The sequence below is a fragment of the Thamnophis sirtalis genome, unplaced genomic scaffold, assembly GCF_051295495.1.
Source record: "Thamnophis sirtalis isolate CommonGarterSnake01/CBP01778 unplaced genomic scaffold, rThaSir2_p1.2 scaffold_16, whole genome shotgun sequence".
Taxonomy (NCBI): Eukaryota; Metazoa; Chordata; class Lepidosauria; order Squamata; family Natricidae; genus Thamnophis; species Thamnophis sirtalis.
In genome coordinates this window covers 1,176,561-1,456,560 of record NW_028261396.1, presented here as the reverse complement: position 1 = coordinate 1,456,560, position 280,000 = coordinate 1,176,561, and the positions used below count along the sequence as shown (strand labels likewise).

General features: G+C 41.8%; 5 protein-coding genes across 12 annotated transcripts in view; 4 read left to right on the top strand and 1 right to left on the bottom strand.

Annotated features, from left to right (window-relative positions):
• The first annotated feature begins 10,430 nt into the window (after positions 1 to 10,430).
• CIMIP5 (ciliary microtubule inner protein 5) lies at positions 10,431 to 21,083 on the top strand. Of its 2 annotated transcripts, XM_087702723.1 has the most exons (4): positions 10,431 to 10,541; positions 16,432 to 16,590; positions 18,513 to 18,552; positions 20,487 to 21,083. In XM_087702723.1, the coding sequence occupies exons 1-4, from the start codon at positions 10,480 to 10,482 to the stop codon at positions 20,676 to 20,678; spliced, it is 453 nt and encodes a 150-aa protein (XP_087558849.1). In that variant the 5' UTR covers positions 10,431 to 10,479; the 3' UTR covers positions 20,679 to 21,083. The 2 variants fall into 2 exon arrangements, with proteins under 2 accessions (XP_087558849.1, XP_087558848.1); XM_087702722.1 differs by lacking the exon at positions 10,431 to 10,541 and having other exon boundaries at positions 16,010 to 16,590.
• A 4,508-nt stretch (positions 21,084 to 25,591) lies between these two features.
• Positions 25,592 to 40,265, top strand: SLC66A3 (solute carrier family 66 member 3). The gene is made up of 7 exons (XM_087702744.1): positions 25,592 to 25,800; positions 31,503 to 31,585; positions 31,673 to 31,742; positions 32,644 to 32,701; positions 35,682 to 35,802; positions 37,765 to 37,806; positions 39,253 to 40,265. The coding sequence occupies exons 1-7, from the start codon at positions 25,643 to 25,645 to the stop codon at positions 39,339 to 39,341; spliced, it is 621 nt and encodes a 206-aa protein (XP_087558870.1). The 5' UTR covers positions 25,592 to 25,642; the 3' UTR covers positions 39,342 to 40,265.
• A 1,686-nt stretch (positions 40,266 to 41,951) lies between these two features.
• Positions 41,952 to 169,444, bottom strand: ROCK2 (Rho associated coiled-coil containing protein kinase 2). 5 transcript variants are annotated; one of them, XM_087702739.1, is made up of 34 exons: positions 168,701 to 169,444; positions 117,895 to 117,976; positions 115,974 to 116,074; positions 112,802 to 112,939; positions 111,303 to 111,563; positions 102,521 to 102,665; positions 98,271 to 98,409; positions 94,886 to 94,977; positions 93,503 to 93,662; positions 92,498 to 92,585; positions 90,970 to 91,058; positions 85,674 to 85,722; positions 81,468 to 81,603; positions 81,219 to 81,310; positions 80,781 to 81,027; positions 80,403 to 80,509; positions 77,601 to 77,760; positions 76,119 to 76,279; positions 73,842 to 74,026; positions 70,411 to 70,480; positions 68,789 to 68,892; positions 68,486 to 68,672; positions 66,663 to 66,756; positions 66,486 to 66,580; positions 65,899 to 66,078; positions 64,364 to 64,529; positions 63,593 to 63,769; positions 58,882 to 58,952; positions 56,658 to 56,746; positions 56,062 to 56,140; positions 54,911 to 55,172; positions 53,362 to 53,590; positions 47,031 to 47,165; positions 41,952 to 45,207 (listed from the first exon to the last, which is right to left on the bottom strand). In XM_087702739.1, exons 1-34 carry the CDS (start codon positions 168,848 to 168,850, stop codon positions 45,204 to 45,206), a joined length of 4,524 nt encoding a protein of 1,507 aa, XP_087558865.1. In that variant the 5' UTR covers positions 168,851 to 169,444; the 3' UTR covers positions 41,952 to 45,203. The 5 variants fall into 5 exon arrangements, with proteins under 5 accessions (XP_087558865.1, XP_087558866.1, XP_087558867.1 ...); XM_087702740.1 differs by lacking the exon at positions 47,031 to 47,165 and adding an exon at positions 51,403 to 51,477 and having other exon boundaries at positions 168,701 to 169,443; XM_087702741.1 differs by lacking the exon at positions 47,031 to 47,165 and having other exon boundaries at positions 168,701 to 169,442.
• A 26,962-nt stretch (positions 169,445 to 196,406) lies between these two features.
• E2F6 (E2F transcription factor 6) lies at positions 196,407 to 205,576 on the top strand. Of its 3 annotated transcripts, none has more exons than XR_015695198.1 (6): positions 196,407 to 196,559; positions 199,060 to 199,276; positions 200,839 to 200,999; positions 201,159 to 201,271; positions 202,193 to 202,394; positions 204,711 to 205,576. XR_015695198.1 is itself a non-coding variant. In XM_087702733.1 (6 exons), the coding sequence occupies exons 2-5, from the start codon at positions 199,065 to 199,067 to the stop codon at positions 202,319 to 202,321; spliced, it is 615 nt and encodes a 204-aa protein (XP_087558859.1). In that variant the 5' UTR covers positions 196,407 to 196,559; positions 199,060 to 199,064; the 3' UTR covers positions 202,322 to 202,336; positions 204,711 to 205,576. The 3 variants fall into 3 exon arrangements, 2 of the variants coding, with proteins under 2 accessions (XP_087558859.1, XP_087558860.1); XM_087702733.1 differs by having other exon boundaries at positions 202,193 to 202,336; XM_087702734.1 differs by lacking the exon at positions 196,407 to 196,559 and adding an exon at positions 197,953 to 197,972 and having other exon boundaries at positions 202,193 to 202,336.
• Positions 205,577 to 259,536: 53,960 nt separating this feature from the next.
• Positions 259,537 to 280,000, top strand: part of GREB1 (growth regulating estrogen receptor binding 1) — an 89,290-nt gene continuing 68,826 nt past the window's right edge. Inside the window, exons 1-3 of the mRNA XM_087702786.1 lie at positions 259,537 to 259,721; positions 265,217 to 265,345; positions 270,354 to 270,530. Coding sequence (XP_087558912.1) covers positions 259,565 to 259,721; positions 265,217 to 265,345; positions 270,354 to 270,530 — 463 coding nt within the window. The 5' untranslated portion in view covers positions 259,537 to 259,564. The remainder of the gene's footprint in view (positions 259,722 to 265,216; positions 265,346 to 270,353; positions 270,531 to 280,000) is intronic.

Here is a 280,000-nt window from a genome sequence, read left to right as displayed (position 1 = left end):
CCATAAATACAATCCATGTGATTTATGTGCATTTAGTGAGGTAGCCAGGGGATGGATCACATACCGAATATAAGCAGTAAGGGGTGAAGCAGCAAAAGTAGCATAAAAGAGAAGCCATTTCTGAATGGTCTTCCTCCATTTGAGAACAGATTGAGCTGGCTATGAAGTAAAGCAAACTGCAGATTTCCACTGGATTATTTTCATCACGAAATAAAAATTTCTTTCACAGCAACATGTATCCTGTTTGAGCTGGCTGCGGCACCAGACTATTAACTTTAAAGAAATAGGGGGGAAAGATACTACAGTGCCAACAACGCCTGACAGTTGAAGAATTAACATATTCCTCTCAGTTCAGGCCTACCTACCAAGAAGAAAAACTTATGTTTGAAAAGTGTCCCATGGAGATGTAGCAATAGCAGTTTTGAGGTTCTGTTGAGTACTGAACTCTGAAGTTTGCATTCTTCATGAGCTACCAAAACTCTGGTCCAGATGAGGGTAATGGTGGTCTGTTCTATGAGGATGTTACTTCCAGAGTCCCAACTATGATCCTGGAGGATCTGTGTCCAAGAATGGAACTAGCCATGATGTATCCCCAAGTGCTGAAGGGGTCTCCAGGCCAGGGATGGGTTCCTGCCAATTCTAACCACTTCTATAGAAGAGGTTCCACAAATCCACAGTGCCGTTTAGAACCGGTTCCAGCTCCCTCCCCCGGCCTGGCCGCACACCCGCCCGTCGCTCCCTGATTGGCTGGCCCTGCCCGCCTCTAAGAGTCCTATCTAAACCTTAAAGTCTTAAAGCTGTCAAGTTTGAACATCCTTGGGATTTTTTTCTCTAAAGGGTTAGGGGTGCAAGGGTCTTGTAACTTGACAGCTTTAAGTCTTGCGGACTTCAAATGCCAGAGTTCCTGAGCCAACATGACTGGAGGGGGAATTCTGGGAGTTGAAGTCCACAAGTCTTAAAGCTGTCAAGTTTGAACTCCCCTGGGATTTTTTTTTCTAAAGGGTTAGGGGTGCAAGGATCTTGTAACTTGACAGCTTTAAGACTTGCGTGCTTCAAATGCCAGAGTTTCTGAGCCAACATTTTGGTTGCTAAGCAAGAGCGTTGCTAAGCGAGTTTCACCACATTTTACAAGTTGGCCACGCCCACCCAGTCACATGATTGCCAAACCACTCCTATGGTCACATGGCTGGCAAGCCACTCCCACAAAGCAGGCCACACCTACAGAAGAGGTTCTAAAAATTTTGAAACCCACCACTGCTCCAGGCTAAGTTACTGGGCCTCTGTGTCAACCTAAAATAGGTCTTCAACAGAAGCCATGCTTACTTCTACTTCGCTTCTGGGTTGCCACTCAAAGGGGGAGGAGGGTTGAATTTAGGAATGTGGTGCCTCAGATGTCTAGTCATAACATCCACCAGCCAACGTGTGAACCAAGGTCATGTCAACAGATTCCTGTCGAAGCTGGGCGGGAACCAACGGCTGGACTGATTGACCCATGAGACCAGAGAGATCTGGGGGGGGGTGGGTGGATCCTATTCTTTTAACTACCCTTATTGTTCTGACCCAGGCTTAACAGAATCATGAAACAGACTCTTTGTCCTGAAAAAAAAACACCCTTTTTATTTGGTTAATGTGAATTCCTGGCAGTCACATCCAGAATAGCCATGGTAATAAGGCTTTCAAGGTTTAATTGCAAAACAGACCTTATCAGTCCTTGGATAGTTTTCAGGCCGAGAGCTTCCAGTCACAACACTGTAAAATGACATACCTGGCAAGGAGTCTCTGTGAGGCACGAACTCAGAGAAGCAAATCTTCACAACAATAAGCGAACTAATTGTCTCCTGCAAACACCACTCCCCTTTTGCTCCTCTTTATTCCCTCTGGGAGGAGCCATTCAGCATCCACTTGTGCCTTTACTTCCGAGTCGACCTCTGTTCCTTAGTTATTCCTTTCTCCTGACAGCTCTGCGCAAACACACATCTGGAACAGGCTCCAGCTGTTGTTCTGCCCCACTTATCTCCGACTCCGAAGGTAGCTGATAAATGTTGTACGGCCCTGGCTCTATCTCTGCTTCCGATTCAGAGCATCTGCAGCTGGCATCCACACCCAGCTGCTTCCGGTCAGGTGGGAAAGTACAGAGACAAAAGACGACCTTGGCTTCTAGAAAAGAATGATAACAATACGTTCCACAATCCTACTCCTGTCTATTCCCCCCTCCCATCAACTATACTAATGAAACAGCATAATGAAAGAAGAGAAAGTGTGGCAGGCCAACATTCTAAAAGGAATATAATTGCAGGCCTGACAACATCCATCAGAGTCTTCCCCAGACTCCAGGAGTGACCCAGGTTCCTCCCTAACTTCTTCACTGTCCGAGTCTGCCGCCAGCTCCACTGGCAGCTGGAAGGCATCAACACCTTTGAGCAGGAATAATTTAGAGTTAGCTTCACCTTTCTAAGTGCCAATATGATGCACTCATTAAACGTGACCCGTCAAAACCGCGCTCGACTAAGCCGCGCCCGATTAAACCGCGTCGCTGACGTCATCAACAGGGTGACAACAGCCAGCGCGGAGAAAGAAGGGCGCTTTAAATAGTGCTTTGAAAGCAAGCCGATTCAAGTTAAGGTAAGGGTTAGATTTAGGGTTAGCTTTAGGGTTAGGTTAAGGGTTAGGGTTAGGGTTAGGGTTAGGGTTAGGGTTAGGGTTAGGTTAAGGGTTAGGTTAAGGGTTAGGGTTAGGTTAAGGGTTAGGATTAGGTTTAGGGTTAGGTTAAGGGTTAGGTTTAGGTTTAGGGTTAGGTTTAGGGTTAGGTTTAGGATTAGATTTAGGGGGGTTAGGTTTAGGTTTAGGGGTTAATTTTAGGTTTAGCGTTTACAACGTGCTTCTGTCTCCGCGCTGTTGTCGCCCTCTTGATGGCGTCAGCTACGCGGTTTTCTCGAGCGCGGTTTAGTCAATCGCGGTTTTGTGGTGGAACCCTCATTAAAGGGTTTCTTGAAATCTGAACAAGCTGTCAGAGTCCTGATTTCCGGGAGTTCATTACTCAGAACCATGACTCTCTGATTACATCGGACGAACCTTTTATATTTGCTGACTGCCTTAAACATCGCAGAGCACAGCTTGTTATCAAATGTTTCGGAGGGTTAAGGAACCCAACAGGAGACTCTCACAATGTAATTTTACCGAATATGGTAGCCATGAGGTAAACAGCATTATCAAGTCATGTTCTCCAAGTGTCTGCTAATAGAATAAAGGCACTTAGCTATATTCTTAAAGCAGTTTGCTTATGTTCGTGTCAACCTAGCTTACAGAAACAATTTGTCTGAAAGCCCATGTCGGTGAGAACAGTGACAATGACAAGATTTCCATCATTTTAATGGCATTTGATTAAATAAACCACAGAACTGGAAGGGCATTGAAGCTGAAAGAATCAGACACCCCACAATGAAGTTCTGTGTAAGTGCATAAAACCGCATTAAAGTATTTCCTGCTTTCTTTTTTTCCGAAAGTTAATCAGAATAGTCGTACTCAGACCCGGTTTTCTTCTGAATTCTTTTATTTGTCGGCCATGAATATTACTTTGATTATTTTTCATGCTGCATTAATTTTCACCTCTCCCCTTCCGATGCTATTTTAGCTTCCCTAAAAATGTTTCACTCTTTCCACGCAGCAATTATTACTGACAAAGATCTGTAAATAAGGAATACATAACCTATCAAAATATTTTCACACCAAAATAGATAATTTCAGCATGATCTTTTATCATATCTTATATTAGGGAGACTCCTCTAAGGGCCCAAGAGAAAGCATGAGAACTCACAAAGTTGGAACCTATAGAGATGCAGCCATGATGGGCATGCTAATTTTCCTTATATTAGGGAGAAAAGCAACAATCTAAGAATAGATGTTTAGGTCCCATGTTCCTGTCATCAATTGTACATAACTTGGCAGCCCACTGGTCACAGAGATCAGGAGGAGAGTTTGCTGCTATGGGAAACAGATTAAATAATTCCTTTCTTCTATAATTCATTTTTGTGCTAGAATCATTACTACCAGGTGAAGACCAAGTTCAGATTACTCACTGCCTACAATCATCTTGTATGACTAATTTTGGAACGAACTGTTTCCCAGCATGCTTAGAATGCTTTGAAACAGCTAACATATTGTTAATTATATTAGGATAATTATAGAAGATCAAGGAGATCACTTCATCATCATACCGCAAAGCTCATTAATACCGTTCTGATCATGTCCTGCCACCTAATCATCTCTTAACATTTGAATTTGAGTTTAAAGCAGTCCAAGCACATATAACAGCATTTAATGTCTCTGTCCAGTTCACAGCGATTTGCATATGTCCTCATGCCCTGTTGGTGATGGAAGGTTAATGGTGAAATACATTCCTTATGAAAAGAGGAACAAACAATATCTTGTTGCCCATGGTTCAGGTGTGTGTGTGTGTGTGTGTGTGTGTGTGTGTGTGTGTGTGTGTGTGTGTGTGTGTCCGTCCCAGCATAACTCTGGAATACCTCGAGCAATTTCACCCAAACTGGGTACACAAATCACTTACTCTCTGGAAAAAAATACCTTGGGGGTAAGACACCCCTAACACTCCTCGGGGTATGTGTTCTGTTAAGATACACTCTGTTGTGCCCTAAAATAGATTCTACTGTACTGCCGTCAATGGCTTCTACTGTACAGTGCAGTGGAGTTGCCATGGTAACAGCTTCACAGTACTCCACAAGGGGGCTTCCTCTGGTAAGGGGGAAAAATCCAACATTAGAAATTATGTTTGGTCTGGACGTTCCCACCCCCCTATAAATAAATACCTGGGCAACGCCGGGTTATCAGCTAATTGATAATAAATCTGAGTGAAAAGACTTTAAGTCATGAGTATCCACTCCTTCTGGAGAGGAAAAATTAAAATCCCAAGTTCAGAAATCAAAAGCGTAACATGGCAGGACCGTTTCATAAGTCACAAAATTACGGTACTTCATTTAAATTTTTAACTGTTTATAAATATTCCCAAAGTGCTTTTTAGGAGGAGGAAAAAAAAACCACTAGGATAAAAATTAACAAAACACTTAACAATCTCATTTCCAGCCAAATAAATCCCCTCTCAGGCCTGAGCAGTTTAATGGATGATTGCAAGCCCCAACTACTTGTTCTTTCAGCTTCATATTCCACACAGGGATTTCATGAGGATAAAATAGGCCATTGATTTTAACTTTTATCCTTCTTCCAAGAATTTACAGCGGAGAACATAAGTGTTCCACCCCATTTGATTCTCTTAAAGTGGGCAGCCCCGGAAGTGGGAATAACAACATGTAAATCCTTATAGCAAGCAAGTTGCATAATATAGCATTCAGTGCAACTTAGACTTGTGTCAGTTGTCATGACGTGATTGACACAAATCACATCATTGTGATATTTGCCTGATGACATCACAATGCCTAGTTGTTCTGACATCATGGCTTGTATCAGGCACCTATACATTATTCTGATAATTTGCATCAGTACAATGCAGGATAAGGCAAATTTCTGGTTTATTAAATCTGTAAATAGCAATAGCAATAGCAGTTAGACTTATATACCGCTTCATAGGGCTTTCAGCCCTCTCTAAGTGGTTTACAGAGTCAGCATATTGCCCACAACAACAATCCGGATCCTCATTTTACCCACCTCGGAAGGATGGAAGGCTGAGTCAACCCTGAGCCGGTGAGATTTGAACAGCCGAACTGCAGAACTGCAGTAAAGCCAACCATTAGATATAAACCAGGATTTCAGGCTTATAGTAATGTATGAACTAGTCGACCTTTGTTTATTCAACAATCCATGATTCAACAATCTATGGCTTAGAGGGGGGGGGGAAGTGAACATTACTAGATTCACTGTTGTAACATTACTTAGTAAGCTTTGTGGCATAGTGGAAATATCTATCCCTGTTCAATTCTGGAGCTAACCGGAAGTTCAGTTTCCCCACTCTAGAGTCTCCTCCTAGCGTGGCATACTTTTTCCTCTACCTGTCATAACTGAACGCCCTATCAATTGTGGAGACAACTGGAAAACCCTCCCCTTGCCATAGAGTCTTCTCCTGGCCCACTGTGCTTCTCTCTCCCTCCCACTAGAAGCTCCTCTCAAAATTGTGGCACCGACCGGTGACGGAGCCGCAGCAGAGGGAGGAAAGAGCCACATGCGGCTCCAGAGCCGCAGTTTGCTGTTCCCTGGGCTAGCCAATCTCACTGAGATTTCTGAATCAGAGGAATCAAGCTTTTGTATAAAATCTAAACCAAAACTAGTCATGCTTACCTGCTTAGAACTTTAATCTAAACTCACCAGTATCACCACTTGAACATTGTATCCAAGAGGCTTCTTCAGCTGTGACAGGATAGTGGGGAATGGAACGATTTATATTCCTTGCAAACAGCTGGTCACTTGCATCCTATTAGAAGGTCGTTGAAGCACCTCCAAGTGCTTCAATGAACCTCTAAAAGGATGCAAATAATATCCATATTGGATACAATGGAGTTATTAGGGAGAGTGGAGTTCAATCTTCTTAGGAAATCTATAGTGCCTCTTGTGTAGCTAGGGAAAGCATCAAGACCTTCTCCACTGACTTTTCCCCAAACATTTTAAGCTTTTGCTTTATTATTAAAGGCCAGCCTTTATTTCCCATCGTGTACTCTCGCAATATCTGTTTTGCAACTCCAATCATCCTTATCCAGTTGCTACAATTGATGTCAAATCTCGCTGCAGATAATACCAAGCAGCAAATGGCTCAGTGGAGATTTTGACCCAGGGGCTTTTAAGCTATCATTTGCTTGAAAGACAGAGAAAGAACTCTCTTGGCGCCTTGAGCTCTTGGATTATCTCAGTGATTTCAAAATCGGGAAGAGAGGAATTCCATAATTTTGCTTACACTGAAATCATCTGACATTTGGGAAGTATGGATTACTTAGTATGGACTCAGCTCTAGTTCCTAAATCCTTCTCAGGGATAATTATAGAATGGAAAGTGCTGAAAACATCTGAGGCTGTTTTGTTTTTTTTCCATTTTGGCTGTTACTTTTGTTACCTGTCAGTGGTGGGTTTCAAAAATTGTTTGAACCTACTCTGTGGGTGTGGCCTCCTTTGTGGGAGTGGCTTGCCACCCGTTGTGACCAGATGGGAGTGGCTTGCCGTCCATGTGACCGGATACGAAGATGCCGACGACACTTGTCAGAACCACCTTAAATTACCTCACACACAGCACTGGCATGCATAAGAATAGGATGTAAACTTGTTTTTTAAAAGGCATCTTTGGTTTGCGTTAAAACAACTTCAACACACGCAATGTTCTGATTGCACCACAAACGCAGTAGTCATCCTTACCTTTCACAGAGGCACTGAGTTTTATAAATAGGAGCATGAGAGTGTAGAATAATCATATCCAAAGACCAGTGGTGGGTTTCAAACAATGTTTGGGACCTCTTCTGTAGGTGTGGCCTGCTTTCCGGGTCCACTGGTGGAACCTCTTCTAACCGGTTCGGTAGATTTGACGAACTGGTTCTACCGAATAGGTGCGAACTGGTAGGAACCCACGTCTGCAACCTAGATGTTATTCCTGAATTCCTTTGTGATACAGTATTCCATTTCTTTCAGTGTGGGATAAACATTCTTCGAACAGAAGAGAATAACTCAGGGTTCAATTGTGAAGAATTTGATGCTCTCTGAGCTTGGTGATTTGCTTGTAAACATTTCATTGCGTAACTAGATAACATCAGTTGGGTAATGAAGCATTTGCAAACAATCAAGCACAGAGAGTATGAAGTTCTCCAAAGAAGTATTATTGTACAAAGACTGACAAACTTTGCTGAGATGTTTTCTTCAAACGTATATCAATAGCCAGCTTTATTGTGCTTCACAATAAAGCTGTCAACACTTTTGATTTTTTTAAACAAATGACTTTTATATCTAATTCCATAAAGGAATCTTCACTTTTTTGGTTTCTTTATTTAATCATCTGCTTATTTGGAAAAGAAGCCTGAAAAATAAGGAGAAGAGAGGAAAGGAAAGGATGCATTCTCTACAGCAGTTCATTTTTTTCTCTGTCTTCCTTGACTATAAAGATTAATCTTCACTTTACTCTTGTAATTATTACACGAAAAAAGCATGTAGAAGACAGACTTTTAAAAAAAATCTCAAACATCGGACTCCCAATTCAGACAATAGCCATTATTTGTATGCATTTTTAGAATGCCTCCAAGCCGTACAATGACAACAATTAAAATGCTTATGTGTTTTGTTATTTACATACAATCTGGGAGAATATTAATAATATAATGAAATGAGATTTCACAGTGTTGAGTTGTAGTTTTGAATTTCGTTTTGAATAGTTTGAATTGTAATTGTCGCCCGGAGTCATTGATTGAGTTGAATAAATAAATAAAATACATTCCAGAAAATGGAAAAAAAAAACATTCATTTTTGAAATCTCAATGGAACTATACTACTTAGAGTGATCCCATTTTTTTTTAGAATCCAAAAGGAAATAACTGAATGTTTGATACCATAGACTGGGGGAAGGGCCTTTTGCTCTTCTTGATCACTTGAGACTTTCAAGAAGAGATAGAATTGCCGTTTGTCAGAAATGGTGTAAGGTTTCCTGCTTGAGCAAGGGGATTGGGCGAGATCAGTGGTCTCCAACCTTGGCAACTTTAAGACCTGTGGACTTCAACTCTCTGAGTTCCTTTGCTGGCTGGAGAATTCTGGGAGTTGAAGTCAGAGGTGAGTTCCTACCAGTTCGCACCTATTCGGTAGAACCGGTTCGTCAAATCTACCGAACCGGTTAGAAGAGGTTCCACCAGTGGACCCGGAAAGTAGGCCACACCTAGAGAAGAGGTTCCAAAATTTTTGGTCCTTGGATATGATTATTCTACATTATCATGCTCCTATTTATAAAACTCAGTGCCTCTGTGGAAGGCAAGGATGACTACTGCGTTTGTGGTGCAATCAGAACATTGCGTGTGTTGAAGTTGTTTTAACGCAAACCAAAGATGCCTTTTAAAAAACAAGTTTACATCCTATTCTTATGCATGCCAGTCCTGTGTGTGAGGAAATTTAAGGAGGTTCTGACAAGTGTCATCGGCATCTTCATATCCGGTCACATGGGTGGCAAGCCACTCCCATCCAGTCACATGGGCGGCAAGCCACTCCCATAAAGGAGGCCACACCCACAGAGTAGGTTCGAACAATTTTTGAAACCCACCACTGGTTGAAGTCCACAAGTCTTAAAGTTGCCAAATTTGGGAACCACTGGGCTAGATGATCTATAAGTGCCTTCTAAATCTGTTAAATCTGTTAGATCTTAGTTTCTCTTGGGTTAAAAGAAAAGTTGAGTTCTCACCTACCTAGTTAAGTTTACTGTCGTCCCCCATAAAGCTCTGATTGTGAGGAATGCTCTGTTCCCCCGCTCATCCTTCCCCAGGATAGCCCCAATGTAGAGAATGAGATTAGTCTAATGGCATTGTTGGAAGAAATGTCCTTCTGGGTTCGGCTCCAAGTGGGGAAAAAGACACTGGAGACATGGAGGCTGCTTGGAAAGATGGTTTTAATGGTAGACAGGACCACATGGCTTGAGTCCTGAACAGAAAAGGTGATCACATGCTTCAATTTTGGTGGAGAAGAGAAGGGAAGGAAGGACTGAGATGCTGAGTCCCTGGTTTTATGCCCTCTCTGGCCATTGATCTTGATCTTGTATTCTGATTGGTTGTCAGACTCCCATGGAGCCATGCAGGGGCAACTCCATAGGCTGCGTTTTGAATCCAGGTTTGGTTGAGCTCTCAGATGCCATGTGGCCAGTTGGGTAAAGGGCCAATATTATCATGCCTTAATCTCATCACTCTGGAGCTGAAGGGGAGAACTCTTTATTATGTAAAGTGGGAAGCTGCAGGCAGCTATTCTGTCTTTTAAAACATGTTTCTTTCTTTTCACATCCAGAGAAATATTCTGCCTTTTCAATATTTCCTAGGATATTTCATTTTTCTGCGAGAGGGCTGGGTGATAAACTTCCTACAGCATGGATGTGAGAACCCTAATCTGCCTTTGAGAATCCTTCCCCCCCCCCAATTTAAACACAATACAAATCAGCCCCCTTTCTTCATGTAGGAAAAAAAAAACATTAAATAACTGCCATGTACTAATGACCTATGTGGTGCTTGCTGATTGCAATGCGTTCTTTTTGTTTGGTGACAATAGAAGCGGCTTATTATGAAATATTGCATTGTCCCCTTCTCAAGGGATTGGCAGCTGAAGCAATTAGAAGGCTTCCTGAAAATCTCCCATAGATTCCTTCAACCAATGGAAGTGTATTTGAACTGTAAACAGAAGCAGGGGTTACCATGGTATACTCTTCTGCCAACCAGCAATTGATATTCTTGGCAAATAGCGTGTCTGGGGAAACACACTGTTTCTCTGACACCTTGGAGCAAAGTAGCTTTCCCTCAATATGGCTTTCCCAAGTCCTTTTTCCAAGGCAAAGGATTTGGATCCTCAAATTCACATGAGAAGGTACAGTATGTTCAACTATTGGTTTCCATACGTTATTAGTGACTGTCGGCATTGAGTTTTGGGTTTTTTTTGGAGGGGGGGGGGTTCAAAAAAGTTTTATTTCTTTTAAGACAAACATTTCATCATTCCTCAATCAGTGAGACATCGAAGTACAATTTTTTGTATGTCAAAATAATTGTAGTTTACCACCAAATTCTTGTCTAGCCTAATAGCAATAGCAATAGCAATAGCAATAGCAGTAGACTTATATACCGCTTCATAGGCCTTTCAGGCCTCTCTAAGCGGTTTACAGAGAGTCAGCATATTGCCCCCAACAATCTGGGTCCTCATTTTACCCACCTCGGAAGGATGGAAGGCTGAGTCAACCCTGAGCCGGTGAGATTTGAACCGCTGACCTGCTGATCTAGCAGTAGCCTGCAGTGCTGCTTTTAACCACTGCGCCACCTTGGCTCTTAATGCATACCCCTCCCTCCCTCCCCCTCCCCCCCACCCCCCCTCCTCCTTCCCCCCCCCCCGACTTCCCAGAACCCGTACACGGTATGGATTTCTAACAAACACAGTCTAAAATCTATTGAGAAAAAAAGAAATAAAGAAATTAATGACATTCTACATTGACCTTAGCTTCTTCTTGCTGAGCTAACTTTAAACAATTTAAATCATTTCTGATCTTAAGCATAGGCTAACTGGAATTTCTTTGGGGTTTTTTGATAGAATTTTGCTCAAAACACTCTACAGGATGTTTTCACCGGATGTAAGGCAGAGTGACAAACCTCTTCGGGGGGTACTTAAATTTCTCAGATGTATTTCACTTACAATTTGAAGCCTGGAATTCGGCAGACACAGGCAGAGACTGTGCAATCTCAAAACCGCAACGCGGCTCGATGCTTGCAGTGGAAAAGCTGTCAAAAATAAACATAAAAGAAGAAGATTGCAGGCCAGTTAGGAAAGTCCTAAAAATGAATTTGTCATATTTTGGTGGTGCTAAAATAGCTGCTGTTTTTTTTAAAAAAGAAACTTTATGTAACATGCTTCTGTTATTAATTCTGGATTCTCTTCGGTTTGAAACTAATTATTGCACTGTTTTATTTGGCTCTGCATTCTGAAAGGCGACCTAAACGGATGCTTAAATATATGGTTGTTCAAATAACTCTGAACTTTAGAAATGGGATTTATAGGATATTTTATAGTTGGCTATTCTTAGGCATTACCAGGCAAGGATATGGAGATTCTCTGACTCAGGAGCTCAGTGCCATAATGTGTGGGCAAGCCAATACTCCTCTGAGATGGACATTCTGAAGAACAATTATGTTCAAGAAAAATAGGAAGGGAAGACATAGCAATAGCAATAGCAGTTCGACTTATATACCGCTTCATAGGGCTTTCAGCCCTCTCTAAGCAGTTTACAGAGTCAGCATATTGCCCCCAACAACAATCTGGGTCCTCATTTTACCCACCTCGGAAGGATGGAAGGCTGAGTCAACCTTGAGCCGGTGAGATTTGAACCGCTGAACTGCAGATAACAGTCAGCTGAAGTGGCCTGCACCATAACCACTGTGCCACCTCGGCTCTATATGTCCATGGGATATCAGAAACAGGATCCCACTCCTATGAAGCTTCACAAAAACTACGTATTTCCACGAAGGATTTGACTGCACTTGCATACTTAAAGGCAGTATACTTACAAGATAATATAATGCTGAATTCAAGCTCTTTTAAAATGAGTTCTATGTTGTAATTTAGGCATTCCACAAAGTAGTTCCTGTTAGATGTATAAGGACTTGGTGGCTTTGTGGAAGGCCAGGAGGGTAGTGAGGGTCCGGATCTCCACGGGGAGATCATTCCAGAGGGCTGTACCTAAATACACCCATGTTACACCCATCCTCCGCGAGCTGCACTGGCTCCCTATTGGTCTCTGAACGCGCTTCAAGGTGCTAGTCGTTACTTTTAAAGCCGTACATGGTTTAGGACTTGGCTACCTGAGAGACCGCCTCCTGCCACTTACCTCCCAACGACCAACAAGATCTCACAGGTTGGGCCTCCTCCGGGTGCGGTCGACCGGACAATGCCGGCTGGCGGCCCCCCGGGGGAGGGCCTTCTCTGTAGCTGCGCCAGCCCTGTGGAACGATCTACCCGTAGAGATCCGGACCCTTACCACTCTACTGGCCTTCCGTAAAGCCACTAAGACCTGTTCCGGCAGGCCTGGGGCTGTTGATCAATGTCCAGCCCCACTTAGACAGAATGGATGGTGTGTAATTTTAACAATTGTATTTTTACCTTTAAATTTTTTAATGTTTTTTTTTATCTTGTCTGTAAGCCGCCCAGAGTCCCAAGGAAGTGGGCGGCATACAAATTTTATTAAATTGAAATTGAAATTGAAAAAGTGCCTATGAAACAGATATAATCCAAGATGTTATTCCACATACGTTGATCCCGAATTAGTTAAGGCTTTACTTATGCCAACACTTTTAGTGTGGTATACTACACAGGTGGGTTCCTACCGGTTCGACCAAACTGGTAGTGGTATGCTGGCCTGGGTCGCAGAACCGGTAGAGACTCAGGCTGGCCATGCCCCCAAACCGGTTCCCCAGTAGCCACCGTCGCCATCTTTTTTTGGAGTTCTGTGCATGCGCAGATCAATTTCCATTGAACTGCGCATGTGTGCACGCAAAGCGCGTGCACGAGCGAACCAGCAGTAACGCTAACTAGAACCCACCCCTGATTAACTAGTAAGAGACCTATTAACCTTTGTATAACATGTGGGCGTTTTAGCCCCCCGCCCCCAAGGAACACCGTAAATAACACAATTCAGTACTGAGTTGTAGCTTCCAGACACAAAACCATCATTAGCTCATAATGTGAAATAGCTTTCAAAATAGCTTGCAAATGTTTCATATGAATGTAAAGTTGGCATTATACAGTAGAGAACTTGTCACATGGGCAGCAAGCCACTCCCATCCGGTCAAATGGGTGGCAAGCCACTCCCACAAAGGAGGCCACACCCACAGAGTAGGTTCCAACAATTTTTGAAACCCACCACACACACACACACACACACACACACACACACACACACACACACACACACACACTTAATATCTCAGTCAATTTACATCAGGAAAACTGGAAACAAAACCCGAGGACTTAAAAAACTTAAGAAAGTTGGAGAGGCAAGAAAAATATTTCTGAAAATTTCGTTCAAAAGTCAGCATGGATTGCTTTGTCCTATACTGCCCTCTTTTGGCCAAGACCTGTTTTGCAAGTTTGGGCTGTTAAAATTAGAAGGACGTTTATCTACATGAGAGTTGTAAAAGAGGCTGTTTGAAAGTGTCGCATGACTTTTCCCTTCACAAACAATTTTCAAGGTCTACATGAAAACATTGTTGAAAGAAATGTCCTTCTGGGTTCGGCTCCAAGTGGGGGAAAAGACACTGGAGAGACATGGAGAGACTGCTTGGAAAGATGGCTTATTGTTGGACAGGACCACATGGCTTGAGCCCTGAACAGAAAAGGGGATCACATGCTTCAGTGTTGGTGGAGAAGAAGAGAGAAAAGCTGAGGAAGGGGCTTGCTAGGCTTTTTATACCCTGTTTAGTCCCACCTCTCTGTTTCCTGTTCCTGTGTAAGAAATGTATTCTGATTGGTTGTCAGACTCCCATGGGGCCATGCAGGGGGCTACTCTCTAGGCTGTTTTGAATCCAGGTATAGATGAGTTCTCAGATGCCATGTGGAGAGTTGAGTAATATCCCTTCCCCCTGCAGCTGCAGTGGAGAAGTCTTTGTTATGTAAAGTGGGCTAGCCTGGCTTTCTCAATGGCCTATTGACAAAGTGTAGATGGGCAGGAAGCTACAGGCAACTATTCTGTCTTTTAAAGCATGTTTCTTTCTTTTCACATCCAGAGAAACATTCTGCCTTTTCAATATTTCCTAGGATATTTCATTTTTCTGGGAGAGGGCTGGATGATAACTTCCCACAACATCTCTCAATGTTTGGTTGGGAAAGATTTTGTGAGGATATGCTCTGCCAAATGCAGCTGCTTTTTCTGTCCTAGTCTCCATGTTTTCAGACATCTGCTTCCTCCAATCTCGAAGAAAAAATTGGACAGTGTGTTTTGGGGAAATTAAAATAAAACTTCACTTTTTATGATTCTGTAATGCCTTAATTTGGGAGAGAGTCAGGGTGACTGGATAAAGCTGAGTGTTTACTGGTCGGATGCCCTCCCTGATGCCATGCAGAGTTCATAGCAGATAATTTTTCTTTACTCCCTAGGAGAGAAACATCTGCCACTACCAGAGGTGGTATTCAGCAGGTTCTAACCAGTTATGGAGAACAGGTAGTGGAAATTTTGAGTAGTTCAAAGAACCGGTAAATACCACCTCTGACTGGCCACCCCTCCATCTATTCTCTGCCTCCCGAGTCCCAGATGATCAGGAGGGAATGGGGAATTTTATAGTATCCTTCCCCTGGAGTGGGGTGGGAATGGAGATTTTACAATATCCTTCCCCTGCCACCAAGTCACGCCCACCAAGCCATGCCACACCCACTAAGCCATGCCCACAAATAGTAAAAAAAAATTGAATCCTACCACTGGCAAGTACCCAGGATTGAACACTCAACCTTCAGAGTGGCAGGTGAGAGTCTTCACCAGTAGGCCACCATGCTGCTCAAACTGAACAATGTGTTTTGGCGGAATTAAAATGACTCTAAATATCTGTTATCTAAGACTAAAGTGTGGGATTCTTTGCATCTATGGCAGTGTTTCTCAACCTTGACAACTTGAAGATGTCCAGACTTCAACTCCCAGAATTCCCCAGCCAGCGAATGCTGGCTGGGGAATTCTGGGAGTTGAAGTCTGGACATCTTCAAGTTGACAAGGTTGAGAAACACTGATCTATGGGGGTAAAACTTGGCAACTTTTAATTCAATACTGGGAGTTGAAGTGCATGCAGCTTAAAGTTGCTGAAGTTGAAAAACACGAAGCAGGAGGAGGAGCAGGAGGAAGAGGAGGGAGATGATTAGTAGCAACTTAAAAAAATTTAGCCAAGCCCTCCAGCAATTGTCCTTATTGAGGACACACCTTCTGTCCATGATGAATATTCATAGCAAGGAGTTTGGTTTCCATTGGAGACAGTAAACATATCCAGGCTCCTTGTGCCTTTTGTCTCAGCTCTGCAGGAAATGATCAGGAATTCAGAGGGTGGAAATCCTTTTGGTAAAGAGTAATGTTATGTGTTCAGAAAGCTTTATGATGCAGGGTGGATCTTGCAAGCAACAAAGAAATGTTACTTTTATTTCTGAAACATATATATATGTTTTCTGAGTTTTTCGCGGGTGTTAGTATGTAGGTCTCTAGTTATTCGGGTTTTCTCCCGCGTAAAATTGGAGATGTCTTGGCGACGTTTCGACGAAGTCTCATTCGTCATCTTCAGGCTACTTCAGGCTTGGTGCTTCCAGGAGCAAATTGCTAATATATATATACAGTTAGCCAGTCACTATTTCATAGCTTTTTTAAAAACTCACTGAAACTTCCTTCAAGTCCCTTTGCAATAGCGAACTGTCCAAAAATAAATTGCTGGGTCTTCTCGCGGGTGTGCTCCGAAACCACTTAGGAAACCTCAGAAATAATCATGGATGTTCCTTGCTCGTTTAACATTCAGGTCAAAACGTTGGGCGAGAAATTGCTGAATTGGTGAGCCTGCTGCGTTCTGGCTAACGCTCTCCCACACTTTTTTTCTTTTCCTGGGATGATCCCATTTTATGTATTATAAACACAGTTTATAACGATGGGAAGCGAAACAAATGGACTCAGAAGCAGAACATCCACAGGGTGTCTGTTACCGGCAACCAGCTCTGCTGGAGAGTTAGCCTCATATTCTTCGCTTTCATTGAGCAGCACGCCTGGAGGAAGCTCACTTGTGACCTCCCAGGACTTCCGAAAGGCCTCAAGCAACATCTGTGGGGAAGAGAAAGAAGCTGTCAAGAGGGACCAGGTCCAACAAGACAAGATCTGGAGGGAGGTTGTGGAGGCTGAGAAGAAGGCAACCAAATATTGGTGAGTAACCAATCGGGCTTACAAGCTTTGATATGTCTGTTCAATGGCTGCCAATTGGTCTCCGGATGCAATTCAAGGTGTTGGTTATCACCTTTAAAGCCCTACATGGCTTAGGACCAGCCTATCTGCGAGACCGCCTATTGCCACACACCTCCAAACGGCCGATAAGATCCCACAGCGTGGGTCTCCTTCGGATGCCATCAGCTGGACAGTGTCGGCTGGCGGGCCCCCGGAGGAGAGCCTTCTCTGTGGCTGCTCCGACCCTGTGGAACCAGCTACCCCCAGAGGTCCGGACCTTACCCACTCTCATGGCCTTCAGGAAAGCTGTTAAAACCTGGCTATTCCGGCAGGCCTGGGGCTGTTGATCTTAGTGTTAAGGTCCAGCCCTGATTAGAAATGTATGCGTGTTGGGAATTTTTAAATTATTCTTTTATTTCGCTTTTCTTTTTTCTTTCTTTGTAAGCCGCCCGGAATCCTCTGGGATTGGGCGGCCAAGAAATTTAATGAATGAATGAATGAATGAATGAATGAATGAATGAATGAATGAATGAATGATGAATGAATGAATGAATAAATAAATAAATAAATAAATAAATGCCATGTGCTGATCTGCGTAATACTAGCCTTGCCTGTGGTTTTTTTTTACAGAATAAAAGCAATGTCAACTTAGAAATAAAAAGAAGAGTTAAAAAAAGGGATAGTTAAAAAGAAAGAGAAGAGATAGAAAATGAGAGGGGGGGGAGACAAGGCAGTAGTTACACAATGAAACAAACAAACTGTTAAAAAAGTTATGATTGCTTACCAAGCACATCTAAATTACATTAAAGTAACCAAAATATCTTTACAAAAAAACAAGGAAAAAATGGGCCATTTTTGCTCATTTTTGGGGGGTCCCACCCCTCCAGGAGCATCAAATTGCATGCATAGCCTTTAGAAGACTTATAGAGTACTCCTGGGGATTGGGGAGGGGGGCAAATTAAGCCCAAAATGGCCCATTTTTCACTCATTTCTGCCTTTCCCAGCCCCCAGGAGCTCTCTGAAAGCCTTCTACAAGCTCTGCTTGGTGAAGGGGGTGGGTGGGTTCGGGAGGCAAAAAAATGCTGTATTCAGTGTATAAGATGCACCCAGATTTTCAGCGTCTTTTTTGAGGGAAAAGGGTGCGTCTTATACTCCGAAAAATACATCACATGCACACAAAAAAGCCACATCAAATAAAAATATAACAAATATAAAACAAATCTGTAATTACAAATATATTCCAAGTTCATCAGAATATATATACACACATAAATATAGTAATGTACTTACACATTCATTAAATATGGGTGTTGTGGTTATAATGAGTTAATTAAAATTTGTGATCACAAGAACTGGAATAAATGAATAGCAACATAAACTAAATAAAGGTATGATTCACCTCATTCAAATCCCGTACTAGTTAAGAATTTGAGATTATCTATCTATCTATCTATCTATCTATCTATCTATCTATCTATCTATCTCTATCTATCTATCTATCTATCTATCTATCTATCTATCTATCTATCTCTATCTATCTATCTATCTATCTATCATCTATCATCTATCTCTATCTCTATCTATCTATCATCTATCTCTATCTATCTATCTATCTATCTATCTCTATCTATCTATCTATCTATCTATCTCTATCTATCTATCTATCTATCTATCTCTATCTATCTATCTATCTATCTATCTATCTATCATCTATCTATCTATCTATCTATCTATCTATCTATCTATCTATCTATCTATCTATCATCTATCTATCTATCTATCTGGACTGGAATCAGCTCTAACATTGTGCATTTATTTTAAGCCTTCAGATATTTACTTAAATTTTCATTTGTTTGGTACAATTATACTCACAATCTTAAAATATATTATCGTTTACATTGAAGGTACCAGAACTGGAGTTTCCTACAGGACTATGATCCCCTGGTAAGTTAAAACCCAAACATGCACGTTAAAAGTATACTGACATGTTTCAAACAGATTTTTTTTCCATATTTTCATATCATATATTCATCCTGGATTAACATAGTCATAATTCAAAATAGACAAGGATGAACAGGTGATGATGCTTTACACTGGGTGGGTTCATATATCATGTTAGACCAGTGGTGGGTTTCAAAAATTGTTCGAACCTACTCTGTGGGTGTGGCCTCCTTTGTGGGAGTGGCTTGCCACCCATGTGACCGGATGGGAGTGGCTTGCTGCCCATGTGTCCGGATATGAAGATGCTGACAACACTTGTCAGAACCACCTTAAATTCCCTCACACACAGCACTGGCATGCATAAGAATAGGATGTAAACTTGTTTTTTAAAAGGCATCTTTGGTTTGCGTTAAAACAACTTCAACACACACAATGTTCTGATTGCAGCACAAACGCAGTAGTCATCCTTACCTTTCACAGAGGCATTGAGTTTTATAAATAGGAGCATGATAGTGTAGAATAATCATATCCAAGGACCAGTGGTGGGTTTCAAAAATTTTTGGAACCTCTTCTGTAGGTGTGGCCTGCTTTCCGGGTCCACTGGTAGAACCTCTTCTAACCGGTTCGGTAGATTTGACGAACCGGTTCTACCGAACATGGGCAGCAAGCCACTCCCATCCAGTCACATGGGTGGCAAGCCACTCCCACAAAGGAGGCCACACCCACAGAGTAGGTTCCAACGATTTTTGAAACCCACCACACACACACACACACACACACACACACACACACACACTTAATATCTCAGTCAATTTACATCAGGAAAAGTGGAAACAAAACCCAAGGACTTAAAAAACTTAAGAAAGTTGGAGAGGCAAGAAAAATATTTCTCTGGAGACTGTGGGAATGAAATCATTAACCTTGACTTCAAAGAGAGAGAAAAGGGCATTACAGTAATGCTCTTGACGTTTGAATGATGCTGCAGAACAGCATTTTTCTAAAGAAAATCAGGCATTTTATAGCTTAGGAAAAAATCCGTAGGGGTGGAGAGAACATCCCGATCTCAGCAAGATGTTGGTGATAACTGGAAAGTATTTTGGAGCTGAATTGTTCTGATCAGACAGTAAACTTACAGTGGGAGAGGCTCTTGAAATCTTAAACAGTTTTACAAAGTTAGAATGGTTCCGCTTTGAAACCAAGAATATGTCCTCTAGTCACTGCCAATGATTACTTGTCATCTTTTTTTGATGTCTACACATTAAGCCTACTTTTATAGGAACATTTTACATCTCAGAGCAATATCCCATTTGGTTTTCTGTTGGGTTGAGAGATTGTCTGTGCATCTTATCTGCTTCTGACCAAATGACTTGTGTTTTAAGACAGCAGTGGTTACTAAATAACCACGCGTTAATAATATTTCAGAAGTATTTTAGAGTATGAAAAATTGAATGCTTTGGATGACGCTGTACAGATGAATAAATAAAATGCATTGCATTAGAGTTGAGTGAGCTGTGTTTTAAAATATTGCTAAATGTCCTTTAAAAGGCCCGTACATTATTGTATTATTTTTATTGCAGTGATTAATCTTGTATTGCAAAGTTTTTTAATTAACTGGAAAAGCAGTTTGCTTATAGCCGCAGAATTTTTCATGCAAGATAAAATTGACTTTGGGTCATTATCATGAAATAATTATCATAAAACAAGGTAATTTCCAGAATGATTGTAGCAAATGTAAGAACTATCTGTGTGTTTTTGTTACGAGAGCTAAATCCTGGAGTTATCAAAACTTTGGTCTGCTCCAGTAAAAAAACTTCTGTTATTGTGTTTATTCTTGAAATCTTTCCTAATTCCTAATGGAATTGATTATGTGCAATGTGACAATAGAAGCATTTCCTATTAAATTTTTATTCAGATAAATAACTGAATTATATTTTTAGGGCAAGAAAAAAGTGCCTGCCCAGCTCCCTGAATATATATCAATATTTTCGGACAAAATTCCCAATACCACCAACCGCGTTATTGGCAGCAGAATGAACACTGATCTTGGCAAAACGCTGATAAAAATGGACTATTTCCTCAATTATGGAAGAAGAAAAACAAAAACTGACCAAGAACTCCAGCCTTCCTAGAACGAAACAGAAATGTGGGAAACAGAGTTGTATTGTATTTACAGAATTGTAAGAAGAATGTTGGCCTGTGAACAAAATACGTAGTATATATGTTTCTAATCTCATGAGTTAGGCTGAAGTCTGAGAATTGTACATAATCAGAGCTAGGATTAGAGGCCTTTGCTATGCTAGAAACTGGCCTTAACCAGAATTTACTGATATGATAGTTACTCTAAAGCGTGACCCGACAAAAGCGCGAACGTCATAAGCGCGCCGACAACACCACGGCGCTAAAACCGCGATGTCAAAAGCGTGCTGACAACAGCACGCCGACAACAGCGCACCGACAGAAGCACGATTTAATTTAAGGTAAGGTTTATGGTTAGGTTTAGGGTTAGGTTTAGGGTTAGATTTAGGGTTAGGTTTAGGGTTAGGTTTGGGGTTAGGTTTAGGGTTAGGTTTGGGGTTAGGTTTAGGGTTAGGTTTAGGGTTAGGTTTAGGGTTAGGTTTAGGGTTAGGTTTAGGGTTAGGGTTAGGTTTGGGGTTAGGTTTAGGATTAGGTTTGGGGTTAGGTTTAGGGTTAGGTTTAGGGTTAGGGTTAGGTTTGGGGTTAGGTGTAGGGTTAGGTTTGGGGTTAGGTTTAGGGTTAGGTTTGGGGTTAGGTTTGGGGTTAGGTTTAGGGTTAGGTTTAGGGTTAGGTTTAGGGTTAGGTTTGGGGTTAGGTTTAGGGTTAGGTTTAGGGTTAGGTTTAGGGTTCCGTTACAGCGCGCTTCTGTCGGTGCGCTTTTGTCAGCGCGCTTTAGGGCTAATTAGTCACTCATTCGTCGCACGGTTTTGTCACCACGCTTTAGTCACCGCGGTTTAGTCAGGCGCGCTTTTGTTGTGCGCGCATTTGTGGTGGAACCACTCTAAAGACAACCCTTAGGAACTAGGACCGTAAAAGGAAATTCATAAATAAGGGCAGGGGGAGATAGAATTAGAGTAGTGGGAGATGTAATCAGGGCAGAGGTAATGTATTCATTTTAGACACTTTGGATAGGTTATGACATTATTACTAAGCCAATGAAGGAGAGGTGGGAGGTAAATTTGTAACGGTACTAGGGAATCTAAAGCAAATGTATTGATGATTTAGGGTGTGTACCCACCTGTGCATGGTTCACCCGCTTTGCAAAGTGAAAAATAAAATCATTGTTTTCTCTTGGAAGTTTTGGTTGGTGATCGTTTATTTCCAAACTAGACGATGAATCCCACAGAAATCTTGCTCTTAAATAAGTGCTTATCTGTACTTTTTGAAATAGGATTAATGTCAAAAACGTTGTGCATTTACCCTTTCAGACTTAATTCTTCTGCAGAACTGATCAGCGATGCTATTCAGAAAATTAAAGCTGATTGCAAAGTTTGCCATATTACAAAACAGATGTTGAGACTTTGGAAAAAGGGCAAAGAGAAACTAAGATGATTAAAGGCCTGGAGACCAAAGCATTTGAAGAATGGTTACAGGATTTGGGATTGGCTAGTCTGGAGAAAAGAAGGGCTAGATATGATCGCTCTACATGGGGCTGCCCTTGAAAAGTGTTCGAAGACTCCAATTAGTCCAGAATGCAGCCGCACGAGCGATTGTGGGTGCACCAAGGTACACCCACGTTACACCTATCCTCCGCGAGCTGCACTGGCTACCTATTAGTCTCTGAATCCGCTTCAAGGTGCTGGTTGCTACCTATAAAGCCCTACATGGCATCGGACCTGGGTACCTGAGAGACCGCCTCCTGCCGATTACCTCTCTCAGACCAATTAGATCGCACAGGTTGGGTCTCCTCCGGATTCCATCTGCCAGCCAATGTCGGCTGGCGACTCCCCGGGGGAGAGCCTTCTCTGTTGCAGCTCCGGCCCTCTGGAACGAGCTCCCTGTTGAGATCCGGACCCTTACTACCCTCCCGGCCTTCCGCAAAGCCACCAAGTCCTGGCTGTTCCAGCAGGCTTGGGGGGGGGGGGGGGCTGAGAAGCATCTACCTCCACGGAAATTGTGAATGTTGGTTTTGTTTTTAATATGTTGTCTTTGTCTCGTTTCCCACTCTTTCCCTTGTCTTTTGTGAGCCGCCCGGAGTCCTCCGGGAGTGGGCGGCATACAAGACAAATAAATAAATAAATAAATAAATAAATAAATAATAAATAAATAAATAAATAAATAAATAAATAAATAAATAAATAATAACAAATAAAAATAAAGAATAACGAATAACGAATAACGAATAACGAATAACAAATAAAAAATAAAAAATAAAGAATAAAGAATAACAATAAATAATAAATAATAATAAATAATAAATAATAAATAATAAATAATAAATAATAAATAATAAATAATAAATAATAAATAATAAATTAATAAATAATAAATAATAAATAATAAATAATAAACAATAAACAATAAATAAATAATAAATAATAAATAATAAATAATAAATAATAAATAAATAAATAAATAAATAAATAATAAATAATAAATAAATAAATAATAAATAAATAATAAATAAATAATAAATAAATAATAAATAAATAATAAATAAATAATAAATAAATAATAAATAATAAATAAATAAATAATAAATAAATAATAAATTAAATAATAAATAATAAAAAATAAAAAATAAAAATAATAAATAAATAAAAAATAAAAAATAAAAAATAATACATAGATACATAGATACATAGATACATAGATACATAAATACCTAAATACCTAAATACATAAATTCATAAATACATAAATACATAAATAGCAATATTCCAGTATTTGAGAGGATGCCACAAAGAGGAGGAGGTCAACTTATTTTCCAAAGCACCCAGAGGGCAGGACAAGAAACAACGGATGGAAACTAATCAAGGAGAGAAGTAACCTGGAATTGAGGAGAAACTTCCTAACAGTGAGGACAATTCATCAGTGGAACAGAAGCTGCCTTCAGACATTAAAATCCTGAAGGTTTTTAAGAAGAGACTGGACAGCCACTTGTCTGAAATGGTATAGGGTCTCCTGCTTGAGCAGGGGGCTGGACTAGAAGACCTCTAAGGTCCTTCTATATTCTAAGTTATACTGCAGGACACCAGGTGGCAGGCGATTTCTGGGCATACTCAATAAGCACACCGGAAATAATAAAAAGGCTTCATTGCCGCAGATGGTGGTTTCAGGAAATGAAGCTGCTCTCGTAAGGAAAAGGCTGAGGGCTGCAGATAGATTTAAGTTAAGCTAATGATGCCAGGAAATTGGAACAAACTTTTTAAAAAAAATAGCTCTCCATCCTCTCCAATTAAAGAAAGCACAATTTGGACTTGCAACTCAGACCAAAACCTGTCCTGGCACTTAAGTGTGAAGGGTTAAAAAAAAATGCCTATGGGTTACTACTGGTTACTTCAGCTTCAGCCAGAACAATCCACAGCACACAATAAGTACAAACTCAAGCTAAACTGCTCCAAATTCGATGGCAGAAAATACGACTTCAGCAACAGAGTGGTCAATGCTTTGGAATGCTCTACCTGACTCTGTGGTTACATCAGTGGTAGTCAACCTGGTTACATCAGTGGTAGTCAACCTGGTCCCTACTGGCCACCAGTGGGCGTTCCAACTTTCATGGTGGGCGGTAGAGGTTTTGTCCAATACTGAAGCACTTTCCTTTTTTTAAATTTAATTGACTTTAAAAAAAAATTCATAGCATTATTTAAAAACATTTTCATTAAGTTTTCATAAAATCCCAATGACTGTGGAACCGGTGGGCGGTGGACTGTCTACCGTGGACCTCACCCCATTCCTAAGAGGCCTGTAAGGGGCGCACCGGCGTGCTTACCGTCCCTGTCCTACTGTCCCCACTTATTCATAGCCATTTCCTGTATTCATAATCATGTTTATACTTATATCTGTTATCTCATGCTTCAATGCCAGAGTTTCTGAGCCAACATTTTGGTTGCTAAACAAGAGCGTTGTTAAGTGAGTTTCACCACATTTTACAAGTTGGCCACGCCCACCCAGTCACATGGCTGGCAAGCCACTCCCACCCAGTCACATGGCTGGCAAGCCACTCCCACCCCAGTCACATGGCTGGCAAGCCACTCCCACAAAGCAGGCCACACCTACAGAAGAGGTTCTAAAAAAATTTGAAACCCACCACTGATACATGAATACATTATTTATACATTTATACATTTATACATTTATACATTTATACATTTATACATTTATACATTTATACATTTATACATTTATACATTTATACATTTATACATTTATACATTTATACATTTATACATTTATACATTTATACATTTATACATTTATACATTTATACATTTATACATTTATACATTATAATATGCAAAATACAGCTGCCTCTGCCTTGACCATATAAGAATAAGGAGGGGTGAGATGGAGGAAGAGAAGAAAAATTCCCCTAAATCTTTTTTTTTAATTGATGGAGGCTGGCAAACCTGGTCATCTAAGCCAGTGTTTCCCAACCTTGGCAACTTGAAGATGTCCGGACTTCAACTCCCAGAATTCCCCAGCCAGCATTCTTCCCAGCCAAGGGAGCGCCGCCCCGGCCGAAGCTCAAAGCAGCCCGTTGGAAGAAGAAGACGCGGCGCCGCCCAGCGGAGTCGAAGGGAGGAGGAGGAGGGCGGGGAAAGGGTTAAAAAGATGGGAGGGGGGAAAGTAGGCTTGGTTGCCATGGTTACTGGGGAATTCTGGGAGTTGAAGTCCGGACATCTTCAAGTTGCCAAGGTTGGGAAACATTCTAAGCTAGGAGTAGATCCTTCGTGGGAATTCCCCCGTAACCATGGCAACCAAGCCTACTTTCCCCCCTCCCATCTTTTTAACCCTTTCCCCGCCCTCCTCCTCCTCCCTTCGACTCCGCTGGGCGGCGCCGCGTCTTCTTCTTCCAACGGGCTGCTTTGAGCTTCGGCCGGGGCGGCGCTCCCTTGGCTGGGAAGAAGACGCGGGGATGGACGCGATGGAGCCGGGCTCGCTCTTGCTGGACGTGGCCAACTGGAGCACCATCGCGGCCTGCCTGGTGCTCAAGTTGCCCCAGGGAGCCGCTTTGGTGGCCGCCCGGTCCGCCCGAGGAGTCAGCTTGGGAAGTTTAGTGCTGGAGCTCGCCGGGTAAGGAAGGAAGGAAGGAAGGAAGGAAGGAAGGAAGGAGGGAAGGAAGGAAGGAGGGAAGGAAGGAAGGAAGGAGGGAAGGAAGGAAGGAGGGAAGGAAGGAAGGAAGGAAGGAAGGAGGGAAGGAAGGAAGGAGGGAAGGAAGGAAGGAAGGAGGGAAGGAAGGAGGGAGGGAGGGAGGGAAGGAGGGAGGGAGGGAGGGAAGGAAGGAAGGAGGGAAGGAGGGAAGGAGGGAGGGAAGGAGGGAGGGAAGGAGGGAGGGAAGGAGGGAGGGAAGGAGGGAGGGAGGGAGGGAGGAAGGAGGGAGGGAGGGAAGGAAGGAAGGAGGGAAGGAAGGAAGGAGGGAGGGAGGGAAGGAAGGAGGGAGGGGAAGGAAGGAGGGAGGAGGGAGGGAAGGAAGGAAGGAGGGAAGGAAGGAAGGAGGGAGGGAGGGAGGGAAGGAGGGGAGGGAAGGAAGGAAGGAAGGAGGGAAGGAGGAGGGAGGGAGGGAAGGAAGGAAGGAAGGAGGGAGGGAAGGAAGGAAGGAAGGAGGGAAGGAGGAGGGAAGGAGGAGGGAGGGAAGGAAGGAGGGAGGGAGGGAGGGAGGGAAGGAGGGAGGAAGGAAGGAAGGAAGGAGGGAAGGAAGGAGGAGGGAGGGAAGGAGGGAGGGAGGGAAGGAGGGAGGGAGGAAGGAGGGAGGGAGGGAAGGAAGGAGAGGGAAGGAAGGAAGGAGGAGGAGGGAGGCGGAGGAGGGAGGGAGAAGGAGGGAGGGAGGGAGGGAGGAGGAAGGGGGAGGGAGGGAAGGAAGGAAAGGAGGGAAGAAGGAAGGAGGGAGGGAGGGAAGGAAGGAAGGAAGGAGGGAGGAAGGAAGGAAGGAGGGAAGGAGGAAGGAAGGAAGGAGGAGGAAGGAAGAGGAAGAAAAAGAAGATGAAAGAAAGATGTGATCCTTTGGTTGGATTTTGAAGAAGAAGAAGAATCATCTCATCATTTTTGGTTGGATTTTTAAAAGCCAGAGAGAAGAAAGTTGTGGCCGCTGCAACCAGACAGCCCATGCCCCCTGAAAGGAAGCACATCTAGAAAGCCTAAAACTGGACTCCGAATTCAGCCCCAAACCCCTTTCCCACTTTGTAAAATACTGTTAGTCCTCAATTTATGATCGAAGTTGTGGCTAAACATTTGTTAAGCGGATTTTGCACCGTTTTACGACCTTTCTCGCCACAGTTCTTAAATGAATCCCTGCAGGTGTTAACGACAGGGCTAAGTGAATCGCGATTCCCCTTTGGCTGTAAGAAGGCCACGAAAAGTGATCCCATGACCCTGGGGGACACTTCAACCGCCTTAAATATGAATCGGTTGCCAAGCATCCGAATTTTGACCAGATGACGGTGGAGATAGTGCCATGAGGAAAAATGTCATAAGTCACTTTTTCAGTGCTGCTGTAGCTTTGAATGGTAGGGTTACCTGTAAATATAATAAAAGGTAATATCCTTCAACCTTAACTGTGCCAAAGAATTAATCCATAACCACATGCTTTTCATTTACTTGTTTGTAAAATCCTCTATTAACATCAAATCCTCATATCCTATTTTAGCTGAACATAATATTTAATACCAAAAATTCCATCTTCCATGCAGTATAGTTTATTATCATTCTCCCTTCTTTATGTAGTTATATCGTATATCATAACATTTTCCCCATATTAATTAACATTTAACTGTATATATTTTATTTTATTTTTTAATAGTGATAATTATTGTGATTAATAACCTTTGTATATAGTCCAAAAGTATTTCCAACCTTCCTTTCTCATATCCAATTATTATTTATCATATCAACTCCACATTATATACATTACTATCAATATCAATTGTTATTCAGCTATATCTATTACAAATAAGAGTAATTAGATTTAGCTAATTTTAAATTGTATTCTTCCATCTATCAGCCTATGTCTCTCCAATAACAAAACCTTCTCAGTCCTATTGTCATTCGTTGAATAGATTTACCAAATGTTTTTATAAGCAAGTCCAAATAGGGATATCTTCGCACCTTTTTGCTCAGGATGTCTCTGATGAGATAATAATGTTGTCCCATGGCTGCATTTCCCTTAAGATGCCAAGTAACATTTTTTTCTGTCTCCGATACTTGAGGTTCCAAGCCAAACCACTCCAAGTCCCCACATTGAAGTTCTTAGGAAATGTTTTACTTCTCTTTCGAAGTGGAGTTTTGCAACTTTTTCTAATCTGGTATTCTTCAGCTGTGTCAATTTCTTTCTCTGGGCTCAGTAAGGTTGTTTTTCAGACTGTTTATCAGGACAACCGTTTGTCTGGAATGATAAAAGGCAGTGATGGCTAGCCTTTTCCAGGCCAAGTGGCTAAAGCAGTGTTTCTCAACCTTGTCAACTTGAAGAGGTCTGGACTTCAACTCCCAGAATTCCCCAGCCAGCGAGTGCTCTGAAATCCCCAGTAAGAATAATAAAGCATGGGGGAATCTAAAGCTGCAAATAGTCCTCTCTCACTCAGCTGTTGCACTTCATGAATAGTGATGCTGAAGCTTCCCCCCCATGGAAGTGAAAAAATGGCATTTTATTGGGCTGATAGTGACAGTTCTACAATCCCCAAGTGACTTGTTACCCTTCATCAATAACTATCTATAAAAAAAATAAATAGCAAAGTGGCAGACAGTTGTGGCCTGTTCCTTCCATTAAAAAGTGCTTTTTATTCTGTCTTCTTTGTTCTTTGCAGTTTTATAATAATATCGTTACAAGCTTGTGAAGTTTCCGCTGTTCGCCCATGAGGCCAATGTTGAGAAAAGACAGGAGTCAAGCTTTCTCGGGATGGAGCGACCCAGATTGGGGGTCTGGTAGCCCCTTTTATTGAGATAGGACAAAGGCAGGAGGAGCAATAGCATGTGCTTAAAAACAGCCTGTAAAAGTACAATTTCTAATCTACTGCTTCAGGAAAGTTCTCTCTATATATAGTCAAATCCTGGGCGTCAATGGTAGGGCACATCTCAGAATGTTATGTTATTCACTATCAGGATGTTATGGCTTTCTCGGAGCCAGTTGTCTCCTGTGTGATTCAGCGTGACTCTGCAGGCCCTAGTGTGAACTAGGCCATGGAGGACATACACCTACACAAGGAACCATATTACAACACAAGCTTATGAGTCAGAGATTCTGCCGAATTGGCATTTAAGCCTCTCCCAAAGGAAACAAAGCCAATTCGAGCTTACCGCTGTGTCACAGGAAGTCAGAGAAGCGTTTTAACTCTTTTGCATGCCATTTAATTTGGGGGAGAGGTTTGGCTCCTCACATTCTGATTTGAACCAGAAAAATCTCAAGTCATTTTTTCTGATCTCTTCCTTGAACACTTTGCCGACTCAGCTAGCGTCCTCCTTTTTAAATCTCCATCCTCGCCTGAGTGGTTGATATATGCTCGTCAAATGGTTGGCAAATTCCCTCGTCTGTGCCTGCCAGATACCTTGCATTGCATCTCCCATAATTCCCAGCCAGCATTATTATTGGCCTCGCTAGTTGAAAATTATTGTACATCCTGAGGATCCTGGGTTGGAAAAAGCCGAGGTCCTACTTTTTGTGAGCAGATGACCACCTTTGCCATGTCCTTGGTGTTCTATAGGATCTCTACTCTTGGCTTCTATGATTATGGCGGTGTTAGCAATAGCAGTTAGACTTATATACCGCTTCATAGGGCTTTCAGCCCTCTCTAAGCGGTTTACAGAGTCAGCATATTGCCCCCAACAACAATCCGGGTCCTCATTTCACCCACCTCGGAAGGATGGAAGGCTGAGTCAACCCTGAGCCGGTGAGATTTGAACAGCCGAACTGCAGAACTGCAGATAGGTGAAGTAGCCTGCAGTACTGCATTTAACCACTGTGCCACCTCGGCTCTCTATAATTATATTATAATATAATAATATATTATGTTATATTATATTATATTAATTCTATTCTATCCTTTCTAATATATTCCTAGCATTAAAATGATCAGGATAGCTCTCTTGAGAGACTGATGCCACAAAAAAGAAGCAGTTTATGCTTTATTTTCAATATTTGCTGAGTTGATATTTTAAACAATCATTCCTTTTTAAAAGCTGTATTCCTAGGGCAGGCTGTTCTTACATGCAAGTGGGGAGAAAGTTCTCACAAGCTCAAAAACTACTGTCTCCTAGAGCTGCATATATTTTTAAGTGCATTTGAATTTACTGCTAATCCCAGGAGGGGGGTGGGAAAAAACCATCAGCCGAAAGTGTACTACAGCTTTTAACAGGAAACCAGGAGGCCTTCTTGTTATTTGTGAACTAATCCCAAGTGTAAACTAGAACTCTGCAGAGATTTGAATTTCTCTCCAAGCGTTTTGTATAAAAAAGTACAGCTTCGTTCCAAACATGACACTAGTTCCGAACATCTGAAATCCAGCTGTCTCCCCATTCTTGGCTGCTGTTATTTCCTGTTATCACGTGGCCGTAATATCATAGTTGGTGAAAAATCACAATCGGCAGAATTATCCTTCTAATTAAATTTCAGCAGCGTATCTGGGTAAGATCAGGAGTGAAATTCAGCAGGTTCTGAAGAATCAATAGCGGAAATTTTGAGTAGTTCGGAAAACCAGCAAATATCACATCTGGCTGTCCCCAGAGTGGGGTGGGAATAGAGAATTTGCAGTAACCTTCCCCTTGAGTGGAGTGGGAATGGAGATTTTGCAGTATCCTTCCCCTTGAGTGGGGTGGGAATGGAGATTTTGCAGTATCCTTCCCCTGGAGTGGGGTGGGAATGGAGATTTTGCAGTATCCTTCCCCTAGAGTGGGGTGGGAATGGAGATTTTGCAGTATCCTTCCCCTGGAGTGGGGTAGGAATGGAGATTTTGCAGTATCCTTCCCCTGGAGTGGGATGGGAATGGAGATTTTGCAGTATCCTTCCCCTGGAGTGGGGTGGGAATGGGGATTTTGCAGTATCCTTCCCCTGGAGTGGGGTAGGAATGGAGATTTTGCAGTATCCTTCCCCTGGAGTGGAGTGGGAATGGAGATTTTGCAGTATCCTTCCCCTTGAGTGGGATGGGAATGGAGATTTTGCAGTATCCTTCCCCTGGAGTGGGGTAGGAATGGAGATTTTGCAGTATCCTTCCCCTGCCACGCCCACCAAGCCCCACCCACAGAACCAGTAGTTAAAAATAAATAAATTTAACCACTGGGTAAGATCCCAGTCCCTGACTTGACAGCTCTTGGCCTGCTTCCTTCTCTCTCTCCTGCCTTTTTAAAAATGTTGAATGTTGTTAATATTTATGATTTTAATTGCAAGCAACTCAGAGTCACTGTTCAGAGTGAGGTTAGGTGGTATATACGTTTAAAAGATGGATGGATGGATGGATGGATGGATGGATGGATGGATGGATGGATGGATGGATGGATAGATAGATAGATAGATAGATAGATAGATAGATAGATAGATAGATAGATAATTAAATACAATGCCTCTTGTTTGACTGCCTTCAGAAGATCAAATTCTGCCTTTGTGCCTTTGGTTTGGAGATGCCTGTAAACTCAATTGGTTTGGTCTGAATATTGCGATAACTTGTTTAAAAATGGAGGAATTATTCGGTGTGAAATGAGACCCATGGATCAAGAGAAAGAATAATAAAGCTTGCTGTAAGATGGCTGGGCGTCTGAACTGGCCCCTTCGATTAAAGTTACGCTTTCTTTTCCAGTTTCCTTGTTTGCCTGAGATACATGAGTTACTACCGTCATCCTCCACTAACATATATAGAATATCCCCTCATGATTGTGCAAGGTAGGATTTGTTCCTCCTTTATTATTCCCCCATTCTTTCGTTTTTCTCAGTCATGCAGTAATGAGTTTTTGTTTTGTTTTCTTTCAGATGTCATTCTTTGCCTGCTTGTTCTGCATTTCAATGGCAAAATGAAGCATGCTTTGCCTTACACAGTCATGTATCCTTCACTGTATGATTTGTTCTTCCCCATTTATATTGCATTTCTGGCCGTTGTTCCTCCATTCTCCATATTTAGAACTAAGCCTTCCTCCGTGTTTCTTTTTAGATGCTCACATGTCCAGGATCTTACCCAAACATTTTCTAGTGGATTAATGTGCTTCATTGACAATTAAAGTTTCTTTATTGGAGTAGATGGAGTTTGTGAGAAATTCTCACAGAGTGGGGCTGGTTTTAATTGAGGAACAGAAAAAGTGGCTCTGCTGTGGTGTTAGGCTACAAAATCTGTTATCCCCGTTAACTGTGGGCATTTCAAGCTGGGACTGGTAGATTTTTGGAGTCGAAAGCTTGTAAAGAAAGCTTGTAAAGAAAGCTTTGGAAACTCAGCTTGTATAGGTGAATAGATACCATATTTAGGAGTATAAGACTCACCAGAATATAAGACGCACCAAGATTTTGAAGAGGCAAATTTAAAAAAAAGTTTTTGCACTCCCCAAATCTCCCCAAAATGGCCCATTTTTTGTGTGAAAATGGGCCTATTTTTTTTAAAAGGGTATGAATAGCCTTTAGGAGACTTATAGAGTGCTCCTGGGGGCTGGGGGGGGTGGCTTTCTTGGGAATCCTGAGGGCATTTTGACTGAACAAATAAAAGCAATTTGTTAATTAATAATTTTAGACTGATTAGTTCAGTCATCTCCTGATGAATAATGTATGTAGATGTGAAGCTTAAAGATGATTGAAATCAGTGGAATATCAAAAGGATTGCAGATAAGGAAAGGAGAAGAGTGCAATAAAGTGACTGCATCAATTAAAATCAGATTATGCCACAGATTACCAAGCATCCTTTTCACCTTCACCTGCATTATTTAATACGTAGTACGTATCTTAACCTGAAAGGTAAGATTTGTGGCAGGATGGTATGCTCTAACGCTGCAAGAATGGATATTGGACTTGAGCATGGTAAGGAGTTGAAAGAACATGCTTATATAATTAGTCCTTCTAAATACTACGGTATGTAATGGGAAACCGCCATGAAATGTGTGGGGCAGGAACTTAGCAGTTAGACTCATGTACCGCTTCATAGGGCTTTCAGCCCTCTCTAAGCGGTTTTTACAGAGTCAGCATATTGCCCCCAACAACAATCTGGGTCCTCATTTTACCCACCTCGGAAGGATGGAAGGTTGAGTCAACCTTTGAGCCGGTGAGATTTGAACAGCCGAACTGCAGAACTGCAGTCAGCTGAAGTAGCCTGCAGTGCTGCATTTAACCACCGCGCCACCTCGGCTCAACTTCATGGAAATGAAGTGTCAGAAGCTCATTGTGTATCTTCTGCCTTCCTTCGCTTGAATTAAGATGCATCGTCACATAGCAATGTGGCATAGCCCTTGAAATTGAGTCCCTCTACATTTTGTCTTGATTGGAAAGGTGGTTGGAAAGGAGACCATCATAGGTCTCTGCAGGGAGGCAAAGAGGAGGGCAAGTGACATCCTGGCTGGTTTGGGACCCCAATGTATGCCGTGCTTACAAAACAGCTTGCTACTTCAAGCTCAAGAGGCCAGAATAAAGAGAGGATCTAATTGTTTCCTTCAGTCATTTTGGTGTTTCGTTAAAGGTTAGAGCGTTTCATTAAAGTTGGATTAAAGTTTAAAGTTCTGTGGGTACACTGGGCGATATAATATACACCTTGAAACCACTTTAATTTCTGCTTGATTTGTTGTAAAGCCAGGCTGGTCAAAATAGTTTAAAACAGTGTTTCTCAACCTTGGCGACTTTAAGTCCTGTGGACTTCAACTCCCAGAATCCCCCAGCCAGCACAGCTGTGCTGGCTGGGGGATTCTGGGAGTTGAAGTCCACAGGACTTAAAGTCGCCAAGGTTGAGAAACACTGGTCTAAAAACATGGAAATTTGATGGATAGGATAGATAATGTGTCAGAAAATTCAAGTTTGTCTAGTTCTTAGCTGTTAGGAAGGACTAAATATGTTAACTTAAAATGATCGCCTAACCTTGGGAGTGATCAAATGCTATTTCACTACACTACTGATCAGTATGATTAATAAACAAGGCCGTACCTTACAATACCCTAGAGCTGTGATGGTGAAGCTATGGCACGCCTGCCACAGGTGGCACATGGAGCCATATTTAGTGGCACGCCAACTGTCAGCTCCAGTGCTTTAGGGAAGCCTCCAGAGGAAAGCCTGGGAAGAGGCCGCATGTGCGGGGGGCGCATTCGCAGGTGGATGGGGAAATTGAGTGGGCGCGCGGGCGCGCGCAATACCACACATGCGTGCGTACAATTTTGGCACGCTGTAAGAAAAAGGTTCGCCCTCACTACCCTAACAGTAGACATCCTTTTGGGGACTGGGCTGGGTTGGGTATCTGCGTGAGCCAAGGGGATGAAGTAATGCAAAGTGGTAAGGACAGGAATTTTATTCCTAAATTGATAGGGGAATTCTTTTAAAAAATTAAAACTCTTGTCAAGTTTCTTTTATTTTATTATTTTATGTATCTAAAATACTTAACCACCAGTTTTTGCCAGTTGTAGCTCTTAACAGTGATTGGCATGCCCAGGGTAGTCCTCGAGCCTCAAGTTCTCTGTCCCTGGGGAGCAGTGGTGGGTTTCAAAAATTGTTCGAACCTATTCTGTGGGTGTGGCCTCCTTTGTGGGAGTGGCTTGCCGCCCATGTGACCGGATGGGAGTGGCTTGCCGCCCATGTGATCGGATGGGAGTGGCTTACCGCCCACGTGACCGGATATGAAGATGCCGACGACACTTGTCAGAACCACCTTAAATTACCTCTCACACAGCACTGGCATGCATAAGAATAGGATGTAAACTTGTTTTTTAAAAGGCATCTTTGGTTTGCGTGAAAACAACTTCAACGCACACAATGTTCTGATTGCACCACAAACGCAGTAGTCATCCTTACCTTTCACAGAGGCACTGAGTTTTATAAATAGGAGCATGATAGTGTAGAATAATCATATCCAAGGACCAGTGGTGGGTTTCAAAAAAATTTGGAACCCTCTTCTGTAGGTGTGGCTGCTTCCTGTTGGGGCTAAGGCAGTGGTCTCCAACCTTGGCAACTTTAAGACCTGTGGACTTCAACTCCCAGCTTTGCTGGCTGAGGAACTCTGGGAGTTGAAGTCCACAAGTCTTAAAAGTTGCCAAGGTTGGAGACCACTGCTCTAAGGAGCCCGAGCAGGCAAACAAGGAGTGATTGGGAGGGGAGGGGCAAGTAGAGACCGGCGAGGCGCCCCTCGATGTGAGTGACATCAATTTGGCCACACCCACTCAGTCACATGACCATCTAGCCACGCCCACCTAGCTGGTCATTTGGCAGATCATATTAGCAGTCTGCAGGATTTAAAATGATGAATTTAATAGTCCCTGAGGTTGGTGACCCTTGGTCTAAAGTCAAAGAAATCTCATAACTTGCCAAGGAATTGCTCAATGCATCAGTGCAGATCCAAGCATTCTATGTCACCTTCCCTCCCAGCTACCAGCAGCTTTGTTGGATCTGAAGCTGAATCTGCCCTTTGGGTCCTGGGACGCGAAATCTGTTTTAGCAATAGCAATAGCAGTTCGACTTATCTACCGCTTCATAGGGCTTTCAGGCCTCTCTAAGCGGTTTACAGAGTCAGCATATCGCCCCCAACAGTCTGGGTCCTCATTTCACCCACCTCGGAAGGATGGAAGGCTGAGTCAACCTTGAGCCGGTGAGATTAGAACCGCTGAACTGCAGATAACAGTCAGCTGAAGTGGCCTGCAGTACTGCACCCTAACCACTGCGCCACCTCAGCTCTTACATGGGAAGACAGGCAGTGTCAGTGATTCAGTTCCTGCTTACAAAAAAAAAGAATGGAGCGATGGACACCTCCGACACCTTTCAATGTGATCTTTGCTCCAACATTTGCACTCCTATTCTTCCCTTTCTGCAGAACCTGAGCACAGTGGTCAGCGCCGCAAGTAAACTCGCTCAGCTCCGTTGTCTTTGGCAGACTAGAGATTCTGAACAAGTGAGTGCCACAACTTGGGGATTAGCCATATACACCTGTGCAGGTAAGCGATATCTATCCTACCAACATGTTTGTGGAATTTCTCAGTATACGTCTTCCCCCCTCCCCCTCCCGCTTTCGGTTCAATTGTGTCCAATTCTCAGAGACTGCCTGAAGCTTTTTTGAGAAACGGTTTGCCATTCCCTCTCCTATGTCTGAGAGAAAGTGGCTGATGTCACTCAGTTGGTTTTGTGCTTCAGCTAGGACTAGAACTCCTGATATTCTGCCTGATGCCTTAACCACTAGACCAGTGACGGCTAACTGTTCTGACCCCCCTCGTCCCACACCAACATACACTCCAAGCCGAAGATAAGTTACGACATTTAATTAACAGACAGACAGGTCCTTGGCAGCAAACCGGCACAGACAAGCTTGGGCAGCAAACCGGCACAGATAAGCCATGGCAGCAATCCAGCCTGCCAAGATCACAATAATGTTCTCCAACATTAGTTCCTGCGTTGACTTCTGCAAAAGGGGCGTGTGCACAAGCAGTCCTTTTTATAGTCTGGAGAGGAGGCTAATTACCACCAGCTGAGTGCAATTACCTCCTGTACTTGCGCAACTGTTCCTGACGCCTATTAGCTGTTCGGTGCTGGGCATTCAGGAACAACTCACTGCTGACGTCAGGAACACACTCCCTTGTCTCCTCCCCACTGGTCCAAGGCTCAGGCACCTCCTGGTGGCCAACCAGTCTCTCTGCACCCTACTCGGAGTCGGAACCCTGTCCAGGGTCCTCCACATCCTCCAGAGCTGACTCATAGGGCCCCTCGCTGTCGGAGTCTGGTTGCAGCTCCAACGGCTCCTGCTAGGCCACAACAGCTAACCTTTTTGTCATTGCGTACTGATAATGCAATGTGCAAGCACACACACACACACCGTGCTCCCCCGCGCCCCGTTTTGGTCCTGGAAGACCGCCTGCACCAACCTGGAAGCCGAAACGGCACTGCGTGAGGCCCTAAAATGCAATGCAAGCACCCCCCCCATGCATGTCCCCCATGCATTCACGTGCATGTCCCCCCATGTGCCCCGCGCATGCGCGGCAAAGACCTGAAGACCAGCTGGCCGGCAGGAGGCATGCACATGCACAGTAAATCTGGGCTGGGATGATGGCTGGCCTGCCTGCAGAGAGGGCTCTGGTGCCACCTGTGGGTTCACCATCACGGCACTAGACCAAATAGAACAAAATTTAAAATTATTGGAAGAATTTAAAAGTTAACATTTATGAGCTTCTGTTAAATGTAGTTTGTTGAAATCGTGGCACGACAAAACCGCGAAGCCCTTATCCGCGGAGACATAAGCGCGTCGCTAAAGCCGCGACATCATCATCATGCGTCATCACCGCCGTGACAACAGCGCGGCAACAGAAGGGCGCTTTAAAACGGCGCCATGGCAGAAAGCCGATTTCCATTAAGGTAAGGGTTAGGATTAGGTTTAGGGGTTTGTTTTAGGGTTAGGTTTAGGGTTAGGTTTAGGGTTAGATTTAGGGTTAGGGTTAGGTTTAGGGTACTGAGTGCTTGGGAATGCACGGATTTGCCCTCCGCAATTATGTCATTGCGGTAGGGTCGCGTTTTTCCTTAGCGCTTTGAACGGCGCGAATTAGTCTTCGCGCTTATGTCTCCGCGGATAAGGGCTTCGCGGATTTGTGGTGGAACCTGTTGAAATAAGGTTTAAGTCCTACGAAAACCGCTGAGAAAATGAAAACAGGTGCCTGAAAAATACTATTTTTTGTTGAAAGATAATCTTATGGGAGGAACATGTGAGTGCATACCAAAAGGAAAAAAAATATATATGGAAGATTTCAGGCAGATGCTTGACAAGAATTCTTCACCAGGCATGATAATAGTTCTGCGTATCTTACTTGCCAGGATTGAAAGAGAATGGAAGTGAATTGTCAGCTAAAATAGGAAACTCGTTTATTTAAAAAATTCCCTAACTTTCCAAATCTCTCGCTTTCTCCCAATTAAAGCAAGAATATTTACAACGTTAATGACGACGAAGGATTCTACAGGTAACGTGACATTATTATTGGGGAGTCTTTTAGCAGGGATTTTAAATGTATTCTGCAGAAAACGTGGAAGCGTGGAGGAAGGTAGAAATAACTTTGGCAAAGGATGCAAGAGCCGAGGTGGTGCAGTGGTTAGAGTGCAGCACTGCAGGCTACTTCAGCTGACTGCAGTTCGGCTGTTCAAATCTCACCGGCTCAGGGTTGACTCAGCCTTCCATCCTTCCGAGGTGGGTAAAATGAGGACCCGGATTGTTGTTGGGGGCAAATATGCTGACTCTGTAAACCGCTTAGAGAGGGCTGAAAGCCCTATGAAGCGGTATATAAGTCTAACTGCTATGGCTATTGTTAACAGTCAACGGTATCTCAGCTCTCGGAAAAGTGGGTACGTAAGAAAAAAATTCAGAATAACCCTGCTTTAATCTTCTATGGGACAAGAGGGCTTTCTGAGTCTGTTAGGTAACCATAAACTACCAGTACAGGTAAGTCCCAGGTTAAAAGCCACTAATTCAAGCAACTGAAATTACTGTTCCGACCGAGGCTTCCTGAGAGCGTGAAGCAAACTCCTTGTCACGACAAAAACCCCTTTTATTAATTATAGTTTATAGTTGTTGTTTAGTTTATAGTTTATTAACATTTATAGGCCGCCCTTTTCCCTGAGGGGACTCAGGGCGGCTCACATAAAATCAGGGAAGGGGGATACAAACAGTGACGTAGACACACATAAGTAAAAATAATGAGCAACATTCATTCATCATTCGGGAGGGGCGGCTATCTTTGTCCCCAGGCCTGACGGGCTAGCTAGGTCTTAAGGGCTGTGCGGAAGGCCTGGACGGTGGTGAGAGTACGAATCTCCACGGGGAGCTCGTTCCAAAGGGTCGGAGCTACTACTGAAAAGGCCCTCCTCCTTGTAGTTGCCAGCCGGCACTGGCTGGCAGATGGAATTCGGAGGAGGCCCAATCTATGAGATCTAATTGGTCGCAGGGAGGTAATTGGCAGAAGGCGGTCTCTCAAGTACGCAGATCCACTACCATGAAGGGCTTTATGGGTGACTAGTAGCACCTTGAAGCTCACCCGGAGATCGACAGGAGATTGACTGTGAATTCTGCTCATTCACATCCAGCCAAGTCTTTCAAGGGAGGATTTACAGTCACAGACCTTATCTGGCTTGGAGAGCTGACAGGCTGATCTCTGCAAAACTTGGCAAGGAGCCTCGGAGGGTCACGAACCAATTAAGCGAACTAATGGCCTCCTGCAAACTCCGCCCCACTTTCGCTCCTCTTTTATAGCTGACCCCCGTCAAAAGAAAACAATACCCTGTCCATATTTTCAGGGAAACACGGTTTTAGTTTGAAAGCTATTGAGAGTTATTTCCTAGTTTAAGATTCATTTGCTTGTTTATTTTAAGGTGTGTAAAAATTGCTAATGAGTATTCTTTCCTCCTCTTCCTAGTTCTGATCCGTTTTGTAGTCATGATGGCTCTTAATATTTGGGTCATCACTACTATATTGGAATACCGGAAGGCTAAGAAGCAAGACTAAGATGCCGATCGTCCCCCTTTTAAAACAACGTGGACTAAAATTAAGACATTCCATTAAACGAGAGCTGGTGTTTACCTATTTTACGCGTACCTAACATTCAGTGCCAATACCTCAGATGCATTATGATGTTTATGCTTACTGTTTGTAAAAATAATTGGCTGGATGAACAAAGGGCTTCATTTTTTATGAACAGATTGTATAACAGACTTCTCAAACGGGTTGATTTTTATTTGTTGGTTTGTCTCCATGGACAATCCCACTCTTCTAACTCAGTAGGACCAACAACAGTTCCAAACCAACAGAAAACAAATGTTTTATATTTATTGAATTGCTGGATTTTCAGAACTGCGTTTCTGGCAACTGTGGGGTTTTTTTCCATTAAGATAAAATTTATCTTATCTTTATAAACCAGCCTATCCAGGAAATCTTTCTCTGATTTCCTCATGCTAAACGGCCCTCTAAATCTTCATCTTAAAAAAGACCTGTGTATTTTATTTAGTTAAGGGCATTTCAAAAGAGCTTCAACTACAAAAAAAAAATATATATGAATTCTTTTATTTCAATTCCTGCATTTTAAATATGTTAAACTTGATACTTTGCTTGGGTCTAATTTTTTCGAACCAAATTTGTATTGCTATTTTGAGTAGCTGTTAACTGTTATACTTTGGTTTCAAATATAGACAAATACACAAAACCTGAAGAACATCAACAATATTTCAGCAATTGTTTGAACTTGGTTTAGTGTCCCTCTAAGTTTCAAGAAGTATATAAATGTATCATCAGAACTTAATTCTGAAAGTTCCTTTAGCAATAAAGTACGGGGGCATTTTAAAAAAATAGTAAAGTTCTGTGTCTATTCTTTGAACTAAGTATGCAGCTTTCTGCAATTAAACTTAATTAAAGAAATAAAGTGCTTTTGTTTAATGTTAAGTGCAGTGGCTTAATTACATTTTCAAAATTTCTTTAACTCTTGAATAATTGTGCATCTCAGATGGGAATAAAAAAATGACCTGCTCTATCATGTGGGAAATTATCAGCAGAGAAATTAAATACTCATGAGTTCAGCTTGTCCTGGTAAAGGATTTTTGTCCAATTAGAGATGCAACAGATTTTGTTATGGAGGTGGGCAAGCTATATTTTGTTTAGCCTGGTTTCTCAGGATTTTTGTAAGGATTAAAAGAGAAAAACCTCTACACAGTGGTTAAATGCAGCACTGCAGACTACTTCAGCTGACTGCAGTTCAGCAGTTCGGCTGTTCAAATCTCACCGGCTCAGGGTTGACTCAGCCTTCCATCCTTCCGAGGTGGGTGAAATGAGGACCTGGATTGTTGTTGGGGGCGATATGCTGACTCTGTGAACCTCTTAGAGAGGGCTGAAAGCCCTATGAAGCGGTATATAAGTCTAACTGCTATTGCTATTGCTATGCATTCCATCTATACGAGATATCGTAAAGGTTAAACATTTTAAATTACAATACCATGTAAGTTAATGTCTGTTGTGTTTGTGTGTGTACTTTCGAGACTCAGTGGTGGATTTTTATATTTTTTTAGAACCTATTCTGTAGGTGTGGCCTGTTTTGTGGGAGTGGCTCGGTGGTCATGTGACCGGGTGGGAGTGGCTTGGCAGTCATGCGACTGGATGAGTGGCTTGGGGGGGGTCATGTGACCAGGTGGGTAAGGTCATGTGATTGGGTGGGCATGGCCAACTCGATGTCACTCACATGGAGGGGCATCTGGCCTGGCTTCTCCTTGCCCCTCCCCTCCCAGCCAGTCCCTGTCTTGCATGTTATGGTAGGAGATGAAGCATTTTCAAAGTCATCTTCCCCTGGATACTAGCCAATAAGATGAGATTTTGCTGTCAGAAGAAAAAATCTTAAGATTTAAGATTATAGTTTCACATTAACTCATATGGCGAACCTTGCCAAGGTAATCTGAATAGTTCATGTCTATGGATGAATTACATCATTGTGTCTAGTAAAGTTTAAAAAGTTTAAAAAGAGAGTTCAACTCATGGTCAGTTTCAGAAGCAATTCGTATGCAAGGAATGATCCTGTATTTTTATTTTTTTTAAATCAATTTTATTAAAAGTTATTTGATTGTTATGATCTGCAGAGTCCTTGAGAGTTGGGTGGCTTTTAAGTTTAATAATAATATGAACACTTAAGACCTAGACAGGTGTGAACATGAGTAAAATAGTCTTACATTCTTCTTACTTAGGAATTGATGGGACACTTTTCTGATAGCAAAATTCATGCAGAATTCCCTTCCTAAAGATCTTGACAAGTTTAAACTAATTCTTTTGGATAAAAAGGAAATCATGCCCAGGCTTCTTTCTAAAAGCAAAGTTCTGATCTGCATTTAAAAGCCTGAAAGCCACAAAATAAAATTACTTTTTAAATATAGATTTTCACATAACTATGTAAGAGTCAACTGAATTTATATACAATGCCGATTTCAAGTACGGTGCAGTTAATTCAATTTTTTTTAAAAAAAAATCAACTTGCTATTATTAGTATCTTACTCAAATAGTTTATTTTAAAAAAATATATTTCTTCCAATTCAGGTCATCCCACAAATAACAATTTATAATATAAAATATGTATGCCATTAGTGAATTGAAACAAGGTTTATTGTTTACATTTTTAAACAGTGTTTTGTATGCAAAATATGCATTTCTTAAAATATTTTGTTGTACACTCACTGTTCAGAGCAAGCACACCAGACAATATTCTTTCAGCGTGTCATGAAGTTGTAAAAATTAACCAAAATAGAAGTATATTCAAATGTGCAATCTAGGATATGCATTATTAGACCATTTTATAGGTACGTGATTTTTCAGTCTGTGTCAGTGGAAACAGCCATGTGATAGGTCCAAGTATTGAAATTTCTTGTGCGTGATCTACTGAAGCGAATTCCTAACAAGTGAGGTTTGACTGAGCCAAGGAGTCCTGCTTGGTGAATTCTACACCAATTCCAATTTTTATGAGAATAAAATACTTCCTGGTCCTCTCGTTTTAAATACCCAATTTCCGTTACTGAAACAAAAACAAAATCTAGTGAAATGTATCAGTCCCTTTCTTCAAATAATAGATTCTACATTCCATTGTTATTATCATACAACACCTGTGCATATATATGCATACATTTTTTTTTAAAAAAATCCCAAAGTAGAGTTTCCATTATTTTTTTTACTCTCATTGTGTTTATCATAGCATCCTGTAGTTCTATATAAAACATGCATTCGTGGGATAAATTATGGACATGGCATGAATTGAGTTTACAAATTATATTCTGTACAACATAAAAAAAAATAGATTAAGTGCCTCCGTGGCGCCTTTTCCTTCCACAAATTCTCAAAACACACAAAACTGAGATTATTTTCCTGTTGCTAAAGCTATGTGCTTAAGAGAATAGGACCGAAAGGTTTAAAATACATCTACAGTATTTTTTCAGCTATTGTAGAATTCCTTAAACATTGTGCGATGAAAATGTAAAAATAGTTATATTTTTGCAGAAATAAAACACACAGCTAGGATAGTATGCAAAAAAAAGTGAAAACCTCAGCAACTTAATAAGGAGAATACAAAGTCTCTGACTAATACTGAGAATTGAACAAAGAACTGATTTCAAAATACCTATGCATGAAAGTTATATATTAGTTCTAATACTACCAGTTCATTGTTTCTGGAAGCAATGTTTAGCTGATTCCCACCCTCCCCTCTCAAACCTAATAGGTACACATTCATATAGACTTGACATTGATATAAACTATTACATGTAAACATAGTGCACTATTATTCTGCCACAAAGCAAAATTGCATTTAAGAGCTGGTAAACCTTTGCATTCTTTTATCTCTTAAATATCAGGAATGAGCATAAACTTTAAGGAGACAAAATTAATTTAAGGCATTCACAAACTGATAAAACAAGACTTGGGACTTGCTTGTTAGGTAAAAAGTAACACACCTGGTTTTTTTTTTCATTCTATTTAACTGCTGAGTGCAGACATGCTGAATAAACAATGAATGAATGGTATAAATGTCAACATTATGGCTTTATACAAGTGCATAGTTGCAAACTGTATTAATGGAATATGGATAAATGTATAAAAATAAAATGGAAAAAAAAATTTAAAAAACACTTTTTGCAGCATTACAATACAATGTTATTTATTTAAACACCAAAAATACATACAACACACAGTATAATGGTCACTTTTTAAGATGCAGTCTTCATCCATCTGATAGGACCCTGCCATTTCATTCCTTTCTTTTGGCAAAGTTGCTGGTAGCGTTCCTCTCCAGAAGCTGAAACAAGGATGGGTTCTTCACGACTCCTCGTCATTTTTTTGTCCCCCGTTGAAGTCTTTGTGGAAAGAGCTTCAAGAGAATCTTTCCCTCCCCCCACCCCTTCCCCCCAAACGTTTTAAATATATTTTCATTTCAAGAAGTCCGCAAAGTGAGCCGTTTTTGCTCCGGAGGCATTTCGTTGTTTTTGGCTGCATAGGAGTGTCATTTACCCGAAGACGCTGGTTTTCACGTACAAAGATGGTGATGGGAACACATTTGGAGAAAGGAGTAAGCCAGGACTTCTAGACTTTTCATGGAAGTCGGGATTTATAGATCTTTCTCGCAGGAGGGAAGCCGGCAAAAGGGATAGGTGAAAGCGGGGAGAGAGGGGCGGAGGGGGGGGGGGAGACAGTGAAGAACAGACAGCAAACATCACAGTAGCTCAGGCACAATATAGCAACAAAAGAGAGCAGATAATAAAACCCAAAGCTCTGATTTTTTTTATTAAGCGTATTTGGAAAACAAAAAGAACCTGGAAGGTGCTCCTCTTTGGCCAGATGGAATATACTGACCTTGGCACCCAAGGTTGCTATCCAAAGCGCACTCGATGTCTCCCCTCCTGAGTGGTTCTCGAGGTTTTCTTTTCTTACCATTCCTGGCCTTGAGGGCAGAAGCTTGCAGGGCACGATGATCGGAGAAGGTCGAGGCCCACGGCTTGGGCAGAGGGCACCTAGCTGAGGGCCTTCCAATGGATGGAAGTCTCTTCCTTGCTTTGACCTCCGAAAAGAAGGGGGTACCAGGCACTGCCGGAGGCACGGGGGAGGCGCGGTGCAGTGCAGTAACAGTGGCGAAAGGGATTTCTTCATATTTGGTGGACACAAGAGAATCTTTGTAATGCAAGTACTCGTTGAGTTACGACTGCAGCTGGGAGGGGAGTTGTGAGACGTGATAAAAGCACGATGCCACGTGATTGCTTGGCGATGACCATAATCGCTAAGTCCTGCTTGTCCCTAGTAGTAGATAGCCCAAAACGCAGTAAGTGGGAAGCAGAGGCAGCCCCAGGTAAGGCGCACAGGGGTGCTGTGGGGTGGAAGCCCTGAGTAACCCAGAGTAGGGCCACATGTGAGTTGGGGGTGGGGTGCTCTGTGGGGTGCACGTTCAGATGGCCCGGGAACGAGGGTGGAAGTATATGCAATCACAGGGAAGGAACCAGGGAAACAGGGCACAGGGAGGCGGTGCATGTGGGTGCACATGTACAAACTCAGGGAGGCCTTAGAAAATGGGTGCAGGAAGCACCTTTCCTTAGCCTCCCTGTGATTGCATGCAGCCTGCGCCCCTTTTCACGGCCTTCCTCTGATCACATGCACTCCACCCCCACCCCCTACCCACCTGACTCCTGCGCCGGGCGTCCCCCCCCTGCAGCATATCCCCCATTCCTTTCCTGGGCCTCCTTCTGCTTACCATGACTCTTGGGCTGCCTGATGTCAGCGGCAGTCATAACTCAAGGTACGATGTTTCAGTCTTATTTCAGAGGGATGAAGATCACCTCGAAAACATGCATTCCCAGAAGGCGGTTAGCTGGAAAAAAAGAAAGAAAAGACCTCAGTCAGTTTAAATGTAATAAATTCAAATCCATACTCTAAGGAAATAGAGATAGACAACGCGGCAATGCTTGATCTCTCAGCCAGTCAGGTTCATATTAGCAAAGCAAAAGATTTCTCTTTGTTTGGTGTGTTTATCTTAAAGATAAAGGTTTCCCTCGCACATATGTGCTAGTCGTTCCGATTCTAGGACGCAGTGCTCATCTCCGTTTCAAAGCCGAAGAGCCAGCGCTGTCCGAAAACGTCTCCGTGGTCATGTGGCCGGCATGACTAAACACCAAAGGTGCACGGAACGCTGTTACCTTCCCACCAAAGGTGGTTCCTATTTTTCTACTTGCATTATTACGTGCTTTCAAACTGCTAGGTTGGCAGAAGCTGGGACAAGTCACGGGAGCTCACTCTGTTATGTAGTGCTAGGGATTCAAACCACCAAACTGCTGACCTTTTGATTGACAAGCTCAGCGTCAATCAAAAGCCACTGAGCCACCGCGCCCCCTGTATTTATCTTAAGGAGCAGTTAATTTCTTTCCTTCGGATACACAGCATCTTGTCACTCTCATTTCAAATTGATTGTCACAACCCACTTTGCTGCTGGAGGGAACAGTATAGCAAAGCTGTTGCAGGATCAGAGATGAGAATGATGCAAAATAGGGAAAAATTTAAAACTCTCAAATCATAGATACTCTTGGTATCTATGCAAAGCAGTCCAAGTGCGCCACAGAAAGCCCAAAAATCTCCAGGGTGGTAGTGAAAAATGTTGTTTAATTTTGGGCGATAGTGTAATGGATATTAGAATAAAATCTAGTTTACATTTCGTTTATTTATTTAAAACATTTATATAGCTCAGTGTTTTTCAACCACTGTGCCGTGGCACACTAGTGTGCCGTGACATAGTGTAAGGTGTGCCGTGGGAAAAACACCCGCCGGGTGTTTTTGCCTCGGGACATCTCTGTGTCCCGAAAGTTGCTTTCGGGACACAGGGATGCCTCTATTAAGTCCCTGCGGCCCCGCGTTTACTTTAAAAACGCGGGGACCGCCGGGAGGTAGCGCACGCAGGGACGTCACTGACGTCCCATGCGTGCGCCCATAGCAACAATCGCGGAGGATCCAAGAGAATTACTTTATATATAGTCAATATAGGCACAGAGTTAAAATTTTTTAACATTTTCTAATGGTGGTGTGCCTCGTGATTTTTTTCATGAAAAAAGTGTGCCTTTGCACAAAAAAGGTTGAAAAACACTGATATAGCTGGCTATCTTTCTCCCAATCAAAAACGAATCAAAGGAAAGATTATATTCCCCTCGAAGGTGATTTGGAAATCCAGCCTAACTTTAAATAATTGGTTGGGGTATGGAGACAAGAACTTCTATCATTCCTATGCTGATTATCTAGTATAATATATTTGCAAAGCAAGTTATACCACACTTTAGTATGACGAAGGTACACCAAAACACGGAAAATCAAGTTTTTACCTTGTCACCTACATATGAGTTTGCAGCAACATGTGACATAACAAACGATAGATATGAATGTTCAAAATTGGATTTGCACAAAGGCAGCCATACATGAAAAGTCCATTATAAGAAGCACGTGTAGAAGGGATTTTGACATGATAATTTCCCAGCGCAAATATAAGGGATTTTGACACAATTTCAAGGCAATAAAAATCATGCATGGATCAAATTATTATGATGATGATGATTAGATTTTAAGCCAGCACATACAGCTCTACTGGGAAAAATTGAAAACACATGCTGTAATAAAACCAACGCATTCTCCTGCAGATATTCATCCATTTACCTCTTTAGAATAAACACATTGCTATCATCATCGCTATCATCAAGTTCGTCCTCAGCATCATCAATATTAAAATCAACATCAAAATCAACATCATGAAATGACCAATCCCAGTCTCTACATGCCATATCAATCAATCTGGAAAATGAGGTTTTATTATGAGCCAAGTTAAGAACAATTTGGAACATCAAAACTACTGAAACATTCATTGCTTTTCTTGTGCATGTTCTTACCAATTCTGGCACTGGTTAAAATGTAAGAGTCATGTGCACAAGTCTCATGTGCATTCTTAAAATTAACTCCTGTATTTCAAAGTGTGCCTCGTAAGGTATGGAACGCATGATACTGCCCAGCATAAATGATCCAGGGTTTTCATTTATTGTCAGTGCTTACAAACTGGAATGATGAAGAATTGGCGCTCACAAATCTTACAGAGTCACCTCATCTTATTTCTGAAAGCATTTTGCTAGTGCTTCAGAATTTTTCCAAGGAGGAAGAAATTTGGGGCCGGGGGGGTGGGGTGGGGGTTAAGGTTTAAGATTTATTAGATTTATATGCCGCCCTTCTCCCAAGGACTCAGGGCGGCGTACAACATTAAAGGAAACACATAATACAAAAGTTAAAAAAAATTAAATAGAATATCCCAAACCCAATTAAAATTGACAATGACATTTTTTTTTTAAAATCGAATTAAAATTAACAGTGATCAATAATTTATTTTGTTTTGTTCAGGCCAGGCTGGCTTGCTGGAAAAGCCAACTTTTTAGGGCGCGTCGGAAGGACCGGAGGTCGGGGATTATACGAAGCTCCGGGGGCAGCTCATTCCAGAGGGAAGGCGCTCCCACAGAGAAGGCTCTCCCCCTGGGGGTCGCTAGCCGACACTGTCTGGCCGACGGCACCCTGAGGAGGCCAACTCTGTGGGATCGCACTGGCCGATGGGAGGCTACTGGTGGCAGTAGGTGGTCTCGCGGTGGGGGGGGGGACGGGGGACGACAGTAGTTTCCTTGGAATGTAACTTCCTAGCCATAAAGCTTTAGACAGATACTACCACTTAAAGACAAAAGTTTGACAGAAAAATTTGATTTAACAACATGTGCTTTTATCTCTGTTGTAGAATGTGCACAAATTATGCAAGTAAATTTAAGTACTTCATACTGACCTTACTCTACAAATGTAGCAATTTTGTGTGTCAAAATACAAAAAACAAACAAACCGAAATGTAGAAACAAATGGATGGCTTTGTGTGATTAAAGCAACTATGTGAATGTTGTGTTGCATATCTGCTTATCTCAGATGCAGTGTTAAATGGTTTAGCGCTAAGTAAATGAATCTAAAGTTCAGTTACTCCTGTGTCTTCTTAAAATTTTACTCTGATCATACGGAATTCCTCATAGTGATTTTTTTCCTGCAGTATAACTCAGTTGGGTATAAGTTATCTCCTTCCCTAGTCTCCACTGTGGCATCATGTGGTGGCATCTCAATTCATATGGGGGCATCTAGGAGAAGGAGAACAAAGCGAATGTCCACTCTGCCTGCTCTAAAGCTGAATAAGACCGAAGAACCTTTCATGAGATGTTGATGGAAAGTTCAACAAAGGGGAATTGAGGTGCACCTTGGTAAATCAGAAGGACTTATGCAAGGATCAAGGACATTCACGATGGACTCATTGTGTAAATCTACAAATGAAGTCTCCAACAGATATGTCATCCTCTTCAAAACTAAGGCCTACCCTTTCTATCTTTTGTAAAGATATCTGTGCCTTGTGTTTTTGCTTTTTCAGAGGCTGATTAGTTAACCAATTCTATTTGATTATGAATCAGAATATTTTTAAATGTTGCTAAATCAGTAGAGCTGGGCTGTCAAAACATATTAGCTACCTTTCCAAGTTCCACAATTGAACTATAAACTAAAATGCATTTGGCTGTCAAAATGAAAGAATATCTCCATTATACCTGTATAATAGCAGTAGACTTATATACCGCTTCATAGGCCTTTCAGGGCTCTCTAAGCGGTTTACAAAGAGTCAGCATATTGCCCCCAACAATCTGGGTCCTCATTTTACCCACCTCGGAAGGATGGAAGGCTGAGTCAACCCTGAGCCGGTGAGATTTGAACCGCTGACCTGCTGATCTAGCAGTAGCCTGCAGTGCTGCATTTAACCACTGCGCCACCTTTTATCCACCTTTTTTTGGAATAAATTACATTGCTTTTTATCATATTAACCTATGAAGGAACAAGCTAAACCGAAAGAATATTTCCTTAATAAGAAACATATATCCCCCAAAACTTTGATATTTGAGTTGCAATTGATATCATTTTTATTACGCACACATGTATCAATCGTGTAACATTAAAGGTAAAGTCAAAGTTCCCCTCGCACATATGTGCTAGTCGTTCCTGATTCTAGAGGATGGTGCTCATCTCTGTTTCAGAGCCGAAGATCCAGCGCTGTCCGTAGAACTTTCCGCGGTCATGTGGCCGGCATGACTAAACACTGAAGGCACACGGAACGCTGTTACCTTCCCACCAAAGGTGGTTCCCTATTTTTCTACTTGCATTTTTTACGTGCTTTTAAACTGCTAGGTTGGTAGAAGCTGGGACAAGTCACGGGAGCTCACTCCGTTACACGGTGCTAGGGATTTGAACCATCAAACTGCCAATCTTTCTGATCGACAAGCTCAGCATCGTAGCCACTGAGCCACCAAGTCGCCCTAAAACACCAAGGACATGGCAAAGGGGGTCATCTGCTCACAAAAAGTAGGACTTTTTCCACCCCAGGATCCTCAGGATGTACAGAATTTTCAACTAGCAAGGCCAATAATAATGGTGGCTGGGAATTGTGGGAGATGCAATGCAAGGTATCTCGCAGGCACAGACGAGGGAAACTAAGCTAATTCGCCAATCATTTGTAGATTAAAAAAGCAGGACATTGGCTGAGTCAGCAAAGTGTTCAAGAAGAAAAAAACTGACTTGAGATTTTTCTTGTTCAAATCAGAATCTCCCCCAAACTAAATGACATACATAGAGATTTGAACCACCAAACTGTCGACCTTTCTGATCGACGAGCTCAGCGTCTTAGCCACTGAGCCACAGCGTCCCTTTTGTGTAACATTACATACAGAGCAGGGGTGAGTTTCAACCGGTTTGCGGCGGTCCCCGCGAACCGGTTGGTCGGCGAACCCGGAAGTAAGTAACTTCCGGGAACGGCGAAGGGCCCACCTGCCCGCCCTCCTTACCGGTCTTTGAAGGCTTCTGCACTTCCACGCAGGCGCATGGCACATACAGCGCCTGTGCGATTCTCCGCGAGCAGCTGGATGGCACATACAGCGCCTGCGCGAGTCTCCGCGAGCAGCTGGAGTATCGTGCAGGCGCTAAGACGCATGCGTGAACTGCGCGCGTGCACGAGGACGCCGGCGGCCCCGTTCCAACCGAACCGGTTGGAACGGGATTAGCAACCCACCCCTGATACAGAGTATTCTATAGTTATGCATACACACACTTGCACACACATTGGGGTGCTATTGCAAATGGGGAAACCCACCAGTTACCCTAAGACCAAGATAGGAGGTAAGCTAGATCTATCCTGTAAGGGTAGTGAGATAAATTGTGGACAGTGTGCCCTCTGAGGCAAAATGTTAGGTGCAACCATTTAAGTTGCTGTCAAATAACTGTTTCAGTCACTGAATGTAGAATTTACATGATCCAGGAGAAGGTTCAGCATGACCCAGGAGGAAATGGGACTTTCTAGATTTCTCTGGAACTTTCTGTTCCTGGATTGATTTGACAGATCTCTACTTCCTGCCTGAAACTTTAATTATGACTACTTGGGAGAATACTGATCTTAGCATTTCTAGTAAAACTAAAGGTTCATATTCAGGAAGAGAACTGTAATACTTAAAGCCACTTCGTAATTTCAAAGGGATTTAAAAGTATAGTTTTCTCTGGATTAAACCGGAACACTTACTCCATTATTTTTATGGTCTTTTCCCGACATCAAAATGAATTATCTATGCTTCTTCAATAATTTATATGCAACAATTAGGGGGGAAAAAAACAGGGCAAAGCATGAAATGCACACAAAATGCTTTTCACGCCATTAAACATACTCAAAACCGGTTTGTTGTTAAATGACAATAGTTTGGTTTTAGATTACACCTCCCCAATGAAGCATGGGCCATTGTAGGTAATAGCAGTCGGGTAATGCAAATGTAATATACTTTAAACCGCTTAGTATTTTATATAAACGACTGAGCTAGTTATTATACAAATACTGTATATTTCAAAATATTGTCATTTACGCTTTGTAGCCAAATTCTCACAATTAGTTCTCACTTAACATGCATCTGTACTTCAATCATAATTCTCTATTACTTACTCTTAATATATTAATAAAATATAGTATAGAAAAAACACAATTCAATGAAGAACAATTCGCAGAGCAGGCTCAGTACTAAAAAATAAAATAAAACTGTGGTGAAATAGTGGAAACCCAAAACATATCATGCGTTGATACATTTTTAACAAGTGAAAATGGGCTAATATTTCCTATTGGGTTCAGATCTACAGGTATCTAAAAGAGCCGAGGTGGCGCAGTGGTTAAATGCAGCACCGCAGGCTACTTCAGCTGACTGCTAGTTCAGCAGTTCGGCTGTTCAAATCTCACCGGCTCAGGGTTGACTCAGCCTTCCATCCTTCCGAGGTGGGTGAAATGAGGACCCGGATTGTTGTTGGGGGCGATATGCTGACTCTGTAAACCGCTTAGAGAGGGCTGAAAGCCCTATGAAGCGGTATATAAGTCTAACTGCTATTGCTATTGCTACTTATTTATGCCTTTCTAAGATGGGTGAAATTCCATTGGTGATTTATTCTAGACTGTTGCCCTGAATTAAAAAACTGAGGAGGAAGGGGTGGCCCATCCGATAGGAATAAGCAAGCCAAAAAAAAAACTGTAAATCAATTTGGCAGTAGGGCACCTGTGCCATGATTTTAGAGAAGATGCGGCTGTTTCCACTTGTTGCAGTATATTTGTACTCCCAGGGCTTTTAGATATTGCACATGGACTGTGCAGCCCTATTTATCCGTATACCACAGGTTCCAAATAAGCAACCTAGATTTTGCTAATAAAATCAACGCTTGTGTCAACCTCCCTAGCGTTATTGTTAACCTAGCATTCCATTGCGATGGATACATTTTAACGTCTTCTTGGGTGCGTCACAAAACTCCCACTTCCGTCATAAAGGTAAAAGAAGGTGTCATGTAGACAATCCTAGGTCCTATTTTACTACAAATGCTAGGTGTTAATATATATTGCTAGTTCATGTATGATAGCAATAGCAGTTAGACTTATATACCGCTTCATAGGGCTTTCAGCCCTCTCTAAGCTGTTTACAGAGTCAGCATATCGCCCCCAACAATCCGGGTCCTCATTTTACCCACCTCGAAAGGATGGAAGGCTGAGTCAACCTTGAACCGGTAAGATTTGAACAGCCGAACTGCAGAACTGCAGTCAGCTGAAGTAGCCTGCAGTGCTGCATTTAACCACTGTGCCACCTCGGTCCCAAGTAAGCGGAGTTAAAAAAAAAAACCAAAACTCTCTCTTCTTCTCTCCTTATCTTACTTCATCCATTTTCACTTCATAATAAAAATAGAAAAAAAAAAGAATTCTGTCCTCTTAGCCATTTAAAAAAACTTTTTAGATTACTTTTTTTTGCCAATATTGTTGTGGCCCACTAGCGGACAGCAGAGCTGGCTGCAAATTCGGACAGTGCGCCACCTCGGCTCCCTATATATACCATATGCTAAATTTTTTTTAAAAATGCAGACCTGGAATGTATTATACTCTACATAATTTTCTAAGATGTAAATATCACTTTCTAAATCAAATAATCTTCCTATAAAGAAGAGCTGTATAATCCAATAACTTTTCGTTCCCTCAGACGCTGGATAAGAGAAGCAAAGGATCCAGGGTTCCTAAGATCTAAATCAGAGGTGGTATTCAGCCACTTCTCTCCGGTTCGGGTGAACCAGTAGCGGTGGCGGTGAGAGGCTCCGCCCCCCCCAAACATAATGCACTACCTTCTGCGCATGCGCAGAAGGCGGTGCGTGCTCTCCTTTGCGAACCAGTGGGGAAGTAAATCCCACCACTGATCTAAATTCACAAGTCTATAGGAGTCAGCTATAAGAGAGTAATCACATACCCCGAAATAGGGGCGGCAGTAGAAGACTTTCACAGATGGATACATCTCATCAAAGAAGTACTTGGCATGACTCCCTCAAGGGCCCAAGACAGTGTTCTAAAAAGCGATCACAATTTTGTACATGTAATTTTTTTTACCTTGGGGGAAAGCTTTCTTTTTTATTTGGTGGAAGCTGTTTGCTTGGCCGCCTGAGAGATTGGCTCGGCTGGACCTTCATGGAAGTTCTGGGTGAAGATCGTGCAAAAGGATCTGGTGCTGGAGGCTTTTTGGGAATTCTTTTTCCTAAGCGGTTCACCCATTTTTGCTGATCTTCTGTAGAATTAGCTAATAGTAATAGATTCTTTGCAGTTGAAATATCATAGTTCACTGAAATATATCAAAAACAAGTACATCAGAACAGAATTGTATTAGTACAACACACTGTATTTGAAGAGAAACCATACCTGATTTTGAAAAATAAATGTATTTCGTGTTTTTTTAAAAAAAAACAACCCAACACATTAAATTACACATTAAACAGCATTTTTGTCCAGTCAAAATTAGTCAAGTTGAAAGGGCAGTTGTTTAAGTTTAATTTTATTTATATGCCGCCCTATTCCCTAAAAGGGACTCAGGGCGGCGAACAACTTAAACGGGAAGGGGAAACATACAAGTACAAAATACACATATTAAAATGACCAACAACCACACCTGTCGAGAGGGGAGGGGAGCTCATCAACCCCAGGCCTGCCGACACAGCCAGGTTTTAATGGCTTTTCGGAAGGCCTGGAGAGAGGTGAGGGGCCGAATCTCCGCGGGGAGTTCGTTCCAAAGGGCCGGAGCTGCTACAGAGAAGGCCCTCCCCCGGGTCGTAGCCAGATGGCATTGGCTGGTGGATGGAACCCGGAGGAGGCTGGCCCTGTGCGATCTAATGGGTCTTTGGGAGGTAATTGGCAGCAGGCGGTCTCTCAAGTACCCAGGTCCAATACCATGAAGGGCTTTATAAGTAATAACTAGCACCTTGAAGCGTATCCGGAGACCGATTGGAAGCCAGTGCAGCTCGCGGAGGATAGGTGTAACATGGGTGTATCGAGGTACACCCACAATCGCTCGCGCAGCCGCATTCTGGACCAGTTGAAGTCTCCGAGTGCTCTTCAAGGGCTGCCCCATGTAGAGCGCATTGCAGTAGTCCAGTCTTGAGGTCACGAGGGCGTGAGTGACTGTTGCTTAAGCTGATGTGCAACTTTCCAGCTAAAATTGAGTAGAATTTTAGCAAGATTTTTCATAGCATTAGCTTTTGAACAATTCAGCAATGTATAGTCAAGATAAGCCGTCTAAATTTTATTGCATTCCCTGATGCCACAGAGTGCATTTTGTCCAAAATATTTTTTTGCCTGAATGATACAGTCTAATTAAAGGACATCCTTGGCTCTCGTGCATCTCCGTGGTAAATTGCTACGTAATTTGAAAATCTGCATATTCTTCTGGGTCATTTTAATTTTAAGAAATTTTAATCTAGCTACGGACTCTGAAATTTTCTAAGGATCAACTTGCAATCAACTTGGATTTTATTTATTTTAAACTTTATCTCTGAAGGGAATATGTGCAGTGCAAGATTGATCATCACTGATGGTGTTACCCAGTTTGGGTAATGAAATATCTGCAAGAAAGTAACGAGGCTCAGAGAACACCAAGCTTCAAGCTTACCTTTGCAAGGTGCTATTATTTCTTCTTTTTTATCCATGTGATCTTTATGGCATTTGATATGGCAACGGCGACATTCGAGAGCAGGCGGGGGTTTGAACATGTTCCACAAAGGCTTCATGCAAGCTTCACAGTTGGTTGGGAAATGATAAAGGGTAGGTATAAACTCATGTCCCTTGTGGCAAATATAATTTGATTTTTCCCCTGATGATTCTACAGGAAACTCTTGTTCTTTTTTACTTTCTCCTTCATTATCATACAGGATCTGGAATTGGGGAGAAAAAATCAATAATATTGATAGAGAAAACATATTTCTAATCGTGGCACGATAAAACCGCGCTCGACTAAAACGCGCCCGATTAAACCGCGTCGCTGACGTCATCAACAGGGCGACAACAGCGAGCGCGGAGAAAGAAGGGCACTTTAAATAGCGCTTTGAAAGCAAGCCGATTCAAGTTAAGGTAAGGGTTAGGTTTAGGCTTAGGTTTAGGTTAAGGGTTAGGGTTAGGGTTAGGTTTAGGTTTAGGTTTAGCGTTAGGTTATGGGTTAGGTTATGGGTTAGGTTTAGGGTTAGGTTTAGGATTAGGTTTAGGGGGGTTAGGTTTAGGGGTTAATTTTAGGTTTAGCGTTTACAGCGTGCTTTTTTCTCCACGCTGTTGTCGCGCTGTGATGACGTCAGCTACGCGGTTTCGTCGAGCGCCCTTTAGTCGAACGCGGTTTTGTGGTGGAACCATTTCTAATGACAAAGGATTAATTATGGAAAGGTTTCAAATGCTTCTTAAATATTCCTCCTCTCCATAATAATTCTCAGCAAGAGTTTTCCTTCTATTCTTAACATAGGAAAACAGTGATTTTCACCACCTAATTTGACAGCATGCATATTATAATTATTATAAAGTGATTATAAAATAATTTATTTCTGCTGAAGAAAAAATATGATTCTCAGTAAACAATATGATGCCTCATAAAACATCTGGAAAAATTCAAACAGAAAAGGTTTCCCCCCCTTTTTTCTTTGCAAGATTTTTTCAGGAAAAAAAAAATCTCCTATAGAACAATTGCCTCTCAGTGTGTTTATTTCACGTTTGTCTAATAAACATGGCATCTCACTTTGTCTGTATTATATTTGGTTAAAAGTTCTTAAATAGGGATACCTGGAAAATCCTGGGAATATCTTTAGAATCTGCTCTGTACACGTCCGTTTGTGTGACAGGTCGAACATGGAACAGTTTGCTATAGTAGCGGAAATGCGGACATGAAACAAAAATGTACGTTAATTAACCATGAATCACTTAAACATGAAGCCTTAATGTAGCAACCTTTCTAGAAGTTTTCCCATTTACTTCAAAGAGCTCATCTTGGACTTTAAATAAGATTTCAATTGTGCTCTTAATCCAAATTCTGATTTTAAAAAGCTTTCTCAAGGTTCCATCCAGTTACAATATATATATGTCTGTAGAATGGATCCTTCCCCATGCATCCATTTTGGATTAATGTTCTTATTTACCCATTAAAATTTATTAAATTTGGACCATTTAAAATCATAAAACCCTAAAAACACTGTATTTTAATGACACAAAAGTTGGTATAGAATATTTAAAAATTCATCAAAGGGATCCAATTTATTTTAACTAACTCACTAACTAAACTCAACATATTGAAAGATGAACTTTGTTAATAGGGTTCCAGAATTGCAAAAATATTGACCATATTCAGAATGGAGGGGGGGGGGGGGAATCACAATACTTACTCTATGTCCAGTACCATGTATGGATTGGATTGTTCCTTATCTTGTTCATTATGATAGAACAGTATCTTCTTGCTGCTGACTATTATAAACTGTTAAACAACACAAATGTAAGTATAAGTTGCAAATTGATTTTATTTATATAATAAAATTTTGTATGGCAATTTTTTTGACAAAATGAAAGTACGTGAAATGTTATTTTAATATGGCAATTTAAGGGCCAGGTTATCTTCCAATCTGGCTAGCAAAAATATAAGAGAATAGCTTCTCTTCCTACAAAACGTATTTCATCTTAAACTTCAAACAAAATATCCTAGCTTTTAGTTATTTATTAAATATATTTCTGTGCCACTGCAATAAAAACAACTATCAGCAGCTTCCTTAGAAAAAATATAGCATTATGTGAATGTATACCTATAACTGCATGTAAGAGAATAGATGACAGTAAAAATATAAAGCACAATATAGGCAAATAATACCTGATCGTAAGTAGCTAAGTATAAATAAATTAAGAAATGTATATAAAAATGGATAATGAGTAACGAGATTACAAACACAACCAGAACTGCTGTATGATATATGATGGAACTTATTGTTCCTATGTTGTTTTTAAATTATGTGGTTATTTTTGTTAATGTGTTTATGTGTTCTGTTGATGTGCTTATGTGTATAATATATATATGTGTGTGTGTGTGTGTGTGTGTGTGTGTGTGTGTGTGTGTGCGTGCTTGCTGATAAATAAATAAAGGGAGACTAGTATAGATCTAGTTCAAGCTATTTAGCTCTCATCAGCTAGCCATACCCCTACTGGGATTTGAACCTGGGCTATATTACATACTAGGCAGACTTCTTAGCCATTAGGCCACAGGCTCTTATCCGTTATTAGCGAAGCCAGGGTGAAAGGTATCTATTAGATTTTTACAACCCCTGGTAAGCCCCAATTATGGGAGGAAGCCAACTGCTTCCATCATCTGTCAATCGGCTCGTCACAAGAGTCCATCACGACAGAAACCCAATATTTTTACTGTTGCCTTTGTTATATTTGTGGTTTTTTATTTATTTGTGCTGATAAATAAATAAAGGGAGACTAGTATAGATCTATTTCAAGCTATTTAGCTCTCATCAGCTAGCCATATGGCTAAGAAGTCTGCCTAGTATGTAATATAGCCCAGGTTCAAATCCCAGTAAGGGTATGGCTAGCTGATGAGAGCTAAATAGCTTGAAATAGATCTATACTAGTCTCACTTTATTTATTTATCAGCACAAATAAAAAAACACAAATATAACAAAGGCAACAGTAAAAATATTGGGTTTCTGTCATGATGGACTTTTGTGATGAGCCGATTGACAGATGATGGAAACAGTTGGCTTCCTCCCATAATTGGGGCTTACCAGGGGTTGTAAAAATCTAATAGATACCTTTCACCCTGGCTTCGCTGATAACGGATAAGAGCCTGTGGCCTAATGGCTAAGAAGTCTGCCTAGTATGTAATATAGCCCAAGTTCAAATCCCAGTAAGGGTATGGCTAGCTGATGAGAGCTAAATAGCTTGAAATAGATCTATACTAGTCTCCCTTTATTTATTTATCAGCACAAATAAAAAAACATACATACATATACATATACATATACACACACACACACACACACACACACACACACACACACACACACACATATATATATATATATATATATATATGAAAAAATATAGCATGAAACAAAACCAGTACAAATTTTTTTAAATACAACAACGTACAATGTAAAAATGAATTATTATTTTTTAAAAAAATGAGAGGATAAGTAACTTGATATGTGTATACGTTTTGGGCAACAATCGATATATTACCTTACCACTGCTCTTTAGGTTAGGACAACCTAAAACTAAACATCTGGATGGAGGGCTGCTGTGTACCTTTTTCTGCTGCACAGCTTTTGAAAGTTTTCTAAGTTCCTACACCTAGCACTCCCCATTGAAAATTTTCCCAGTAAAAGAAAGCCAACAGACAGAAATAAAAGACAACTCTCTGTGACTGTGTATGCTTAAGAAACTAATAGCTTCTTAAGCTATTAGTGAATTGGTCTTCTGGCTGTAATACATAGCCAGGCCCATAATTTCTTAAACGCAGCCCAATTACAAAAACAATGGTTTGATTCTTTTGTTTCTGAATCGCACCTACTGGTGCATATCATGTCAAAGTAACATCCTAAAAATTGTATTAGTTACCTTTTTTACCCAACCAAATTTCTTTGTGTTGTTTCTAGCAGGCAATGATAGCCATCCTTCAAGTCGTGACTCTGAAAAGGATTAAATTAATATTTTAAAACAGTATTATACAGATAGCTCTTTTTTTTTTTGGTTATATCTCATTAAGAAAAATGGCATTTATTACACGTATTAACCTATAAACTTACAAGCAATAAAACAGCTGAAATTTACAAGCAAAACAAGCGATGTTCTCTTACAGTAATGCCACACCATGTAGCTATGTCACATTCTTATTAGTAAATATATTACATTCTAGAGCAGAAATACACACAGCATTATTATTTCTGCCTTCCACTCATTTTTACAGAAAAATTAAATACAGCACATATTTTGTATTGGAAGATATACTGTAAGGGTTCTCAGTACATCATCTGGCTGGCCTTCAGCATGGGAGTTCGAAAAGGGCCATCTGATTATTACTTCAATACAGAAAATTAAAACACTTTCCTCTTTGGAGTAGTGCAATGAGGTTTCAGGATTGTAAGGAGCATCATATTTAACATACAGAGTGTAGTGTGTTTTCTTCCAAAAACAATTACACCGATTTTTGTTTAACATTATTATTTAGGATGAAGCACATTAAATCAAATAAGCGTGTCCATCTTCTTTAAGGAATTGTTGCTTTTATAGATCTTTCTCAAAGTGCAGCACTGGAATTTAAAGTGTATTGAATATTAATTGGAGATATATTAATATTTAAACTGGATCAGAAGAATTTTGATTTTATTAATAAAAAAACTGATTTTAAGTTGGACGTGTTTTGCACAATTATGTACTAATGACTACATGTGATTGCTAAGATACATAAATTAATTTTGCAAATGAATACAGAGGATGAATATGTTGAAGATTTAGGATCAAATGGGCAAAAAACTTTGGTAATAACGTAACACTTGAGCAACAGGAGAATATGTGGAGTAAAGGACTGAATGTGCATAGAATTATAACTTGAATGAGGACTTTTATAAGATGATGTATGATAAAGATGTATAAGGAACTGTCAAATATATGTTGGAAATACAATCAAGGTGAAGGAACATTTTATCATCTTTGGTGATGTTGTGGCCAAGCAGGAGCCGTTGGAGCTGCCACCAGACTCCGACAGCGAGGAGCCCTATGAGTCGGCTCTGGAGGATGTGGAGGACCCTGGCAGGGTTCCGACTCTGAGCAGGGCGCAGAGAGGCTGGTTGGCCACAAGGAGGCGCCTGAGCCTTGGATGAATGGGGAGGAGACAAGGGAGTGTGATCCCGACATCATGCATTGGAGCAGTGGGGAGGAGACAAGGGAGTTGGTCCTGGATGCCCGGTAACGGAGAACTAATAGGCGTAAGGAACAGTTACGCAGTTACAGGAGATAATTGCACTCAGCTGGTGGTAAACAGGCTCCTCTCAAAACTATAAAAGGAATGATTGTGCACATGCCCGTTGCAGGAGTCAACGTATTCACTAGAGCTGGAGAACTCTCGTGGCTAGCTTGGCAGGCTGGATTGCTGCCAAGGTTAGTCTGTGCTGGATTGCTGCCAAGGCCCTGTCTGTGTGTTAATAAATCCTTGAAGTATCTTTGTCTCGGCGTGCTTTGGTGTAGGACGAGGGGGGTCGTAACAGGTGAATATGTAAAAAAGCTAAAGAATATCCAGATATATGTAAAATATCACATGTGTGTGGGTGTGCGCACACTTTATATATATAGGGTTTTTATTTTATGCTTGATGGACAAACAGATTTTAAAAAATCCATGGAATACCTATACAACAACAAGGCGTTACTATATGCAAAGATGGAATGACTCAAATATGCCCAGAATGATAGAATGGATGGTGAAATTAATGGAATTGGTGGAGATTGTGAAACTGACTGCTTTGATTAAAGAAAATACTTTGCTTAAACCCCCTTTCTATTTGGGACCCACTCTTTGATTATTTTTTTTGTTTGAAATTGAAAGAAATGAAATTTTAGCCTTGGATTTTGGTGATTAGATTAGATTTGATTTGGTGATTAGATTTGTAATGATAAAAGAATTGTCTGTTATGGTTTATTCTATTCAAAGAATCATTGGTTTTTAGATTTTTATCTGTATGGCAGATCAAAGGCAGAAATTACTTTTTTCAATAGCTTTTTTGTTTATTTCTTTGCACTCTCCAATTTTGCTTTTTTTCCTACCCCCTTTCTCTTTCTAATTATTTTTTCTCTAATTTTTTGCATTTTATACTTTTTTGATGTTTAACAATTTTTTGGGGTGTGTGTGGAAAGGTTGAGGGACTTGGGGACAATGACTTAAACGTAGAAGATTTGGTTAAATGTGTACTTAGATGCAATTTAAATTATTTTTCATATTTTTGAACTGCCCATCTGCCTCAGAGAATAGCAATAGCAATAGCAGTGGACTTATATACCGCTTCATAGGCCTTTCAGGCCTCTCTAAGCGGTTTACAGAGAGTCAGCATATTGCCCCCAACAATCTGGGTCCTCATTTTACCCACCTCGGAAGGATGGAAGGCTGAGTCAACCCTGAGCCGGTGAGATTTGAACCGCTGACCTGCTGATCTAGCAGTAGCCTGCAGTGCTGTATTTAACACACTGCGCCACCTTGGCTCTGAATGACTCTGGACAGTGTACAACCACGTTAAAATATAAAAGATTAAAAAATTAAGAGGAAGCAAGGATTATTAAATCCAGTCTACAGAAAGTTGTCACAAAAATCTTGGACTGGAAAATATCCTATTACCATGTTCTTCTGTTTCTTAAAGATTCAGAGTGCCTCTGAAGAGTGTTCGAAGACTGCATTTGGTCCAGAATGCAGCCGCGCGAGCGATAATGGGTGTACCTAGATACACCCATGTTACACCTATCCTCCGTGAGCTGCACTGGCTCCCCATTGGTCTCCGGACCCACTTCAAGGTGCTAGTCGTTACTTTTAAAGCCCTACATGGTATTGGACCTGGCTACCTGAGAGACCGCCTCCTGCCATTCACCTCCCAACAACCAATAAGATCGCACAGGTTGGGCCTCCTCCAGGTGCCGTCGACCGGACAATGCCGGCTGGCGGCTCCCCGAGGGAGGGCCTTCTCTGTAGCTGCACCGGCCTTATGGAACGAGCTACCCGCAGAGATCCGGACCCTTACCACTCTCTCGGCCTTCTGTAAAGCGACCAAGACCTGGCTGTTCCGGCAGGCCTGGGGCTGTTGATTAATTTCCAGCCCCACTTGATTGAATGGATGATATCTTATTTTTAAATAATTGTATTTTTAATATTTTTATGTTTTTACTTTTGTTGTGAGCTGCCCAGAGTCCCTTGGGAGCGGGCGGCATACAAATCTTATTAAAGTTGCAAAGTGGACTGGAGAATATCCTACTACCATGTTCTTCTGTTTCTTAAAGATTCAGAGTGATTTCTGAGGAGAGACACATGATTCTAGTTCAGGAAGGATTTTTTGTTGTTCAAAATCTGAACACCCTTGCCACAGTACATAATCTGAAAAAAATTCCCATCACCACAATCTAAATCTACATTTACTCATTATTTTGACGGTATTGAAAGGGTTCTCATAATAAATTCTCAACTTAGACGTTGGGCTTTTGGAGAGTGAAATATTACAGAAAGTGTGACAGTTTGAAAAACACAAAGCTACAATTAGATGGACTAATTTAATCTGCCCTTCTAATTGAAATTTCCCCTCCCTAAATGGTCGGATTGTGTGGAACAATTAGAGCTTGCAGTAAGGGCCTCATTTATACAAAATACAAGTAGGTGAAAAATGTATTAGAAATATGTATGTGTTTGAATAACATTTGTGTTAGACAAGGATACTTGTCCTGGGTACTTGAGAGACCGCCTGCTGCCAATTACCTCCAATAGACCGATCAGATCCCACAGATTAGGCCTCCTCCGAATTCCATCCGCCGGCCAATGCCGACTGGCGACTACCCGGAGGAGAGCCTTCTCTGTGGCTGCTCCGACCCTCTGGAACGAGCTCCCCGTGGAGATTCGAACCCCCACCACCCTCCAGGCCTTCCGCAAAGCCCTTAAAATCTGGCTGTTCCGACAGGCCTGGGGCTAACGAGCTTTTGCCCCCCTCCTCGAATGGTATGGTTGTTGTGTGTTTTTAAATTGTGTATTGTTATGTTCGTCTTTTTATCCCCTGTCTGTACCCCCTTCCCTGACCGAATTGTGAGCCGCCCTGAGTCCCCTTCGGGGAAAAGGGCGGCATATAAATGAAATAAATCCATAAATCCAATCCAATCCAAGGATATAATTATAATTGTTTACTGTTATAATGTATATTATGTTTTTGTTGTATTTTTCACTTTTTGTCAGAGCATTTTTTGTACTTTTTTTGTCAAAGTATGTATCAATATCACTATTATTTTAATGCTTTCCTTTTTGTTTTTTATATTAATTAAATAGCGATATAAAGCAAATTATTAAAAAGCCTTGCAGTCTTAACTTTTTTCAGTCCTATGCATAGAGGGTCTGCAGATAAAGGGGAAACATGCATATCTCATGCATCTACATGAATGCAACATCCACAGAATCTAAGATTAAAGGTTAAGATTAGTTGCTGCTGCTTTCTCATGCGGGACAATCCTCCTCGGTCTCTACCCGTCCTCAGTGTTAGTAATGGAAAATAGGCAACAGCGTTTCAGTCACTACACATTTTCTGGAAGGTCACCTGGATCATCAGGTTCTGAAGGGGGTTGTGCAGAAGACAATGGTTCTTCCTCAGAGTCAGAATCAGAATTGAGAAACACACAAGAGCTGGAAGGTTTAGTAGCAATACTGACAGAGGTGGAAGAGCGTTGGTAGGTAAAAGACATAGATTCTGAAGTGTGGGACTGAGTGATACGAACTGAGCACCCAACAGAAAGAGGAGGGGGGGGGAAATGCAGAAAGGATTAATGAAAAATAGTTTTTTTTTTAAAAAAAACTGCTTATTTTGAAATAGAATAATGCAACAGATCTGGGTTTGCATAAGAACTATAACCGGTTCACTGACAAATGCGCGCACGACAAAACCGCGGCGAGAAACCCGTGATATCAAAATCACGCCCACAACAGCGCACCGACAGAAGGGCGCCATCAACAAAGCGAAAACAACATAATAACCCTAACCGTAACCCTTATTACATTGTTTTCGTGTTGTTTGTTGATGGCGCGCTTCTGTCGGCGCGCTTCTGTCGGCGCGCTGTTGTGGGTGCGATTTCGACGTCGTGGGTTTCTCGCTGCGGTTTTGTCGGCGCGCTTTTGTTGTGCGCGCATTTGTCGGGTCACGACTATAACCTACTTTTGACTTATTCAAAGGTAGCCTGATGAGAAAGGGTTAAAATTTTAACGACAGAAGGACAAAGGGATGACATTCCCAATGGTAACTTCCCAAAACAGAGAGTCCTTAATTGTAATATGTCTCCTTTTTCTTCCCAAAAAAGAGAAGGACGAATCTTACCAGGGAAGCTATCATCCGTGTCTACATCACCGGGGCCACATATGCTGCTGTTGTCTAGGCCAATATGTATTGTTTGGAGCTGACACCGAAGCTGCTCTATGTCGCTATCTTTGCTGTCCAGAGCCATCTGCAGTTCGATTCGTATCTGGCTCTCTTCTGCTATTTGCTGTAAAAGGAGATTCATGAAGCACAATCAGAATTAATCTTTAATGCATGATAAAGTCTTGCTTACAGAGATGGTTCTGACAGCAATCTCTTAACTCAAAATATTAAAAGCGAACTACCATGGGAACTGAAGAAAATAAAGACAGTTAAATGGATCCTATTTCAGTACAGCTGGGTGATACAGCGAAATTAGGAAATTAATAAAAAAGGTGAGACAAAGCCTCCTCAGATGTTTTAAACTGTCATCAACCCAAGACTCGTAACGACCAGTATCACTCGTCTCTGGGAGGATATTAGCAATAGCAATAGCAATAGCAGTTAGACTTATATACCGCTTCATAGGGCTTTCAGCCCTCTCTAAGCGGTTTACAGAGTCAGCATATCGCCCCCAACAATCCGGGTCCTCATTTCACCCACCTCGGAAGGATGGAAGGCTGAGTCAACCCTGAGCCGGTGAGATTTGAACAGCCGAACTGCAGAACTGCAGTCAGCTGACGTAGCCTGCAGTGCTGCATTTAACCACTCCGCCACCTCAGCTCTTTTTTTAAATATTAAACTATATTTAACGACTCACATATTAATTTGTGAGTCGTTCTCTAATGATTTTCAAGAGTACAAGAAAAATGAAGCTAAAGAATAACTAATTAATTCATAATTCGTAATTTAATAAATTTATATGCCGCCCAATCCCGTAGGACTCCGGGTGGTTTATAAATACAAAGATTAAAAAAAAAAATAGGGGAAAGACGAGAACAAATTTAAAAGGAACACACCATACACTCGACTTTGTTGGGGGCTGGACCTCATTCATGGGTCAACAGCCCCAGGCCTGCTGGAACAGCCAGGTTTTGGTGGCTTTTTGGAAGGCCGGATCTCCGCAGGTAGATCGTTCCACAGGGCCGGAGCAGCTACAGAAAAGGCTCTCCCCCGAGGGGCTGCCAGCCAGCATTGTCTGGTCGACGGCACCTGGAGGAGGCCCAGCCTGTGAGTTCTTATCGGCCGTTGGGAGGTATGCGGCAGGAGGCGGTCTCGCAGATATCCAGGTCCAAGGCCATGTAGGGCTTTAAAGGTAATAACCAGCACCTTGAAGCGCGTCCGGAGACCAATAGTGAGCCAGTGCAGGTCGCGGAGGATAGGTGTAACATGGGTATATCTAGGTACACCCGATATCGCTCGCGCGGCTGAATTCTGGACCAACTGTAGTCTCCGAACACTCTTCAAGGGCAGCCCCACGTAGAGCGCATTGCAGTAATCGAGCCTTGAGGTGACGAGGGCAACTGTGTCAAATAAGTTTGTAAATACCTGGGGCTTTCACGTAGCTTTTTTGAACAACTATGTGATAGTTTTTCACTATCATGCAAAATACTTACAGCTTGCATTTCATTGATTTCTTTCTGATATTTAATCATCATCTGAGTTAATTTTTCTCGTTCGGTTTTCAGCTCCATATGTAGTTTCCTGTTCTCCTTTTCTTTCCTTCGGACATCTGTGTCTGCTCCTCGTTGGATGGGATTTTTTCGATTCATAACTTCTGCTAACTTATTCACAGCCTGAGTATAAGAGTATTTATTTAAGTATTTAAGTATTCAATTATAAGCCGCCCAATCCCGAAGGACTCCGGGCGGCTTACAGAAATACATTTTTAAAAAAGAATAAAGAATTAAAAAATAGAGGGGAAAAAAACAGATTAAAAGATCACACCATGCACTCAATCTGGGCGGGGCTGGACCTCATTCATGAGGTCAACAGCCCCAGGCCTGCCGGAATAGCCAGGTTTTGGTAGCCTTTCGGAAGGCCGTCAGAGTGGGAAGGATCCGGATCTCTGGGGGTAGATCGTGAAGAGAATAATAAATGGGCAGCTTCTTTATGTGATTAGATTTAATTGCACTCCCGTCTCTCTCTCTCTATGTATAATATTGCGCTGATAACTGTGGTCACTTCCTCATTTATACGTTACCTGTGTTTTCATTGTTCTCTCGTAAGCCAGTTGTTTTTCAAACTGAGTCCTTAGCAAACCAAGATCATTTTCTTCTTCATTAAGATGAACAAGCCCTGTCAATAAGTAACAAAATAGGTAGCACTTGCGAAGCTAACATGAAATCAACCACTTTTATTTTTAACTTTAGATACTCACTTTCTTGAATTTCTTTCAGTTTGTTATTCAGCTCTTCCTTTTCGTTTGCAAGGTTTGCCACATCACTAGTCAAAGTTCTATTTGCTTCTTCCAACTAAGACACAGAAATTGTAAGAATCATACGTCAGTCATAGAATAGAAACAAATCAACCAAGCATTTAAGTAGGAATTGAGATTACAAGTGAGGATGGAGGAGGAGGAGTTTCAGTTTCACTTTATTTGTATGCCGCCCTTTTCCCTGGGGGGACTCAGGGCGGCTCACAGTTCAAAGGGGGGGGCAGGACAAACAAGGGGGGGGCAGAAGCGCCCAGCAAAGGAATTCATGGCAGCGGTGTGGGAAGCAGACAAAAATAGAAGCTTGAAAACAGGATTGTAAGAAAAATGCACCTAACAGCAGTAGAGTTTAAAGGTAACACTAATTAACAGGGCTGAAAAAAATTAGCACAGCTTGAATGTAGAAAGGGAAGTCACTTGCATCAGAAAGCATCAGCACATCTATGCTAGAAAAAATGTTTAAATTAGAGTCCTTCTAAACTACTTAAAAATATACCGTGCTCTCAAAACATTGTTATGCACTCTGATGATCATTAACACAAGTACTGATATCTATAAAAGGTCCTACTGCAAACTCTTGGACAAAGAAATTAAATTTATGATATGGAACATTTCTGATGCCATAGTAAGGTAAAGGTTCCCCCACACATGCGGCTCTAGGGGCGGTGCTCATCTTCGTTTCAAAGCCGAAGAGCCAGCGCTATCCGAAGACGTCTCTGTGGTCATGTGGCTGGCATGACTAAATGCCGAAGGCGCACAAAATGCTGTTACCTTCCCACCAAAGATGGGAAAGTTCCTATTTTTTCTACTTGCATTTTTTACATGCTTTCGAACTGCTAGGTTGGCAGAAGCTGGGACAAGTAACGGGAGCTCACTCCGTTACGCGGCACTAGGGATTCGAACCGCTGAACTCCCGGCCTTTCTGATCGACAAGTTCAGCATCTTAGCCACCGTGTCCCTCTGATGCCATAGTATGCCTAGCCAAATTCAGAACCAAAGCATCAGGGACTGCAGTGCAACATTATACTTGGTATATTTATGGGACAGTCTGGTAAATAAGTTTGGTCCCTAGAGGTTTTAAGTACTGCTGTTACTTGCAATTTCTCATGCAGTTGTGTTAAAAAAAAACAACAACCCAGGAATATTTCATGTTCAAGGGAAATTTTTTTACAGATTGACAAGTCTATGATTTGAGCCTTGTTGAATCGCTTGGTTCCACCACAAAACCGCGGTAGACGAAAGCGCACTTGACGAAAGCGCATACATGACGTCATCACAGCGCGACGAAAACAGCACGCTGTGAGCGGTAAACTTAAAATTAACGCGTAAATCTAAACCTAACCCCCCCAAACCTAACCCTAACCCTTAACCTAACCCTTAACCTAACCCTAAACCTAACCCTTAACCTAACGCTAAACCTAACACTAACCCTTAACCTAACCCTAACGCGTAACGTAACCCTAACCCTAACCCTTAACCTAACCCTTAACCTAACGCTAAACCTAACGCTAACCCTTAACCTAACCCTAAACCTAACCCTAACGCTTAACGTAACCCTAAACCTAACCCTAACCCTTAACCTAACCCTAACCCTAACCCTTACCTTTATGTGAATCGGCTTGCTTTAATTTAATTTTAATTTAATTTATTTTTAATTTTATTTGTCGCGCTGCTGATGACGTCAGGTACGCGCTTTAATCGGGCGCGCTTTAGTGGACCGCGGTTTTGACGGGTCATGGAATCACTTCAGTTTTGAGTGAATCACTTACCGATCCTATCGTGGCATCTTTTTCACCAAGTTCCTGTTTATGCCTAGCCATCATTTCTTTGATCTCCAGTTCTTTCATTATCTTCTCTTTTTCCAAGTCAGAATACTGTTCCTCAGCAATAGAACGAGCCAACTGTTCGGAGTCTGCCTTTGTTAATGTGATCTCCAGTTGTGCTGCCAAGGAATCCCTGTAATAAATTAGTATAAATTAAAATTAGTATCACAATAAATTAGTGTCACAGCCGAAGATGCTATACAGGAGTTTTCTTTCTGGCTACTATTACTCAAGCAATTATCTTCTCACCTCTCTTCTTGTAACTCTTGAATCTTTTGCTGTATTTCTTTACAAAGTTTGGCCTTTTCTTCACATTCTTCTTTAAGTTCCCGAACTTGTGTTTTATACAGCGTCTGAAATGTTTTACAAGAGAACAGCAATACGCATATTATAGCTTTGGTGCAACCAGATAAATAGTGTTAGAAACACTACCCGTTTTAATTTAAGGTAAGGAATCTTCACAACGTTTTTGCCAGGATTAAAATATATGTAAAACAAGTTTTTTTCTCAATATTACCTACAATGACCAGATAATTATCGATTGTCAATATTACAAATAGTCAAAGCTATCAAATATTCTACTTGAGTAAATTAATCCGTATCTTAACATGTATTATTGTAAAGGTTTCCCTTACGCAGTCATTTCCAACTCTAGGGGGCGGTGTTCATCTCCGTTTCTTAGCCAATGTTATCCAGAGACACTTTCTGTGGTCATGTGGCTAGCATGACTATACATATATTTAAAATAAAATATATTAGGAATATGACAGACAGTAAGATGTAATGATTAATGACCCAACTAGGAGTGGGAAAAAACCCTTCAACCGAAGAGAACTTCTTAACTTCAGTGTGTTGATTTGGGCTGAGATATGGTAATAATAGGATTGTTAATCTTTCCTGTCAGCAATCATAAGTCGTACCACTGAACTAACTTTGATTTTCAAAAGATACTCAGGGTTGGACCTAATTAATACCTGGAGAGATTTTTATCAGGCTGATAAAAAGGCAATGCTTTATTATTGCCAAAGAATCAAATTGAATAGGAAGTGAATCTTGCATATATGAACTAGGTCTAGCAACTTGAGGGGCACCACAATACGTCCATGCTGATAATGGCGCTTTATCAGGGGTGAGTTGCTGCCGGTTTTACTACTGGTTCGCAAACCGCATGCAACCCGCATGCTGTTCAATGTAAATTGCTCTTCGCGCATGCGCAGAACAATTTACAGTGAACTGCGCACGCTCAGTCACTAAAATACAAAATGGTGGTGCCTAGCGGTGGCAAGGGGACCAGTTCGGAGGCGTGGCGGGCCTGGGTCGCTGCTGGTTCTGCGACCCAGGCCTCAATTCCACTATCAGTTCGTCCGAACCGGCAGCAACTCCTCCTCTGTGCTTTATGCATTTATGAAAAACAGTATGTGATATGATACTAGGTCAAATTTTTAGAAAAATATAATGCACAGGAGCTTCGTATAATCCCCGACCTCCGGTCCTTCTGACGCGCCCTAAAAAGTTGGCTTTTCCAGCAAGCCAGCCTGGCCTGAACAAAACAAAATAAATTATTGATTACTGTTAATTTTAATTTGATTTTTTTTTTAACAAAAATGTCATTGGCAATTTTAATTGGGTTTGGGATGTTCTATTTAATTTTTAAAAAACTTTTGTATTATTTGTTTCTTTTAATGTTGTACGCCGCCCTGAGTCCTTGGGAGAGGGGCGGCATATAAACCTAATAATTATATATAAATAAATAATAAACCTAAACCTAATAAATCAACAAATCCCAGAATATTTATAACTGTGTGATAAACCCAAAAGATATTTAAAGACACTTAAAAACGTAACGCTGAGTATGTTAACGTTCTACATACCGAAAAATATTGTTCTGCTTCAAGTTGGTCTTGAATTTCTTTCATCTGCCCATCTGCATCTTGACGCTCTCTGACAGAGAGAATAAGATAAATGGCAATTTTAAAGCGATACAACTTCTGTGACAAATGTTGCTGGAATGGACTGTTAGCTTTCTCCTCCTCGATTGCCAAGGCGCCGGGTAAAAAAAAAAGTTAAATCTTTTCAAAGTTTTGTCAAGTCACACTTCATTAAATGAGGAATTCAAATTCGAAGGAGGACACTGAGACTGTTGGATGCTTGCACGGGGGGGAGGGGGGAGAGAGTATTAGTCATGTCCTTTCGGATTCCTTGCTATACGATATCGGTCAAGATCTGTGGTTGCAGGTTGCTGTCTGACCCAAACGCACAAATTCCTACTTTAAGACACAAAGTAAGTAAAAAAAAAAACAGCTTTCATCTTTCGCATATTTTTGCACATTCTGGATTTTCTGATTTGTTTGGACTAACTGAATGTACAGTTTCCTTTAGCAGAGGGCAATTATGTCTATTATGTTGTTTCTTCACCATTATCCTCAAGAGAGAGTATGGTGGATGATGCAAAATGTTCTTAAAAAAAGGATAAAAGTTTACCCCTCAGTTATTTTTGTTAGGTATAATTACTGATTGTACAGTTACGGAGACTAATCTGATTTTGCATTTAATAACTGCAGCAAGACTGTTGGTGGCGCAATACTGGAAGAAGGAAGATTTGCCTACTATTCAAGAATGGACATTAAAAGTCACAAACCTAGTAGAGATGGCTAAAATATCAGCATATCTCACTGAGGACCACTCAAATGAGAGATATAAACTGGAGTGGAGAAGATGGATTGACTATACTCAAAATAAATATGGGACTAAGAAATTCCAGATAGTTTATGACTGAAGAAACAAGGAATGATATAACCTGTTTAGACTTAGCCTAACAAAGAGGAGTTAAAGCTCAAATGAAAGATGATACTAACTTTTTTTTAAGTTTATCTTAGAATATCTTTGTTTATACTTTGTATTGGTTCTGGGAAGCGGGGGGAAGGGGGGGAGGTTGGGGGGATTGGGGGGGAGGGTAAGGGGAGGGAGGTAAACATTTGTAAAAGTTTTTTTTTCAAATTTTTCAATAAAAAAAAGAAAGAAAAACAGAAGCTAACTCTGGAAAGTAGGTTTTCCCTTTCACCCAGGACTGACTAAAGATACTTGCTTTACAACCAGAACTGAGTCTGGAATGATGACCATTAATCATTCTGGTTGTTAAGCAGGTCACCACCTGACTGCACCCAATTTTATGACCTCTGTAGCAGCAGTCGTTAAGCAAATGCCAGGGTTGCTACGCAAATACTGTGATTGTTCAGGAAACCCATTTTAGCCAAGGGGTGTTTTTGGAGTGTTGGAAACAAAACTCATAAATTGCAGGCATGGGAACTGTAAACAGCCTGAGGTAGGCCACTTGCCAAGCACCAAAAATGTGACTGGATTTGGGGAGGAGAACGGTCGAAACAAGTCCGAAGTAGCACTGGGGAGATCTGTCATGACTTCAAAATTTGCTAAGTGGCCAATCATAAATCGAGGATTATTTATATTTGGCCCCAGACTGTTCCCTTGTTCTTTTCTTGTACCTCTCTTGCTGTTTTGGCTGAATGGTAGATCTTGAGTCTCCACTTCACCTCCTACCTAATCCTTATTGGGCTGAAAGAAAAAGAGGGAAATATAACAAATCCTATCTGTCTACCAAGCACAATAACGTTTCTCCTGGACAGGATCAAGTGAAGTGATTTTCTGTCTGTTTGCTGCGGGAAGAAAAGTGCTCTTTATGATATGAGGTTAAAAAATTAAAAAAAGCACTGTTTTTCTGTTTCGTTATACTTGGGTGTTCCCCAAGCACGAACAGATGGGGAGACACACCTTACACCTGTTCCTACATGGGGAAACAAATGACTTCAAGGCACGGACTTCGTCCAGAAATGTCCTTTGCTATCCTAAAGCTCCGCCTCTGACTTTATCTGGCCTACAGGGCTGATGGGGGAACAAACCAGATTCTTTTTGTTCCCTAAGCAGATGTGCAGCCGCAGAACTGCCCGTGTTAGCGAGGTTTTAAAGCAGAGGTAGTATTCTACCGGTTCGGACCGGTTCGCTTGAACCGGTAGCAGAAATCGTGGGTGGCCCCGGGCCGGATTTCTTAGCAATTTATGACACAGGTACATGCGAATGAGGTCTCAGAGGGAACAAAAGCAAAATATCAGGAAAAAAAGGCAAAATATTGACATTCGGTTATTTTTTTTTGACTCATGGCTGTGAGCTAAAGTAAAAGTCAAGGACTCCCCCAGTATATCTGTAGAATATCCCTATGTCCCTGTGAAATACCCGCTTTCACCCTTTTGGTCTTCCCAAATGGTGTTAAGACTTGACTTTGCCAGTTGGCTTTGGGCCCTGAGGTGGCACCAGAGGTGGGTTCCTATCAGTTCGCACCAGTTCGGTAGAACCGGTTCGTCAAATCTACCGAACCGGTTAGAAGAGGTTCCACCAGTGGACCCGGAAAGCAGGCCACACCTATAGAAGAGGTTCCAAAATTTTTTGAAACCCACCACTGACACACACACACACACACACACACAGAGAGAAAGAGAAAGAAAGAAATAAAAAAAGAAAAAGTGAGAGAGAGATGAAAGGAAAAAAGGAAAAAGGGACAGAGAGACAAAAGGAAGGAGAGAGAGAGAGAGAGAGAGAGAGACAGACAGACAGACAGACAGACAGACAGACAGACAGACAGAACGAGAACACACATGGCCGGCAAGCCACTCCCACCAGGTCACATGGCCGACAAGCCACTTCCACAAAGGAGGCCACACCCACAGAGTAGGTTCGAAAATTTTTTGAAACCCACCACTGGGGGGCACTCAACACTGGAGGTGGCTGATGGAATAAGAAGACCTCATCCCCATGCTAGCCATCTCATGGGCCTACTTTTTGAATAATTTTAAATTTGCATATATTTAACATTTTAATTTGCTTTTATATTTATGTTTTTATGATCTGTAAGCTGCTCATTTGCCTGATAGGGGAGCTAGACAGCATCAGAGATGGGTTCCTACTGGTTTGGAGGCTGAGTAGGTAGTAACTTGGCCTGCCACGCCCCTGAACTGGTTATTTTATTTTGTTTCTGCACATGCACAGAAGCATTTCTTACTACTGCACATGAGCACGTAGCGTGCACGTACCTGAGTGAACCAGCAATAGAAGAAGCCGGAACCCACCCCTGGACTGCATGTAAATTTAAGAAACAATAATAATAGTACCGCCACTGCTGAAGAATTGATTGAAACCTTATGTGCCGGTACACCAGAATTTAACTTTCCACAGCTCAATTTTGAGTCACAATCGACTGCAGTGAAACAGGACCTTTATTGCTGAAGGGACTTACTTGCGTAGCTCGTTATTCTGCTTTTCTAGGCTTAGTTTAATTTCAAGAAGATGGTTATTCTCTTGTTTTATCTGCTTCTCTGACACCTTCAGCGCATTCAACTGCTGGCTTTGCATTTTGAAATCATTCTGGATGAGGCAGCGTTTCTGCGTCTCTTGTTCAATTTTCAGTGTCAGGTTTTCCACCTGCAAAACAGATGGATGCTTTGTAAGGTAAGACGTTTAAGACCACACACCTGGAAAATAATGTATTCCATGCTCGTGTAACTACATGATGTCGATTTTTTACATAACTGGACAATCCTTCTCGAGGACCAGCTACTTTGAAATATAACTTAATGGTCCTACATAAAGAGTTGTTTTAGTCAAGGGTTTTCTCCTAGTTTATTGATTTTTGTTCCAGCTGCAGAGTAGGATAAGTTGTCTCCATACAGAAACTGTAAACAGAAGCTTTACAGACATGATGGAAGATTTTATTACAAAATTAATACTCTAGCCCTAATTGAAAGCCAGTCCCATTCTCAAGTCAAACTTCCTATAGAAATGTCCTTTCAGAACTAGTCTTACAGTCCAATTTTATAGATATTTACTCAGAACTAATTGTCAACGTCCAGTTGACTTATACCCAAGGCTAAATTTAAGTCATTTTTATCATGCATGGTTTGAAGCTATTATAATCAGTATTAAGCACTCTTTCTTCAACTGGACAATTTTGAAACAAATAAATTAGGAGACTGGAGACTAAAACATATGAAGAATGGTTGCTGGAATTGGGTATGTGTAGTTTAATGAAAAGAAAGACTAGGGGAGACATGATAGCAGTCTTCCAATATCTCAGGGGTTGCCATAAAGAAGAGAGAGTCAAACTATTCTCCAAGGCACCTGAGGGTAGAACAGGAAGCAATGGGTGGGAACTAATCAATGAGAGAAGCAACTTAGAACTGAGGAGAAATTTCCTGACAGTTAGAAGAATTAATCAGTTTGCCTCCAAAAGTTATGAATGCCCCAACACTGGAAGTCTTTAAGAAGATATTGGATAGCCATTTGTCTGGAACGGTATAGGGTTTCCTGCCTAGACAGGAGGTTGGACTAGAAGACCTCCAAGGTCCCTTCCAACTCTGCTATTGTATTGAATTGTATTGTATTGTATTTGTGTTGTATTGTATTTGTATTGCATATGAAAATGTATACTCAAAACAACACATTAATATTCAATGCTGTATTTTAGCACTATAGGGAAAAAAGGTGCAATTTTTAATGTGTAGCCTAATATTTTGATTAACATTCCTGAAGTACAAATAGCTTTTGTTTTTCATTTAAAAATTTCACATTTCAAATTACTTATAGAACGAGGGAATAAGACCCCCAAATATTCTGTTCAGGAATACAATATACCTTTCTCTTATACCCTAGAATACATATCCCTGATTTTTAACCTTTCCCATTGCTACGTCCTCTGACCCTCATCAAAAGGGGCACTAGGGAGCATGATATGCTGATAGCATTTGACAAGGAAACCAAGTACAGGTAGTCCTCAAGTTACAACCATTCATTTAGTTACAACAGCACAGACTTATGACCATTTTTTACACTTGCAACTGTTGTGCCACGTTATCAAAATTCAGAGACTCGGCAACTGACTCATATTTATGACGGTTGCAACATTCCATGGTGGTGATCCCCTTTTGCAATCTTCTGACAAGCAAAGTCCATGGGGAAGCCAGATTCACTTAACAACCGTATCACTAACTTAGGAACTACAGTGATTCACTTAACAACTGTGGTTAAAAAAAAGGTGGTAAAATGAGGTAAAACTCACTTAACAACTGTCTCACTTAGCAGCAGAAATTTTGGGCTCAATTGTGGTTGTATGTCGAGGAACGTATGTGCTCAAAATTACCTATAGCTGTGGTCTCCAACCTTGGCAACTTTAAGACGTGTGGACTTCAACTCCCAGAGTTCCTCAGCCAACTCCCAGAGTTCCTCAGCTTTGCTGGCTGAGGAACTCTGGGAGTTGAAGTCCACAGGTCTTAAAGTTGCCAAGGTTGGAGACCACTGACCTATAGAATTCTTTGTATTCATTGATTCTCTCAATCTAGTCCACACTTGGGTTTTGATAAAAAGTTAACTAAGTATAAATTATAAAAGTGAAACAAAAACATAGATCTTTATAGAGAATTATTCATCCTAAATGTAACAAAAGATGGGGAAAGCTGTAAGTAGATGTAGCATAGCAAACTTTAAAACTGGTGTTGTTTTTTTTGAAGTTTATACTTACATCTTCACTTAGTTTATCTTTCTGCTTAAGCAACTCATTTATTTTATGCTGGGATTGCTTCAGATCGCAGTCCAATATAGAACACTGCTTTTCAACCTCCAGTAAACAGTTTTCCACTTTTTGCTTTGTAATTCTTTCTTCTGAAAGTTTCTTTTCCATTTCTGTGAAAGGGGGGGGGGGGGAAACAACACACAGCTGTTTTGCTATTTGGAAATTCACATTTGCATGTAGTAAACCATTTTAAACAAACAATTCTTTGTTCAAAATATATACACATATTTTTTTTGGGGGAATTTGAGACCTAAGCTAAATGTATCCAGGCACACAACCAAGGATGGAATATCTTTTGAGAGGAAAATGATAGAACTTAAGTAAGGATCTGCAATATTAATAGTCTACTGAATCAGATAAAAGTTCTGTGAACTGTCCGTTTTGGTTCAAAAGCTTGAAACAAACAATTATTTTAGTATTTTATGCAGGTCTCCCAACCTTCGAATACATAGCAAGCTTTTCTTTTTTCCCTCTAAAACATTTTGTTCACTGTTTCACGTATTCTCAATACTGCTTTAAAATATGATTGTTTAATATACAGGATATGCATACATGTATTGAGCACACTTTCATTAAGCAAGCCCATAATATTTTTGTGCAAACAACTTAATATATATATAAATTATTTGATCAAGAGATTTCATAAAGTATCTTTCCTAAATAATTTAAGGTTTCCATTAAAAAGTATTATACAGTTCATGAAATGGTTAGCAGCAGAACTCTCTGTGGAACCATTCAAGAATCAGTTCTACTGTCTGGTTTAATGTTTGTAGAAATGAAGCTCCATTTGTAGAAATGAAGCTCCAGCCACGTGAGACATATTTTGCCTAGATCTCCCCATTCCAATTCCCAAGGTAGATGCAGATGTGTGTCTGAAACTAAGCAAACATAGTACACTTTTAAGAGAGTTTAGAGAAACGTCTGAAAAAAGTGTTCCATGAAAGAGCGTGAGTGTGAACAAAGAAGCTTTTTCTCAATCTTCCTTCGGTTCCTGAACTGACTTGTATAGTCTTAATCAAAGAATTATTTCTCTGTGGAGTCAAGGTGAAGCTAAACTGTCACATTTATGTCTTCGAATAGAAGGCTGACTGTAAATGGTTCACCGACAAATGCGCGCACGACAAATGCGCGCCGACAAAATTGCGGCGAGAAAACCGCGACGTCGAAGGCGCGGCGAGAAAACCGCTACGTCGAAGGCGTGCCCACAACAGCGTGCCGATGAAGGCGCGCCATCAACAAACAACGCGAAAACAACGTAATAACCCTAACCCGGAACCTAACCCTAACCCTTACCTCAACCCTAATCGCGCTTTCGTCGGCGCGCTGTTGTGGGTGCGATTTCGACGTCGCAGCTTTCTCGCCGCGGTTTTGCCATGTCACGACTGTAAATATGCTAAATGAAGCTATGAACATGTGAGATTAAATGCATACCTTTCATAGCTTCAGACTTAGCTTCTTCAATCGATTTATATATTTTGTTTTTGTCTGCTAGCCCGGCTTTTGTTGCTTTATGTTCAACCTCTTCTTGCTCCAAGTTTTGCTGCATGACTTTAAGCTTGTAAGTCATATCTATTTCCATGTTGCTCTTCTCCTGTTAGGCATAAATCAAAATATCTCATAATTAATCTGAACCCCATGCAAAGTGATTTATTGGAACTATTGGTTGTAGACAGAAAAAAATGCAGGCTTTGACCTAGGTATTCAGTCTGCTACTTCAATTATTATGGAAGCAAGCCGATATTAAAACTATGAAAAGCCTAATATGAGATAATAGAAGTCATCGATTAAGGCAGCACTGTTAAATTGGATAAAAACAATAGCAATAGCAGTTAGACTTATATACCGCTTCATAGGGCTTTCAGTCCTCTCTAAGCGGTTTACAGAGTCAGCATATTGCCCCCCACAGTCTGGGTCCTCATTTCACCCACCTCGGAAGGATGGAAGGCTGAGTCAACCTTGAGCCGGTAAGATTTGAACAGCCGAACTGCAGATAACAGTCAGCTGAAGTGGCCTGCAGTACTGCACCCTAACCACTGCACCACCTCGGCTCTCCACAGTGATGTGTATAGAGAATGAGGATTTCCCCCCATGCCACGTGTCCACTTATACAAACACATTTGGTTACATATGCATTTTTGTTTTTCTAATAGTATTCTGGTGTGGACAAGTATGCAGTTCTGCTTAATCTAGTTACAATAAATTCTTCCTAGCTTCTCCCTAAAATTTACAATCAAGATGCAGTTCATTCATTTATTTTCTTAGCACGTAATTAACTAATTTGGGATTGAGGGAAAAGACCTATAAATCTTATTAATAAATCATTATTTAAAGATGGCTATAAAGGTGATAATATTGTGTGGGCCTGTGGAGAGGAGAGGTGAGATAAACAGTAAATAACTTTTAGTCAACTACAATAATAACAAATAAATGTTAATGGATAATATCTAATGATATATACAGGTGTGTTTGGGGGGGGGGAATGCTTAGATATCTTACTTTTACAGAAGTTGTTTTAGAATATGTCATAAAGGGGTAATGTTATTGGAGATCTATTGAAACTGCAAATGAATGCCAGTAGGTGGTTGTGTCTTTAAATATAAATGATTCTCGATAAAAACATGTTTAAATAATGGTAATTAAGTGAGAATTGTGGTACAGGGATAGTAAAATACACAATTTTTCTTTCTTGACTTAAAATGTACAACTCGATTTGAATGAAGTATATGTAAGGATGGTGGAAGAAATGCACTGAATATATTTGTAACCAATTGATAACGCTTTCTACAAGATGTAACGAAAGATGATTCCTTTTTGTGTGTGTTTTTGTTTAACTAAAACAATTTAAAAAAATTCAAAAAAAAGATGCAATTGATTAACATGGATGTGCAAAATGTTTTGCCCTCACAATAACTGTTAAAAGTATTCTGAAGATTTTATTGAAACCTCAATATAAAACTTGGATATCTCAAGTTTCCTAGTTTCTCTTAGCAAATAAGGACATGTTAATGTGACAGTAAAAGGCTGTCTCTTATTTGCTAAGAGAAACATGGGCAAATACAATGTGACTGTTTACAACTGTATGAATGTCATTCTGTCTTTGAAGTTACTGCAATTTAATTGTTACGAAAAAAAATAGAGAGATTTTGTGGGTAGATTGCTGTTCATATTGGCGTTTGTGTTGTGCTAATTTTACTTTGTAGTTGGAAACTGCAACTATGAGTGCACGCTTTAGTATGTTTTACAAGCACACAATATTATTGCTACTGAGGTTTTGTAAATGCTCAGACTATCACAATCTAGGCTTGGTTGATCTACCTAGTCTTGGGACACAAATGCATTGTGTGCATGGACTTATGCTTCAACCCTGTTACTGTTCTTGAACTTTATTTAAAGATGCCAAGACAGCAAACTGTTGCTTTGAGATTTTTTGGTGAATTCTGCCCCCTTCTGCACTCCTTGCATTTCATTTCATTTTGGCTTTTGTTTTGTTCTAAGTTCAAAGCAAAGATGTTATGAACCCAATATTCACTGAAAACCACCACTCAGTTCACTCTGGGTGGTTAGGACTCAAAATTCGGGCATTCATGTAGCATCTGTCAATAACTCTTTACAGAAGCTGCATCTTTTCCAGACTGGTATAGCTTGATTAGAGGAGCTGCTGACTGCAAATCATATTTTCCCCGTCAAAGCAGGAGAATTCTATTTGTAATGCTATGAATAGGACCTTGTTTTATTCGTGACCCGACAAAAGAGTGCACGACAAAAGCGCGCCGGCAAAACCGCATCACTAAAACCGCGACGTCAACGCGCCGACAACAGCGCACCGATAACAGCGCGTCGACAGAAGGGCGATTTAAGGGCGATTTAAGTTAAGGTAAGGGTTAGGTTTAGGGTTAGATTTAAGGTTAGGGTTACGTTTAGGGTTAGGTTTTAGGGTTAGGATTAGCGTTACATTTAGGATTAGGGTTAGCGTTACGTTTAGGGTTAGCGTTAGGTTTAGGGTTAGGTTTACTACAAACTATAAACTACAAACTATAAACTACAAAACTTACAGCGCGCTTCTGCCGCCGCGCTGTTGTCGGGGCAATTCAGCGCTCATTCGTCGGCGCGGTTTAGAACTCGCGGTTTTGTCACCGTGGTTTAGTCGGGCGCGGTTTTGTCGGTCGCCCTTTTGTCGGTGAACCGTTTTATTAGCTCAACTGAACAGTAGAATTCTTTTTTTTTTAAGTTTACCTTTTCCAGATCCGTCAACTTGTCCTGTAATTGTCTTTTCTCTGCCTCCATTTTAGCTAATGTATTCTTCCCATTTTTTACTTCTTCTTCCAAATTAAGAACTCGACCTAGGAATATTTAAGATTTCAACAAGGAAAAGAGCATTATCTACAAGTCAATTGAACTGTAACACTTTACACACTTGGATTATACAAAATCAAATCACTGATGATCTCTTCTGAAGGCAGAAGGAAAGTGAGAATAATTAGCTGATTCCTGTGAATGTTTGACATGTTGATAAATTACATATTTACTACATCTAAAATCCCAATTAAAATGGATAATCACAGTAAATTGCCTCTAAATGAAAATCACTTTCTAAGAGATTGCTTTTCATACCCTGTAGATCATGGATAATTTCTGACCCATGATTCTGCTCCCTTCTTTCAGATTCCAGAGCCGACTGCAGATTCAAAAATTCCTTCTCCAGTCGAAGCTTCGTATTCTCTAAGGCACAGTTTTTATCCTGCAGCTCTCTGTTGTTAGCTTCTAGCTGCTGAATTTGCTTCGTACTTTCCGTCTGGTTCTTTCTCAACCTGGCGGCTGTATCCGACTCTGTGCGCAGCAAGACATTGGCTTCATCCAGCTATTGGGACACAAAAATACATTGCAGCATTACATACAAACTACAAAGGTAAGCTTTTTTTTTTTTAAACAGACACTACCATCCATTTACTGTAGCAAAGCATAACACAGTTTTTAATTATGAAGCTATTCAGAAATTAAAAGTCTTAAGAACCATTAGGCGTCTAACTTAAAAACAGAACGGTAGCTTGCCTGTCTTTGTAGCTGAGTAATTTTTTCATTTGATATTTGGGAGTTTTGATTCCTCTTTTTCATATCCTCGAGTTGATCCTTTAAACTGTTCACTGAAAGAAAAACAAAGCACTCATTCCACCATACGGGATTCATAACAGTATGTCACAAGTTGTTCCAAGCAGCGAAGGCAGAATGGGATTCATCAATGCTCTTCCCTCTGATGCCACAAATAATGGAGTTTTTCTTTATTGTTTCGGGTGAACGTACCATCGTTTTCTAGATTGCGTTTTCTATCTGCTTCGTGTTCTGCTTTCCGCTGGTACTCTGCATTCTTATGCTGGAGAAGAGCCTTTTCCCTTTCCAGCTGTCTGAAAGAAGATTCTAGATGTTTCCTTGAAGATGTCTAGAAAAATCATGGAGGAAGGAGAAACATATGATGGGGACATTTTTTAAAAAAAATTACAGTAAGGAGTCCAACAAATTTTCTGAATGCAAAAACCAAAAACATTTCTCATTTGACTGCAGCAAATATACAATATAATGCTCAGCAGATGGGATCGTGCCAAATTGCTTCCAAACAGCGGAGCAGTCACACAGTTCCATGTGTTAGAGCACTAGGGTTTGAAAGCATAAAAGTAAGCAAAATGGATTTCTATTTGCACAATAGAGGGAGTCCTCCCTTACCAACAATAGTAGGAATCAGAATTTCTGTTGCTAAGTGACATGGTCATAAGGCGTAAATTCATGCAACAGCTTAGTAAAGGCAATTCCAGCACTTTTGTTGAAATGTTTGCAATGTTGTTAAGCAGAATACGTGGTCGCCATTTGCAACCTCCAGCCAGTTTCTCCATTGACTTATTGCATGGGTTGTCAGCCTGGTCCCTACCGCCCACTAGTGGGCGTTTTGGGATTCCAAGTGGGCAGTAGGGACTTTGGAGGTTAAAACCTCCTTTTGAGCGAGTGGGCAGGCGTGAGCGCAAACATCAATAAACCAACGTGCGCGTGCACGCAAACAAGCAAACACGTGGGAAGAGGAAGGGGAGGAGTGGAAACTGATAGCAGGGACAGGCAGATAAGTTTTGTTATCTTATAAAATAAAGCGGAGCAGAGCAGTTGCAAAATAGGAGAAAGAAAAGTTATAGGCAGGAGAGAATTGTTGTTGGCTAATAATAACAAGTGGGCTAACTAGCTTGGCCTTACTTTTGCAAATATTCCCAAGGAAGGTAAAAAAAAGGAGATAAAAAGGAAAAGATAAAAAAAAATTAACCAAAAAAGGGAAGAAAAATAGAGAAAAGGGGATAAAATAAAGGAGGAGAGTAAGCAGTGTTTAGTCTGGCTCATAAATTAAGCTTTGTTATCTTATAAAATAAAAGAAATAAATAAGTAAAGGAAGAAGAAGGAGAAAATAAAAAAGGGAAAAAAGAGATCCTTGATATAGTGAAATACTATAAGAAAGGTAAGGAAGAAGAAGGCAGGAAAAGGAATTTTGTTTTGATGGTGACACTTAATAAAAATTGGCACCTAATACAGCATTGTTTTTGGTGTTTGTAATAAAAGGGAAGAGAGGATGGAAAAAAGCACTGTGTGGAGTGCAGATCAAAACGTAAGAGTAAAAGTAGTTGTTAAATTGTGAAACAAATTTAGAACCCATGTCTGAAAAAAAAGAAATATGCTCATGTTCCGCACTTGCGCAAAAACTGGAGGGGGGTAAGGAAATTTTTCCATCAAGAAAGACCCATTAGTGGGCGGTAGGTAGAAAAAGGTTGACTACCACTGACTTGTTGGAAGCCAGCAATGAAAATCGTAAATGGCGATCACGTGAATGGGGGTGCTGGATCGTTGTAAGTACAAGGACTGGTTATAAGTCCCACTTGTCCAGTGCTGTCATAAATTTGAATAGTTGCTCAATGAGTGACTGGTAAGTAATTGTCAGTTCTCTTAACAATTCTCTCTGTTAATATAATGCTTCATGTAATTCATTCTGAATGATCAGCCTTATTGTTAAGAGGATGCAGTGGACTGATTTCTAAAGAAGATGATCAGGAAAGAACTCAACTTTCTCACATTTGTCTGGTTTCTACAGTATATGAAAATATAATCCACAATATATAGACTACAAAGGCCAGACTCAGGAAACATACTGAGGCAAAATCAAAGCAATCTACAACCTAACAGAGCATTTTGTATGCGTGACCCGTCAAAACCGTGCTCGACTAAACTGCGCCCGATTAAACCGCGTCTCTGACATCATCAACAGGGTGACAACAGCCAGCGCGGAGAAAGAAGGGCGCTTTAAATAACGCTTTGAAAGCAAGTCGATTCAACTTAAGGTAAGGGTTAGCTTTAGGGTTAGCTTTAGGGTTAGGTTAAGGGTTAGGTTTAGGGTTAGGTTAAGGCTTAGGGTTAGGTTAAGGTTTAGGTTTAGGGTTAGGTTTAGGGTTAGCTTTAGGGTTAGGCTTAGGGTTAGCTTTAGGGTTAGGTTTAGGGTTAGGTTTAGGGTTAGGGTTAGGTTAAGGGTTAGGTTAAGGGTTAGGATTAGGTTTAGGGTTAGGTTTAGGGTTAGGTTAAGGGTTAGGTTTAAGGTTAGGTTTAGGTTTAGGGGGGTTAGGTTTAGGTTGAGGGGTTAATTTTAGGTTTAGGGTTTACAGCGTGCTTCTGTCTCCGCGCTGTTGTCGCCCTGTGGATGACGTCAGCGACGCGGTTTAGTCGAGCGCGGTTTTGTGGTGGAACCTTTTGTATGGACCTTGTACTGCATTTTTAAAAATTGCAGATGATGGAGGTTTACTTGCACTAGTAACAAAAATCCCACTCTAGTGAGACCTAGCTGGGTTCATCGACACAATGACTTGATGGTGCCCAAAGTATAAAAGACAGAGAATAATCAATGTAATGTACTTCAGGATTGGCTACATCACTAATACCAAAAGAGCCATTTGCCAGGATAAAAAAATACCTCTTTTAAACTGACCTTGCCTAGTGGAGGCTTTGTAGGAAGGCCATGAAAACAAGAATGGCAAGAATGCAGAAAAGATCAGACACTGCCTTATTTTGCTATGTTTTTCAACTTCCTTGTGTAGCCACGGAGAATCCCATCCAAGCACTAGCCGGGGGCCAACCCTGCTTAGCTTCTGAGCCCGGATAAGGCCAGCTAACTATGGCCACGCAACTGAGAGGGTGAACTGTCCCATGGTACAATGCAAAGTAAGACCTTTGCCTAAGTCCTCATTAGTAAGCAAGCGTCCAAACGCTAAATATCACATGAAAGATGGGCATTTACTTGACTTCCTACCAAAAGAAACAACAAATAAGTAACACACATCTTTTGTGCCTTTAAAAAGAATAACCTTTTTTTGGGGGGGGGGGGGATAGGTGGGACTGAGCTGGAGCATCCATTGCAGTGTTTCTCAACCTTGGTGACTTTAAGTCCTGTGGACTTCAACTCCCAGAATCCCCCAGCCAGCATTCGCTGGCTGGGGGATTCTGGGAGTTGAAGTCCACAGGACTTAAAGTCACCAAGGTTGAGAAACACGGATCTATTGCATGCCTTTTCACTGATGCAGTGCCATTGCCTCAAATGTAAAGAAAACATGCCAAAGTAGAAATGTAAATAAAATACATAGATAATCTAGGCTGAATTCGATCCGCCTAAGTTCCAGAAGAGATTGCCCTTCCCTTCCCAGATACATTTCCTGTGGCACCAGGTGGCTCATTACCTCACCTGACTGTTATTCATGCTTTGAAACCTTATTTATTTATTTATTTTTGAAAGAAAAGAATTAAAAATAATCTGGTATACATCCTCAATGTTCAGAAGACAGTCTACACCAGTGTTTCTCAACCTTGGCAACTTGAAGATGTCCGGACTTCAACTCCCAGAATTCCCCAGCCAGCATTCGCGAATGCTGGCTGGGGAATTCTGGGAGTTGAAGTCCGGACATCTTCAAGTTGCCAAGGTTGAGAAACACTGGCTGGGGAATTCTGGGAGTTGAAGTCCGGACATCTTCAAGTTGCCAAGGTTGAGAAACACTGGTCTACACTCTATTAAAGGCAAAATAAAGAGAGTATGACTTAGTCAATAAATTGTGTGACTTTGGGGTTCTCCAAGTAAGAGTTTATAACAAAGATGGATTAAAGTGTCACAAAAGAATTGAACTGATCCCCCCCCCACCTTCAAAACAGGTCCTGCATTAATTTTGAGGCTAAGTAAACATCCCTCTCAAAATTTTCATGTATTTAAGTTCAAATGCTGACTATATGCAAAATAGTTTATTTTATTTTCATAATCCTCCTAACAGTACCTTAATTTTTATTTATTTTTATTTATAACACTATTACACAACTCTAGACCACAAATCGGTTAAACTTTTTTTCAGAATACATTCACAGTGTCTCAAATTAAAATGATAAAAGTCAGAAATTCAAAACAAGGTATTTTAATACTGACTCAAAATATAAAGCAAATTATTCATTTACCTCCTCATCCAATTCCTTCATTATTTTCTCTAGGCGATTATTAATAGCTCTGTAGAATAAATAATGTAAGCGTGAGGGAGAGACAGAATTATAGATAAAAAAAAGATTTTCTTTAGTATAAAATCTTCTCCGCAGCAAAAATGTAACCATTTATTAAGTGCTCAACTAAATACGATTCTTACCCAATTCTCTTTAGCAAGGTTTATTGAGAGGGGGTAGAATGAAATCAGATTTCCAACAATTCTTATACGAACTGAAAAGGGAACTACAATATTTTATAGTTATAACCAATTTATACCCACATTGTATGATTCTGATGATTCTAGCTCCGGGATGGCGAAATTATGGCACAGGTGGCACGCGGAGCCATTTGTCAGGGCACGCAAGGCGTTGCCCTGTCAGCTGGCCAGAGCACATGCGCACGCTGCTGGCCAGAGCACATGCGCACGCTGCCCAGGTGAGTTCAGCCTTTTTAAAAGCCATTTTTTGCCCTCCCCAGGCTCCAGAGGCTTTATAGGAGCCTGGGGAGGACAGAAAGAGCCCCCCCCCGCCCGAGGCCTTCCCGAGCGCAAAAAAATGGCCCTATGGGCAAACAGGAAGTTCAGGAACGAACTTCCGGTTTGCTTGTAGGGTCAGTTTGAGCTGTCCGGAGGCTTCAGGGACCTTCAGGAGGCTTCCGGGATTGGGCGGCCTATAAATAAAATTAAACTTGAAACTTCCCTAAAGCCTCCGAAGGACTAAAAACCTCCAAAGGGCTTAAACCGACCCTAGGAGCAAAACGGAAGTGACTTCCGGTTTGCTCGTAAGGTCGTTTTTTGCCCTTCAGAGGCTTCAGGAAAGCCTCCTGAAGGTCCCTGAAGCCTCCAGAGGGCCTCCGGGGGAGGCTGTTTTCGCCCTCCCTAGGCTCCTATAAAGCCTCTGGAGCCTGGGGAGGGCGAAAAGAGCATGGAAAAATGGGGGGAGTGCTTCTCATGCACGCATGCGCATAGGGGGGTCATGTGTTGCATTATGGCTGCTGCACGCCCGCACACGACCCCCCTGCTCTCCCCCTTATGGCACGCGAGCCGAAAAAGGTTCCCCGTTGCTGTTCTAGCTAATTCTAACAGCTTTTCCATAAAACATTTGCCAGGAAGGAAATGTCTCTCTTCAACAATAATTTTGCTATTGTGCAGGTGGCTCTTTAAATAATGATCTCTTGAATCTCTGTCACTCCAGGAACCAACTCATATATGCAGCTGCTAAACTACAGATGGATTTAAACTTTCCAAATTCATCTCAAAATTCACATTAGCTAAATTGTCTAAAAATTGGACATAATCCTGTATTAAATAACACATGAACAGCTTGCAAAAGCCTAAGGAACAAGCAAGAGCAATGTGGCTTACACAAAGGGAAAAAAATAGACGCTTTTCTGTTCTCTATTTACTAATATTTGTTCATGTAATTACAATGTATATGCTACCTATAGAAAAGCAACAGGAAGAATTTGGAAGAAAAGAAGACATCCATACTTAATACTTTGGTCTTGTTTATTAATTTTAGAGACGTGAGTTAGATATAGAAGGATCTGCTAATTGAACAAATCCCTATTCATTCTTATTTAATACAGGATTATGTCCAATTGTTAGATATTTTCTTCAATAGCAATAGTAATTGCATTTAGACTTACATACTGCTTCACAGTGCTTTACAGTGGTTTGCAGAGTCAGCCTATTGCCCCCAACAATCTGGGTCCTCATTTTACCCACCTCAGAAGGATGGAAGGATGAGTGAATCTTGAGCCAGTGAGACTCGAACTGCCAAATTGCAGGCAGCCAGCAGGCAGCAGAAGTAGCCTGCAGTACTGCATTCTAACCACTGCACCACCATAGTTCCTAAACCACTGTGTCACCACAGCCCCAGAACCACAGCCCCAGGTTTTATAGAGTTGAACCCCTTCAGAAAAAATCCTTGGCAATGCTACCTCCCCTGAAAAACAAATCTCAAGATCCAAACAATTGTCATATTCTTACCCACCATAACTCAACATCCTCCCCTCTCCTTTTTATATGCTGTCTCCCAGCAAGCAGGGCATTGCCTGGTTTTGCCCTGTGTGAAACTTTCTACTCTCCAACTCCAAAAATAAAAAATAAAAAATCACCACACTTTTGAACACTTTTGGATTTTTAGCATTTCTGCATAAATGTGACCTAAAGAGTGATGTGTTCTCCGCAAAAAGTCCTAAAACTAGATAGAGAACTCAAATTAAACAAATGAATCTAAAAGATTATGCTTGTTCGTTTATTTAGTGAGGAAAATGATGCAGAACAACATATTTATGTGTGGGGAAAGTATCTGAACCTCTAGGATTAACAATTCATTTGAGGGAGAAATTTAAGAGTCAGGTATTTCAATCAATTGGATGATAATCGGGTGTGAATGTAGGCCATCTTGCCTTACTTAAAGAACAGAATTCTAGGCATTCCCTATCACAGCCTGATCTTTGCAACTCAGGGATGTAAAAGGATTTCATGATAATTTACAAAATTATTTGTAAAGACTCAGGACTCTGGCAGTGCACTGTCAGGTAGACTATATACAAATAGAGGCAATTAAACACCATTATTATCCTCCGAAGTAGTGACCTGCCAACCTATTTCACACCAAAATCAAGGCATGGAATACTCCAGGTAGCCTCAAAGAACCCCAGGGTAACATCTAAGGAATTAAAGGCCTCTTTTTCACAGGCAAATGTCAATGTTTGTAAGATCACCCGGAATATTAAATAACAAGGTTCGCATGGTTAAAGTTAGGGGAAAAAATATAATGTAACTTTTTTTTCCCTTGAATGAAAACATCGTGTTCAGCAAAAAGCAAACCCTGCACTCTATAGCAATAGCAGTTAGACTTATATACCGCTTCATAGGGCTTTCAGCCCTCTCTAAGTGGTTTACGGTTTACGGTTTAGGAGGGCCTTCTCCCCGTGGAGATTCGGACCCTCCCTACCCTTCAGGCTTTCCGTAAAGCCATTAAGACCTGGGTGTTCCGGCAGGCCTGGGGCTGCTGAGTCCCATCCCCACTCGAATTGGTGTGTTTGTTGAGACTTTTTAAACTGGTTCTGTATTGTTGTCTGTCTTTGTTCTTCCTTTTGTATCGTTCCCTTCCCTTCCGGTTTTGTTAGCCGCCCTGAGTCCCTTCGGGAATAGGGCGGCATACAAGTTGAATAAAACCTCAAACCTCAGAGTCAGCATATTGCCCCCAACAATCCGGGTCCTCCTTTTACCCACCTCGGAAGGATGGAAGGCTGAGTCAACCTTGAGCCGGTGAGATTTGAACAGTCGAACTGCAGAACTGCAGTCAGCTGAAGTAGCCTGCAGTGCTGCATTTAACCACTGCGCCACCTCGGCTCTATAAAAAAAAACTTTGCACCATCTGTGAAGCCTGGTAGCATCGTGGCTTGGGCCTGCTTTGCAGCCTCTAGACTAGGCCAACTTGCTATCATTGATAGGATGATGAATGTTGACTTATACCAGTCAATTCTAGAGGAAAATGTCAGGATTCCTGTCCGTGTACTGAACCTATCAGGAAGGTGAAACCAGAAGAAAACTAATGTTTTGGAAAGGCCAAATCAAAACCCTCCCGTTAATCCTTCCGAAACGTTATGGAAGGACCTGAAGTGAGTGAGCAGTTCATATAATAAAATTCACCAACATCCCTGAGGTGTTGAAGCTGATCCGCAAGAAGGAATGGGTTATTAAACTTCCTCCAAGCCAATGCACATGAATGATCAACAGCTATCAGAAACATTTAGTTGCAGTTATTTCTGCCCAAGGGAGGCAACACCAGTTTCTGAAAGGAAAATACATTTTTGCCACGCACAAAGATGTTTCTAGGGTTCATTTTCATTAAAGAATAAATAAAGAATATAATGTGTTTAACTCAATTGTTCTCTTCACTTAGTTTTAGAACTTCTGTGGAAAACAGATTGCATTTTGGATTTTTAGGTCATATTGCTCTTCTTGTCTTCTCAGTGACTTTCAATTCCGTTTATCATGATATCTTTTGAGACCAGTTCTAGAATTAAGGGCTGGATGCAAAGTATTACCGGATTCTCCTCTTTCCTCCAGGGCTGGTTCCAAGATTTATATTTCTTCCCCGGGATACTTGAGCGATGTCATGGATACCCTGCCCCAATTTCTCGTGACCCGTCAAAACCGCGTTCCACAAAAGCGCGGTCGACGAAATCGTGTATGTGACGTCATCACAACGCGACGAAAAAGATCGAAAAATTGAAATAAAAATTAAATTACAGCAAGCCGATTCACATAAAGGTAAGGGTTAGGTTAAGGGTTAGGGTTAGGTTAAGGGTTAGGGTTAGGGTTAGGCTTAGAGCGTTAGCGTTACGTTTAGCGTTAGGTTAAGGGTTAGCGTTAGGTTTTTCGTTAGGTTAAGGGTTAGGTTTAGGGTTAGGTTTGGGGTGGTTAGGGTAAGGTTTTCGCTTTATTTTTACATTTTTCGATCTTTTTTGTCGCGCTGTGATGACGTCACATACGCGCTTTCGTCATCCGCGATTTTGTCGTCCGCGGTTTTGTGGTGGAACCCAATTTCTAGAGGCAGAGGACCTGGATGTGCTACAAGCTTTGACTTAACTTTATTCTATATTCTATGTTCAAGCAAGGGTGAAGAGCATTGAGAAGATTTCACTGGGGCAGAATGCAGCAGCATGGGCTCCAGTTACTTGGCACATGTAATACCACTAACTCCATGATCGCCATTGGTTGCCTGTGTGCTTCTGGGTGCAATTTAAGGTGATGGTTATCACCTTTAAACCCTTCATGGCTTAGATGGGCCCTCATGTGTGCACAGAGACCCACTGTTTGGTTGTGTTAATGAATTGTTTTTCAACTGCCTCTATTCTCAATTTTATATTATTTGTTTTTATTCTATTTTAATTCTGTTTGTCACCCAGTTAAGATGGGCAGCTACATAAATTGGACAGGTAAACAGAAAAATATTGATGCAGAAATATTAAAAGATTCAAAAGGGTTCACAAACTTTTAAACACCACTGTATATAAAGTGTAACAGATACAACTGGCTTTTGATATTACAGCTTTTAAACTTTTAAACACCACTGTATATAAAGTGTAACAGATACAACTGCCTTTTGATATTAGAGCTTTTAATACAGCAAAGGTTCTTCATTTATATTACATATACTTTTAAGGAGTGTGTTTGGTCTATATCTATATATTTTAACAAACTAAAATTATATTTTAAAGAGCTTCTAATTTTTATTAAAAAAAATAAAGTTATACCTGTATTTTTGCTCGAGGTCATCTTTGGTTTGTATTTCATTACGGAGCTGATCTTCTAATTTGTTTATTTTTTCCTGAAATTGTATAAGCTGACAGAAAAAAAATCCCCTGATTTTTAGGCATTTATAAGTGAGAATTTAGAAAGTTAGCACATAAAAAAACCCGTTTATATAGCTTACATCAAAAGTTCCTAAACTGGGATGGCATGAAGAATTTGGGAGTGGTGTTGGTAGCGAGTATGTGAAATTTTTACAAAAGGTATCATTGTAGAAAACAATGAAGTAATTTTCAAATGGTCTAATAATCTAGGGACAAGTTGATGAGGTGATAGAAATGCTGAAGGTTGGTGGATGAGTAACATAAACCGTGACCCAACAAATGCGCGATAGACATATGCGCGCCAACAAAACCGCAATGACAAAACTGCGACGTCAAAATCGCGCCCACAAATTCACGACGTCAAAATCGCGCCCACAAAAACGCAATGACAATAAAATCGAAATTTTTTTAGGGTTAGGGTTATAACGTACGTATGCGCGATTTTGTCATCGCTCATTTGTCGTCGCGCTATTGTCGAAAATCAATTAGCAATTTTGACATCACGGTTTTGTCAGCGCAGTTTTGTCGGCGCGCATATGTCTATCGCGCATTTGTCGGTGAACCAGATAAACATCAATGCTGGACAAGATGATGGAAAGATGGAATTAGAAATCAACAATTACATTTACTTAGGCAAAATGAAGGACAGATCTAACATTATTCATCCTGAGGCAAGATGTCTCCAAAATATAAAAAGGGCTTGTGATGTTAAAAATCTGGGAATTCCTAATTTATACTGATCATTTTCCAAGGTGAAAGTAAATTGTTTTTATGATAATGTACAAAACATACTGAACTTGCTGAAACACATGATAATGAATATAAATTAACACTCCAGCCAAAATGTTACAGATTTGTCATATCATTATTACACTGTGTATTTTAAATTTATTTTTAACTTTTAAAGCAGCAAAGTTTACAATAATAAACGCGAAGCCTTTCCTAAATTATTCCATATTTCCTAAATTAAAACCAACCCAAGTTTGCTAAAAAATTGCATACAGGCACAAATCCGGTTATAAAATGTCAATTTACCAAGTTTTTAAAAAAATTCTTAAACTGAAATTTCTGATATTTCATTGAAAGAGAGAAAGAGTACATTCTATGTATGTGTATCGTGTAGCAATACATCAATATGTATTAAAAAAATCTTCAGAATAATGTGCTTACCTCTTCACCATCCTGTAAAAAATAAAAATCAGATACATGCTTAAAAACAGGATACATTTCCATTTTTCCCCAATAACCTATATTGCTTGATTTAAATGATTCTTAAAAATCTACTTATTTAAACTTACGGTAAATCATATAATGACCAGTATACCTTTTTAGTAAAGTGGATAATTCAGTTCAATTAATTAACTACTGATGCACTCATTTTCCATACATATGAAATAAATGTTTAGCACATTAAAATATGTGAACTTACCTCATTTTTCCTAAGTTCATTGTTCTTTGTCCCATTGTTCTTACAGGGTTCAACTTTCTTACCAAGCTCAGGAAAATCACTTAGCAACCTGTTCAAAACAGAAGTTTTCAAAAACTCTGGCCACTGTGCCAATCAACTCATTTTAATCAATTCTCTCTAGTCCTAATCCCACTAGACTGTGCTCAGAATAAAGAGATTTATTTAGTGTTAGCTTTATTAACAGACAAGGGAGCTTTCCGGTTAATGGGGGAGGAGCCTAAGAGCTTCTTAAACCCATTTTAAATAGAAAGCTTCAAAAAAAAAAAGTCTACGCAAGCAGATATATTGGTATATGAAATGCAGGTCAGCATAACTGACTATAAAAGCAATGCCTCTATTTTGTGTGTATTATATTCTTCCCTGTCCTTCCCCTGAAAATGCAGTAATAAAACATTTCGCAATTACGCAAATATAATCCAATGGCATACATACATACATACATCTGGGTACTTGAGAGACCGCCTGCTGCCAATTACTTCCCACAGACCCACTAGATCTCACAAGGTTGGCCTCCTCCGGGTTCCCTCTACCAGCCAATGCCATCTGGCTATTACCCGGGGGAGGGCCTTCTCTGTGGCAGCTCCGGCCCTCTGGAATGAACTCCCCGCAGGGATTCGGACCCTCACCTCTCTCCAGGCCTTCCGAAAAGCCGTCAAAACCTGGCTTTGCCGGCAGGCCTGGGGGTGATGAGTTCCCTCCCCTCTCGACATGTATGGTTGTGCGACTGTTGCTTATTTTTATTATTTGTATTTCGTTTTTTATGTTCCCCTTTTTCCCCTTTTGAATTGTTCGCCGCCCTGAGTCCTCCCGGAGAAGGGCGGCATATAAATAATAAAATTCCATTCCATTCCATTCCATTCCACATACCTCATACATACATACATGCGTAACACACATACATAAGTAAAATCACTGCTGAAAAGCCAGGTTAATTGGTATGTATATTTTTACACATATGCTACATACAGGTTCTCTCTAAAGTAAGTAAATCCAATGAAAGGCAGTTGGTTTCCAACAAATGCTTTCGGGACTGGAAAGGTTTCAACATCTCCTTTGTCATCTTCAATATCATCAAAATTGCTGCTATCTATATCGCTACTCAGTTCAGGTACAACTGGAGCAGCAGCTAAAAAAAAAAGTAGACACCTCTATTAGAACAAAAGTCAATGTTCTTATATTAAAACAGCATTTTCTTTTTTGACATTAAGGTTTTATTTTGTATCCCATGTCAGCACCGGGGTCTCAACTATTACTCTATAAGGAACCTCATCTAAATGGAAATTGTCTCCTATTCTCTCAAAGCCTCCATAATGTTTAATCCATTGCGGAAGGCCACACTGCTTCTCATTGTATTCTATAGTTTCAAAATAAGACAAATATTTTAATTCAACGTGTAATTAACAGTGTTTTGCTTCAGAACAATCAAACAGCATGGTTGCTTATTCCCAAACTGGGACAAAATTTAAATTGTTTCAGAAACCCTATTAAACAAATTAATCAATGTTAAGAATACATGTTTGACTAAACAAAGCTGACATGATAGATGTGTAATTCCAAAAAGAATTGGGTCTAAGATAAAATACGCAAGAAATTTAAATTTCATTTAGGCTCCCATCATCTGTCCCTTCCAAGTTGAAAGTCGGCTGCTTTAACCCAAAGGTGGTTTTCCAAAATGCAACTGGACTTTCTTTACTTCTATCCCAAAGGTGCTTTTCTAGTTGTTTTTGTCCCAAAGGTGTTTTTCCAAAAGAAAAATGGATTTCTTTTCAAGAAAGTTACCTTTTGGAAAAAGCACCTTTAGTTCAACCATGACAATGATGATTTAGAATCCCCATAGATATTTGCTGCTTTAAGAATGAAACACATTCATTCACACGAAATTTTTTATTGAAATCTCCTAGTTTTTTTATTTATCAGTTAGTACATTCTAGGGTCTCTGCCTTTAAGCACTTAATAATCACCCACCCCTACCACTACTCTGTTCCCCAATCCAATTCTTCCGTAAGCGCAGAAAACATGAGAGTGTTTGTGGATCTTTTCCTGCCCTTTCAAGTGCATAAGACTGTTAGAAATGAGATTTGCACTAAATGAAATATTTACGGCAGGAAATATGCAAAAAAACAACAACAACGAAACACCGAAGTTGATTTTAGGAGCATTTCACCAACTTCCAATCTAGAAACTTTACTTTGGCATTTAGTTGTAAGCTTTCACATTTGCTGAAAAGTATAATTTGAAAAGTTTTTACTCAGTAAATATCTTACATTTTAAATCCACATTAAACTAATTTAGACACTCACATGCACACAAAAGGAAAATGCATTTAATTTTTTTTTAAAAGGTACTTACTGTCTCGAATGCTATTCCAATCCCATTGATCATTCTTAAAGAATAGGTGAGATTTAATTTCTTCAACTCCACTCCTCCCTAGCCGCACATCCCTAAACATGGCAAATTAAAGTCAAATTTTATTATAAGATCTACCGTTTTCTATTCTGAGGCAACCTATTCACGCTTTTTATTTTAATGCCAGGGTTGCCTAAATGTGTAAGATAAGCTATAATTTTTAACTCTTCATTAATACTGCGACCTGAATCCTCCCAGTGCATTTGCTACTCTACATTTCTCAATACTCTCACATACACTGGATGAAATAACTGGAATTTTCGATCTGCCACGTGTGGAGCAAGACATAATTCCAACTGCACTCAGTAGAAAAGGAATGCTGGAAAAAACCTCTTTTTTAAATAAAAAAAACCCACCCTACAAGTTTGCCAAACCACAGTGCAAATATTTCAACATAAGTGACAGAAGACCTGGCTTCCTAACACAGAAAGTTATTCAAACTTTACTGAAAGAAGTATTTCAACGATCACATCCTTTAAACTCACCCATACCCATATTCATATTTTCCCCCAACAGTGTATAATGAACCCATTATGTAAGTAGCAAACTCATTTATTTTTAACGCAACATTTTTGTGTTCCTAACTACACCTCAAAAAATACTTGTGTATCAAAATTAGTCATATAACTAATAATAAGTATTACCTTGGTGACATACATATATACACAAATATATAAAGGCCTACATCATAGTAGAAAGGAATATAAACAGAGTTCTCCTCCTTAAAACTTCAAAATATTTTACTTCCTCATGTATTTCTTTATTCCTTTCCCTTCACAAGGGGACAGAAAGTTATTCAAAATGAAGGCCTTAAACTGCAGGTTTAAGCACAATAATTTGTCTAATAATAGCAATAGCAATAGCAGTTAGACTTATATACCGCTTCATAAGGCTTTCAGCCCTCTCTAAGCGGTTTACAGAGTCAGCATATCGCCCCCAACAACAATCCGGGTCCTCATTTTACCCACCTCAGAAGGATGGAAGGCTGAGTCAACCCTGAGCCGGTGAGATTTGAACTGCTGAACTGCTGATGTAGCAGTCAGCTGAAGTGGCCTGCTGTACTGCACTCTACCCACTGCGCCACCTTGGCTCTCTATAGCAATAGCAGTTAGACTTATATACCGCTTCATAGGGCTTTCAGCCCTCTCTAAGCGGTTTACAGAGTCAGCATATCGCCCCCAACAACAATCCGGGTCCTCATTTTACCCACCTCGGAAGGATGGAAGGCTGAGTCAACCTTGAGCCGGTGAGATTTGAACAGCCGAACTGCAGAAAGCTGAAGTAGCCTGCAGTGCTGCATTTAACCACTGTGCCACCTCGGTAATAAGGGTACACCATGTGTACAAATATTAGGCAAGTTGTATTTTGGAGGAATGCTTTTATTATTGAACAACTACAGTGCTCTTGGTCAATTTAAAATGTTAATAAACCTCAAACCTGAATATTGAAGAAAGCAAAAGTGAGGTTTTGGCTTTCTTAGGAGAATTATCCATGTGTGCAGAATGATTATGCAATTAAACGAAAAATGAAAATTTGCCTGTCTCACTCGTTCATTTGCATCTGTTAAAGTGAGAATAATAAACGAACAACTCAAAATGTACAAATAAATATTTCTGACATTTCAAAACAAAAAAAAAATCAGTTACCAATATAGGCACCCTTCTTTTCAATAGTACTCATAAGTTACTGGAGTCTGTTAGTTTCTTGATCTGTTGATGATCAACTGTTTGTGTAGCAGCAACCACAGCCTGGGAAGACACTGTTCAGAGAGGTGCGCAATTTTCCTTCACCGTAAATCTCCTGTTTTAAGAAGGGCCCACAACTTCTCAATAGGGTTTATAGGTCAGGGGAGGAAGGGGGCCACGTCATTATTCTTTCATCTTTAAGGCTTTTACTGGTTAGCCACGCAGTGGAGTACTTCAATGAATGTATCGATTAGGCCTCCTCCGAATTCCATCTTCCAGCCAGTGCAGACTGGCAACTACCCGGAGGAGAGCCTTCTCGGTGGCTGCTCCGACCCTCTGGAACGAACTCCCCGTGGAGATTCGGACCCTCACCACCCTCCAGTCCTTCCGCGCCGCTTTAAAGATCTGGCTGTCCCGGCTGGCCTGGGGTTAAGATTCTAACCCCACCCGAATTGTGTGACTGTTGTGCTGTCTTTTTAATATGTTGTATTGTCTCCATGTTGGAGTATTGTTTGTCTTCCCCCCCTCCCCTTTTTGAACTGTGAGCCGCCCTGAGTCCCCCCAGGGAAAAGGGCGGCATACAAATAAAGGGAAAACGAAAACGAATGTGATGGAACATTGTCTTGCATAAAAATCATGGTCTTCTTGAAAGACGCAGACTTTTTCCTGTACCACTGCTTGAAGCAAGGGTCTTCTAAAAATAGGTAGGTTTCGCAGTTGATTTTGAGTCCATCTTCAACCAGAAAAGGTCCAACTAGCTCGTCTTTAATAATACCAGCCCATACCAGTACCCCACCTCCACCTTGCTGGCTTTTGAGTTGAAATGGAGTTCTGTGTGTCATTGATTCATTCATGGACCCATCCATCTAGTCCGTCGAGAGTCACTCTCGTGTCATCAGACCATAAAACCTTTGAAAAATCTGTCTTCGGATATTTCTTGGCCCAGTCTTGCTCTTTCAACTTACGTGTCTTGTTCAGTGGTGGTTGGGTTTCAGCCTTCCTTACCTTGGCCATGTCTCTGAGCCGTTTCTCTTGGCCATGTATTTGTATTTCTAGGCACTCCAGGTAGGTTGCAGTTCTGGAATATGACAGTACTGGAGGATAATGGTTGATTCTTCTCAAATCTTTGGCACTTAATGTGCATCTTTTTTTTATAGCAATAGCAATTAGACTTATATACCGCTTCATAGGGCTTTCAGCCCTCTCTGAGCGGTTTACAGAGTCAGCATATCGCCCCCACAGTCTGGCTCCTCATTTCACCCACCTCGGAAAGATGGAAGGCCACTTCAGCTGACTGTTATCTGCAGTTCAGCGGTTCTAATCTCACCGGCTCAAGGTTGACTCAGCCTTCCATCCTTCCAAGGTGGGTGAAATAAGGACCTGGATTGTTGGGGGTGATATGCTGTCTCAGTAAACCGCTTAGAGAGGGCTGAAAGCCCTATGAAGCGGTATATAAGTCTAACTGCTACTGCTAAAATTACTGCCTAAACTAATGACAAATTTAAGTTGGGTTTTGTCTATAAATGAAATCTCAAAGATTATATTCACAGATTATATAAGTGAGATCTCCTAAATGCCTGTTTGGACAGAATAGTTTCCAGTAAAAAATCCACCCCAGTAAGGAAATAAATATGTTTACAAACCTGTCTGTTAAAAAAGCACAGATAAGATCCTTTGCCTGCTTTGAAATTTCTACATCTTCTGGGAAAAGCAGCGAGTTCTTGTGATCCATTATTTTACTGTACGTTCCCACCAACGAATCAGCATAAAACGGAGTATCTCCTAAAAATTCAAAATGTACAAATGCATTATTGTTGTGGTTGAATCTTAAAAGATTAACACAGCATTTAAGATGGTAAATTGAGCATTCAATGCTTAAAGATTCAAAATATAAACATGCTGGTCCTCTTCAGATTTGAACTGGGCTTCTGTAATCTCCTTCCTCCCCCCGTCTCTGCCTTTGCCAAGAATAAGTGAAGTTAAAGGCTTTTTCTTTCCCTTCTATTTTAAAAATTAAGTAGAAAAATGTCTGGAAAGCTCATCTTTTTCTACAGCTCCCATTTCAACAAATCCGGAGTCAAATTATGATTTGCAATTCTGATTTGTTCAAAACCGTAAGTTGAAATTAAAAGTTTTGTTGGCAACGTATCAAAATGGTAGTTCCTCCTTTCTTTCTTTTTTCTCGTTCCACCCAAAATACCTCAAATTCCCTTAAATGTCCTTTTAAAAAGCAGATCTTGTAGAGGCGTTGGGAAAAAAGAAAAAGAGACAAGAAGCATTCCATTCTATCAAGAGGAAACTGCTCTTCTTCATGCAATATCTCATTTATGTTCCAAGTTGTACCCCTGAGTTTGGGCAGGACGAGCAACCCTGCTTAGTTTCACAGGAGAAATTGTTTTTGATTACTTTATTCCAACTGTTTAGGCAGTGATGGAGAAACTGCAAGTACTAGCTTCATGAAAACTGTACGGCCTTAACCCTAACCAAGATTTATCTTTTGCTGAAACTCACATGACAATTGTTTCTAGTAGGCATAAATTGTATTTCCCAGTGCTTCAAAACAATGAGCCTAACTGTATACAACATTCCTTATATTGGCTTATGAATTTAATTACAGCATCACTAACCTTTATACAAATATTTAAAGAAAACATGTTATATCATAAGAGAATCTGCTACTGAGAAGGGACAATTTGCTGTCATGAATCTTCTATCTCAAAAAATGCCTAGGGGGAGAGATTTATTGTGCAATTTATCTGCGAGTATATAAAAAATTATTTCTATAATATATTTCTATAAAAATTCCTAAATTAAGCAACAACTGTTTCAAAATTTTCCAACATATCAAAGGCATTTTCCACATCCAGATAAATCACTACTAATTTCAATTTTTCTGAATATATACTTAGGAATTACAATTCATAGTCTCATATTACTAGATACTTAGAAGCCTTTTCTAAAAACAATGACATTAAAGGTAATATAATATGTAATGCATGTGCCATTCTAAAATCTGAATGGTATTGGTATAATCAATATGTGACACCAACGAATAAGTTAAACCATCTAGGCCAGTGGTTCCCAAAATTGGCAACTTTAAGACTTGTGGACTTCAACTCCCAGAATTCTCCAGCCAGCAGCTGGCTGGAGAATTCTGGGAGTTGAAGTCCACAAGTCTTAAAGTTGCCAAGTTTGGGAACCACTGAGCTAGGCCAGTAGGTTCTTCTTTACATCGATTTAATGGTAACAAATATTTCTCAGTAAGATAAAGGAGCAACTAAGTCGTGTATAATCTTGAGAAGAGCTGTAATCTATAAAAATTAATTACTTTTGTTCAGGATTAAATGTAGCATAATATTACACGATCAAGAATTTAAATAGATTGCTGATTTACTGAGTCAGAATCACTACATTCTTAAACTGGTCATCCTAAATAGGAAACATATTTATATTGCTGCAATGGTTTGAACCATTAAATCACATTTTTATCTCATTGTCAATATCTGTTTTAGTGAGTATTCTGCTTTGACAGAGTTCCTGTGTATCAATCATAGTTGCTTTATATAGCAATAGCAATAGCAGTAGACTTATATACCGCTTCATAGGCCTTTCAGGCCTCTCTAAGCGGTTTACAGAGAGTCAGCATATTGCCCCCAACAATCCGGGTCCTCATTTTACCCACCTCGGAAGGATGGAAGGCTGAGTCAACCCTGAGCCGGTGAGATTTGAACCGCTGACCTGCTGATCTAGCAGTAGCCTGCAGTGCTGCATTTAACCACTGCGCCACCTTGGCTTATATCTTAGTAGAATCTTTCCTGCAGAATAGCAGAATTGAAAGGAACCTGGGAGATCTTCTAGTCCAGTGTTTTTCCACTATGGCGACTTTAAGTCCTGTGGACTTCAACTCCCAGAATTCCCCAGCCAGCTGGCTGGGTGATTCTGGGAGTTGAAGTCCCCAGGACGTAAAGTTGCCAAGGTTGAGAAACACTGTTCTAGTCTAACCTCTTTCAGGAAACCCTATACCATTTTTAAACACTATGCATATTAAAAGTTTCTTTAACTTTCCCCCCATTGTCATCTTTTGATTTTCTATAACGAATAAGCTATAATGCAATAGGCATTAAAATATGGATGTAGAATGTCATAAAAAAAACTTTTTTGCAGAAAGTCTATTTATAGAATGCTATTTATAAGAAAAACTTCAATTTTTTGTTGTACCTTTTATAAACCACGGCTTCTTTTGTAAAAATAATAAAGTAATACTTAAATACCGTAAGTAAAAAGGGGGAAATGCTTCCTATAGTAATTGTTAATTTTATTTGGGCACAGTCTGACATTGCTATCCAACCTATATTACATATATTAAAACATTTATCTAGAACTAGAATACTAGAAACTAGCCTAGTTTAGAATGACTCTTAATGTGAAACTTTAAAAAGGTATATTCTTCTTACAAAGGGTTGAAAAATTGTCATACATCATGTCAATCAATTCATAGATATTCTAGAAACATCCTTAAAATAGAAGTATTTTCTGAAATGTGTAAACTAATTAAATAAGTTTTTTTACCACTATTTAGGATTCCTCCTTTTGTATTTTGTCTGACTTTCCATTTCCTTATTCACCATGCAAGTTTGAAATGTTTAGAAAAAAATAGATTGTAATGAACTGTATCCTAATTGAAAAAGAGTTTATTTAATAACATGACCTAATAAAACGATGTCCAAAACATCTATATGAATTTCATAAATATTACACCTGAAAAGTTCCTAATAGAACCATAATGATTATTACATTTATTAAAGCAGTTTCATCAAGAATATTTAAAGCAATTTTCTGAAACATTTATTTCTTGCTCCATTGTAAATTTTGAGCACTTGTTAATCAGGCTCCTAATTTTTGACCAACCACCCCTAATTTTCTTCCTCTTGAGAAAGAATGTGATTTCCTTTTAATTCAAAGGGCCCACTTGACATAACAAATGTAGATTATGGGTCCCCCCCACCCACTTTCTATTTTAGGACTAGGTTTTTGAACCAAGTGAAATAGAAATCCTGGTAAGTACGGTAGATTCAATTTCAAAATCATGCAATGGCTGAAGAGTTCAAAACCATTTTTCCATCGAAGCATTCATAGACTGCAAAATGCAAATGTAATGTTTAGCTAATATAATATGTAGGGAATTTTTTCTCTCCCTCCCTCCCTCCGTGTGTGTCTGTGTGTGTGTTTGTGTGTGTAACTGCTATATAAAGTCTGCAGTCAAATAATCTCATCCTGAAGATCTTTGTTTTTAAAACATTTGCCATCTCTATGAAAAGTTGTTTATCAGAATTTTTAACCTCAGTAATTATTTCATGTGACTTTATAACCAGCCTTTTTCTCTCTATTTTTTTTAATCTAAAGCATCGAATATCTGACTTTAAAAAACTCTTAATTTCTCCTTTCAATTATTTTAACAAGATTTTGATACGCATAAAGCAGTCATTATAAAACTTTATATGTAGTTAGAAAGTGCCTTTAAAGTGGTGAGGAGCCTATTTTTGTTTTCTTTCCTTTTGGATTTGGGTTGCATCCAGTAGAATCCAAAATTTAAAACTGCTTTTCCTTAACTGAGAAATAATTAAAGTTGCAATGTTCAACATGCCAGATAGAAGTGCCAATTTTCCATGCTATTCGGAGAAGTTCATTTTATAAGAATCTAAAAGGCATCACTAGAAACCAGATTCACTTAGCGACCAGTATTAGCAACAGCAGCAAGAGCATGTCAGCACACATAGATTGAGCAAATCTGTATTATATATTTGTAGCAACTACATCACTAGATCATATTAAGTATTATCAAGACAAAAATCCATATACACGCAAGGAAAAGAGAAAAATAACCACTACTTACCAACAAGCATTTCAAACAGAAAAACTCCGACAGACCACCAATCACATTCCCGTCCATAGTATCCATCACCACCTTGGGATTTTAATACTTCAGGCGATATATAATCTGGTGTTCCAACAGCTGTATCACAACGCACCATGCCAGTCTATTCAACCACATAAACAACGACAATTAAACAACACTTAGGTATAGCAGTTAACACTAATCACATTTTTTCCCCATTTTTTCTCCTTCATTTTAACCATACTATTTCTTACCAATATGCCTTGTGTTTCCGTGACCCGTCAAAACCGTGGAGGACAAAATCGCGATCGCCGAAAGCGTGCATGTGACGTCATCACAGCGCGACGAAAAAAATTAAAAATTTAAATAAAATTAAAATTAAAGCAAGCCGATTCACATAAAGGTAAGGGTTAGGTTTAGGGTTAGGTTAAGGGTTAGGGTTAGGTTTAAAGCGTTAGCGTTACGTTTAGCGTTAGGTTAAGGGTTAGCGTTAGGTTTAGCATTACGTTAACGGTTAGGTTTAGGGTTAGATTTAGGGTTAGGCTAAGGGTTAGGTTAAGGGTTAGGTTTAGGGTTAGGTTTGGGGGGGTTAGGGTAAGGTTTTCGTTTTATTTTTACATTTTTCGATCACAGCGCAATGTTTTCGTCGCGCTGTGATGACGTCATATGCGCGCTTTCGTCGAGCGCGATTTTGTACTCCGCGGTTTTGTGGTGGAACCTGTGTTTCTTTTACATGAAGCTTAGGGCCAAAAGTATAAAAAAAAATTCTTGTTCACTGAAGTGAAGGAGTTAAAACTTAAAGTTAACAAAGTCAGACAAAGTAAACAAAAGCTGGGAATGTATGCTATGTCCAGTTAATGGCTCACAGAATCAACTGGTTTGCAATAAATTTCAAGAGAATTTTGGAGCTACTCCTAAAATAACAGAAAACAATATATAGTCACACCTCTATTTAGAGTAACTTAGTAGCTGCAAGCATTCCAGTTATGGAGTACGGCCCATATAAAGCTATAAAGAAAATATATTTTTTTCCCGATAGCTTATCTATTAAAGTGTACTAGTAGTAAACTGTAGTGCAATAAAAGCTGTGAAGCTTAAGTTCCAGGTTCAATTCTTATTTCACTTGCCTGCATGTTATATGTTATATTTAACACTAAAAAATTAACCTGTTTGTAGTAGTGATTCACCCTGAAATAAATATATATATATTTTAAAGACCGATAGTGACAAATAATGTGCAACTTTTCCTTTGGACATTATTATGACGCAAGAATTACATAAATCAAATTTGTTCATTGCTTTCATGCTAGAACAATTAAAAACCACGTTAATTCATAACTCAGAACTGTGTAAACCAGGCTACTAAAGCCTGCAGCTGTCCTTGAAGAATATTTGGAAGCTTCTGATGGTAAAAAATGTGGTGGCCTATGGACATCTATGGCTGCCAGCCATTTAGCACATGTCATACCTTTGCTTTACGAGCTGCATTGTTACTGTTATGCTTCTGGGTACAGTTCAAAGTGCTAATGCTCACTTTTAAAACTCTTCCAAGGCCTGGCGCCAGATTACTTACAGGAGCATCTCTCCTCAGAGTATCTACTCATCTGGTATATACAATAGCAGGAGAGGCATGCCCTGGGTCCCGTCTGTGAGAAAGTGTGCCATCTGATACCCCCCAAAGAGGACCTTTTCTGCCATGGCTCCCACACTTTGGAAGATAACCAGTCTTCGAGATCGGAATTATTCCAATCCTATTGGCTTATGCAAAGCATTAATACCTTAGTTCTACCATTAAGCCTGGATCTCTCAAAGTTTTGGGTGCATCCGTTTGTGGGTTGTATAGATAGTCCTTAATATACAATCATTATAGCAATAGCAGTTAGACTTATATACCGCTTCATAGGGCTTTCAGCCCTCTCGAAGCGGTTTACAGAGGCAGCATATCACCCCCCCACAGTCTGGGTCCTCATTTCACCCACCTCGGAAAGGATGGAAGGCTGAGTCAACCTTTGAGCCGGTGAGATTAGAACCGCTGAACTGCAGATACAGTCAGCTGAAGTGGCCTGCAGTACTGTACCCTAACCACTGCGCCACCTCGGATGGAGTGAAGCAATGCAAAGGTAAATGGATTGGTGGTTTGGAGAGAGGATCCAAGTGTTCATGGGGCTGACGCCTCCCAGTCCATTGTAGGTTTCCATGTGCCAATGGGCACCGAACCCCTCAAGGACTCACCCAACTGCTGGGGCATACATGCAATGGGAAGAGCTTGGATTACAGTTGTTGAGTAAAGCAGTCATGTAGGTGCCTCATGTAATGACTGTAATGACTTACAATCAAAATTCCATCCTCAGTTGTGGTCGTAAATCAAGGACTACCTGTATCTATACACCTTAGCAGCTATTATTAAATTAAATTAGATATAGGGAGCAGGGGTGGGTTTCAACCGGTTCGCGGCGGTCCCCGCGAACCGGTTGGTCGGCGAACCCGGAAGTAAGTAACTTCCGGGAACGGCGAAGGGCCCACCCGCCCGCCCGCGCTCCTTACCGGTCTTTGAAGGCTTCTGCGCTTCCACGCAGGCGCATGGCACATACAGCGCCTGCGCGATTCTCCGCGAGCAGCTGGATGGCACATACAGCGCCTGCGCGATTCTCCGTGAGCAGCTGGAGTATCGCACAGGCACTAAGACGCATGCGTGAACTGCACGCTTGCACGAGGACGCCGCGCCCCCCCCCCCGTTCCAACCGAACCGGTTGGAACAGGATTAGCAACCCACCACTGATAGGGAGGCTTATCTGGAAGGAGAGGTAAGATTCTGCATTATTTTACCACACTGCTTAGAAGAGTCTAGTGAAAAACCTGGAAAGAGTTATTATTAAGATTATAATCAAACTTATCATAGCAACCGCGTGTGTATTTAGGGCACCGCAAAACTATTTTAGGAAAATGTGAAGCTTTAGCAGTTGGCCATGAAAGGGATCCAACAAAAGAATTGTTGCAAAGTTGTGGGTCAGACAGAGGAAAGCCAAGTGACAAGACGTTGTATCTCTTAAGTGGAACAAATTTACTCATTTAGGGGGTAGGATGCCAATTTCTAAAATATATATTTAAGCATTGCTAGCTTTTCAACGGAAGAATGAAGTCTATGTTTGAACAAGAGTCAATTCTGTATCTATATTTTACTTTTCACCTAGAAAATAAAGAACTGTAGCATGGCGCAGCCTATGTAACCCAAACAAAAGAAATTGTATAATGTATTCTGCTATAGGCAGAGACGACGCCTTGGAGTAGGGCCTTCTCTGTTGCCGCTCCGGCCCTATGGAATGAGCTACCCCCAGAGATCCAGACCCTACCCACTCTCATGGCCTTCCGAAAAGCTATCAAAACCTGGGCTATTCCGGCAGGCCTGGGGCTGTTGACCTCTTGATTGAGGTCCAGCCTCGCTTAGACTGGGTGCATGTTGTGTTTCTTTTTCATTTGCTGTGTTTTATCTGTTTTTAATCTTCTCTTTAATATTTCTATTTCTGTAAGCCGCCCGGAGTCCTCCAGGATTGGGCGGCCTATAAATTTAATAAATAGAATAGAATAGAATGCTTATTATTTCTATTGAAAGGTTAAGCATAATTTAAGATGCATGAAAGTTTAAAATCAACTTGCAGAAAGAGGATCTTCTCTAATTAGGACTAACAAATTAAATGTCCATTGTACAAATGTCCTTTATCTGTTGAGCCAAGGTGGCGCAGTGGTTAAATGCAGCACTGCAGGCTACTGCTTGATCAGCAGGTCAGCGGTTCAAATCTCACCGGCTCAGGGTTGACTCAGCCTTCCATCCTTCCGAGGTGGGTAAAATGATTGTTGGGGGCAATATGCTGACTCTCTGTAAACCGCTTAGAGAGGCCTGAAAGGCCTATGAAGCGGTATATAAGTCTACTGCTATTGCTATTGCTATTGTTAGTTTCAACCTGCTTTAGCAGTTTTTTTTTTTTAATAACTGTACTAGTCATGAATCTTTAATGTACTGTACTTAGTTCATTTCAAAATCAATTCAAGTATAAAAATATTTTTCCTCCTAAACTTTAATGGATGTATATTGCTTTTCTGATCTGTGGAATCACATTAACAAGGTCAGCAGTAAAGAACAATTCAATATATAAAATGGTTGAAGCATTTAATAAGAGAATAAACAACCTATTAGCCACTGAGTCATAGTTTCAGCGATCTTTCCTTCCCAGATTTCCCCAATGCCTTCAACAGTGGCAGAGCTTTTAATGGACTTGAAAAGTGCTTCAAAAACATTTATGGAAATATTCAGAGATGCATTTGCCTTGAAAGTAGTCAAACATCAGGAGTTGACGCACAAGTACAATGCACAATTTCTCCCAACTGAAAGTTATGCACGGAGAAATACGAGAGGTTTAGCAATATAGAGATTAAAATTTAATACATTCTCTCACAGGACAGGAAATGTTTTCGCAGTTGATGGACATATTTCTGGCAACCTAGATATACACAAAGCCCAAAGGATGGGATTTCTGCTTTATTTGGAGGGGGAGGTGTTCATATTTTTAGATCTGTTAAGCCCTTCCAAGTTTATGTCTTTTTCAACTTTTTGCCAAAAATGGCATGACTAGATATTTTAATAATTTATAAAAGCAAAAAGGGGAAAAAAACAATCTATCCACTGTATAAAGTTCACCGGTTACTACTTCAATAACTATAGTAGGCAAATAACATCCTTATTTTAGAACAATGATATCTACAAATCAAAACTTATATATTCGAGTCTACCATAGAAAGAATTTTTTTTATTTCAAAACAACTTATTTGGCTAATGTTAAAGTAAACCGAGAAACCACTAGGGGATGCTAAGGGATGCTTCTGAGTAGGAGATGCGTGATAGGTATTGCTTTTATTAATCAACAAGCACTTACGAAAGAGGTTTATAAAATATTGAAATCAGATCTAAGTATATTTCTCAGTATCCTTTCTCAACCTGTTGTTCTTCCACACATATATGTAAGAAACTTAATAAAAAATATCATATCTATTCCAGAGGAAGAAATTACAGATTGAAAAGAAGTTCTGAAAAGCAGAATGAATAACCACAGAGGAATGAAGACCAGCTCTTCAATAATTCCTCTCCCGGTAAGGAAAGAAGATTGAGATTACTCACAAGTACTCCAGACAAGTACTGCTCATCCCAAGGCAACTGCCTAGTTTAGCTGAATTCAGAGCTCCAGGCAACCAGCCATCTTGCTCAAACTGCGGTCAACGCCTTTGAAAGGACTCAAAGTTTGCATATTTCCTTTTCTAATCGTTTTTAGCTATTGCTAGCTGCTTTTCAGCTATCAGAAAGCTTTGGGCGATCTCTGTTGCTATTATTATGGTGCTACAGTGTTTATTACATTATTCTCGTGTAAGGGTTGGTGAACAATCTGAAGCTTCACGAAGGGCTCTGCAGTGCTGCACTCTAACCACTGCGCCAACTCGGCTAGAAATATACATGTAATATGAATGTATTTTTCTACATATATGGAGTGTGGGGTATGAGCAACATTTCTATTTCACCAGCTGCCTAATAATTCATCCTCCCCCTACACTGAGGCACATTTGAATGGGAGAGAATGTCCGCCTACAGTTATCTCCAAATTTTATGGGTGACAAGACATTGCAATCTGCAGCATTCAAACACAGAGGTGTCAACTCACATTGTCATGGCCGCATCACGTGACGTATCGGGACTTTTTCCCGCCCTTTGCTAAATCAGGCATGGGCATGACCAGTATGTGGTGCATCCAGCCCATGGGCTGGGAGTTTGACGGCCCTGCTCTAAAACATCTAGGCCAACATATTAACTACCAGACCCGAATGGCCCAAAATACAATTGTTCATTCACCAGGATTAATCATTCCAACCTATTTCAATGTGTTGGCAACTTGTTCCGTAAGGAACATAAACCATGGTTCAAGGGCTACATACAGGGCCGGATTTAGATGAAAAGAGGCCCTAGGCTATTCCACTTATGTGGCCCTTTCACCTCCCATTTTTAAGTTTGTAAATTACACGAGAGACAATAAAATACATCATTACTGTGATATATATCAATATATATCAATATATATAGCTGGTCTCCCGACGGAGGGCGGCTCTGCTCTGCGGCAAAGGCAGCGAGGCCAGCCGCCTCTCCTGCTGCGCTCAGCTGCCCGGCTCGGCCCCCTCGCCCTCACCTGCCTGGCCGCTGGTGGGCTCCGCGTCGACGGGGCGGCTACTGGGAGCAGCCGCGCCTCTCGCCCGACCGCCGGTGCCGGGAACTTGGGCGGGCTCCCCAACTGCCGCGGCGCTGGAATGATCTTAACCAATACATTTTTATGTTTGTTTATTAGTCATATGCGTAGAATTTCTCCTTATTTTCGGTTCAGTGTTTTAGTGTTCACTGTTTTTAGAATAGTGTAATTTTAATTTTGCTAACAATTTGAATGTAGGCCCCTCTTGATCTTGAGGCCCTAGGCTGAAGCCTAGTTAGCCTGTAGGAAAATCGGGCCCTGGCTACATACAATGTTTTCAGGTGTTCTTCCTCTTCCCCTGATTCCATCTCACTATACTGTAGGGTTTTCTTACATTTGAGAGGTTCCTTCTGAAAATAAGGGAAGCCTGAAAACTATAGATTTTCATATAAGCTACACAGATCAAACCATTCTGAAAGAAACCTAAGTGAGAAGTAGAGCTATGCGCGACCACTGGATTGCCACATAAACACTGTCTTGTTTTCAATGTCATTATTCTTTAGGGTACTCTGAAAACTAGTGATAAGGAAAGCAGAGTGTTTGATAAACTTTTCCTTACAACCAGCATTGACAGCGTAACGAAGTTAGAACTTGTACAGGACGTTATACTAGAGCACAGCAACCACGTTCTCTGCCTTTCTTAAACAGATTAGGGTTGCGTCCGTATTACTTTTACTTTTTTAGATTTTGTAATCTTGTCTTTAATGTTTTTTGTAAATAACTTTAAGGCAAGGAACAATACTTCTTCCTCCCCCTATTCTCCCCACAAAAACAAACCTGGAAGATGCGCTGGGCTGAGAGTGAGTGAGTGGACCAAATTCCTCCAGCTAGTTTTTCATGCCTAAAGCAGAATTCACCGTCTGCCGGTTTTTAGCCTTCACCGCTAGACCAAACTGGCTTTCAGGTTTTATAAACCTGAACCACAGAACTATGACCTAACTTCTCAACTTCAGTTCTCTTTTAGTTTTCAAAATAGACTATTACATTATAATAGACTTTACATTTTCCTCTCTCTCTTGAGAGTAGGTGTGAGACTGAATCGATTTGTAGTACAACATGATATCCCAAATAGCAATAGCAGTTAGACTTATATACCGCTTCATAGGGCTTTCAGCCCTCTCTAAGCGGTTTACAGAGTCAGCATATTGCCCCCAACAACAATCCGGGTCCTCATTTTACCCACCTCGGAAGGATGGAAGGCTGAGTCAACCCTGAGCCGGTGAGATTTGAACAGCTGAACTGCCGAACTAGCAGTACAGCACTCTAACCACTGCGCCACCTCGGCTCCTTAAGCAGCAGTTCAACCTCAATGTTACAAACAAAACAAGCAAGCAAATAATTCCACTGAGCAAAAACCAATACCAAAAATACTTAATGTGATAGAGACACACTCAAGCAGTAGAAAAGTATAATTTTAACATCGAGAAGTTTAATGCTACATAGTACAGATACAATAATACAATACAGTACAATAGCAGAGTTGGAAGGGACCTTGGAGGTCTTCTAGTCCAACCCCCTGCCTAGGCAAGAAACCCTATACCATTTCAGACAAATGGCTATCCAACACCTTCTTAAAGACTTCCAGTGTTGGGGCATTCACAACTTCTGGAGGCAACTTCTGTTCCACTGATTAATTGTTCTCACGGTCAGGAAATTTCTCCTCAGTTCTAAGTTGCTTCTCTCCTTGATTAGTTTCCACCCACTGCTTCTTTTTCCACCCTCAGGTGCCTTGGAGAATAGTTTGACTCCCTCTTCTTTGTGGCAACCCCTGAGATATTGGAACACTGCTATCATGTCTCCCCTAGTCTTTCTTTTCATTAAACTAGACATACCCAGTTCCTGCAACTGTTCTTCGTATGTTTTAGTCTCCAGTCCCCTAAACATCTTTGTTGCTCTTCTTCTGCACTCTTTCTAGAGTCTCCACATCTTTTCTACATCATGGCAACCAAAACTGAATGCAGTATTACAAGTGTGGCCTTACCAAGGCCTTATAAAGTGGTATTAACACTTCACGGGATCTTGATTCTATCCCTCTGTTTATACTGCCTAGAACTGTGTTGGCTTTTTTGGCAGCTGCTGCACACCGCTGGCTCATATTTAAATGGTTGTCCACTAGGACTCCAAGATCCCTTTCACAGTTACTACTGTTGAGCAAGGTACCACCTATACGGTACCTGTGCATTTCGTTTTTCTTGCCTAAATGTAGAACCTTACTCTTTTCACCATTGAATTTCATTAGATAGTGCCCAATGTTCAAGTTAAAAGGCAACAACTGAAAGACAGTAGCTTGGTTCAAAAAACCAGGTTAATTTATTACAATAGCAAGCACTGAATCACAAATCTTCACAGTTAAGTATCTCAGCCACCGCACTATATCAATATTAACCATGGCATAATTAAAACCCTTTCCCTAATATTCGTATGCTGCCCAATAACAGTGAGGCTCTTTGGATTGTACACGCTGGTTTTGAAACAGACACGATGACCCAGATACTTACGTCATCCATTTTCATACAAGTACCAAAATCTGCCAACTTCAGGTGTCCGTATTTATCCAAAAGCATATTATCAGGTTTCACATCTCTGTGTATCATTCCCATGGAATGAATTGCATCGAGAGCAAGGACCACTTCAGCTGTGTAAAATTTGGCCCACTTCTCAGGCACATCATAATTGCTCATGAGGTTGACAAGATCACCACCTGGCATGTATTCCATTACCATGTATAGATATCGGTCATCTTGAAAGGCACTAAAAAGCTGTTTCCAAAAGAAAGAACAGTTCTTCTGTTTCAAAAGTTTTATTTCTTTTAAGGCAAACATTTCATCATTCCTCAATCAGTAAGACATCGAAGTACAATTTCTTGTATATCAAAATAATTCTAGTTTACCACCAAATTCTTGTCTAGCCTAATATATACCCCTCCCTCCCTCCACCCCCTCCCCCAACCCCCCTCCTCCTTCCCCCCCCCCAACTTCCCAGAACCCATACACGGTATGGATTTCTAACAAACACAGTCTAAAATCTATTGAGAAAAATAATAATAATAAAAAAAATAATAATAACATTCTACATTGACCTTAGCTTCTTCTTGCTGAACCAACTTTAAACAATTTAAATCATTTCTGATCTTAAGCATAGGCTAACTGGAATTTCTTGGTCCCATATTTATTTTGTATATAGTCAATCCGTTTTTTCCAGTTTCGTTTATATCTCTCATTTAAGTGATCTTTAAGATATGCCGATAGGCCTAAGGTTAAACAGGCCATGCAGGAAGAAAGAACAGTTCTAAAGACTGCCAACATGTTAAACACTCAGCAAAAATACTGGATTTTAAACTTTTCCCTTTTAAGTCTCTAAAGCACACTTTTAATAAGGTATGCCCACTGTTGTAAGACTTTATGAGTTCCAGAATAATTTAGTTTACCATCAATAAAATAAAGTTTTTAATGTGCCATGTGTGTTTTTAAGTATAGCATTATCGATAAGCTTTTTCCCTCTATATGAAGCAATAACTACAACTATAATTGGCTAGGATGGAAAGTGACAGCCATTTAGAGAATTGTTAGATAAGAATCCATATTATAATTACAGCTTTCGGTGTTATGTTGTAATACAAGAGTCTTGTTAATAGCAAAACTGTTAAAATGTTAATTCCAAGACTTATTTTCTCCTTTTCTAAGTAAAAATGTCACTTTACTTCATGGGCTACTATAAATCCCCTTGGTATGATTTTCGAATGGGTAGGAAATTCTTAAATCCTAGGACTTGGGTAAACTAATGGAAGGACTGTCTTTCAAAAACTAACAGTGCATAGAAATGTGTGTATCTTAAATCAAGGAATTATATGAGCAGGTTACTATATATTTATATCAAATTCTAAACCCATCAGATATCAAAACATTAAAATTGCTATCTCACATATTTATAATTTCCCCCATTTATTTATATTTCCCTTAAATTACCATGGAACTTTGTACACAAGAAATATCCATACCTGAACTACCCATGGACTATTGGCAAAGGCCATTATATCTCTCTCTTCCCAGAAGAAAGCTGAATCTGACCTTTTTAACATCTCAAATTTACTTAGCAGCTTCATGGCATACGCTTTCTGCGTTATTTTATGGCGAACCTGTTAAAAAAAAATAGCAGGATTTAAATAATATAGAAAGTTGGATATGGAGAACCAATAATAAATACCAAAGAACAATAGTCTAAACTTAGCTGAATGCTGAAAAGCAGTAGTCTTCAAGAAATAGAATTAAAAGACCAGAAATCTGAAGGGTGAAACTCTTAGAAAGAAAATGTGATTAAATCAACAGCCAAAGGAAATTTACAGGATGGTCAGCCACATACACACACCGTCTTTATTTTTAAAAAGTAGTTATTGCAAAACAAAATAATTGTCCATGATGGGACAATCAGTGGTGGTTCCATCAACAAGGAGTTGAGGACAGATCTAGCATCCAATTGGCACAGAAACAAAAATTGCTTTTGTGGTAATTCCTTCCATCCCTCCTTAAGCAGAAAAGATTAGAAAGAGACAAAAAGACATTCTAGAAAAAAGCCCATTCTTCAAGCCGTTTATTATACAATCATTGAAATGTTTCACACTTGTCCATATTGCATCATGTTTCCCCGAAAATAAGACAGGGTCTTATTTTCTTTTGACCACTGAAATAAGTGCTTGGCCTTATTTTGGGGGAGGTCTTATTATTTTTGAGGTGCAGGAGGCAGCGAGCGTGGTCACCTCATGGCTGCTGCTGTGTTGCAATATTTTTTGAGGAGGGCTTATTTTAGCGCATGCGCTCAAAAGCCTGATTGGGCTTATTATCCTTATTTTCAGGGAATCAAGGTATATACATGTTTATAATTCCAAAGCAACAGCAACTGTGTTAGCACCATCTTTAGAACAGAAATACTTCTGATGTTAATAGTCAGAATTTGGCTCTTTACTATGGACTGATTAAATTAAAGCCGCAAAACAGCTTCAATACATACGCATCTTTCAAACCAATGATAAAACCCGTGCTTCATTCTAAAGAATTCTGGCAATAAGTGTGTAGTATTCATGTCTCAAAAATCTGTTACCCTAAATACCTCCCCAAAATGTTGGAAATGTGAATCAATACACAGAACATAATTACCATTTATGGTGGACCTGTGAGGAGGCTAAAATGTTTTGGAAAAGGATCAAAAATTGGCTGGAGGCAATAACAGGGGTTAAAATAGAATGGAAACCTGAAGTTTTTTTTATTAGGAATAATATCTGCGAAATACAAAAAAGAAATCCAGTATTTAATACTACATATAATTACGGCGGCAAGGATTGCCTTTGCCCAGAAATGGAAAAACAAATTAATCCCAAGCGAAGATGAAATAATAAGAAAGGTTATGGACTGTGCAGAAACGGACAAACTAACAAAAGAAATCCAGGGAAAAGAAGAATCAGAATTCTACCAGATATGGGATAAACGGTATAGGTGGATGGAGGAAAGAAACAAAAATCAATGAAGGAATATAACAAAACTCAAAAAATAATAGTTACGAGTAAAATAAGAGGGTTAAGAATGGTGAAATCCAAATGAAATACAATAGAAGGGGAAATAATATAAGGTGAGCGGTATCGATTGATAATTGCTATTAGAAAGAACAGGAAGATCCTGTTTGTATTGTATTGTGTAAATGTGGTGTATGTCTAATTTTTGCATGTGTGTATTTTGTATGTTTATTAATAAAAATCTTTTTAAAAATATGTTACCGTTTCCCCTGAAAATAAGCCCTCCCCTAAATATTTTACTGCATGTGCAGCTAGTCCCCACCATTTCCTGGAGGAAAAGGGGGGGGATTGAATTGAATTGATTATATTTTATGCCGCCCTTTTCCCAGAAGGGACTCAGGGCGGCTCACAACCCAAGTCAAGGGGGGGGGGGGATAGGGGATACAAAAAGGGAAAAAAAGACATAGACAAACAATACCACAATTTTTAAAAACAACTCAACAGGCACACCATTCGAGCGGGGACAGGAACTCATCAGCCCCAGGCCTGTCGGAACAGCCAGGTCTTAATGGCTTTGCGGAAAGCCGGAAGGGTGGTGAGGGTCCGAATCTCCACGGGGAGCTCGTTCCAGAGGGCCGGAGCAGCCACAGAGAAGGCCCTCCTCCAGGTGGAGGAACATGTCCCACATGCACCTGCCATCCACGTGGAACCGCCTCGCAGAGGCCGCTCCCACAAACCCTAGCTACCATGCCCCTTCTCTTAGTGGCAGCCGCAAAAAGAGTAGCAGGCCCAGCGATGCTAGGGCTGGTAAGAATGTACCAGAAACAGAGATGGAACTTGCAGCCCTCTCTGGATCATGGGCCGAGGTTAAGCGGCCTCCTGCACCTCAAAAATAATACCGCCCTGAGAATAAGGCCAAGTGCTTATTTCAGGGGTCAAAAGAAAATAAGACCCTGTCTTATTTTCGGGGAAACACAGTATGCCTAATAATTACAGGCTGATTTGCCAATCTTCTACATAAAAATATAAAACGGCCTTGTTGAATTTGACCACAAATCTCTATTGTCCAACAGTGTTTTTCCATAATAACCAACAAAATGCCAGCAGGAACCACAAAACAGAAACAGACAAACACACCAATACACTCTCATAACTGGAATAATAAACAAATGCTTCCATTACTGGAGATAATATGCAATCATGGCAACAGGCCACTAATTCCCTCATCATCCCACAATTTATCCAATATAGCAAGGTTGTTCATCATCATTAAATTTTGTAACTGATTCCATGTCAATGCGCTGCATAAAGTCATACTTTCTTTTATATGCCTATCTAATTATCTATTTTTTTTCTTTTTAAAAAAATGGTCATTCACTATTTTGTAATCTTCACAAACTTTCTATTAACGCACTGGTAATCCATAATTAGTTCATGCTTATCAGTGTAAATTAATATGTACTTCTGCTTCAAATCACATTATTTATATTTGCCTATGGTTTAATTTACTTTATGTATGCATTAACTTTAAATTATTCTGAGATTACTCACTAACCTAAGATACTTGAGGCAAGTTAATACGAAGGAGTGTGGCCATAAAGAAAGACATTATTCTTAAGAGAATTAATGGAAACCCAATTGTTTTATGTTGATATTAAGTTCTTACCAGCTGTACCACACCAAATGCTCCTCTTCCAATCACTTTAACAACATCATAATCTTCCACTTTCATTTGAAGATCACGCATTTTTCGTACAATTTTTTCATCTGAAAAAGTTTAAAGAAAAATATTTGTGCTATTAAAATAATATCCGCCAAGGATAATACACATTAAGCCACTAACAATACAGAAATTTAAGACTAGTAATTACGAATGGCATAGACCATTTAATCTGCAATGTCAGGTTGTATTTTCAGGGCAATGCACAAAGAAAACAGATCCTTTTAAAAAGTACAGTGCAAAGTATTGTCTTTGTAAAATAAGAAAAAGCAGGCCTTAAATCCATAAACACAGGTATTCCTCAACTCATGACCATAATTGACCCCAAAATTTATTTTGCAAGCAAGACAGTTATTAAGTAAGTCATGCCACATTTTGCCACCTTTTTTTGACAGGATTGTTGCGTGAATTGTGTAGTTGTTAAGTGAATCCTGTGGTTGTTAAACGAATCTGGCTTCCGCATTGACTTAGAAGCTCCCTCAGAAAGTTGCAAATGACAATCCCAGATGCTGCAACTATCGTAAATATATGCCAATTGCCAAGCACCCCAAGTTTGATCATATGGCGTGTGAGAATGCTGCAATAGTCATAAGCATGAAAATTGGGTCATGTCACTGTTTTCTGTGCTGTTGTAACTCTGAATGGTCATTAAATGAATGGTTAGAAGTCAAGGACTACCTGTCTACATAAATAGCAAAACAAAATAAAGCCATTTTCGTTAAAACGGCATTAGTTGCTAACTTTACCCACCATAATCAGGAATACTTTTAACTATGAAATTTAATTATAAGAAATGTTAAAGTACCTTAAAATATCATATTTTAACTTTTTGATCACTGACCCTTTGAATCAAATCATGCTATTTTAGATCTCTCTACACACAGAGGAAGACGCTTCAAGTTAGTCTTTTTTTTAATTCTTGTATATATATTTTTTGAAATATACTTTTTTATTTTCCATTTTCATAACATACAATCACATGTATACTATACATAGCCAGTATCCTATTGTATTAAGTAGTAATTACATCAGTTCCTCTTGTTGTCAACGCCCAGAAAGATAAAAATCCATTATTAGCTCTTCTGCTCTCCATACACCTCTTTCTTCTGCCTCTCTCCTACCTCCTTTCTTCCTTCCATCATCCTTTCCTACTCTACTTCCCCTTCCTTTCTCCTTCTCATCTCTCTTCATTCCACTCCTCCTTATCCTCCTCATCTTCCCCCTCTTACCCTCTCTCCTATCCCTCTCTTCCCATCTTTCTTCTCCCTTCTGTTTCCCACTCTTCCTCTCATTGGTGTATTTCAACTTCTGAGCAAACTCCAATCTATGTTGATAGTATTTATGCTTCCATATCAATATATTTAACATATCTTAGTTTTAAAGAAAAAATAAGAGAAGACAGTATACATGTGCAATCATATTACATTACATCAAGTTAGTCCTGACTCCTGGCAACCGCCTGGACGAATCCATGCAGCTTTCTTGGCAAGATAATCTTTCAAAAGTGGTTTGTCACTGCCTGTTTTTCAGAGCTGAATGTGTTTGATGCCCCAAAGTCACCCAGCTGGCTTTGTGCCCGAGGGAAGGCCAGAACTCACAACCTCCTGATTTCTAGAGTAATACCTTTCACCACCATACCAACTGGTTCTCCCATTTTGTCGAGAACTAACTATGTAGTTTCAGAGTTCCAGAATATATGATATTAAATTACTCTTGCCAGAGTCCATTATCATAATATTGTGACAGCAAATCTCTTTTAGAAATGAGGGGCAAGCGTATGTGGATAAAGCAAATAAAAATGCTATAAATACATATAAAAATATTCTTCATCTACATGGGGGTTATTTATACATAAGAAAAAACTTACATCTGTTAAGGAAATTGTCTATGTTTTTGTTCTTCCTCAGTGCTGGATAATCCAGATCAAGGACTAAGGACTTTAAACCATCCTAGAAAAAAAGAAAAAAAGGGAAAAAACAAAGGAAGATTATTTTAGAAATCACACCTTTCCTTATGCCATGAATATTTGAACATAAATAGAACCATGAGATTCCAAACACACAAGCTTCCCATTTGAATATGATGTTTATCCATATTTTAGGAACAAATCTTTCAGGATGGAATTTATCTTCTTATGGTATATTTTACATAGTTATATGTTCTACATTTCCCTTACTACAGTTTGTATTATACACACTTTAGACTATTAAAAAGCAAAATTAGTCAACTTCTGCTTGCACGGGAAGACATTTTTTATCATTTTTATTGCTGCACCTTTTCAATACTACCTCTGGTGCAGTGATGGGTTCAAAAATTGTTCGAACCTACTCTGTGGGTGTTGCCTCCTTTGTGGGAGTGGCTTGCCACCCATGTGACCAGATGGGAGTGGCTTGGCGCCCATGTGACCGGATATGAAATTATGAATTCGTACATAGGTCGGTCCAAGTAGCTATTCAGAAACTCTGGCATTGAAGCATGCAAGTCTTAAAGCTGTCAAGATACAAGATCCTTGCACCCCTAACCCTTTAGAAAAAAAAACTAGGGGTCTTCAAACCTGACAGCTTTAAGACTTGTGGACTTCAACTCCCAGAATTCCTCCTTCAGTCACGTTGGCTCAGGAACTCTGGCACGGAAGCATGCAAGTCTTAAAGCTGTCAAGTTACAAGATCCTTGCACCCCTAACCCTTTAGCAGTGGTGGGTTTCAAAAAATTTTGGAAGCTCTTCTGTAGGTGTGGCCTGCTTTCCGGGTCCACTGGTGGAACCTCTTCTAACCGGTTCGGTAGATTTGACGAACCGGTTCTACCGAATAGGTGCGAACTGGTAGGAACCCACCTCTGCTCTGATGTATTCTGGCACAGATTTTGAAGGGCACTGTATGGAAATTGGGAATCAAATCTGTTGATGGATCTGTTTTCATTGCCATCTGATATACTGTCATTTTTACTAAGAAGCAATTCCTATAACATTCAATGGGATTTACTCAGGTTTATAATTAAGAAACTCTAGTCCCGCTGTAAATCAGGTTGACCCTGCTGGGGTTTTTTATTGAAAAGTTTTAATAGTTTTACAATAGTATACCTTTCCCCTTCCCTCCCTGCCCCCCAATCCCACATCCGCCCCTACACTACCCCCCAACTTCCCAGAGCAAATACAGGGTATAAACATTTAACAATCATACACTAAAATAAACTAACTAACTTTAGCATCATACCTTCGCTTATACTTTAACTCCCCTTTTGTAAAGCTAACTTTAGATAAGTTGTAACATTCCCTGTTCATTCATTCATAAGCTAACTGAAATTTCTTAGTCCCATATTTGTTTTGAATATAATCAGTCCATCTTCTCCATTCCATCTTGTATTTCTCATCTGAATGATCCTTAAGGTATGCTGATATTTTAGCCATCTCTGCTAAGTTTATTACTTTTAACATCCACTTGAATAGTAGGCAATTCTTCCTTCTTCCAGTAGTTGTTGAGTTCAGAATCAAATTAGTCTCTATAACTGCTGGATTTTTGTAAGTCCTTAAAGATCTGACTCTTTACCTGGGGCTGGTTTCTAATGTATGTAGAAACCTAGAGGTTTTTTTTTAAAAAAAAAAATAGTAATTATAATATATGATATTTTCTCCAGTGCTATGTATTTTAATTTTTGAATTTTTGAATTGATTTTACTTTATTTTTTTAAATTTTTTTCACTATCCAGAGTCACTTGTGGACGTGGTGAGTCACATAAATGGAATGAATGGATAAATCAACAAATTTACTGCTATGTTTTCATTGCGCCTAGTTAATGAGATTGTTTCAGATTAGGAAAACTTCAAAATCCATCCCATTTATTTCAAAGCCACAGCTCAAGCCTGTCTACATCGTTTTGAATCTTCTCACTTTGACCTAAACTATCAGCCACTTTTCAAGCTTTGTTCAGCTGTACATTTTATAAGCCTCCCGAACAACTCCCAACATTTGCATCAATAATAAAAAAAGAATAGCAATAGCAATAGCAGTTAGACTTATATACCGCTTCATAGGGCTTTCAGCCCTCTCTAAGCGGTTTACAGAGTCAGCATATATTGCCCGCACAGTCTGGGTCCTCATTTCACCCACCTCGGAAGGATGGAAGGCTGAGTCAACCTTGAGCCAGTGAGATTAGAACCGCTGAACTGCAGATAACAGTCAGCTGAAGTGGCCTGCAGTACTGCACCCTAACCACTGGGCCACCTCGGCTCAAAAGTACAGCCTTCTGCCACTCCATGATGTCTGGATCATTCAAACAGTGCTGGCACTCAAACACCTATCAAGAACTTGTTCTGTAGGAGAACACCTTTCTTTACTACATTCTAGATCTACTTCCCTTCCCCAAAGGAAAAATAAAGATCCTTTTTGACGGTACAATTATCACTAGGTCACCAGTGCAATGTCTCTACTCAGGCAACAGGAAGTTGACCCTAGTCCTTTTAAACCTGGATGTGAAATCATGCTGTTCATTACAAAGTCCACATTCCCCCCACACCCCGCCCCTCCAAAATATCTAGCAGATTCGCACACCCAAAGGTAGGGGGGGGGAGGGAAGAGTAGTAAAAGCAATATAAATCGATTAAAGTATTTTTAGTTATGCCATTTGTCATCTTCATCATGAACTGTAACAAATATTCTTCTAATCTCAGGTAAATACATTAACTACTCTGATACGTATAACACACAAAAAAGGGAATTAAGTAGTACCAAGTCAATCATTCTAAACCAGTGGTAGTCAACCTGGTCCCTACCGCCCACTAGTGGGCGTTCCAGCTTTCATGGTGGGCGGTAAGGGTTTGCTGTAACTCTGCTTTATAAATTTTATAAAATAAAGTTACTTCCCTACTTTATAAATCACAATTACTGTGGAACCGGTGGGCGGTTAGAAAATTTTGCTACTAACAGAGATACAAAAGTGGGCGGTAGGTATAAAAAGGTTGACTACCCCTGTTCTAAACTCTGCGCAGAAGTTTGCAAATTTTGTACGACTTTCCAGAAACAGGAGAGTAGCAATAGCAATAGCAGTTAGACTTATATACCGCTTCATAGGGCTTTCAGCCCTCTCTAAGCGGTTTACAGAGTCAGCATATTGCCCCCAACAATCCAGGTCCTCATTTTACCCACCTCGGAAGGATGGAAGGCTGAGTCAACCCTGAGCCGGTGAGATTTGAACAGCCGAACTGCAGAAATGCAGTCAGCTGAAGTAGCCTGCAGTGCTGCACTCTAACCATTGCGCCACCTCGGTACCCATATTAGTTTTTCAAAGCAAAAACAAACAACTAAAAAGCATTTTAAATATTATCAAGTTATTTTAATATAAATTTCCACTCATAACCAAACACTTAATGAATACCTGGGAACATTATAAACCTCTCCCCTACAAGACTGCGCATTCTAATACTTGCATTTCTTTCCCGCAAATGAGCCGCCATGAAAGAAAATTTCAAGTTCCACCTCCAGAAAGAGCAAGATATTCAGAGTTTTGTTAATAAAGTATGTTGAAAGAGAATAGGATAAAGTGACGTAAATGTCAGCAATTGGATTTCCACTTTAAAAGGGACTCAGCTACTCAGCTCCTGTGAAAACGGGTGAGGAGGCTATTCTCTTAACAGGTAACAAAAGAATGCTCAAGAGAGCAATAGCAATAGCAGTTAGACTTATATACCGCTTCATAGGGCTTTCAGCCCTCTCTAAGCGGTTTACAGAGTCAGCATATCGCCCCCAACAACAATCCGGGTCCTCATTTCACCCACCTCGGAAGGATGGAAGGCTGAGTCAACCCTGAGCCGGTGAGATTTGAACAGCCGGACTGCAGAACTGCAGTCAGCTGAAGTAGCCTGCAGTGCTGCATTTAACCACTGCGCCACCTCGGCTGAGAGTGAGCATGAGAATCTCTTACAATCATAGAACACAATTGCTCACAAACAAATAATTGTAGAAACAGAATATTTAAAAGTCATGGACATTTCCAAAATGTATGCATCATTCTAATTTGCTGCTTATGTTGCACTTGTATTTATATTTCCCATTTTGTGAGTCTTCACAATTGATTAATATCATTAGGGGAAAAAAGCAAGGAAGTCCACATTCTAACTACTGCAATGCGCTCTACATGGGGCAGCCCTTGAAGAGTATTCGGAGACTTCAACTCGTCCAGAATGCAGCCGCGCGAGCGATTGTGGGTGCACCTCGGTACACCCACGTTACACCTATCCTCCGCGAGCTGCACTGGTTACCGATCAGTCAAGCTTCAAGGTGTTAGTCGTAACTTATAAAGCCCTTCGTGGTATTGGATCTGGGTACTTGAGAGACCGCCTGCTGCCAATTACCTCCCACAGACCCATTAGATCTCACAGGGTTGGCCTCCTCCGGGTGCCATCTACCAGCCAATGCCACCTGGGTATTACCCGGGGGAGAGCCTTCTCTGTGGCAGCTCCGGCCCTCTGGAATGAACTCCCTGCAGGGATTCGGACCCTCACCTCTCTCCAGGCCTTCCGAAAAGCCGTCAAAACCTGGCTTTGCCGGCAGGCCTGGGGGTGATGAGTTCCCTCCCCTCTTGACATGTATGGTTGTGCGACTGTTGCCTATTTTTATTATTTGTATTTCGTTTTTATGTTCCCCTTTTCCCCCTTTTGAATTGTTCGCCGCCCTGAGTCCTCCCGGAGAAGGGCGGCATACAAATAATAAAATTCTATTCTATTCTATTCTATTCTATTCTAACAGCAATAGCAGCAGTAGACTTATATACCGCTTCATAGGCCTTTCAGGCCTCTCTAAGCGGTTTACAGAGAGTCAGCATATTGCCCCCAACAATCTGGGTCCTCATTTTACCCACCTCGGAAGGATGGAAGGCTGAGTCAACCCTGAGCCGGTGAGATTTGAACCGCTGACCTGCTGATCTAGCAGTAGCCTGCAGTGCTGCATTTAACCACTGCGCCACCTTGGCTCTTCAACAGCATACAATTGAAATGGTCATGTAATATATCCTCCATTCATTTTTGCAATATTTTGGAGCTGTTGTTGTAAAGAAAGTAATTCATTCTAATCAATCTTACAAGATGTTTAATAGAATATATGCACGAACTATTTGGAGTGCTATATCAAGAGCCCGTCTGTTAGTCATTTGCAATTAAATCATGAAGAAATTGATAGATCTATTACAAGAAAGATTACCAGTATGAGATCAAAACCTTGAATATCTGATAACTATATTAAAGCCTATTTCAATGGCCTAATCAACTTACAGGGAAAAAAAACTATTTTAGTCCTGATGCTGTTGAAATTTGGGAGGAAATCAGCACCGTGACCCGTCAAAACCGCGGTCCACAAAAGCGCGTTCGACGAAAGCGCGTAAGTGACGTCATCACAGCGCGACGAAAAAAATTAAAAATTGAAATAAAAATAAAATTAAAGCAAGTGGATTCACATAAAGGTAAGGGTTAGGTTTAGGGTTAGGGTTAGGGTTAGGTTTAGAGCGTTAGGGTTACGTTTAGCGTTAGGTTAAGGGTTAGCGTTAGGTTAAGGGTTAGGTTTAGGGTTAGGTTTAGGCTTAGGTTAAGGGTTAGGTTTAGGGTTAGGGTTAGGTTTGGGGGGGTTAGGGTAAGGTTTTCGCTTTAATTTTACATTTATCGATTACAGCGCGATGTTTTCGTCGCGCTGTGATGACGTCACGTACGCGCTTTCGTCGAGCGCGCTTTTGTCTACCGCGGTTTTGTGGTGGAACCATTCAGCACATCCTCAAAATGACAAATAACACGAAGTATGCTACCAACACTACAAAACAAATTCAGCAAATTTCGGTCTCCAGCTTATTTTCTTGCCAACATTCTCAGTTAAACAATCAGTACCAGGATGAACCCTTAACTGCTAAAGTATTGGGGGTTGGTTAGTTAGTTTTAAACCGGCCTATCAATAATCAACCTTCAAATATATCAAATACTTTGAATCTGTCCTTTTACAGACTCAGGGCAGTTTACAGTAACATTCAACAATAAAATAGCCACTAATAGGCAAGTAATTTAGGTAGTCTTCGACTTACGACCATAACTGAGCCCAAAATTTCCATTCGTAAGCAAGACAGTTAAGTGACTTTCACCGCATTCTATGCCCTTGCCACAGTTGTTAAGTGAATCCCTGCAGTTGTTAGGTTAATAACATGGTTGTTAGGTGAATCTGGCTTCCTCACTGACTTTGTCAGAAGATTGCAAAAGGGAATCACTGCAAATGTCATAAATACCTGCCAGTTGCCAAGTATCCAAATTCTGATCACATGACTACGGGAGAGTTACAACGATGGTTAAGTGAAAACTGTTGTGGCCCAGAAGGAGCCGTTGGAGCTGCCACCAGACTCCGACAGCGAGGGGCTCTATGAGTCGGCTCTGGAGGATGTGGAGGACCCTGGACAGGGTTCCGACTCTGAGCAGGGCGCAGAGAGGCTGGTTGGCCACCAGGAGGCGCCTGAGCCTTGGACCAGTGGGGAGGAGACAAGGGAGTGTGATCCGGATGTCAACAGTGAGTTGTTCCTGGATGCCCGGCACCGAAGAGCTAACAGGCATCAGGAAAAGTTGCGTAAGTATAGGAAGTAATTGCACTCAGCTGGTGGTCATTAGGCTCCTCTCCAGACTATAAAAGGACTGCTTGTGCACACACCCCTCTTGCAGAAGTCAATGCAGTAACAAATGTCGGAGAACATTACTGTGAGCTTGGCAGGCTGGATTGCTGCCACGGCTTATCTGTGCTGGATTGCTGCCCAAGCTTGTCTTTGCCGGTTTGCTGCCAAGGACCTGTCTGTCTGTTAATTAAATGCCATAACTTATCTTTGGCTCAGAGTGTGTTGGTGTGGAACGAGGGGGGTCAGAACAGAAAACTATTGTAGATCACTTTTTCCAGCCCCCTTGTCACTTCAGTTACTAAACAAGTTGTGGTAAATTGAGGACTACCTGTGTGTGTGTGTGTGTCATAATAAAAGTGTAGGACGATAGCATTATAAACAGAACAAATTTAACAGTTAAACTTTCTGTTGGGGCAACAACAGAAAAGCAGCCATCTTGTGTCTTTTAATTCCTCTCGGTTTATAGAAGCACAACAATCAACCTTCTGGGATGAACACAATGAACAAGGTGATCTGTTAGGAGAAGCAGGTTCTGAAAGCATCCAGGTGCCAAGCCAGATATGCCTTTGTAAGTGAAAACCATCACGGTGAATTATATCCAGAAACCAAGTGGTGACTAATGCAGGGCACTGAAATACAGGTGCAAAACATGCTCTTGTTATGCCTGCCAGGAATCAGAATGTTGTGTTTTATACCAGTTGCGGTTTTCAAAAGCGTTCTTCAAATTTCAGAGCCATGGGGGGGAAATTGACGCCTTTTAAAGAAAATTACAGTAGAAATCATGCCCAACCCTTAACAGCAACACCATGGTATAAAAAGAGTATTTCTTATTTGCGGTAACTAAATTAATACAGCATTACGGATTTGGTGAGCCGATGAACCAGGGAAGCCTGTCTTTGCTTTTCAGCTATGAAAAAAATGGTGAAGATTGAACTGACTAGCCACCCAATGTTTTATTTTTATTTTTTTTGCACTGTCTTGTCTGAAATTACATCTTTAATTTAAAAAGTTAAAAACCAAGTAAACTAAAAATGCATTCCGTTGTTTTTTGCAAAGATAACTAGCAATAGCAATAGCAGTTAGACTTATATACTGCTTCATAGGGCTTTCAGCCCTCTCTAAGCGGTTTACAGTGTCAGCATTTCGCCCCCAATAGTCTGGATCCTCATTTTACCCACCTCGGAAGGATGGAAGGCTGAGTCAACCCTGAGCCGGTGAGATTTGAACCGCCGAACTGCAGATAACAGTCAGCTGAAGTGGCTGCAGTACAGCACCCTAACCACTACGCCACCTCGGCTCTTTTTAATTCTAAAACTACTTTTTAATTCTAAAGCTACTTTTTAATCTAAGGAAACTACTATAAAAAACAATATTAATACTATTTAAAAATGGTGGTTGTTGTAACACATTATGGTAAAAAAAATATTTTCCAAACCATCCAAAACAATTAAATAAATTGGAGCTGATTTTATAACTGTGCACCTGTTTCCTTAGTACTAAGATCATCATTCCATTTTTTTTGTTAGATTTACTTGGGGCAAAAAAAACCCCTAACAAATCGCTTTTTATGTTGCATATTTTTCAAAACTGAACTTTCTCCTTCTCCTTGAAGTACCACAAAGTATGTATTCAGGTTAAAAACAAACAAGAAGAATGCATTTAGAAATTATTCTAGATGCTCCTTCATTAGTGCATAAATCACTATTTAAACCGAACAGAAAAGAACAGAACAGAATGACAAGAGTTGGAAGGGACCTTGGAGGTCTTCTAGTCCAATCCTTCCTACGTAGGCAGGAAACCCTATACCCGTTCAGATGAATGGTTGCCCAATCTCTTCTTAAAAACTTCCAGCGTTGGAGCATTCAACAACTTCTGGTGGCAAGTTGTTCCACTGATTAATTGTTCTAACTGTCAGGAAATATCTCCTTATTTCTAAGTTGTTTCTCTCCTTGATTAGCGTCCATTCATTGCTTCTTGAAATAAAAATAAAAATTAGATTTAAATAAATTAAATTTTGAAGGCCAGAAAAAGAGATATATCCCACTATAAATAGAGAACTAGGTTGTGGTCAAAACAATGATATAGCAGGGAAATCTGGGAGAGGAGGGGGAAGTGTTGGTTTATGTTGGTTTTGTTTTTAATATGCTGTCTTTGTCTCGTTTCCCCCCTTTCCCTTGTCTTTTGTGAGCCGCCCGGAGTCCTCCGGGAGTGGGCGGCATACAAGATTGATAGATAGATAGATAGATGATAGATGATAGATAGATAGATAGATAGATAGATAGATAGATAGATAGAGAGAGAGAGAGAGAGAGAGAGAGAGAGAGATATGATAGATGATATAGATAGATAGATAGATAGATAGATAGATAGATAGATAGATAGATAAAATAGATTAGATAGATTAGATTAATAGATTAGATAGATAGATAGATAGATAGATAGATAGATAGATAGATTAGATAGATAGATTAGATATAGATAGATAGATAGATAGATAGATAGATAGATAAGATTAGATAGATAGATAGATTAGATAGATAGATTAGATATAGATAGATAGATAGATAGATTAGATAGATTAGATAGATTAGATAGATAGATAGATAGATAGATAGATAGATAGATAGATAGATAGATAGATAGATAGATAGATTAGATAGATAGATAAACAAACAAACAAACAAATGTCCTTATTTGAGAGACCTGGGTAGTATTTTGTCCCCAGAACACAATACATGATGTCTTCAAAGTTATAAATGGATCGAGGTCTAGGACTGTGGTATCTCGCAGATCATTCTCTCCTCTGTGTCTATCATCATATGATCTATTCATCATTTAAGGCCCTGTTCCAAATTCCTCGGATGTCAGAGGCCTGATGGGCAGCGACAACTACGGCTCTTCCATAGGAAACACCCTATGGAATAACATTCGTCATAGCATGACAAAAGAGAACACACTGTTTCTGTTTCCAACTGTGATCCATCATTTGGCTGGGGTTTTTTTGGTGTGTGTGTTTGTGTGTATTTGGTGTGGGATGGAGTTTGGGGTTTTTGTTTTGTTTTTCAGGGGATGCTAAGTATTTAAAAGCTTTTAAAACAATAACGGGATGAATGATGCAACGTAAAAAAAAGGATGCTAACGTAACTCCCTCATTAGCAAGAAGCAGGAAACCCGCTCCACTTAGAATTGTGTATCATACAATGTATGTCGTTTTATAATTGCAGTCAAGATGACCGCCCACTTCTCGGCATGTTAATCACGAAGGTTCTGGGTGGTTCATATTGTTCAAAAGACACTCGGCAAAGTGCCTTTCAACAAATCGACTGAAATTGCCTACTGCTCCTCCCTGAGACAGACACATCCTTTCCCAGAGGCAGCGTGGCTACCTCAAAAGGCTTTCCCAAGTTGCTTGCACATGTGTACAGATGCGCAGGCAGTGCTTTCTGCCAGAGCGAAATAAAGCAGCCTTATAGGAACACGCATGTGCAAATGAAGTCTTGAAGCAACCATGCCTAGCAACTTGAAATGTGGCTGCCTCAAAAAAAGAATTTCCAGGTTTGGTTTCCTATCTTTCTCTGGGCCACGCAATCATAAATGTAAAGGTTCCCGTTGCACATATGTGCTAGTTGTTGCTGACTCTAGGGGGCGGTGCTCATCTCCATTTCAAAGCTGAAGAGCCATCACTGTCTGAAGACATCTCCATGGTCATGTGACCGGCGTGACTAAATGCCGAAGGCGCACGGAACGCTGTTACCTTCCCACCAAAGGTGGTTCCCTATTTTTCTACTTGCATCTTTACGTGCTTTCGAACTGCTAGGTTGGCAGAAGCTGGGACAAGTCACGGGAGCTCACTCCGTTACGTGGCACTAGGGATTCAAACCGTTGAACTGCCAACTTTTCTGATCGACAAGCTCAGCGTCTTAGCCACTGAGCCATTGTGTCCCTTGCATCATACAATCACACTCAGATACTGTTGTACAGCTTCCTTAAAAGAAGTGCTCATTCGTTCTGCATACTTCTTGCTTAAATCCTATTCAAATGGACACCTGAAAGAATGTATGCGGTAAAAATGAATATATTACTCAGAATGTTTTTCTTTAAAACTATACCTGTTTTAAAAAAACTGATGCACCTTTTCAAGCCATGGTTGAAAAGTTAACTTTTCCATCACTGTTGTAACTGCAAAATGAAGCAACTGCTAAATGTGTACTGCCTGTTCATTTAAGTAGATATCTTAACAATAAAAATTAATTGAGCAAAATTTGCTTGTTATTTATTGCTACTTTTTTTCAGCAGGGAATGTATGATCAACAAGTTAACTTTAAACCTAAGTCCCTCCTGGAAAAGATTTGATTATTATTATTATTTATTATTATTTATTTGTCTTGCATGTTGCCCACTCCCGGAGGACACCGGGTGGTTCACAAAAGACAAGGGAAAAGGGGGGACAAGACAAAGACAACATATTAAAAACAAAACCAACATTCACAATTTCTGTGGAGGTAGATGCTTCTCAGCTCCCCCCAGCCTGCTGGAACAGCCAGGACTTGGTGGCTTTGCGGAAGGCCGGGAGGGTAGTAAGGGTCCGGATCTCAACAGGGAGCTCGTTCCAGAGGGCTGGAGCTGCAACAGAGAAGGCTCTCCCCCGGGGAGTCGCCAGCCGACATTGGCTGGCAGATGGAATCCGGAGGAGACCCAACCTGTGCGATCTAATTGGTCTGAGAGAGGTAATCGGCAGGAGGCGGTCTCTCAGGTACGATTAATCAGTATTAGCTATATAGTTGCTGCTTAAGAATCTCTAAAATTGCTTAAGAATCTCTAAAATTGCCATACTCCCTCAATAACCCAAGCAGTAAAAGAGAAAGAGAAGAAGACTCGAAACCATAATCATATACATCTTTTTCACATGTTTACATGACACTCAGTCCTATGCAGTGGTGGGGTTCAAATAATTTAATAACCAATTCTCTGCCCTAATGAACGACTGGGTGGGCGTGGCTCAGTGGTCATATGACTGGGTGGGCTTGGCCAACTCAACGTCACTCACGTCAATGGGCCTTCCTGCCTTCCTTACAGGATTAGCCCTATAAAGTGGGGAAAAACAAAATGAGATTTCTTCCAACAACCGGTTCTCCGAACTGCTTAGAAAGCTACGAACCGGTTCTCCTGAATAGGTACGAACCGGCCGAATCCCATCACTTGGAGAGAGTATACACAACAGGCCATCAATACTGAAGATAACTGATCCAGGAAATGACACATTCTCTGTCTAGGCCTCATAGATAGAAAACACTTCACGTAGAAAATATGTTATTAAAGTGATTTCACTGTTGACTTCCTCTTATCCCTTTTTGCTGTAGCTTGAAGTCTGCCAAAACTAAAAATAGCTTTATCTAACAAAACACATCCACGGGGTCAGCACAATTACATGCACAAGAATGTCCTTAGACTTCCCAGCCAAGGTATCTTATTATTATTTTTTGTCCCCACTATATCTGAATTAGACTGTTCTGTTTATTTAATGTATGCTGCTGGAATCCCCTGTGTTTGGGACAGAAATTACTAGGTTTAGCCACAGTGCAAAAAACATTTGCTGCAATTTAACAGCCCCAAGGGAGGGGCTACCCTAAATATTTAAGTGTTTCCGGAAAAATCTTTAGGTCATTAAAAATTTTCACTAGGAACAAAAATCTGCAACCATCCTTCTCTCCAGCTCAAATGAAAATTTTGGAAACTATTACTAAGCCAGTAATAAATTAACTGAAAGTTTATGGTGGAAAGACCATCAGGCCATCAGGAAGGGCCGAGGTGGCGCAGTGGTTAGGGTGCAGTACTGCAGGCCACTTCAGCTGACTGTTATCTGCAGTTCAGCGGTTCTAATCTCACGGGCTCAAGGTTGACTCAGCCTTCCATCCTTCCGAGGTGGGTGAAATGAGGACCCAGACTGTGGGGGCGATGTGCTGACTCTGTAAACCGCTTAGAGAGGGCTGAAAGCCCTATGAAGTGGTATATAAGTCTAACTTCTATTGCTATTTCAACTTTCGATTTTAAAAATGGTAAGTGTTTAAGGTACTTGCCATCTTAGTAGATTCAGGGCCATCTATAATTTTTTATCTGTAGCCCAATTAACCTTATGTTATATTGCGATAGAGAGACATATACACTGACTTAAGCACTGACAAACACTAGTATGAAGAATATCTGTTTCAACTCCCACACTTCCCTAAAAAATATTAAATTAGGGCATGAACTTCTTGAAAGCTGCAGCCTAGAAATGTTAGCTTAAACGGTCACTAAAAATCATTGATGTATTTAATATTTACATGTATGTTGAATATACTTTAGCCTCTCATCCGTGAATCTAGGGCTGGAGTGAGAGGAACCATGTATATAAATATTAAAAACTCTAAAATACTCAAATATAAATAAATAAGAGATGAAACATTTAAAAAAACCCAATTAGCGAGAAAACAATTATCACACTACCACTTGGCTGGCTCCTCATGGGATTCCCAGAGTTGGTTGAAAAAAATGCACGTTAAGGGCTTTCCAGAAAGCAAGCAGGGATGGGGTCAATCTTACCTCGGAAATGAATAAACCAGACAATTTTGTAAGAATGTAATCCATAGTTGGCTGGCAAAACTCCCACCTGTAGCAGAATTATGTAAAAGTAGAATCTCAACATACTTCTATTTCTATAGGCAACTGAAATAACTCCAAGGAGACATTCTTGAGCTATGTACCATGATTTTCAGAGTATAAGACCCACCTTCTTCCCTCAAAAAAGAGGGTGAAAATCTAGATGCATCTTATACACTGAATACAGTAAAAACCCATCCCCCTTCACAAAAATGGCTATGCATAGCCTTTAGGAGGCTTCCAGAGTGGGCTGGGAAGGGCAGAAATGAGCAAAAAACGGGTCATTTTCTGCTCGTTTTTGCCCCCCCCCCCAGCCCCCAGGCGCACTCTATAAGACTCCTAAAAGCTATGCATGTCCTTTTCTGACAAAAGATTGGCCTGTTTTTTGCGAAAAACAAGCCGTTTTTGGGAGGTCTGCAGAGTGCAAAAACTTTTTTTTTAATTTGCCCCTTCAAAATCTGGGTGTGTCTTATACTCCGGTGCGTCTTATACTCTGAAAAATACGGTACATTCAACCATGAGTTCCATAAACTCATGGGGGGGACACTGATGGAAATTGTTCAGAGCTATGTTGGTTCCCAAATTGCTAATCAGGTTTGAGGTTCGAGGTTCATTTTATTTATATGCCGCCCTATTCCCAGCAGGACTCAGGGCGGCGCACAAACCCAAGGAGGGGAAGGGAAACACAAAAACTACAACAAAAAGTACAGGGCATATAAAACAAACCAACAGCCACACGATTCGAGAGGGGAAGGGAACTCATCGACCCCAGGCCTGCCGACACAGCCAGGTTTTAACGGCTTTTCGGAAGGCGTGGAGAGAGGTGAGGGTCCGAATCTCTGCTGGGAGCTCGTTCCAAAGGGCCGGAGCCGCCACAGAGAAGGCCCTCCCCCGGGTAGTGGCCAGATGACATTGGCTAGTAGACGGAACCCGGAGGAGGCCGACCCTGTGTGATCTAATGGGTCTTTGGGAGGTAATTGGCAGCAGGCGGTCTCTCAAGTCAGGATATTGTTATCTTCAAGGCAGTAAGAAGTCAATCATTCTTTATAATTTTCTTTCTGTAATTAATTGCCAAGAACAGAAAACATTTTAACAAACGTTAAATCTTCTGAGATTCTTCTTGCTATCATTAAAAAAAAGTGGCAAAGGGAAGCAAATGTGTACAAATATATTCAGGCACTATGTGCATGGATTTGTTTTAGAAAGTTTCATTATCCATCGTACTTTGAAGTGAAGCTCAAAACCAAAGAATGCTGTCTTATGTGCGCTGAGAAATACTGGATAACAAACTTATTAACTCTATAAAAATACCAGTCATAATTTTAATGTAACGATGTATGTAAGTAGAAATAACTCTTGAGATTTTAAAAGTGTCTTCGTTTCTCACATCCCACAGTCCATCTGCTGCCTTTCTTCTTTTCACAGTTAAGAAGCGTTATGACATATTTTCTGTCTATGCTGCAGTAGGCACAAAGACTTAATTAGCTAGTGTAATTTGTTCCAAGAAGCAAGTAACTATTTACAGATTCTCTGACTGTTTTTAATACTTCAAACGGTTGACTGTAAAATAAAAAGGAGAAATAATTCCAAAGGAATTGCCCTAATAAGTTTGAGATCTTGCGCGCAACAAAATAGATTGAGAAGAACTGTATGGAGAACTATATTTCGTTTTGAAAGATGAAATATTTTTCTCCCATTTATTACATTTCTCAAGAAGCCACATTTTACTCAGTAAGGATGGTCTTGCAAATCTGTATTCACTCTTCTTAAGAGCCGAGGTGGCGCAGTGGTTAAATGCAGCACTGCAGGCTACTTCAGCTGACTGCAGTTCTGCAGTTCGGCTGTTCAAATCTCACCGGCTCAGGGTTGACTCAGCCTTCCATCTTTCCAAGGTGGGTAAAATGAGGACCCAGATTGTTGTTGGGGACAATATGCTGACTCTGTAAACCGCTTAGAGAGGGCTGAAAGCCCTATGAAGCGGTATATAAGTCTAACTGCTATTGCTATCTTCTTCATTAAAATATGGGAAATGACTTATGGCTAAAAAGTAGTTATTTTCATCAAAGGCAGAACGTGCTATAATTGTCTGATTACCATGCCAAGATTTAGAATTTTCTCTTTCGGGATATATACAAAATCTATCACAGATTTCTTACAAAGTCTTATTTGTTAGTTCTGACTGTCATGGCACCGAAAGCTGTAAAACGTGCAGTCCATGGCATCTCTTGTTCCTTTTTCCAAGCTTCTATTCTAAATAGCATATATCTGGGAAAATTCTAAATAAATTAAGCAAGAACAATCCACAATTCGTCCTATACAAACATACTATCTTGCTCTTTTCCAAAACAAAACTGCAAAACGAGGCCAACAATAATCTGTTGATATATCTCTGGATTGCTGTAATGGAAAAAGCAAGATGTCAACAGCTCAAGTTATAGACATGATGTGGGGTGCAAATCTCACTCCAGTTAGCATGAATCTGCAAGAAATCATACCGAGTCTTCTATGATTCTGACGGGAGAGTCAGTGGGAATCAAGATTATAAGGCAAATAGCATATCCTGGCAGTCAATAGAACCCAAATTCCAAGAGAGAGCTCTCTCGCCCTCCCTCCCTCCCTCCCTCCCTCTCTCTCCCTCATTAGGTTCAGCCACCCTTACTTCTCATGTATTGAATTGAATTGAATTTATTATATTTCTATGCTGCCCTTTTCCCCCGAAGGGGACTCAGGGCGGCTCACAACCCAAGTCAAGGGGGGGGGGGTACAAATAAGGAAAAGAAAAAAAAAACACGAAACAAAACAATACCACAATTTAAAAACACACAACAACCATACCATTCAAGGGGGGACAAAAGCTCATTAGCCCCAGGCCTGTCAGAACAGCCAGGTTTTAAGGGCTTTGCGGAAGGCCTGGAGGGTGGTGAGGGTTCGAATCTCCACGGGGAGCTCGTTCCAGAGGGCCGGAGCAGCCACAGAGAAGGCCCTCCTCCGGGTGGTCGCCAGTCGGCATTGGCCGGTGGATGGAATTCGGAGGAGGCCTAATCTGTGGGATCTAATCGGTCTATTGGAGGTAATTGGCAGCAGGCGGTCTCTCAAGTACCCAGGTCCAATACCATGAAGGGCTTTATAAGTGACGACTAGCGCCTTGAAGCGTATCCGAAGACCAATAGGCAGCCAGTGCAGTTCGCGGAGGATAGGTGTAACGTGGGTGTACCGAGGTGCACCCACGATCGCTCGCGCGGCTGCATTCTAGACAAGCTGAAGTCTCCGAATGCTCTTCAAGGGCTGCCCCATGTAGAGCACGTTGCAGTAGTAGTAGACTGTGCAAGGGCCAACCATGATGGAGCTTCTCTCTTCCTTTCAGAAGAAAGGGAAAATCTTTACATTTGCATCATTCGGCTACAAAGCCAGGGACTTATAGTCGTAACTTATAAAGCCCTTCATGGTATTGGATCTGGGTACTTGAGAGACCGCCTGCTGCCAATTACCTCCCACAGACCCATTAGATCTCACAGGGTCGGCCTCCTCCGGGTGCCATCTACCAGCCAATGCCACCTGGCTATTACCCGGGGGAGGGCCTTCTCTGTGGCATCTCTGGCCCTCTGGAATGAACTCCCCACAGGGATTCGGACCCTCACCTCTCTCCAGGCCTTCCGAAAAGCCGTCAAAACCTGGCTTTGCCAGCAGGCCTGGAGGTGATGAGTTCCCTCCCCTCTCGACATGTATGGTTGTGCGACTGTTGTCTACTTTTATTATTTGTATTTTGTCTTTTATGTTCCCCCTTCTTTTCCCCTTTGAATTGTTCGCCGCCCTGAGTCCTCCCGGAGAAGGGCGGCATACAAATAATAAAATACCAATACCAATACCAAAATAAAAATAAAAATGAAGGAAAGTGAGAGAAAGCAAAGCAGGCAAGATCCTCTTCCCCCCCTGGATCCTAGCAAGGACAACCAACCAACAAAAGAGATATGTGGGACAAGGGAATTATGTGGGACAGCAGATGGAAGAGTATACGCTGGCTGGAACAATTGGTGGCAATAGTGAGATGGAATAATGGAATAATGGAAGAAGCAGCCACGAGGAACAACAATAAAAAAAACTCTTCCTATCCAAATGTGAAAAGGCTTCTTTGCACAAGCACAATTCTATTTACAGCTGCAACTTATCAAACAGAGGCTGTTCGCACGTGCCTCCAAAATACCTTTCTTGACCTTTGGCAGCGCAGGACAAATCTGGCCAAGGACAGGTCCTCCTTGCCCAACCTACAGGAACATTTTCAGTGATGCCTCCAAATTTCAGCAAGAAATGCAGCGGGCTTTAGAAGCAATAGCCAAGTGGTCCTTGGAAAGATGTTTTCTGGGAAATTAATCCATGTTCCTCCTTTTTCTGGGAACACCATTAGTTGTACTTGAGTTTTGAATCTAGCATCAAGGTTTTTTTAAATCAATCGAAGCATATTCCCATTTCCATAACAGCAGGAAGTCATCAGGAAAGAACAGAATTTTAGCTCATTGATTTGCACCCGGTTTTTATTTCAGCTTAGAAGAAATGCTGTTTCATAACTTTTGTGGCCTTTCGTTAATGCAATTTTTAAACATAAAAGTTTATTTAGGGACAATGTTACACAGTATACACTTTGGTTATATCCAACATTCGAAAAAGGAAAATAGATTTGATTGGTTTGTTCATATATTAATAAGATTGTATATATTTTGTCCCTGGTTTCTCAGATCTATCTAGAAAACAAGCCACCGAAATTAAAGCAGAATGCATTTTTCAGTGCTGAAGCTTCAGTATAAAAATATGAATAACAAGCAGTAAATAGAGAACACGTTACGCATATAGATAGGCACAAATGATCAGCTCCCTTGCAAACTACACAGACAGACGGACACACGCACATAAATATTCCAATGTGTAAGTTTTCTGTTTTATTTCATTGTTTCACTAGACTATGCTTCCAATGGCCAAAGTGATGCCATATTTTGGCGTGACCCGACAAAAGCGCGCCGACAAAAGCGCGCCGCTAAAACCGCGATGTCAAAAGCGCGCCGACAACAGCGCGTCGACAAAAGCGCGCCGACAGAAGCGCGATTTAAGTTAAGGTAAGGTTTAGGGTTAGGTTTAGGTTTAGGGTTACAGCGCACTTCTGTCGGCACGCTTCAGCGCTCATTCATCGGCACGGTTTTGTCAGCGCAGTTTTGTCACCACGGTTTAGTCAGGCGCGCTTTTGTCGTTCGCGCATTTGTGGTGGAACCATATTTTGGATAGCCACTCCCTTTGCACGAGTCAATTCTAATTAGAATGCTAGTGATAAAAAAAAATTATGGATACTATTTGAAACAAACCAGGATCCTGTATTATTTTAAATCTTTCCAAAAATCACTATTTTCTCATTTCACAGAAATTCGCAAATGGTCTTGATCATCAGAGTTATAAACATTCACGTGCTTATCAAAGGGATAGGTAGTATCGCAATCTGACAAATAAAAAACCTAGAAAACTGATGGTTAAACTTTTTGGGTTCCCGTGCCAAAAGCGGGGGGGAGCACAGGGGGGTATGCCATACCCATAATGCTATGCATGTGACGCTTCTGCCCCACGCACGTGACCAGCAGCCCCCCCTTTTGGCATTTTTTTTTTTTGCCCTCCCCAGGCTCCAAAGACTTTCTAGGAGCCTTGGTAGGGCAAAAATAATAGCAATAGCAATAGCAATTAGACTTATATACCGCTTCATAGGGCTTTCAGCCCTCTCTAAGCGGTTTACAGAGTCAACATATTGCCCCCAACAACAATCCGGGTCCTCATTTTACCCACCTCGGAAGGATGGAAGGCTGAGTCAACCCTGAGCCGATGAGATTTGAACAGTCGAACTGCAGAACTGCAGTCAGCCGAAGTAGCCTGCAGTGCTGCATTTAACCACTGTGCCACCTCGGCACCTGGAGTGCCCCCCCCCCAGAGGCCCTCCAGAGACTTCAGGAGCTTCCCTAAAGTCTCCGGAGGGCAAAAAATGGACCTATGGGGGAACCTGGAAGTTCAGGAATGGTGTCCTCCGGTTTGTCCATAGGGCCGATTTTCGACCTCCGAAGCCTTCAGGGAAGCCTCCTGAAGGCTCTGGTGGGTGAAAAACGGTCCTACGAGCAAACTGGAAGTCACCATTCCCAAACTTCAGGTTTGCCCATAGGCACGGTTTTTGGCACTCCGGAGGCTTCAAGGAAGCTCCTGAAGCTTCCGGAGGGCCTCCAGGGGGGACTGTCAAGGAAGCCTCCGGAGGCCGAAAAGTGGCCTCCAAAGAAGGCCGAAGTCAGAGCAATGCCTTGAGTGCCCTAATGGCTTCGCCTGCCACCTGTGGCACGTGTGCCATAGGTTCGCCATTACGGACCTAGAGGCTACAGATGGCCAAAAGATTTAGGATTCCCCACCCTTGATCTGGATTCCTCCACATTCTGAATCCTTACAGAAAGGGAAAACTCTGCCAAGTGTACAGGCAGTCCTCAACTTATAACCACAACTGAGCACAAAATTTTTCTTGCTCAGTGAGACATTTGTTAAGTGAATTTTGGCCCATTTTTTTTATTTTTCTTGCCATAGTTGTTAAGTGAATCACTGCAGTTGTTAAGTTAGTACCACAGTTGTTAAATGTTCTGGCTTTCTCACTGACTTTGTGTTAGGAATTTATATATAGCATCACAGAGCAGAGTGTACAGTAACCATGTGCTTTACTGCTCAACTGTTATACCTGTAACAGGAAACACTACTTAGAACAAAAGAGCATAGAGTATATACCATAGATCCAAACCTGTAAACATTAGCTGAATACTGAATACTATTGTAGTTGTTGCATAGGAATACATTCCACCAATGAATTCCAACACTTTTTTATTAGGTTACAAAAGGTATCACGTGACCCCAGGACACTTCAACCATTATAAATCTGAACCAGTTGCCAAGCATTCAAAGTTTGATCATGTGGCCATGGAGATGCTGCAACGGTTGTAAGTGTGAAAAATGATCATATATCACTTTTTCCAGTGCCATTGTAACTTCAAACTATCACTAAATGAACTGTTGTTATGTTGAGGACTACCTGCATTTAGTATCACTTTACAATTTGATCTGGCAGTAGCAGAAAATAAATTAACATTCCCCCTGCTAATATTTTTTTACATACCTATTTCCTACCATGTTTCCTGTTACTTTTAATTAAAGTGACAAACTGAGAAAGGATTCTTTAGATTTATAAATCAGAATCCTGCAGCCGTTCATTTAAAACCTGTGGAAATATCAGTTTCACATACATTTAACCATCCTGAACTGGGAAAAAATGGTTTTAGCAACTGGCAGTCAGAAAAAGAATACGTCTATCCTTGCGGATTTAAAATTGAGTTTACTACTATATATAAAATTAGCGTACTCATCATTTGCTAAAAATATAAGCACGAGTATTCTGCAACGTATCTTAGCGATTAAAAAGTCACATCTTATTTTGGCAGCATATACTTAATCCAAAGTACATTTGTAATCAACTATTTTGGATCATATAACCTTCTCCTGATCCTTAAATAGGATTTCTAGAAATAAGTAATTAAACTGACTCATAACCTGAACCTTATAACCTGAATCCTTCTTGGAAAGCACATATCTATATCAATCACAGACTCATGATGCAAGGATTTGATTTTCGTCATCCAAAACTTAGAACATTTTGTTTCAAAAACATCTGCTTCACCTACCTTCAGTCATCAAAATGTGTAAGATAACTGTACTATCGATTTACCATAGGGGTTGTTTTGTTGATTTTAAGCAATTTGTTTTAACTCATGTTAAACAAAGGTTGTGCGCTGAAAACTTTATACTGTCTAGCTAGCTAAATAGCAATAGCAATAGCAGTTTGACTTATATACCGCTTCATAGGGCTTTCAGCCCTCTCTAAGCGGTTCACAGAGTCAGCATATTGCCCCCAACAACAATCCGGGTCCTCATTTTACCCACCTCGGAAGGATGGAAGGCTGAGTCAACCCTGAGCCAGTGAGATTTGAACCGCCAAACTGCAGCTAACAGTCAGCTGAAGTGGCTGCAGTACTGCACTCTAACCACTGCGCCATCTCGGCTCTTAAGGAGGCTTGGGACTTTCATGCCTTCAGGAGAAGCTCTTTTGCCCTCAATCCTATGCACCACTGCAGAGAACACTATATTATGTTGCTACAACCCTGTTGCTAATGGCTGCCTAAGATGCCTGCCTGCCTGCCTGCCTGCCCATCCGTCCGTCCATCCATCCATCCATTTATACCCACAGTCTGGGTCCTCATTTCACCCACCTCGGAAGGATGGAAGGCTGAGTCAACCTTGAGCCGGTGAGATTAGAACCGCTGAACTACAGATAACAGTCAGCTGAAGTGGCCTGCAGTACTGCACCCTAACCACTGCGCCACCTCGGCTCTTAACTGCAAGACCTGGAAGAGATTCTCATGCAGCATTCTCAAATATATATATATATATTTAAATGATTAAATGTCTCTGGATGTGCATTTCAAGTTCAACGTATGCAGGATTTCACACAAAGACCTGGCACTGAATATATGGATTTTCTTTCAAAATAGAGTCAGTTTGGTGTGTGTGTGGGTGTGTGGGTGTGTGGGTGTGTGTCTAGAAGAGGTCTCTTGACTTTCCTACAACTAATCTCTTGAAAGTATTTCTCAACTGAGTATCTTCTGTGTGAGGAGGCTACGTGGCAGCTATTGTTTTCATTTATTCGTGTTTTATTTGCACAACAAATACAGTACCGTAATATTTGTATGTATTCACGCCTTACCCGTCTCTACATATTGTACGTAAAACCTAAAGACACAATATAAAATATTATAAGAAAGTGGAAATAAAGTATAATCATTAAAAAAAATTATGTAAAATATCATCTTCTACATAATAGAATAGATCTAAATAATGTATTATCGACTTGGATGGTGATAAAAGAAATACTAAAAGACTATTGATAATTAAATGTGGATTCCTGCTTTAAATGTTCTGGAAAGTAACTTAAATTAAAATCCTGTTTGACGGTGATATCAGAAGAGGTTTAGGGCTTTACTTAGTAAGGCATTTAGCTGTTCATCTCTAACACATTTTCCAAATTTCTCAAGCAATTAGAACAACAATCCAAAAGAAGAACTTGTTCTGAAGTCTGCATACCCTATTCTTGGGATAAAAATGTAGCTTTTATCAGTAATCTGATCCCTAACAGAACACTTTAAAAATATCTTGATTCAATTTCCTTCTGTGTAAAGTTTTAAATACCTAAAAACTTTCAGGAATGGAATCTGCCTTAAACAAAGAGCTAAATACCATTAAATAACCCGTTTTTTTTCAAACTCATAAAATTGTAGACATTCCTATGCCCACCCCCAGCACCCCTTCCCCCTCATTCTATATAGTGGGAAATACAGATGAAGTTCTTAGCCTTCATTAATAGATGTAATGGAAAATATTTTTTGCATTAGACACCAAAGTTAACTCATAGTCTCAATTCCAGAAAGGAAGTTTGTCATTCCAATACTTTTAACGCAAGCTGATCATTTTTAGAGCAAACGACTCCTTTCTTCTTAAACAGAAATATTTGTGGCTGGAAAGATGAACTATTTATATCATAGCGAGTCTCCAAAAACCTATAGCTAATTCTAACAACTTTTCTCAAAATTAAGCCTCGCTGTTTTCATTTATCTCAAGGATATAGCTTCTGAAATTGTGATTACAGTACATTTCTTTTTGTTGAAAAGGTTTTTATTTTCCATTTTTTTCATTTTCATACACTCACATATATACTGTGCATAGCCGGAGCCATACAACATTAAACAATAATCGCAGCAATTCCTCTTGTCAACAATACCCAAAGAAATAGAAACCCAATATACCTCTTCCACTCTCCATACACCTCTTTCTTCCACCCCCCTCCAACTTTCTATCTTCCCTCTGTCATCCCCCTCTACCCTACTTCCCCTCCCCCTCTACCACTCCTCTCTCCCGATCCACTCCCTCCCTTCCTTCTCACCCTCCCTCCCATCCTCTCTCCCGCCCTCTCTATCCATCTTTCTTCTATCCCACTCCTCCTCCCCTTGGTGTATTTCCACTATATGTCAATGTACTTAACTTATCCTATTTTTACAGAGAAATTAAAGAAAAACAGTATACATGTGAAGTCGCATTACATTGAAATCTAACACATCGTCTCTAACCTAGTATATAGCAATAGCAATAGCAATAGCAGTAGACTTATATACTGCTTCATAGGCCTTTCAGGCCTCTCTAAGCGGTTTACAGAGAGTCAGCATATTGCCCCCAACAATCTGGGTCCTCATTTTACCCACCTCGGAAGGATGGAAGGCTGAGTCAACCCTGAGCCGGTGAGATTTGAACCGCTGAACTGCTGATCTAGCAGTAGCCTGCAGTGCTGCATTTAACCACTGCGCCACCTTGGCTCCTTGTATATCCCTCCCTCCCCCCACCCTCCCCCCCAACACCCCACCTCCCTCCCCCCCCGACTTCCCAGAGCCCGTACACGGTATAGATTTTTAACCAGTCTAAAATATATTGAGAAAAAAGAAGTAAAAAAAAAAGGGGTTAATAACATCTCTACATTGATCTTAGCTTCTTCTTGCTACGCTAACATTTCTTGATTACTCACAAATAGATGCACATCAGTGGTGGGATTCAAATAATTTAACAACCGGTTCTCTGCCCTAATGACCAGCTGGGTAGGCGTGGCTCAATGGTCATGTGACCGTGTGGCCAACTTAACATCATTCAGGTCAATGGGTGCTTCGCCTTAGCTGTTACAATGTACTAAGGGTTAACCGGAGAGGCAGTTTCTGTAAGCAGGGCAATAAGAATTAGGCTAGAAACAACACCAGAATGTTTCCTTCCTGCCTTCCTTACAAGATTAGCCCTGTAAAGTGGGGAAAATACAAAATGAGATTTCTTCCCACAACCGGTTCTCCGAACTGCTTGGAAAGTTACCAACCGGTTCTCCCGAATAGGTCCGAACTGGCTGAATCCCACCACTAGAGCACATGCATCTACTGAAAGCTAAATAGTGCCTTCCCGTCAGTGTTGATTTCGGGAGACTGCTTAGCTAGTTCCTAAAGTTTACTTGGCAACTTTTTCTGAAGTGTTTGGCTTTGCTTCCTAGGGTTGAGAGAGAAGATAGGCCCAAGCTCACCCAGATGGCTTTTCACCTAAAGTAGGATTAGAAGCCACAGTCTCCCAATCTGCTGCCTAAAGTATTACACCACCTTTTTTCGGGCACACAATCACAGGATTTAGCAATCTTTTTGTAGCCATAAGCTACATCTTTTAAAGAGCTTGAAGGGGAAGAAGGATAGTTGAAAAAAAAGCCACCACAAAGGCCAGATCCACCTTTTTTTGCGCTGAGAGGGAGAAGATTAAAAACAGGATGGGACAACTTGACACAGCAAACTCGCCATGGGCATCTTGCCATGGCTCCACATCCATTTGCACCACTCAGGTGATCTTGACGACACAGATAAACCATTGAGTGGCCTCAATGACTCGCTAAAAGAATGCAAATGACCAGCTGTCTGTAAGGAGTATATGTCCTTTCATTCTTCACCATCCAGTTAGAGATGAAAAAGCTTCTTGGATGACAAGCGAAACGTCTTCAAAGAAAAAAACAAGAAAGTCCTGTTGCCTCTTGAAAAAATCACTTTTGGGTCAACCATGACCTAGATGACTGAGAATCTCCATAGACATTCAGTTTTGTTGTTCAATCGCCAAGATTGTGACCCCATGCACCACAGCATGCCAGCCCCCAGCCCCGTCTTCCACTGTCTCCCATAGCTTGCTGTTCTGACCCCTCCTCCGTCCAGTAATGAATGCCGAGACAAGCTTAACTGGAATGTCCTTTAATAGCAAGACCAAAATCTCTGAAAGCCAAGCAAACAAACAGATAAGGACCTTGGCAGCAACTCAGACAAACCTTGGCAGCAATCCAGCCTGCCAAGTTAGTTACAACAGTTCTCTTTAGTCAATGTGTTGACTTCTGCAAGAGGGGCGTGTGCACAAGCAGTCTTTTTTATAGTCTGGAGAGGAGCCTAATGACCACCAGCTGAGCGCAATTACCTCCTGTAATTGAGTAATTGTTCCTGACGCCTAGTAGCTCTTCGATGGCGTGCATCCAGGAACAACTCACTGCTGGCTTCTGGATCACTCTCCCTTGTCTCCTCCCCACTGGTCCAAGGCTCAGGTGCCTCCTGGTGGCCAACCAGTCTCTCTGCGCCCTGCTCAGAGTCGGAACCCTGTCCAGGGTCCTCCACATCCTCCAGAGCCGACTCATAGGGCCCCTCGCTGTCAGAGTCTGGTGGCAGCTCCAACAGCTCCTGCTGGGCCACAACAGCTTGCCCAAAAATGTTCAATAACATTGTCTAACCATCTCATCCTCCGCCACGCCCTTCCCCTTTTGTCTTTAATCTTTCCCATGGTGTTTTCCAATGACTCCTCTCTTCTCATTAGGTGGTCAAAGTATTTGAGCTTCAGTATTTGTCCTTCCAAAGAACAGTCAGGGTTTATTTCTTTTAGGATTGACAGATTTGATCTCCTTGCAGTCCAAAGGACTCTCAAGAGTCTTCTCCAACACCACAATTCAAAAGCATTAATTCTTTGGCCCAGTCAGTCTTCCCTATAGTCAAGCTCTCACAACTTCTCGACTTCCCACTTTAGCATTCCAATCCCCTATGATGAAACCATTCACAGAATCTATTGCCAATAGCCTTGAGTGCTATAGGCAATGCAGTCAGTTTTCAGATAAGTCTATTGCAACATACTACAGCATTTATTTGACGTGCTCAAATTGAGAAGCGGTAGCATAAAATGTGTCTTGTTTTTCAAATGGTTTGCCTTTCGATGGTATCCACTCAGTAAAAGCTGTAGCACAGTCTGGATTTTTGTTATTGTTTATCAATAACAAAGTACTTTTCTTATTCTAAAGCCTAAGTACTGTATCTTAATTTTAACCTTCCCGTTTATTTATCCGAATGTTAATAGTTTTACTTTGAGAGTACCAATATCACCACAATTTCATAATGTTTTATTGCCCTTTAGATCAAGAGATGTCTTTAAGGGGTGTTAGACTCTCCAAATAATATATTTGAAAGAATGGACATCGGATTTTTTTTTCTGTACTGGAAGCATAAAAATTGAGCCATATCATGTGGTTATGGGATCGTTTAGTACAGTGATGGCTAACTTTTTTGTCATCATGCGCCAAAATGCAATGATAATGCAGTGTGCGTGTGCCCCCCTGTATGCCCCCTGCATCTGCGCATGACCTCCTGTGCTCCCCCTTCCCTCCACGGATGTGCGCATGATTCCCGTGCTCCCCGTCCCATGCATTAGTTCATGCACATCTCCTGCATGCACCCCACCCCTGCGCATGTGTAGAGACCTGAAAACCAGCTGGCTGGCTGGCAGGAGGTGTGCACGCATTTGTGTTGGAGCTAAGCTGGGGCAATGGCTCACGCGCCCGCAGAGAGGGATCTGTATGCCACCTGTGGCACGCGTGCTATAGGTTCGCCATCATGGATTTAGTACATGCCAGGCTAGTATGGCTTGTATGTACAAAAGCAAATTATGGTAAAACCTTTCAATGTGAAATATGTTAAGGTAATGTTGAATTATACGCCAAAGTTTGGGAATTTGGCTGTTTATCAGGTATTAGAGAGCCAAGGTGGCGCAGTGGTTAAATGCAGCACTGCAGGCTACTTCAGCTGACTGCAGTTCTGCAGTTCGGCTGTTCAAATCTCACCGGCTCAGGGTTGACTCAGCCTTCCATCCTTCCGAGGTGGGTAAAAGGAGGACCCGGATTGTTGTTGGGGGAGATATGCTGACTCTGTAAAAGCTTAGAGAGGGCTGAAACCCCTATGAAGCGGTATATAAGTCTAACTGCTATTGCTATTATGGTTGAATTGGGGGAGGGCGGAAGGAATCGGGACAAATACATTTAACTGAAAATCTACTTTCTTAAGCTTTAAATCTAAATGTTTAATATGCTTTTAAGTACTTTGATACCGCTTGCTAATTAATTGCATATTTTAAAAATCCCCAAACTGATATCACCTTTGTTTGAACTGCTATAAACTTGAAGTAATCAACTGCCAATATTTGGTTGACTTAAGTTCTGGGAGAGCTGTTTTCAATGGGAAAGCAAACTACAAGTAGTTTATTTATGTATTTTCCTGCCATAAGACTCAGGAACAAGCAGAAGGGAGAAAATTTTAAAAAAAAGTCACATCCTGAAGCAGGATGAACAAATAAGGCTTTCTGGTTCTCTCAGACTTTCTCACATCACAACTGGAAGGAGTCCAACAGTTTACACGTAAATTTAAAGTCAATATTCTTCTTATCCAACTCAGAATGAAATAAGCATAATGTATTGTGGTAAAGAATCAATGCCCTGCATTTAACTTAAAAGGAGTATTAATTATTTACTTAAAGTTCAAGGGCTATGTCAAGATGTTTTCTGCACATTAAAAAATGTGAATCAATCACAGATAATTTCTGCATGATTTCTCCAAATACAATATTGTTGTTTTTTTTAAAAAAAAAAACAGCCAACCATGGAAATCATTGCTAGATGTGTTTCACAATCATCTGGTTTGCCTCATTACATTGAACACAAAATGTACCGTTGGAAAGCCAAGTCCACTTGTGTGTATAGGAAAGCTGGAAACCTCAATTAACCTACCTCCTGGACAGTAAATATTCCAAATAACGAATTGAAATAATAGGCTTCATGGTTCAATCAAGAACCAGCACGAGCAAAGTGGCCAAAGTAAAATAGAGAACATTTCCAAGGAAAAAAATCAACTTCCTTTATAAAAAAAAGAGAGGAAAAAAAGAGGAATTTTGTAGTGTGAGTGCCTACTCTATTAAGTCATATTTGTTTTCAGTTGGGACATGTATTAATCCTTAAACTGGTCTCAGAAAGCCATAAATGAAGCATTTGTTATCAAGACCTCTTCTTCTTTTCCATAGAATACAGAATGGCATTTTAGTGAGTGAAAGGACAACCCAAAATTAAAGGGATTCCCTTAAAATTAAAATTAAGAGCCAAGGTGGCACAGTGATTAGAGTGCAGTACTGCAGGCCACTTCAGCTGACTGTTATCTGCAGTTCGGCGGTTCAAATCTCACCGGCTCAAGGCTGACTCAGCCTTCCATCCTTCCGAGGTGGGTAAAATGAGGACCCAGACTGTGGGGGGCGATATGCTGACTCTCTGTAAACCGCTTAGAGAGGGCTGAAAGCCCTATGAAGCGGTATATAAGTCTAACTGCTATAACTGCTACCTGCACTTTTTTGTGGCTCTCTTGTAAGTCAAAATGGGACAATTTGCTACAGCCAACTCACAATTTAGCAATCTCAATTTAATTATTTAAAATAAATAAAAAAATATTTAAATTTTTGTCATTCACATTTTATTCTGTTCCTCCTTTTGCATCCTTTCCTTAATGATTCTATTCCACCATGTCTTTGATATCAGCGCAACTCTTGTACTGCAGCGACCTGTCTCATGCTGAGTTGGCTGTGTTAAGCTATCATGTGGCAACTTTGCCATGCTAAGTTGACTATCCTCCGCGAGCTGCACTGGCTTCCCATTGGTCTCCGAGCACGATTCAAGGTGCTGGTTATCACCTTTAAAGCCCTACATGGCCTAGGACCCAGATATCTACGAGACCGTCTTCTGCCACATACCTCCCTAAGACCGATAAGATCGCACAGGATGGGCCTTCTCCAGGTGCCATCAGCTGGACAATGTCGGCTGGCGACGCCTCGGAGTAGGGCCTTCTCTGTTGCCGCTCCAGCCCTATGGAATGAGCTACCCCCAGAGATCCGGACCCTACCCACTCTCATGGCCTTCCGCAAAGCTATTAAAACCTGGCTGTTCCGGCAGGCCTGGGGCTGTTGACCTCTTGATTGAGGTCCAGCCCCGCTTAGACTGGGTGCATGTTGTGTTTCTTTTAATTTGTTGTGTCTTATTTGTTTTAATCTTTTTAATATTTCTTACTTCTGTAAGCCACCCGGAGTCCTCTGGGATTGGGCGGCCTATAAATTCAATAAATGGAAATGGAAATGGACTATGGCGAGTTGGCCATGGCAAATTGTCATAGAGCCCTTGCAAATTGTCCTAATTCTAGAAAATTAATGACATTGCTCCAGTGGACTATTGTTCATTTTAAAACGAATATTGCTGAGAATGTAGCTCAGAACTCATATTCCTAACAATCCACCAGTTTGCCCAGAACACTGTCAACATGAAGCTGATAGGAGTACTAATTGTCATTACTTCTGTCATTTCATAAAGGAAGCCTGAGAGTATTTTGCATTTTGCCCATTGTACAAACTATGGAAGGATCAAATGTAAGCCATCCATCACTCTGTAAATCACTCTGCTGAAACTGTCTTCGTTTATTTTTGCTTTAAAATAGACTTTTAGCATTTGATTCCAACAGTGCTTACACAAAGATTACCCTTTAAAAATAAATACCAAATTAATCCCTTTTAATTATGTTTCTAACAGCACATTGCTAACAAAGCAAATTAAAACAGATTTTCTCACCAGTCATTTTTTTTTTTTAAAAAGAGAAGGGTTGGATTGCCATGTGAATTGTTAATTAGTAAGCTTTTGTTTCCATATGACTCAATAAAAAGAGTATTTATTTGCTTTATGTTCTATTTTATTGAAGAAGACAGGTCAATTAGGACAGGTCATTATCAAACCATATTCTTGGATCAGCAATATGATTATCTCCTGGTGCAATGCAAAATAATTGAATTCCAACTTTCATCTGATTATATCTTCATTATGTTCAAGTGGTAAAACCTTTCCTAATTTTACCACTAAAGAAGGGGGGGATGGATGGATGGATGGATGGATGGAAGGAAGGAAGGAAGGAAGGAAGGAAGGAAGGAAGGAAGGAAGGAAGGAAGGAAGGAAGGAATGAATTTTGGCTATCCTTATTCCAAATATGGTATTTTAGACTTTGTTACTTTTAAGGATATTTCATTTCCAGAGCAGCTGAATCTATAAGGTTTGTTTTTAACCTCCAGTGCCCTCAGAGAATACAAAATTGTGTGTTATATATGAATAGAACTGAATAACTGAAACACTTGGGGGAAAGAGCCCTTTTCATTCTGCTATTCTGATGTAGATGGGCAGAAAATAAAACTTTTAAAAAGCTATCTTTTTCTTGCTTTCTATGGCAAATTATCGGGTTACAAGTGGCAAATATCGTTATGCAACTGAATAAACTGTTCTTTCCAAAGCTGGAAAACGCATACCTTTGACTGCCTTAATTTCTAGGCTGCATTTGGGACAAAGGCTTTCCTTGAGACCAAACATATAAGTTTTCTGCATACAACTGATTGCAAAACATTGGAGGTTTCACACAGCAACTTTGCTTTTAGCAGGAATTCAAAAAGAATAACCGTGCAGCATCCCCAGCCATGCCTCTGTCTGGTAATAACTCCTATCTCTTTAATTCTGGGCAATGTGTCTTGCTGGAAAGAATGGCAAAAGCATTGTGAGGCTTAAGCCAACAACTGTTTCACTCATCACTGCCTGTTTGTCCATGCTGCCATGTGGATGCTATGGAATGTGGATAGCACTTTGCTTAATCAGCAGATATAAAGGAAGGTCACTCAGATTATCTGGTAGCAAAGGGAATCTGACACAAACCACCTGGAGAAGAGAGAGAAAAACTCAGTGCTGGACTGATTCATACTTTTTCCTTGAAAATAAAACAAAATATGATAGCATTCTGAATACACTTCTGAAGTTGGCTTCCAAACGCTTTTGGGTACCTTTGGACCAGGAAGCGAATGAGGACAAGATACAGCATTTAGACATTTCCATTCCAGCCCTCCATACAGCCATTCATTTGGATGTTTGAAGGGGAAAAAAGTGCTCTCGCATTGAAATTCAAGTAAGAGAGAAAAAGAGAAGGAGAGTGGGTAGGAAGGAGAAGACAGAGGGTAGGAGTAGGGGAGAAGGAAGGGAAGGAGAGGAGGAAGGAAGGAAGTAGAGAAGGAAGGGAGGGAGAAAAGAAAAGAAAGAGAAAATAAGGTGAGGTGTGGAGGAGAGGTAGGGGAAGAAGAAGTAAGGAGAGGTGGGTGGGAGGGAGAGAAAGAGAAGGAGAGGAGGGAGGAAGAGAGAAAAAGAGAAAGAGAGAGGGTAGGAAGGAGAAGACAGAGGGTAGCAGTAGGGGAGAAGTAAGGGAAGGAAGAAGGGGAAGGAGAGGAGGAAGGAAGGAAGTAGAGAAGGAAGGGAGGGAGAAAAGAAAAGAAAGAGAAAATAAGGTGAGATGTGGAGGAGAGGTAGGGGAAGAAGAAAGAAGTAAGGAGAGGTGGGTGGGAGGGAGAGAAAGAGAAGGAGAGGAGGGAGGAAGAGAGAAAAAGAGAAGGAGAGAGGGTAGGAAGGAGAAGACAGAGGGTAGGAGTAGGGGAGAAATAAGGGAAGGAAGAAGGGGAAGGAGAGGAGGAAGGAAGGAAATAGAGAAGGAAGGGAGGGAGAAAAGAAAAGAAAGAGAAAATAAGGTGGTGTCATAGTAGGTGTGAAGGATGGTAAATAATACATTCCAAATTATACCTTATACCCTTTTAAATGGAATAATAATAATATAAGAATGGCAAAGAAAAAGAATAACTATGTGAATGTATACCTATAGCTGCATGTAAGAGAATAGATGACAGTAAAAATATAAAACACAATATAGGTAAATAATACTTGATCATAAGTAGCTAAGTATAAATAAATAAAGAAATGTATATAAAAATGGATAATGAGTAACAAGATTATGAACGCAAGATAGAAATGTATAGAAGGGAAAACACTAACTGCAAAGAAACCGATTCGGAACTGCTGTATGATATACGATGGGACTTATTGTTCCTATGTTGTTTTTAAGTTATGTGGTTATTTTTTGTTAATGTGTTTATGTGTTCTGTCGATGTGCTTATGTGTATAAAATAAAATAAAAAATGAAATTCAAGTATAGATCTCTGCAAATTCTGGATCGCAAAAACATTAAATTATAAACTAATGTAAACATTATTGCTTATTTTCAGACTTCAGGCTAAATGTACTAATCAAGTAGCAATAGCAATAGCAATAGCAGTTAGACTTATATATCGCTTCGTAGGGCTTTCAGCCCTCTCTAAGCAGTTTACAGAGTCAGCATATTGCCCCCAACAACAATCCGGGTCCTCATTTTACCCACCTCAGAAGGATGGAAGGCTGAGTCAACCCTGAGCCGGTGAGATTTGAACAGCCGAACTGCAGAACTGCAGTCAGCTGAAGTAGCCTGCAGTGCTGCATTTAACCACTGCGCCACCTTGGCGCAGTAGATAGAGCCATGGTGGCAAACCTATGGCATGGGAGCCTTCTCTGCGGGCAAGCGAGCCGTCACCCTAGCTCAGCTCAACTGTGCATGCGTGTGCACCTCCCAACTATATGGCGGTTCAAGTTTTTGAGATGGAGAATCGCTCTCCAGCCCGCCCCCCCCCCCCCCCGATGAACAAGCGGGAGTAAAAACACCGCCCTTGTCCCTTCAGAACAGACTGGACCGCTCGAATCTCCAGGAGATGCTGGACAACCTGTTCCACAAAAAACCACTTGTCCTGGTCCCAGGAGATGAGGCACATGATGAAGCACCTCGGAGAACTGGAGAGAAACTCCAGAGAGAGACCGAATTTCACTGCCTCCCTTACCCAGGCGCCCGTGGTTATCTCTTCCCATCAGTCAGCAAAGAAAGCCAAACGGCCCCCGATGGGAAGGTTCTCCAGGCAGTCACTTTTGCCCCGGAAGGGACGAACACCCTCACCTCTGAAAGATCTCTTGGGTGGGACTCTCTGGGAGTTTCTGCTGGTTCTATCCTGCTGCTGATCCTGTCTGGTGGGAAGTTGGCACTGCGGACGGGGGAGGTTGAATCCCCTGTCCGACCCCCGAAAGGGTGAGCGTGAATAGCAAGGAGAAGTTCCTGGTTTGGCTTCCCATTGGTCTCCGGACACGCTTCAAGGTGCTAGTCGTTATTTTTAAAGCGCTACATGGTATAGGACCTGGCTACCTGAGAGACCGCCTCCTGCCATTTACCTCCCAGAGACCCATAAGATCCCACAGTCTAGGCCTCCTCCGGATTCCATCTGCCGGTCAATGTCGGCTGGCGACTCCCCGGGGGAGGGCCTTCTCTGTAGCTGCTCCGGCCCTATGGAACGATCTTCCCGTGGAGATCCGGACCCTTACTACCCTTCCGCAAAGCGACCAAGACCTGGCTGTTCCGGCAGGCCTGGGGCTGTTGATCTTTCCAGCCTCCATCCTAAGCTATGAACGTTGTGGAATTTTTAATGTTGTTTTTTTAATTTTTGTATGTTCCCCCTTCCTTTTTATCTGTAAGCCGCCCTGAGTCTCTTGAGAGTGGGTGGCATACAAATCCTATAAATAAATAAATAATAATAATAATAAATAAATAAATAAGTGCGAGTCTCTGACTGTCTATAGAGCGATGGCAGAACCTTGTGCTTGTCCTTAGACTCAATGAGGACAGGTTCTAAAGGAGCCCCAAAGAGCTAACTGGTGTGTACCAGGACCCGCGGGTAGCCAGAAGAACTGAGGCGGAGACGGGAATAAAGGCTAACAATTTTTATTCCCTGACAAATACAGGCTAACATTCAGAACCGTCTTCAGACAGGAATGCGCGCTGCTCGTTTGGACAGCTCCCTTTTTATACTGGAGCTGTCAAACGACCAGCCAATCGGGTGTCGAGCGCTTCCCGCTTAAACTCTTTATTTTAGCGCATGCTCAGAACGTGACACTAACTGCCCGCAAATGAGGAAGATGTTAGTCTCCACTAACGCCTGGAGTTTGCCTGCCACGGTTTAAGCCAAAGGAGGCGTCTGGTCTCTACCGCCGAGGCAATAGACTTGGATGCAAACTGAGCTGCGTTCAGGAACGCATCCTCCAAAATCTCCATAGCTGCCTTTAATTTATTGAGGTCTCGATAGGCTCTGGAATAAGTGAGGGGAATTCTACCCTGTAGTTGCTTCAACCAGAGCAAGGAAGCTCTGGTAAAGAAAGATGCCGCTGTGGAGGACCTGACCACCCAGGCAGCGGCCAGGTGGCACTTGACCAGGTCTTGTCCTCAGGGCGGAGGGCTTCCATAGGGGAGCCCGTAATCACTGTTGTTAATGACAGGGCTGTGACAGGCGTATCCACAGTGGGTACCTCAAGAGCTTTGGCTAAATCTGGACCAATGTTGTAATCTCGGTTAAGTTATGTTTTCCTTAGAAACACCTCTACCTCTCTTGGTTAACTGAATACAAGACTGTAGTCAACACTGCGTTTCATTTGAACAAAAAAAATTTAAAAAAAATTACCTAACAGGATGAAGAAATAGCAATAGCAGTTAGACTTATATACCGCTTCATAGGGCTTTCAGCCCTCTCTAAGCGGTTTACAGAGTCAGCATATCGCCCCCACAGTCTGGGTCCTCATTTCACCCACCTCGGAAGGATGGAAGGCTGAGTCAACCTTGAGCCGGTGAGATTAGAACCGCTGAACTGCAGATAACAGTCAGCTGAAGTGGCCTGCAGTACTGCATCCTAACCACTGCGCCACCTCGGCTATCTATCTATCTATCTATCTATCTATCTATCTATCTATCTATCTATCTATCTATCTATCTATCTATCTATCTATCTATCCATCCATCCATCCATCCATCCATCCATCTATCAATCATCTATTTATCATCTATCATCTATCTATCACCTATCTACTGATCAATCTATCGATCTATCAATCTATCATCTATCTATGTATCTCTACCTACCTACCTACATCTCTCTCTCTCTCTCTCTTTTTCTACCTATCATTTATCTAGCAATAGCAATAGTTAGACTTATATACCGCTTCATAGGGCTTTCAGCCCTCTCTAAGCGGTTTACAGAGTCAGCATATCGCCCCCAACAACAATCCGGGTCCTCATTTTACCCACCTCGGAAGGATGGAAGGCTGAGTCAACCTTGAGCCGGTGAGATTAGAACTGCTGAACTGCAGATAACAGTCAGCTGAAGTGGCCTGCAGTACTGCATCCTAACCACTGCGCCACCTCGGCTATCTATCTATCTATCTATCTATCTATCTATCTATCTATCTATCCATCCATCCATCCATCCATCTATCAATCATCTATTTATCATCTATCATCTATCTATCACCTATCTACTGATCAATCTATCGATCTATCAATCTATCATCTATCTATGTATCTCTACCTACCTACCTACATCTCTCTCTCTCTCTCTCTTTTTCTACCTATCATTTATCTAGCAATAGCAATAGTTAGACTTATATACCGCTTCATAGGGCTTTCAGCCCTCTCTAAGCGGTTTACAGAGTCAGCATATCGCCCCCAACAACAATCCGGGTCCTCATTTTACCCACCTCGGAAGGATGGAAGGCTGAGTCAACCTTGAGCCGGTGAGATTAGAACTGCTGAACTGCAGATAACAGTCAGCTGAAGTGGCCTGCAGTACTGCACCCTAACCACTGCGCCACCTCGGTGCGCAGTTAGGGAAAAGCAAAAGGCAGGCAGGCTGTGGAGAAGCCCCTTCCTACCCATAGGAGAATGCAAGGAAAGTATCCCAGATACAGCTATTTCTAAATGGAGCTTCAGGGCTAACAGGCTCACTTTTTCAGAATTAAACAGATTAGATTTTCGAATTTCCTAACCGGGAACGAACCAAGCAGAACGTCTGATGAGAGATGAAGTGTTTGCCTTCAGTTTAGCTCAGTGTTTGTCAACCTTGGCAACTTGAAGATATCCGGACTTCAACTCCCAGAATTCCCCAGCCAGCATTCGCTGGCTGGGGAATTCTGGGAGTTGAAGTCCGGACATCTTCAAGTTGCCAAGGTTGACAATATAGCAATAGCAGTAGACTTATATACCGCTTCATAGGCCTTCCAGGCCTCTCTAAGCGGTTTACAGAGAGTCAGCATATTGCCCCCAACAATCTGGGTCCTCATTTTACCCACCTCGGAAGGATGGAAGGCTGAGTCAACCCTGAGCCGGTGAGATTTGAACCGCTGACCTGCTGATCTAGCAGTAGCCTGCAGTGCTGCATTTAACCACTGCGCCACCTTGGCTCTTGACAAACACTGGTTTAGCTCATCTGTTCACATGGGGACTGCTTATCAACTGTGGCTAGCAGACAAGATGTTAAATAAAGACTTGCTTTCCAAGTCAACGCCGAAGTAATAACTCTACCGTGTTCAGCTTAGAGTAATTTCACTCATGCAAATCAAACACCAATTTTGACAGAAAGCAGGACTGATCTTGTCCTTGTATTGTTTGTGACACAACTACGACACTAACCCACCGTGCACTTCAAAGCAGAGCTTACTGCCCTTAATGTTATGAAAACCGGACTTCTGGATTCTGAAGGTTCATTGCGTAATGTATTTGACTAAAGATTTCATGCACTGTTTACTAACGAAAAACCAGCTAGAAAACACCCTTCTTACTAAAACAAATATTTATCCTGAAACAACTTTTAACTGGCACTGTTTTTCATGAGGTAAATCAAGATCACAATTTCATCTTCTGCGCTAGGAGGACAGCAGTCCAGCACTAATGCATAATTTGAGAAAACGTCTCACTTACTATGTCAGTAAAAAATATAGAAAAATAGCAATAGCAGTTAGACTTATATACCGCTTCATAGGGCTTTCAGCCCTCTTTACAGAGTCAGCATATTGCCCCCAACAACAATCCGGGTCCTCATTTTACCCACCTCGGAAGGATGGAAGGCTGAGTCAACCTTGAGCCGGTGGGATTAGAACCGCCGAACTGCAGATAACAGTCAGCTGAAGTGGCCTGCAGTACTGCACCCTAACCACTGCGCCACCTCGGCTCTGTATCCAATAGAATACAGCAAATGTTAAAATAGATACTCCTAACTCAGTGATGGCTAACCTTTTTTGCCATCACTTGCCAAAAGCGGGGGAGCACGGGGGGGGGCGGTGTTGTGCCCATAATTCTATGCGCCCTCCCCTCATGCATGCATGCGCGGCTCCCCCGCTTTTGGCACGCAATGGCATGGTGGATCCATTTTTCGCCCTCCCCAGGCTCCAGACCTTTTCTAGGAGCCTGGGGAGGGAGAAAAAGGCCTTCCCTGCCCACCCCGGAGGCTGAAAATGGCCCATTTGCCGACTTCCGGGTGGACCAGAAGGTCAGTTTTTCACTCTCCCCAGGTTCCAGAGCCTTTTTAGGAGCCTGGGGAGGGCAAAATGGCTTCCCCCCTCCTCCCGGAGGCCCTCCAGAGGCTGGAAATGGCCCGCTTGCCAACTTCCTGCCAGACCAGAAAGTTCATTTTTTGCTCTCCCCAGACTCCAGAACCTACGTAGGAGCCTGGGGAGGGCGAAAACAGCCTGTTTTCCGACTTCTGGTGGGCCAAATCAGCTGCGCGCCGGAGCTGAGCTTGTGTGACCACTGATATTGCTCCGGGTGCCACCTGTGGCACACGTGCTAGAGGTTTGCCATCACGGCGCTAACCTGCCGTCCTCTTGATTTCTTAGACTAAATTATTTTATCAGTTCTAACCTGCCTGTTCCTGGCCTTTCTAGTTACCCTGGAGTGGCCGAGAACCAGGCTGTAGTTCAACATCTAGCCCAGTGGTAGTCAACCTGGTCCCTACCGCCCGCTAGTGGGCGTTCCAGCTTTCATGGTGGGCGGGAGGAGTTTGCTGTGACTCTGCTTTATAAATTTTATAAAGTAAAGTTACTTCCCTACTTTATAAATCACCATTACTGTGGAACCGGTGGGTGGTCAGAAAATTTTACTACTAACAGAGATACAAAAGTGGGCGGTAGGTATAAAAAGGTTGACTACCCTTGATCTAGCCAATAGATAGAATATAAGATCTTATTTTTTTCCTATCTATGTACCACTACAATGCTTAGAACAAATACTGAATAGAAGGCATAGAAAGAATGCCTTCTAAAAAGATATTTAACATTTTAGCAGCCATATTACACTGCTGACTCGTATTCCGTTTGCAATGACCATTACCACAAACCCTTTTTCACAATCCCAACTATCCCATATTCTACACTAGCACATTTGAGTTTTCCTAGACATTTCTACTGACTTTTAAACAGTCAGCTTCCTTAACCTCTCATAATCATTCTCAATTGTTAGCCATCTCGGTTTTGCGTTATTTGCAAATATGAAAAGCAGTATATTTCTATTCCTTTCTGTATATTGTTAATGAAAATTATTAAGAAGCACATGACCCAGGAATGAATGTTGCAACATTGCATCCCTCATTCCAGATTAATAAAGGGTGACGATCAGTACAGCCATGTTGACTCAACTGATGTATCATTCAGTGTAGGTGGTGCAGTGGTTAGGACGCAGTACCGCAGGCCACTTCAGCTGACTGTTATCTGCAGTTCAGCGGTTCAAATCTCACCGGCTCAAGGTTGACTCAGCCTTCCATCCTTCCGAGGTGGGTGAAATGAGGACCCAGACTGTGGGGGCAATTTGCTGACTCAATTTGCTAAAAATCTGTAAACCGGTTAGAGAGGGCTGAAAGCCCTATGAAGCGGTATATAAGTCTAATAAATAAATAAATAAAGAAATAAATAAATAAATAAATAACCCAAAATAAAGCTTATCACATCATGGCTGTATAAAACGAACATTCTTTTAAAAAAAAACACAAATAGAGGTATTTTCTCCCCCTCTTTTGTTGCTACCCTTGTTACTGACAACAAAAACTTTAAATACGGCTGGAGTTGCACATCACACACTTTGGCCTAACAAATCAGCCTGTGTGATGAGTTTATGGCTCAACGTGTTATGTAAATCTAGAAAATTGGAACTGAGTAAGTCACAGTGAAATGAAACGGTTAGCTTATTAATGCAAATGTAGCTTAATATATCGAGGAGAACAGTGTTCTAATCAAACGTAATCAGGTTATACACAGAATAAAACAGGCAACTCATAAATTGCCATTTGCATGCTCACTAGGAAAAAGTGTAATGTATAAATATTATGGTCCATCAGTATTTGTCAGGCCCACTGTGATTGTGGGGATAAAAGTGGAACAACAAACCCTAAGTGTTTTACTTCAAACTTCTGGAGAAAAGGCAGGATAAGCCTACTAGTTAAATCAGCACTTTGATAAATACATACTGTTTAAGAGAGGCACAGATGCGGATGCTGATAGAATTATAATTCCATCCTGCTCTGCCAGAGGTATCTTTGCTTTATCTTTAACAGAAGACAGAATAAAAGGCAACCACTAAACTGGAACAATCCACAGTTTTAAAGTGTTAGATTTGAGCATAACCCTTTATGTGTTTAACCACTCTGACTAATAACCTACAATAGCAATAATGATAAAGGGAAGTCACATACATATAAGAAAAAAAGTGTACATTCCCTGTAACACTCCTGTAACTAATTATTGTGAGGTTTTAAATCATTAAAAATACACAAAATAATCGCCATTAATTTACTCTGTTGAGTTAGATGCTGAATACTATTATTTCCAGCGCTCTAATTTATTTATTTATTTATTTATTTATTTATTTATTAGACTTATATACCGCTTCATAGGGCTTTCAGCCCTCTCTAAGCGGTTTACAATTTTTTTTTAGCAAATTGAGTCAGCAACTTGCCCCCACAGTCCGGGTCCTCATTTCACCCACCTCGGAAGGATGGAAGGCTGAGTCGACCTTGAGCCGGTGAGATTTGAACCGCTGAGCTGCAGATCAGAGTCAGCTAAAGTGGCCTGCAGTACTGCGTCCTAACCACTGCGCCACCTCGGCACTAATGATGTTCAGCAGAAAAATATTCTCCTTCAACTTCTGATTTGAACCAATTGATTAACTGGTTGCTATTAAAACATATGGAGAAATTGGTAAAATCCTTCCCGTTATGGAAACCGCTATAGACACAACTGGCCAACAAATGTGGATCAACAAATGTGGATAAATACATATATAGGAAACACCCTGTTTCCCTTTAAACAAAATCCTATTTGCTGTTTTAATATTAACAAGAACTAAACTGTATATAATTTAAAACTATTATTAAACACACCAAGCTATTTATTAATCATGACTGCTATCACTACCCACTTTGTTGCAAAAACTGCTAATCTCAATGAAATTTGAAATCTATTAACTTTTACAAATCTTTCCACACATTGAGTTGTCAAGTAACAACAATGAAGGCTCTTTACTTTCTGGAGTCTGAGTAAAAAGATATATTTAATTGTATCACAATATCTATACTTAATTCATTTGTTGTATATAGACTATGGGGACTCTCCACACACCCCGCACTGCAGTGGTGGGTTTCAAAAAAGTTTGGAACCTCTTCTGTAGGTGTGGCCTGCTTTCCGGGTCCACTGGTGGAACCTCCTCTAACCGGTTTGGTAGATTTGACGAACCGGTTCTACCTAATAGGTGCGGACTGGTAGGAACCCATCTCTGCTGCACCAGCTTACCTCAGGGCCCCCGCAGGCAGGCCATCCATGCCCCAATACGGTACCGGCCCACTTCTTCTCCCAGCACTGGTGTGGCACCGGAGTAGGAGGTTGAGCGATGTGCTGGTGCCGCGGTTTCAAGGCGAGGCAGTTGTTGGGGGTTGGATGGCCTGGCTGCAGGGGCCCCAAGGTAAGCCGGTGCATGTGCATGGGGCAGCTCCCCCTACCTTGTAGCTGCAGGACTGGCGCATCGCTCAGCCTCATGCTCCAGTACCACGCCAGTGCTGGAAGAAGTGGGCCAGTTGTCACATGAACTCCTGCTGCACATGGCTGCCGGTGCTGCCACCGCGAGGCAGTTGTTGGCGCATGGATGGCCTGGGGGCCCTGAGGTAAGTCGGTATGGGGCGCATGGGGCAATTCCATTCCTCCTTGCCTCACTCTACTGAGAGTCACCAGATGGAATGGGCAGGAAGGCAGGCTGTACAGGTGCTTAAATAGGGTTTATTTAGGTGTAGAGTTTATATTGGTCGCACACGCAGACGGGTTTATTTTTGAGATAGGTCTTATTTTTGGGGAAACACAATATTATATGACTCCAATTAACTAAGCGAATAGAGTGTACAGAAAAACTGAATAACTTTACTCAGCAGTTATCACAATTTTTGCAAGATAAATACATCACTCTTCCCAAATGTAATAAGAATTTCATAAATTGAACTATTACTCTTCCTTCTCCACATCCCAAAAACGCACAGTTCAAAAGATAAGATTAGACTTAAGAACTGAATAAGAATTCATTTTACTAAACCTTACTGACACTGCAATCTTTTTATAAAAACATAGCCGAATTGTTTCTCAATTTCTATTTTAATTACAGGAGTGAAACACTCACTAAGATATGTCAAACATGAAAATATTGTTGTAAAGCACATGTTCTCTTATGAACAAGGCTGCAATAAAAATGCATTCTTGAAATTTTCCTTAAAAATCACTGAAGTTTTATTTCAAGTATTCATCATTTCTGTCCTATGTGTATCCAAAGAACCGTCACTGAAAAATTAACCTATTTTATTTAAACAAGAGTTGTGCAATCATGCCATCTGCTACAAAATCACGTAGTAAACAAAAAGTATATTTTTCACAAAAGCAGAAAAAAAATCTATCAGCTTTTCTTGGTGAAATAACTTCAAACCAATTGTACAATACTAATATAAATAATAGCACAATTGTGCACAGTTAAAAAACGGTTAAAAGTAATTCAGACTTTGTGCAAGCATGGCATTTCTGCTAATCATTAAAAAAGCTTTTTTTTAAAGTCCAAAATCAGTCCGAAAACAATACCTCTGCTTTAAAGATCCAATTCATTAATGCTTCTCTTAAAGCAGCTCCAACGTTTTAGAGAGTTATGCAGAGGCCTGAATAAAATCAAACTGCTTTATTAAAAAAGAAACAGAAAAGACTTGCCATGTTAATAAGAAGTCATTCAAAATGACAATTTTTACTACAGAACAACTGAAAAGAAACATCAAATCAGAATTAAGTATTTGCCTCATTTTTTGGTTATCTACAGTACTTATTCTAGATACTCCTTCAAAGGCTAAAATGTAATAGTGTTGGTAATCGTGGCACGACAAAACCGCGGTCCACTAAAGCGCGCCCGATTAAAGCGCGTACCTGACGTCATCAGCAGCGCGACAAATACGACCGCGGAGAAAAAAGGGCGCTTTAAAAGCGCTTTTAAAGCAAGCCAATTCACGTAAAGGTAAGGGTTAGGTTTAGGTTTAGGATTACGTTAAGCGTTAGGGTTAGGGTTAGGGTTAGGTTAAGGGTTAGCGTTAGGTTTAGGATTACGTTAAGCATTAGGGTTAGGTTTAGGGTTAGGTTAAAGGTTAGCGTTAGGTTTAGGGTTAGGTTTAGGGTTAGGTTTAGGTTTGGGGGGGTTAGGGTAAGGTTTTCGCGTTAATTTTAACTTTACCGCTCACAGCGTGATGTTTTCGTCGCGCTGTGATGACGTCAGGTACGCGCTTTCGTCGAGCGCGCTTTAGTCTACCGCGGTTTTGTGGTGGAACCGTTGGTAACAGGGTTACTTTCTTCTGGGTACAAGCACTGAAATGTTTTGAACTATTTCTAACAATTATTCCTAGCGAAATTCTCCAGTCTGATTTCTTCTAGGACTACCTAATTAGTTTTCCCAATCAAGATGATAACTGGCTATAGTGTAAGAAAAGATAAACCAAAACTAGGAAGAAAACTACATGTTCTCTTGCACTGCCTGGGAAATAGTGTAATTCAAGATGATGTCTTTCAAGTAAAGCCGATCCTAATAAACAAACCACCATCCAGACCCCTGAGTCCCCTCAGGGAGAAGGGCGGCCTATAAATCGTAATAATAAAACAAAAAAAGAGGCCAAATTCTAGGGGGGAAAGCATGGTAATAGAGGAAGAAGAACATCAATATTACGGCTCACCGACAAATGCGCGCTCGACAAAAGCGCGGCGACGAAACCGCAGCGAGAAAATCGCAAGGTCGAAATCACGCCGACGAATGAGCGCAGAAGCGCACCGACAACAGCGCGCTGACAAAAGCGCGCCTTCAACAAAGAACTAATAACAACCTAATAACCCTAGCCCTAATCCTAACCCTAAACCTAACCCTTACCTTAACTTAAATCACGCTTTTGTGGGCGCGGTTTTGTCGGCGCATTGTTGTGGGCACGTTTATAACATCGTGGTTTTCTCGGCGCGGTTTTTTCGGTGCGGTTTTGTCATGTGCGCATTTGCCGGGTCACGAATATTACTATTAGAGGAAGAATATATCTCAAAAACAGATTAAAGAGAAATGATATCATCCTAAATTGAAACAGAACTGGATAATTAAATATCAACAGATACAGACAATGCTCAAGGAGGATATGAAGATAACAAAAAAACTGGATGAATTATTTGTCTCTATTCTATAATAGAAAGACACTCCAGTCAGTTTGTATTAACCTTCTCAGAGAAAAAATTGTACCAACTGGGAAAATTGAGTAAGAGTCAACAACATCTTCAGAGATGACACAACAACAAATCACCAGGTCATGATGGCATCCAACTAGGAGTATTTAAAAAACTCAGAAGGTGAAATTGCTGACAGAGTGGCAAAAATATGCAACTTCTCTCTCAATCAGACTTAGTGCAAAATTGCATCAGCAATAGGACGCACGACTTTTAAAAAGATGATCCAAGGGAGATTTGGGAAATCACAGGTAGACCAGTCCACTTAAGATCTGTTCCATTCAAATAGACAAAAATGATAAACAAAACACAAAATACATCTATGGAAGAATATGCTGCGCAGATATAATTGCTAATATTTTCTGTAAGTAAATATACAAAATAATTGATTTTAAAAAAATAGAGATTAAGAGTAAAAATGCATATTTTGTTTCCCAATGAAGCAAAATAAGGAGTCCTCTAAAGTACCTTGTCGGTAATAATGCTTTATAGCTTCATATTATTCACAAGTAATCTTATCATAAAAGTAATTAGCTGTCAAAATTTCCAGGCAGGTGGTAAAATCCAAGTGATTGTTCCAGAAAGAGCTTTTTCAACTGGCAGAATGGTGAGCCTAACAGTAAATGCAGTTCAATTAAATTAAGTGTAATGCGATGCATTCTAATGGCCAAAAAACTCTTAACTCCATATATTCACTGATGTGGTTGGAACTGTCTGTAACTATCCAGAAAAAGGATGCTAAGGTCACAGATGATAATTCAATGAAGTGTTGACTCATTTCATGGTGGCTGTGAAAAAAGCAAAATCCACGCTAGGGATTAGTAGCAAAGCAACTGAAAATAAAATTGCCAACGCTGCAATGTCTTTATACAAATGTATGTTATACCCGCATCTAGAATATTGCATGTGGTTCTGCTTGCTGACTTTGAAAAAAAGAAGTAACTGGGTTTTTAAAAATGCAAAATGAATGGAGGGTTTTATAAGAAGCTTCCTTTTGAAACACATAGCATCTAGAGCTGTTTAGCTTGGAAAAAGAGTGATTGAGCTAGTAATCAAAGTATGTAAAGTGAAATTTGACATGCATGAAGTGGAAGATTTTTCTCCTCTCTTAAAATTCTAGGGCCAGGGGTTATCCAGTAAAGCTGAATAAAAGGATATTAAAACAGGGAAGAAAATGTTTTTTTTTAGACCGCACATAATTACTGTATATACTCAAGTATAAGCCTAGTTTTTCAGCCCACTTTTTGAGCTGAAAAAAGCCGCCTCGGCTTATACTCGAGTCAGTGAAAAATTTGCCCGAAATGGAGGAGAAAAAGGGGCGGGGCCATGCCGCTGGGTGACGCTCGTGAATGGCCCAGCGCCCCTGAGTTTCCCCTCCCTCTGTGTCAGTTTGCCGCGCAGCGTGCACCGCACCATCCCCCCTCCTCACGTTCTAATGTAATGCAGGGCTATCTTACGATTCCCCTTCCTCCCCCTCCTGCCGCTCTGCAACGATGTCCCACCTCCTCCTTGTTATGGCAAGCAGCCACATAGCGATGTCCCACCTCCTCTGGTACAGTGATCCAATGATAGGAATCACTGTGCCGTGTGTCATAGGAGGCGGGACATCATCATCCCAGCGGGACATCAGCATCATGAGGTGAGTGAAGTATTTCATTGAATACACCGGTATTGTGTGATAATAATTTGTTATGCAGAGCAAATTTTTACAAGGGCTACTGTATATTTAATGGGCACAGGCAGGCTGTATATGTTATTCAATGGGCAATGGCATTATTGGTATCTATTTTTATTTTTGAAATTTATCGGTAGCTGCTGCATTTCCCACCCTAGGCTTATACTCGAGTCAATAACTTTTCCAGTTTTTTGTGGTAAAATTAGGTGCCTCGGCTTATATTCGGGTCGGCCTATACTCGAGTATATACAGTAACCTGTGTAAATCAGTACCACAAGACGTGATGAAGGCTACAGGTTTAGATGATTTTAAGGGGGCTTTGGATACAGTCAAACAGGACAAATATATCAAGCCTTGGATCTTAAAGAGCCAATTTCAACTCTACATTGGGAAAATATGACTTTAAATGCCATGCAGGAGAACAAGGGGAGGAAAAAAACTCTCCATCCTCCTGCTTCTAAGCACCCCAAAAGCATTTGGCCACTGTGGAAAATAAAATACTGGACTATCTGGATGTCACCCTGACCCACAATCATAGTATACTCTGTTGCTGAATACTGCACACCTGTATGGGGAAGAAGCTGTCATACTAACAAGATTGATGTTCACCTTAATGACTATAAGAAAAAATACATGGAACCTTTACATCCACACCCCTCTCATGATTAAATGTTCTTTCTAATATTGTCCCTTCTGATCTCAGGTGACAACAGACAGTCCAAGAATGGAATAAGATACATACGCCATTGACTCCTAGAGATCTTCCAATACATACAATATTAGACTCTCTCTCTCTCTCTCTCACCAGGCTTAAGTCTAGAAAACCAATTTGTGCTAACATACCAGTCTTAGGATCTAGATGAAGAATGGCGATTAAGATGGGCAACTTTTAGTAACCAAACAAACCTTGCAGATCCAACAAACTAATTCCAGGAACACAGCTGCCCTGAAAAATATATGGAACCCGCTGAAGAGAATTGTGACAGGCTATGGCAGAACTAAGGCAAAACTCTTTTAGTGGAGAATGGCCAAGAGCCCACAGTGTGACTGTGTTGCTCTGGAACCAACTATAACATATATAGCTCAAGAATGTCTCCTTGGAAGATGTATAAATAATATAACGAGGATTATATAAACTTGACAAATGTGATAGAGATTGTTAACAATGTTAGTGTGAATTGGATCAATATAAATGAAACTTAGTTACCTTTGTTCATATATAATAGAGAAATGTTTAGATACAACAAAAAGATAGGCGTTTTTTTGAAGTTAGGCGTTTTTTGAATATATATATGTTTGCACAATATAATAAGGATCCCTTAAATTTGAGAAATGTGATAACTAGTATTGTTATTGTGAATTGGATTTATACGAATGATACCTAGAACCATCTCTGTTCACACACAATATAAATGTATAACATATATACATATATATGTATGTATGTATGTATGTATGTATGTGTGTGTGTGTGTGTGTGTTATATTTTTGCTCTTGTGACTCTTGTGACGAGCCGATTGACAGATAATGGAAGCTGTTAGCTTCCTCCCATAATTGGGGCTTACCAGGGGTTGTGACACTATATATGTGTATGTGTGTGTGTGTGTGTGTGTGTGTGTGTGTGTGTGTGTATGTTGTATCTGTGCTGATAAATGTGACAAGCCGATAGACAGAGAATGGAAGCAGTCTGCTTCCTCCCACATTTGGGCATACCAGGGGTTGTGACACTAAATACATACACGTGTGTGTGTGTGTGTGTGTGTGTGTGTGTGTGTGTGTTGTATTTGTGCTGATAAATAAATAAAGGGAGACTAGTATAGATCTATTTCAAGCTATTTAGCTCTCATCAGCTAGCCATACCCTTACTGGGATTTGAACCTGGGCTGTATTACATATTAGGCAGATGTATTAACCACTAAGCCACAAGGTTCTCCTCCTTTATCAGTTATATATATATATAACTAACCAAAAATAATAATAATTTCAAGGCACCTGGGATGATCTCATCGCAGCCACACCAGAAACAGTTAGATCCTTAGATACTGAATTATAACATCTATCCCACTGCAATTCTATATATTATGTTTCTTTTTATTATGGTTTAATCACATTTTTTTTCTACATTAAATTGTCCACCTATCATACACTTTATTTAAACTCTATTTGTATATCAGTGATTGCATGATCTCTGTAGAGGTAATATGTTTCGAGTTTTTGAGTTTATTGACATTTGTATGCCGCCCACTCCCTTGGGACTCTGGGCGGCTCACAAGACGACAAAAAACATATATAAAAATTAAAATAAGGATACGAGTATTAAAATTTCACACCAAGCATACTGTTAGCGTGGGGCTGGATACTAATCAACAGCACCAGGCCTGCCGGAACAGCCAGGTCTTGGTAGCTTTACGGAAGGCCGGAAGAGTAGTAAGGGTCCGGATCTCTATGGGGAGATCGTTCCATAGGGTCGGAGCAGCTACAGAGAAGGCCCTTCCCCCGGGGAGCCGCCAACCGACATTGACCGGCCGACGGCACCTGGAGGAGGCCCAATCTGTGTGATCTTAATATGCTAAATAAACAAACCCTAATCCAACAGGGCTATTCTTAAAATGAGGCAGAGCAAGAATTCTAAATCTTATAGTAATAACACTACAGAAAAGAACCAGATTGGTAAATACTATCCCGAAGACTCTGTAGTAAGCGTATATTGCAGTAGCACAGAGATACCCATATTGTTCAGTCAGTTCCTGTATTTTGGCCAAATAGAAGTGAGTCACTTTTGCAGATGGTTCCAGCTGCTTCTCCCTCCCTCCCAAAAATAAATCCTGCAGGATAAAATTCAGGGGGGGGGGGAATTCTTTTTCTGCAACCTTGGTGTGAGGTCACTCCTATCTCAAAATATAGACAGCATACTGACTCTGCAACTCACTACTTCATATTCAAAACTGGAAGAGTTTCAAAGGGTATTCCTTGATAAGCTTTCTAGCAGAAGTGGAGTGTTCTTTGTCGTGGCATGACAAAACCGCCCTCGTCAAAATCGCGGTGATAAAATCGCGGCGCTAAAGCTGCGACGTCATCACCGCCGCGACAGCAGCGCGGCAACAGAAGGGCGCTTTAAAACGGCGCCACGGCAGAAAGCCGACTTCAATTAAAGTAAGGGTTAGGATTAGGTTTAGGGGTTTGTTTTAGGGTTAGGTTTAGGGTTAGGTTTAGCGTTAAGTTTAGGTTTAGGGTTAGGTTTAGGGTACTGAGTGCTTGGGAGTGCGCGAATTTGCCCTCCACGATTATGTCTCCGCGGATAAGGGCTTCGCGGATTTGTGGTGGAACCGTTCTTTGTAAACAAACATCTGTCATGAAAGTTTCTCATATATTTTTTTGCACAGCTAATAAAGCTGTGGGAAGGTAGATTCCTACTGAACCTACCTTCCCGAGATACACTGTTTCATGGAAGTATCGCCATAATTTCTAAAGCGCCTTTACAAAGCATGCAACAAGTTCCCCATTAACAGAAATCAAGTTGACTACAAGCAGTGTTTCTCAACCTTGGCAACTTGAAGATGTCCGGACTTCAACTCCCAGAATTCCCCAGCCAGCATTCGCTGGCTGGGGAATTCTGGGAGTTGAAGTCCGGACATCTTCAAGTGGCCAAGGTTGAGAAACACTGGACTACAGCATCACTGACAAACAAGTGGACCTCTCAATACGAGCAGCTTAACACATGGACCGCGTCTAAAATAATTGAACAAAACCATCCCAAGGATCAAAAGTGACATTGAAGAACTCCTCAAAAGTTTTGGTTTTGACTCCCAAATCGCAAGATTGTGAGAAGAGGCAAGGGACACCCTTCCACCAACACCACACAAATCATTATTTTTCACCTTTTTTGTTCCAGAAATCTTATCTATACTCTCACTGGGACTTTATTTTTTGGGGGGGTGGGGATCCTTCCATAGGACCACCCCTTCCCCTTTTTCACCGTGTCAACACACTTCCGTGAGAGAAAAAAAGAAGAGTGTGTGTATGTGTGTGTTCTTCATCCACTCAATCCAAGCTCTGGGTTGAAAAAATTCCTACGGCGTTGAGCGTTTCCGAGCACAGGGCGGGGAGGCAGAAGCACAGGACGGGCATTGTATTTGAGACCCCAACGTCCACTCAACGGTTAAACTCTCTCCGGCCCTCCGGGTCAGAAGTATTCAAACGCTCCATATTGAGAAACTTGCACACTGGTTGTGCAGGGCATCTCTCCCCCCCCCACCCCCACACACACACTCTCCCCGCCCAGCGCTTCCAAAGCAAAAGTGGGAACTCTTGGGTTTTCCCACCCAAGTATCCGGAGATGTTTTCTCTCCTTTTCCCACGACGGCCACCGGGAAACGCGTGGATTCTTCTCCGCGTGGATTCTTCTAAGTACAATGTACCTTTGAAACACCCCAAAGGAGATACAGCTCTGCCCGCATCCTTCGCTCGCCCTCAATCTCAATCTTTTTGCCCCCTGCACCTTTCTCTAATCCTATACACACACAAACACAACACACACACAGCACACATACAACACACACAACACACAAAAGACAAAACACACACACAGCACACACACAACACACATCACACATACAACACACACAACACACAAAAGACAAAACACACACACAACACACATCACACATACAACACACACAACACACAAAAGACAAAACACACACACAACACACATCACACATACAACACACACAACACACAAAAGACAAAACACAGACACAGCACATACACAACACACAACACACATACAACACACACAACACACAAAAGACAAAACACACACACAGCACACACACAACACACATCACACATACAACACACACAACACACAAAAGACAAAACACACACACAACACACACACAACACACATCACACATACAACACACACAACACACAAAAGACAAAACACACACACAGCACACACACAACACACACACAACAGACACAACACACAAAAGACAAAACACACACACAGCACACACACAACACACAGCACACACACAACACACAAAACACACACACAACACACATCACACATACAACACACAAAAGACAAAACACACACACAACACATACACAACACACACACATAACACACACACACACACAGACTCCGCCGCCATCAGTTGAACTCACCAACAAACTTTCCACATTGACCGGGGATCTGGGGTCTCGGATCATGGACTCCAATTTCCTCTGCCGGCTCACCAAATGCCCTTCCCCGGATACCGCCGCCGGCGGGGAGGTCGACATTTTCGTCGCCTGCCTGGGCTGCTGGTGGTTCATTTTCACGTCCGCGGCGGATCTCTCCCCGCCTTTTCGTCCCTCGGGGTTCCCGGGCGCCAAAGCAGAGCCGGGGTTGGAAACGGAGGAGGTGGAGGTGGTGGAGGCAGCAGCAAGCGGAGGCTCTCCGCCGTCTCCAGTCCCGCCGATGGCTCTGCACTTCGGGGCCTGCCGAGTTGGGGGAAGAAAGGAGGGAAGGATCCTCCGGGCGGAGACCAACGGGGCTTAGTGCCGGCCTCACCCGGCCAGGCCTCTCTCCGGAGGAGCAGCAGCAGGCAGAGAGGGGCGAGCGGACGACCTCCTCCTCCTCCTCCTCCTCTTCTTCGCCTCCCGATTGGGGCGGGCGCTGCTGCCGCTGCTCCACCCGTCCGCTTCCCAGGCATGAACAACCCAGAAAGGGGGGAAGGAGGAAGGGGAAAGGGAAGCCGCCTCGGGGGTGGAGGGGAGGCAGCCCCGCCGCGGCCTTCCTGTTTCTCCTCGGGTCCCTTCTGCAGCGGACGAGGGCTGGGAAGGAAGGAAGGCAGGCAAGTCTTACGCGCGGAGCCCCCACGCTGCCTCGGCCATTTTGCACCAGGTCACTCGCTACCCGTCGGGGAGGGAGGGAGGGAGACGAAGCAGCAGCAGCGGCAGCGGCCGACTTCCTCCCTCCTCCTCCTCCTCCTCCTCCTCTGTGGCTGGAAGGATGGGAGGGAGCGCGGCTGGGCCCGCCTCGCTGGGTCTCTCCGGAGGCGTTGCTCTCTCTCTCTCCAGGGAGCGGGCTGCCCCGCGCTGACCTCTCCCAGTTGCCGCTTCGCCCGACGAACGAGCCGTGCAAGCTTCTGCCTCCTCCTCCTCCTGTCCTCCCACCACCACCTTTAATTGCAATTGCAAGATTCTGCACCACGGTTGCTGCACCACCTTTAATTGCAATTGCAATTCTGCCCCACGGTTGCTACTACAGCCATGGCTTCCTCCTCGTTTACCCACAAGCCTTCGCTGGGAGAATATGCAACAATCCCCACCACCAAGAGGCGGGCAAGGCAGGCGAGGAGCGCTCGCTCTCTCTCTCCTCCTCCTCCGGGCTTTTCGCTATATGAGCCCCCCGAGTGGAGGTTAAGCGGGGGAAAGGCTGGCAATGGACGCGGCTGGGGCTGGCTTCCCACCGCCACTCTCCCTTTTCAAGGGACTTGCGGGCTCCAGGAACGGCACGCGCGGCGGTTGGCACGGGCGCCTCTAGGTGCGCGCCTTCCCGGAGATAGAAGCCGCCCTCGGGCCATCCAAAAGAAGCGGGTGACTCCCTGCATGCCGCGCTCTCTGTCTCTCTCTCGCCCAGTCACCTTCCGCCTCCAATCCGCTGATAGCAAAGGCGGGGAGGGAAAAGCAGCGCGATAGCGACCCAAGCGGAGCGATTCGCCTTGCAAGAGGCGGGCCGGGATGGCACGCAGACCATATAAAGCGCTGAGGACGGCTGCAAAGCGGGTGGGGGGGTTAAAAACTCCCGGCAGCATCCCTTGAATCAGCTCGCCGGCTGTTTTGGCCATGCAAAAGAATTGGGGGGGAAGCACGCTTGGGTTCGTCATGACAACAGCTGAGATGCACGTTGCGCGGCATCCCCAGTGAAGCGCTCAGCCAGAGAAAGGCATCCTTGGCTGAAGTGGCGCCATCGACTTCTCTCTCCCGATCGGAGAGCCAATATTTATGACCTTTGTTACGGTAGATAAACGCTTATGATGAAGCAACGGAAAATCTTCTTGTCTTGAACATTCAAATCAATAGACCAGTGTTTCTCAACCTTGGCAACTTGAAGGTGTCCGGACTTCAACTCCCAGAATTCCCCAGCAGTGGTTAGGACAGTGTTTCTCAACCTTGTCAACTTGAAGATGTCCGGACTTCAACTCCCAGAATTCCCCAGCAGTGGTTAGGACAGTGTTTCTCAACCTTGTCAACTTGAAGATGTCCGGACTTCAACTCCCAGAATTCCCCAGCAGTGGTTAGGACAGTGTTTCTCAACCTTGTCAACTTGAAGATGTCCGGACTTCAACTCCCAGAATTCCCCAGCAGTGGTTAGGACAGTGTTTCTCAACCTTGTCAACTTGAAGATGTCCGGACTTCAACTCCCAGAATTCCCCAGCAGTGGTTAGGACAGTGTTTCTCAACCTTGTCAACTTGAAGATGTCCGGACTTCAACTCCCAGAGTTCCCCAGCCAGCATTCGCTGGCTGGGGAATTCTGGGAGTTGAAGTCCGGACACCTTCAAGTTGACAAGGTTGAGAAACACTGGTCTATGGGGTAAAACTTGGCAACTTTAATTCAATACTGGGAGTTGAAGTGCATGCAGCTTAAAGTTGCTGAAGTTGAAAAACACGAAGCAGGAGGAAGAGCATTCGCTGGCTGGGGAATTCTGGGAGTTGAAGTCCGGACACCTTCAAGTTGCCAAGGTTGAGAAACACTGTCCTAACCACTGCTGGGGAATTCTGGGAGTTGAAGTCTGGACACCTTCAAGTTGCCAAGGTTGAGAAACACTAGTCTATGGGGTAAAACTTGGCAACTTTTAATTCAATATTGGGAGTTGAAGTGCATGCAGCTTAAAGTTGCTGAAGTTGAAAAACACGAATCAGGAGGAGGAGCATTCGCTGGCTGGGGAATTCTGGGAGTTGAAGTCCGGACATCTTCAAGTTGCCAAGGTTGAGAAACACTGGTCTAGACAAAACTCTTGGCTGGGGTGGGGTTTGATTTGGGGTGATTTTTTCCTTATCGTTTTTTTTTTTTTTTTTGCAGAACTGTGGCACACCGTTCACAGTTCATGCCTGTTCCTTTGATTGCAAACTGGCCTCTGCCCATCACAAACATATACTACCTTTAGATTTCAAAAGGTCTTCCTTTCTGCTCATAGCAAAGGGTGATTGTGAGTATGCATCGAATGTCATGTCTGAAAAGGTAACGTGAGACATATGTGGCTTCCTTTCTCCAAGCCTCAACTGGCTTGAAAAGGGCTTTGGGGCACAAAATACACTCATTGGATCAGAACCTGCTTCCTGCTGTGGAGCTAAGAGGTAATCTTTCATCAGAGGTGGCTTCCTACCAGTTCACACCTATTCGGTAGAACCGGTTCGTCAAATCTACCGAACCGGTTAGAAGAGGTTCCACCAGTGGACCCGGAAAGCAGGCCACACCTACAGAAGAGGTTCCAAACTTTTTTGAAACCCACCACTGGTCCTTGGATATGATTATTCTACCCTATCATGCTCCTATTTATAAAACTCAGTGCCTCTGTGAAAGGTAAGGATGACTACTGCGTTTGTGGTACAATCAGAACATTGCGTGTGTTGAAGTTGTTTTAACACAAACCAAAGATGCCTTTTAAAAAACAAGTTTCCATCCTATTCTTATGCATGCCAGTGCTGTGTGTGTGGTAATTTAAGGTGGTTCTGACAAGTGTCGCCGGCATCTTCATATCCGGTCACATGGGCAGCAAGCCACTCCCATCTGGTCACATGGGCGGCAAGCCACTCCCATCCGGTCACATGGGTGGCAAGCCACTCCCACAAAGGAGGCCACACCCACAGAGTAGGTTCGAACAATTTTTGAAACCCACCACTGTCTTTCATCATCCAAAACACTGTATGTGTGCCATTTTAATTTTGGATTAATTTTAATTCTAATTAGGAAGTAGGTTTTTTACCCTTCTGCATAAGGTGAATAAAACATTTCTTTCTTCAGCTATGTAGACCTGTATTTTTCAAACCCTGCACCAAACCTGTATGAAGTTCAACTCCGGCATTCCCCAGGTAGCATGTTGGCTGGGAAATTCTGATAGTTGAAGTCCACGCATCTTAAAACAATTGCTAAATGTGAAAAATACTGATATAGACTGAAGAGTTCTCCCAGTGTAAAAACTGCAAATGTCCAGCACAAAAGGATTTCCTGCCTTTCTTGACAATTTATGAAGAAACTACAGTGTGGCAGCAGCTAGTAGCTAGTTTAGGTTTGAAGTGATTCCAGAAGATTTGTTTAAAAAATCAGGGCCTGGATACCAAAATAGCAATAGCAGTTAGACTTATATACCGCTTCATAGGACTTTCAGCCCTCTAAGTGGTTTACAGAGTCAGCATATTGCCCCCAACAATCCGGGTCCTCATTTTACCCACCTCGAAAGGATGGAAGGCTGAGTCAACCTTGAGCCGGCGAGATTTGAACTGCAGAACTGCAGTCAGCTGAAGTAGCCTGCAGTGCTGCACTCTACCCACTGCGCCACCTTGGCTCAAAAGAATGGAAGATGCTCTGGAGCTATAGTGTGATGCTTCAGATAACACCTTCTGGGAATTTTGCAGAAAACTGACTAATGCAGTAATCTGTAACACTGTTTTCCATACATGTGAACAGATGTTATATTGAAATCTTTCAATGCAGTGCATTTAATGCTAGGTAAATTTTTCAGGATAATATTATGTGCAGGTATGGCCTGAAAGAGCTCATGTGGAAATGGTGCATTGAATTTGTTATCATCCTATCTTTTTCATCTGCTTTCAAGTCTTCCCTATTTAATCTCATGTAAGAACACGCTTTTTCTCATTAAAAGTTCCTGGAAACTAAAACGGCACTGCAGTAGAGATTCCTCATCAAGTATTAACAGCATTGCCCCTCAAGTACCAGATACGTCATCTTTCCTTTTATATGGGAAAAAGAAAAACGTGAATATCAGAAGCCAAGAGAAATCTAAACTGAGTTTTAAATCTTCAAAAACCTGTATTTGTTGAAATCAATATGACAGAAAACATGTAGGCATTGAATGTGGAACAATCAAATGAGAGATATGATCTCATTGCTAGTTTTATTGCACAAAATTTTTGGAGGGGAAAAAAAATTCTGATTTCGAATTACTACTAAATGAGGCCAGCATTAAGCAATAACTACATGTACTAATTTCCCAGAAAAGCCTTTTAAAATGGTGGTTTTGAATGGATAAGCGGGCCTACGTGTTAAAATTAAATATTGTCTAAAAGATAGTGTTTATTTCATTATAAACCATCGGTTCCACCACAAAACCGCAGTAGACAAAAGCGCGATCGACGAAAGCACGTACGTGACGTCATCACAGCGCGACGAAAACATCGCGCTGTGATCGGTAAATGTAAAATTAAAGTGAAAACCTTGCCCTAACCCCCCCAAACCTAACCCTAAACCTAACCCTTAACCTAACCTTAAACCTAACCCTTAACCTAACGCTAAACCTAACGCTAACCCTTAACCTAACGCTAAACCTAACCCTAACGCTCTAAACCTAACAGTAACCCTTAACCTAACCCTAAACCTAAACCTAAACCTAACCCTTACCTTTATGTGAATCGGCTTGCTTTAATTTTATTTTTATTTCAATTTTTAATTTTTTTCAGCGCGCTGTGATGACGTCACGTACGCGCTTTCGTCGAGCGCGCTTTTGTGGACCGCGGTTTTGACGGGTCACGTAAACCATCAAGCTGGTAAAAGAAAGTAGCAGTGGGAAACCATTTCACTCTTATATTTACTTAGGCCAATTAATCTCATACTTCTCTATTAGTAAAGTGTAGACTGGGTTCGGGCCAACTTGAATGAGGACCTCGCAGTTCTTGCTTCAGTCAGGAAAGAAATTGCATGGAAAGCATCCAAATAATAGATCGAACCAAGCAAATCTGATGATATCTACTTGGCACATCAGTCAAAACCATCAGCATAATAAACAAACAGCAGAACTTATATCATGCTTAGCCACCTTCTCGGGGGATGTATCCCAATTTTGGAGATATAAGAGTCACATATTTAATGGTGCCATTCTATCAAGCTACCAGCTTCTCGAGTTTTATATCAATGTGCAACTATCATCCCTGCTGCCCTTCATTCTATTGAGCTGGCCAGCACTTCCAAGCACATACAAAACACCCCAAAATGACAGCCACATATCACTCCACCACCGTGACCCGACAAATGCACGCCCGACAAAACCGCGCTGACAAAACCGCGCCGGTTAGGGTTAGGGTTATAACGTTTTCACGTCCCACTATGTTGTTTGTGGATGGCGTGCTTTTTGTGGGCACGGTTTTGTCGGCACGCATTTGTCGGTGAACCCTCCACCACTGCCCTCATTCTTCCTTTATCAGCTTGATTTCTTCAGGAAGCAAGAGTTGGGCTGGGGGAATAATCAAGAGGACGGATGAAACCAAGATGGCACAGCATGTTGACCACGGGAGGGGAGAAATGCCAAAAGTTAGGAGGCGGAACAAGACAGGAGCTTCCATCAAAACGTTTTGCAGTTCCAAAGCTGTCCCCACTGCATTTTTTTTATGGAGGAGGAGATGAGCTGATGGTTAACCAAATTAGCTTCCAAGCCTTGCAGTAGTGCTGCATCCGTCACAGTGCTGCATTAGTTGCATGTGGAAAGATGTTAAATAGCATGTTAGAGGACTGGTGTTTTCTTGAGGCAATCCATTATTGAATTGTGACTCAACCGTGGCAGTAAGATAACATGAATTGGTTCACCCAAAGTTATTGTTTAGCTTTAAGTTTTAATGGATTCGTATGACGCCCAATCCCGAAGGACTCCGGGCGGCTTACATAAAAACAATTTTAAAAATTAAAAGAAGTTAAAATACAAGACAAAGCGAATTTAAAAAGGCACAACATACACTCAATCTTAGTGGGGCTGAAGCTCAGTCAAGATCAGCAGCCCCCAGGCCTGCCGGAACAGCCAGGTCTTAACAGACTTTCGGAAGGCCGAGAGAGTGAGGAGGGTCCAGATTTCAGGGGGTAGATCGTTCCATAAGGCCAGGTCAGCTACAGAGAAGGCTCTCCCCCGAGGAGCCGCCAGACGACATTGTGTAGTCGACGGCACCCGGAGAAGGCCCGCCCTGTGAGATCTTATTGGGCGCTGGGAGGTATGTGGCAGGAGGCGGTCATGGAGAGATCCAGGTCCTAGGTCATGTAGGGCTTTAAAGGTGATAACCAGCATCTTGAAGCGTGTTTGGAGATCAATAGGGAGCCAGTGCAGCTCGCGGAGGATAGGTGTAACATGGGTGTATCTAGATACGCCCAATATCGGTCGCGCGGCTGCATTCTGGACCAATTGTAGTCTCCGAACACTTTTCAAGGGCAGCCCCATGTAGAGCGCATTACAGTAGTCGAGTCTTGAGGTGACGAAGTGGTGGTGTCTCAGAGGAGATATCTCCTTGCCATGGATATGTATATTTTATGGTGGCTTACAGCAATGTTACCTCATCTTAGTGAGAAGAAAATCCATACTATTAGGTCCTGTTTTTGCCTGGACATCTGAAAAAAATAATAATGGCTGATTCCTTAACCTACATGCCATTGCAATCAAATTTCTCATAACAACAATAAAAAAAACCCCTTATAAGGCACTGCATTTTAGGCAGTGCAGGGCGGAGATGGTAAACTCAGAAATGTTCTACAAACTCCACGCTGTATCTCTATGCTAATGTTGGCTGGATCTAAAATCTCATATATTTATAGCTTGTTATCAATGTGCATATTTTCCCCCATCTTAAAAGAGAGTCCAGAGCCTGCAATTCTTAAATAGCCTGGGATTTTCTTACGAGGCAAATCTTGCAGTGTTCTCTGCTCCATTTCCTTTCCTCCAAAATCTCAAGGCTTTTTAAACAGGAAGGTCAAGCGTGGTGCAGGGGAAGGATTGCTCTTCTATCCCCACTCTTGCCCCAGATTCTCACACTAATTCTCACACACTGTTCTCTTTTAATTTCTGGAGACATCGCTCGCAAAAAGACATTTGGAACACCTGAGGGAAACCAATTAGAAGAGAAGAGTACACTAACTATTACAAATGGCACTGTAGGTACAAGCCACGCTGTCTCAAAACTAATTTGGGGTTTCAAAATAATATCTGAAGAACATTTACTTTCCAGATTCACAGGGCATAATTTGAAATACCAATCTGCCGTTGTCTCTTCCTGGCATTTCTTGAATAGCTCTTTATAAAGCTTTCTAACAACTGTAAAGTTTACTCCCCAAAAGAGCAATTAGATATTTCATTTATTTTTTCATTTCATTTATTTATTTGTATGCCGCCCTTTTCCCTGGGGGGACTCAGGGCGGCTCACAATCAAAAGGAAGGGGGGGGGACAGACTTTTACATATAAGACAGTACATGATTAAAACGCAACATTCATACCATTCGGGCGGGTTACAATCTTTAGCCCCAGGCCTGATGGGATAGCCAGGTTCTAAGGGCTGTGCGGAAGGTCTGGAGGGTGGTGAGGGTACGGAGCTCCATGGGGAGATCGTTCCATTGGGTCGGGGCTACCACCGAGAAGGCTCTCCTCCGCGTGGTGGCCAGTCGGCATTGGCCAGCAGATGGAACTCGGAGGAGGCCTAAACGATGAGATCTAATGGGTCGTGTGGAGGTGATCGGCAGTAGGCGGTCTCTCAAGTACCCAGATCCACTACCATGAAGGGCTTTATAGGTGGCAAGTAGCACCTTGAAGCGTATCCGGAGATCGACAGGTAGCCAGCGCAGCTCGCGGAGGATAGGTGTTACGTGGGTGAAGCGAGGTGCACCCACGATCGCTCGCGCGGCTGCATTCTGGACTAGCTGAAGTCGCCGAATACTCCTCAAGGGCAGCCCCATGTAGAGCACATTGCAGTACTCCAGCCTAGAGGTCACAATATGACTTATAATGATAGTGTAAAACAGAGTTGCATGTATTACCTCATAGGTGAGTTTTCTAACAAAATAGAATACGAATCCTACAATCATTAGAATAATATAGCAACCTCTTGGATCAAAATTGAAAAAAAAGTAATTCTAAAACTGTTGATTTGGAAAAGAAAAATTACCCGAGACAAACATTTGCCAAGTTCTTAGGCAGTTGTCAATTCCAATAACAGGAAGATAAAAGTCAGTTCATCTACCTTCCAAAACTATTGAGCAAGCATGATGTACAACAATATTTACAAAGAGAAAGTCTCGGGACACTGTAAACTTTGTAATCCAAGTATCTGCTTTGTGGGAGCAGCAAACATGGGAGTGTGGAACAGTGTAACCAAGGGACCAGATAAACAACATGGCCAGCTTTTGTTCCTTTGATAGAAAATTGATCTGCAGAAATCTACCCATTTGTTCTTGGTATGAATTAAAACTCATTCTTGAACTGTAGATCAAATTTATTAAAGACAAAAGCTATGAGACACACACATCCCTTTCCCCCCAAAAGACAACAATCTGAGACATCGGCTCTGATCCCTGTAAAAGATTTGTATGCATATGTATTGATGAGTATAATGTGAAAACATGAACCCAGATCAAACTTACTGTTTAGTGCTCTTTGTGAGCCAAAAACATCAGCTTATGATGTGCCATCCTGCCTGGCTATCTACCAAAAGGAATTTATATTCATCCCAATACAAGTTCCTGAATGAAAGATGCAGGCCTACTTCAAGAATTCCACCAAAGGAAAAATCATCACCTGAGTTTTATCTCTTTTATCTTTTTATCATTAGAAAGTTTCTCCTAAATTTGCCAAAACCAGCAGCTTGGCAGTCTCAGAGTATTTACTATAATCCAGCCCTTTGGAAAGCTACTCCTTTTTCTGCTACTATCCTTCTGCACGTTTGAAAGCAGCTGTCAAGTCTTCTCTTAATCTTCTCCAAGCTACATATATGCAACTTTAATGCTTTAGATATATGCAACTTTACATATATGCAACATTTGAAATAAAGATATAATGATTGACAAGAGAGTTGTTTTTTGTTCTTTCTTTCCTTCCCATTTTTAGTTCTGCCTATTTTTTCCATTGGGGAGTTTGCAGTTTCTATCTTTTCTTTGTTATTTGTGTATTTTTCTTTGGTTCTTCCTCGTTTTTTTCATCCGGTCCTCCTTGCCATGTGTCTTTTCACTTTCCCTTCTTTCTAATCTTTTTTTTTTCTTGTCTATCTTCACCTTTTTTGGAGAGGGGGGGATCTGGCAACATCTGGCTGATCTTGTCTAGACTGAACACCCAGCAGAATTGGAGGAGAATCATCATACAAGAGTTGTTTGCTTGACTAAGCAATAAAAAGAGAAAAAAGAGAAATTTCGGAAGACCACGGCAAGCCATTTCTGTACTGTTGTCATGAAAACTACATGGATGTATTTGACACCCAACTGAAGGATAAATGGTTTTTATTTAAATCTGAAGGTTCTCTTACTCCTTGAGGAGGCAGAATGGTTCTATCAGCAAAAATAAATGAAGACAAAACAATTCCGTTTAGATCAGAGGTGGGTTCCTACCAGTTCGCACCTATTCGGTAGAACCGGTTCGTCAAATCTACCGAACCGGTTAGAAGAGGTTCCACCAGTGGACCCGGAAAGCAGGCCACACCTACAGAAGAGGTTCCAAAAATTTTTGAAACCCACCACTGGTCCTTGGATATGATTATTCTACACTATCATGCTCATATTTATAAAACTCGGTGCCTCTGTGAAAGGTAAGGATGACTACTGCGTTTGTGGTGCAATCAGAACATTGCGTGTGTTGAAGTTGTTTTAACACAAACCAAAGATGCCTTTTAAAAAACAAGTTTACATCATATTCTTATGCATGCCAGTGCTGTATGTGGGGTCATTTAAGGTGGTTCTGACAAGTGTCGTTGGCATCTTCATATCCGGTCACATGGGCGGCAAGCCACTCCCATCCGGTCACATGGGCGGCAAGCCACTCCCACAAAGGAGGCCACACCCACAGAGTAGGCTCGAACAATTTTTGAAACCCACCACTGATTTAGATCTACGCAGATGTATCCCAGAATTGAGTGGAACTTAATACCAGGAAAATATTCATAAAATTGCAATTTTAAGAGTTGGGGGAAGAGGGTGAGGTGAAGACAGGACTCACTCTGGCATTCTAAATTAAAATAATTAATAAAGATGGGATATAAATAAATAAAATTGCTTTCAGATGTTCCCTTAAGTAGCAAAATATCTTGGTCTGGTAAACTAACCCCTTGTTGTTTCCTCATCTCTTCCACTTGGGATAGTGAACACTGCGCCTGTTTTGAGCCATTATGAAAAGAATGCAGTTTCAAGGCAAACATTCCAGATAGTCCTCAGCTTATGACCACAATTGGGACTAGAAACTTCCATTGCTAAGCAATGCAATCGTTAACTAAGCAGCTGATCTTATGACCTTTCTGCTGCTGTCATTAAATGAATTACACCTTTGTTAAGTAAGTCGACTTTCCCCCATTTATTTAGCAATAGCAATAGCGGTTAGACTTATATACCGCTTCATAGGGCTTTCAGCCCTCTCTAAGCGGTTTACAGAGTCAGCATATTGCCCCCAACAATCTGGGTCCTCATTTCACCCACCTAGGAAGGATGGAAGGCTGAGTCAACCTTGAGCCGGTGAGATTAGAACAGCCGAACTGCAGATAGCAGTCAGCTGAAGTGGCCTGAAGTACAGCACTCTAACCACTGCGCCACCTCGGCTCTTTTCTCTCGTCTCTTAGGGCATCTCCAAAGTTAATGCTTATGGTTATTGCCATTCTTGAAGAAATCCCAAAGGTGTTTCTTCAGGAGGCAACTGGAGTTTGTTTTTCTTCGAACACATTTAACTTCTCATCCAAGAAGCTTCTTCAGCTCTGACAGGATAGTGAGGCACAGAAGGAAGTTTGTTTTTCTAATATTCTCCGTCAAGATGTGTTTTTTTCAATGTTTACCTGCTGTGGAATTATATCTATTTGCTGTCCCATAAGACATTGAGCAAGTCAGATGGTAACAATCTGCACAGAACATGGAAATTAAAGACAAGTGCATTGATTTTTTGGCTGCATTAATTTTTGTGCTCGATCAGATTCCACTCACAAAAGAATCCGATGGAGATTATATATATGGCTCCCCAAATTTAGTGCCACTAATTAATGGAGAGGGAGAGAAACCGCCTAGTGCAGGGGTAACAAACTTGTGTCATCAGGGTGCGTCACGTGACATATTGGGACTTCCGCCCCCCTTTGCTAAACCAGGCAGGGGCGGACCCAGCATGTGACGCGTCCGGCCAAGGTGGCGCAGTGGGTAGAGTGCAGTACTGCAGGCTACTTCAGCTGACTGTTATCTGCAGTTCGGCGGTTCAAATCTCACCAGGCTCAAGGTTGACTCAGCCTTCCATCCTTCCGAGGTGGGTGAAATGAGGACCCAGACTGTGGGGGCGATATGCTGACTCTGTAAACCGCTTAGAGAGGGCTGAAAGCCCTATGAAGCGGTATATAAGTCTAACTGCTATTGCTATTGTGAGTTTGACACCCCTGCTCTAGTGGATACATGGACGCATGCTTCCATTAATTCTTGTCACAGCACATTTTGATGGCGGCCAATGTTTTCTTCTAGATGTCTTTTGATTCCACAACTCGGCCAAAGTCCTAGTATTCTCTGGAGATTCCCATCCAAATACAAAATGCAGCCACGTGTATTGCATTGTTCACATGCAGGTGCTCTGTCCTGGAAGGTTTCCCACCCCACCCCTCCTCTTATCCCAGTCAGGGCCTCCAGTTCAGGCAATCCCTTGATACTGGGAGGAAAGAGCTTGTGGCAATTAAGTTGGGGACAAGAACTTGCTTAGCTCCAGTTGGTCAGACAGGTCTTCTGTGGGGACCATCCCTTTCTGTCTGGTTCTTGGGCTTGGCACCTGTTCTGCGAGACAGGCGGGCGGCAAGGAAGACTAGTTTCTGCAGTCACCTTGTCCTTTTTAACCGGGTTGGTTGATTCCTTCACAGGTGACCTAGAAATGGACTGGCCCATCCCTGGTTTGGAGATTGTAATGAGAAAATGCAATTGAAAGCAGTCGGTTCTTGCATTTTCTTGCATAGGGGGCAATTCCCTTCACAGTCACCCTGGTCCTTACTTCGCGTCTTAATATTATGTTCGTAGGAGAGTGTACGGCTATGGGCTCATCGGTGCTCTCTGAGCTTGGTGATTTTCTTGCAGACGTTTCATTATAGCATTATTCCCCGTTTCCAGCTCTTCAACAAGACAGGTTCAAAGTAGCAGCTAACCCTGAATCTTCTGCACTTTTTTATTGCAATCGTTAAATGATTTCAACAGCTCTTCTACTTTTGTGCTAGCATTTGTTTTGTTGTTTTGAGTGTGGATTAACTGCCAAAAAAAAAGTGAAGATATGTAAAAGAGCCTTGGATGGTCTTCTACTTATTTATTTATTTATTTATTTATTTATTTATTTATTTATTTATTTATTTATTTGTTTGTTTGTTTGTTTGTTTGTCTTGTATGCCACCCACTCCCGGAGGACTCCGGGCAGCTCACAAAAGACAAGGGAAAGGGGGAAAACGAGACAAAGGCAACATATTAAAAACAAAACCAACATTCACAATTTCCGTGGAGGTAGATGCTTCTCAGCCCCCCCCCCCCCCCCCAGACCTGCTGGAACAGCCAGGACTTGGTGGCTTTGCGGAAGGCCGGGAGGGTAGTAAGGGTCCGGATCTCAACAGGGAGCTCGTTCCAGAGGGCCGGAGCTGCAACAGAGAAGGCTCTCCCCCGGGGAGTCGCCAGCTGACATTGGCTGGCGGATGGAATCAGGAGGAGACCCAACCTGTGTGATCTAATTGGTCTGAGAGAGGTAATCGGCAGGAGGCGGTCTCTCAGGTACCCAGGTCCGATGCCATGTAGGGCTTTATAGGTAGCGACCAGCACCTTGAAGCTGCAATGCCGCTCTACAGTACTATTCCAAGTCTAAGATCCTCATATTTCCCAAAACCCATATCACCGAACTGGCAAACAGAACAGCTCACCACGCAACAAGTCTCAACCTTTAAACACCTACGGGCAGTTTCACAAGCTTTCAGAGCCCGAAATGCCCATCAGGATTTATGTATCCCAAAGGGCACAGAAGTTCTTTTGTTTTAATCCAGATAACACAGTTCACTCCGGCTGCTCTTAAGTTATTTACAGTTTTGTAAGTTACTTACAGTTTCGTAAGATTTCTTACAAGATTTCTTACATTAGATTTCTACCATGAGATGGCAACCTGAATTCAGAAGAGCTTTATCCTAGGCTCATTTTAATAGCAGTTAGCAGTTAGACTTATATACCGCTTCATAGGGCTTTCAGCCCTCTCTAAGCAGTTTACAGAGTCAGCATATCGCCCCCAACAACAATCCGGATCCTCATTTTACCCACCTCGGAAGGATGGAAGGCTGAGTCAACCTTGAGCCGGTAAGATTAGAACCGCCGAACTGCAGATAGCAGTCAGCTGAAGTGGCCTGCAGTACTGCACCCTAACCACTGCGCCACCTCGGCTCCTTCTAACCACAATGTTAGAAGGGAAGCACAAGAAAATCTTGTCAAACCATGGAATCTTTATGGGGCAGGTGCAAACTCTTATTATTCTATTCTTTAAGAAAACCTGCAGCCCGTGTTTTGTTACGCAGCCAGTTCTACAGGATCATGCCCTTTGCAACTGATTTTCCTCCTTTTCTCAAAATTCCCAGGCTATTCTTACTCATTTTACTTACATCACCTGTTAAGCAACACAGACATGTTTTCTTTAAGTGCCGCTGAGTTTTTGTTATGTGGTGGGTAAACTCCACCTACTATGAGTCTGAATGGTTAATGGTTATGCACTGCTTAATCACGAGCTTTTATTTTTTCCTGACCATAATGAAGTCTGGCCTAATCTAATCTTAGGATAATGGCAATCGAAACATGTTTTAAGCAAATTTATTTAAAGATACGATTAATGCTCATAATTACATCGCACGCGTCTTTCCAACTGCAGCCCCGAGTTGTAAGAGGAACGTGCTAGAAAGAGAAACACAAACCTTTCTGTCTCTCCAGCTACTCGAAGGAAAGAAGAGGACGATTAGCAGCAAGAGGGAAGCTCAGTTACAGTGGCTAGAAGGGTTCCACCACAAAACCGCGGTAGACAAAAGCGCGCTCGACGAAAGCGCGTACGTGACGTCATCACAGCGCGATGAAAACATCGCGCTGTGAGCGGTAAATTTAAAATTAAAGCGAAAACCTTACCCTAACCCCCCCAAACCTAACCCTAAACCTAACCCTAAACCTAACCCTTAACCTAACCCTAAACCTAACCCTTAACCTAACGCTAAACCTAACGCTAACCCTTAACCTAACGCTAAACCTAACCCTAACGCTTAACGTAACCCTAAACCTAACCCTAACCCTTAACCTAACCCTAACCCTAACTCTAACCCTAACCCTTACCTTTATGTGAATCGGCTTGCTGTAATTTTATTTTAATTTCAATTTAATTTATTTTTAATTTTTTTCGTCGCGCTGCTGATGACGTCAGGTACGCGCTTTCGTCGAGCGCACTTTAGTGGACGGCGGTTTTGAGGGGTCACGGCTAGAAGTACATCATTGGAGACATGAAATAGGGTTAGATTGTCAATGTTCAGAGTTTTCCCTTCTTTTGGCGCTAATATACCTCCTTGCTTTCAATTCCTGGCAAAGTCCCACTTTCCCTTCTCATACGCGGGCCCTGAATACGGAATTAAATGTAAGAAAAATAGCAAATATTTGCTGAATGGAAAATTATTGCATTATTCTCAGCAGATGGTTAGATATTTCCCTGGAGGTTTAAACAAATATATTCAGTTATATTAATAGAATGCTCGTGCTATAAATATCAGAAAGAAATATGCTACATGTATGGCAGAATTTCCCTGTTATGGAAAAGAAGGATGACAGATAGCAATGTAAATAGATTTAACAGGAACAGAAGTTCCATGGATCCCATATGCTAACTTTGTTGAGCTGTTTGAAGTGAATCAAATCAGATTCAGACTTAAATCTCCTACTATTTCAGGACTCTCCAAAATCAGATGCACTGGAGTTGTATTTGCATATTAAGAACCTCAGTCTCTCTGTGTCTGCATCGAGTTCCCATATGGGGAACTAATTCCCAGGTAAGAATGAAACGTATTCTGTCTAAAATCAGTACATACCGTATATACTCGAGTATAGGCCGACCCGAATATAAGCCGAGGCACCTAATTTTACTACAAAAAACTGGAAAAGTTATTGACTCGAGTATAAGCCTAGGGTGGGAAATGCAGCAGCTACCGGTAAATTTCAAAAATAAAAATAGATACCAATAATGTTTTTGAATATTTATTTCAAAGAAAAACAGTAAACTAGCGGTGTATTCAATGAAATACTTCACTCACCTCATGATGCTGATGTCCCGCTGTGATGATGATGTCCCGTGCAGCCGCGGGAGCGATGTCCCGCCTCCTATGACACACGGCACAGTGATTCCTATCATTGGATCACTGTACCAGAGGAGGTGGGACATCGCTATGTGGCTGCTTGCCATAACAAGGAGGAGGTGGGACATCGTTGCAGAGCGGCAGGAGGGGGAGGAAGGGGAATCGTAAGACAGCCCTGCATGACATTAGAACGTGAGGAGGGGGGATGGTGCGGTGCGCGCTGCACGGCAAACTGACACAGAGGGAGGGGAAACTCACAGGGGCACTGGGCCATTTACGAGCGTCACCCAGCGGCATGGCCCCGCCCCTTTTTCTCCTCCATTTCGGGCAAATTTTTCACTGACTCGAGTATAAGCCGAGGCGGCTTTTTTCAGCCCAAAAAGTGGGCTGAAAAACTAGGCTTATACTCGAGTATATACAGTATACAAAATTATGCCATTCTTTCCTTAAAGCTCTACTCTGTCACAGAAAGATCACATGCTAATGCAACATCTCAAGGGCATACATGCTATTTGATGGGCAACCAGCCAAAGATGTAAGTAAGACCAGAACAAAAATTAAATTTTGATTTAATTTAAATTAAAAGCCATGGTGGTGCAGTGGTTAGGGTGCAGTACTGCAGGCTACTTCTGCTAACTGCCAGCTGCCTGCAATTTGGCAGTTCAAATCTCACCAGGTTGAAGGTTGACTCAGCCTTTCACCCTTAAGTAAAATGAGGACCCCGATTGTTGGGGGCAATAGATCTGACTCTGTAAACCGCTTAGAGAGCGCCGCGAAGCATTGTGAAGTGGTACATAAGTCTAAATGCTACGCTATTGCTATTAATGTGACTCCTGTTTTTTCAATGTACTGAACATATTAAAAATTAATAGTTGGTGAGACGCCAGTTTTTGTGAACTTGCAGATTCGGTGGTAATTTTTAATTCTGGGTAATTTTTTAGAACCGAGGTGGCACAGTGGTTAGGGTGCAGTACTGCAGGCCACTTCAGCTGACTGTTACCCGCAGTTCAGCGGTTCTAATCTCACCGGCTCAAGGTTGACTCAGCCTTCCATCCTTTCCGAGGTGGGTGAAATGAGGACCCAGACTGTGGGGGCGATATGCTGACTCTGTAAACCGCTTAGAGAGGGCTGAAAGCCTTATGGAGCGGTATATAAGTCTAACTGCTATTGCTATTGCTATTTATTGTAATAGAGAGGAGGTAGCAATGAAACAAAACCTCCAATTTTGATTGCTTCAATTTTATCACTGACAGAAGTAATATCCATACATATGAACACTGTATATATCGTGATCATGAAAATCACTTGGCTAAAATATCGGCAGATCTTAAAGATCATTCAAATGAGAGATATAAACGAGACTGGAAAAAATGGACTGACTATACACAAAACAAATATGGGACTAAGAAATTCCAGATAGCCTATGCTTAAGATCAGGAATGATTTAAACTGTTTAAAGTTAGCGTAGCAAGAAGAAGCTAAGATCAATGTAGAGACATTATTAACCCCCTTTTTTATTTCTTTTTTCTCAATATATTTTAGACTGTGTTTGTTAAAAATCTATACCGTGTACGGGCTCTGGGAAGTCGGGGGGGGGGGAGGGAGGTGCAAAAGTTGCTCTCATCAGAAAAGAGGACTTTGGACCACTGAGCAACAGACCAGGTCTGTTTTTCTTTAGCCCAGGTAAAATACTTTTGACATTGTTTGTTGTTCAGGAACGGCTTGACAAGAGGAATATGACATTTGAAGCCCAGGTCCAGGATCCGTCTGTGTATGTGGTGGCTCTTGATGCACTGACTCCAGCCTCAGTCCACTCCTTGTGAAAGTCCCCAACACTTTTGAAATGGCCTTTTCCTGACAATCCTCTCCAGGCTGCGGTCATCCCCGCTGCTTGTGCACCTTTTTCTTCCACACTTTCCCCTTCCACATAACTTTCTATTAATGTGCTTTGATACAGGACTTTGGGAACATCCAACTTCTTTTGCAATTACCGTTTGAGGCTTTCCCTCCTTACGGAGGGTGTCAATGATGGTTTTCTGCACAACTGTCAGGTCAGCCGTCTTTCCCATGATTGTGACTCCTACCGAACCAGACTGAGAGACCATTTAAAGGCTCAGGAACCCTTTGTAGGTGTTATGGCTTCATTAGCTGATTAGAGTGGGACACTTTGAGCCTAGAATATTGCACCTTTTCACAATATTCTAATTTTCTGAGATTGTGGATTTGGGGTTTTCACGAGCTGTAAGCCATAATCATCACAATTATGACAAATCACGGCTTCAACTATCTTTGCATGTAATGAGCCTTATCTCATATATTAGTTTCATCTTTTAAGTTGCATTAGTCTTATCTCATATATTAGATTCACCTTTTAAGCTGCGTTACTGAAATAAATGAACTTGTGCCCGGTATTCTAATTTTTCGAGTTTCACCTGTATATGCTGATTTGATGGTTTTTCGTATGCTTTGCAGAAGACACCTACTTCGACTTTGAGAAATCGCTAAAAAAAAAATCAAAATGTGTTCCAAGGACTCCACACTCTGCTCCTTTCATCTCTCCCTCCCTCCCTCTCTTACACACAAACACACAGACACAGACACACAAACACACACAAACCTGGGAAAAGGAACACCGCTGTGTGCTGGGCAGCTCCACTTTGGTGCTACTGATACCATAATCTGGGTCATGATGATGCCGGTTCCACCACGAAACCGCGGAGGACAAAATCGCGCTCGACGAAAGCGCGCATTTGACATCATCACAGCGCGACGAAAACATCGCGCTGTGATCGAAAAATGTAAAAATAAAGCGAAAACCTTACCCTAACCCCCCCAAACCTAACCCTAAACCTAACCCTAAATCTAACCCTAAACGTAAGCCTTAACCTAACGCTAAACCTAACGCTAACCCTTAACCTAACGCTAAACGTAACCCTAACGCTCTAAACCTAACCCTAACCCTAACCCTAACCCTTACCTTTATGTGAATCGGCTTGCTTTAATTTTAATTTTATTTCAATTTTTAATTTTTTTTCGTCGCGCTGTGATGACGTCAAATGCGCGCTTTCGTCGAGCGCGATTTTGTCCTCCGCGGACAAATTTTACATTCATTCTTTTTCTTTTAATAAGATTTTTTATTAACAAACATGTAAAATACACACACGCACACAAATTAGACCTACACCACATTTATACAATACAATAGGAACAGGAACTTTTCTGTTCTTTATAATAGCAACCATCAATCGATGGATGGATCTTAATTGCACACGGGTGGGTTCCCTGTGTAATTTCTCTTTTTTCTCAACAGTCCCTGTCTCCCCCCCCCCCAATTCTACGCCTGCTTTGCTGTGCCATAAGCTGTGCATACATCAACCCTCCCTGCCCCACATTGGCTCAACCTCTGCTGTGAATAGAGACCCCCGGCTTTCCCCTCCCTGCGCATCTCCCAATTCTCGTCTCCCCATCAGAGTTGCTCTCCTCCCAGGCGGAGCCTGAGCGTTGGCCGGCAGTCGAGTCTGAATCGCGGAGAAGCAGCGGCTCTCGAGGCGGCAGAAACCTTCGGGGAAACCCCGCTCGGAGAGTCCAGCAAGGGAGGCGGGGGCCGCCAGCGGACCTGAACAGAGCAGACACCCCCCCCCCCCATGGCAGAGCGCATCCAGGGCGGCTCCTCCCTTCCTGCCCGGATCCTTTCTCCTAGCGAGCCTGAGAGCAAAAGACCGAGGGTGGAAGAGGCTAATGGGGGGTTCCTGCTTTGCCCCGAAAAGGAGCCGCTTCTGCTTGGCTCCCGAGCGGCACAGTTGCTCCCTTCGCCTTCACACTTGGAGCCCCGCGAGGCTCCATAAGAGTGGCCGGAGGGTCTGGCGGGGTGGAGGAAGGAATGGCCTGGCGCCCCCTGGTGGCCGCTCACCGGCTGCTTAGAGCAGTGTTTCTCAACCTTGGCAACTTGAAGATGTCTGGACTTCAACTCCCAGAATTCCCCAGCCAGCGAATGCTGGCTGGGGAATTCTGGGAGTTGAAGTCCAGACATCTTCAAGTTGCCAAGGTTGAGAAACACTGGCTTAGAGTAGTTCAGACGAGAGGGGGGGGATCGCAAAATCAACTCTTCAAAGCAGCAAAAAGTTTATCCACTTGATTTTTAATCTCCTCTGTTCTGTGCGTTTATAACAGTGGTAGTCAACCTGGTCCCTTCCGCCCACTAGCGAGAGTTCCAGCTTTCATGGTGGGCGGAGGGATTTGTTGTAACTCTTGCTTTATAAATTTTATAAAGTTACTTCCCTACTTTATAAATCACCATTTACTGTGGAACCGGTGGGCGGTTAGAAAATTTTACTACTAACAGAGATACAAAAGTGGGCGGTAGCTATAAAAAGGTTGACTACCCCTGGTTTATAATATTGCTCACCTGATTGGAACTAGCATGATAGGCATCTATGTATTCCCGATTATTGCATTATTATGTGGGAAGTTATCATCCAGCCCTCTCCCAGAAAAATGAAATATCCTAGGAAATATTGAAAAGGCAGAATATTTCTCTGGATGTGAAAAGAAGCATGTTTCAAAAGACAGAATAGTTGCCTATAGCTTTCTGCCCATCCCCAGCTAATGGGCCATTAAGATGGCCAGGCCAGCCCACTTTACATAATAAAGACTTCTCCTCACTGCAGCTGTAGGTGGAAGGGATATTACTCAACTGACCACAAGGCAACTGAGAACTCATCACAGCCTAGAGAGTAGCCCCCTGCATGGCACCATGGGAGTCTGACAACCAATCAGAATACATTTCTTACACAGGAACAGGAAGCAGAGAGGTGGGACTGAACAGGTAATAAAAAAGCCTAGCAAGCCCCTCCCTCAGCCCTTCTCTTCTTCTCCATCAACATTGAAACATGTGATCACCTTTTCTGTCCAGGGCTCAAGCCATGTGGTCCTGTCCAACAATAAACCATCTTTCCAAGCAGCCTCCATGTCTCCAGTGTCGTCTTCCCCACTTGGAGCTGAACCCAGAAGGACATTTCTTTCAACAATTATGACTAAAAATGTTCTTTGCTCCTACTGTAAAATAGTGCTTATTGTTGTTAGTTGCGAAGTCGTGTCCGACCCATCACGACCCCATGGATAATGTTCCTCCGGGCCTTCTTCTGTCATCTCCTTCTTCTTCTTTTGCCCTCCATCTTCCCCAGCATGAGGCTCTTCTCCATTGAATCCTTCCTTCTCATTAGGTGGCCAAAGTACTTGAGTTTCCTCTTCAGGATCTGGCCTTCCAAAGAGCAGTCAGGGTTGATCTCCTCTAGGACTGACCAATTTGATTGTCTTGCAGTCCAAGGGACTCGCGGGAATCTTCTCCAGCACCAGAGTTCAAAGGCCTCCATTCTTTGATGCTCAACCTTTCTTATGGTCCAACTTTCACAGCCGTACATTGCAACTGGGAAAGCCATCGCCTTGACTAAATGGTATGTAGGAATGTGTCTTAATTTTAACTTTTACAGTTCACCAGATGAAGAGGGATAACAAAAGGGCAGAATTTCTAAGCTTCAACTTTGTGAATTTCTCAAGATGTAAATCGCTGCGTTGACAGGGGGTTCATCTTAAGTTTAAGAGAACAGAGAATGGAATCAGGGACTCCGTGTTCAATACGTCGAGAGGGAATGTACCACAAAACAAGCACAGGAAGTCTGTAAAAACTGTGTGTTATGTTGAGGCTCATAATAATCCATGTAGTCTTTTGAGTGTAATTGATCCCAAATTAAAGTGGTAAAATAATGGCTTTGGTTAGGTTTAAGTTTAAGTTTTATTTTATTTATATGCCGCCCTATTCCCTAAAAGGGACTCAGGGCGGCGAACAACTTAAACGGAAGGAGAAACATACAAGTACAAAATACACATATTAAAATGACCAACAACCACACCTGTCGAGAGGGGAGGGGAGCTCATCAACCCCAGGCCTGCCCACACAGCCAGGTTTTAACGGCTTTCCGGAAGGCCTGGAGAGAGGTGAGGGTCCGAATCTCCGCGGGGAGTTCGTTCCAAAGGGCCGGAGCTGCAACAGAGAAGGCCCTCCCCCGGGTCGTAGCCAGATGGCATTGGCTGGTGGATGGAACCCGGAGGAGGCCAGCCCTGTGCAATCTAATGGGTCTTTGGGAGGTAATTGGCAGCAGGCGGTCTCTCAAGTACCCAGGTCCAATACCATGAAGGGCTTTATAAGTAAAGCATAAAATCAGGGAGGTGGGTCACATGCTCCTCCCTGGTTTTATGAATATGCAAAATGGCTTACAAAGACTGAAGAAATTGCTTGGACCCAGTTTATCCATTCGTTCATTCAATTTGTATAGCCACCCACCTACCAATTGTTTATACGCATCGTGTTTAAAGAGAAGCCGCTGCTGGAAGACTCGGCAGCCGAGTTTGGGAGTTTGGAACTGGAGAAGACGTTATGCTCGGAGCACGGCAGCTGGGCCTGGACATGTTGAGGTTAGGAGGCATGCCTGCTGGGGGCGGAACAGGCGCTCGCGCAACCCCCTTCTCCAGCCCGGCAGAGCTCCATGCATTGACCTAGGGGGTATCCCTAATGTGCCAAGTTGCGGAAGCTGGGGAGCGGGCAGAGCACCATGTGGCTTGGCGCCTTAGGGATACCCCCTAGGTCAATGAATGGCGCTCTGCCCGGCTGGAGAGGGGGTTTGCCGGGTGGTTGCTGGTGAGCTTGGTCACCTCATGGCTGCTTCGCCCCTGAGGCTGTGCCCGGCTCTTCGGGAGCCAGTTCGCAAGGGAGCAGCCGCTCGGCAACCCCAAAACAATAAGCCCTCCCCTATAATAAGCCCAAGGCCATATTTTGTAAGTAAAAAGAAAATAAGACCCTGTTGTGTTTTTAGGGAAACATGATACACACACACTCCCCCTCTCTCTCTCTCCCTACCTATCTACTGTATTTCTCTATTTCTCTCTCTATCCCTCTACCTACCTACCTTCCTATACTCTCTCTCCATACCTACCTATTGTATTTCTCTCCCTCTCCTTCTCTATTTCTCTCTTTTATCCCTTTATCTACCTACCTAACTACTCTCTCTAACCTAACTACAGTATCTACTGTATTTCTCTCTCTCTCTCTATTTCTCTCTCCCCCTTTATCTACCTACCTACCTATTCTCTCTCCCTACCTACCTATTGTATTTCTCTCCCTCTCCTTCTCTATTTCTCTCTCTTCTATCCCTTTATCTATCTATCTATCTATCTATCTACCTACCTACCTACTCTCTCTCCCTACGTATCTACTGTATTTCTCTCTCTCTATTTCTCTCTCTTTCCCTTTATCTACCTACCTACCTACCTATTCTCTCTCCCTACCTACCTATTGTATTTCTCTATCTCTTTCTATTTCTCTCTATCCCTCTACTTACCAACCTACCTATTCTCTCTCTCCCCCTACCTATCTACTGTATTTCTATCTCTTTCTATTTCTCTCTCTCTACCCCTCTACCTACCAACCTACCTACATTTTCTCTCCCCCTACCTACCTACTGTATTTCTCTCTATTTCTCTCTCTCTCTATCCCTTTATCTATCTACCTACCTACCTAACTACTCTCTCTCTTCTACCACCTACCTACTGTATTTCTCTCTCTCTATTTCTCTCTCTCTATATCCCTTTATCTATCTACCTACCTACCTAACTACTCTCTCTCTTCTCCTACCTACCTACTGTATTTCTCTCTCTCTATTTCTCTCTCTCTATATCCCTTTATCTATCTACCTACCTACCTAACTACTCTCTCTCTTCTCCTACCTACCTACTGTATTTCTCTCTCTTTCTCTCCCTCTCTATCCTTCTATCTACCCACCTACTTTTTTTAAAAAAATTGCCTCTTCAAAACCTTGGTGCGTCTTATACTCCGGTGCATCTTATACTCTGAAAAATCAGGTATACTTCCAAGGATTTTCTTCAGATCAACTTTCACTATTAATCCTGTAAACTCTAAATAGATTTTTTTTAAATGATTATTAATCTTGTGTATAATCCCTATAATTCTTATAAGAAATGATTATCTCTCAAAGCTATAATCTGGAAGGAACTATATTTAATTTTTATTTGAATTCTAAATATTAATACATTTCTGGAAATGTTGCTACTTGGAAATAATCATGGCACAGGCCAAGAAAAATCGCTTGGATATACATTAGTGAAAACGGTTCATTTTTACCTGCTCTGTCCTTTGCGGATAGCAGCATATAATAGATAGATAGTTTTCTGTAAAGTTAAATCAGACTGATAAGATAAGAGCTAAAACTAAATTTGCTGGGGATTCTATTTATTTCTGTGTTCATTGGGGGGGGAGGGGCATGTCTGGGTTGAAGTCAGTGTAAGAGAAAAATAGCAGATTTCCAAAGGCTACACGGTTTGCCAAATTGAATGCATTTTCAAAATATATTATTTCTAATGCTCTACATCAGTGTTTCTCAACCTTGGCGACTTTAAGTTCCGTGGACTTCAACTCCCAGAATCCCCCAGCCAGCATAGCTGGCTGGGGGTTCTGGGAATTGAAGTCCACGGAACTTAAAGTCGCCAAGGTTGAGAAACACTGCTCTATATGATAGTTTTAAAAAGTAATATTTTAAATAGTAATCCTGGAATTTGTTTTCAATTTCCAACACTGCATATATTGAAAATGGTGGACCAATATCCTGGGCTTAGGATTTCAAAGCAGCTGGTTGTCTTTGCTTATTTGCCATCTTTCCGAAAGTCAAATTCACTAAAAAAATCAACATAACTCCTCATTTATGTAAAACAAAATGTTTCAGATTTGAACATAACAGGCTGTATCTGTATAACCAAACAAGAAGAACTAGCAACACATCCTGTCCCTGGCCTTTACCAAACACATCAACTCTGAGGACAGATGCATTAAGTTCACAAGGGAAGATATTAAGGAAAACAGTCTGGTTTTCCTGGAAAGATCAGTATTTATATTTTGATTCTCATCACCCACTGGAGCACAAAATGGGAGTGATCAGAACACTACATGACTCGACTTACCAAAGGGGGAAAAGAAAAAGTACTAAAATATGTCAAGGAATCTGTCAGAACTTGTGATTATCCTAACTGTGTCTTCATCAAATAAAAAGACCCAGAAGAAGCTCCTCCATTAGAGACAAGAGAACAACAAATGTAGCAACACTGTCATTTCATATATGTTGCAGGAATATTTGAAAAGCTCAGTAGGATTTCCAAGCAACACAAATACATGTACACTTTAAAAGACTACACAAGTAAGCAGCTTGTCCACACCAAGGGTAAAACACCCAGACATAAAATGAGCAATGTGATATATGTAATACAATGCAGGGAGACATATGCAGATTTGTACATTGGTGAAACAAAACAACCACTTCACAAGCGCATGCCGCAACAGACGACATCAAATCCAAATAAATAGATAAGAAGATAAATCCCCAAGAGCTCTCAGAGTGAGTATTAACAACCAGTGACCTCAAAGGAATGCAATCCTTCCATCTCCCCTCCCACTGCCCCATCAGAACCTGTTGTGGCCCAGCAGGAGCCGTTGGAGCTGCCACCAGATTCCGACAGCGAGGAGCCCTATGAGTTGGCTCTGGAGGATGTGGAGGACCCTGGACAGGGTTCCGACTCCGAGCAGGGTGCAGAGAGGCTGGTTGGCCACCAGGAGGCGCCTGAGCCTTGGACCAGTGGGGAGGAGACAAGGGAGTGTGATCCTGAAGTCATGCATTGGAGCAGTGGGGAGGAGCCAAGGGAGTTGTTCCTGGATGCCCGGCACCGAAGAGCTAATAGGCGTAAAGAACAGTTGCGCAGTGGTTAAATGCAGCACTGCAGGCTACTGCTAGATCAGCAGTTCAGCGGTTCAAATCTCACTGGCTCAGGGTTGACTCAGCCTTCCATCCTTCCGAGGTGGGTAAAATGAGGACCCAGATTGTTGGGGGCAATATGCTGACTCTCTGTAAACCGCTTAGAGAGGCCTGAAAGGCCTATGAAGCGGTATATAAGTCTACTGCTATTGCTATTGGCCACCAGGAGGCGCCTGAGCCTCGGACCAGTGGGGAGCAGACAAGGGAGTGCGATCCGGACGTCAGCAGTGAGTTGTTCCTGGATTCCCGGCACCAAAGAGCTAATAGGCGTAAGGAACAATTACGCAGTTACAGGAGGTAACTGCACTCAGCTGGTGGTCATTAGGATCCTCTCCAGACTATAAAAGTTTCTGAGCCAACATTTTGGTTGTTAGCAAGAGCGTTGTTAAGTGAGTTTCACATTTTACAAGTTGACCAGGTTGGGGTGGTGGTGGTGGTGGCTTGCCAGCCATGTGACTCGGTGGGCACCCAGTCACATGGCTGGCAAGCCACCACCCCCACCCAGTCACATGGCTGGCAAGCCACCACCCCCCACCCAGTCACATGGCTGGCAAGCCACCCCCCCACCAAGTCACATGGCTGGCAAGCCACCACCCCCCCACCCAGTCACATGGCTGGCAAGCTACCACCACCACCCCCCGCCCAGTCACATGGCTGGCAAGCCACTCCCACAAAGCAGGCCACACCTACAGAAGAGGTTCTATAAAAAATTTGAAACCCATCACTGCACTTGACCTCTTAATAAAATTATTATACCTTTCTCAACAAATGGAGCCAAGGATCGAGGCTTAAACTGTGAGAGGCCTGGGAGGGTTTAAGAGCCGAGCTCCCTGCAATGAGTTGTGCACCCATTACTTGCCCCAGCTTCTGCGAACCCAACAGTTCGAAAACATGCAAATGTGTGACTAAATAAACAGGTATTTTAAATAAATAAAATAAATAAATAAAATAAAAAATAAAATAAATAAATAATAAAATAAATAAATAAATAAAAAATAAAATAAATAAATAAATAATAAAATAAATAAAATAAAATAAATAAATAAAATAAATAAACAAAAAGGAATTTTAAAACATAATAATAAAGAAGGGAGCTCTAGAAGCCGTTCTCCCTGAGGAAACCTCGAAAACCCTTAACTCGGAGAGTCCCGCCGGCGAAGCGGCGGCGGCGGTAGCCCCCCGGGCCCGAGCCGGATGCCTCCCGCCCCATCGCAGAGCCCCCTCGAGCGGCTCCTCGACCCGAAAGGTCGGAAGAGGCGCTTTCAACTCCTCCCGCTTTGCCCTGAGCGGAAGATGGAGGTTCTGCTCCGCTCCGTTCCGGGCTTAGAAGCCCCCGCTCGGGAGCTGCCGGCAAACAGCCCCGGCCCCCAAGGAAAGCGTTATGAAAGCGACAGCGGCAGCCGAAAGTGGCTCCCCGGAGGAGGAGGAGGAAGAGAAGCCGGAGAAGAAGAGGGTGGCGCTTTGCTGTCTCGCCCCCTTTCCCGCCTCCTCTAACTGAGGCGGGGAAAGGCCGGGAGCGCTGCCGAGGCGGAGGCTGGGCCAAGATGGCCGCCCTGGCGTTAGGCCGGAGCCTCGGCCTAGAGTGAGGAGCGGCCGCCACCGCGGCTCCCGTCGCCTTCCTTGGAGTTGCTGCCAGTAAGTGAGGCAGCGGGGCTTCTGAAGGCCTCTCTCTCTCGTTCTCTTGCCTTGCGCGGATAGGAGAAAAGGAGGACGGAGATGGGCTGGGTGGTTGGTTGCCAAGCCGGCGAGTTGAGGGGAGCCCTGAATGGAATAATGGAGTCCGTGAGGAGAATCAGAGAACGGGGAAAGAGGAAGGCGGGCTGGGTGGAGGAAGGCGCTTTGTGAAGGCGGCTCCTTCTTCGGCTTCTCTTAAAGGGGCCCCGAGAAGGAGGTTTAAGGACGGGCCGAGGGGAGTTCCCGGGCTCCGGCGGCCGCCTAAGCCCCGTTCGCGTTTTCTGGGGCTTCCCCCGGTTCGTTCCGAAGTTCGTCGTAGCCTGCGAGTCTTGGCGGTCGTTGGGCCGGGTGGGGTCGCAGGGTAGGGCTCTCTCGCCCGTGGCGGTCGGCCTTAGAAAGACACCGGAGGAATCTTCCTTTGCGTTATTAGTTATTAGGCTTAGTTAGTTCCTAGAGGTCGAAGAAAACGTTGGGATTGCGTTGCTGCAGTACAGGCGGCCCTCCGCTTAACGACGGCTCGTTTAGTGACCGTTCAAAGTTGCAAGGGCGATGAAAAGAGCAACTTGCGATCGGGTATTTTAGACACTTAATGACCCTTGCAGCCTTTTGAAGACTTGCCACCCCATCAAAACTGGGACGCTTGACAGCTGACTCGCATTTACGACGGTTGTGGTGCGTCCCTGCAGCGCGGCGATCTCCTTTTGCGACCTTCCGACAAGCGAATTAATTCAACGGGAAAGCCAGATTCATTGAACCAACCTCTGGCTAACTTTTAACGATTGTAATTGGTTCACTTAGCAACGGGCAGGAAAGGTCGTAAAAGGGGGGCAAAACTAACTTGACGCGTCCTGCTTAGCAACATGAATTTTGGGGGCTCAGGTGTGGTCATAAGTCGAGGACTTACCTGCATTGGCTGCCAGGGTCCGGAATTTTGTGGCTGCAATAGTTACAAGTCCAAGGACTGGTCATAAGTCATTTTTTTTCAGTACCATGGTAACTATTGCAATGCTATTGTGGAGCCTTTTAATGAATTGAACGGGTTGTGGTTTATTTATTTATTTATTTATTTATTTATTATTTATTTATTTATTTATTTATTTATCTATTTATTTATTTATTTATCTATTTATTTATCTATTTATTTATCTATTTATTTATCTATCTATTTATTTATTTATCTATCTATTTATCTATTTATCTATCTATTTATCAATTAATTAATTAATTAATTAATTAATTAGATTTATAGGCCGCCCAATCCCAGAGGACTCCGAGCAGCTTACATTTAAATCTTTAACACTGTGAGAGATGCTGAGAGATGAGATCCTTTTTTTGTTACTCCAACCCCAATTTTTGCTGAGTTGCCATCAAGAGGTCAGCATTTCGGCAAACCAATGCCTTTTTTTTTAATAATACTTTTTATGATTGCTCATCTTACCGAACATGACTCTGGGCAGTGTACAAAACAACTTTATTCAATTCGGAAATAGAAACAAAATGCACGAATGGCAGTAATCTTTTAAGGGACATTAGATATTTAACCATGTAGTGTTTTGAAGGGATGTTGGAGGACCTATTTTGAGCTAATGGGATAATTATGTCAAGGGAAAATGTGCTGTTTTTCTTTAAAATCTCTTTGTCTACCAAACACATCACATTTGCTGTAAGATTATTCACATAGCGGGACTGTCACAAGATCAGCAGTGTTTATTGAATTTGCACACTGCATCATTCTTTTTTGCTCTTAAATACAGTACTATATACACTCCATAGGCACGTACAAAAATTGAAAATGAAGGCGAAGAACAGTTGGTTTCTGCTAGCCATAAAACAATGAAGGTGGAACCTTTACAAAACTTAAAAATTCTTATTTTCTCCTTAACATTTTGTATTGATATGTGTGTATGTATAAAGTTTTAAAAACAACAAATGCAAATTAATGATAAGGGGGAAAAAAAACCAAAGAAAGCTAAAACTGCAAGAAAGAAAGAAAAGCTAAAGGAAAAATAGAAAAGAAAAAAAGATACAAAGAGGTTATTTCCAATCTTCTTTATAGCATTTATAAGTACAATTATAAATTTATCTCTTTCTTTAAAGTTATCTCACAACTCTACCCTATCTAATAAAATCATACATTTATTTTTTCTCTTTTACACAAAAAGTCCATCAGGGTTTCCAATTGGCAATAAATGCAAGTATTATTTTTTCACTGATCAAAGAGATGAATTTGGCCATCTCATTTAGGGATGACATGATGTCATACCATGGTAATACTGGATCGGAAATGTCATTAAACAGCGCCTGAACTTTTTAGAGGCAATGCAAATATGTTTCATTATTGAACTGGTGCCTGTTAGCTAAGGTGATTAGCTCAAAAGCTCTTGATGACAAATGTGGGAAGTTTTCCATGTTACAACCCTGTTACAGTGGGTTAATCTGTACTTTTGTTTAACCCATGCAGAATCAATGAAAGGCAGAAAGCCCCGTTATGATGGATCCCTGGTTCAGCTGACCAGAAGATTCATGGAACTTGTTAAAGCTGCTCCAGAAGGAGTCCTGGATTTGAATGAAGTATCTCGTTTGCTAGGAGTACGGAAGCGAAGAGTATATGATATTACGAATGTCTTGGATGGAATACATCTTGTTCAGAAAAGATCCAAGAATCATATCCAATGGGTGTAAGTTGGCTCATTTTTTTTCTAACTTTTGTACTTGAGATCCTGGATATTTAAATATGATGTGGCACATTATTTCAAACTATTAATTATTAAGAGTGTGATACAACTTGGAAGGCTTCTTGGACACAAATTCATTATTTTAAATTAATAGCCTTCTTCACTACCTCTACTATGGATAAAAGGATACGGGATTGACCAGAGGATTTCTCCAATTATATATGCAGATATATGAGTTTGGTCTATGTTCTAAGCATCATAATTCTATAATGTGAGTATCAAAACTATTGAGACAGAGAAACTTCCTTGCTTCAGCTCTTACCGCAATACAATCTCAAGTGGAAAGAATCTCCAATAACGATGCAGAGCTTTTTTATATATAAATATTATTAATGTAAGACTTGTAAAGATCTTGGGATTGTGTAAAAATGTACACAGCAGTATTTATACAATTTATACAACCTGATCTAATAAGAAAGTCAGTGAGTTTACACTGTGAAGTCTGCACGGGAATAGACTATTAGTATGTATGTATATAGTCCCACGAAATGTGTAGCGGCTAGTGATACCTGATTTTAGAAGTGTAGACAACCTGTGCCTTGTTGTGTCATCATTTAAGAGATATTTCAGTACCGAAACAGCAAAATGACCAAGGGAAGGCAAACAGCAGCAGGAGCAGGAATGACTACTGGTTCCTTGTCCAAAGTTGGCGTAAAGCACTGGAAACTTCCCTTCCCTCTTTTCTTTTCCTTGCTCACTTCTTTTCTTCCCTGCCATTGTTTTCTTTCCTGTCTTCCTTTCTTTCCTTCTTCACTCTCTCCTTAGAATTCCTGCTGGCTTCCCCATTTACTTTGAGAATTTTGCAGTAAGAAAGTGGGGAAGCCAGAAGGAAATTGCAAGGCCAAGGCCAACAGACAGATACGTGGTTGCTACCATGTTGGGGGGGGGGACAAGCGAGGTGAAATGAGGGTCAGGAATGATAGGGGGCATGAGAGGCACAGTGCAAGTCAGGGAGGTGCGCAAAGGGAAAACGTAAGTGAAGAAAATTTCTGGGGGTCGCAGGTATGTGCAAGAATTTCTGCATGGGTTGGGAAAGGCGATTGGGAGGGCAGTTGAGGCCAGGAAGGGTATGTGAGGTTCATTCCTCATTGTTCCTGCCTTCCTTTCCTACGTCTTTTCGCAGAAGACAGGTATGTAGGTTCTGCTGCCTGGGGGGAGGGAGCAAGGGATTGGATGAGCATCACCAAATGTTGAAAATAAGGATTATGTGACTCCGGCAGCACTGAAGCAGCCGCAGCTTTCCCAAATTTCATTTCCTCAGGGGTAAAGAGCGCCAGCCTTCTATAAGAGTTCCTATTTGAGGTATCTTTGTTGGCAAAGTTTTGATATACCATTTTGCCCAGTTCAAGGTTACAGACACAAGAATTTTAGTAGTATGTAGATATTTTTATGCTCTCATTAAATATGATTTTGGTATTGATAAAATGATGTGATGCTACCTATACCTTTAAGCTTAAACCTTAAACCTTCGATGTTGTTGTTTTTGTTTTGAAAAATTATCTTAGGGGTTCAGATATTAAGCATATTACCAAACAAACACCGGAGCAACAGGAGTTAAGAGATGAACTCTGTGATTTGACAACAATGGAAGAAGCATTGGATGAATTAATCAAAGATTGCTCTCATCAGTTGTTTGACTTAACAGACGATAAAGAAAATGCACAATATCCTTTTTCCTTAACATTGACAAATATTCAGAGTTCCTGGAATTGAACAATATTAGGTGTTTGTGTAATTATAATATTTTAATAAACACACTGTATATACTGAAAGTAAACCATACTTTCCACTGCTGCTGTTAAAATTTCTTAACCGTTGCATACATTAGCTTATGTGACCTATCAAGATATCCATAACATTCAGACATTTCAAGAACAGATTGTTATTGCAATTAAAGCTCCAGAAGGGACCAAGATGGAGGTGCCCCCTCCTAAAGAAGTAGGTACTTGATTTGAAATTACTGGGATTTGACTGGATGGATAGCTGTATAAAAGATCTACCTACAAAGGCCAACAGCGAAGCTTTCATTTTCATTTTAAATTTCACAGAAGGAGATTTGCCTCATATGCTTGTAAATCAACCTACCTGTTGAATTTAACTATAGCTTAGGCTGCCAGTTTCTTCTACCTGGAAATGAAATTAAACACATTTTTGGTTTCTCATTCTAAAAGTACCACATTCCGAAGTTTCAAAGATATCTGAGTTGATTTCATTAGGATCAAACCGTAATGATTTGAAATGAAAATGATTTTGTCTCACTGATCTTAAGTAAAAACCCTTAATGCAGGGGTGGGTTTCTCGCCCCGTTCCAACCGGTTCGGTTGGAACGGGGCCGGCGGCGTCCTCGTGCACGCGCACAGTGCACGCATGCGTACTAGCGCCTGTGCGATGCTCCAGCTGCTCCTGGAGGATCGCGCAGGTGCTGTATGCGTTCTGCGCATGCGTGGAAGTGCAGAACTCGTCAAAACCGGGTAAGAAACGCGGGCGGGCGGGTGGATCCTTAGGCGTTTGGCGGAAGTAAGTAACTTCCAGGTTCGCCGACCAACCGGTTCGCGGGGACCGCCACGAACCGCCTGAAACCCATCCCTGCCTTAATGAGAAGCTTATGTAAAGACGGAGAGATAGATACATACCCATTGCTAGTTTCCAGAGTTCAAAGCTATACATAAATCAGCAGTGTAAGGTGTTTGGGACCTGGAAATTCTTGCTACATTCTGGGGAATTAGAACTCTTTCCTGTGAATACGTTGGCATACTTTGAGTTTGGAAACACAATGAAATTTACACACTCTTCATCTATTAAAATATTTGTCATCCTGTAATTTGTTCTTTAATCTTTAAAACATTGGTGTTTTTTCAGGACTGCATAGAAGTACACGTTAGAAGCACAAAAGGCCCCATTGACGTTTACTTATGTGAGGTATCCTTAGATAATCCAGACGTTAACGCTTCTGAAAACACAGATCAACTTTTATGCGAAAGCAAATAGGCTGACTTGCTGGAGGTAAAGTACTGAACTGAAAAGAGATGAGTAGAGGTGTGTGAAAAGAACTAGGCTCAAGGTAAGGAGTCTAATGGCAGGAAATAAGAATAGGTACAATTCAAACCCCCCCTTTTTAGTTAAATGATCAAGATGGGATTCCCATTTTGACGGAGGTCCTACAAACAAGTAGAATATTTATATGAGCTACTCGTAACTAGAGCATTTTGCTTTTTTCTTGCGTTGGAATTGCATGTTGCAATCTGATAGCATTGTGTCAGGCTAAAAAAAAAAAATCCAAATTGGAAACAAAGGTTGAGTGAACTTTCTAGCACTAGCTATTTATAACCTTACTACAAAAAAAAAGATAACACTATATAATTTACATCAGTGGTTCTCAAACTGTGGTCCACAAACCCCTGCCCCCCCCATGTCCTCACAGAGGGGGTCTGTGAAGGCTTGAAGAAATGTTATGTTTTAAATCTTGAGTTAAGTCTTTATTTAAAGGACGGGTGGGTTCCGGCAGGCACTACTGCTGGTCTGCTTGTGGGTGCGCTATGCGTGCACGCTTCATGGGTGCTGTGGGCGCATGCACAATACAGTAAAAATTGTTCTGCACATGCGCAGAAACAAGAAGGCGGCACCTATGGCTCCGCCTGGAGAACCAATTTGGGGTCATGGCAGGGCAGCGACCCAGGCCGCCAAGCCACTACCGGTTCGGCTGAACCAATCCGAAGTACTAGGAACCCACCACTATTAAAGGGGGGGGTCCACTTATTGACAACCTAATGCTATCATGTAAATCAATGGTTATCAACCTTTTCTTCACCATGGACTCCCCCTTTAATAGTGGTGGGTTCCTGTTGTTACGGGAGGGTGGAAAGTTTGTGTTCTTGAATAGGTAGTTCTCTACTTACAACAGTGGTAGATGCAGGCCAGTTCTGAGTATCTGAAATGCTGTCACGAGTCCGCAGGGAAGACAGTCAATCAGAGCTAGGTTGCAAATGTCTTTTGGAGGGTCTGTCATAACTGGAATAGTCACTAAAAGACTGGTCATAACTTGAGATATTAACTCTACAAATGAACTTGCTTTCTCTCATTCCCACATAAGAGAAGAGTCTCTTTATTATTGAATATTGAATTTGCGATCGTCACATTAAAGGTTTTAGACATAGAACTAGAAATGTGTTTGCTTGAAAGCATACGATACAGTTATTTTGTATGGTCTTTGTCCGTGCACGTTATTTTAGTTGTACCTAAAGTAAAGTTCCTTTATAACCCGTTTCTAAATATATGTATACTATTTAAGAGGCAAACACTGTGTGCAGTAGTACATTTAAAAAAGTGAGAGCAGGTTCTTTACATTTAAAAAAGTGAGAGCTGGTTATCAGGAGGAATATCAAAGGACGTTGAATGCAATGGGAATAAGATCCTTAAATGAAAAGAGAGAATAAAATGAATGGAGAGTGGATGGATGGATGAATATCATGTACAAAACCAAGCAATCAAAAGTTGTCTGGTCATATACATCAGTGGTCTCCAACCTTGGCAACTTTAAGACCTGTGGATTTCAACTCCCAGAGTTCCTCAGCCAGCTTTGCTGGCTGAGGAACTCTGGGAGTTGAAGTCCACAGGTCTTAAAGTTGCCAAGGTTGGAGACCACTGATATAGAGTGAGTGAATGTGGATTGGGTCACCCACGTAGATTTGTTCAGATGAAATAGGCAGTCAAAGAAATTGAATTGATTATTTATTTGTTTGTTTGTTTGTTTGTTTGTCTTGTATGCCGCCCACTCCCGGAGGACTCCGGGCGGCTCACAAAAGACAAGGGAAAAGGGGGGAACGAGACAAAGACAACATATTAAAAACAAAACCAACATTCACAATTTCCGTGGAGGTAAATGCTTCTCAGCTCCCCCCGAGCCTGCTGGAACAGCCAGGACTTGGTGGCTTTGCGGAAGGCCGGGAGGGTAGTAAGGGTCCGGATCTCAACAGGGAGCTCGTTCCAGAGGGCCGGAGCTGCAACAGAGAAGGCTCTCCCCCGGGGGGTCGCCAGCCGACATTGGCTGGCAGATGGAATCCGGGGGAGACCCAACCTGTGCGATCTAATTGGTCTGAGAGAGGTAATCGGCAGGAGGCGGTCTCTCTCTTCTGTGATGATAATCACAGAAGAAGCAGAAACAGAATATTTTCATTTTTTGTTGTTTATTTTTGTTAATCTCCTGCCTTTTTCTTACAACCTCTCACCATTTTTTGTACTTCCATAACTTTGCTTACCTAAGCAGAAGTGTCCTGATCTGTATACATGTATTGAGATTATTGCATTGCTGTGGTGAAATACTTCTCTAGTATATGGTCCTATTCTAAAACAGCATGTGTCTTAATTTTAACTTTTGCAGTGAATCGTATGAAGAGTGGGAGAAAAAGTGAAGGATTTGATTTCTAAACTTCAGTTTCAAGGATTTCCCAAGGTTTAAATCACTATGGACCAATGCATTTTAAAGAATGAAATTGTGGACACCTCATCTGAGAGAACTCGCTCCCTGTTTCGGGCATTCCCAATGGCATAAAAGAGAAGAATTAAAGGGACATATTTCCTTTAACCCTCTATATCAGATCCAAGGTTTATTTACGCTGGAAAAATGACAGTTAACCCAAGACAAATGCAGAGACATAGACTAAGGAGTACCGCTTAAGCAAGTCAGGCTTAAGTTTTGCAAAAGTGGCTTAGGCTTGTCTTCTGATACAAGGTTCATAAGTCCATATAGTACCTGCTGTAATTTATTTCATATAACTGGCTTCTTTGTGCAGCTCAACGAATAGTAGCATTTGGGTTCCTTTTACTGCTCTTTCAAAAGATAGCTCTTTGAAACTGAAGAAATGTATTTACGCTTGCTTGCACAACAGTTGCTCCAAGGTTGTTTTGAACATGGAATAAAATATAAAAATCCAAAAGGGGAGATGTTTTATACAAGGAAACTAGAGTAGAAGGAAATAAAGTTTCAAAAACTGAAGAAATTGAGATTGTGTGGACCCAGCTTTGTATGCATCATGTTTTAAATGGTCATTAAATAAAACTTGGGCTGCAGAACTGCACTCCTGAATCTGTACAGCAAATAATAATAAATGTGTAAATATGAAAAGAATGGATTCCTTTTGTCTTCTGTAACTGAACGGAAATTTAAAGTAAAAACTTTTGTATTTACCGTACATCTATGCCGCAATCTTGCTATTTATTAGCATTAAAGCTGAACTGAATTGCCAACTCTTGTGAATATCCATGCAGCTGCTGAAATCTTGGCGGTCTGGAGTGACAGAATTATAGAATAAAGGAAGGCTATTCAATCCAACCCCTGCTTAGAGCAGCAATCCAAAGACACTCTGGCTCTCGACAAGGAGAATGCATTACCTGTGGCAGGGGTGGGTTTCAACCGGTTCGCGGCGGTCCCTGCGAACTGGTTGGTCGGCGAACCCGGAAGTAAGTTAACTTCCGGGAACGGCGAAGGGCCCTTCCCCCCCGCCCGCGCTCCTTACCCGGTTTTGACGAGTTCTGCGCTTCCACGCATGCGCAGGACACATACAGCGCCTGCGCGATCCTCCAGGAGCAGCTGGAGCATCGCACAGACGCTAGTACGCACGTGTGCACCGCGTGCGTGCACATGCACGCCGCATGCATGCATGAGGACGCCGCCGGCCCCGTTCCAACCGAACCGGTTGGAACGGGGCGAGAAACCCACCCCTGACCTGTGGGGAAATGATTCCACTGAACTGTTCTTGCAGGTCAGACATTCGTTCCATTTATTTTTCTAATTAGTCATAATTTGCCATTATTCTAGATTCGGCACTCTGGAATTAGTGGGACCATGTTTTGTTTTTCCATCTGACATCTTTTCAAGGATTTGAAGAGTATTGCCCTAATTCTACACATTTTCAAAATTCATTCTGCAGTAATGTATTTAATATAGTTTATTAAAAATGACACTAAACTATTGAATACAGTTTGTTAAAAATGACACAAAAGAAAACCTGTACCACAAAAATCAATTGTCTGGGTCTTATAGCAGTATAAATAAACTATAATCATGGATCCATCTTCCTCTTCCATGTCCACTTCCTGCAACTGCTTCTCTTTCCTTGGATTTGATTTTTGGGTCAACATCCACCAGCAGAGTATCAAAGGGGAAACTGTTAGAATAAAATGTTTGATGAAATTCCCTCGAATGCCCAAAATCTCCAATTGGGCAGGTTATCTTTTCTGCAGATTTATTTTTACAGCTTTTAAGATGGGTATTGAAAAAAAACAGCTGGGTGCCTCTGGGCCATTCGCTCACTTTCAGCTCATCCTACTTCACAGATTTGTGGGGAAGTAGGGAGGAAGAAGTATTAGATAAGTTACTTATGAAAAGAGCCGAGGTGGCGCAGTGTTTAGGGTGCAGTACTGCAGGCCACTTCAGCTGACTGTTATCTGCAGTTCAGCGGTTCAAATCTCACCGGCTCAAGGTTGACTCAGCCTTCCATCCTTCCAAGGTGGGTAAAATGAGGACCCAGACTTGGGGGCAATATGCTGACTCTGTAAACCGCTTAGAGAGGGCTGAAAGCCCTATGAAGCAGTATATAAGTCTAACTGCTATTGCTATTGCTAAAAAAATAAAGGAAGAATAAAAATAAACTTAAAATCGATGCTGGCATCCATTCCTGTCCAATGTACCCGTTCAGTTTATCAATTCAATGGTCTCATGTTTATGACTTTCATAAAAAGATTCACAAGTTTCATGGTGGCAAGGTAAACAGGCTCAACTTGAAGTGGCTACAATGAGAAGCCGAAAGTACGTAAGGAAATAATCATAAAAAATTGAGTTTGGCACAGCAGCTTTTCATAATGGAAGCAATTAGGCTGCTTCCATTATGAAGAGGCTCCTGGCATGTTGACCGAATGCTCAGTGAATGCCCAAAAGCATCGTTAGAATATGTAACACTACATTTTCTTAGAATATTTGGAAACCTTGCCATTCCCATTGAGGATAGCAGTAAAAGAATGGTTCTGGTTCTATTCTGAAATAATTGGTTAACAGGATGAAATCTGACTTCCATCCTGGCAGTTTGTCATAAATTGTTGCTGGTTGTACCTATTTCATAATTGTTAGGAATGGCATTTTAATTTTCATTTCCCACTAGAGGGCAGTGATTACATTCCCTAACAACATATCGGTTCCTTATAGGGGGAATCATAGACCTGTTCACTTACAATCTCAACATGTCAATTGACATCTGTGTCTCAGTCAGCTCAGTAGATCCTATTGTCCAGTAGATCCCAACCAACTTGCTGCAGTAATTTAAGCATTTCCTCACTGAATTACTTAGAAATCTATTCGATTTAAGGGTGTGATAATGATGTTGAATGTTGATTTTATTTATATGCCGCCCTTTTCCCCCGAAGGGGACTCAGGGCGGCTCACAACTCAAACCAGGGAAGGGGGGGATACAGACAAAATTAAAAACGACACAAAACAATACATGGTTTAAAACACACAGCAGTCATACCATTCGAGACGGGGGCAATGGTTCTTTAGCCCCAGGCCTGTTGGAACAGCCAGGTTTTAAGGGCTTTGCGGAAGGCCTGGAGGGTGGTGAGGGTTCGAATCTCCACGGGGAGTTCGTTCCAGAGGGTCGGAGCAGCCACAGAGAAGGCCCTCCTCCGGGTAGTCGCCAGTCGACACTGGCCGGCGGATGGAATTCGGAGGAGGCCTAATCTGTGGGATCTAATCGGTCGAGTGGAGGTAATTGGCAGCAGGCGGTCTCTCAACTTTGTCTTTGTCCAACTGTCTGGAATAATTCACACATGATGTCAAGCCAAAATTGCTGTTCAAGTTCAATTCCAATTTCACATTCTGACTTCTGCATTCTGAAAGGCAGCCCGGAGTCCTTCAGGATTGGGCGGCCTATAAATCGTATAAATAAAAAGGCGCTGTTGCATCCTGCTTAATTGTTCTTGTTCCGCAATGCTATAAGATAGTGAACTACTCAGTCCCTTACCAGGTTAATACACCAACTGAATCAAGATCCTAGCTTTTGTCTTCTTCAATGCTTCGAGGGTTGGCGTTCTCAGATCCAGTTACAGGAGATGCAGCAAGCCATTATTCAAGATAGAAGATTTTTTAAGTTTTTGGCCTTGTACATTTCTGGTTAGTTTTTATGCTGATCTATGACTCTAATAAAGATTGGATTTGATCTGGTTAGTTTTAACTGAAATGAGTTGGTATCTGAGGATGGCAGTTTGGGAACAGGGTGGCATTCGATGGATGAAAAGAAATTAGATGTGTTAAATCTGGGGAAAATGTAACATATCTGTTATTTTTATTTTTGACCAGAAGTCAGCCAGACAGTTGCTGTCTCTGTCTCTTTCTCTCTGTCTCCCACACAATTATTGATACAGATGTTTTGCTGCTGTATTTCAGCAACACAGTCTCAACAAAGTCACAAAAAAAGAGATGGGAAAAGAGGTAAACACAATTTGCCGGTTGCCCACCCTTGTTAACAACAATTTGCTCAGGCAAAGAGAATGATTGGCTTGTGAATGATTTAGTCTATCTGACTATGTTTATTGGTCTTCACAAATCAGGATTCTTGGTAGTTCTGGCTTCACATTTATACAAATGTGGTTTTTGTTTTGACTCCACATCAGCGCAGGATAACGATGACGCATTTGTAGCTAGACTGTTTACAAACATTTGCAGAATGCTGTTTTGGGCTGAAAACTCATCATTTTCCCAATTGTCTGATGCAGTTTTTTTAAGTTCTGGAGGGTGGGGAAACCCCTCCTGATTATCCATTGCTTGTTTTACATCGGGACTTCAGCAAACCTACAAAATTAGAGGGGAATGCCCCTCCAATCAGTGGTATTTTTATCTGGATATCCATCCAGATATGGAACTGGGTGTGTCTAGTTTAATAGAAAGAAGGACTAAGGGAGACGTGATAGCAGTGTTCCAATATCTCAGGGGTTGCCACAAAGAAGAGGCAGTCAAACTATTCTCCAAGGCACCTGAAGGTAAAACAAGAAGCAATGGGTGGGAACTAATCAAGGAGAGAAGCAACTTAGAACTGAGGAGAAGTTTCCTGACAGTTAGAACAATTAATCAGTGGAACAGAAGTTGCCTCCAGAAGTTGTGAATGTTACAACAGTGGAAGTTTTTAAGAAGATGTTGGGCATCCATTTGTCTGAAGTAGTGTAGGGTTTCCTGCCTAAACAGGTTGGACTAGAAGACTTCCAAGGTCTCTTCCAACTCTGTTAAATTAATATATATATTTTTAAAAAAATATCTGGGGTAACGGGAAAATTTCCTGAGGGCAAATGTTAAGCAATTAAACATTTAGCAATAATAAGCAATTTAATGTAATTAAAAATTAAAATTAAAACGTAGAAGACTGAAGAAATTTAGGAGAGGACTGCCCCAGAGGTGGGTTCCTACCAGTTTGCACCTATTCGGTAGAACCGGTTCGTCAAATCTACCGGACCGGTTAGAAGAGGTTCCACCAGTGGACCCGGAAAGCAGGCCACCCTACAGAAGAGCTTCCAAATTTTTTTGAAACCCACCACTGACACACACACACGCACACACACACACACACACAGAGACTCATACAGAGAGAGAAAGAGAAAGAAAGGAAGAAATAAAAAAGAAAGAAAGAAAAAAGTGAGAGAGAGAGATGAAAGAAAAAAAAGGAAAAAGGGACAGAGAGACAAAAGGAAGGAAGAGAGAGAGAGAAGAGAGAGAGAGAGAGAGAGAGAGAGAGAGAGAGAGAGGAGAGAGAGAGAGAGGAGAGAGAGAGAGGAGAGAGAGGAGAGAACACATGGCCGGCAAGCCACTCCCACCAGGTCACATGGCCAGCAAGCCACTCCCACAAATGAGGCCACCCCCACAGAGTAGGTTCGAAAAGTTTTTGAAACCTACCACTGGACTGCCCCCACTACTTTTCCCGGGCAAGAGGCCCACTATATAGATTTTGCCCTTTGCAGAGTTTTATTTCATTAGAATAACATTTCGCTGGTTTCCTTTCTTCATTCAATTTGAGCATCCAGAATAGGAAAAAGGATTATTTATAGGCATTGAAAATGAATGAGCAATACTGAATATTCTCCAAATGCATATTTTAATGAATGATGCACAATTTACCTTCTCATTTATTACCAGCCATGACATATTTATGAGAACTGAGTATGATTTAGAAAGCCCACAAACAGCTTCAGGATTGACGGTTCACCATCAATAAGTAAGGTAGATATTCATTTAAAATAAAGAGCAGGTAAAAAATAAATATCTGTTCACCGTTAAGATACTAATAATGGTACATCCAGAAATCTCTATTTTATTACTGGAAGAAGAAGAAAAATTACAGGCATTTGAAAGCATCAATTTAGCCTTGGGAATTAACAAAATGTGAATCAGAAATTCACCCTAAATAAACTTTCCCCACTATTGTAATATATTGAGCACTTTTCATCCTCAACTTTTCCCTTCACATTGTGGGGGAAAATAGTGATGCATCTTGCTGGATTGTTGGAAGCCACATTGAGCAGTGTTCTTATAATTTCACTTTTTCCAACAATAATAAAAACAGCAACTGACTATTGGGATCCCTGAAGGCAGAGATACTGTGCCACAAAATAGCCTATGAGAATTCCAGATAGTCAGAGGCATTTTTCTCAAAAATAATATAAAATCTAATAGAGACAGAAAAAGCACATGGGGGAACATAGAAAGTTGTGAGAAATAAGAATTGGGTTTATTAAGGAAGGAAAAGGAGGGGGGGAATCACAAAACAGAGATTTCAGGACACATATATGTAATTATCTTATTGAAGCAGATTGCTGCTGTCTTCTTGTATGTATTTCAACTTTTTAGTATTTCTTAGTGGTCTCCCATCCAAGAATTAATCACATCTGACCAGTTTTAGCTTTCCAAGATCAAGGTTGGTTAGATGCTTCCATCTGACCTCTCTGCACTTACCTGGGAGCCAACACAGGGCACATGGGGGACTCCTGGAAGGGGCGGGGCAGGAAGGGGTGGGGCCAGCCAGCCAGGGGTGGGTTTCAACCGGTTCGCGGCGGTCCCCGCGAACCGGTTGGTCGGTGAACCCAGAAGTAAGTAACTTCCGGGAATGGTGAAGGGCCCACCCGCCCGCCCGCGCTCCTTACCGGTCTTTGAAGGCTTCTGCGCTTTCATGCAGGCGCATGGCACATACAGCGCCTGCGCGAGTCTCCACGAGCAGCTGGATGGCACATACAGCGCCTGCGCGAGTCTCTGTGAGCAGCTGGAGCATCGCGCAGGCGCTAAGACGCATGCGCGAACTGCGTGCGTGCACAAGGACGCCGCCGGCCCCGTTGCAACCGAACCGGTTGGAACGGGATTAGCAGCCCACCCCTGCAGCCAGCAATTTAACAAGCGGTTCACCTGAACCAGCTGAATAGCACCACTGCATCTAGCTGATGAAGAAACAAGTGGTACAAGAAGCAGATTGACAGAAATTACATCGATGGCAGTTGCTAGAATGCAAAATGTCATTTTTTAAGGTTGTTGCAGTGCTTTGGAGTAAAAATGTTTTCTGAGAGGATCGGTCTCCCCTTTGCAATAACAGATCAATTTGACGGGCTTGATTTAAGGAGTTTCAGTCAGGTGAGGCATTTACCTGTGTCCATGTATTCCAAAGCACCTTTGCTTTCAAATCCAAAGTGCTGAAGAGTATTTCGGTTTTTTTAAATTTTGGTCTCCTCATCTCCTCTTGCCTGAATAAGACTCCAGAAGCTTTCCTCTCAGCCTCTCAGAGCCCATGCAATTATTTCTCCTCCACAACTGTGTGGATCCTTCTATGGCATTTCCTATGGCAAAGGAGACACGGTGGCTCAGTGGCTAAGACGCTGAGCTTGCCGATCAGAAAGGTCGGCAGTTTGGTAGTTCAAATCCCTAGCGCCGCGTAACGGAGTGAGCTCCTGTTACTTGTCCCAGCTTCTGCCAACCTAGCAGTTCGAAAGCATGTAAAAATGCAAGTAGAAAAATAGAAAGCCACCTTTGGTGGGAAGGTAACATCGTTCCGTACACACACACACACACACACACACACACACACACACACACACCCAACATCATTTTTAAAAAATATATAAATGATACTGTGCTTCAATGGTTAGATGCCCTATATATTGGTGTTCTGACCCCCCCTTGTCCCACACCAACACACACTCTGAGCCAAAGATAAGTTACGGCATTTAATTAACAGACAGACAGGTCCTTGGCAGCAAACCGGCACAGACAAACTTGGGCAGCAATCCAGCACAGATAAGGCTTGGCAGCAATCCAGCCTGCCAAGCTCACAATAATGTTCTCCAACATTAGTTCCTGTGTTGACTTCTGCAAGAGGGGCGTGTGCACAAGCAGTCCTTTTATAGTCTGGAGAGGAGCCTAATGACCACCAGCTGAGTGCAATTACCTCCTGTAACTGTGTAATTGTTCCTTACGCCTATTAGCTCTTCGGTGCCGGGCATCCAGGAACAACACATTGCTGGCGTCCAGATCATTCTCCCTTGTCTCCTCCTCACTGGTCAAAGGCTCAGGTGCCTCCTGGTGGCCAACCAGCCTCTCGGCGCCCTTCTCGGAGTCGGAACCCTGTCCAGGGTCCTCCACATCCTCCAGAGCTGACTCATAGGGCCCATTGCTGTCGGATTCTGGTGGCAGCTCCAACGGCTCCTGCTGGGCCACAATATATTGGTATTTGACCATAGATATTTTTAACATTTATATTTTATTATGTTTTACTAATCCAGGTGAAATGTTTATATACGCTAATCCATGTATGATACACCATATACTAAATAAATAAATAACCAAGGGAACATCACATTCAACGTCTATGTTCAATTGTGCTCATATGCCAATCAATGCACTGAAATAGTGTCAGCCCTGGGGGGGGGGCATGTTTTCTTTTGGATCTTCAGGGCTACCACATTTACTGCTGTGGAAAACTGGGAGGGGGGGGTTGTATGGAGTTCATAGAGGTATTTAGCCATAACAACATTTTCTCTGGGAGTCAAGGACAATTCAGCCTGCACCTGAAGTGGCGTGACTTGGAGACATTTCCAGTTGCGACGGTGGATCGATTGGACTATGTGATGAATTATGTGGGTGCAGGGTAGTGGTGGGATTCAGCCAGTTCGCACCTATCCGGGAGAACCGGTTGGTAACTTTCTAAGTAGTTCAAAGAATTGATTGTTGGAAGAAATCTCATTTTGTTTTTTTCCCACTTTCCAGGGCTAATCCTGTAAGGAAGGCAGGAAGGAAACATTCTGGTGTTGTTTCTCGCCTAATCTTTATTGCCCTGCTTACAGAAACTGCCTCTCCGGTTAACCCTTATTACCATTGTAACAGCTAAGGCGAAGCATCCATCGACCTGAGTGACCTTGAGTTGGCCACGCCACATGATCACATGACCACCGAGCCCCACCTACCCAGACCAGAGAACCGGTTGTTAAATTATTTGAATCCCACCACTGGTGCAGGGGAAGCAGGGGTGGGTTTCAGGCGGTTCGCGGCGGTCCCGGTTGGTCGGCAAACCCGGAAGTAAGTAACTTCCGGGAACGCCGAAGGGTCCACCCGCCCGCCCATGTTTTTTACCCGGTTTTGATGAGTTCTGCGCTTCCACGCATGCGCAGGACGCATACAGCGCCTGCGCGATCCTCCAGGAGCAGCTGGAGCATCGCACAGACACTAGTACGCATGCGTGGAACCGGTTGGAACGGGGCGAGAAACCCACCCCTGAGGGGAAGGGACTTTGACTTTCTTTTGGGTGGGGAAAACCCGGGAACATTCAGATTTTCCCAGATGTGCCAACATGACATCTCTAATAAAATGGAACGTTGAGGAATTGCCTCCCTCGCCGTCTTCTTTGGTTGGGGGTGGTGGTGGTATTACTTGGAAGCCTGACAGATAGCTTTTATTTTTTCACCCTTCAATGTATTTAGCTGCTCTGAAGATAACATGGGATGTTTAAGAGCCCTTCCTTCTTGCATTGCGTTTAGCAAAATTGGCCTTCTGCATATCAGAGATCAGCCAAAAACAAAACCAGCTCTCATTCAAGAGTTGGGGAAGATTATCTTCGTATATTAAGAATTCATCTGCGTATGTGAGAATTCAGCAGACATATTAGGGATTCTAGACATGGCATAAATGTTCTCTGCGTTGTTATCGTAGAATTGCAGACATTAACATTGGCACAGAAGGCATTGTATACAGGGACTAGGATTGGCCAAGGTGGCGCAGTGGTTAGGGTGCAGTACTGAAGGCCACTTCAGCTGACTGTTATCTGCAATTCAGCAGTTCTAATCTCACCGGCTCAAGGTTGACTCAGCCTTCCATCCTTCCGAGGTGGGTGAAATGAGGACCCAGACTGTGGGGCGATATGCTGACTCTGGAAACCGCTTAGAGAGGGCTGAAAGCCCTATGAAGCGGTATATAAGTCTAACTGCTATTGCTATTGTTATTGCTATTGCTATTTTCAGCCTCCACAACAGTGGTGGGTTTCAAAAATTTTTCGAACCTACTCTGTGGGTGTGGCCTCCTTTGTGGGAGTGGCTTGCCAGCCATGTGACCTGGTGGGAGTGGCTTGCTGGCCATGTGCTCTCTCTCTCTCTCTCTTTCCTTCCTTTTGTCTCTCTCCTTTTTTCTTTTTTTCTTTCATCTCTCTCTCTCACTTTTTCTTTCTCTTTTTCATTTCTTTCTTTCTTCCTTTCTTTCTCTTTCTCTCTCTGTGTGAGTCTGTGTGTGAATCTGTGTGTGTGTGTCTGTGTGTGTCTGTGTGTCAGTGGTGGATTTCAAAAAATTTTGGAACCTCTTCTGTAGGTGTTGCCTGCTTTCCGGGTCCACTGGTGGAACCTCTTCTAACCGGTTTGGTAGATTTGACGAACCGGTTCTACCGAACTGGTGCGAACTGGTAGGAACCCACCTCTGCTCCACAACACCATAGAGGTTGCCTCAGTAGGGTTGACAAACCAGTACATTTTGGAGGTCTTGTATTTAAGCTCCTGAAGGTCCAAACTTGGAGACATTTGATTTTATGGCACCTCCTGTGTTTATTTATTACCCTCATTTGCAATCAAAAACAACCTCTCCTTCTCACAGTTTGTAGTACTGTCCAACTGAGCAAGATTACAGACATGGGTTGCACAGCAAAAACTATTTCAAAGAAGGTCAAGATGCTCTCAAATCAAGCTTGACATCTGTTGATTGAATCTTTCTCTTGGCAGTGTTAGAGATGTTTGCTATTGTCTTTGAACAGATTCTTTCTTCTCCCTTCCCAATCTGGCCAATACCCTGGAATGTTCAGACAGTTCTAACCAAAGCTCTCCCTACTTAGTTATCAACGTTGCCAAGGTCAGCTGGGTGTTGACACTTGCCAAGACAGCATTAAAAAAAAACACCCCACACAATCATCAAGGCTGATATTGTCCACAGTTATCACAGGAAATACGCCATAGCTTCATTCTTGGACTCATATGCGTGTTTATTAAAAAAAAAATACTACAGAGTGCACTCATATCCATGTTTACTCACAAATAATTCTTGCTGCTTAGCTCAAGGAAAACTGGCATAAGAAAATTGACATAGAAAGTGGCTCTTTTTGAGGGAATGAAGGAGAGAAGGAAGGGGGGAAGGAAGGAGGGAAGGAAGGAGGGAAGGAAGGAGAGAAGGAGAGAAGAAAGGAGGGAGGGAAGGAAGGGGGAAGGAGGGAGGGAAGGAAGGAGGGAAGGAAGGAGAGAAGGAGAGAAGAAAGGAGGGTAGGAAGGAGGGAAGGAAGGAGAGAAGGAGAGAAGAAAGGAGGGAGGGAAGGGGGAAGGCGGGAGGGAAGGAAGGAGGGAAGGAAGGAGAGAAGGAGAGAAGAAAGGAGGGAAGGAAGGAGGGAAGGAAGGAAGAAGAAGTAGGATTGTTATAAGATAAGATGGGTTTATGGGATGATAAAGCAATTTCAAGTATATTGTCAACTGTAGGGGAGAAAAATTGTTACAAATACATATTATTAATAACAGTTATGAGATCATATAATTGTGAATGTATATATGAGAAATAATTTTTTTTTTTTTAAAAAGAAAGTGGCTCTTTTTCACCTCCGTTCTTTTTTTTATATATATAAATTTTTATTTTTATTACATAGACAACACATCAACACAACAATAAATAGACCATCAGGTATGCTTATGTTCATTATTATCCTTGTACATCATACATTCAAACGGAAATCTTATTCCTTCATTTTTCAACAGAATATTCTAAATAGTCGCTACATATATATACCAATTTTCAATTATTCCCTTATTAAAATTATTTATCAACAACAAGATATCATTGTAATATGTTCTTAACATTATACATTATATCACCAATCCTCTATCAAGTATACATAAAATCATTTTTATCCTTATCCTTTTTAAAGCAAAAAATTCTAAAGTGTTCAATTCATAGATATATCAGTTTTCATTGTATCGTTGTAATTTATTTCACAGCATGATTGTGTTATCATTTAACTCCTTCAGTTAAAGCATGAGTAAAACATTTTTTCATTTCCAGGTTTTTCCCCCCAGCCACTGATAAAACAAGTCCCATATCTTGTAAACTCCATACTTCTTGCTGTGATGCCATTACAGCAGAAATCTTGTGTAGTAATGAGTGGGTAATAGAGCTTCCTGGGTGGATCTGAAATCAATGTATTTATGGATCTGAAATCAACCCACCCCCTGCCCATCAACGTTCAGGAAAATGCTGTGTGTTTTTCTAGCCAGTGGCTCTCAACCTGATATTGTCACAAGGGATCTGTGAAATGTTATGATTTAAATCTTGAGTTAAGTCTTGGCAGTCCGTGGCCATGATTCGCGGCCACAAAAGATATTTAAAGGGGATCCACCGTGAAGAAAAGGTTAAGAACAACCGTTCTACCCTATTTCTAGAACAGTGATGGCTAATCTTTTTGTTCTCTCGTGCCGAAATCGTGCGCGTACACTATTGCGCGCACATGTCCACACCCATAAATGCAATGTGCCCTGCCCCCAGAGCATGCGCACGCAAACCACCCCTCTCTGCGCAGCTACTCAGGCTCCTACACCACGCTGGCTCTGGAGGCCTTCCCCAAGCCTCCGGGAAGGTGAGAAAGGCCTCACCCCAGGCTAAGGAGGCCCTCCGGAGGCCGGAAACAGGCCCATTTCTGGTCTTCTGGAACTTCAGGGAGGCTCAATTTTCACCCTACCCGGGCTCCAGAGGCCCTCCCTGAAGCCTCCTGGCACAAACAATGGAGCACAGGTGGGGGCGGGGGCGGCACACACGCACATGCACACCAGTGGTGGGTTCAAAACTTGTTCGAACCTACTCTGTGGGTGTGGCCTCCTTTGTGGGAGTGGCTTGCTGGCCATGTGACCGGATATGAAGATGCCGCCGACACTTGTCAGAACCACCTTAAATTACCTCACACACAGCACTGGCATGCATAAGAATAGGATGTAAACTTGTTTTTTAAAAGGCATCTTTGGTTTGCGTTAAAACAACTTCAACACACGCAATGTTCTGATTGCACCACAAACGCAGTAGTCATCCTTACCTTTCACAGAGGCCCTAAGTTTTATAAATAGGAGCATGATAGTGTAGAATAATCATATCCAAGGACCAGTGGTGGGTTTCAAACAATTTTGGAACCTCTTCTGTAGGTGTGGCCTGCTTTCCAGGTCCACTGGTGGAACCTCTTCTAACCGGTTCGGTAGATTTGACGAACCGGTTCTACCGAATAGGTGCGAACTGGTAGGAACCCACCTCTGGTGCACACACACTCCCCCTTCCCCCACAGACATGTGCTCCCAGCAGAGACCTGAAAATTAGCTGGCAGGCGGGAGGTGCATGTGCGGTGCAGCTGACCTGGGTGATGGCTCATGTGCCCTTAGAGAGGACTCCACGTGCCACCTGTGGCCCGCATGCCATAGATTCGCCATCACGGTTCTAGAGTTTGGAGAAAACCCTGAGAAGGCCAAGCTGACAAAAAGTGCTGAATGCAAATAATGCATTTGGGTCAGTGGTGGGTTTCTGCCGGTTCGCACCGGATCGGGAGAACCGGATGGTGAAATGGACCCGGAAGTAACTTCTGGACCGCCTGCCCCGGCCCTGTCGCGCTCCACGCTCACCCCCGCCCGCTGGAGAGGACCAGCGGCACAATCCACCAGACAGCAGAGGCAAGCTCAGGAGTTTTCTCATGGATTCCCCTCTGTCTGGTTCCACCACAAAACCGCGGAGGACAAAATCGCGCTCGACGAAAGCGCGCATTTGACGTCATCACAGCGCGACGAAAACATCGCGCTGTGATCGAAAAATGTAAAAATAAAGCGAAAACCTTACCCTAACCCCCCCAAACCTAACCCTAAACCTAACCCTTAACCTAGCCCTAAATCTAACCCTAAACCTAACCATTAATGTAACACTAAACCTAACGCTAACCCTTAACCTAACGCTAAACGTAACCCTAACGCTCTAAACCTAACCCTAACCCTTAACCTAACCCTAACCCTAAACCTAACCCTTACCTTTATGTGAATCGGCTTGCTTTAATTTTAATTTTATTTCAATTTTTAATTTTTTTCGTCGCGCTGTGATGACGTCACATGCGCGCTTTCGTCGATCGCGATTTTGTCCTCCGCGGTTTTGACGGGTCACGCTCTGTCTTGCCTCCTCCAATCTCCCAAAGTTCTTTCCCCAACGTGTGATAGCTTTCTACTGGATTCCCCTCTGTCCTGCCTTCTCCGATGTCCCTAATTTCGGCCCTTAATCCTCCAGTTGTCTATTTTTGGGAGGTTTTCCCCTCTCTTCCCCTCTTCCCCTTTCATAGGATTTCCAAAAAAACTTTGCCACATGGCTTGGGAGTGGTGGTCATGTGACTGAGTGTGCATGAGTGATGCCAAGTTTTGCCATACCTGCCCGGTCACATGACTGCCAAGCCACGCCCACAAAGTAGGCCACACCCACAGAATAGGTTCTAAAACAGTGTTTCTCAACCTTGGCAACTTGAAGATGTCTGGACTTCAAGTCCCAGAATTCCCCAGCCAGCGAATGCTGGCTGGGGAATTCTGGGACTTGAAGTCCAGACATCTTCAAGTTGCCAATGTTGAGAAACACTGTTCTAAAAAAAATTGAAACCCACCCGCTGACTTGGATGGTCCAAAATAAGGATCAGATCCAGCATGATTCCCAACAGGAAAATTATAAATCCCCAAAGGAGGAAGGCAAGCCCACCCCAAAATGTCTCATCCTGCCCTGCTTGGTCAGAACCCATGATTTTTCCCACCAAGCCAAGCCTTCCTCTCACTCTCCATCCCGCTTCTTCCATCGATCAGCCCTCCTCTTGCCTCCTGAGATCAGCGCCGCCAGCCCTGAAATCCACTGGCAGGAAATCATCCGGTGGAGGAAAGCTTTGAGATCCACTCGAAGTGGACCGAAAAGGCCGCTGCCGTTTGCAAAAAACGACAGGAGCGGGCACCGGAGAAGGAGGCCTGGTGGGAATTTGATCCCATGATGACCCGGAGGACTCGGACTGACATTTTGCCCTTCCGAGAGGGGTGGGAATTCCTAGGAGGGTCTTGCTGAGAGAGAGAGAGAGACAGAGAGACAGACAGAGAGAGAGACAGACAGACACACACACAGAGAGAGAGACAGACAGACAGAGAGATAGACAGAGAGAGAGAGAGAGAGGCAGAGAGAGAGAGAAAGAGAGACAGAGAGAGAGAGAGAGAGAGAGACTCAGAGAGAGAGAGACAGACAGACAGAGATAGACAGACAGACAGACAGAGACAGAGACAGAGAGACAGACAGAGAGAGACAGAGAGAGACAGACAGAGAGAGAGACAGACAGACACACAGAGAGAGAGAGAGGCAGAGAGACCGACAGACAGGCATACAGACAGAGAGAGACAGAGACACTCAGAGAGAGAGAGAGAGAGAGAGAAAGACAGACAGACAGAGAGACAGACAGACAGACAGACAGAGAGAGAGACACACACACACAGAGAGAGACACACACAGAGAGAGAGAGGCAGAGAGAGAGACAGACAGACACAGACAGACAGACAGACAGACAGAGAGAGACAGAGACAGAGAGAGACAGACAGAGAGACACAGAGAGAAAGACAGACAGACACAGAGAGAATGAGAGGGAGAGAATGAGAGAGAGAGAGGGAGGGAGAGAGAAAGAGAGAAAGAGAGTGAAACAGAATGAGAGGGAGGGGGAGAAGGAGAGAGAAAGAGAGAGAAAGAGAGAGAAAGAGAGAATGAGAGGGAGATAATGAGAGAGAGGGGGGGAGAGGGAGGGAGAGAGAGAAAGAGTGAAACAGAATGAGAGGGAGGGGGAGAAGGAGAGAGAAAGAGAGAGAAAGAGAGAATGAGAGGGAGAGAATGAGAGAGAGAGAGAGAGGGAGGGAGAGAGAGAAAGAGAGTGAAACAGAATGAGAGGGAGGGGGGAGAAGAAGAGAGAAAGAGAGAGAGAGAGAAAGAGAGAATGAGAGGGAGGGAATGAGAGAGAGAGGGGGGGAGAGGGAGGGAGAGAGAGAAAGAGAGTGAAAGAATGAGAGGGAGGGAGGAGAAGGAGAGAGAAAGAGAGAGAATGAGAGGGAGAGAATGAGAGAGAGAGAGAGAGAGAGACGCGGAAACAAACAAACAAACGCCCAAGATAACACTTCCAAGGGGTTCGGGCCGTGGGGCAGGCAAAGGGACGAGCGGGTCAAGCGAGCGGGCGCGCGGGCGCGTCCCCGCGCGTCAGGGTTTCTCGGGATGCTGTAGCGTGGAGAAGCCTGCAAAGTTGCGCGGGCTTGAAGGCAGGAGATCAATGGTAGTGACTTAGAGCAGAAGGTCAGCCTGGGCTTTCTTTCAAGGGATGGGTGGGAGGGAGTTGTGGAGGAGGAGGAGGAGGGTTGGAGAGGAGGGAGGGAGGCGTGAGCATCCTTCTCCTATTCTTTAGAGCACGCTGCTTTTAGGGAAAAGGGAAGGCGAATGCTTCCCTAACTTAATTGTCATCCTTTCGCGCAACAAAGGCAGCCCTCCGAGGTAAGATTTCTCTCCCTCCTCTTCTTCCCCTTTAGGGAAAACCCCGATTCCACACACCCCCCTTTGCAAATCCCAAGGAAGGGAAGGAGAAGCTGGGGCCACAAAGGAGAAAGAAATCAGAATATCAGTAGTTCTTCTCCTCTGAATGGAGACCTGAGCACCCAGGACCAGCCAGAAAGGAAATCTAGATTGGGGGGTGGTGGGTGGTGGGTGGTAAGGAAAAGGACTCTATGTTATAATCTCCCAGCAGAAAATATCATCACTTTCCAATCATTTGGCACTTCCAGAAGAAGAAAGGATTAGCTCCATGGCTGTGGGGATGACCTTTCTTTTGTAAGGGTTAAGTTCTGGCTCCCCTTAACTTTGTCATACTAAAGTGTAAACTCTTAGGGACCCCTCCCCAATGATTGGGGGGGGGGTTTCCCCCAAGCAACCTTAGCTATCACTATTCCAACAACGTTACTTGATGGGAAGCTCGAGCAAATCATTAAGGGATTTGGGTAGAGTGAATGGAGAAGGGGCTACAAGTAGAATCAATCCTGCTTTTGTGTTTCTTTTGGAACAAAGTTGTGAGCAGGATTCGTATCCTTTTGCTCAGAAGTGTTTTTACTCAAAAAAAACCCCCAAAACCTTAGAAAAGATGGGGCACTTCCATTGGGTAAGGGAGGCATTTTCAAATTCCCAGCGTAATTCAGCAAGTTGAGTGGCAGTAGAAGGCGGTTGGAGGTGTTCAGCAGGTAAGGTTTTAAAGTTTAGGGTTCCAGAAGATTTGTGGATCTTTTAGGTCCCAAGAACTTCCCTTTTTTCTTCCTTTTTTACAGGCAAAAAAAAAACTTCTGAAGCAACTGCTATTATTTAATGCATGCATATCATTTGTGTCCGAGCGTGTCTTGCTTGATTTCATGATGAATCTTTCCCAGTCATGTGTGAGCATCCTTAAAGAAATATAGGGGTTCTCTTCCTTTCACTTGCTTCTGTTTCTTCTCCTTGCAAGTTTTTACTTACGTGAGTTGCGAGTTGCGGCAGGGCTAAGGTCATTACCTCATTTTTGTGAAACCGGTCAGAATTTTGAATTCATTCTGTTCAAGACCAAGATCGAATTTGGCTTCCTCCTTATTCAACATTAACGTGTCCTACTTTATCATACTTTGCTTATTTTAATCTTGTAAGTACAGGTAACTCAGACGTTTTATTTTCCTGCTTCAAATTATTTTGCCATAGGTGTGTGTGTGTGTCTGTGTGTGTAACATTTTACATAGGGTGAAAATAAATGAGGGAAGGAATGCCTAGTTAATCTGCATTTGGTTTTTCTTTGTATTATTAATTTGAACATTGAGATAACTTACCCATCTCCCCCTACGGTATAAAAAAAAAAAAAAACCTTCCCTGATATTTTATTGTAAGGCTAACATTATTCCCAAGGAAGCTTTGATAAATATTTTGTTATTGCTGATAATACTCTAAATTCTGGTACAATATATCCGTTAAGAGACCCATGTTGGGTGCCTATGGTTTATTACATTCATGACAGTCAATCCTATGTAAAGTTTCTACATACCAGACGAACTTCATAGCAAGACTCTGAAAAAGCTAAGTCAATAGTTGTTTGTGTGGCTACAGCGAGAGGTATTTGCAAGGTGAAATTAAAAAAAAAAACCATGTTACTTCAGCCTGATTCTGAGGTTCCACCACAAATGCGCGTATGACAAATGCACGTGTGACTAAACCGCGGTGACAAAACCGCGCCGTCAAAACCACGGAGATGAATGAGCGCTGAAGCGCGCTGACAACAGCGCGCCGACAGAAGCGCGCTGTAACCTAACCCTAAACCTAACCCTAAACCTAACCCTAAACCTAACCCTAAACCTAACCCTAAACCTAACCCTTAACCTAACCCTAAACCTAACCCCAAACCTAACCCTAAACCTAACCCTAAACCTAACCCTAAACCTAAACCTAACCCTAAACCTAACCCTAACCCTAACCCTAACCCTAACCCTAACCCTAAACCTAACCCTAAACCTAACCCTAAACCTAACCCTAAACCTAACCCTAAACCTAACCCTAAACCTAACCCTAACCCTAAACCTAACCCTAAACCTAACCCTAACCCTAAACCTAACCCTAAACCTAACCCTAAACCTAACCCTAACCCTAAACCTAACCCTAAACCTTACCTTAACTTAAATCACGCTTCTGTCGGCGCGCTGTTGTCGGCGCGCTTTTGACATCGCGGTTTTAGCGCCGCGGTTTTGTCGGCGCGCTTTTGACGTTCACGGTTATGTCATGCCACGATCCTGATACTCTGTCGGTCATGCTCTTTGAATTTAGGCCTGAAAATTGTTATCATCTCAACTGCAGTCTTGCCACAAGCCTGGCTTGTACAATGCAACTAGTACTTTGAAAGAAGCTGTGCACAATTTGTTCTTGCTGTCTTCTTTTTATTGTGCAATTCTGTTTGGAAGTTACTAAGAACCGTCTTTGGGGGCAGGAACAGGGATGATAGTCTGTTCTTTTCTACGTACGTAAAAGATTCTGCCTCCCTACTTTACATAGTAGGGTACCATTTCTGAAATACCAGTAATTGTGGAAATTTGTGATATAACTTTGATTTTTTTTATATATATAGGGGCCTGTCCAGTAGGGAAAAACATAGGAATAATATATATTCAAAATCATCACAAATACAGCTGAAGTTATAAAAACACATAGCAGCACCAGGTTGCTTGGTATACTTCAGTTCTTAAAAGCTCTGGGGATGGAAAACTCCGTGAGCCGACAAAAGCGCGAACGTCAAAAGCGCGCCGACAAAACCGCGGCGCTAAAACCGCGATGTCAAAAGCGCGCCGACAACAGCGCGCCACCGACAGAAGCGCGATTTAAGTTAAGGTAAGGTTTAGGGTTAGGTTTAGGGTTAGGTTTAGGGTTAGGTTTAGGGTTAGGTTTAGGGTTAGGTTTAGGGTTAGGTTTAGGGTTAGGTTTAGGGTTAGGTTTAGGGTTAGGTTTAGGGTTAGGTTTAGGGTTAGGTTTAGGGTTAGGTTTAGGGTTAGGTTTAGGGTTAGGTTTAGGGTTAGGTTTAGGGTTAGGTTTAGGGTTAGGTTTAGGGTTAGGTTTAGGGTTAGGTTTAGGGTTAGGTTTAGGGTTAGGTTTAGGGTTAGGTTTAGGGTTAGGTTTAGGGTTAGGTTTAGGGTTAGGTTTAGGGTTAGGTTACAGCACGCTTCTGTTGGCGGGCTGTTGTCGGCGCGCTTCAGGGCTCATTCATCGGCGCTGTTTTGTCGGCGCGGTTTTGTCACCGCGGTTTAGTCAGGCGCGCTTTTGTTGTTCGCGCATTTGTGGTGGAATTGAAAACTCTTCCCTTGATGGCAAAAAGCACCCAGAGAGATACATAATAAATATATTTTATTGCTTGCTTCATAATAAAAAAATCCAAATGCAAGTCAATTAATAGGTACCACTTTGGTGGGAAAGTAACAGTGTGCTTTTGATGTATAGGCATACTGGCCAAACGACCACAGAAATCATCTTCGGGCAATCCTGGCTCCCTCGGCCAAGAAACTGAGCTGAGTGCCGTGCCCTGGAGTCAGACATGATTGATAGGGAAATATTTACCTTTAAAGACGTCATCATAGAAAGGGTCCTCCAGAGCTAATTTCATGTTACTTCTATTAAACGGGAAACATGAAAGAACGACGCGTATTTAAGAACCTCTTGAAATGCTCAGAGTCCAGATAACCAGTAAATAAGACTTACTGTCCTTAAAATATGCTTTTCAGAAGATTATAAACAATTAAATATTAAATATGATATGCCCTAGACCAGTGTTTCTGGGACTTGAAGTCCGGACATCTTCAAGTTGCCAAGGTTGAGAAACACTGCCCTAGGCAACCCATCTTAAACTGGATCCTTCCTACTAGCAAGGAACATTATATGGGATTTAAAGTCAACAGTAATCATTTTATTCTGGTGTTGTTAATCTGGGTTGCGATGTAAAAAAAAATGAATACTTTTACCAGGATGTTGTCCAATATAAACCCCTTTGAATGAAAGGAGGGGAACAAAAACACGAACAATCTTTAAAAATATGAAGAATCTTTAATTCAGTAATCAAAAGTAATCAATAACCTTAATAGTGAGCTGTGGTCTTCCTTTTTTTTATTAGTCTTTAGTCTTCTTTTAGTTCCGTGGTTAGCTCTTCTGCAGTTTCACTAATTTAAATTATATAGAAAACATGAGTTTTTTGAATCCAAACTATATATACTAGTAGCATTTATTAGATTTTTTACAACCCCTGGTAAGCCACAATTATGGGAGGAAGCTAACTGCTTCCATCATCTGTCAATCGGCTCGTCACAAGAGTCCATCACGACAGAAACCCAATATTTTTTTTTACTGTTGCCTTTGTTATATTTGTGCTTTTTTATTTGTGCTGATAAATAAATCCCAGTAAGGGTATGGCTAGCTGATGAGAGCTAAATAGCTTGAAATAGATCTATACTAGTCTCCCTTTATTTATTTATCAGCACAAATAAAAAAAAACACTAGTAGTATTTATATCTATTTTCACTGGTAAATTTTCAGTTGCTGTCTTGAGTTACTTAATGTTTGAGTTCCACCATGAAATTTCAAATTCCTAAAGTAAAATAAAAAGCACCCGAATATAATATGAAATTCTAGTCAAAGCATATATCACCGTAAAACCAAAGACGCTAAATTGCAATTCTGATCACAAGTAAAACTACTGTATATCGTGATGCTTACTCCCCAGTAAATATATCTGATATTGTGGTCTCGAACTACATTTATGCGTGGCATTTTGCAAGATCCTCTTGAAGCCAAAAAACCCAGCCTCAGATAAAGAAACTTGTAAACTTGTACAGAGCGCGCTGTTATTATTATAATAGGCAGAAGATACGGAAGCAAAGTCATTGCTTCACTGATATGTTTTGTCTTCAAGACGCCTTAACTTCTTTATGTTGCTTTTGTTCCAGTAGATTAAAGGGGCCACTCTTCCAAGAATTTACATCTTTGAAAAGTGAGACTTTAAAATGCTTTCTGGGCAGCAGTGTCAGTGACTCAAAATGCCCGAGGAGCTAAACCAAAGGGACAAAGGATTGTCCTAGCTGTGGGGCTCTGAAAAAAGAACCAGCAATTTAGTGCCATTATATAGCCTTAATTCTTGCAGGTAAAATGTGCATAGCTAGAATGGACAATTGCATTCAAGAGATGAATTGTCTAGTGGTGCCTTAGGGACAGAAATAAATATCATTTTTATAATTTGCCCTCTTTCTCTTTGGAATGAACCCCAAGTGATGCCCGGGCATTGAATAGGTTCAACTTTCAACTCTTGCTGCCTGAAAAAAGAGTTCAGATTCAAGGATGAGAAAGTCCTGCACTTCAGCTCTCGGGGCTGTTAATGAACATGATAGTTCTCGGCCTCTATGAATCAGCAAAAGTTTACAAGGCCGTGACCTTCATCTTTTCCTTAGGAAGAAAAGAATTGAGATTTTATTTTAACCCCTTTGAGAACTTTTGTTTCATAAACTCAGCCTGCTGTTCACCAACAGGCTGCTTTCTCTATTCCTTCAAACATTGTTAGCTTTTGTTTCTCTATCCCCTTGGCTTCTATGCTCTGTTCTCCTTGCAATGGCTGGGCTCACGTGTAAATCTTAACTGTGGTTAGTGTAGCTAGCCAAAATGAGCAAGTGAATGTTCTACTAAGTCACAAATCATCAGTAACAAATCAATCTAGCTGAGTATTCGCGTCTCTAACGATTAAATTAAATACGATTCCAAATTCTGATGGATTCATTAGATGCCTAGCAGTCCAACCCGGTGGTAAAATTATTATTATTATTTTTTTACTGCCGGTTCTGTGGGTGTGGCTTGGTGGGGCATTGCAGGTTAAGGATACCGCAAAATCCCCATTCCCTCCCAGGGGTGGGTTCCTGCCAGTTCTAACTTCTCCTATAGAAGAGGTTCCACAAATCTACAGTGCCGTTTAGAACTGGTTCCAACTCCCTTCCCCACCCCGCCCGTCCGCACATCATCAAGATGAAGAGCGAGAGGAGGAATTCTGGGAGTTGAAGTCCATAAGTCTTAAAGCTGTCAAGTTTGAACACCCCTGGGGGGGGGGTTCTAAACGGTTTGGCATGCAAGGGTCTTGTAACTTGACAGCTTTAAGACTTGCGCGCTTCAAATGCCAGAGTTTCTGAGCCAACATTTTGGTTGCTAAGCAAGAGCGTTGATAAGTGAGTTTCACCACATTTTACAAGTTGGCCACACCCACCCAGTCACATGACCAGCAAGCCACTCCCACATAGCAGGCCACACCTACAGAGGAGGTTCTAAAATATTTTGAAACCCACCACTGTTCCCTCCCCACTCCTGAGGGAAGGATATTGCAAAATCTTTGCCGGTTCTCCGAACTACTCAAAATTTCCGCTACTGGTTCTCCAGAACCTATCAGAACCTGCAGAAATTTCACCGCTGGTGCAACCCATCTTCTCTGTAGACATTCAAAAAAGCTGATCTGAAAGCAACCTCTGTGTCCACCGCAGCTCTAAAACCTCATGGATCTATTTTCCTTTCTCCATCTTGCCTTCTCTTTTAGCTCAGCCTAGCAGAGGAAGGATCAAAGTGGCCATGAAATGCCACTTACTCACTGCCCTCCCAAGAAAAGTCAGCATTAAATGATGCTCTGGGCCTCAGCTGAGGGATAACAGCGTAGTCTCTGCACTTAAAAGTGCTCAGCTGTAATTCCCCCCCAGCCCCCCAAGAAACTGTGATACTTCCTTATTAGACGTATTTGTTGGAAGCTCTAACTGGCTGGGTCAGTGGTGTCGAAATTGATTAATGGAAGATTGCAGCTTGAGGCTTTTTTCGTTTTTTTTTCAATACGACGAGATTATTTTGAAGAAACAGCAGGAGCAGCATTTTTACCTAAATTTATAGCTAAATGGTAGAGATCTACTGACTAATGAAGCTCAGCCAAGTGTTTTTTTTTCTTTTTACTGTTACTTCATATGCTTTGGAAATTTTAAACATCCTTTTTTGTAGCTCCAGATGCTTATTTTCTAAATTATAAAAATAAAGTTTTATGACTCAAGTTAGACACAGAAGTGGGAGGTAGCTTTTTATTTACAGAGCCGAGGTGGCGCAGTGGTTAAATGCAGCCCTGCAGGCTACTTCAGCTGACTGCAGTTCTGCAGTTCGGCTGTTCAAATCTCACCGGCTCAGGGTTGACTCAGCCTTCCATCCTTCCGAGGTGGGTAAAATGAGGACCCGGATTGTTGTTGGGGGCAATATGCTGACTCTGTAAACGCATGCATATGCGGCAGAGCTGAATTGGGGTGACAGCTCGCAGGCCCTAGGTTTGCCGAGGTGGCACAGTGGTTAGAGTGCAGTACTGCAGGCCACTTCAGCTGACTCTTATCTGCAGTTCAGCGGTTCAAATCTCACCGGCTCAAGGTTGACTCAGCCTTCCATCCTTCCGAGGTGGGTGAAATGAGGACCCAGACTGTGGCGGCGATATGCTGACTCTGTAAACCGCTTAGAGAGGGCTGAAAGCCCTATGAAGCGGCATATAAGTCTAACTGCTATTGCTATTGCTATTTTTCTCATCCAGCTCTAATTTTGGGTGTCTTCAGATATGAATTTCAAATCATACCACACAGTGCATTTGGCGAAACTGTCATTGTATTATAGGGGGCCGATATGCTGTCATGATTTTATCATGTCATAAATAATGCGGGCAGCTCCGTATTTTTAAATGGATACAGAAATGTAAAGGCAAAACCCCAGAAGTATAGAGTTGAAGCTAGGGAGGAAAGCAACTGAGGGACTCGGTAGCAAACCCAGGATATTTCCACTCAAAGGAACCATATTTCTTAGAACCAGGAGATAGCTATTTGTTCTTTGCCTCCTTAAATGGATTTTCTGGAGTAAATAAAAGGAGTGGAAGCACATCTGCTTCATTCTCTCCTCACCTTTAAAATGAATCAAAAATGTATAACTGCTACAGTGGTGGGTTTCAAAAATTGTTGGAACCTACTATGTGGGTGTGGCCTCCTTTGTGGGAGTGGCTTGCCACCCATGTGACCTGATGGGAGGGGCTTGCCGCCCATGTGACCGGATATGAAATTAGGAATTAGTACTTAGGTCGGTCCAAGTAGCTATTCAGAAACTCTGGCATTGAAGCATGCAAGTTTTAAAGCTGTCAAGTTACAAGATCCTTGTCAGTGGTGGGTTTCAAAATTTTTTGGAACCTCTTCTGTAGGTGTGGCCTGCTTTCCGGGTCCACTGGTGGAACCTCTTCTAACCAGTTTGGTAGATTTGACGAACCGGTTCTACCGAATAGGTGTGAACATAGGAACCCACCTCTGAACTTCTAGTAGAAAAGTGGCAGGTATTGTGTAGTCTGTTCTAAGGGATGAACATTTGTCCAAAGAAATGAAAATGACTATCTATGTAGTGAGCTTCTTCCCACTTTGTAAAATAGAAGTAGGAACTGGGTAAGTCAGGGGACACATAAAAGTAAGTTGAATGCAGTGGAAATGGAGTTTGCGTGAAGAAGCAAAAAGAGACGGGGGCAAGTACAAATGAGGATTCAATCCAGTGGTGGGTTTCAAAAATTTTTTATAACCTCTTCTGTAGGTGTGGCCTGATTTGTGGGAGTGGCTTGCTGGCCATGTGACTGGGTGGGAGTGGCTTGGCAGTCATGTGACTGGGTGGGCATGGCCAACTGGTAAAATGTGGTGAAACTCACTTAACAACGCTCTTGCTTAGCAACCAAAATGTTGGCTCAGAAACTCTGATATTTGAAGCACACAAGTCTTAAAGTTGTCAAGTTACAAGACCCTTGCACCCCTAACCCTTTAGAAAAAAAAACCCAGGGGTGTTCAAACTTGACAGCTTTAAGACTTGTGGACTTCAACTCCCAGAATTCCTCCTCCAGTTATGTTGGCTCAGAAACTCTGGCATTTGAAGGACGCAAATCTTAAAGCTGTCAAGTTACAAGACCCTTGCACCCCTAACCCTTTAGAAAAAAAACCCCAGAGGTGTTCAAACTTGACAGCTTTAAGACTTGTGGACTTCAACTCCCAGAATTCCTCCTCCAGTTATGTTGGCTCAGAAACTCTGGCATTTGAAGCACACAAGTCTTAAACTGTCAAGTTACAAGACTCTTGCACCCCTAACCCTTTAGAAAAAAAACCCCCAGGGGTGTTCAAACTTGACAGCTTTAAGACTTGTGGACTTCAACTCCCAGAATTCCTCCTCTTGTTCTTCATCTTGATGATATGCGGACGGGCGGGACGGGGAAGCTGGAACTGGTTCTAAACGGCACTGTAGATTTGTGGAACCTCTTCTATAGAAGAAGTTAGAACTGGTAGGAACCCACCCCTGATTCAATCCATTTTTTTTCACCAGTACAAAAGAAATACGGGTAGTCCTCAACTTACAATAGTTTGCTTAGTGGCCATTCAAAGTTACAACAGCAGTGAAAAAAAGTGACTTATGACCATTTTTCACACTTAACGACCATGGCAGTATCCCCATAGTCACATGATTAAAATTTGGATGCTTGGCAACTGGTTCATATTTATGACGTTTGCAATGTCCTGGGGTCATGTGTTAAAATTTTATCACCTTCTGGCAGGCAAAGTCAATGGGGGAAGCCAGAGTCTCTTTTTACAACTGCGTTATTAACTTAACAACTGTAGCGATTCACTAAACAACTGGGGCAAGAAAAGTCACAAGATGACGCAAACTTACTGTACAATTGTCTGGCTTAGCACGAGGCATTTTGGACTCAGTTGTCATAAGCCGAGGACTCATTGCACACTACGTTGTACGGTGATTCCAGAGAAGGCAAACGAAAATCGAACTGCAAAACCAATACATGAAGGCAGAATGAATGTGTTGAGAGGAAGCAGAAGACTGAGAAAAATGGTTGGTTTTGAGGAGCTGGATGGAGCTAGATGGAGATCCTCAAAAAAAGACGAGAACTTACAAGCTGTATGAGAAGCAACCTACAGGAGGGGTAAAAGAAAAGAGGACTTTACAAGGATAGAAAGTTATGGAAAACTCCCATGAATGCTCTAGAACAGTGTTTCTCAACCTTGGCCACTTGAAGATGTCCGGACTTCAACTCCCAGAATTCCCCAGCCAGTAGTCTGCTGCTTGAGGCATGGGATAAGCTGCCATCTCTCATTACACATCCAAAATGGTCTTAATCTGGCTTTTTCAGCCATGATTGAGTGGCAGTCAGATGTTAGTTACTTCCAGCATTGGTACCAGTGGAGGACTGAGTGTCTGCCCCCCTCTGTGCTTAATAGCCTTATTGACCCAAGAGAGTGATTTGGCTGGGGAATTCTGGGAGTTGAAGTCCGGACATCTTCAAGTGGCCAAGGTTGAGAAACACTGCTCTAGAACAGTGTTTCTCAACCTTGGCAGTTTGAAGATGTGTGGACTTCAACTCCCAGAATTCCCCAGCCAGCAACGCTGTCTGGGGAATTCTGGGAGTTGAAGTCCACACATCTTCAAACTGCCAAGGTTGGGAAACACTGCTCTAGAAAGTAAGGACATAGAACATAGAATCATAAGGCTGGAAAGGACCTTGGAAGTCTTCTAATCCAACTCCCAGCTCAAGACAGGAGACGTTATACTGTCCTGGTTAAATGATTGTCCGAACTGTTTTTGAACTAAAATTTGATTTTACTTCCATGTCTTATTTCTCATGTTTTGTCTTCAATGCGTTTAGTCTACTCCTTTTCTGTGCTTTGAACGGTGTTACCTAAAAGAGCCTAGTGTGATAGCCATGTGTGTATGTGGTTATGTACTGAGTATCCCACTGCTAGCATGGTTGATCTTTGCTAGGGGTCTCAGTTGTTTCGGCAACTGGCACTTATTGAAAAGATGGGGTATTTAGCAATAGCAATAGCAATAGCAGTTAGACTTATATACCGCTTCATAGGGCTTTCAGCCGTCAGCATATCGCCCCCAACAACAATCCGGGTCCTCATTTCACCCACCTCGGAAGGATGGAAGGCTGAGTCAACCTTGAGCCGGTGAGATTTGAACAGCCGAACTGCAGAACTGCAGTCAGCTGAAGTAGCCTGCAGTGCTGCTTTTAACCACTGCGCCACCTCGGCTCTATTTATACTTGTTCCTTCTTACAAGAAGCTTGGCGTACATGAGATCAACCCATTTCTTCTTCAATCTCCTTATGAAATAGATGTTGAACAGTAGCAACTCATCTGAGCTCATCAGAGAAGGAAAGAGATCAAAAGATTAACTTGGGTTTCTATAACACTTTGATTTCCAAAGTCAAGGTTAATTTGACCTTCTTCTCCTTTTGTTTCTTGGGCTGCTCTAAACTAAATGAGACCCTGGGAACATTCCTCCTTCTCCAGTTTTCCTCCAAAGAAAGCTTTGTTCTTTTGCAGCTGCAACTTTTACAACTAGGAGTTGTCAGTTGTCATAGCCAGGAAAGCATTAAAACCCTTCCCTGAATCCTTCCCAGCTCTTCTTCTTATGAACTGGCACATAACCAGCCTGCCTGTTCTCCTGCTACTGCTTTGGCAATTATTTAAATAAATGTTATTGATTATAAGTTTAACAAAGTTCAGGATTGGTTTTTGTCTGTGATAAATGTTTGGTGTGCAAATTGAAACAAGAAAATTGTACAAAATCCAGGGTTGGGTGGCGCTTCTGCGGCAGAAAAAAATGGACCAGAAATTTGTGCACGTCGCATAATGCATTTATACTAGAATGTTTGATTGCGTGATGTGACATTAATGTATAAAGAAAGAAGTCCCATGTGATTAAAAATTCTAAGGTTGTTGATTGCATATGGAAAGAAATGAAAAAAGGAAAGAAAGGAAGGAAGGAGAGAGAGAGAAAGAAAGAGAGAGAGAGAGAGAGAAGAGAGAATGGAAAGGAAGAAGAGAAAAAGAAAGAAATGGAGAAAGAGAAAGAGAAAGGAAAGAAAGAAAGAAAGAGAGAGAGAGAGAATGGAATGGAAAGGAAGAAGAGAAAAAGAAAGAAATAGAGAAAGAGAAAGGAAAGAAAGAGAGAGAGAGAATGGAATGGAAAGGAAGAAGAGAAAAAGAAAGAAATAGAGAAAGAGAAAGGAAAGAAAGAAAGAGAGAGAGAATGGAAAGGAAGAAGAGAAAAAGAGGGAAATGGAGAAAGAGAAAGAGAAAGGAAAGAAAGAAAGAGAGAGAGAGAGAGAGAATGGAATGGAAAGGAAGAAGAGAAAAGGAAAGAAATAGAGAAAGAGAAAGAGAAAGAGAAAGGAAAGAAAGAGAAAGAAAGAAAGAAAGAAAGGGAGAGAGAATGGAATGGAAAGGAAGAAGAGAAAAAGAAAGAAATAGAGAAAGAGAAAGGAAAGAAAGAAAGAGAGAGAATGGAATGGAAAGGAAGAAGAGAAAAAGAAAGAAATAGAGAAAGAGAAAGGAAAGAAAGAAAGAAAGAAAGAGAATGGAAAGGAAGAAGAGAAAAAGAGGGAAATGGAGAAAGAAAAAGAGAAAGGAAAGAAAGAAAGAAAGAAAGAAAGAAAGAAAGAGAAAGAGAATGGAATGGAAAGGAAGAAGAGAAAAGGAAAGAAATAGAGAAAGAGAAAGAGAAAGGAAAGAAAGAAAGAGAAAGAAAGAAAGAAAGGGAGAGAGAATGGAATGGAAAGGAAGAAGAGAAAAAGAAAGAAATAGAGAAAGAGAAAGGAAAGAAAGAAAGAGAGAGAATGGAATGGAAAGGAAGAAGAGAAAAAGAAAGAAATAGAGAAAGAGAAAGGAAAGAAAGAAAGAAAGAGAATGGAAAGGAAGAAGAGAAAAAGAGGGAAATGGAGAAAGAGAAAGAGAAAGGAAAGAAAGAAAGAAAGAAAGAAAGAGAGAGAGAATGGAATGGAATGGAAAGGAAGAAGAGAAAAAAAGAAATAGAGAAAGAGAAAGAGGAAGAGGAAGGAAAGAAAGAAAGAAAGAGAAAGAAAGAACGAACCAAATGGCATCTTAAAACAGAGTAGCAGTGTGAGAAAAGTAAAGAAATCCTTTGCAGGGTAGCTAGATTTGGAAAGAATTTTTGACATGGCTGATGATTCTTCAAATGAGATCTTTGTGTCTCAGAGCAGAGGTCAGGGTATGGGACGCTTTGGAGTATCAAAAGCTGTTGAGAAGGATGACGGGATTCCCAGCAACCCAAGAGCCTCTTTTGTATTCCTTGGTTAGCTGTTGAGGATGGTGCCTGCGGGGACATCAAAGTAACAGCTAAACGCTGTTATCTCATCCTCATCCTTTGCCCCCTGCCATGTAATTGGTCTCTTTTCAGGAGGAGGGGAAAAAAAAAAAACCTGGGGAAAGCTTGGAAAGTTTCTTAGGAGTGTGACATTGTCCTCTTAATTTTTTATAAGGGAGCAGATAATAACATTTCTCCTCCCCAATAAAATAGTCTCTGTCCTTGTGAAACCATAAAATCAAGAGAGTCTTCTGTGTGCAAAGGATGCTGTAAGCTAAGACTCCAAAGATTGTTGTGTACGGCAGTGTTTCCCAACCTTGGTGACTTTAAGTCCTGTGGACTTCAACTCCCAGAATTCCCCAGCCAGCATAGCTGGCTGGGGAATTCTGGGAGTTGAAGTCCACAGGACTTAAAGTCACCAAGGTTGGGAAACACTGGTGTACGGTATGTGGCATTTTGCTGGCAGATTGGCTAGACCAAGCAAACACTGTCATTATGAAGATAGCAATAGCAGTAGACTTATATACCGCTTCATAGGGCTTTCAGCCCTCTCTAAGCGGTGTACAGAGTCAGCATATCGCCCCCAACAACAATCCGGGTCCTCATTTTACCCACCTCGGAAGGATGGAAGGCTGAGTCAACCCTGAGCCGGTGAGATTTGAACAGCCGAACTGCAGAACTGCAGTCAGCTGAAGTAGCCTGCAGTGCTGCATTTCACCACTGCGCCACCTCGGCTCTTGATCAGCTCTTGTCTTCTGCCCAGATGTGTGTGGTTTACTTTTCTGCAATCTACCCACTTGGCTACCTTGGTAGATTCTTATTATTTAAGGTCAACCTAACCCTTCCCATAAATGATCCAGTGATGAACTTTTCAAATACAAATGAGTTTATGAGCACCTCTTTCCAGATGGATGAGTATTGCCTGAGGATAAGCATTGTTCAGTTACTTGGAAAAGGTGGTTAGGAAAATCAATATATATTTAAATGAATGAATAATGTCTATGAAGGCATTATTACTCATACGCATTGGATGAGCAGGAAGGCCAATGTTAGCTAAAGAATTGGCAGTTGGGATTTTACACTGTTGTGCACATAATAGTAATAAAAGGATCCATACTCCCTACCTGCCACCTGACTAGAAAGTTTGAAAATAAGAAGCAACAAAGGATACTATATTTTACATAAAAAGTTTTTATTTCCCATTTTCATAGCATATAATCACATGTATACTATTACATAGTGAATATCCAGTTGTATTATTAAGTACTTACATCAATTCCGTGGCACGACAAAACCGCGGTCCACTAAAGCGCGCCCGATTAAAGCGCGTACCTGACGTCATCAGCAGCACGACAAATACGACCGCGGAGAAAAAAGGGCGCTTTAAAAAGCGCTTTGAAAGCAAGCCGATTCACGTTAAGGTAAGGGTTAGGTTTAGGGTTAGGTTTAGGGTTAGGTTAAGGGTTAGGGTGAGGTTTAGGGTTAGGTTAAGGGTTAGGGTGAGGTTTAGGGTTAGGTTAAGGGTTAGGGTTAGGGTTAGGTTTCGGGGGGTTAGGTTTAGGTTTAGGGGTTAATTTTAGCTTTAGCGCTCACAGCGTGCTGTTTTCATCGTGCTGTGATGACGTCAGGTACGCGGTTTCGTCGAGCGCGCTTTAGTCGACGGCGGTTTTGTGGTGGAACCCATCAATTCATCTTACCATCAACTACCAAAGAAAGAAAGAAAAACCAGTTATTGGCTCTTCTGCTCTCCGTACACCATATTTATACCTTATCCGACACTTTCTTCCCCCTCTCTCCTTCCCCTTTCTACATCCTTTCCTCCCTCCATCATTTTCTACTCTACTTCCCCTTCCTTTCTCCTTCTACTCTCTCCCCTTACCACTCCTCCTTGTACACCTCATCTTCTCCCTTCACCCTCTCTCCTATCCCTCTCTTCCTATCTTTCTTCTCTCCTCTGCTTCCCACTCTTCCTCTAATTCACTTGGTGTATTTCAGCTTCTGAGCAAACTCCCTTTTGTGTTGGTGGTATTTATAATTCCATTTAAATATACATAAAAAGGAAAAAATAGCAGTATACATGTACAATCATAATACCTTCAAATCCAACACCCCTCCTCCAACTTAGTAAACTCCACTCCCTCCCCCCCAACCCCCCCAACCTTCCCCCACCCTGACTTCCCAGAACCAATACAAGGTATAAATCGAAACAAAAGATACTATAGTCAGCAATCCGTGGCACGACAAAACCGCGGTCCACTAAAGCGCGCCCGATTAAAGCGCGTCGCTGACGTCATCAGCAGCGTGACAACAATGACCGCGGAGAAAAAAGGGCGCTTTAAAGAGCGCTTTTAAAGCAAGCCGATTCACGTAAAGGTAAGGGTTAGGGTTAGGTTTAGGTTTAGGGTTAGGGTTAGGTTTAGGGTTACATTAAGCGTTAGGGTTAGGTTTAGGGTTAGGTTAAGGGTTAGCGTTAGGTTTAGGGTTAGGTTAAGGGTTAGGTTTAGGGTTAGGTTTAGGGTTAGGTTTGGGGGGGTTAGGTTTAGGTTTACGCGTTAATTTTAGCTTTACCGCTCACAGTGTGCTGTTTTCATCGCGCTGTGATGACGTCAGGTACGCGGTTTCGTCGAGCGCGCTTTAGTCGACCGCGGTTTTGTGGTGGAACCTCAGCAATCATACTGTGTCATATTGCCAGCCCTTCGAGGGAGACAGACTAGGAAACCAAATGTATAAGAAATTCCATTCCCCACCATCCAGTCAGAGCTGAAGAAGCTTCTTGGATGAGAAGCGAAAAGTCCTCAAAGAAAACCCAAGAATGTCCAGTTTCCTCTTGAAAAAGCATCTTTGGGACAGCCATGATCGGAATGAGTGAGAATCTCCATAGACAAATGTATAAAAGCTAATAGTACATTTATTATAAGGTTCGGTAAGAATATTTTGCAAGTCTGAATCCACTCCTTTCCCCTCCCTGGTGTTTTTTTTTCTCTATGAGAATCAAGGAGGGTCAAATCTGAAGCACTTTCACAAATTACCCTTTCTGTTTGGGACTTGAATAGCTTTTATCTGACCACTGTCTTGGTTGCGGCTCTTGCCTTCCTCTAGTTTACTCTGACAAACCTTGACAGATCCAAATGTTGATATTGAGCCAATTGGATCCCAGCATCTGTCTGTCCCTGGGTGTCTATTTACGTGTGGGATGCTGGGATTTTGTCTCAAGGTCCAACCCCCGGAGAGCCATTATAAGATCAGAGGAAAGATTGATCTCTCTCAGTTAGGAAACAGTCTGCAGCAGAGGTAGGTTGCCAATTTTTTTTCCCCACTACCGGCTCCTGCGGGCGCGCTTGACACTTCTGCTCATGCGCAGAAGCGCCTGGATGGGTGGGTGGAGCCTCCCGCCGCTGCTACTACCGGTTGGCCGATCCAGGCCGAACCGGCATCAACCCACCTCTGCTCTGCAGTGAGGAAAAAGAATATGTTGTCAGTTTTGGATGATTTCAGAACGATAGATAATTACTCCATTTGCGTCCTGGAAATTATGTGTTCCCTTCATGTTGGGTCTTTAGCCATATGTAGGACAGTCTACAAAAACTCAGATGGCACAAGGAGATATCAGCAAGAAGGTAGAGAAAATGTTTCATTTGTTTTTATGCTATTTGTTTAATCCTGCCTTTATTATTTAAATGGCCTCCTGCCATTTACTTCCCGATGACCAATAAGATCACACAGATTGGGCCTCCCCCAGGTGCCGTCGGCCGGTCAATGTCGGTTGGCGGCTCCCCGGGGGAGGGCCTTCTCTGTAGCTGCTCCAGCCCTATGGAACAATCTTCCCGTAGAGATCCGGACCCTTACTACTCTTCCGGCCTTCCGTAAAGCTACTAAGACCTGGCTGTTCCGGCAGGCCTGGGGGCTGTTGATTAGTATCCAGCCCCACGCTAACAGTATGCATGGTGTGAAATTTTAACCTTTGTATTCTCATTTTAATTTTTATATATGTTTCTTTGTCTTGTCTGTAAGCCACCCAGAGTCCCAAGGGAGTGGGCGGCATACAAATGTCAATACACTTCAAACTTCAAACTTTATAAATAACTCAAAGCGTTGAACATACCCAATGCTCTTCTCTCTTCCTATTTTCTTCACATCAACAACTACAACCCTGTGAGGTGGGTTGGACTGAGAGAAAGTGACTGGCCCAAGGTCACCCAGCCAGTTTTGTTAAAATATTCATGACTAGGAGAGGCATAGGAACCGTGACCCGTCAAATGCACGCCCGACAAAACCGCGCCGACAAAACCGCGCCGAGATAACCGCGACGTTGAAAGCGCTCCCACAAAAGAGCGTCGACAAAACTGCGCCCCAAAAAGCGCGATTAGGGTTAAGGTAAGGGTTAGGGTTAGGGTTAAGTTTAGGGTTAGGTTTAGGGTTAGGGTTGTTACGTTGTTTTTGTTGCCTTTTTAATGGCGCGCTTTCATCGGTGCGCATTTGTCGGCGCGCTTCTGTGCGCATTTGTCAGCGTGATTTCGACCTCGTGGTTTTCTCGCCACGGTTTTGTCAGCATGCTTTTGTCGAGCGCACATTTGTCGGTGAACCCATAGGAACAAGGTCAGCCAATGAATAGGCATAGCAACTAAGTCAGCAAATGGGAGCTTAAACTGATCTCTGTGCAAAGAATTGAAACAGAAACTGAAGCAGTCTGCTGCTCTAAGAAGTAAACAAGCAGTCTTTTTGGGCTGGTCTGCTAAAATGAAACTTCCTGCTTGTGTTTGCCCGTAACTCTCCTGCCTTGTGTTTACTTGGAAGAACCACCTGTTGGTATTGTACATTTATTCATTTATTCTTATTTATATAAAGAAGTTAATGAATCCAGCTGAATCAGTTATCGATGTGTGTTTTCTGGATTTGATTTTTCTGCAACAAAGTCCGACAAGTTTTTGTGCCTAAGGCAGGACCGGAACTCACATTCTCCTGGTTTATAGGCTGATGCCTTAACTACTAGACCAAACTGGCTTTTCTAACTTTTATTTTTTTTTCCTGTTTTGCCTGTTTTAACTTTCCTATCTCAGGAGTATTTGTGTAGAAACCTGAAACTCTGCAGTCGGTACTCTTGCTAATGGACAGGATGAAGTGCTAAGCTTCAGTGTGCAAGGCAACGCACTGTGCTGTACATGTTGTCTCTCCATAACTCAATTTTGTTCTTTCCTCACACTGCTTTCTCGTATCCAAGAGACTGTTCTTCCCTAATTTGCTTCTCAGGCACAGCAAGTTTCCATTAAAATAAGCGCTGTGGGGAATTGGAAGGCTTTCTTCAAATTCAGTGACGATGTAACTGTTCCAGGAGGTCCAGGTTCTTGAGGTTTCTGGTTGAGAATGCCCACGTGTCAGTAGGGCAAATTGCAACTCTGAACATTTATGATGAAAAGAGAGGGCAAGAATCACAAATATAGGATCCAAGCCTGGAATTTCTGGAGAACTGGGAGTAGAAATTTTGAGTAGTTCGGAGAACCTGTAACAGTGGTGGGTTTCAAAGATTTTTTCGAACCTACTCTGTGGGTGTGGCCTCCTTTGTGGGAGTGGCTTGCCGGCCATGTGACCTGGTGGGAGTGGCTTGCCGGACATGTGTTTTTTTTCTCTCTCTCTCTCTTACTCTCTCTCTCTCTTTCCTTCCTTTTGTTTCTCTGTCCCTTTTTCCTTTTTCCTTTCATCTCTCACTTTTTCATTCTTTTTTTTCTTTTTTTATTTATTTCTTGAGTTGTTCGGAGAACCTGTAACAGTGGTGGGTTTCAAAGATTTTTCGAACCTACTCTGTGGGTGTGGCCTCCTTTGTGGGAGTGGCTTGCCGGCCATGTGACCTGGTGGGAGTGGCTTGCCGGCCATGTGTTTTCTTTCTCTTTCTCTCTCTCTCTCTCTTTCCTTCCTTTTGTTTCTCTGTCCCTTTTTCCTTTTTTCTTTCATCTCTCACTTTTTCTTTCTTTTTTTCTTTCTTTCTTTCTTCCTTTCTTTCTCTTTCTCTTTCTCTCTGTGTGTGAGTCTGTCTGTATGCGTGTGTGTGTGTGTGTGTGTGTGTGTCAGTGGTGGGTTTCAAAAAAATTTGGAGCCTCTTCTGTAAGTGTGGCCTGCTTTCCGGGTCCACTGGTGGAACCTCTTCTAACCGGTTCAGTTCTACCGAACTGGTGTGAACTGGCAGGAACCCACTTCTGATTTGTAAATATCACCTCTGACTGGCTCCGCCCCCATCTATTCTCTGCCTCCCGAGTCCCAGCTGATCTGGAGGAAATGGAGATTTTGCAGTAACCTTCCCCTGGAGTGGGAAGGGAATGGAGATTTTACAGTATCCTTCCCCTGCCATGCCCACCAAGCCATGCCACACCCACAGAACCATTAGTAAAAATTTTTGAATCCCACCACTATGCCATACATATACGAACCTGAAAGAAAAAGAATTTAAAACCTTCCCATCCTCTAAAAGAGAAAAGTAGAAAAAAAACATATCTTCTTATTACTGTATTCTCAGCAAATCTAAGACTGCCTTCAGATATTAGAGGTAATTTATTAGAGGAAAAAAACCTCTAACTACTAAAGTAATAAGTACAATTGACATATTGATACACATTTAAAAAAATGGCTCATTCCTTACTAGTGTGTTGAACAATTAGAGTTGTCAATCAAGCAAGTTAATGATGCCTGGCATATTTAACTGTATGAATTCGATTAGATGAAAGGATTACATTCATGTGTCAACAAAATAGTAAATTTCAATGAAAAAGGCATGCCTAATTTGCTATTATAGTTTTTGTGTTTAAGTGATTAATCGTACGTATATGTAGATAAGTATTAGCCCAGAGAATATAAATGGAATTATATCTAAAGAAACATACGGTATATACATTGAGTTACAGAGGTTTTATCACAAGATACGGTTAAAATTTACAGGCTGTTACCTACAGGTTCACAAGGAAATTATATTTTTGCTTTTTCTATAACTGATAGCTAATACAGTCGTAGGATGGGAGGCAGATAGAGCAAGCATCATCTGCCAGTGGGATAAAAAAGAATCCCATCTGTTGTACTTCTTAATGTGGGGTAGGGATTGGTTGAGTATAGGTAAATACTTGAAATGAAGTGTTTAGCCACCTGGTTAGGCTGCAGGAACAGATTCCATCCCCTAATCTCCATTCCCTCCCCACTCCAGGGGAATGCGGCCGTGCGGGTTATCATGGGGGCACCTAGGTGCTCCCATGTTACACCCCTTTTAGGCGGCCTGTTTCTCTGCTGCAGTTAAAATCTCAGCTGTGTTGAGACCGGTAGAAGAGGAACGTTTGGGTCACCCAAAATATTTAAGCCCCCTATCTGCATGCAGCCATGGGGACAAGAAAGATGACTATCCCTTATATAGGTCACTCTCATGTTACAATCACAATGGAGCCCCAAATTTCTGTTGCTAAATGAGACATATATTAAGTGAATTTTGCTCCATGTTGTGACCTTTCTTGCCACCGTTGTTAAGAGAGCAACACAGTTGTAAAATGAAGCTGGCTTCCCCATTGACTTTGCTTGTCTGAAGGTCACAAAATCACATGACCCCAGAACACTGTAACCAGGAGTGAAATCAGAGGTGGGTTCCTACCAGTTTGCACAAAAATTGTTTGAACCTACTCTGTGGGTGTGGCCTCCTTTGTGGGAGTGGCTTGCTGCCCATGTGACCGGATGGGAGTGGCTTGCTGCCCATGTGACCGGATATGAAGATGCCGACGACACTTGTCAGAACCACCTTAAATTACCTCACAGACAGCACTGGCATGCATCAGAATATGATGTAAACTTGTTTTTTAAAAGGCATCTTTGGTTTGCGTTAAAACAACTCCAACACACGCAATGTTCTGATTGCACCACAAACGCAGTAGTCATCCTTACCTTTCACAGAGGCACTGGGTTTTATAAGTATGAGCATGACAGTGTAGAATAATCATATCCAAGGACCAGTGGTGGGTTTCAGAAATTTTTGGAACCTCTTCTGTAGGTGTGGCCTGCTTTCCGGGTCCACTGGTGGAACCTCTTCTAACCGGTTCGGTAGATTTGACGAACTGGTTCTACCGAATAGGTGCGAACTGGTAGGAACCCACCTCTGTTCCTGACTCTAGGGGGTGGTGCTCATCTCCGTTTCAAAGCCAAAGAGCCAGCACTATCCAAAGACGTCTCCGTGGTCCTGTGGCCAGCATGACTAAATGCTGAAGGCTCACGGAATGCTGTTACCTTCCCACCAAAGGTGGTTCCTATTTTTCTACTTGCATTTTCACATGCTTTCGAATTGCTAGGTTGGCAGAAGCTGGGACAAGTAATGGGAGCTCACAGTGTTACATGGCGCTAGGGATTCGAACTGCTGACCTTTCTGATCAACAAGCTCAGCGTCTTAGCCACTGAGCCAGGGGTGGGTTCCGGATTCTTTTACTGATGGTTCGCTCAAGAACACGCTTCAGGTGTGCACGCGTTTGATGTGCGCTGTGTGTGCATGCGCAGTAGTGAAAAAAATTGCTTCTTTGCATGCGCAGAAGCAAAAAACAAGATGGTGGCGCCTACAGAGCCACTGATAGAACCGGTTCAGAAGTGTTGGCAGCCGAGTTAGTACCTACTCATCCGAACCGGTCCGAACCAGTAGGAACCCACCTCTGCACTGAGCCAAGCGGACAAATAGCAGTTCATTCTAGCACTTACGCTGAGACTATAGTGAACGTTTTATTTAAAAATTGTTCCTCCAAAAACTTCCCTGTGCATTTTTTAAATAAAATATCAACAAGGAAAAGGGAGAGGAGGAGGAAGAAGAAATAATTTGTTATGTACCTTATAATAGACAAAACAGATACGGTGCCAAAGGTTTAAGAATATTGACAGGATCCTGAGAGAAAAGTAACATTATTTTCCTTATCCCTCACGGTTTGAGGCTACTATCCAATTAACTACTATAGTAAAAGCACATATATTGATTATCTAATGTGCTAGTTTAACCTTGAGTGCAATTTATTAGTCATTGGGTGCAAATGTCTACATCTCTCTGTTATTTCTTATCTAGCAGCCATAATTCCACAAAGACCTTTGGAATGCAAATACACTCTTGAGTGCAGAAAAGTATGAGGTAGTCGCATTTCAGTAGCTAGATGCATATATGGGTACACAGTTTTTCACCCTGTAAAGTTAGCTTGCTTTTTTTTGATAAGACAAATAGACAGATGGATAGATTAATTGATTTGTAGCTGCTAAGCGATGCATGCCTTGATTAAAATTACCTACATTGTCATCTTACATTTAATTGGAAGAAATTTGAATTGGTTTAAAATACACATAATTGTAAAATATTTTCCTTCTTTCAAATAATTTTTATTAAGATCTACGGATACAAGTATTAAAAAACTAATACAAACTAGGAGAAAGAAAAAGGTTATTAATAATATGTATTTGTAACAATTTTTCTCCCCTACAGTTGACAATATACTTGAAGTTGCTTTCTTGCCATCCCATAAATCCATCTTATCTTACAACAATCCTACTTCTTCTTCCCTCCTTCCCTCTTTCCTTCCCACCTTTCTTCTCTCCTACTCTCCTTCCTTCCCTCCTTCCTTCCCTTCCTCCTTCCCCCTTCCCTCCCTCCTTTCTTCTCTCCTTCCCTCCTTCCCTCCTTCCCTCCTTCCCTCCTTCCTTCCTTCCCTCCATTCTTCTCTCCTTCTCTCCTTCCTTTCCCCCTTCCTTTCCTCCTTCCTTCTCCCCTTCCTTCTCTCCTACATTCCCTCCTTCCTTCCCTCCTTTCTTCTCTCCTTCTCTCCTTCCTTCCCTCCTTCCTTCCCTCCCTTCTTCTCTCTTTCTCTCCTTCCTTCCCTCCTTCCTTCCCTCCTTGCATCCCTCCTTCCTTCCTTCCCTCCTTCCTTCCCCCCTTTCTTCTCTTTCATCTCTCCTTCCTTCCTTCCTCCTCTCCCTTCCCCTCTCTCCTTCCCCTTCCTCCCCTTTACCCTTCCCCTCTTCTTCCCTTTCCTCCCCTCTTTCCTACTCTTACATTCCCTCCAATTCTTCCTCTGTTTTTCCCTCTCTCCTATTCCTCTCTTTTCTCCTCACCTTCCTATCTTTCCTTCTACTCCTCCCTCCATCCACTCTATCCGTTGTTGTGTTTACAAATTCTCCTCTTCAGGGGGTGACCTGGTTCTCTTTTTTTCCCCTAATTGAAAGTTATAAAAAAAGGCAAGATTTACAAAATACAGGATACAAAAAGAGATAAAGCTCTTTACATATTTACAGCGCAGATGGCGCTGTTCATCTCCCATAGTTCATCTCGCCTTACCTAGTATAAGACTAGGTTGCTAATTCCATGCAGGTAGTTATAACGGATTTCCTATCAGATTTTCAAGTGCATAGTCTTTAGGAGGCTTATAGAGTACTCCTGGGGGCTGAAGGGGCAGAATTGAGCAAAAAATGGCCTGTTTTTCACTCATTTCTGCCTTCCCCAGCCCCCAGGAGCTCTCTGAAAGCCTTCTACAGGCTTTGCATGGCCATTTTGATGAAGGGGGGGTTTCGGGAGGCAAAAACTACTGTATTCAGTGTATAAGACGCACCTAGATTTTCAGTTTCTTTTTTGAGGGAAAAAGGTGCGTCTTATACTCCAAAAAATATGGTAGTTTGCTCCATTCTGTTATTCATTCCTAACAACATAGCTAAGATCATCTTAACTCTAGGGAGATCAGACCTTGTGATTCTCCAATTTTTATAGGAAGAACAATCATATGACCTTGCTGACAATTAATTTCGCAGTTGCACAAGGAATATTGGATACAGAACATTTTATAGGTGTCAGATTTATCTTGTAGCCACTTATTATCAGGCCTCAAAACAAAAATGATACATTGCAATTCTTCCAAGCGGAGTTCTGTATTGTTGTACTGAAATACTTGTATCCCCCACCTATAAATATTTAAATATATTGTTAATTTTAAAACAACAAGATTAACAGATAAAAGACATCCTTGGCAACAACTAGTGTTTTACTGTTAGAAGTAGAATTGAAAATAACCTCATTTCTCATTCTGCAACCCTGTTAATGTTTCCAGATGAGGAATTGTATAATTGCCCTGTCTGTTTCATCAAATTTCCAAATAATTCTGTTTTTCTGTTGGTAATTTTCCAGTGTTTGTTCAGCACTTTTTAAAAACCATCTTTCTTTCCAGAAAAAATAGGCTTTGTCTTGAAGCAAAAAGAGTCCACTGCTAAATTCTATTTTGGAAGAACAGATCAAGTTAATTCTTTTATTATTGGTATGTTCATACTTCTAGTTATACATCTGCTCTTTTGCTGAGTAGCTTGTGGGATTGGTTTTTGCTGGTGCCGAAATATCTCAGACAGTTTGAAGGGGAAAATACGGAGATAAAATCTAACGGAGCATAACGCCTTTTGGTTTCTAGCCTTATTATTCATCACAACAGCACAAATAACTCCATTTTTTGGAGGGGGGGGGGAATTCTAAATAGATCTCTATTTGGACAATTGGTATATAAGGTTCACAAAGTGAAGGATGAGCTTATGACATATACAGAATCCATAAAACAGTGGGGGAAAAGAAACAGGAGAAATGTTAACACAATATTCTGTGGCTTGTTTCCCCTCAAGATAGTATCTTGCAGAGACAATCAATTAGGCTGAACTTTACTACGTATGTGTGAAGGAGTTCATGTTACACAGAAGCAAGAACAGAAAAGCAAATAAAGGATTTTTTTTTTCCAGGGAGGAATAAACAGAGAGAGGGAAAGCGCAAGAGAGAGCGAAAGGATATAGGCACCTAAATTGCTTTCAGGATAATTTCTTCCGATACGATTTAAAGAAAGACCTTATACGGTCTTTCTTTAAATCGTAAGGAAAGTTAGAATACTGAATACCTAAGGAAAGTTGGAATACTGAACGGCTCCAAGTACTTTTGAGGGTTTTCTATTTTTGATCTTACTTTTTCTCTCCTTTTTTTTTGGCAGCCATCTCTCCAAATAGTTCTTAATTTTAAGGAATTTGTGACTGAATTCAGAACTTTTTGGAAATTACATTAAAGGTAGACCTCGACTTGTGACAATTCATTTAGCGACGGTTCGAAGTTACAACACTGAAAAAAGTGACTTACGACCGTTTTTACTCTTATGACCATTGCAGCATCTCCATGGTCATGTGATCAAAATTTGGATGCTTGGCAAAATTTGGATGCTTGGCAACCGATTCATATTTATGACCGCTGCAGTGGAATCCCTTTTTTGCGACCTTCTGGCAAACAAAGTCAATGGGAAAGCTAGATTCATTTAACACCATGTTACTAACTTGACAACTGCAGTGATTCACTTAACAACTGTCACAAGAACGGTCGTAAAATGGAGCAAAACCCACTTAATAAATGTCTCACTTAGCCACAAATATTGTGGTCATATGTTGTGGACTTCCTGTATCTTGGGGCAGCTTTTTCATTAACAAAAGCCATCTGGGTCTAGCTTGAGATTAACTGTGACACAATTTACACCTGGGGGGGGGGGAAAGAAGGTCAGATATCAGAAAAATCCAGGAGGAGGGTCGGGGGGGGGGGAGGGTGGAGGGAGGGAGGGATATATATTAGGCTAGACACGATGTGTTAGATCTCAATGCAATGTGACTTCACATGTATACTGTTTTTCTCTAATTTTTCTTTAAAAATAGGATAAGCCAAGTACATTAACATATAGTGGAAATACACCGAGAGGAGGAGGAGTAGGAAAGAAGAAAGATGGGTAGAGAGGGATGGGAGAGAGGGTGGGGGGGAAGGCGAAAAGGAAGAGGGGGTAGTGGATCTGGAGAGAGGAGTGGTAGAGGGGGAGGGGAAGTAGGGTAGAGGGGGATGATGGAGGGAAGATAGAAAGTTGGAGGGTGGTGGAAGAAAGAGGTGTATGGAGAATGGAAGAGATATATTGGGCTTTTATTTTCTGGGGCATTGTCGACAAGAGGAATTGATTCAATTATTGTTTAATACTGTATGGTGTATACATGTGAGTGTATGAAAATGAAAATAAAATATATTAAAAAAAAGATATCAGAAAAATCCTCTCGGTCTTCAAACCCTTGGATTTGAGGCAAACACTGGGGAGTTTATTTCAGATCCTGAAGCAAAGGAAAAGAGGATTTGAGTAGAGAAAAGCAGAAGGAATTGGCTTTGCTAGCTAGAAATTACTGATGTCCAACAATTTGGTGAGCACCAATTTAAGTCTTATTCCTACATGTTACATTAGACCTTCACATTAGTGTCTTCACTTTGGTATACAACACTGCTCAGTTTAAAAGTGAGCATCTTTTTTCTTCTTCAAATAATTGGTTCTGAAATGAATGTCGGTGTGGATGGAGAGAATAGCAATAGCAGTTAGACATATACCGCTTCATAGGGCTTTCAGCCCTCTCTAAGTGGTTTACAGAGTCAGCATATTGCCCCCAACAACAATCCGGGTCCTTATTTTACCCACCTCGGAAGGATGGAAGGCTGAGTCAACCTTGAGCCGGTGAGATTAGAACCGCTGAACTGCAGATAACAGTCAGCTGAAGTGGCCTGCAGTACTGCACCCTAACCACTGCGCCACAAAGTGGGAGAGCTATTTGGTCCTTGAATGGCATGTTTGGGGCTATCCACAAAAAAACGAGCCCACCAAAAAAATTAATCATATTTATGTATCTATGAGAGCTTACGATAGAAATGCTTGGCCCTTGTTGCAACTGCAAAATCATGGGAAAAGACACCTGGAGGACCATAATGTAGGCTATGGCATATGTCTGCAAAATATAAGTATTGTTTGTTTGTTAAATCCATTATTCAAACTCTCGGCAGAACATTAGAGTGCTAATTTTAAAAACGTATACAAGGTCACTTTGACCGAGGAACAAGAAAAAGATTGCAATTGTGGTAGCTGATCAGGATGAATCATACTGAAGCAAGCTCTCTCTTTTCCAATAGCACGCAATATTAATTAGGCAAATTAGTTAATAAATGAAGTGGGCCTTTGTCAGGAAAACAGAGCATGAGAAAAAATATTGCATGCATCAGGCAAAGGCCTGGATTAAATTCAAACTTATTGTGATTAAAGGGATCCACCCAGGCTTGGCAACAACGTGAAAGTGGTTTGATGTAGCTTTCTTCCAGAATGATTTCCCCAATTTTCCCATTTAGCTTCCAACTTTAGAGTTCCCTGGTGGTCTCCCATCCATGTATGACTAGCCAGCCATGCTTAACTTCTGCCTCTTGATAAAGCTGGGTGGTTCAGTGAAACTGATAAAAATGCCATAGGTGAACTCATGTCCATGCCATCACTATTAAGTGTCTGGTGAGAAAATGGGGGCCAAGAACAGAAATGGGACTTGTTAGGAAGAGCCGAGGTGGCGCAGTGGTTAGGGTGCAGTACTGCAGGCCACTTCAGCTGACTGCTATCTCCAGTTCAGCGGTTCTAATCTCACCGGCTCAAGGTTGACTCAGCCTTCCATCCTTCCGAGGTGGTTGAAATGAGGACCCAGACTGTTGGGGGCAATATGCTGACTCTGTAAACCGCTTAGAGAGGGCTGAAAGCCCTATGAAGCGGTATATAAGTCTAACTGCTATTGCTATTGCTATTGTTCCATTCTGTTTGGTTTGCCTCTCCTGGGTCCTTCTGTGTCATCAAAGAGAGTTGTTTAAAACAGGCACACTTCCAGCTCTTAAGGGAGAGCTTTAGGAAAACCCCTTAGGTTGCAAAGCATAGCCTTCTTCCATCCAAAATGCTGTAGGGAGCTGAGAGTGGTTGATATTAACGGTGGTTTAGACTAGGAACAAGATGACCCCAGTGCAACACTTCAGTGTTAATAAGAATTAAGCTGAAGTAAGGAAGTGTGTGTGTGTGTGGGGGGGCAACATTGCTGTTTATTATCCAGCCCATCTTGCGCCAAAATTATTTGAGACCGAATTGCCGAGTTGCGGCGCTGGCCTTGTTTTGTTTCCGTTGCAAACAGAGATAACTGAATCCTTCCTCTGTTGCGCTGTCACAGAGGAATGTTGGTGTCAGGGTGACCTGACCAACACTTGCTGTTTCCAGAGACTTATTCCGTCAGGCTGACAGCCTCCTCTGCTCTGAATCAAAGAAAAGACAAACTCAGCTAAGCTAATGTTGGCATGGAGAGCAGCGGCAGCAGCTGGGATTAGCCACCTTTGCAAAAAGGCTAAACTGGCAAGGCTCTGCTTGCTTGTGATGATGATGATGATACAAGCCCAGGACAGACTCGCCAGGGATGAATCGGAAGCTTCGCCTCCATAAGGTATAGTAGATATTTGCTCCGTGCAAGGCAAACTCTTGAATGGTTCTTCGGGTGCCACTAGTATATTTTCAGATCCAGCCAAGAACAAAGAGCCGAGGTGGCGCAGTGGTTAAATGCAGCACTGCAGGCTACTTCAGCTGACTGAAGTTCTGCAGTTCGGCTGTTCAAATCTCAACGGCTCAGGGTTGACTCAGCCTTCCATCCTTCCGAGGTGGGTAAAATGAGGACCCGGATTGTTGTTGGGGGCAATAGGCTGACTCTGTAAACCGCTTAGAGAGGGCTGAAAGCCCTATGAAGCGGTATATAAGTCTAACTGCTATTGCTATTGCTATTGCTAAGAAAGTTACGAGGCCCAGAAGTAGACTAAGTGGTCATCCCTATGAATCTTCACTCGACTGCCCAATTTTATTTTATTTTTTGGGGGTGTGCTTGTTCATTATTATGTAGCGATGTTGTTATTTAGAGGTCTTAAGCACGCTCTCTCTCTCAGTTTGAGAATGTAAATATTTGGAAGCCCATTGTACTTGGTAAGACATTCGGCTATCCGCAGGTATATAGGAAGTGAACTGGAAATTTTCTGCAAATGGATCGGGATCTACTTTCCCCAATCTTGACTTCAATAGGACTAGAGTAGTTAAAAATGCACAGGCATTGTTATACTGGCACAAGAAGCAGCGTATTATTTGATTCGCCAACAATTTTATTTCAAAGATCTGTGATTAACAGTATTCATTTCACAATTACTCACAGAAACTTTAGTGTCTTTCTTGGCTATATAACAGAAAAGAAACCCACAATATTTTAAGTCACGGGCCAGTCCATTGTACTCAAAAAGGAATGCCTTTTCTTTCAGCCTGTGATTTTTGTGGTTTAGATCCATTTAAAAACAGATGAAATATAATTAAGGAAGATTTTTTTCTGAGCCTCCCCCCCCCCCTTTTTTTTTTGTCTTCACATGGTTTGATCTGCAGGCTGTCTGTATTAAGTAATATTGAATTTGTGTGCAGACATGGTTTTTTCCCCCACATTTAAAACTCTACTTTCAGGACAAATTTGCATAGTTTATACCTCTGCGGTCCTGATAATTTATTTATTTTTTCAGTTGATAATTTGTCTTTTTGCTTACAGGGCACGGCAGGATTTAATAATATGACTCCCTTACAGAATTAAATTTACTTTTCCTGGCCCTTCACATATATCCTTCCTCAAAATTGAAGCCCCTTTGGGTCTTTGGAACTACAGAATTACAATTCCCATGTAAAATGTGTGCTCGTGGGAAATTGTGATAGGTAATTTCAAACTGATATTTTTATATTTTCCATGGGCTCTTTGAGTATATGTGTGAAAAATTCAACAGACAAGCTAATGCACCTAGATCAAATTCATTTTTTTTAATGTAGAAGACTTTTGTGCCAGTTGGATCTTCAGCACACTTGTTTTTGCTAATAATATGAGTAATAAAGACAGCCTACGAGTACAAATTAATATCAGCAAAGATTAGTTAAATATAAGGAGAAAACGACCAAAAAGCACCCAAATTTGAGAAAGTCTGTGATATGCCAAATGAAGCATCTTATGAATGTTACATTTTATTTACAATGGAATAATACTTTAATAATTTTTTATTAAATCAGGGGTTTTTTATTCAAACAATTCTGTTTGCTGCAACTGCATTTAAGTTTTGCTTCCCAAAAGCGCATTATGGTTCCAATCTAAATATTAGCAGAAGGAATAATTGTAAGTCAGTTTCATTTGCCTCAAGAATTTAGAAATTCAACAAGATCATTAAAAATGCCCACTTTTGAAATTTCAGTATTTAAAACAATGTCGTAGCTTGTTGTAATTGTATGTATTAATAAATTATACTTTATGAATATGGCTGGCTAGCTTGCATTGATAATTTTCTTTTGGAGTCATATTTTTCTAGTCAGAGTAATACGTTAGGCTAAGGTGACCAGATTTTCAGATTGGTAAAGAGGGACACCTTTGACCGGGGGGGGGGGGGGAGGGGCTTGATTAAAAAATTTATACGGAGCAACAAAAATTTTCATACAATGCAAAAATAGAGTTAAAATCTCAGAGTTAAAATCACTGTACCATGGTATCTTTTAGTGCAGAAAAGGACCGGCATACAGTAGAAAGGAATTGGAAATGCTACGTGAGAGGTCACCAAACCTTGTTTGTGTGATATTGATTGCTTTTTGTCATATAGGGCTAGAAAAATACCAGGGTTTTCTGTTGGAGAATGGTTCAAATGTTCTGCCCAGAAGACTTGTATTTAAACTTAAATCCAAATTGCTATCTGTTAAAGCTAAGGTTGCATTAGATTCTACGGACAAACTTTGAATGTGGCACACTTTAAATTACCCTGTTTCCCCCCCCCCCAAAAAAACAGGCTGGACACTGTTCAAAGTGATACTAAATCTTGTCAGCATAGAGGAGACCTTGATGTAAATGCCAAGGAAAGAGTTAAGACCACCTCACCTCCCATGTATACAAATGTATATTTTATAACTTCCTTAAGTCCTTCCTTTCCAGATGTTTCTCAGCCTTGATTTTAGAGAGCAGTGCTCATTTAGGGATGATGGGAATTGTCCTCCGATACATCTGGAAAGGCACCAGTTTAGAAAGACTACTGATTAATATAGAGATGGATTTATCTTTTATTTGCAATGAAGGGAGGAATAAAAAGAAGCTTAAGAGGATCTCCTTATGAAAACAACTTTTGGGTTTAAATTTGGATGGAATGCAGCCTTTTGGTTAGGACACAGTGGATATGTCTGAGGGAGCCAAAGCATTTTTCATTTTCTAAAATGGATTTAAAGTTTATGACTTCAGATGTTTCTCTTTGCCTTTATTGGCTGTCGTTTTCGGTTCCACCACAAAACCGCGTTCGACTAAAGCACGCTCGACGAAACCGCGTAGCTGACGTTATCACAGGGCGACAACAGTGCCGAGACAGAAGCACGCTGTAAACGCTAAACCTAAAATTAATCCCTAAACCTAAACCTAAACCCCCTAAACCTAATCCTAAACCTAACCCTAAACCTAACCCTTAACCTAACCCTAAACCTAACCCTAAACCTAACCCTAAACCTAACCCTTAACCTAACCCTAAAGCTAACCCTAAACCTAACCCTTACCTTAACTTGAATCGGCTTGCTTTCAAAGCGCTATTTAAAGCGCCCTTCTTTCTCCGCGCTCGCTGTTGTCGCCCTGTTGATGATGTCAGCGATGCGGTTTAATCGGGCACGCTTTAGTCGAGCGCGGTTTTGTCATGCCACGGTCGTTTTCTACCCTGCTTAGGATTTCCATAACTACTTCATAGTCTGTAAAGTGCGCCGAAATATAGTTTGAGGATACATTCATTTAAATCAGAAGTTGTTAAATCTAATAAAAAAACCCACAGGGAGATGGACAAGGTCAAAATAACATCCAGGATAGAAAATCCAGTTTCTGCATCTGGATTAAGTGGATGCTGTTGATTCATGAACAGCAAACTATAATATTTGGAAGTTACACCTGCAGCTTTTATGTGATACTCTTAAGAAAAACCTATAAATCTGCATTAAAGTACATTGTTTCCTGTAGGTGTAGAAAGACAAGGACAGGATGTAATTCTTCTGTCTAATGTATTTATTGCCACACCGTATATATTACACTGTGGGCCACAGTGATGTTTCACTACTTAATGGCCAATTGATTTGAAAATTGTTCTCCAGGGCTGAAGGGATAAAATAAAGAACAAAGGCTAATATTAGAATGTCAGTGCTCATTTCTCAACAAAATTAATGGCTCCACCTAGTACAGCAATGCTTCTTACTGAAAATGTAATGCTAGAATGGGATGCTCTGTTGAAAAAAATGTTTCTGGACTGTGTTTTTTTCCCCCCTTTCTGCAAGGGAAAGCAAATAGGAATTTTCTCCTACTGAAGCTTCCCAGCAGCCTAAGACATACATTTTCTTTTGCAAATCAACGCTTGGTGACATTTCATTGGTCAAAATGAGGCATGAAATCCTCTTACCTTCGCTACTGGTTCGGAACCGGGAGCGTGCATGCACAGAGCATCCGTGATGACCTCTGGGTGAGTGGGCGGAGCCTTCCACCATTGCCGCTACTGGTTCGCCCGAACCGTGGCAAATTGGCAGAATACCACCTCTGGTCAAAATATTGTTTAATCTGCAATAGTCTTCTGTATAGTAGTTCTTCTAAGCATCGCAAAGTTCAAATTTGGAGTGACTTTAATTTCTAGATTGTTTAATGGGAGACTGGATTTTCATTGTCAACAGTGTAGTAGATTATTGTCATTATTTTGTATTTTGTTTCTCTCTGCTAACCCAGTTGATGTTTACTGATTCACATAGAGCAGAAAACTGAGCTATGGAGTGCTATATGATTTACTGATCTCTCCCACAATCATTGAGATGTATCCTAATGCCTAATACATTTATTCCTGCCTCCTGCTTCAATTGCACATAATTAACTTAAAACACTTAGAACACTTAACAAGTCTGTGGCTAATTTCTGTCAGGAACTTTCTAATTTATATTCTGTGGCTACATTCACTCATTGTGCATAGTATTATTTATTCACTTTGGAGCTGGAATATTATTTTTGCAAGGCATGTATCTTGCGCTTAACTTGTCAATTGTGCTTTACATGGTGAGCTAAATCAAAGAAACTGGCACCCAGTTCACTACCAAAAATTGTTCAATTGCAAAATTGAACACACAAACCCACACACCCATTTTAACCAGCATAGTAGTTTACAGTCCATTACTGAGGCTTTACTGAGCTGTCATCATTCCATAGCTGCATGCACATTGATGCGTTTTGAGGTTTTCCTTTTGGCAATATTCCCAAAACAATCGGTATTTTTTCTGGATTTGCTCCCAAGCCTCCAGAACAGTGGTGGGTTTCAAAAATTGTTCGAACCTACTCTGTGGGTGTGGCCTCCTTTGTGGGAGTGACTTACCACCCATGTGACTGGATGGGAGTGGCTTGCTGCCCATGTGACCGGATATGAAGATGCCGACGACACTTGTCAGAACCACCTTAAATTACCTCCCACACAGCACTGGCATGCATAAGAATAGGATGCAAACTTGTTTTTTAAAAGGCATCTTTGGTTTGCGTTAAAACAACTTCAACACACGCAATGTTCTGATTGCACCACAACACAGTAGTCATCCTTACCTTTCACAGAGGCACTGAGTTTTATAAATAGGAGCATGATAGTGTAGAATAATCATATCCAAGGACCAGTGGTGGGGTTTCAAATTTTTTTGCAACCTCTTCTGTAGGTGTGGCCTGCTTTCCGGGTCCACTGGTGGAACCTCTTCTAACCGGTTCGGCAGATTTGACGAACCGGTTCTACCGAATAGGTGTGAACTGGTAGGAACCCACCTCTGCTCCCGATGTTTCCCTCTTATCAACTAGTGGTGCTAGTTGTTTGGGCTGCATAAGGAACAGCTTATTTAGCTGAAACATTTGAAAGAAAAGGAATGGATTTACTTACAGCATTTTTCATAGTGGCTCCATCATCCATTCAGGAAGAATAGGATCAGGTCCACCAGCCATGCCACTACCATTCATAGGTCCACTGGCCTCATTCTGTTTAGAAATGTGAAATGGGCATGTGTATTTTGGGGTTTTTCTTGAAAGGTTTTTATTTTCCATTTTTTCATTTTCATAGACTCACATATATACTGTACATAGCCGGAGCCATACAACATTAAACAATAATCACAGCAATTCCTCTTGACAACAATACCCCCCAAAATAGCAACCCAATATACCTCTTCCACTCTCCGTACACCTTTTTCTTCCACCCTCCTCCAACTTTCTATCCTCCCTCCATCCTCCTCCTCCTCTACCCTACTTCCCCTCCCCCTCTACCACTCCACTCCCTCCCTTCCTTCTCACCCTCCCTCCCATCCTCTCTCCCGCCCTCTCTACCCCTCTTTCTTCTATCCCACTCCTCCTCCCCTTGGTGTATTCCCACTATATGTCAACCAGGGGTGGGTTTCGACCGGTTCGCACCGGTCCCTGCGATCCGGTTGGTCGCCGAACCCAGAAGTAACTTCCGGGAACGGCGAAGCCCCCCCCCCCGCGCCCGCGTGTGCCCGCACACCCGCGCCCGCTCCTTACCCGTTTTTTTTCGAATTTTGCGCTTTCCACGCATGCGCAGAACGCCTGCGTGATCCTCCAGGAGTAGCTGGAGCATCGCGCAGACGCTAGTGCGCATGCGCGCGTTGTGTGCATGCGCGAGGATGCCACGTGCATGCGTGAGGACGCCGCCGGCCTCGTTCCAACCGATCCGGTTGGAACGGGGCGAGAAACCCACCCCTGATGTCAACGTACTTAACTTATCCTATTTTTACAGAGAAATTAAAGAAAAACAGTATACATGTGAAGTCACATTACATTGAAATCTAACCCAACCTAGTATATATCCCTCCCTCCCCCCACCCTCCCCTCCAACACCCCACCTCCCTCCCCCCCCGACTTCCCAGAGCCCGTACACGGTATAGATTTTTAGCAAAGTATTTTGGGGTTTTTCAATCCATCAGGAAATAAAACCTTCCAGTCCTACATACAGATAACTACATCCTTGCAGTGACCTTCCATGTATGTGAAGATGCTAGAGATACGAGTTCAACCCTGCTTATATTTGGTGAATGTGTGTTTATTTGGGGCAAAGTAGGAAAGAGATCTAAATAGCATTTTTGAAACCCAAACTGTAAGAGTAGTTCTCCCTGCCATCTGATATCAACATGGACTTTGGGTGTTGTTATATTGAATAGGAATGGAACTGCTGTTTTCTTTATACAGGTTTTTAATCACATGAAGATGTTTAGGCCACCTATTTTAGAGGAATTGAGAAAGGCAAGCTTGTTTTTTCACTGCCAGTTTAGTTCAGGTTACTAAACCAGAGAAGCCATTACATTTTAAACTGCAGGGAATTAAGCAACCAGAAATAAATTGCTCACCCTCACACGAGATGTTTCCTTTTCTATCTTGAATTTTAAAAAAAAAAGAGCCGTGTGCTGTATTTTTTTTAAAATCCAGGTTTCTTTCTCACTGGCTACGACAGTTTTATGAGGCTGTTCAAAGCTGGGATCCACGTGGTTCCCCTTCAAAAACCAAATTGAGTTGGCTAAGAGTTTGTGGTGGCTGAACTTGAATTTGACTCCCATGCCTCAGTAGAAGCAGCACCACCACCACCACAGTGATTCATTTCTCTTTATCATCTGTTTCTTCACTTTGCAGACCATAAATATGGGACCACAATAAACTAAATTTGCTGGAGTCTGCTTCTCTCTACCTCACAAAATCCTAATTTGGGCATGAAAGAAAAAGAAAAGATAGCGGTTGGGGTTTTCCCAATATGATAGACTAAGAGTAATTTCCTATGAATGGGTTGTAGCCAAAATCATCTGGAAAAAAAAATCTCATCACAGTTGGGAAAAGCTGATCACCGTTTTTGTAAATTCCCATCCGTTAATCCTGGAATATATTCTTCAACACGGCATCGCCCCCACTTTCAGCAGGGATTAACGCTAGCGTGGCTTTCTCCCGCCTATCTTTTTATGATCGTGAAGCAGTGGTGGGTTTCAAAAATTGTTCGAATTGTGGGTGTGGCCTCCTTTGTGGGAGTGGCTTGCCACTCATGTGACTGGATGGGAGTGGCTTTGCCGCCCACGTGACCAGATATGAAGATGCCGGCGACACTTGTCAGAACCACCTTAAATTACCTCACACACAGCACTGGCATGCATAAGAATAGGATGTCAACTTGTTTTTTAAAAGGCATCTTTGGTTTGCGTTAAAACAACTTCAACACACGCAATGTTCTGATTGCACCACAAACGCAGGAGTCATCCTGACCTTTCACAGAGGCACTGAGTTTTATAAATAGGAGCATGGATAGTGTAGAATAATCATATCCAAGGAGTATTAGAAATATACTTAGTGTTCTCCTTAGCTGAAGTTTATAGAATTCCTCCATGTTTGTTCTGCAGCAAGTAGTAAAGTGCTGGGATTCCTTTCATCCATTGCTATGGGGAGATCAGCCTTTCTCTTGTTCCCACTTCCGGCTGGCTGGAGTTTTTTGAATAGAGATAGTCGGTTCTGATCATTGTTTGGAATTTCACAGACATTTGAAACAGCCTCCCCCACCTCCGCTTCTGTCTGAGAGCTCCTAAGAGACATAAATCTGATACAGAGTTCAATAGCGCAAGAAAACGAGGCCCATCGGCCTGCCAAACCTCTGGGTGCCATTTTTATGACCTAGCTGGCACATTCATGGCCACCAGCATATATCTTTCTGCCTCTTGGACTGTTAAACAAGAGCTGTCCCAAATTTTTATATTGTGGAAGTGCAGGCAAGTGCTTTGATGTTGCCATTAACACGGTTTGTGCTCCAGCCGGCTGCTTCCTGGGCCCGAAGTAGATGCAGACGATGTTGGATAATTACCATGTCTGGAATTTATTTTTATTAGGCCTTCTCCAAGCTTGGAAATGGTAAAAAGTGAAATGAATCCAGCGAGCCCTTCATATTTAAGGGTTACCCTGCACACATTGGTTGTCTGATTGTTTTCCAACATCTCAGGTTATGAACTTGAATGTGAATGTGGTAAATAGGTTTCATTGGCAAACATGTTTGGGGAAAAGGTTACCAAATGCCTTGAGGGAGGATAGAGAGCAGTTACACCACGTTACACCTATCCTCCGTGAGCTGCACTGGCTACCTATTGGTCTCCAGACTCAGTGTTGGTTATCACCTTTAAAGCCCTACGTGGCTTAGGGCCAGGATACCTTCGAGACCACCTGCTGACATATACCTCCCAGCGACCAGTAAGATCCCATAGATTGGGCCTCCTTCGGATGCCGTCGGCCAAACAATATCAGCTGGCGGGCCCTCGGAGGAGAGCCTTCTCGGTGGCTGCTCCGACTCTTTGGAACCAGCTCCCCCCAGAAATCCGGACCATATACCCACTCTGATGGCCTTCAGGAAAGCCATAAAAACTTGGCTGTTCCGGCATTCCTGGGGCTGTTGACCTCACTGTTGAGGTCCGGCCCTGACTAGAATGAATGTATGAGGGATGACTGTTGTTTTAAAGTGTATTGTTGTTGTGTTTTTTATATTTTCTTTGTAAGCCGCCCGGAGTCCTTTGGGATTTGGCGGCATATAAAAGCTTTAAATAAATAAATGTATATTACCGAGATACAGGAGATAATGGACATAGCCATTCAATTCGATAGATAGCAAGCAACCTAATTATATAATGCTTTAAAAAAAACTGCTTTAAGAAGCGATTTCCCCAATGCCTAAAAGTAGATCAATAGTTTGTTTTTGTCAATATTAAGAATGCCTTTCTGATGAATTACAGAAACCTATTATCATAAACTATATAATTCATGCTGCCAGCTTTGCATCATTTTTACTGAGTCAATTCACTGTTCTCTTAGAAGACACAGTTCCTTTGAAATCTCTCACGCTTCCAAATTTTATTAAAGCAAACGTTGATCTAATCCCCTCTTATCTTTTCCTGTTTAGGTGGAATAATTATATCCCGCCCCTGAAGAATTCTGATTCATTCTTCAAGAAGATGGGAAATTCTTATGCGGGACAACTTAACTCAACGCGTTTTGAAGAAGTGTTGCATAATTCTATTGAAGCTTCTCTCCGATCCAGTAATTTAGTCCCAAGGCCGATTTTTTCACAGCTATATTTAGAAGCCGAGCGGCAGCTTTCGTCTCTAGAAGGTAAGAAGTGCTCCTTTGGAAATATTTGTAGATTAGGGTTGGGTCTTTGGTGTGCTCTGAAATGTATTTTCTTGCAGACAGTTCATTACTCAACTAGGATTGATGATGTTACCTAGTTGGGTAATAAAATGTCTGCAAGAAACCAAGCTCAGAGAGCACCAAGCACCTCACCTTCGCTCGTGGGTGCGCCGTACATGCACAGTACAATTAAAATTGTTCTGCCCGTGTGCAGAAGCAAGAAACAAGATGGCGCCACCCACGGCGCCGCCCAGAGAACCAGTTCAGGGGCGTGGCAGGCCTTGGTCACTACTGGTTCCAAACCACTACCGGAACCCACCACTGAATGTGACCCAATCATCCAAAATAGATTTAGATGTGTATAAAGGTGCAAAATTTATTCATAAAATATCACTCTTGCTTTTACACAGATTAGTATACAGAGATAAAAATTATCAAGAACCATTCTTCCAGAAGTAATTAGTGTGCTCTTATTTCTCTGATTCTTTTGCTGATCCGGGATTAGAATGTTGTAAAGTCCTTCCTACGTTGATCCATAGGCAAAAATCCTGATTGAGTTTTGCTCTTAACTAGTGAGAGCCAGGAAAAAAAAATGTAATAATGAAAGGAGGGGAAAGTTTACACGATCCATCAATAAGATATAAGCAAAGCCTTGCCTCTATTTCCAAAGGTTCTTGTTTTTGTGATTACTGTACGAATGGGATCCTAGCCAATTTCAATTGGTCTCATCAGTACTCTTCATTAATTCCTTATATAGAAAGGGCTTCTGATACAGTGTTAGATTTAAACTCATTTGTATGAAGCCTGCAAATGTTATTGTTCAAAGTATTTGAAATATAACAAGGAGAAAGGATTCTATTTCTATATCTTGATCTTTCTAGCTATCACTTAAAAAAAAACTCCCACAAATTTAACTGGGACATGCTCTATTGAATGTATATCAGCTCAAAACCTTTTTTGAAATTTGTAAATTTGATTTAATGTAGTGAACTGGAAAGAAATATAGCATTTGTGACTGAGATCCCAGCTGTGCAATGGTAACAATGAGCATAATTGGAAGAAACAGGATTTAATACAATGAAATAAATTGCAAATTCACCGATCAGTATTTCAAGCAACAATTATTTTGGTGATGAATAATATTGATTAAAAGCTGACGGTATTCTTACATTTAAACAGCATTTTTATACCTCCTCGCTTTGGACAAGAATATTGGGTTCTGCTTTAAATTCAACTTGTGAACTTCAGAAACATTAGAATAGCTTAAAGCAGTGATAGCTAAACTTTTTGTCGTTGTATGCCGAAAGCGTGTGCATGTGCCCACACGTGTCCACACCCATAATGAATGCACATGCGACACCCCCTTTGCCCCTCACCACTGGGCATGCATGCACAACCCTGATCCCTACCCCCCAGCGCATGCGCACGTGACTTCTCTCGTGCCCCATTTTGTGCCTAGCAGTCCTCCCCGAAGCCTCCTGGGACTAAATACGGGGCGCAGCTATCAGGGTTTGGAAGTTATCCCAGGGGTCTATATAGCTATGGAGGTTCTGTGGTGTTTCGAGTGATATATGAATCAGGTGATACGATTGCTGCACATTGATCCTGTCTATAAACTTGTATAAACTGCCCCTCCGCGCATGCGCATGCAACGCCCCACCCATGCACACGTGTCTCCTGCATGCGCCCCCCATGCATGCACAGCAGAGACTCAAAAATCAGCTGGCCAGTGGGAGGTACATGCGCAGGGGTGGTGGAACTGATCTGGGACGAGAGTTCGTGTACTCGCAGAGAGGGATCTGTGTGCCATAGGTTCGTCATTATGGGCTCAAAGTATCAGAAAATATGCTATTTTATTTTATTCTAATAGGATTTTTATATAATATTTTGGGTCTTGTTATTTTCTTGTATTGCTTCCTGGAAGATGAAAATCTTAAGGCACAATGTTCCCTTTCTCAAGCAAATTCACTGATATTTTTTTTCTCCCAGAACACACCCATTTCTTAATAAACATTAGAATCTCCTACAGTTCTGATCATCACTATGGAAATATTTCCTTCAATTCATTTCTGTTTTCCTTTACCAGTATAAGGAATATTTCCTTATGTCCATTTGGCATGTCCCTGTGATCTTCCAAATTATTGAAAGAATAAGTAGTACCCTTGTTTTGGCCTCCACTTAATTTGTTTTGTATTCTCAGTGTAGAATGCCTTGTGGACCTTGGAACTTTCCCCCAACAATAAAATAAAGCAAATTGTGATGTCAAGTGAGAAACGGCTATTTCTGCAATTGTTCCAAGATAATGGGGTTGTCTCTTTTCATAAATATGTGATATTCATTCATTCATTCATTCATTCATTCATTCATTCATTCATTCATTCATTCATTCATTCATTCATCCATCCATCCATCCATCCATCCATCCATCCATCCATCCATCCATCCATCCATCCATTTATTTTATTCGTTCAGTTTTCTTATCATTGAATCAAAACAGACTCAGAGCAGTTTACACAATAGTCAACACTAAAAAAAATTCATAAAAATACCCATAGTACGTATAACAAAAAATAAAATTATATAGCAATAGCAATAGCAGTTAGACTTATATACCGCTTCATAGGGCTTTCAGCCCTCTCTAAGCGGTTTACAGAGTCAGCATATTGCCCCCAACAACAATCTGGGTTCTCATTTTACCCACCTCGGAAGGATGGAAGGCTGAGTCAACCCTGAGCCGGTGAGATTTGAACAGCCGAACTGCAGAACAGCTGAACTGCAGTGCTGCATTTAACCACTGCACCACCTCAGCTCTACACAGAGTCACAAATCTGCTCCACTTTTAAAAATCTACAGAAAAAAATAAATAAATCTTGGCAGCCGTATGGAAGTGGTTTGTCACTGCATTCGTCTGGATGTTGTTTAGCTAGCCCAAAATAATCTCTGTCCCAGGAATTAAAGCAAACAAACCTACAAATAGATGTCCTTGAGGGTCTTCCATCCAAGTACTTACTAGGCCTAACCCTACTTGGCTCGCAAGTTCAGACAAGCAAATGAGGCATCAAGTTTTTATTGGATAAATCAAATGCCTGGAAAAAGTCCCCAAAATTAAATCATTAGGGAACATGATTTTCTTTCATGGTCTCTAGCAGTGGTGAGATTCAGCCAGTTCGCACCTATTCGGGAGAACCGGTTGGTAACTTTCTAAGCAGTTCGGAGAACCGGTTGTTGGAAGAAATCTTTTATTTCTGTCCACTTTCCAGGACTAATCCTGTAAGGAAGGCAGGAAGGAAACATTCTGGTGTTGTTTCTAGCCTAATCTTTATTGCCCTGCTTACAGAAACTGCCTCTCCAGTTAACCCTTATTACCATTGTAACAACTAAGGCGAAGTGCCCATCAACATTGATTTGGCCACACCCACATGATCACATGACCACCGAGTCCCGCCCACCCAGCTGGTCATTAGGGCAGAGAACTGGTTGGTAAATTATTTGAATCTCACCACTGGTCTGTAGGGTAAATGAAATTCTTTGTCTATTGATTCAAATATGATTTTTCTTAGGTGTCTAATTCTGGCTTAGCATGCTAAATATGCAAATGAAGAAATACTAAATAATATCAGGGATTTTACCATCTGATCATTTTATAACTATCATGGCTTCCAGTTTATATATATGCCCAATTCAAAGTGCTGGCTTTGATAGTGTAAGCTCTTACTGTTTGAGACTATGACTTGAAATGATGCTTTTCTCTATAAATACCCATATGGACCTTGAGATTATTCCCAGAAGCCCTTATTCATATGCCTTCATAAATGCCAGTAAGATTACTAGGAAAAGGATCTTGACATTTCAGTTGCGCAACCTTTATCTGCTGGTAGGTAGGTAAATTAATAAAAATACATTTGTTTCAATGTTTTCCCTTGTTAGCCTGAAGGCAGACTACTATATATTGATTTTATTTTCTGCTGCTCAAGTATCCACACAATTTGTATTCTTTGCATCAGTGGCTTATCCATAATTGGAGTAAAGAACATTTCATACAATTATTATTTACAATAATTGTTAATTATTATTTGATTTAGAATGATTGATATTTATTTTCTGGGTTTTGCCTGGAGAGAGTTAGCAATAGCAATAGCAGTTAGACTTATATACCGCTTCATAGGGCTTTCAGCCCTCTCTAAGCGGTTTACAGAGTTAGCATATTGCCCCCAACAATCCGGGTCCTCATTTTACCCACCTCGGAAGGATGAAAGGCTGAGTCAACCCTGAGCCGGTGAGATTTGAACAGCCGAACTGCAGAACTGCAGTTAGCTGAAGTAGCCTGCAGTGCTGCATTTAACCACTGCGCCACCTCGGCTCTCATTCACTCATGAATGTTTGTTACTCAATCACCGAAGCTTTCTTCCATGTATGAAGCATCTGTCAGGGCTTGGAAGTTGTCCCAGGAGTCTATATAGCGATGGAGGTTCTGTGGTGTTTTGAGTGATGTATGAATCAGGTGATATGATTGCTGCACATTGAACCTGTCTATACATTTGTACAGATTGCTCTCAAAATGTACATCCCATCTATGCATGTTGTGCATTTTATTAATGTTCCCACTGTGCCGTAACATCTGAAATTCCTATTTAGTTTGATCTTCCATAATCAAAATATATAGGTCTGCAGTTTTTATTGATTACAGCCGGTATATATAGGTATAATTCTGCATGTTTGGAAGCAGAGGTGGGTTCCTACCAGTTCGCACCTATTCGGTAGAACCGGTTCGTCAAATCTACCGAACCGGTTAGAAGAGGTTCCACCAGTGGACCCAGAAAGCAGGCCACACCTACAGAAGAGGCTCCAAAAAATTTTGAAACCCACCACTAGCAAGGATCTTGTAACTTGACAGCTTTAAGACTTGCATGCTTCAATGCCAGAGTTTCTGACGATCTAAGTACTAATTCATAATTTCATATCCGGTCACATGGGCGGCAAGCCACTCCCATCCGGTCACATGGGTGGCAAGCCACTCCCACAAAGGAGGCCACACCCACAGAGTAGGTTCCAACAATTTTTGAAACCCACCACTGTTTGGAAGGCATCAGATTAGAACATAGCAATAGCACTTAGACTTATACAGTATACCGCTTCACAGTCCTTTACAGCCCTTACTAAGCAATGTACAGCGTTAGCGCATTGCCCCCAGCAATCTGGGTCCTCATTTTCCCAACATCGGAATGTTGAGTTGCTCATGAAATGAATAGAAATGCATATCTCTATCTAGCTCTATTATCTCTATCTCTATCTAATCTCTATCTCTATACCTGTTTTATCTTGTCCCGTCTGTCCATCCATCCATCCATCCATTCCCCCACCCCTCTCAAATAAACAACGGCTGTAAATATGGAACAGCTGTTACTAATACAGTTATCTTGCTGAGCCTAAAGTGCAATTTATCCGAGTTCTAGTGATAGTGCTTGTGATCTCTTTAGCAGGCAATAGGGTAGATAATGAGGAAGAGGAGGAGGAAGATGATGATGGTGATGAAGGTTCAGAAACAAGTAGCCCTCCTGTTACTTATCAGATGAAACCACCACCTGAAGGTTGTTGCACTACCGATGGTAAGACATTAATGTTGTTTAGATGGTTAATTTAGAAGGCATGCAATAGATCAGCATTCCCCAAACTTTCTGGCCTTATAGACTATTGAGATATATATATATATATATATATATATATATATATATATATATATATATATATATATATATATATATATATATATATATATATATATATATATATATATATATATATATATATATATATATATATTAGTGTCACAACCCCTGGTAAGCCCCAATTATGGGAGGAAGCTAACTGCTTCCAACATCTGTCAATCGGCTTGTCACAAGAGTCCATCACGACAGAAACCCAATATTTTTACTGTTGCCTTTTGTTATATTTGTGTTTTTATTTGTGCTGATAAATAAATAAATAAAGCACAGGTTCGAATCCCAGTAAGGGTGTGGCTAGCTGATGAGAGCTAAATAGCTTGAAATAGATCTATACTAGTCTCCCTTTATTTATTTATCAGCACAAATAAAAACACACACACACAGACATATATATAGCAACATGGACTTATTTCTTTAGCATAAAATGGAACCAAATTGTAAAATCCAGCCAGAGCTTTAGTTTACATGTCAAAATATGTAATACTGATAAGGAACAAGTCCCTTTCACTGTTTCCCTAAAATTTAAGACCTGGTTCTAAGTTTTATTATGCTACTGGTAAAATTGTATACTGCAGCATCCTAAGCGGCTCATATGCTTTCTTTACACCAATTACCATATTATTTTAAAATACATATAGCAAAATAGATACCGGAGGCTGATTATAAAGTGATCTTCTTCCTACATTCCAATTTTTTTCCCATTGTGAGGGACTACAATATATTTTCATTACTATCTTAGTTTTCACATGGTACATTTTAAATGGTGGACCAGTCATTAAGTAGCTCAGACTGAAATTTACCACTTCAATAAAACATATCCTTAATCAAAATGTTTTATATATTATGTCCACATATTTTACATATTTTATTGAGTCCCCTTCGGGGAAAAGGGCGGCATATAAATGTAATAAATCAATTAAATCAATCAATTTATACACAATATGTGAAAATGTCTCTATATATTAAAAAAATCATGGGATTTGAAAAATAGAATTTAGATCAAGTTTAATTTATAATCCATCTCCTCCCACATATTTGTCATGCCAGTTATAAAAAATGTTTTGTTAAATTATTGATTACAATCAAAATTCTTTTAATTTGTAAATTAAAAATTAAAAATTTGTAAATTAAAAATATTGCGGTATAACTGTAAAGAAAGAAGAATGTATATTGGCAGGATATATTCTAGATCATCTGTAAATGGCATCATCCACAGAAAGCATACATCCAAGATTAAAAATTGAGCTAGTTCCCGTTATAGATTTTGAGATCAAGTTTAGTGAATGACTGTGTGCTAATATTGTTTGATATGAAATTCTTTATATTGATCAACTACGTTATTTTTTTTAACCTGGAAATTATTTGGAAATAGGTAATTCTTGAGATTTATATATGCTGCTACATTGCATTTTTCATGCAAAGCTTTGTTTTCCATTTGGAAATGACATGTTGGCTCTTCTGATGCCAACATTAGCTTTAGGCATTAAGAATAATCTTATTTGTCACATTCTGTCACAGTCTATTGTATGGTACAGCTTCTAACAAGCCCGGCTGTCCAGGACACTAGGAGACAGTAATATATAGCTCTATACTAAGAAAAGTGGCAAGGCACTAGAGTCTGAATGTGGTATATCGCTTAGCCTTCCATCCTTTTGAAGTTGGTAAAATGAGGACCCAGAATATTATTGGGGGCAACATGCTAACTCTGAAAAGTGCATAGAAAGGACTGTAAAGCACTGTGAAGCAGTATATAAGTCTAAGTGGTATTGCTATATACTGAGGAAGACACAATGGTGTTCATGCTATTCGTCCTAAATCTATATATATAAAAGCCAAGTACCACTCATTCATCACGAAATCTCCAGAACCATAAAGCCTATGAACTTGAAATTTGGCACATATGTTCCTCTTGGTTTCTAGGTGCTTGCTAAGAAAGGATTTCTCAAAATAACCATCAGATCATTAGTATTTTTTATACAGTAATTAATGCACTCTGATGCTAAGGAATTCTACTCCTCCTCTCCAGCTGCAAATAACTCTGTTCCAATTGCCAGTTGCTTTATATTAACACGCTCTGATGCTAAGGAGTTAGACCTTCTACTTCCCCTCCCCACCTGAAAAGAACTCTGTTCCAACTGCCAGTTGCCTCACATTCCATTACCTCAGTTCAAACTGGCAGACATTCCACTCCTTCACTCAGGAGCGGTCTGGGGCTCCTTACAGTACTAAACCTCAGTAACCTCACCAAAATGTCTTCGCCTTCCACCTATGGAATTGCTTCTGGACTCAAGGTGGCGGGAGCAATATTCCCTTATGTGTTTCAATCACCGACCACCACTAAGCCAACGGGTTGTGAACCGAATTTCTCCTGCATAGCCCAATCACATAGTTTCGTCACGAAGCTAGTTTCATGTGAGACTGTACAAAAGAAAGAGCCTTTGAAAGTTTATATGTATGCTAAATGTAAGCATGACAAAATCGAGCAATCATTCCTTACAGAGGAACAGAAAATTCTTGTCAAATTTGTCTCGTCTGCCCAAATAAATGAAAAAGTTGTTCCACTAAATGGAAATATGCTTCTGTGTTTCAAATAATAGGTAAGTACTTGACTCACATGTTCATTTAATGACCAAATTTACAGCAGGACTGAAAAAAGTGACTTATGACCATTTTTCAAACTTACGACCATTGCAGCATCCCTGTAGTCACGTGATCAGATTTCGGACACTTGGCAACTGGTTCATATTTATGCTGGTCGCGGTGTCTCACCGATCCCCTTTTGCAATCTTCTGTCAAATCTCACCGACTCAGGGTTGACTCAGCCTTCCATCCTTCCGAGGTGGGTAAAATGAGGACCCAGATTGTTGGGGGCAATATGCTGACTCTCTGTAAACCGCTTAGAGAGGCCTGAAAGCCCTATGAAGCGGTATATAAGTCTACTGCTATTGCTATTGCTGTCAAGCAAAGAAAATGGGGAAGCCAGATTTGTTCAATAACCTTTTTACTAACTGAACAACTGCAGTGATTCGCTTAACAATGATGACAAGGAAGGTCGTAAAATAGGACCAAACTCACTTAACAACTGCCTCGCTTAGCAACATAAATTTTGGGTTCAATTGTGGTTGTAAGTCAAGGACCCAAGTTCTGTGAATTAGAGCCCATTTGTTCCACCATCTGCTGCTGTTGCCAGATTTTTTAATCTGCCTTTCTTCTTTTATTTTTAATTTTTATCCTTTTTAGAGTTGTATTTCTGTAAGACGCCCGGAGTCCTTCGGGATTGGGAGGCATATAAATTCATTAAATTTGAATTTGAATTTTGCTGAAAAGAATATATAAAGCATGTAGGGGACAATTTTCTCAGAAAATTGCACATTGCACTCTTTATATAATAAAACAATGATTATGCAATATTTGAAGGGCAAATCTACACTCTTGTGAACATATGAACACAAATACCCTCTTCTCCACTAAGAATGTTTTGACTCCAATCCAAGGTTAAAATGATAGCTAGGTCATTTTGGCTTATCAGGGCCTGAACTACACCTTGAATTACTGAGTTATTTTTTGCACATTTCCACTGCCGTGTTTTTTTTTTTAAAGGGCTTTGCCAATACATCCTGATTATCAGCATTTGAATTAAGGAGTTTTGCCTGTTAGGTTAAAGAACAATAAAGCTTTTTGAGAAATAAGTGAACTTGCTCAGTTGGGGAGGGGGCCCCCAAAATGCAAGGGTTGATTATAAATTCTGAGTCTTCCCCTCCCTCTCTCTTTTTCAAATGTTACTTTTTTCGTTTGTGCAGTTTTAAAAATGGTAAGAAGAACTCTTGATAATGAAACGAGGGGGGGGGAAATCCAAGCTGAATTTCCCTTTTGTCGTCCCATTTTAAAGCAGGTTTCATCGTAACCAGCTATTTGTTAACCTTTTCTTCGTTATTAGTTATTTTTCTGTTTACATTTGTTGGGTAAACTTTCTGTGCAAACATTTTCCGAACTGCTGGTTTCTTTTGCTAATTAGGTGGGTCTTATACAGTGGTGGGATTCAAATAATTTAACAACCAGTTCTCTGCCCTAATGACCAGCTGGGTCTTTGCGCGCCAAAAGCAGGGGTGGTGGTGGGTGGGTGTGGGGTGTCGTACACATGGGCAGGGGTAGAATTATGGGTGTGGGTATGCACGTGCATGACCCCCCCCTGCGCTTCCCCCACATTCCCCTCGCTTTTGGCACGCGATGGCAAAAAGGTTAACCATCACTGTTCTATCCCAATATCAACCATATCCAGATCTACTTATCATTTGCATTTCTTTTTCACATTTTATTAGTTTTTTATTCCCCAAACTAGTATCCCTCCACTGCTTTCGACGACAATTTTGATTCTTACATATGAGAATATGGAGATTATTTTCAGATATGGAGGGTTTCTGGCAGTGGTGGGATTCAAATAATTTAATAACTGGTTCTCTGCCATAATGACCAGCTGGGTAGGCGGGGCTCAATGGTCATGTGACTGGGTGGGTGTGGCAACTCAACATCACTCACATTGATGGGCGCTTCGCCTTAGCTGTTACAGTGTAATAAGGGTTTAACGGAGAGGCAGTTTCTGTAAGCAGGTCAATAAAGATGAGGCTAGAAACAACACCAGAATGTTTCCTTCCTTCCTGCCTTCCTTACAGGATTAGCTCTGTAAAGTGGGGAAAAAACAAAAGGAGATTTCTTCCAATAACCGGTTCTCTGAACCTCTTAGGAAGTTAAGAACCGGTTCTTCCGAATAGGTGCGAACCGGCTGAATCCCACCACTGGGACTCTTATAGATGAGCTATTCATACACCCCAGCTTTAGTTTTGTTTTACTAGCAAGCTTGATGAAGAATGTTGTTCTTTCTCGTCCTCTCCAGGTTTCTGTCAGACAGGTAAAGACCTCAGGCTAGCGTCCATCTTGAATGAACCAATTGAAGTGCCCGCAGGATTTTTACTGGTTGGTGCAAAGTCACCAACCTTGCCTGAACACCTTTTGGTGTGTGCTGTGGACAAGCGATTCTTGCCTGATGACAATGGGCACAACGCCTTATTAGGTAAGTGGGATTGGTAATTTGCTGTCATTCAGCAACATTAGCTGAACACTCTCAACATCTGCAGCTTGCTCTCTTATCCCTTGGAAAAGTACAATATGAGCCTGAATACCAGTACAAAGGTTTTGACTCTAGTCCAGTGATGGCGAAGCTTTTTTCCCTTGGGTGCCAAAAGCGTGAACGCAATAGCACACGCATGTGTGCCGACACCCATAATTTAATGCCCCCTGCAGGCTCCACCCCTACGCATTTGTGCGCCCCCACCTGGGCTCCCCGTGTATGCACCCCCCCCCTGTTTTGGTGCTAGCAGGCCTCCCTAAAGCCGCCTGGGACCAAAAATGGCGCTGAAGAGCGTTGCATCCCCTCATCCCCGTGCATGAGCACCCCACCCCACCACCCCCGTGCATGGGTGTATGACCGCCCCACCCCCGTGCATGTGCGCACTTCTCCCAGAAGAGACCTGGAAATCAGCTGGCTGGCGGGAGGCGCGTGTGCATGCGCAGTGGAGTTGACTTGGGCGATAGCTCATTTGTCCGCAGAGATGGCTCTGTGGGCATGCCATAGGTTCCATCATGGCTCTAGTCTATGTTTAAAAACATAGTAAGGTCATTTTGGCTTACTGATACTTGCATTACACATTGAATTATTTTTGCACATTTCTGCTGCCATTTTTTTTTAAAGTTTAAAAAAGTTATAAAGTTTTTAAAAGTTTCCTTTCTGCTGCCTTGGAATGCTTTTCTTTTAAGATATGATGTTGGTAAACTACTTATTGGTCAAGCTGTACAGGTAGTCCTAAATTTATGACCACAACTGAGGTCAACATTAATGTTGTTAAGTGAGAATTTGTTGAGTGAGTCTTCCCCATTTTATGACCTTTCTTGCCACAGTTGTTCAGTGATTCACCGCCGTTGATAATTTAGTAACCTGGTTGTTAAGTGAATCAGGCTTCCCCAATGACTTTGCTTGTCAGAAGGTTGCAAAAAGGTTGACCACATGACCCCGGGACACTGCAACAGTCATGGATATGAACCCGTTGCCAAGCATCTGAATTTTCATCACATTATCAAGGGGATGCTGCACATGTAACTGTGGAAAAATGGTCACAAGTCACTTTTTTCAGTGCCGTTGTAACTTTGGATGTTCACTAAATGAACTGTTCTAAGTTGAGGACTATCTTAGGAATCCAGAAGTCATTGTACAGTACATTATGAATATCACTTTAGCCTTAATTTTCATTACATTTTTTATATTGTTCATTGGTATGTTTGCTAACAACCTCTGGAAGCTACTCTAAATCTGGCCTGACCTTATTGGAAATTACATCTCTTTAGTTCCAGTAGATCTTTCAAATTTGGAATATAAATGTCCTGCCAGGTAGCCATATCCTTATGCTTAATGGGTAGTATTCTAAATAAATTTATTTTTGCACATTTATAAGATACACCAAGAGAATAGAATGGAATGGAATGGAATAGAATAAAATAGAATGGAATGGAATAAAATTGAATGGAATGAAATGGAAGAGAAAAGAATAGAATAGAATAGAATGGAATGGAATAAAATAAAATTGAATGGAATGGAATAAAATGGAATGGAATGGAATAAAATGGAATGGAAGAGAATAGAATAGAATGGAATGGAATGGAATAAAATAAAATAGAATAGAATGGAATAAAATAAAATTGAATGGAATGGAATGGAGTGGAATGGAAGAGAATAGAATAAAATGGAATGGAATAGAATAAAATAAAATAGAATGGAATGGAATAAAATAAAATTGAATGGAATGGAATGGAGTGGAATGGAAGAGAAGAGAATAGAATAGAATGGAATGGAATGGAATGGAATAAAATAAAATAGAATAGAATGGAATAAAATAAAATTGAATGGAATGGAATGGAGTGGAATGGAATAAAATAAAATAGAATAGAATGGAATAAAATAAAATTGAATGGAATGGAATGGAGTGGAATGGAATAGAATAAAATAGAATGGAATAAAATAAAATAGAATGGAATGGAGTGGAATGGAAGAGAATAGAATGGAATGGAATAGAATAGAATAGAATAAAATAAAATGGAATGGAATGGAATGGAATAAAATAGAATGGAATGGAATAAAATTGAATGGAATGGAGTGGAATGGAAGAGAATAGAATAGAATGGAATGGAATAGAATAAAATAAAATAGAATGGAATGGAATAAAATAAAATTGAATGGAATGGAGTGGAATGGAAGAGAATAGAATAGAATGGAATGGAATGGACTGGAATAGAATAAAATAAAATAGAATGGAATAAAATAAAATTGAATGGAATGGAGTGGAATGGAATGGAAGAGAATAGAATAGAATGGAATGGAATGGAATAGAATAAAATAAAATAAAATAGAATGGAATGGAATAAAATAAAATAGAATGGAATGGAATAGAATAGAAGAGTTGGAAGGGATCTTGGAGGTCTTCTAGTTGAACCCCCTGTTTAGGCAGGAACCCCTACACCACTTCAGACAAATGGTTATCCAATCTCTTCTTAAAAACTTTCAGCGTTGCAGCATTTACAACTTCTGGAGGCAAGCTGCTCCACTGATTAACAGTTCTAATTGTCAGGAAATTTCTCCTTAGATTAATCTTTCCAAATCCAACTTATTTATGATCATTTTAAGATGGATTAATAAACCTTGTCCTTGTCACATAAATCTACCCCGCAAGTTGCCATTTGTCTGTCTGACCTTGGAAGTTTAGTCAATCTGATAGGAGGCAGTGGTTGTAGATTTTAGACTTGGACTTGGACAGGAAAAGGAAGCATGACCTCGCTCTAATCTGTCTCTTTCGCTCTTCTAGCTTGTTTTAGTCACAGAACTGTAACTAAAGGTCTGGGGGAATCAGTCTTGAAGGACTGCAGACTAAAGATGGAATGTATAGATAGATGTTAGGGAAATTAATTTTGTGAGTGGAAGAAGATGTCAATCCAGAGTAAACTCTTGAAAGAAACTAGGTTGGTGCTAAACAAATCCATTAATAAGACTTTTAACAGCTGTAGCTCAGATTTAGGGTACCACTTCAAAGAAAACACAATTGCTTCTCAAGTAAACGTCCTCAAGTATATTTTGAAGCTTTTGTTAGAAAGCTATTTTCCATACTGTATATATTTCATCCTTTTACTGGACAGAAAAAAAAAGTGTTTGATGTTGGAGTGGCTGCTAGTCGTATTACTAGGCAACAAAGCTCTACGGAGGCCTGCCAATAAAAATCAAAGGGAAACCACGTGAACCCATATAAATAAATTTAAGATTTCAGTTTATAGCCAGCTCTGTGGGAAGGGGGCAGAGTAGACAACTTTGTCAAGCAATAATATGTTTTGCTGTAAGATCTTGCTGTCTTTGATGGGTTACAATACAATTGGGCTGCAATAGTAAAGGAATTAAAGGGGCCATAAATCAGCGGTGTTGTCATTTTTAAAGATACAGGGAGTAATGTTGCACCACTCAGCCCATTCATTGCTCCTGCTATTAACAGTTTAAAGTTCCTAGGGTTGTTAAATCAGAGGAAGCAGTATATGTGTTAACTGCATGCTAAACTACAGGAGGAAAGGATAGTAAGAAACATTTGGTAATAATAACTAACGCTACATTTGTATGTACAATTGTGAGTATGTTAAATTGAACACTGGTGTTCCAAGTAACTATACAGGGCGGGGCATAACCTTTTCCTAGGGGGTCACAGCAACACTTGTAATAACAACACAAATAATTCATACACCATTCGAAAGCCCATCAAAAACTGAGTTTATTGACACGATTTAATAGTCAGTATGACCACCATTAGCCCTTTGAACAGCATTCAAACGAGGTGGATAAGAACACAACAAATCTTCAAACAGTTCCGTTCGATTTTCCAGATTTTTCAACACAGTTTCCAAATTCATTCTCAAAGTTTCAACCGAAACAAATTTAACATTTAATAGCTCATTCAATTCAGTTTTTTATGGGCTTTAAAATGAGGTGTCGCGGAAGTTGTAAACTGCTGTCGATCTTGCTGTGACCCCCTAGGAAAAGGTTATGCCCCGCCCTCTGGAAAATCTGGAAAATCGAACGGAACTGTTTGAAGATTTGTTGTGTTCTTATCCACCTCGTTTGAATGCTGTTCGAAGGGCTAATGGTGGTCATACTGACTATTAAATCGTGTCAATAAACTCAGTTTTTGATGGGCTTTCGAATGGTGTATGAATTATTTGTGTTGTTATTACAAGTGTTGCTGTGACCCCCTAGGAAAAGGTTATGCCCCGCCCTGTACATACCAACGTTCTCCTTCACTTTATCTACATATTCTTTACATTGTTTACCCCGTGACTGTTTTGAGTTCCCTTCAATTCAGTCTCTTTCTTAGCTTTTGAATCTGTGACATTTGCAGCAAACCGTGATGGCACCAAAATAACAACATCTACCTAGTGATATCTTATTAATGTTGCCCTATGTCTGATGTCTGATGAAAACCATATTACTTGCATGATGAAGCAGTCCCATGTTTTCCATCATTTTTCTGCTAGCTCTGTCAATGTCTATGATTCAAAGAATTTGAAGCAGATGTTTGTTTATTTACTTACAAGGCCTGGTTGATGGGGGGGCACTCCAATTAGATGTCTCTGAGACACATTCAGTTCTCCAATCGGGAATTAAAACACTACAAAATCCACTTTAAAAATAAATGATATCTTATAATAAACAATATCATAAAACCGGAAGACATATTCAGTTCCTTCTTAAGATTAATAGGTGTAGCAAATTGGTCCCCATAGCTTGATGGAACAAATTTTTATTAATTTTTTGTAAGCCAGGAGGCAATAGCAATAGCAATAGCAGTTTGACTTATATACCGCTTCATAGGGCTTTCAGCCCTCTCTAAGCGGTTTACAGAGTCAGCATATTGCCCCCAACAAACAATCCGGGTCCTCATTTTACCCACCTCGGAAGGATGGAAGGCTGAGTCAACCCTGAGCCGGTGAGATTTGAACAGCCGAACTGCAGAACTGCAGTCAGCTGAAGTAGCCTGCAGTGCTGCATTTAACCACTGCGCCAACTCGTGCAGGGGGTCGGTAACCACTTCTGTGGTCTCTGAGGGTGGCAGTCTCTAAATGAGGAGATATATAAAGATTTCCTCCCCTTTAATGGGTGGACAGTTGTTATTGGGAGACATTGGTTTCGCCGATGCCTAAGTCTGACCATGTAGCACTTTAAAGTTGTCAGCCCTCATCTTGAATGGCACCCAAAACCAACTGGCAACCAGTGCAACTCTCAGAGTAGAAGTGATACGTGGGTGCCATGCAGAGGTGGGTTCCTACCAGTTCGCACCTATTCAGTAGAACTGGTTCGTCAAATCTACCGAACCGGTTAGAAGAGGTTCCACCAGTGGACCCGGAAAGCAGGCCACATCTACAGAAGAGGTTCCAAAATGTTTTGAAACCCACCACTGGTCCTTGGATGTGATTATTCTACACTATCATGCTCCTATTTATAAAACTCAGTGCCTCTGTGAAAGGTAAGGATGACTACTGCGTTTGTGGCAGGGACGTGCAGTCACTAGAGGCAAGGGAGGCGGAGCCTCACCACTCTCCTCAGGAAAAGAAAAGAAATTTAAATATTTTTTATAAAATAATTAAAGCCAAGATAGTTGCTACCAGATTCCAGGTCACAGTGGCTTGGTGTCTGCTTAGTGTTAACCAAAGCAGGAGGCGAGAGAACTCGGGGCCTCTTTTCCATAAGGAATTTTTCGCCTTCTAAAAGTTAAGAAAGAGTTAAAAGGCAAAGAAGTTCAGATGGAAAAGAGGCACTAATTCTACCGCCTCTTGATCTGGAAGCAGCCAATCATGTCTTCTTGAGCACGCTTACATTGGGCGGGTTATTTCGGAGGGCGTGCTTCAGAGGAGAGAGGAGTGGAGGAGAAGGAGGAGGTTCGCTCTTCACCCCTTCCCAACCTTCCCAGGGTCCAGATTCCCTTCGCTGCAAGCCTTGCTGTCTCTTGCATCCCAAAGGGGTGTGTGTGGGGGAGCTTTGGTGGCCCCAATTCTTCTCTGGGGGGTGGGGGGTGTCTCCTGGGGCTGCTGGCTAGATAGACTCCCGAGGAGCAACTCCTTCCCTCCTAGTCCCCCTGTGGGTGGCTGGAAATGTCAGCGCATTTCAGCCAGCCACAAAACGCTTAACGCTTCCTTACAAGAGCCAGGCGGGAGAAGCCCTCGCTTCTTTCTTGTGGAGACGGGCACTTTGCATCGCGGGAGTTGCCAAGCGCCTTTACTGCAGACCTGGGCGCTTGGCGGCTCCCACGATGCAAAGTGCCCCGCCGCCCACCTGCTGACCTGGCCTGCGGCCGCTGCTTCTCCAAGCTCCGCCGCTGGAAGTCTCGGATCACCTCTGGGGGAAAGTTGAGTGAGAAGCGGAGTGAAGCTTCTTCGTGGCCTCCCGGCGCTGTGCAGAGCCTCTGGAGCCTGGGGAGGGCAAAAAAGGTATGCAAAAAATGGGGTGGGGGAGCACCTATAGTGCACGCATGCGCACTTGGGGGTCACGCATTGCATTATGGGTGCGGCACTCCTGCACATGACCCCCCCCCTGCGCTCCCCCCACTTATGGCACGCGAGCCAAAAAAGGTTCGCCATCACTGGCCTTTAGCATTTAAGACGGCATCATCACTTGCTTTTTTTACGTGTCATCTTCCATCTCATTCATCTTGCTTCTGTGGCTCAAACACAGACATTTAATTTTTTAAAATATATATAATAAAAATAGCAGTAAAGGAAGCAAGATTAAAAAATGTGAAATCAATAGTATACGAAATTTGCTGTAAAAACCAGGTGAAGCATTAGAAGAAAAATGAGTGGAAATAATGGTCTTAAATAGCTGCCTGAATAAAGCTCATATTAATAGTTTTCTCACCTCTGCCTACCATCAATGATTAATGCCCCATTAATAGAAGAGTTTTTCTCAACCTGTGGGAGTCTTTTTTTTCCCCTTCCTTTTTTCTTTCACAGCTAGAATTTCTCCCCCAATCCAAAAAGCTTCATTTTGATACTTAATCTCCATTCTTAAGAAGATTTATTAATTTCTCAGGGCAAAATTAAGCACTGTCATTATGCAAGATCAAGAATATCTTCACACTGTGCGTAGGGCATATCATATGCTCATGCAAATCATATACCCCCTTTAGTCAATTTTCTGCACTGCTGTTCCTATTAAAACTCATCGCCGGTAGCTCTACATAGTTGACCCTGATTGATCTTGAAAAAGCTGAGCAGATTTGGATAAGATTAAGAAATCTTGGAACTGCAGATTAAACTGGCAAATTTAAAAACGTCCTCAGAGGCAGCTGTAGTTGCAGATTTTTAAAGGAAAATAAGAGACTTGATCTATCCTATGAAGGGTATAATAGCAACTTTACATTGTGTTGGTCTTTTAACTATCTCAGATAAGGTAGCAGTGGGTCATGTTGCTTGATCTTGTCAATCACAACAATAACATCTATTTTCTACTTAACTCTGGGTTCATAGCAGGAGTGGGTTTCAACCGGTTCGTGGCGGTCCCCGCGAACCGATTGGTCGGCGAACCCGGAAGTAAGTAACTTCCGGGAATGGCGAAGGGCCCATCCGCCCGCCCGTGCTCCATACCGGTCTTTGAAGGCTTCTGCGCTTCCACGCAGGCGCATGGCACATACAGCGCCTGCGAGATTCTCCGCGAGCAGCTGGATGGCACATACAGCGCCTGCGCGAGTCTCTGCGAGCAGCTGGAGCATCGCGCAGGCGCTAAGACGCATGCATGAACTGCGCGCATGCACGAGGACGCCGCCGGCCCCGTTCCAACCGAACCGGTTGGAACGGGATTAGCAACCCACCGCTGGTTCATAGGGACATTAACATCTGTAAAATTGAAATGTAATGGCCATAAAGCAATAATGATGATTTAACAATAAAAAACAATTTAAGATTGCAACATACTGTAGCAGAGATCCTATTATATGATCAAAATTCCTTCCGTATTGATGAGTTACAGATATTCTCTGACCTTAAAGGTCATAATTTTAAATTATGCAAAGAAATCGATAATCAGTACAAATACAATATGATTTACTGCACCTAGTGCTAAATTAGGATCATGCATCTTTGTTTTGGATCAACTGTTTTATCAAATTTAAGCTCATATAGAACACATTAAAAACATCTAGTTTAAAAGATACATAAAGAGTAGCTGATAAACCAGATACCCCCAAAAAATCTGAGGTAGCAGCCAAAGCTGAAAGAGTCAGTTAAACTGAAGCCACTAAAGCAGCGGTGTCAAACTCAAGGTCGGGGACTGGATGTGACCCATGGGATGTTTAATTCTGGCCCACGGGGCTGCCCTGGAAACCATAAAAGTGGTGCCTCTGCTAGCAAAAACGGAACTCCTGAGCTCTGTTTTCAGCTGCAGCGGCCTCCCGCCACCCTCTTCCAGCAAAAATGGAGCTGGGGGGTGCATGCCCCCCCTCCCCCCTTGTCAAGAGCCAAGGTTGCGCAGTGGTTAAATGCAGCACTGCAGGCTACTTCAGCTGACTGCAGTTCAGCAGTTCGACTGTTCAAATCCCAGGGTTGACTCAGCCTTCCATCCTTCCGAGGTGGGTAAAATGAGGACCCGGATTGTTGTTGGGGGCAATAGGCTGACTCTGTAAACCGCTTAGAGAGGGCTGAAAGCCCTACGAAGCGGTATATAAGTCTAACTATTGCTATTGCTATTGTTCAGTTATCACTGGCAGAATGTGGCAGGAGGCTGTCCTGGCTGAAAATGAAGCTTGGGAGCCCGTTTTCACTGTTAGGGCACTCGGGTCACCACAGACGCCCACGACATGAGTGTCACCAAGTTGGCCACACCCATCCTGGCAATGCCCACCCCGGCCCCCGAGGTCTGGCATGTATTACTGAAACCTGGCTGGGCCCAGAGGGAGGAGTCCCCCTTGTAGAACTGTGCCCAGAAGGATTTCAGGTGCTGCACCAGCCGAGAGCTCAGGGAAGGGGTGGAGGTGTGGCCGTTGTTATCCGGGAGTCGTTAGTTCCTCGTAGGGTCCCTGCTCCGGAGCTTGTCGGGTGTGAGTCTCTGCTGATAAAGTTGGACCTCAAGGGTCAAGTGGGTTTGCTGTTAACGTACCTGCCTCCCAACAGCGTTGCAGCAGCCCTCCCCTCGCTCCTCGAGTCGGTAGCCGAGCTGGCAATTGAGTTCCCTAGGTTGATGGTCCTGGGGGACTTCAATTTGCCTTCGCTCGGTGAAAACTCTGATGGGGCGCAGGAGTTCATGGCTTCCATGACAGCCATGGGCTTGACCCAAGTAATTCGGGGCCCAACCCATTCGGCGGGTCACATGCTCGACCTCGTATTTCTCTCGGAGCAGTGGATTTGTGATCTTGGTCTGAGGGGTAATGACATCATACCCCTGTCGTGGTCAGACCATTGCCTACTGAGGCT

What these genes read in the sequence shown, in the direction of transcription:
- CIMIP5 (XM_087702722.1), top strand. Translation starts at nt 16,322, where the DNA reads ATGGGAAGCGAAACAAATGGACTCAGAAGCAGAACATCCACAGGGTGT. An exon ending in AAGAAGGCAACCAAATATTG is followed by an intron (nt 16,591 to 18,512) that starts GTGAGTAACCAA and finishes TTTACATTGAAG; the next exon opens with GTACCAGAACTGGAGTTTCC. An exon ending in TACAGGACTATGATCCCCTG is followed by an intron (nt 18,553 to 20,486) that starts GTAAGTTAAAAC and finishes TTATATTTTTAG; the next exon opens with GGCAAGAAAAAAGTGCCTGC.
- SLC66A3 (XM_087702744.1), top strand. Translation starts at nt 25,643, where the DNA reads ATGGACGCGATGGAGCCGGGCTCGCTCTTGCTGGACGTGGCCAACTGG. An exon ending in GCTTTGCCTTACACAGTCAT is followed by an intron (nt 31,743 to 32,643) that starts GTATCCTTCACT and finishes CTGAAAGGTAAG; the next exon opens with ATTTGTGGCAGGATGGTATG. An exon ending in GACGACGAAGGATTCTACAG is followed by an intron (nt 37,807 to 39,252) that starts GTAACGTGACAT and finishes TCCTCTTCCTAG; the next exon opens with TTCTGATCCGTTTTGTAGTC.
- ROCK2 (XM_087702739.1), bottom strand. Translation starts at nt 168,850, where the DNA reads ATGAACCACCAGCAGCCCAGGCAGGCGACGAAAATGTCGACCTCCCCG. An exon ending in TCTGTTTGAAATGCTTGTTG is followed by an intron (nt 98,410 to 102,520) that starts GTAAGTAGTGGT and finishes TTGAATTTTTAG; the next exon opens with GAGATACTCCGTTTTATGCT. An exon ending in AAGATAAACTAAGTGAAGAT is followed by an intron (nt 74,027 to 76,118) that starts GTAAGTATAAAC and finishes TCTGTTTTGCAG; the next exon opens with GTGGAAAACCTGACACTGAA.
- E2F6 (XM_087702733.1), top strand. Translation starts at nt 199,065, where the DNA reads ATGAAAGGCAGAAAGCCCCGTTATGATGGATCCCTGGTTCAGCTGACC. An exon ending in AAGAATCATATCCAATGGGT is followed by an intron (nt 199,277 to 200,838) that starts GTAAGTTGGCTC and finishes AAATTATCTTAG; the next exon opens with GGGTTCAGATATTAAGCATA. An exon ending in CGATAAAGAAAATGCACAAT is followed by an intron (nt 201,000 to 201,158) that starts ATCCTTTTTCCT and finishes CGTTGCATACAT; the next exon opens with TAGCTTATGTGACCTATCAA.